The sequence below is a fragment of the Halichoerus grypus genome, chromosome 9, assembly GCF_964656455.1.
Source record: "Halichoerus grypus chromosome 9, mHalGry1.hap1.1, whole genome shotgun sequence".
In the NCBI taxonomy this organism is placed as follows: Eukaryota; Metazoa; Chordata; class Mammalia; order Carnivora; family Phocidae; genus Halichoerus; species Halichoerus grypus.
Window position 1 is genome coordinate 47,399,022 of NC_135720.1, and position 257,735 is coordinate 47,656,756.

At 39.0% G+C, this 257,735-nt stretch overlaps 1 protein-coding gene, 1 long non-coding RNA gene and 1 other non-coding gene across 7 annotated transcripts; 2 read left to right on the forward strand and 1 right to left on the reverse strand.

Annotated features, from left to right (window-relative positions):
* Positions 1-69,036: 69,036 nt before the first annotated feature.
* On the reverse strand, positions 69,037-111,205 carry LOC118524504 (uncharacterized). 2 transcript variants are annotated; one of them, XR_013441143.1, is made up of 6 exons: positions 110,831-111,205; positions 83,794-83,909; positions 81,812-81,986; positions 80,118-80,262; positions 71,995-72,097; positions 69,037-69,473 (listed from the first exon to the last, which is right to left on the reverse strand). It is a non-coding gene; the product is annotated as an uncharacterized LOC118524504 (long non-coding RNA). The 2 variants fall into 2 exon arrangements; XR_013441144.1 differs by lacking the exon at positions 83,794-83,909.
* On the forward strand, positions 82,598-82,699 carry LOC118524520 (U6 spliceosomal RNA). The gene has a single exon (XR_004911676.1). It is a non-coding gene; the product is annotated as a U6 spliceosomal RNA (small nuclear RNA).
* On the forward strand, positions 99,441-207,701 carry LOC118524501 (uncharacterized). 4 transcript variants are annotated; one of them, XM_078054845.1, is made up of 8 exons: positions 99,441-99,627; positions 107,547-107,698; positions 110,223-110,380; positions 116,568-116,759; positions 161,605-161,758; positions 170,643-170,812; positions 188,401-188,553; positions 206,861-207,701. In XM_078054845.1, exons 4-6 carry the CDS (start codon positions 116,660-116,662, stop codon positions 170,707-170,709), a joined length of 321 nt encoding a protein of 106 aa, XP_077910971.1. In that variant the 5' UTR covers positions 99,441-99,627; positions 107,547-107,698; positions 110,223-110,380; positions 116,568-116,659; the 3' UTR covers positions 170,710-170,812; positions 188,401-188,553; positions 206,861-207,701. The 4 variants fall into 4 exon arrangements, with proteins under 4 accessions (XP_077910971.1, XP_077910972.1, XP_077910973.1 ...); XM_078054846.1 differs by lacking the exon at positions 107,547-107,698; XM_078054847.1 differs by lacking the exons at positions 188,401-188,553; positions 206,861-207,701 and adding an exon at positions 176,966-178,003.
* The last annotated feature ends 50,034 nt before the right edge of the window (positions 207,702-257,735 follow it).

The window sequence follows — 257,735 nt, forward strand, 5'->3', positions numbered from 1 at the left end:
CAGTTAAGTATTTCATGTTATCAGTGTACTTAAGTTAAATAGAGGACTGCAGTAAGATAGTCCCTAAATATAAGAACCAGGTCAAGAGAAGTTTATATTCTCCATGGCTTAATATAGTAAAAATCAACACAGAATGACTGAGAATATTCACGTGAAGAGAAATCCACCTTGCTGATAGAGAGTTTTTCCCAAATCTTCATTTAGAGAGTGAGTGTGTTCTCTAAGAATTTATGACTGGAATGTGATGATGTAGTGAGACTGAAGTCAACTCAATGGTGTCATCTGAGATAGGGATGAATTAAGTGTAGGAGTTGTTTGGAGTCCAGACCTACCTCCCAGCTTCTCTTGCCAGTAACCAGGAGTAACTGCTCCTAAATGAAATGTTGATTCCCTTGGACTAAATTTATCCTGGAGATAATTGTATATTACCACCAGTTTAGAGGAAATTTCCTTGGGAAACTTTCCAACTCTATTTTCTCTAATTTGTTCCTCACCAGTATTTTATCTAAACCCCAAGCAGGAAGAAATCTCAGGATATATTACAAACTCTATTCCTTTGCAGTAGTTCTAGTCCTCTTAAATAAATTGATCATATAAATCATTGTATTAATTAATTTCTTAAGAGTTTGGTCAAGGTGAGTCCACAAAGGTAGAAATGAGAAATTTCAAACTATTGCCAATGTTTCAAAACAACTGATAGAAATCATACGCTTACCATCAATAGGGTTATACGAGCCAATTATTCTAGCTAAATCCTCTTTGCGAGAATTATGTCACATCATAGGGCAGCTACACTGGTTATTGTTCAGTGGTTCTAGCAATTATGTTTTTGATTAATAGATGATTAAATGCAGTTTGGTAGGGACAAAGTGTATGGCTGGGTGTAAAAAGAAAACAATGACAGGAATCCTTCTTGTAAACAGGATAGGAATCACTGCTGTCTGAACAGATAAACTGTGGTTGAATTAGTAAAGCCAAGTCCCTTGACCTATAAAGCTGAAGATTGCACTGTGTATTACTTTTTTTTTTTTTTTTTTGTGAAGGGCTTCCCATTTACTGTCCTGTCTCTTTAAACACAAGGAAGAGTAAATAATTTAGAATTTAGAATTTGGGGGGAGGTGGGGAAAAGTCTCGGTATCATAGAAAAATAAATCCCATTTTTGAGTTAAATAGGAAGTGAAGTTGAAAGATCAATCCATCACTGGGGATCTAAGAAGAAAGAGGGGGTGAAGAAAAAAAGCATTTAGAAGCTCCGGTATGAATCTAGAACAGTCTAAAAATTTACTCTGGACTCTTCTGTCAGAGAGTAATATGCACTCTAGGGCAGGATTTCTCAACCTTGGCACTGTTGATAGTTTGAGCTGGACAGTTTGTTGTGGGGGCTGTCCTGTGCTTTGCAGGGTGCGTGAGCAGCATTCCTGGATTCTATCTACTAGATGTCAGTAGCATTCCCCAAGAGGTGGCAAGCAAGTGTCTTTAACATTGCCAAATGTCGGGAAGGGACAACGTATGAAATTTCTCTGGTTGAAAACCAAGGATCTAAGGCTCTGGGAAGATTAGGGCACAATTCTCCAACAAAATAGTTTTTCTTGGTGTGTATCATTTTCTTTTGATGTATTATACCTGCAAGTGTTGGAGAAACCAATTAATTAAATACAAGATTCGCAGATGTTAAGAGTCTATTTACAGCTATCAGCTGGCTTTGACTGATGCAAATAACGCAGGTACTCATATCACAAAGGAGCCCAAGACATCAAATGATACACAATTGTGTTTCATTATCAGTCATTAATTCTACCCTCTTCCAGATTATCTGGCAAAATATGCCCTTTACAGGATTAGGGGCACATTTCTCTAGGGTGAGCTGCCTTTATATTTTGTTCTTATTAATCACCTAACAAAATGAAAGAGGAAAGGTATCTTACCCCACAACTTATTTTAAAACAATGTCTTATACAAATGGTTTTTAATTCAGCATATTATCTTGATTGGTATAATTTTTAGCATAATTCTTTCCTTAAATATCTGTTAGAAAAAAATCAGTATATAAAAGATAAAAACAGGATCTTATGGTTTATAAGATGAAATTTATAGTATTTGCTTATTATAAAGTCAGTCATGTTAACGGAGTGTTCCTATGAACACTGGTATTCAAAATCAAGAATTAGAAAAGATATTGTTGAATCACTACATTGTACACCTGAAACTAATACAACACTGTATGTTAACTACCCTGGAATTAAAATAAAAAACTTTGGAAAAAAAAAAGAAAAGAATTTAAAAAAAAGAGGAGTTAGGAAAGAGAGTTGCAGGATTATAACAGTTTTACATCCAATTAATTTCTGTATTTTTATTTTAAAAATAAAATTGATTAAAGAGAAGTTCTAATTCATACCGATAGGGATTAGTATCTGAATTTATAAATTTAGCTAGACCGATAGAAGCTGTTTTGAATACAAGGAAAAAAATATCAGAGCTCTACCTAATCAATAAATAATGTGTTTGCAGTAAATTCAAATGTCTATCTAGAGATGGTAAGCTAGCTATCAGTGGCTTCTCATTCAGTATAGAACATACTTCAGCATAGTGTAGATTTTCTTTTTCAATTATAATTTTTATATATTGTTGAATGTATTTTTATTGTTTTTATATATTTTTGTTTATTTGAAAGCATATTTTTATAATGAAATTTGAACTAAATATTTATGAACACTTGAGTCACCTCCTAGAAATTCTGGGAAAGGCAGTTTGAAAACCATGACCTCCTTTCCTTTTCCTTTGTTTTTTTTAAATATTTTGATTATTCTTTTTTTTTTTTTTTAAGATTTTTATTTGTCAGAGAGAGAGAGAGCACAAGCAGGGGGAGCGGCAGGCAGAGGGAGAAGCAGGCTCCCTGCTGAGTAAGGACCCCAATGTGGGGCTCCATCCCAGGACCCTGGGATCATGACCTGAGTCAAAGGCAGATGCTTAACCAACTGAGCCACTCAGGTGTCCCTTTTTTTTCACTTTTTCTTTTCCTTCCTTCCTTCCTCCCTCCTTCCCTCCTCTTTCTTTCTTTCTTTCTTTCTTTCTTTCTTTCTTTCTTTCTTTCTTTCTTCTTTCTTTCTTTCTTCTTTCTTCTTCATTTATTAGTTGGTTTTCTACAATTGGATAGATTTTCTTCCCCTCCTTAATTTATTTATTCATTCAATCATTTATATCCATATAGGTTGATGGGTTCCTATTTTATTCAATGGATTGTGATCTATTACTATCATTATTCATTCTGATTCTCAAAGTTTTCCAGATTTGGCCAATAGGAACCCTTGTAAGTTGACTCTCATGTCTCTTTGACATTGTTTACATCATTCTTTGAGCACTTCCTTACTTTCTGGTACAACAAGATAATCCAAATTCATTTTGTATCTTCCTTACCCAAGCACTGAAATCAATTGTTTATCTAAGGAGTTCCTCCTGGTAGAGAATATTATTTGGAAACCAAAATGTGTTCTCAAAGTGTTCATTGCTACTGGAATGTCACTGCTTCTAGACCTTCTTGGGAAACAGAGCTGAAATTCTATATGTATATGCATACAGATACATATATGTATGTATATATCTTTATACACATAAATCTATATCTATCTATCCATATGGCTATCTATTCACCTATTGTTTATCTCTCTAAAACTATGAGTTCACACCAATATTTCCACTTCCAGTTCATAATCTTAAGCTATTTCTAGCTTTCCTCTTTCTTTCACTTTCTTTAATAATGAGGAACCTGGCTCTCATGACTGACAATATAGTCCTATTTTCTCAAAATGATCGTCCATAACTAACCTTCCTATCATGCTTTGTTCTCTTTCACCATCTCAAAGGAAAGGGAAGAGAAGGAAAGAGATGGTAAGGGAAGGACAAGAGAAGAGGGAAAAGAAGAGGGTAGGGAAGAGAAAGGGAGGGAAGAGAAGGAAATGAAAGGTACAACTGTGCTTTTCAATTTACTGGGCAAATATGGCCCTGAGCATTCACTACAGCACATTCCCTAATCATTTCCCCTGTCTTCGAATTTCTCTCTGGCTCCAGGTTTGGTGGAATGGTCAGTAATGTAGATGCTGTTTCTAAATTTTAGCCCCCTTCCTCCTCTTCTGTTCTATCACTGCCATTGACTTATTTCTTGCTCGAATTGCTTTCATCGGCTCCTAAGTGTTCTCAGTCTTGTTTCCCTCAAGATCTTCTTCCACATAAATGCCAGAGTGATCCCTTTAAAACACAAAGCTGAGTACAACATTCTACTGCTTTCAAATGTTTCAATGGCTTCCTATTGCTTTGAACACCTTAATGTGATTTATGAGGACTTCTGTCACTTGATGGATTCTTGTTTTCTTTCCAGATCTATCTCTAATCACTTCACTGAACTTTCTGTGCAGTTACCAGAGGGGCTTGTATGTATACAAAAGAAGTCATGTTGCTTGGGAAGTGGCAATTAAAGAGAATTGTTGAATCGCCATGTTCTAAAAAAACAAAAACAAAAACAAAAACAAAAACAAAACATTGTGTGTGTGTTTTTTTTTTTTTTTTGATTCCAGACTTTCTGGATTTGAATTCCCTTTTATTGCCTGCTTAGGCATGTGTTCTTGTGAACCAGTTACTATTGCTGTACCAAAACTTAATGATACAAAATAATAACCATTTTAAGGCCACAAATTCTGTAGGTCTGGATTCAGAAAAGGGCCAGTATGGACAGTTCTTCCATGCTGGATATGGAAGAGCCAATTCTATTTTTTTTTTTTAAGATTTATTTATTTATTGGCAGGGGGTGGCAGAGGGAGAAGGAGAGAGAGAGTCTCAAGCAGACTCCGTGCTGAGCCCGACGCAGGGCTCAATCTCTGGACTCTGAGATCACGACCTGAGCTGATACCAAGAGTTGGACACTTAACTGACTGAGCCACCCAGGTGCCCCTGGAGAATCCACTTCCAAGATGACTTCTTACATTTATCTATCTGATATCTGGGCTGGGATGGCTGAAGGATACACTCAGCTGGTACTATCTGCCAGATGAATCCCGTGACCACTCCAGCCTGGCAATTACTCAGCCTGCGATATTTTATTAGCAGTTCAGGGATCCAACACATGTGTTTCCACAAACCAGGTGGCAGCTGCTTGGCTTCTTAGCACCTGGCCTCAGAAGTCACGTTTCACTGTGCTCTTTGGTCAAAACAAGATTCATGGGAAGCGGACGTAGGTTGTTTGCACTGGTTTAAAATGGTCACACCTTGAAGATTACTTACTATTTCTGTGTTCATTTCTCTTGTCTGTAAAATGGAAATACTCATACTAGAAGTATGAGTTAAATGAGGTATTATCTACAAAGTGGCCGATATCCAGTAAATGGTTGATAAATATAAAATACGTTTGGTTTGCAATGACATTTCAGCCTGGAATTTGGTTACTCATTGTCTGTTGAAGGTGTAGGCAGGTCAGCACCTCTTTCAGGAAGTCTTCTCTCACCCTTCAAGCTGACTTAGGTACTCCCCAGATTCCCTGACCTCTACAGAGCTTTATAAATGCCTATTTATGTGTTTGTCTCCCCTACTAGCCTGAGATCCCTAGGGCAAAGAGTTAATATATTATTTCTAGCATACATCATAGTGTCTGGTACATAGTATTTGCTTAATAAATGCTTGACAGATGAATACCTTTATTCTTAGAAGTCAGGGCCCCAAAACCTTGAGACAAGGTGACCATATATCCTGATTTGCCTGCAACATTCCTTGTTTATGTCTGCTTTTGTGGAACAATTATTAATATCACATATTCTCAAAATGTTTCCACTTTGGATAATAAATTATAAAGTACCTACTCAAAGAGCATTCTAGAGTCTCAATAATGTTGATAAAGAAAAGACTGCCCCAGACCTCTGATACTCTCTCCTATCACAGTAGGGGTGCTTATGGGTAACACTACAGCCTGGGAAACTCATCTCTTACCAAGGAGGTGGGGAAGCTGTTGAGGGAAATATCCTTTATGATGTCCTAGTGAGCCAGCCTGTAGTGCTGAATCACTGGCAACATTTCCCAAAAGTGAGTTAAGAAACTATTTCCCATTGACTCAAAGGGTGTGGGGCTGTCACTGGTCCATCCTGACTAGAAAGGAATCACCTGGTTAGCTTTGACTTAGGTTGAAAACGTAGCTTAGGTCCACTCTGAAACCCCATTCCCTGTTGTTCCCCAAGGGTCTTTGGGTTTTACCCCCTAGATATTTTCCAGGAAGTATTGGCTGGTGAGTGCTCTTGGGTTGTGCTATGGAAGAGTTTGAAATGGGACCAAATTGGATTAGGACTGGATTGTAAATGACCTAATGCTCTGATGTCTGATGTTCGCACTTACCTGGCAAAACAGGTTTAAAAGATATGGGAAATCAGGCCATGGGATCACTCAAAAAAGAATTTTGAAAGAATGTGTCATCAACTTGGATAGTCCTGCCAATTGCCATTTCGGGAAGTGAATAGGGACTTTTTTTTACTTTTTGGCTGATCTTCCTCATTTTTCAAAGCCCAGTGTAAATCCTGCTTTGTCCAAGAAACTTTCCTGGGTTGCCACAGACTGCCTCACCTTCCCTTGACCTCTGCTTCTCCCCAACTTCGAAACAAGTCTTTATTTTAAAAATTCACTTATCTGGCAATTTTTCTGTAAAGATAATAACCTTTGACAGAACACTTCTGTGTGTCAAGCACTGTGCCGAGTGCTTTGCAATAATCATTTTTCTATTTGTTACTACTAGGTAAGTATGATAACCTGTGTTTTATAGGTAAGGAGACACAGATAACATTGTATTGTTATTTATGTTATTAGCATTACATCACCCCTTCCCTCCTAACTTGTAAGTTTCTCAAGAAATACAAACAGGTTTTTTACTTCTTGGGATCTTAATTTCCCCCCATATAGTAGGAACTCAAAGGATCAAATTGTTGATGTCAAGGACTGATATTACTTTCTATCTACTCCATTAAGACAGGACATAAATGCACAGAAGTGCTCCACAGGCCATTTTTAAAGTCCTGGAAACCTCCTATAAAGCCAGGGAAATTAAGTGTGAAGAGAAGGGATAATAACTATGTGGGACCTGCCATTTTGAGCGTCCATTGATTTCGCTCTTGAAACACAGGAAGCTTTGCTCAGCATTTGTTTAAAAGAGGAAGAAAATGTTTAAAATGTTAAGCACATTGTGACTATTTGAATATTCTCTGGTTGATTTCCTGTATTACATCTTTGAAAGTGTTCTGATTTTCATATGTATTCCAGTGCGGAGCGGTATTTCCTGTCTTAGTTTAAAAAAAAAAATGGGATTCGACTCCTAACGGGAAGCATCAATATCAGGATCAGCTGCAGTGACAGAGATGTTGAAACAGTGATTAGAATGGGGAAACACATTTGAATTTGGATCTTAGAATAGGCCGCACACACTGAATAAGTATATAAATGTGTATAAAGAAGTATGAGTACCTTATCATAACTTGAAGTCTGATCTTTATTGTCAAGACTGTTTCCTTTTAAAGTTCTTTAACTCTTTCCTTGAAGAGTTGGCCAAAGATCATTTTTGTGTTTTTTAGTCTCCCATACCCAAATTGTCAGATATTATGTGTGAAGAGGTCATTCAAGGCGGAATCATGAAAATTACAGATGGAAAATTAGATCATTTTCTCTCTTCTTTTCCAATACAGGCTGTTTCCTTATGAAATACTCTCAAATATTTTTTCTGTGCTCATTTAGAATTACTCGAGTGATGGGGCCATTACCGATTCCCTTGGGAGATTATTCTGGAGAATAATGGGACTTGCTGCAGGTATATTTTTTCCCTGATTTTCAACCTAAAATTTCTTTCGCTCAATTTCATTCCTTACCCCTTGGACCACCTATACAGTTTCTCACAGAAGGTTGCAAGGTGCTCTGTTTGGGAGGAAATGGAACCCTCTGCCAAAGTCCATTAAGGAAAAAAGAAAAAAAAATATGGAGTCTCAAGTCAATCATAGCTACAGAAGAGCATTTTGAAGAGAAAATTCTTAGCCCTTAGTTGCTCAGCAGTAATCAGCTCTCTTGTATTTTAGATTCAGTTGAATGATTCTTTTTTTCCAAAGAATTGAGGGAATTCTGGTTTCTATAAGGAGTGAGGGATATATGGGTGTGTGTGTGTGTGTGTGTGTGTGTGTGAGTTGCATGGAAAAAATAAAAATATATTGAAAACTTCCTTTGGCCCTGTGTTCCCTTTAACTTTTTAATTTTATGCTTGTTCCCTCTCTCATCCTTTCTGATCACTGAGATAGCAAGAACAAGAGGAAGCTCTTCATCTATACCTTTCCATCTTTCAACACAGAATAGTGAAAATAATTATGGAGACCTGGCTCCATTCGCATTTGATTTGCATAAGCCTGTGTTATTTATTCCATGTTTATTGACATGGCATAAAGGGATATTATGATAGTGGGCATTTTTTTTTTTTTAAGATTTTATTTATTTGACAGAGAGAAAACACAAGCAGGGAGAAGGGCAGGCAGAGGGAGAAGCGGGCTCTCTGCTGAGCAAGGATCCTGATGCGGGACTCGATCCCAGGATGCTGGGATCATGACCTGAGCCGAAGGCAGACTTAACTGACAGAGCCACCCAGGCACCCTGATAGTGGGCATTTCTTAAACATAATCACAGAACTGGATTAGAAAAGGTTCAAAAGTAAGTATCTTTTTAAGTAGGTGTAAAAAATATCAGGCCCCTTCTTTTAAGTATATACCAGACCTCTCATTTATGGGTAAATGAATGAAATAAGGGACCTGATCAATTTGGTCTTGGGGTGTCTAGAATTTGTTCTCCATTGAGTTAGACTTGTATCATTATGTTCAGTTCGGCCTCATATTTTAGCTATAACCAGGGCCTTTCCAATTTGCTTTATCCCAGAGACACTGACCTCCAGGCTTGATCTGTGCTTTTTTGGTTCCTTTATGTCCATGGCTGAGCCTAGTGCCTGGCAGACATCAGATGCTTTGTTGGATAATTGAATAGTGAATCATGTACCAATTAGAAAAAAGTAGTAAGAGCAATCACGTATCTAGTATTTTTGACACCCAGCACTCATCACTTTTAGTTCCCCCAGGTAAAAAATGTGTTTCAGAACAATTGTGATACAAAATGACTAATAGCAGTCAGAAAAGAAACATAGATAACAAAATTTAATATATATAATCACGCAAACACATAAATAAAAATAAAAAAAATTACACGACAAAAATATTTTAGCTATATGTATGTAAGTTAGTATATAATACATTATTGATTTTTTGAGAAAAGGGAAAATATTTTATTTTTTTCCATTACTTCTAGAGGCAGAACTGAAGTGACTCAGGTTTTCCTTCTCTTCATATTCACTGTTTGTTTGTTTTTGGAAAAATCTATTGTTTTAAACATATGAAGCTAAAATACCCCAGGGGTTGGTGACACTGACCGCCCCTCAGGCAAGCTCAAAGGATTCCAAACCATTTTGAACTTACTCTAAAAACAAATGTGGGCAGCTGAATCCCTGGGTGTACAAATGGGAGTTCTTTGATTTAATTTCTGCATAGAATATAATGTTTATTAAAGGATAGTATATTCTTTATACATTTGAAGATTACGTATGTATCATTAAAACTCAACAGTAACCACAGCAATTGTTTAGAACTTGGACCCACACTATATTTTGGGTGGGAGGAGTATTTTACCCCTGACATTGTTTAGGGTTGACAGAGCATGGGGAAAATAAAAAGCCACATGCCTTTGAGGTCATTATTTATTTTAGTTTATTGTTTAAAATTCTTCTTCTTATTTTTAATTTTTAAAATTCTCTCCAGACAATGATGAATTGCTGCCACTGCCATTGCCCTTTGCTTGGAACACCACTGGGGAAGAGCTTAATTTTGCTCTGAACACAATTGTAGGGGAAAAAAAAAAACTGTTAAAAGTCTCAAGTTATCCACTATGGATTGATTTCGACCATTGGCAGGTACCCAGTAAATATTTTTTGGATGCCTAAGTAAAAGAGAGGGTGGAGGATGGGTGAAATCTCACAGAAGGGGTCTGCGGTCAGTCAGAGTGGAGCAGGCCAAGCATTCGGCCCCCAGGGACAGAAGAGCGAGGACATCAGCAATTTAGAAAGGGAAGTGAGCAGTAGAACAAAGAACTGATGGTACGTTCTGTTGGTGATCATCTTGGACTGGCGGTGGGAAGAGCAGAAGGAAGTCAGTTTTTCTAGGCTTAACTTCCCATCTTATTCTTTTAATTTCTACCTTTGACCAGGGTTAGCCATACATGTTTTCCCCTTTCTGTCGCCCAGTTCCTGAGAAGACCCCTCCCATTCTTCCTTCTGGGGCTTATCTGCTTCTGTCAGGCAATACCATAGTGAAAAGTGTGCAAAACAGTGAAGCACTGAAGTGCATCTCAGGGTCACCAGAAGATTTGTATGCCCTGTGCGCGGTGCAAGCAGGGAGGACTCTGCATTCAATTCTCTCTGACTTTCTTCTCTTCTCAGGTTCTGTTTGCTCTCGCTGACTTAAGAGTTGGCAGGGAAACCCCCGCCACCCTTTGTGGGCATTTGATGCAGTTCCCCTCCAGCTGGAGCGAGGGTAACCAACAAGTACAATTCTTTGAGATGGCCCTTAGCCATTCTGCTTTATTAAGAGAAGTCTTGTACAAATACATGAGAATTCCCTGTATCATGTTTGATCTTAGCCCCTCTATCCACTACGCTCTTATCAAAAATAGAATTTCAACATACCCATTAGGATGGCTACTATAAAAAACAAAACAAAAGCTAGACCAGAAAATAACAAGTGTTGGCAAGAATGTGGAGAAATTGGAATGCTTGGGCACTGTTGGTGAGAATGTAAAATGGTTCAGCCATTATGGAAAACAGTATGGTGGGTCCTCAAAGAAATTAAAAATAGAATTAATATATGATCCAGCAATCCCACTTCTGGGCATATACCCAAAAGAATTGAAAGCACGGTTGCGAGGAGATATGAACACCCATGTATGTAGCTGTTTTATTCTTAATAACCTAGAGGTGGAAGCTGCCAAGTATCCATTGATGGACAAATGGATAAACAGACTGTAATATAAATGTACAATGACATATTAGACAACCTTAAAAAGGAAGGACATTCTGACACATGCTACACCATGGATGAACCTTGAAGACACTATACTAAGTGAGATAAGACAGTTACAAAACAACAAATATTGTATAATTCCATTTATACAGGATACCTAAAGTAGCCAAATTCTTAGAGACAGAAAGTAGAATGGTGATTGCCAGGAGCTGGGGGGAGTGGGAAATGGAGAGATGTTATTTAATGGGTATAAAATTTCAGTTTGGGAAGATGAAGAAGTTTTAGAGTTGGATGGTGGTGATGACTGCATAACCATATGAATGTACTTAATGCCACTGAACTGTACACTTGAAAGTGTTTAACATACAATTTAGCTCTTGTACAACAATGTGATTATACTTAACACTACTGAACTATACCCTTAAAAATGGTTAAGATGATAAATCTAATGTTCAGTGTGTTTTACCACAATCAAAAAAAAAAAAAAGAGAGAGAGAGAGAGAAAATCTAATAAAAGTTATGTACCTTAATCCCAGAAAACCACATGGGAAAAATAATTATGTGTATTTTACCAAAAAAAGATAATTGTAAAAGTAGAATTCCAAGTTTGATTGCTATATGTCACTCCGAATATTAAATAAAAAAGAACTATTTTAGGGGAGTTTGAATCTGATGGTATGAATGGCAAGTTTGGATGCTTCATAGTGGGCGGGGTTCAAGTAGGATAAGGAGTTGAGCGGTGCCACCTTAGTCTTTTCAGGTCAAAGAGACCAACAGAAGATAAAATCAGAAAAGGCAATGGGCACCACTGTCTCATGGGATGGTTATGCTCTGAGATTGAGAGTTTCCATCTCAAACTCATCTTTGTCATATTTAATGATCAGAATGTTTACTTTAGCTCTGGTTGTATCTTAGTTGAGGTTGCTCATGCAAAATAATTTTTGGCAAAATGAAGTAAATGACTTTAAGCAAAATTAGATGTTATGTGAATTAAGAGCAAAGTTTTAAAGAACAGAGGCCTTCAAAAGCTGTAATGTGATGTCCATCTTTTGACATTTAGGTTACCGGGCCAGAGGTGGCATGGGTTCTTAGTAAAAGAAAGCTATGATTACCATGGTGACTATTTGCCAAGAAGAGAGAGCAATAATGGTCCTTTGGTTTAAGCCTTTCCTCCCCGGGGCTCACATATGCTATAATTTCTACTCACAATATACTAAGAAAATAGGGAGGAATGGGTATTGTTATCCCCACTTTATAGAAGTTGAAACTGAGGCACCGAGAAATAATGAGTTTGAGGCAGTGACTCATTGGCAGGCATAGAAGTAGAAAGCAGGGCTTCTTTTTCCTGACCTAGGGGCCTGCTGGATATAAATGGCTTGTCTTCTATTCTGTTGATCCTGCTCAACAAAGCTATACCCGAAAGTCCCCAAACAAACCGCAACAGTTGGCTCCCTTCATAAGCTCTCACAGGAGAGAAGCCACACCAAGAGATTTGGTCTTTGCAGGTCCTCTCATAGATTAGTGAATAGGTGGATGACAGTAACGTAACTTCAGTGTTGGTTGGAGAACCCCAATTTCTCTGTCGTATTTTACTGTTTCTAACTTAATTTGAGCAGGAAAAAGAGAAAATTGGAATTTCAGTGAACTCCATTTTCTTGGTTTGGAAGCCACAAGCTCTAGCTAAGTGCCACCCTGAATAAGTGGTTCCTCTGTGCTGGGGGTGGGGGGACCACCTCCTGACCCAGAGATGCGGTTTCCCCACATGCAGATGGAGGCTTTCAGAAGCCCTCAGCTGGAGCAGCTAAATATGACTGCGACAACACAATCCCATAGACAAAGGTCAGACCTATTTTAATTTTGGAGTGAGGCTGTGACTCTGGGACAAGGCCCTTCTTGTCTGATTTCCTGCTATTTTGAGTGATTCACAAGCCTAAATCTCTTTCATCTGGGAGTACACAGCCACATCCCCCTTTCAGATTTGTTTGCAAGTTAAAATAGTTCCCATCCTCAATCCTCTTGGAGCGTCTTCTTACAGCCATTGAATTCCTCAGGCTGTGAGCCTGGAGGAGTGCCTGGGAGGGAAAATCCGGCCAGACTTGGAATGCAAACCCCTGGGGAGGAATCCCAGTGCAGCCGGAAGTGGGGTGGCTGCTGGTCAGGGTGGTCCCACTGAGGCTCCCAGTCAATAGGTCAGCTGGGGGCTGACTTCTCCGAGACAGGAGAGCATCCGGGAAGGCGTCCACGCACGCCTGTGCGGGCTAGCCCTGTACTGCCGGCTGAGGTAAGACTCCGTGCCATCATTCCAGAATCCAGGAGGAGTCAGCACGAAAGATGCTCCCTCGGTCTCTTCTTAACACAAAGCCTCAAGTTCGGGAATTACTGATCCATTGGATTGCTTGCCCTCATATGTACGGGTCCTTTCTCCAAAGTGAGTGCCGCATTATAGAAGCCTGCTTAGGCAGTCCTCACATACCCTGTGGTTTTGGAGTTTGCTAGTTCTCTCCATGTTCTTATAACTTTATCTACTGTGGTAGGAGTTCCCATCACTTTCTCTTAATTGTTTAATACCCCAGGTTGGTGAGAAGAGTTAGAAGTGTAGCCAAGCTAGCCCTCAGGGAATCTGCCTAGAGTAATGATAAGGATGAGTTACCATTTATTGACTCTATACTCCTTGCCAGGCCCTGGGCAAAAGCTTTATATATATATGATCTAATTTAACCTACATAAGAATCCTGTGAGATCATTTTACAGAAGACAAAACAGAGTTTAGGGAAGTTAGGTAATTAGTTTGTGGATGGAACTAAGATTCCTTCTCAGATCTTTATGCCGCTATACACAATAGAGCAGTTCTGCTGGGACTTTGAAAATAAATGTTGGATCTTCCCAATGTCATGGTCTTTGTGGATATGATAGAATTAAATATTTTCTAGATTTTCTCATCTCTCTCTCTCATTCATTTTGAAGATAATGTCCCTGAAGTCAGCGAGGAACTCTGGTGAGTTGCCCTTTCCATTTGCTTCTAAGAGGAAATGTGAACTTTGTGATTGTTTCACACATTCTTGCTGCTTCCCTAAATTAAAGACAAAAACCCCCACAAAAGCATGGCTGTAATGCATGTTTTTATATCAAAAGGTCAGAAATCAAAGATCCTTTAGCTTGCCATGAGGTAGTGGGAAGAGCACGTCGTCACAAAATCACCAGGAGCTGAATAAACAAATAAATAAATAAATACATAAATAAATGGGAGAGTTTTGAGGGGGATGGAGGAAGGAATTAATATTTTGTTTCTGAAACCTGATGCAAATCTAATGTTTTCAGAAGTAACAATCCAGCCAAAGACTGAGGCATTTGGATTTGGTTGTATCAACACTCCACCCACAAAGTAAAATTAAGGACTGATTACCACCTCCCCCTCCTCCCCTTCTGAGGTCAAGCAAACAACAGAATGCACTATTTTCACTATGGGCTATGTCTACACCCAAGAGCAATGTGGAGAGTTAAGCCAATTATCCAAAATTTCAGGCCAAAGAAAAAGTAATTTGGCCTTAATTATCTGGTGAAAGTGTTTGGAAACCTGAATTATTTACACAAATTCTTATCTTGGCTGGGTATAAACAGAGTGACTGTGTTTAGGCCATTTCAGTTGATAATTATTCAAAGTTTTTTAGTTACTAGACCTAGCTATTCGAATGTCAGGAGAGGTAGCTTCAAGATCCACAGGGACAGAAGGGCTGAGGTCTGAAATTTGGTTTTTACATCACTGCCAATGCTGGGGAGGATGTAAGCAGGCTTCTCAGCCTCAACTGCTCATGAGAATCACCTGAGGGGCTTTTAAAAGCACACCAGTGGCCCTGGTCCCATCTAAGGCCAACCAACACAAGATCTCTTGGGGTGAAGCTTAGGTCAGGATATTTTCTAAAAGCTCCCCAGTGACTTGAAAGCATCCATGGTTAAGAATCATTTTACTCATCCTGGGTATCCTCATTCTGATGGTGGGAAGTATGAACAAGATGGAGAATACTTTAGCTCAGTTGCCCAAATGGTCCCTAGACATCTGACATTTTAAGAATACTGACAATAGATGAAGCAAAATGACAGTGTAGGCTTACTTTCTGGCCTTTTTCACTAGTGTTGTGGCCTCCTCTATGAGTCGAAAATAAAATATGCTTTACAGTTCTCAAAGCTAGTGATGGAAGCAAGTTCTAAAACATAGAAGTTGCTTCAGAAAAATGAAAAAAATCTCTATGTTCTGAAAAGAGAAGAACAACATTGATCAAGAAAGTGTACTTTAAAATTGTTCAGGAATCACTTTCACAAAGTCCTTTTGCTGTACACTTGACTCTGCACAAACTCAATTATTTGCCGTACCTACTTAATGTCTTCAAGCAGTGGTTCTCAAACTTTCACGTGCATCCAAATTACCTAGGGATCTTGGTAAAATCCAAATTGCTGGACCCCCTTCTGGGGATTTCTGGGGTGAGATCCAATAGTTGCATTTCTAGTGAGTTTCCAGGTGATGCTGGCCTGGTGTCTCCAGCTGGACTCCAAGATCTCCTTTACTGTTCACCTGTTTGTACTCACTGACCTTTGTCCTGCATTTTTCTTTAAGCTCTTCTTTCCAGTTTATCTCTTAACTCAGGCAAAAGACTCTCCAGCATAGCATCTGTGATGGAAACCGAAACTAGCCCTCAAGCAATGACGACTGCTTGGTTGAAGAGCGCTGGCAGCCCACACCGCCCAGACCAGATGGAGCTCAACCCCTAACTTATGCCTCCACAGATGGAATCACTGAGTGACCCATGGAATGACTGACAGTTACGTTTACCTTGTCATAATACTAAAATCTGTGCCCAAGGAGGAGCTCAAGCCTCATTTACGTAACAGACAGTGTATGTGTGGGCACGTTTCCTTAAGGAGCACGCGCCACCTCACGCCTGCCCCTACATGTGATCACAGGGCTCCCCATCGAAATATTCATCCCAACCCTAAATAAAAGGAACCCATTCACCCTTGCTTTGGGAGTCACAGCTTTGGAAGTTATTCCCCGTGATCTCCTTGTTTGCTGCCAATAAAGTTTCCTTTGGTGACAGCTCACCTGGTGTGGTTTCTATCTGTGACTCACCAAGCAGCGGACTCAGGTGAGGTCAGTTACACTGGAACCATAGCAAACTAATGTAGAACTTGAACTGCTCTCCCAAAAAAGCTCATTATAAGTGTGTGAGGACTAATATGAATATTTAATTTAGTATTATTTTGTTTCATTCCAAAATGGATTTGAACAATCTCTAAAAGTATACACAATAGGTCACATTTTTAAGTTAAATAAAGGTAAGAAAATTTGGGTGAGAAGTAAGATTTAAGCAGCAAAATTCAAACAGCACATACACATAGAAATGAATTATCTTAAAAAGATAAAGAAAATGTATTTTATTATTCATTAAAATTATTCATTTTAAATTCAAATATTATTCATTTCAAAATTATTATTTATCAAAATTTTGTTATTCATATATTTCTTAAATATAATTTTGATAAATAATATATTATCTGAGCTTCTTCTTATTTCTGAATTGCTTTGAATCTTAAGTATTACAATATGTAGCTATTCTAAAAGGAAGTAAAAATGCAAAATTGCTTGGCCAATCCTAGGGATACCAGTCAATGATGTGAGATTTTATTTTGTTCTTCCTTATGTGTATAGATTTCAAACAGAACACAGTGAAATGGAATGAGTGGTGACATGTCTGGTTTATTTAATAAAGCCATGTATAGTCGATAACTAAACTGAAAAAATTATTTGGAAGCTTGACATTTTTATTTTTTTATTTTATTTTTTTTAAAAGATTTTATTTACTTGACAGAGAGAGACACAGAGAGAGAGGGAACACAAGCAGGGGCAGTGGGAGAGGGAGAAGCAGGCTTCCCGCTGAGCAGAGAGCCCGATGTGGGGCTTGATCCCAGGACCCTGGGATCCTGACCTGAGCCGAAGGCAGACGCTTAACGACTGAGCCACCCAGGTGCCCCCGGAAGCTTGACATTTTTAGACTTATGATCTGCACGGGAACACAAAGTCAAGAGCAGTAGTCAGTGTAAGCAAATGAAGCAGGTCAGGTGAGGACTGAGATCTCCAGACATGGGACCCTGTCTAACAGGGGCATCGATGGCCCTGAGCTGGACAGTTGATTTATTGAGAGAAACGAGGACTTGGATTTTTATACAGGATATCATGAATTTTAAATGTGGACAACAAATTCAATAAAAAAAATAATACTATGTGAGTCAAACAAGACACCTGTGGGCCAGATTTGGCCTTGCTAATCTGTAAACTCCAGCCTTCGGGGATTAATTTTACCTGGATAATTCCCAACTCCTCATTGCACTCAGGGCAGATTTCTACCCAGGCAGCTAATCAAAGTGGAGACAAAACTTTGCTGACTCCTATTTGCGTGGTTTTTCTTTAATCTACTGTTTCTCAAAGTGTGATCCTAAATCACATCATCGTCATCAGGAAACTTGTTAGAAATGCACATTAGGTTTGCCCCCCGCAAATAGGCATATTTCAGATGACCCACCCCAGCTCTACTGAATCACAAACTCTGGGAATGGAGCCAGAAATCTGTTTTAACAAGCCCCTCCATGTGATTCTGATGCCCACTAAACCTTTGAGGGCCCCAATTTACTTGAAGAGGATTTAAGGCAGCCTCATTAAACCAAAACAGATCTACTGGGTTGGTAATAAGATGAATTCCTTACCAGCATCCAGAGCCAGGACTCACTGGTTATGTGACATTCCAAATGGTGCTGGGTATTATTACCCTGTTAATAGATACTTTGACATGTCTCTTTTAAAGCGATATAATTCCAAAGTAGCCCAGAGCGTCCCATTTAAGAAGTTAGCTAAAGAACAGCTGTCTGTGTAGGGACTGGTGTCACTGGTCATTTACGCATTCTTGCCACCTCCTGCAGTTGCTGTGGTTGGGATCCACTGAAGATATTCTCATCTCCTCTCCCAGCCACACTTACCGGTTTTGCAGAGCAGCCCTTGAGTATTTTTTGAGGATCAGTAGAACACGATATAGATACAGGTCTAGATCCTCTCAACTACTCTTAGCTTCAAATACACAAATAAAGAGCCAAAATATGCTTACAGGAGGACACTTACTCTGATGAAAAGGAATTCAATCTGAAATCAGTGTGTTTACCAATATCCAGATGTGTGGCAGCAAATATCAAAGTTTCAACATACTATTGAAATTTGGGTATTTGAACACGCTATTTTCTTCCGTATATATGACGTCTTGTAGGTAGCATGGAGTGGTATAAGAAGCATTGGTGGGCACTTAAAAAGACTTGTTTTCTTGTCCCATGCCTGTTAGGATCCATGCCTGTGCCTTGGACTGGTCATTTGTGACTTCCCCCTTTCTCCATCTGTAAAATAAAGGACTTGTACTAAAAGATCTCTGAGAGCTTTTCAGCTCTGAAAACATTCGATGATATTAAAGGCTTAGTGTCATGTGGGTTATGAGTCTTAGCTGAAGCTTCTTCAGTTGTTTGGTTATCTGGGGATTGTGTATTCACATGCATTCCATTTAAATCACATGCTATGAGCTCATTTACTTGAACTTTTATAGTAATACTTAAGCATTTATATATTGCTTTTCATCTTCAAAGCACTTAGCATACTTATGAATCCTTCCAGTAACACTTTGGGGTAACTAAGTATTATTAAATCAGAGAGAAAAGTTAAAGAGGAGGGGAGCAAGAGGGACACACACACACACACACACACACATACACCGCGGGGATTGGGAGAGCCAGTGGGAGGATAGAGAGTTTAAGTCACTTAGTGATTTGCCTCTGGCTAAAGGAAGCGACTATACCAGGGTGGCACAATTAAAAATTAAAAAGAAAAAATTATACTAGGGCCAGAATAAAAATGGATTCCCTGTTTCATATTAGACCTTGGTATTAAAACTTCCTTCCTCTAAACATTCTTAAGGGTTTAGAATCCTCCCAACTCCACTCTAGGATTTTCTCTAATCTTTTAGGATAAAGGCATTTTGATGTTGTCTGCCTCCTTGGAGGGCAGAGACCACGTCTTGTGTAAGTACAATGCTCAGTTTATAACTGAAATTTGCTTATGGTGATAGTGTCGTGGGTCCTTTCCTATTCTAAGCTGATCTAACCAAAATCAGGAGGAAATACACCTGCTGTAAGAAAGTGAAGATTTCTATTGCAAGAAAGCAGCAAATCCATGGAGTGTATGCTTTTGGTTGCCAGCTTCTAGGTTTGCAGTGTTACATTTTCTCTGTAGCTTTCCAGGGAGTAATGCCTTTTAAAATAATGCCAAACACATGTTGAACTTTGGTAACCTTTACTCTTTAATGAAAATGTAACTCTGAGCAGGGTGTATAATCAGAGACCAAATAATAAAACTATTGCTAAAAAAATTTTTAGGGTAGTTCGAGGATTCATAACTCGGCCACTGCAAGAGCAGTGTGAATGGAGTGAGAGCAGAGAGATGGCAGGGAGACAAGGGCACGGGGAGGAGAGGAGAATGAGCTCTCTGGAGAAGACTTGGGTCCCTGCAGAAGAATTTCGCTATCGCCCGGTGTCCTCCAGACATGTTCCAAGATAAGAAGGCTAGTACTGGGAGATAAATGTCAAAAGTACCCATATGAATGATGCTCTGGTTAGAAATGAGATTACGCTGGACACAACGCTATGCAGTCTACTTTAAAAATGAATTCAGACTTTTTTGGTTGCATTCTGCTTTAATCCAAGAATTAATTTCTTTACTAATTCCCAATTCACTATTACAGTTTTAGAAGTGTTTCGTGGTCATAGAAATTTGTGAAATTTCTGTTCAAGCTACACTTATATGTGCTGATGAAAACAAAACAAAACAAAACTCCCCCCAAACCCTCAAACAACCTGAAGCCAGTTATCCATATTTAATGATTGGCTATAAAAATGAAGCTTTGCCGAGTCGTGTTTTTAAGTTGGATAGTCTTCTGGCAAATATTTCAGTGTCTGCCCTGGGCCTTGTTATAACAGCCTTGCTCACATTGGTGTAAAAGCGTGCATTGGCTTCAGAAAATACTTTCCTTTTTTCATATTTGTTGGCTCACCAAGGTTTGGTTTCCAAAGTATTAAAATTTGCTATCGGATGAAGAGACGTTGTTGAGGAGGTGGCTGAGAGAGGCAGCCTGTGTGTTTCTCACTGAGCTGTTCCTGGTGCCCCCATTTCCCTGAGGTCCCGGTAGGCCTTGTGCCTGATGTGCATCTCAGCAGGCTCTGAAATGTGATGGTTTCTGTTCACACAGGGTTGATTGGGCTTGGAGGTGGCTCTTTTATGCTAATCTACCTATGAGAGACTTGTTCATAGAGAGTAATTTGTCGTGTGAAAAAGAGATAGACCGTTGTTGAAATTGGACTGCTACAAAGAAGTCTTGAGTCTCAAGACATCCTATGTCAGTAATCAAAAGGCTTCTCAAGGAGAAAAGAATCCCCACATACAATGGAAGCTGGCAGATCTTGGGGGCTATTTTGTCTGGGCGGTGGGAAACTGTCTTATCTTCCTTAGTCCTCAGAAGGTCTCTCTTCTTGGGGCGCCTGGGTGGCTCAGTCAGTTAAGCAGCTGCCTTCGGCTCAGGTCATGATCCCAGGGTCCTGGGATCGATCCCCATGTCGGGCTCCCTGCTCGGTGGAGAGTCTGCTTCTCCCTCTCTCTCTGCCTACTTGTGCTCTCTCTCTCTATCTCTCTGTCAAATAAATAAATAAATAAATCTTAAAAAATAGAAGAAGGTCTCTCTTCTTTACACAGTGGTGAAGTGCTCAAAAATTTTGTTTTCATTTCTTGTTTTTTTTTTTTTTTTGACACTGCAAGTATCCAGGTAGAGGTGATTTCTTTCTGCTCCATAAATCTGCTTTTTATTTATTTATTTAAAAGATTTTATTTATTTATTTGACAGAGAGAGACAAAGCAAGAGAAGGAACACAAGCAGGGGGAGTGGGAGAGGGAGAAGCAGGCTTCCCGCTGAGCAGGGAGCCTGATATGGGGCTCCATCCCAGGACCCTGGGATCATGACCTGAGCCAAAGGCAGACGCTTAACGACTGAGCCACCCAGGCAACCCTATAAATCTGCTTTTTAATGACTCACTACATTCCGATTGGTATTTTGATGAAGTGTATATAATATCTTACTTACTGTATTAAATTTAAGCTCTTTTAAGAAGGAAGCATTCTATTACCCTATTTCTCTTTGATCCTATAATTCTGCCCTGCACACTGTAGAGAATCAAGACATATAGCTTATCTATTTATTTTATGTATTCATTTATTCAATGAACATTTATTACCAGGCCCTCTTCCCCCCCACCCCCCTTCACTTAATAGTTCCTCCTAGAATGTGCCTGGGGAGTGACCTGATTAGAAAAAAAATATACTCCTAGTGTTTAAAATATTTTGTGTCATGGATCTGCAATAATTTTCAAAGAAACACAACACTACCTTCCTTCTATTTGGCCATCAAGTGTGAAACCATATGGTTGGAAATAGATTAACCAGTATGGCTTTTGCGAAAACAAAGGATGCCATTATTTCTTCAGACACCATAGGAAATGTATCAGAATACCAAAATATAAATTGCTATATCCCCAAATTCTTCTCACGTACTTACTCTTAAGAAGGTGCCAGGAAATAGTGCTCAGGGCCTATATATTTCAAATGTGTTAGAACACGCTTCATTGGGATTTTGCTTAGCAACACTGTGAGATACAATATCGATTTAGCCCACACCATTTCTCCAGAGTGAGTTTTAAAAAGGAAAAAGAGAGTAAAAATGTCTAACGTTCTACTTATACTAATCTCAAGTAGACTTTGAAAAGTAACTTAACTAACTTGATTTCCTACTCTGTTTAACCCCAGACCCTTTAAATGGTCTCTTCTTTTTGTACTAAAATTTTTTGACTAGGTAATATTATTTCATGGTTCTAAAACTGAAAGGTATAAAAACTTCTGAGATCAGATGAGATTGGACAGGTTCAGGGTGATATGGTAATAGACAGAAAGGTATAAAAACTATTCAGAGATAACTCTCCTATCCTTATTCCTTACCTACCTACACCCCCACTGCTATCTTTTTTTCACTAAACAACATTCCTTTATATTGTACATTAAGAGTTTTCTCATTCTCTTTTATAGCTACAGAGTATTTGGTTGTAAGGATATACCATAATTAATGTAACCAGTCTTATATTGGAATACATTTAGGTTGTTTCCAATAGTATTTTGCTATTGTAAATAATGATTCAATGAACATATTTGTAGAAATGTCATTTTGCAAATAAGCAAGTATATTGGTCAAATAAATCCTCAAAAGTAGAATTATTGGGACAATTTCTGTGTACACTTATTAATTTGTTAATATTGACAAATTGTTTTCAAAGGGACTGTCCGAATTTACATTCCTAACAGCAGAGATTGGCTGTTTCCCATAGGCATATTTTTAAACCTTGGAACTTTTGCCAGTCTTCTAGATGAAAAATAATATCCAAGTATAATTTTAATTTTTGTCACTCTTACCATGAGTGAGGTCAGTGTCTCTTTATATGTATGACTCATTTATTTTTCCATTTTTGAATACTCTCTTCATATAATTTTCCCACTTTTAGTGTCATTCTTTTTATTATTGATTTTTAGTAGCTCTTTATATATCAGGAAAATTAACATTTTGCAGTTTAAGTTGAAAAAATTATTTTTGCCAGTTTGTTATGTCCTGCTTGTGTGTGTGTGTGTGTGTGCATAAGTATATGTTTCAAAAGTTCTTTTAAATGCTTTTGGTCTTACCAACTTTTTCTTTCACGGCCTCTAAATTTTGACTCATCTTTAGAAAAGCCTTCAGTACTCCAAGGTTAAAAAGGATTCTCTCTCTTTTTTAAAAAAATATTTTATTTATTTATTTGACAGAGAGACAGCAAGAGAGGGAACACAAGCAGGCCGAGTGGGAGAGGGAGAAGCAGGCTTCCCGCGGAGCAGGGAGCCCGATGCGGGGCTCGATCCCAGGACCCTGAGATCATGACCCGAGCTGAAGGCAGACGCTTAACGACTGAGCCACCCAGGCACCCTGGATTCTCTTTTTCTTCTAAATATTCTATGTTTTAATTTTTTATATTTAAATCTCTGATCCCTTTGAAGTTTATCTTGGTGTACAGCATCAGATATAGATCAATGAATTATCTTTCAACATAATCAGGAAAACTAAAATAAAATCTTCTATAGTTTGAAATAAAAACTGAATCTATCTATGGAATGAATGGCTCAGATTCGTAGTCTACAATGATTACTCAACCAAAAATACCTTTCACTTTATATTATCTGTATATCTTCCAACTTCCCCAAACTCAAGATTCCAACCTTGAATTAACAAAGAGGAGTAACTGCTTGTGAGGCAAGCCCAATTAATCATCATTAGTATAATTCAGCATATACTGAATGCCTTTAAAGGTCCATAGCCCTAGATAATAAATTACTTGGCTTGAGTTCCACATTCAAATTTTAATAGTCTAATATGATGGCAAGACCAAGAATCACCTAAAAGTGAATACAGAACAGATATTGAGTTGGATATAGAAAATCTATGTCATGTAGTTTAAATGGGATATAAGGGTCCAAAGGATAGCATAATCCATAGATGGCAGGTTCTAGTTTTAACTTCAAATTTATTAGTTTAACTTCAAATTTATTATAGTTTAACTTCAAATTTATTGAAGACATAAATTTTGATGGTACTTCTGGCTGGAAGGACCTATAGGACTAAGTGAAACAGTGACATGAAGTAGCCCCATTGTAGAATGAGCTTCTTGAAACTCCTGGACAGAGGACACAAAACAGGTGTAAAGTGTTGACAGAATTCGCCATCACTTTTAAGGGCAAATAAAATCAAGTGTGGAAACCAAGTGTGAAAGAGCCCATATGTTCCTAAGATAAGACTATACAATGGAACTGTTGCTAGAATCCTCTATCTCAGCCCAGATAACACGCACTTGAAGATGACCAGGCCAACAAGAACAGATGAAAAAGGGCAAACCCTATTCAATCCCCAACTCCACGCCACCCAGTTCACATCAGGAGGGATGGCTCCTGGTCAGTACGGTCAGTAACGACCACAATGAGTGAAAGTTTCGTGGGCTATTAGTAGCCTGTCAGTTGCCCTCAGCATATAGGGAAAAATTAATTGGACAAAGCTGTAGCCATGCAGTGAATTGCTTTTGGGGATGTTCTAAATATCTCAATAAAATATGCTGTGTAGATATTTACATTTGTCATTTAAGAAATATTGAGAGACTACTGGACTGAGAGAATACTGCTGTGGTTTTGGACTGGAGGTCAAAGGAACTACCTCATTGTACAAACCTGAGCAAATCACTTATCCTTTTTGGTTTTGTGTTCTAAATTATCCAGCTTTGTTCTAGTAATGAATAACTATAAAATCTCTGTGGCTTACAACAACAAAGAATAAACAAAGTTTGATTTTTATGTTCTTAACATGTGAGAAGATGGATTAGATGCATGTTTACTTCAAGTGTTGTTTTTATTCCACGCAAAAGAGCTGTCCCCTCCAGGAGCTGTTCCCTCCAGGACCTTGTGGCAGAGGGAAAAGAAGAGGGAGTTGGCAAAACCCCATGATGACTGTTAAAGCTTCTGCTTGCCCGTGGTACGTGCAATGTCCCCTCACATACCAATGGCCAAACAAAGCACACGGCCAAGACCAATGTCAATAGGGTAGACATATGCACCTCTTTTGTACGAGGCATGTTAGATGGCAGTGGGTGGAATTCATTAATCCTTTCATAGGAAAAGGAAGTGAATATTGGGAACAGTGATATAATCTATCCTAAAATCATAACTTTATCACTGCTTCTTGAATGTGCAACACAATACACTATCTGATATTCAGCTACTAAATGGGGGACTTCAAGTCCCCTCCTTTAAGATCTCCATCATCCTTTCTGTTCTGGAGTTCTATGATTCTGGAAAACATTTGTTTCAGTTTGTTGTCAGAAGAAAGGAGTGCTGCCTCTGGACTGCAATTACCTAACAGCAGGGCTCTGCATTCTATCTCTGTTCCTGTGAGTGCTTAGGATATGATGAATGACAAGGATAGTTGGTTATAGTTAATTAGATTATCTCGTTTTACCAGGTGGTCAGTGATGGAGTTTGGCTTAGAACCCAAACTTGTTGGATTCTCTAAGCACCAATGTTCTTGCATGTTTGGGTCTAAATCTCCCAAATTCATTTGGCGATACAATACTTTTTTTTTTTTTTTAAAGATTTTATTTATTTATTTGACAGAGAGAGACACAGCGAGAGAGGGAACACAAGCAGGGGGAGAAGGAGGGGAGAAGCAGGCTTCCCCACAGAGCAGGGAGCCCGATGCGGGGCTCCATCCCAGGACCCTGGGATCATGACCTGAGCCGAAGGCAGATGCTTAACGACTGAGCCACGCAGGCGCCCCGGCAATACAATACTTTTAAACACAGACTATAGTGATAGGACAGCAACTGGCGCTCATGAGGAATAGAACTGGATTAACAGAAATCATAAAAGGGTCTGAAGAAGAAATTAATTGCAATTAGAAACTATCAACTTTTGATTTATATACAAATATCCAAATGATGTTGAAAAACATTACAAATACATGCTGAAATTATAAAATGAGATATGACCATAGACTAGTGATAGTAGTAAAAGGCAGAGTGTGGCACCAGCTGCTGTCGCCTGCGGAGCAGTGGTGGACCTTGCTTCACATGGTCTGTGTTCTATCATCCCACCAGCGACTACTTGACATTCTTGCCACACTGCTTTTAAAGGAAAATTAACACAAAAAAATAAAAATAGCTACACCTGTGTTTGAGATTCGTCTCCTACATGTTCTATAGTAATTTGAGAGGAAATATTGCTAATGTTGAGGTTTGTTTTGTTTTGTTCTGTAGAACACCCATTAGTATCTCACAGAACACTAGCAGGGTTTTACTTTGTTAAAAGATAAACTGAGGCATATTAAAAATTTTTAGAGTTTATTTGAGCATACATTGATTTAAATTGGGCAGCTTTAAACCAGAAGTGGTTAGGAGTCACTCTACTAATAGGAGTTAGGAATATGAGTTTTATAGAGAAGATAGGGAAGCAAAGCAAGGAAATTATTTGGCTAAGCTCTTGCCTTAGCTGGGAAAGCCTACTTTGCTGTTTGTGATTGGTTTTCCTTAGGTTTTGATTTCTTAACCCTGAAGTAGTTACAGGCTACAGTTCCGGTTTGCTTACCTAGGCTGCTAAGGCATAAGAACCACCTCAGCCTAAATGCCTCCTTGTTTGATTAATTTAACACTTTTAAGCTTTTGTTTGAGGAACAAACCAGCCAACCAACCCTGAAAATCCTTAAGTTTTAATCGATTGACAACTGATTGATTAAAACCTTTGACTAGTGATTTTTGAAACCTATGTGCCCAGTCCTGTGTGCAGGCTTAAAAGAATGACAAACACCACCTGGGTTCCAGTGCAGTTTTGCATTCTTGTACTTGGCACATTCTGCTGAATATTATTTACATCTGTATGACTCCCACTTTGGACTCTTGACTTGTTGAGAGGACTTTGATTCCTTGCATAGAGTTGGTGCATATAGTTGGTGCATAACAGAAGTTGATAAGAACTGAACTGAATTCTATCTACCTTGAAAAGAAAGGCAATCTGGTTGGTTAAAAAAGATTTGTACACCTAAGACATTCAGAGAGATGCTTTTTATAAAATACATGAGTAGGATAACAGGCATTTTTTGTTTTAGTTACTAAATGATCCTTCAGGGAGCTTCATCCTGAATGGGGCCTACAGGGACTGAGAGGCACAGAGAAGGAAAGTCAATTTCAGGTAAGCAGAACAGTAGTGCTAAAATTTTACAAAGTTTATTCTAGTTCACTTGATTCTATACCTTTAATTCTACAGAAAGATACTTTCATGCTCAGAAGAAAGACACTCATCCTTCACCAATTATTGGACTTTTTTGGCTGGTCTGGTTTTTCAAGTATACTAAGATAAGATGGCACCCTCATCTCCTGGTATTCTTACCCTTGTATTCCCTTCTCTTATGGAATAGAACTATATAAACAATAACATATAGTGTAAACAATAGAATATTGAAAAAATGATGGTTTCTGAGGCTAAGTCACAAAAGATATTATGGTTTCACCTTATTCCCTTGGATCACTCACTCTGGGGGAAGCCGGCTGCCATATTGTATGGACACTCAAGAAGTCTTATGGAGAGGTCTGCATGGTGAGTAAATGAGGCTACCTGCCAACAACCAGGCATGTGCATGGGCCATTTTGGAAGTGAACTTTGAGGCCACAAAGCCTTCAGATGACTGCAGGCTCATCAACATTTTAACTGCAACCTTTGAGAGATTCTGAGCCCAAATCAGCCAGATTTCTGACCCTCACAAACGGAATAAGATAACAAATATTTATTATAGCTTAAGCTTCTAAATTTGGGGTAATTTACTATTTAGCAACAGGTAATTAATATATGTACTGATATAGAATACCAAGATCCCCGAGGATCTGGTGTTAAAATACACATTCTATAAAAAAGGGCAAATCTTTCTTAGTCTTAATAAATCTCATGCCATTTCTTGCCAAGCAGGTGCTTTGCCCCTTTGGACCTTCTTCCTTGTTTCATTTATGACTATATATACCTATAATCCCTTGTCCACATTCTTTATCTGGCACACTCTTTATCAGACTTCAAGACCAAGTTTACAGAAGCCTATCACTGGAGGCTGAGTGTATGTGACTAAAGAACCCCAATTAGCAAAGACTGGAACAGAAGTCATTGTTGTAGTTGTTGTCCTTTGTGTAAAAGAATACTGGAGGTAGTCCATTCATTCTGTTACAATGAATATGTTACAAAAAATATTGTAGACACAGTTTCTTCTAGCTTACTGCTCTGACTGCGGGTCCCTTGCTCAAAGTCTAAGATGTCAGCCAGAGCACCAGCCTTCACAACTGATTCCAGGTAGCAAAATGGAAGTTGGAGAAAAGGAGGGGTGAAATATGTGCATTAGCTGTTTTAAAATAAATTTTGTTGAAGGTGTCTCTCAACATTTCTCTTATGTATCACTGGCCATGAAATAGTCACATGGTCACATCTCATCTACAGGGAAGTCTGGGAAATGACTGGTCTATTCTGACCGACCCTATGCCCAGCTAAAATTTGGGAATTCTGTTGTAATTGGAGAGGTGGGCAGGTTCAATCTGGTACGAATGTGACAGTGGAGTAGACAACAGCAGCCTCAGTCATATCTTCCCTGTGTCCCTTGTAGTTCTTTGCATCCTCCACTGGGTTCCCACCAGCTTTTAAATGCCTCACTGGGGGGACTTATTTGCTTTTAATAATCCAAGGAAATTGTAAGTTCTCACTAAATGTGCGTTGAATGATTGCATAACTAAATAAATGCTGTGTCGCCCAGGGTTCTGAGTCTTGCCTTCTCATTCCTTTGAACTCCTTAGCAGAAGTCTTTATTTCTTTTTTTTAAATTAATTAATTTATTTTTAAGTAATTTCTAACCCAATATGGGACTCAAACTCACAACCCTGAGATCAAGAATCGCATGTTCTTCTGACTGAGCCAGGCAGATGCCCCTCCTTTGATATTGTTTTGTTGTTTTGACATAAACATATGATAGAGAATTCTGTGGAAGTGATAGCTGAATCCTATAACAAGGTAGTGGGTGACATACTACCCACTAAAGGGTGGCATGACTAAAGGCCTGTAATGTGATTCTGGTGGCTGGAACAAGGTTACACTAAAGAAACCATTTGACCAGTTCCCTGGACATTATGCTTTTAAATTTTTCCTGCAATCCTGGCTCTGTCCTTCCATCTGATGAAGAATAGATGGGGGGTTACGAAATGAACCATTAGTTAATATTTGACCTCTCTTCTTTAGAGATAAATTGTTTAAGTCAACTTTAGAGCTCATAGCTTGTAGCCCTACATGGGGGGGCTATTACATATATATATATATGTGCTGTAAATCTAGAGAGAATTTTTTTAGGGGGTTAACTTGAGCAGAATTATTTTCTTCCTTTTATCCAAATTATGAGGTGACCATTTCACTTGTGACCATTTCACTGAAGAGTGACTAGGATAAAAGATATATCTTGTTTGACATTATTCTAAAAGTTGATAGGATTGTAGAATTCTGCCAGAAATTGAGCAGTTGATTGCCTGAAGGCAGGTAGATGACGTCTCAAGATGTTCTCCTTTCTCCAATATGACTTGCAATTCACAAGAGGTAGGGAATGTTGTTTATAAGACATATAGTTGCATAGTATGACTTTTTAAAATAATAATTTATTCAGATATAATTTATATACATGAAACTCACATCTTTTAAAGTATACGATTCAGTGGATTTTAGTCTATTTACAGAATTGCACAATCATTATCACTATTAATTTAAAACATTTTCGGGGCACCTGGGTGGCACAGTCGTTAAGCGTCTGCCTTCGGCTCAGGTCATGATCCCAGGGTCCTGGGATCAAGCCCTGCATAGGGCTCCCTGCTCAGTGGGAAGCCTGCTTCTCCCTCTCCCACTCCCCCTGCTTGTGTTCCCTCTCTCGCTGTGTCTCTCTCTGTCAAATAAATAAATAAATAAATAAAACATTTTCATCACCCACAAAGAAATCCCATACCTATGAGTAGTCACTCCTCATTCTTCCCCATCCTCATCCCTGGCAAACACTTATTAACTTTCTATCTCTCTGGGATGGTTATGGACTATGTGAACACTGGTATAGACACTGGATTGATCATATATGTATTTATATATCATCAATATATGCATATATACACATGCATATATACACATGCATACACATCCATTTATGTACATATATATGTATGTATACATATAAAGTCACTTCATTAACATAAACCCAGGTGTGGTTGAAAGGGGTTTGTTATGAATATCAAGGCACATTTACCACTCTTATCACTTAGGAAATTCCAAGGCTTTTCGGAGCCCTGTGCCAGAACCAGCATGAAGACCAAATGTATATTTCTTATACAAAAAAACAGTATCACAACCATGGAACCAGCCCACCTGGGTCTGAATCTTTGGCAAGTCACTTAACAACTTTGTTCCTCAGTTTTCCCATTTTTAAGATGGGGATGATAATAGAACCCACACCTTAGGGTTGATAAGGTTAGATGTAGAGAACAGAGAACAACCTGATGCATAGTAAGGTGATTTACATGTTAACTATTCTTACAGAGGATTTAACGTTTCTCTACTGACTCAATTATTTGATCATTTGCTGGAAGTAACTATTGGCTCTGACAATGGTTTCATGTTTGAGTAACTCAGCTCAATGTCAGTCAGTGAGCCACACTTTCTCTCTACTCTACTCTCTCATGATCTCGATTACCTCATGATTCCTGCTTTATTGCCTTTTCTGTGGTTTTCTCTGGGTTTCCTCATCACTTCATCAACCCCCAAATCTTACTCTCTGTAACCTGTGACAAAATCTGACAGATTCAACAAGTCCGAATAGAATGGAGTGTCTGCGTAGAGTACAATGTCAACCCTGGTCCTGAATCAGCCAAGGGTGGCAAGGCCACACATCACAGAGCCTGGTTACACACACACACACACACACACACACACACACGCACGCACCCCCCAGACGCCCCCCCACGCGTGCACGTGCACAAACATGCACACACCCTCCCACACACACACAAAGAGGTATGAGTTTGGTGAAAACTCTGTGGCTTCCAAAAAAGAGGTATAATTTTCAGGCATCTTGCATGGAATGTCCAATACAATGTCGTGGGGAGATATTTGCTCTCTTGAGAAAAGTAGAATAGAATTTTTTACAACACAATACAGCGGGAGAGAATCAGAAGAAAATATAAAACTTAAAAAAAACCCAATTTGATTTAGGCAGCGAATCAATGATAGTTTTCCTTTCTAACCTATAGTATAATCAAATTCTCTTTCATGTGCAGATACTACTTTATACAATGTACTTTACAGTTTATGAAGTCTAAATAAAAGTATTCTTTAAAATGTAGCCATTTCTGAGGCACCTGGGTGACTCAGTCCATTAAGCATCTGCCTTCAGCTCAGGTCATGATCCCGGGGTCCTGGGATGGAGTCCCCAATTGGGCTCCCAGCTCAGGAAGGAGTCGGCTTCTCCCTCTGCCCCCCCATCCCCGCTCATGCTCTCTCTCTCTCTCATGCTCTTATCTCTGTCTCTCAAAATAAATAAATAAAATCTTAAAAAAATAAAATAAAATGGAGCCATTTCTCTATCTATGGAGAGGCAAACTATGCACAAAGGAAGCAGAGTGGTAAGAATCATTTAGATAATTTAGGTTGGGGATTTTACAATTGAGAAAGAAAAAAATATTTTAGATCAGATTGTGTTGTCCAGTCCTCTCCTCTTTGCTTACTAACACAATTATAGAATCTTCACCATATTTATTTTTTATGAGCATGGAGACCATGTAAAGTCCTTGGTTCACCCTGTTTGTTCTGGACATGCTGACTTTTCAAAACAGAGTTAAAAAAAAAAACAACTATCTACTTAGAGCCATCTATGACATATGGCTCTCTGGTTTATTTTCCAGCTGTTTTCTATTAACCTTGACTCCGAGAATTTTTTTCCCCAAATAATTTATATATCAAGGCAGGATGCAGGTCAGTGGGGAGTTTTACTTGGGATGCGAAGATGCTGAGGCACAGAGCATGGAAAGAGAACAGGATTATTTCAGCACATTATAGATGGGTGACTGTTCACAATTTTCAGTTCTTTCTCACTCTCCCATACTTTTCCTTCTCTTTTTCCTCTTTTGCTTTTATCAAACTTTCACATAGTCTCTGGTCTGCCCCCATCCGAATGATTTGTGTTTCTGGAATAATTCTAAACCTCTATGAGTGGCACCCCTTTTAAAGTCCCGGGATCACGGAAGCAATTAATTAAAAACAGCAGGCTCTTACCTGATGTCTTCAGAATGACTTTTAATTATGCTAAATGCCCTACTTTTCCTAATGAGGATGTTCTGTAAACCTGAACATGGTTTTCCCACACTGCACTTGCAGACAAACCCTGTGTCCTGCAGGACTGCTGCTGCTTGCCAGACCAAATCCTTTCTCTGCGACAAAGCCTGCCATTGTGTCCCCACGCAGCCCCACTGATCTTTTCCAAAGGGCCTTTTGGAACATGTGCACATTTATTTCCATTCCCTGATGTGCTGGACGTAATAATAGCCAAAGAACCATGGTAACTTGCCTGGACTCAACGCTGTCTACTGTTCTCTGAAAGCCATATCTGGCAGCTGGACTTCCGTGTGTGTATGTGTGTGTGTGTGTGTGTGTGTGTGTGCGCGCGCGCACGCACGCGTGTGTGTATCTGTGTATGTGTGTCTAGTGAGGGGAGGGTAATCTCTGGTCCTTTTGTTGGAGGGTGAGGGAGGAATAAAGAGCTTGAAGAAGTGACAAGGTGTCAGTGTCCTACTGACTCAGCTGTTCAGGGGCTTAATCCCAGCCCACAACTGGATGTCCAAGGGATTGAAGGAGAACATTCCTCCTGGCTAATTTCCAACTGTTTCCAAATGCACTTGAGAAAGTTCCATGTGATTTTTTTTTTAATGTAACACCTGCTCTAACAATCCCAAAGCAACTTTTTTCTTCTCTATTATACTGTACATCTGTTATTTTGCTGACATGGAAGCCAGCATAACAATTAGATTCATTACTTGCCCCATAAATTGATTCCAGCTAAGCTGAAAGACCTCAGTGTACTCTTGCAGCATTTATCCAATGAGAGAACAAATTTTAAAATCCTGTCTATAAAGGTTTTTTTTCCTGTTAGGCCAGTGACATGTCATTCATATAAGCTTGTTTCATTTCAAGGTGGTGATGAGATGAAATTAGAAAGCCTGAATGATGGGTAAGACAATGAGAGGTGGCTGGGAATCATTTTTACTTTCTCTTAAGCAAAAGCAATTCTGGGAAGGTACTTTACAAAATCCTTAAATTTTCTATCTGCAGAACAATTTTAACAAATGAAGACCTTGATGGGATGACAGTTACTTTTTTCCCCCACTTCTTCCAAATAAAAATAAAGAAGTAGGTTCTTCTCTAGAGCTATTTTTTTTCCCCCTTAGAATTAAAAAATTCTACTTTATTGTACTGGGTAGGGTGGAGATGGGGAAGGAAAGAAGGCAATATGAAAACACTCTTCCATGTTGAAGCACACATCTTAGTTCAGCCCCAGACACTGTGTGAGGCTGTGTGGTGTACAGTGGAGTCTCACTAAACACATCTTCTGAGAGAAAGAAAACAAATAAACTGGTTAAAGGGGCTCTATGGCTGGAGGTGCTAAGCCCTCAAAAGAGATGCTGAGAGTAGAGATGAAGAAAGTACTTATCTCCAGTGGGAACTTTAAATTGACAGGATCAACTTATACACCAAACACAGCCAGCTTATATGGTGCAGATTCTAACTTAGAAATTATTTCTGCTTTAAACGTTTGCTTCCAAGGGGTTTAAAAAAACTGATGAAGCTTTTTTTTTTTTCTTGAGAAATATTGTTATACTTAAATGCTATACAACAAATATAACTGAGAGCCTATTATGTTCAAAGAATTATGCTAGTAAATGCAGGGAATAAAGATGTATAAGAGAGAACCTTCTTGAGATGTTTATAGACTAACTGCAAAAGATAGAGGTAGAAAAGAATAAGCCCATGCCCTATACCTCTATTGTAGGGCAAAATAAGGTTAAGTCCCACAGTCAACATGTATTTAAAAAAGTATCTCGGGCTTCACAACACAGAAAATGTACTGTTTGATGGAGGGTCAGAGAGGATTTCACAGAGAATGTGGTACTTTACATGTTTCCTTGAAGAATGGATAGGATTCCACCCCATGGAAGGGGTACTCCAGGTCCAGTTAACAAGATGAGTTCAGGCTGGAAAGTTCAAGCATGTTTATTTTCTAACTAACCCACAAAGATCCAACTTATAAATGCAACTTTAACAGTACAATTAACATTCATATATATATGCATTGTAACCTGAAACACCATCATAAATATTGTTTCTCTGTGAAATAATTTATCAGATCATCAATGGAGGGGAAGAACATTAAAAGGAATGAGCTGTTCTCTATACTTCTGGGGAAACTTCTGGTGTACTTAGCTAATGTAGGTATAAATGTTTGAAATTTGAAATTTGGGAGTTATTTACAAAGATTTGAAATATTTATTTTTCATGAGTCTTTCAACAAATATCTATTGAGCACCTAAGATATAAGGCACTGGAGATACAATAATGAACAAAGCAAAATCCTCACTGTCCTGGAGCTAAAGTTCTAACTGTAAGAGATAATAAACAAATGAATAGGTAGATATATGATATGTCAGATGCTGATAAGATCGATGGAGAAAAATTAATTAGATAAGAAGAAAAGAATAGTATTTTATATAGGTGATTAAAGAAGATAGGGCAAAAAGAAGAAGAAGGAGGAGGAGGGAGAATGAGAAGAAGGAGAAGGAGAAGGGAGAAGGACAAGAGGAGAAGGAGGGGGAGGAGGAGAAGGAGGAGAAGGAGGTGGAGGAAAAGAAGAAGAAGGAGAAGGAGAAGGAGAGGGAGAAGAAGAAGAAGAAGAAGAAGAAGAAGAAGAAGAAGAAGAAGAAGAAGAAAAAGAAAGAAGAAGAAGAAGAAGAAGAAGAAGAAGAAGAAGAAGAAGAAGAAGAAGAAGAAGAGGCATTCAAACAGACACTAGAAGGAAGTGAAGAAACAAACCATGCAAAGATTTGGAGGGAGAAAATACCAAGCAACAGGAAGAGGAAACACAAAGGCCCTGAGGCAAGAGTGTGCTGAGTGTGAGGAACAACTTGGAGACCTGTAAGGCTTGATTAGAGTGAGCCAGGGGGAGAGGATTGGGGATTGAGGTTTGACAATTTGGGGGATCGGAGTAGGATAAGCCTTTAAGTCACTGTAAGAACTTTGGCTTTTACTTTTACTGCAATGGAGACATTGGGTGGCTTAAAGAGAGGAGCACCATGATCTGATTTCTGTTTACGTAGATGCAGATGACTTGGGCCAAGGTGGCGGTGGCAGAGTGAGAAGAAGGGACAGAGTTTGGAATATTTTGAAGAAAGATTCAACAGCATTTAGCAATGAATTAGAAGTACATAGTGAGAGAAAAAGAGTCAAGAATAACTTGGTGGTTTTCAGTTTAAGCACCAGGAAGGAAGAAGGAAAAGAAGGGGACAGTAGGGAAGCCATAAATCAAAGCCACATCCCAACCTCCAAAGTAGGTTCCCAAATTTCCTAGACACTCTGTGAGAAGTGGTAGTTTTTCCAAAAATAACAGTAGTCAGACCCCCACACGGCACCCTTCATGCAGCTGCCTCAAGTCACACATCCACGTGCACAAAACCCACAGTCCTCAAGGAGCCAAAGCAGAAAAGGCCTTCCTACAAAGCTTAACTCATGATGGAGGAGGGCAGATGGATTCTGAACTTTCTGTTATTTCACACACTGTGGGTTTACAATCCATAAACTTTTATTTATATGAACTTTATTTTCTAGTGGCAGAAGGGAGAGAGATAATAAGTAAGTAAATATATGATATGTCAGGTGTTACATGGCTGCTGGAGATCTCTGCTCAGCTAGTCCCATATACTCTAGAATAAGAAAACATTCCTTTTTCACAACTGAATCAACATCTAGACTAGTGCTGTCCAATAGATATATAATGCGACTTACACGTATAAGCCACATATGCATTAAGAAGGAAAAAGAAACAGTTCAAAGTCAATTTAATAAGATAATTTTACCTGACATATCCTAAATATTATCATTTTGACATGTAATTAAAATTATGACTTTACATATTCTTTTTCATGCCATATCTTCAAAACGCACTGTGCATTTAATACTTAGTGTGTTTCATACTGCATTTTAACTCAGACAAGGGGTCAGTAGCAACATATGGCTAGAGGCTGCCATCTTGGATGGCATTTAGATTTAGACAGTCCACTGTTTTGGGGCCAATTCTTTCACATTTAGAAACTGCAAAGAGTGATTCAACCCTTCTTGGACCTGGATAGGTTCCAGATCTTGAACCTATCCAGGTCTTGTAGATAAAAAAAATTTACATCTATGAAGTTTTGATACCTTATTGTGAGTCAAAGGTATGGTCCAATTGACTAAAAAACAACCAAATGGAAGCAATACGTCCCCTTCTCCAACTTTTCTACTTTGGGGGTATATCTTTCAAACTAGAGAAAGGAAGAAGTCTTACTTTGGGGTTAATGGGTGTGTGTATACATTTGTATGCGTGTGTGTTTGTGTGTGCATGCTCACTTCTGTGTTTATGTATCTCTGTGTTCTGTGAAAGATGGGTGGCCTTGTCGTTTAATGGAAGTCAGAATGCCATGGAAGAATCAGTAAAATTCCTGGCCCTGGGACATAGCAGAGCATAGCTTCCTGATTGCCATCCCAGCAGGGAGAGACCAGGATAATTATCTCTGACAAATAAAAGCTATCTGTACGTTCCTGAAGTATATGGGGATGTATCCTTCTGAAGGAGAATGAGTCTTGAAGCTCTGTAACTATAATCATTAGCTATAAAAAAGTGTTTGTGGCCAACAATAATTTTTTTTTTTTGGCACAGGGGATATTCATTACAATGGAATTGTTAGCCTTAAAAACAAACAAGCTTGTAATCATGAGTTTGAGAGGGGAATGCTAAAATACAGCATCTAGAAGAGTGGTTGGAGGGAAGTGTGAGGAAAAACCCAAATGTGAGAAGGTATTCAGAGAGGGAAGTGAAAGGACAAGGCAAACATCCCCTCCTTGCTGTTTTGCCTGAGGTCAGCTCTACCCCAGTGCCTCACCACACGCAGGGGAGCCCGCAGTTCCCTCGACGCCTGCCCCTCACGCCAGAGAGGGCAGGATAGGAGGGAATGCCCGTGAGCTTATTTCTCACGCATTGCACCAACCAGAACATCACTAAGCTGTGGACGTCTTTTTACAACAAAAGTCGTGAAATGTATCCGTCTTGCTAATTAGGTAATCAAGCTGCTCAGGAAAGGGGAGCAAACATTAGGGGCCTATTCTCTACCACCTCCTTTATACATGTCATGTCACCGAACCATCCTTTACTTATGTTTGTTTCAAAAGTTTTTAATTGCACAGATGATAAAAGAATACATCTTCATTGTAGAGGGGAATTATGTATGAACCCAATTTACACACGAGACCACTGAGATTCAAGGAGGCTGAGCAATTTGGTCTGTGGGTAGAAACTGGATTGGAAGCTAAGCTTTACCTCCTTATCATAAAAGTGTCCTGAATGATTTAGGTAAGCTATGGGCATTTTGATGGAGAGCAAAAAAAAAGGGATGGAATGAGAGCTACTTTTGTAGAACAGGGGCAATGGGACAGTGTGAGGCAGGGCAAAGGGTCTTGGGGAAATGGGAATGCCACATAATACCTATGCGAATGGTCAGTTTTCTTACTCTTGCCTTCTTTGTGTGTATGTCTTGGTCACAATCTTTGTCTTGTGGATCCAAAAGGGTAACAAAGGACCTTTTAAAACCTGTGAAGTAGTATATGGTAATAATGCTAATAATAATGGTATAGTGGTTGACGTTTGTCAGAGTGAGAGCAAAAGTGGAGGCTTTGGACAGGTATGGGGCAGTGTGTAATTGATATCTCGGGGAGGGGGGGTGGGGAAAAAACACCCCAAAAAGATTGAGAAGGAAGGTGGGACTTGCTGAAGATACACATCCCATATTACCAGTGTCGCCGTGGTGCTGACCATTTACGTTTCCATTTGTTCGCCAGAGTTTCACTGAGGGCTCCTCCAGTCAGACACTGTGTTGGCACTGGCAATAACACGTTGGACACAGCGATCCCCATCCTGCAATTATGGAGCCAGCCACCAGGACAGGAAGGGCCCTAGTGCTGCTGAGAAGCTTCTCTGGGAAGCAGGGTCTGAGCCTGGTAAGGCGGGTACTGTAGAATCTAGATCACTGGCCGTACCACCAGAGTGAGTACGTGCAAATCGTTCACACCAGGAAAATCCAGGGCGCTTTTAAAAAGAAACAGGTGATCCCTTGTAAAACAAAACAATACAGTCCAAAATATGTAAACAGAGCAGCTAAAAGAGTACAATGAGAGGAGTAGTTATTTATCTTTGCTTTACTAAAAAACTTCAACAAAGAGCTTTCTTTGAATCTGGAACTGTCTCAGTGCTCTTAAGCATATGTTCAGAGATGATGAGCCACTTGATTGAGAGCCAGATGGAACCAGCCCACGATGCGGGTGTTGGGATTCACCGTGAAAAGATCACCCATTGGCCAAGAAGATAAAGGATTTCTGGAAAGACAATGAAGCTCGTGGGGGCAACAGCAATGCAACAGGCAAAAATAAAACTTCTATCAAGTTTCAGTCACTTGTTCTTTATTGAAAAGAAGTTATTTTCAAGTCAGTTACCTGTAGATATGAGGATATGCTTATGTCAAGCTGGAAGAATTTTTGAAAAAAAATTGTAATGCAGACAATTAAAGTTTCCTCTACTTTCAAATATACAACCCCTCAATAGAAATCTTCATGTATTTAATAACCTCTCACATATTGTAGCAGATATTTTTGACCATTGGAATCTGAATCATTTTCTCTGATTTTAAGCTACTCTCTCCTGTTTTCTGCCCCGTGTCACTCCCTCATTTTTGAAGAAATACAGTATATCAGATCTCAAAATGCTGCCACTGAATTGGGACAGTCCCTGTGGTCAAGTAGGAAAAGACTCAAAATGAAAGTAGGAAACACTCTGGTCTCGTCCCAACTTTACCACTATCCAGCTCTTTTGAAAAAAATAACTTATACTTCTTTTTAATTAAAATAGAGCATGGGATTTTATAATTTCTAATGATCTGAAACAGTTTCAAGATTCTGCTAGTTGACTGTTTCAGATGCTATTTTTAGGTGACTGAATTACTCAGTATTTACATCTGAGCATAGAGTTCTCTCCCTTCCCAAAAGGTTCCCGAGGAAATCCAGACTGTAATGGACAAATAGTTACAGAGGTGGAGTTTTAGTTTCCTTTTTTTTTTTGTCTTTCCTGGCGTTCTGCCTGATTTCTTAAATTCATTCTGGCTTCTTTGAAGCTATGTTTATTGTCCTTGCTACCACGGAACACTTATCATGAACCCTATCATTATTTCACTGGGAAAAAACAAGTTTATTGTACACCTGTACGCCTTCTACAGCTTCTCTGATGAGACTCTAGCAAACGTAACCACATTTTCCAAGGCTCTTCAAGGCTCTAAGCCTTGATCTGTGCGGTTCCCTTTCCTGGTTATTCTCTACAACCCTTTCCAGCCTTTCAAACCAGGCTCAAATAGCACTTCCCCTGCAAAACCTGCCAGAGAACTTCCATTTTTGCATTCATCACATTGCGCACTATAATTGTTTGTTTACACATCTGTTTCCTCAACTGGACTCAGAGCTCCCTGAGGTCGGAAATCTTCTCTTGTTCAACTTGGCAGCTTCCTGTCGGCGGCAGGGAAGTCCAGAGGCAGAAAGGTGGCCCACCCTAAGCAAGTATGTGACCCTTCAGCAAAGGAGTTTTCCTGCCTTCACAGTGGCCCCTCTTCTCCCTCCCTTGGTCTTATTTATCTTATCTACCTCTAATTCCTGTTATCTGACAGTGTTATTTACTTTGTAATACAGCTGAAAAAAAATTTTTTTAAACAAGGTAGAGGGTTTAATAAGAAAAGAATTTACGTATTCCTAGGGCTTAACGTAGCACTGTCCTTGGAAGATACTAAGATACTAAATAAATGTATATTTAAGAAGTGATATAACACTAGCAGTATTTGATTGTTGCTATGGACTAGGCACTGTCCTATGCAGTTTATATGTATTTACTCATTTAATTTTCCCAACCCGGGAGCAGAAACTGCTATTATTCCCAGTGTATATATAAGAAAACCGAGGCTCAGAAAGTTTAAGTAACTAGCATAGATTACACAATTTGCAAGTAGCAAAGTCCATATTCAAAGGTGATATGACAGGAGAATTTAGCTAATTTATTTCTCACTTGAACTATCCTCAGGATTTCATAAATAAAAGTTATGCATGCTAATTGAATACTGAAGGACCATGGATCAGGTACAGTTTTCATATACAGGTTGATGTGTGGTGTTTTTTTTTCTTTTACAAATCTACATTTTATGGAAGTTTGTTTGGGCAAACATCACACAAACAAACTGGGCTGCTATGCTCTTCGTATCTCTGGGAATATTGACAGCAGGAGGCAAAGAACTGAGCAGCATGCGGGTCTGTCTTCTATGACACATGGGCCCAAAGCAGCATCTCAAAGCCCTGAATGATGCAAAAATGTGTGGAATTAGCAAATTTCCTAATCCTCATTTTAACGTGGGTTGTGCAACATAAAAAATATTCTGTCCGTGATTTCTAAACTGACTGACTGAAGCTTTTCAAGGATCCTGAGTTCCAGATCCTTGGGCAGAGTGGGTCTTGTTGTGGAGAAAAGGCAAGAAGAAAGTTTCCTTCCTCTTTCTTGCAACCCTGCCTGGGTCAGCTTCCTTAAGGAGTTCTTGCTGTTCACAGTCTCATTAGTCTTGCTTCGACTTCTAAATCTCCACTCCTGGGGCGCCTGGGTGGCTCAGTTGGTTAAGCGTCTGCCTTCGGCTCAGGTCATGATCCCAGAGTCCTGGGATCGAGTCCCGAGTTGGGCTCCTTGCTCAGTGGGAAGCCTGCTTCTCCCTCTGCCTGCTGCCTCTCTCTCTCCTTCTCACCTTCTCTAACAAATAAATAAGTAAAATTAAAAAAAAAAAAAATCTCCACTCCTGTTTCAAGTCATTATCACCAAACTGGCTCTATGACCCCTTTTCCTCCTCCATAAAACGAGGGTAATAGTAGTAAGCTTCTGGCAAGGGAGAAACAGGGAGGCACAAGGTGCAGTGGGAACTGTGCAGGGGCTGGAGGGGAGCCTAAGGAAGACAGGATGAGTTGGAGACACCAGTGGGAAAGCTCAAAAGCTAAATATGAGTAAATGAGGTATGGGTGGGGGAAAGCTGGGCTATTTCAAGTAGGGTTCCTGACCTAAAAGACAAGGCTGGGCTGATTCCAAAGCTCTACACTTTCTCAAGCTGAAAACAGAGCATGCAGATCCTGTTCTGACACAAGTGGAGGACACCCAAGGGGCTGCTGGGGTAGGCTGGGGGAAAGAAGAGCCAGCCATAATCCCCATTCTCGGCTAACCACCAGATTGTCATGACTACCACACAGACACGCTGAATGTGCCCTAGTACAATGACATTACTGTACACATTTGAATCACTCGTTGGATATTTTTCTATGATGATCATAGATTCTAACCTGTGCATTTGTATATCTAATATTGTACTCAGGAGAGGGCTGGTGGGCCACACCAGCCCAGATAAAAAAGTAGAATGACCCTGAGTCATGCTTAGGAGGGGCAATGTTGGCTAATTTGTCACTATCCTGATGAGACTTTCCCTGCAGTAAAATTGCAACCTAGACCTAGGAGGGACCTTGAGAGAGTCATATAATCCTTTTCACGGCAGAGAAGGAGATTAAAGCCCAGGTAGTGACTTGAGGACTTGAGTGATGGAGATGTTTCCATGTGCAGCTTTGTTTGCCATTAGTCGACCAGATGACTGTAGACAAATCTCTTTTAAAACACTAGAATTTTTTTTTTCTGAGTGGAATGAATTTTAAAGACTTATAATCTCCTATCCCTGCTTTGTAAACAGTGAAGGACATGGACACATGCTTTGCAGATGGCTTTGCTGTTTCTTCAGTGAAAGGGATTTTCTAAATGACCATCTTCAGGCCAAGCAGACTGGGTTTGAAGACAAAACCGACGACACCATTCATCTCATTGGCATCCACTCAGAATGGAGGATCGTCACTGCATGTGAAAGATAGATGGGGACAGCCTCAGGCACAGACACAGTGTACTGCAGTTGCATTTGAGATGGATGGAAAAGCCCATTGGACCAACATAACCTTGGATATATACAGCCCCCAGAGATTCATCCTTCTTAATGGGCTAAACTTTTCAAATACAACCATCTCTTGGAACATTAATGCAATGTAGCTCTATCAATCCCTCACACCTTTAGTGTGACTTTGTTGAAAATAGACAATGAGAACCAACCCTACCGAGGAAAGGACAGCTGGAGTGGGGAGATGATGCAAATGCTCTGTCCCCCCTAAGGGCATCCTGAGGAAGAACCTTATTATTTTGGAAGAGAAAGCAAGATTGAGGGGGAAAGGATATTGGAAAACAGTAACGGCAAAATCAGGTAATTTCGCTATTTCCTAAAGATAAAAGTAGGATCACTGAGCTAGACAGCAAAGAAACACCTTATACATATATATTTATTTTTAGTTGCCCCTTTTCCTTTTTCTTATTATTCTTCTTGGGGGACCTAACTCCATATTTTCTAAGGAAAATCCCCGAATCCCAAATGACCAAAATCTCTGCTCTGGCTGAAAACATGCATAAAGAAAGTTACTTATGAGCTCTATCTAAAGAACAAAGACATTTGTTGGGGCTCCTTTCTATAGAAAAGATGGGAAAATTTCTCCTATTTTGAATAAAGATGCTTAAAAACAGCTTTATGGAGATATAATTCCATACAAGGTACCCATTTAAAGTATATTTGGGTTTTGGTATGCTCTATTATTCATTTTTAAAAATTGTAGTAAGTTATATATGACATAATATTTGCCCTTTTAACCATTTTTAAATATACACTGAGCAGAGAGTTTTAAAATTATTTTTTTACAGAAGAATTTTGTGACTTAACTCTTGCTCGTAATATGAATCTGAAAATAAAATAAATCTATGGAATATAAAAAAATCAGTTAAAAACACTCGCCGAAATGGATTCTTCTGTAAATGAGCAGCAAATCATTAACCGGTCTTAAGAGACTCCCATCAGCCCCCAGGTGCCTTGTGGTTCCCAGGAGCCTTCTAGATCCCAGACTCCCTCAGCACCATCTTCCCAGAAGCACTGCTCCAGGGTCATTACCACAAAGGTGTAAGTGTTCAAAAGGTGAGGGTTTCTCACAGCTTCATGAGAACTCTGGCTTATTAGAATGTCGAGGAAGCTCTCTGGATGATTCTGAGTGGCTCTGGCTAAGAGCCGCTCTATCAAGTGGTTCTATTACTCAAATTGTTGATTGCCATTGACAACCATTATCTGAGGCTTCCTTGTTTCAAGAATTCACAGCAGCATAATTTTTATGTTTTGTCCAAGTTTTTGGTTGAGAATAGTAATAGCTAACAATTCCGGAGCACTTCCCAGATGCTCTCCCAAGTGCTTAACATACATCATCACCTCGAAATCTTGCAACAAATCTGAGAGGAAGATGCCGTTACTATCTCCTTTATATAGCACAGGAAATTGAAGTAACTTGCCAGCCCAGTGTTATGTCACATAGTTGGTAAGTGGCAGAACCAGGACTTTAACCCGGGCCCCACTCTTCTTGGTAGGTAAAGACGCCGAGCCAGAAGGACGGAGCCCACGTGACATCTTCGGTCATTCCTCCCAAGTACCTGCTGTGGAAAAGTCTGTAACATCAAAAGGTGTATCAGGAAAGGTCTGAGCCCAGCTGGCCCTGAAATGTTGTTGTTCCTGCCCTTCAGTGGCTTTCAATCCAGGGAGAAAGCATAATATATAATAACTATAATATGAGGTAGGCTCCAAGGAGTTCTATAATACAACTACCAATAAAGTAAGTGGGGAGAAATTTTCACAATTTAAATTTCTTAAAAACAGTCTGAATTTTTATCCCAGGTATAATGATATACCATTAAAAACAGACCAAGGTAAAAGGATATACAATATGAAAATCTTTTTTTTAAAGCTTATTTTGTAACTGCTGAGACTTCCCACTGTAGTAGTGGCTGAGATAGGAGGCCTTCAGGGTTCTTTAGTAGGTTTGAGAAAACAATGCTTGCTCCACGCCCCATAGCAAACACGCTGGTCCTCCAGTCACCACTGTAATGAGTCTGTTTACTCGGAACTCTCGAAGCAGAGTTTACAGGGCTGCTAACTAAAGCCTGCTTCACTTAAGAGCTGTGCCCCTCCCTGAGAGAGATGTCAATTGTTGCTTTGCAGACTGTATCAACTTCTTGACAAAATGGCAGTCAGCTGTCAATGTGGACACAGGATGAATCATGTAACTCAAGAAAGGTAGAGGTATTTACAAAAGCAAACCTTCCCAGGAGCTGAACAAGCCTGCAAGTATAGCTTTTGTTTCCTTCATCCTTCACATCAGCAAAGTATATCATGCTCAAGGAACATACAAATCCTTTTTAGTTCCCCAAACCTGTATACAATTTTCTAAATTGCCCTTTTTTTTAGACATTGTTTGCCTCTACCTTTAAAACGTGCTGAAGCATAAATGCTATTCTAAACTGTGTTACTTGTAAAAATACTTTTAAAAGTATTTTTAAAAGTATTTTTGTTGCCAAAAGTAAAGTAAAAATGTGATGTGTGTGTGTGTGTGTGTGTGTGTGTGGGAGGAGAGTGGGGATAGGGAGGTGGGGGTTATGTTATTTTAATCATGGATTTAGAAGCCAGGGATGGAAAAGAAATAATCAATGCAGGATAGATATTAAGTGTTAACCTCAAATGGTTAGGCTAGCAGAACATAAACATCAGTATTTTTCAAAATGTGGGCTTCAGACCCCCTGCTTCAAAACCTCTTTAAAAAACAAACAAACTCCACCCCAAACCACCTGAAGTCAACTCTCTGGGAATAGACTGCAGTTATCTGCATTTTTAAACTCAGAGTTCTATCATTCAGTAGGGGATTGTAATCTTTCTGTTCTTTTATGATTGTAAATGTGCTGGAACAAACCGCAGTTCCCGGCAGCCAAGATTTTCCCCAGTGACTGTCCTGGCTGGCACAGTGGGGACTCCTAACCTTTTGTGTTCCATGCACCCCCTGGGAGTCTGGTAAGCCTATGGAGCCTTTTTTAGAATAACGCTTATAAATGAATAAATACCTACCATTTACATCGACATGGATGGAACTGGAGGGTATTATGCTAAGTGAAATAAGTCAGTCAGAGAAAGACAATTATCCTATGGTTTCACTCATATTCTTATATGGAATATAAGAAATAGCACAGAGGATCATGGGTGAAGGGAGGGAAAACTGAATGGGAAGAAATCAGAGAGGGAGACGATCCATGACAGACTCTTGATTCTGGGAAACAAACTGAGGGTTGCTGGAAGGGAGGTGGATGGGGGGATGGGGTAGCTGGGTGATGGGCATTAAGGAAGGCATGTGATGTGATGAGCACTGGGTGTTAACTCAACTAATGAATCATTGAACACTACATCAGAAACTAATGATGTACTATATGTTGGCTAATTGAATTTAAATTAAAAAAAAAACCCACATAGGATTACCAAGAAAATAAATCATATTGAAATGCAGTCATCAAAGAAAAAATGTCAAATCTGCCTTTTTAAATGAATACACAAAAGAATAATACTTAGTGGTAGCTGTAGTAATTATCAAACTTTCAAAGCAGTGATGAGCATAAATGAAATTTTGATGTCTTTAACAATTGATATATCTATGATTCTATTAATGATTTCTGTTTCTGTTATTGGTATTGCTAATATGACTGGTTTATTTCCATGCGAAATAGAAAGAAATGCTAAATGGTAGTTAGAAGTTAGGGAAAATAAAGATGTGACTTTTTTCCTTATCTTTCCTTATCTGATTTCATGAGCTCCCTGAATTCTAACCCTGAATTTGTGTACAGCCGGAATTCAAATCCCAGCTGAAGATTTCTTTTCTAGAAAGAGGTAGATGGTAGTCACATGAAAACTTCTCTTGCTTCCCAGTTAAAATATGTCATTCCTAAGAAATTTCTTCCTAATGAATTAGAGGAAAAAATCTACTACATACAGCACATGGCAAGGCAGCAGACACACAAAGGTGCTATTATTATTTGCCTTGGGATTGTGCTGGGTGCTTGACTTCTTATAGACCTCTTAGCTGCCCACCTTACAGACATGTGTTAGTTGGGAAATTTGGACACCCATTGGGCAGCTTTTCTTCTTGGACCACTCATTCTCAAGATCCCTGGAACAAGCTAATGCCTCTACAGCTTCCCACACTGAGTTGGGAAGGATGAAACAAGATTGCTTACATTTTGCTAATTGAAGCTTGGTCCTTGGCCCTAGAGTTGAGGCATCTGAAATAGGAGTGTGAAAATTAACCATACATGCATTGATTTTTAAAGCTTCTCCCATAGCTCCATCATACCAAGATTCACACCAAAGGGCCTCAACTATTGGTGCCTCACCACGTGATGGTGAATGTAGTGTTGAGAGACCAGAGGATCCATCTTGTAGGTGAGACCTGGGTCTGCCACACTGAACGGCCATCATGGTGCAGAGTTGCTGAGTGAATGCGGGTTCTTCAGTATGACCCCTGCTGTTTCATTAGAAGTGACTGTCAATGGTCAATGGCCTCCTGAGAGTGGAGTTGCTCACCTGGGCAGGTGAAGGCACACTGAATTAAGCATCTGGGACGCTGACAGACTGTGTGACAGCTCATTTTTCTATCCTACTGCCTCCAGTTCTTCAGCTAGAACCAAGAGAGTTCTATTAGGTGATGTTTTAGGTAGCAGTTGAATTAGTTTGCTAGGGCTGCTGTAACAATGTACCACAGACCGGGCCCCTTAAACAATGGGAATTTATTTCCTCACAGTTTTGGAAGCTGGAAGTCTGAAATCAAGGTGTCAGCAGGGCTGGTTCACTCTGAGGGCTGCAAGGGAAGGGTACGGTCCAGGCCTCTCTCTGTGGCTTGTAGATGGGTGTCTTCATGTCCTCTGCCCTCTATGCATGTCTCTGTGCTCCAACTTACCCTCTTTATAAGGACACCAGTCATACTGGGTGAGGGCTCACTCCAGTGACCTCCCTCTAACTCAGTTATCTCTGTAAAGACCTTATCTCCATATAAGGTCACATTCCAAGGTACTGGGGGTTAGGACTTCAACATATGAATATTGGGAGAGGGGTGAGCATACATTATTCAGCCCTGTCACAGCCATCTTTCAGATCTCCTTTATGTCTGACGGTCTAAGATATTAGGTAGGTGTTCAGCTCCCCTGTAGACACGTGTAACAATCGATTCTGAGCCTCTCTTACAGGGAAGAGCCTGGGCCCTGGTTACTGAGGCACCAAGAGGACAGCCACTCTCTCCGTCCTTGGCAGCTCTCTGCAGCGGCCAGAGGACACTCATTCCTCACTCCACAGAGAAGAGGATAGAAAAAGGCGACTTTCTCCTTTGGGAAATCGCCGACAGAACGGCAGGGAGTGCAGCCGCCATCATTGCCAAAGGCAAACTGAGAGAGAATCTTCCCTGTGACAAATCCAGTCACAGCTTGATTCACACTCTGCCTGGGGGGGGAGAGAGGCAGACGACTAACAAATAAATTTCCCAGCCCAGGGGAGGATCAGAATCCCACCTGGCCTACACCCCTTCAGCCCCACCTTGAACACCCAGAGCTAAGCCACTCTTCAGCAGAGTGTCCTCATGGAGCTGACACCAGCTTTCACAGGCTAACCCTGGGTTTTAGCATAAATTGCTGGGTGTTCTCATAGTGTGTTATTTACTCTATGGCACTATGTGTTTATAAGCCATGGACTTGGTTTTCCTGCCAACTTCAGTGTGGGATAATTGAAATTAAAAAGGAAGAAACCAAGTGCCAAAGCCTGCAAGTCTCATCTGTAAAACAAAAAGAGAAAAAAAAAAACAGCTGAATATCTGAAGTAAAATATGTTCTATCAAATGTAAAACAGTTCTAAAATAGTTTTTAAAAAGAATCTTAATGAGGAAATGTCTTTCAATTACCAAGGAATTCTGTACCATTGATAGGATATAATCATAAAATTTGATGGTGACTTTTATTTCATTAACGTTTCCTTGTTTATTTACCATGGTAGATACATGCCACAATCTATGAAATCTGGACAATTAAAAGTTATCTAAAATTATATTATGCTACGAGATAAAAGCAGTTTTAAATTGATTTGAGCTGTCACTTTTTAACTTCTAAACTTTTACATTGAAATCGATCTAAAACTCCATGTTAAGCACGCCATATTTTCCCCCACAAATAAAATCCTGTTACTGTTCTTCATGACATGCTTCTTTAACTCACTTTTTTTTCTAAACTGAGTTCAGTGATTTTGTTCACAGCCTCTGCGCAATCTGAAATTCAGCTTGATCTGTTTCATTTCTAAGCTTTTGCCCTTGTGTTGGCTTTGGGGAGTATTTTTCATATATCCTTCATGCTTTGTTTTTATATTACTCATAGAAAGGGTAGCAGTAAAATTTACATGTCCAGTTGTCTCTTTTTCACAGCATTCTAATATTAATCTGTTAAATCTTCTGCAACTCTGCTTTGCTTGTTAGCCACTCTAGTTCTTGTCTGACCTAGGGACCTAGATCTTAAGCTCCTCAGGAAAGGGATCTTGTCTCTTGGTGTTTTGTAATGTGTTCTAGACACTTCTTACCAGACTCTGAGTAATCATAATACGCAAACTAGCGTAATTAGATTATGAATCTGTGAATGACAGTATATCTTGCAGATAACATTCTACAACTAGGTTAGGGTGTGGTCTAGTAGCACAGATTGTCAGAGGTGGGTAAAATGATAAAGTAAAGGCGAAGTTGGAAATAAATTTATTAAAAGGGTAAGGGAAACCAAACCTCTAGCAATGTGGCTGTTAATGCCAAAGAGAAGTCAAAGGTAGACTGTCAGGCCTTGGAGAAGGCTTGTACTTTAAAAAGTTGCCAAATAGGCTAAATAGGAAAACACAAAAGCCCATGACTACTCATTATGGACTTGTTGGAAACTGGAAATGAAAAACTGTTCCTCAGGTACAGAAAACCAATGAATATTTGAAAAACATGGTGGTAACATACTGTCTCACTTGGAAACTGATCTGATTAGTCTGTGACCCAAATGAACTTCTTCCCTTTTTCTATATTGTTATGGCAATAACCGCCACATCTCCTAGACGCTTGGAAAGTGACAAGTTAGAAACAGAAATTTGGAGACACTCCTTCTCTAGAATCAGGTCACTTCCGGTCACTTCCTCATGGGCATCATTAAATCAACTAAACAGCTATCTTTAAAACCCCCTTAGGTTTCTGGGGACCAATATTTATAAATATTGAGAGCCACCTTTTCCATTCTTTTTCAAAAACAAAATAAGATAAATTAATAGAAAATTCTTAAAAATAGGGAAGAATACAGAGTTAAGTTTTTTAAAAATTGTGTTTATGAGACTACGAAAGCCCTCCCCATGGAACCCTGGTTACTGCCTTGGGGCTATTGCTGCTGTCACCCCCTGGGAATGTAGTGTGGAGTGGGGGGTCTCTGTCACATCCCCATTGCCCTGGGGGAGTAAGTATTAAGACGCGGGGTTGGGATGCTAGGGCAAAGAAAGCTAGGTGGCACGCCATTTAGCTTGTAAGTGTCCTGAGTTGCAGTCTCTCCTGGGGCTCTCATGCTCATGAAGAATTAAAGGGGTGTCAGCACAGGGTCCGATGAGGCTATCACCTGTGTTGACTCAGGCAACAGTAGAGTTAGTGACTCCTCACAGTACAGCATGACCTCTTGCAGAGGAATGCTTGCAGCCTCCGCCAAGGTCTCAGAATCATCTCTCCCTGGGAGAACCAACAGGCACAAGAGGACATAAAGGTGACAAAATGAAGAATGATAACTTTTCAGCTTTCCTGGAGAGCTGTCTGAGGTGACAGGGTGGATGAGATTCACTAAGTAGGTCTGGCAAATCTACATGATGCTGGGCCCTTAGGGGCTTTAGGCCACTTTTTAAAGTCATTTAAAATAAAGTAAAATTAATGTAGGGTGTTACTGAATGTTTGTATTCCCCTGAATTAATGTTGAAATCCTAATCTCCAATAGAACAGTGTTGGGGGTGGGGGGCGCCTTTGGGAGGTGATGAGGTCATGAGAGCGGAGCCCTCCTGAAGGGAATTAGTGCCCTGTGTAAGAAGAGAGCTTGCTTCCTCTCTCTGCTCTCTGTCACGGGACGATACATATGTGAAGACAGCCATCTACAAGTCTGAGCGGGCTCTCACCAGACATCAGATCTTCTGGTGCCTTGACCTTGGACGTCCCAGCCTGAAGAACTGTAAGAAATAAATGCTTGTTGTTTAAACCACCCAGTCTCTGGTATTTTTGTTATAGCAGCCCGAATGGACTAGGCCATAGGGTATGCCCAGAACCCTTTGGGAAAGTATTCAGTTATATTTTTGAGTTGTTCAAAGAAACTAGCTCAGGTTGAAGTCATAAATTACAGAAACAAAACAAAACAAAACAAAACAATAACCCCACAAAACAACTAGCTCAATATCTTTGAGGACAAAATGAACATGATTTAGTATTAAAATTGGAATAAAGACTAAAACTAGGAAAACCTTAATTTAATATCTTTCCTGTTTATTATCTTTGTATGAATCCTACCTATCATCTAAAAAGGTCCTTCATAAATTAATCAGAAAGTTTATATTCTGAAAACATTATATGGAATTGATTATTCTATCATTGTTGCTAACTCCGTGTGTATATGTGTGTGTGGTGTAATATATATATATACACACTAGACACACAGACACGCACACACATATATATAAACACACACTATATATATGGCAGAGTTCACAGTATGCATATATTTAAAAATTTAATATCGGGAATGTCACACAAATGGAATTGTTTTTCTTAACTATAATCAGGGTTTGTCCTCTTACATCAAATATTACCAACTTAAAATTTTTTCTTTATGGTTGATTGTTACACAATTCATTTCTTATAAAACAAGCCGTAGAACTTAGTGTTACTTTATGTTCTTAAAGTGAAATCTAAGCAAATATAGTTTAAAATTCTCAGTTATAATTGTTAAAATTGAGATTAAAGCCACTAATCTCAGGTGACCAAATAGAATGATTAAAATTAGAGATATTTCAAGATATATTACCTGCAACAGTTTTAAGACAAAGCTGCCACAATTTCTAGAGCTCAATTTCTCAACAAGATGTTTTGAAGTATTTGAATATTTTATATACTTCATAATTTAAGGAGGCCTTAGTAGATAAGATGGTTATCCTTATTTGTAAACCTATTTGAATATTTCATGGTTAAAAGGTAAGCCTTTAAGTGTTTGGTTATAAAGCCGTCCCTTCATAGATGTTTATAAAAGAACCAAAAGCAATACTATTTGTCACACAACTTTCTCATTTTCTTCGTGTATGCCCGGTGTTAGATTAGACAGAGTTTAGGAAACTCAAAGCTTTAGAGATCCAAACAGCACAGGAGGTTTGAAGTGTTAAAGTAATACTTCTTTGCAGGAGTGTCACCTGTGAACTAAGGGAGTAAGTAGGTGTGTATGTACATAAATGTAGATATACAGACACATGCAATTACATACATTTTCTTTTTTCTACAATCAGCATTTCTTTTTGATTCTCTACACACATGTGCACTTGATCACACATTTCTTCCCTGGGATTCCATTGAGTCATTGAGTGTAAAGCATGTAAGAGTTGAGGAGGAAGAATTTTGGGCTGATATTTGGTGATGGGTTCTTGGGATAAATTTATGATGTCTGACATACTTGCAGTTCCTTAGTTGTATAGAACCAGCAACCTTTCCACATTACCTTTAAGATTAATATCAACACCTTATTGAGGGGTCAAGATGCCATAAATCTTTGCTTCCCAGGATAGTCCAACAGGCAGCCTTCCCTGACAAGGCTCACCCCCTGGAAATAATTCATTCTTTTTCGCCCCCTCCGCACTTAAAGTTTCAAATTGGATTTAGTTTTTTCTACATAGCCATTCTCCAACTGTCACCTATGGTTTTGTCCCTGTTACTTCCCCCAAATTCTTATTTTCAAGGTTACAAGCCGCCAACATTCTTGTCACCACATCCAACAAACACTGTCAATCAGTATCTTGTCTGTCCACAAGTTGTCAACGCTGTTGATCACTCACTCAATCCCCGGGCTCCCGTGTTAACGTTCAGTGTTTGTTTACTTCTTCACCTCATGGATATTTGTCTTTCTTCAATCCTTCCATGTTGGTGGGTTGCCTCTCAAACCTGCTCTTCATTCAAAATTTGCTGTCTTAGCGTCAGGACCCATCCGCCCATGGTGGTATGGATGGTACAATATTGTCTGATGGGTAAGGCAACCGGACATAACCTGGCTCTAAAAGGTTTTTGCCACTTTGGGTGCTCTTGTGAAAATTAAATGTCTGACACTATTTTTCATCTGAAGTTGAGGTAATAATACCTATATCACAGTGTTATTATGAGGATTAAATAAGGTCATGGATACGTAAAACTAACACAATGCTTGGTATATAGAAAACATTTAATAAGTATAAGGCATTTCTAAATGTTTTCCTAATTGCCTTAGCCAGAAGCTTAGAGTTGTCTTAGACCCTCTTCTCTCTATAATTAAATTCTATGATACAACTATTCGCAAAGTGCTATTGATTCAACCTTTTAAAATTTTCTAAAAGGCATTACCTCCAGCTGTACTCATGGCTTCATCATATATTGACTGGATCACAATTTCCTTGATCCACTCACAGCTAAATAAAGTTCTCAAAATGCAAATCTAATCTTGACTGAGCCCAATTTAAATCCTTCAGTGGCTCCCTGCCAAGTTCAGTCAGGTCTGCCTCCATGGTGTGGTGGGTGGAGTGCTTCCTGGTCAGGCTCTCCATTATCTCTTCATAGTTAACTCCTACCACTCTCTGCTACAAATTACATTTGGATTTTCTTGAAAGTTTCTTACTTTCTGTACCTTCCCACATATGTCTCTCTCTTCTTAGCCTCTTCTCATTCTCCTTCCCTGATTCATCTGATTCACCCTTAGACTTCCTTCAAAGTCAGCTCTGGGGAAGCGTCCTGATGAGCCAGCCTGGGTTAAGTGCCCTTTTCCCTCTGTGCTCCCCATCACCATATGCTTGTCATGGCCATAGCTTGGATTACATCATTTTTTTCTCATTTATTTAGTTGCTCAGCTTCCCTACTAGCCTGGAAGCCCCTTGGGAACACGTTATATCTCCTGGATATCATATATGCCTTATACATACTATGTCTTAATATATATATGTTGAATAAATTGAATGTTGAGTAATTCCTTATCATGTAATGAATGTTGAGTTAATGAATAAATGGAAGGATGGATGCATGGATTAATGAATGACCTGAAGTTTTCAGAATTGGCCCGACTGGAAGGCATTCACTTCTTTTCACAGTTTGTTTCCATATCTATATCTACACTTCTCTATCTGTCTAACTTTTGCCTTTCCAAATGTCATGCTATTCTACACCTTGTCTGAGAGGCAAAAATAAGGTAGAAAAAGAATCACATTGTATTCATTTCAATTTTTATGCATGTAACTGCTGGATCTAAATTAATGATAGTCCAATTTTCTGGTACTTGACTGATATATGCAGTTCTCATTAGACATTTTAGGCTAATGTTATTATTTCCTTTAACAACGGCAAACCAATATGAACTGTTTCCTTCTTGTGTATGATCAGTGAGGAGAAAGAAAAGAAGTGGATTACAACGGTTTACTCATTTTGTTGGTTTGTAGCCTATTTCATATTATTATCCACAATAATAAATGAAGTACATATTATTATTTCTGAGACAGTTGTGTTTGAGAGTTGTGATCAGACAACAGAAGAAAGACCCAAATATATTGAGATAAAATTAATTGTTTCAATTAATTGGTGGTGGGTCTTTGCTGACAAATCATTTCTTTTTTTCTTTATTTTCCTTGTTTTCTTTCTTTCTTTTATTAAACCTTTGTTCCAAACCCCTTTTTCTACCATACTGAAGGGAGGCTTCTAGACAAAGGCCTTGTTTGGGTAGTTAATGGCCTCACCCGGACAAGTTCCCACCTTATCTTTCATGTCCTTTGTGTACTCTAGACAAATAAAACAGATGGGGACCGGTGTTTTGAGCCAAAGAACACAGTGCAGTTGGAAATACTTGCCTCATGTAGCCACAGCCATGTTTATTATTGCTCTTGATAATAGATGCTAAAACACTACAGAGTGGAAGATAGGGATCCCTAAAGAGACCATCTTCTTTCTCACATCCACACCTTTGGTCCTGCTGAGATCTCTACATGGTTACCCCTTTTTTTTCCCCCATGAACTCCTCTCCATCTTTAAAACTTTAGCTCCTCTAGGAAACACTTTCGGATCTACCTGTGCTCCTTTTTTGAGCAGCACACTTTGGGCATAGCTCAGGGGTACCCACCACCTTGAATCATAGCTGTGTCTTTGCACATCTGTCTTCTTCACTAGGTTATGAGCTCCTTGGGAGTGATAGACAGTGACTCACAACTGAAACCTCGGAGCCAAATTCAAGCCTGGCACATAGTAGTCACTTAAATACTTGTTGAGTAAATATTGAATAAATGTAAAGATCTGTCCTTAGTCTGAGGTGATGTAATATTTGTAACCATTGAATCAGATGATAATATCCTAAGCTGATCTGTTAGGTAATGTTAACAAAAATGATCAAGGTTCTTTGCATTTATTTAAAGTATATTGAATGAAATTATTTTAATGCCCAGATGAATATTTTGATTGAAATGTATTAGCTCTGCAGAGCAGGTTGGAAAGGTGGAGGTTATATAGAACGGCATAATGGCTAAGATGAGCAAACTTTTCATTTCCAGAGTCTCCAGGTACCTCTTCTGATCCAGGCTTGTTGTAAAGGTAGAGAATAGAAAATCAGATGAAGCCTCATTGATATTTAAGAGAAGTGTGACAGTGAGTTTATAATTTGTATTTGTTATGGACTGCTACCCAGAGGATTGGTTCTGATTGGGTGCTGCTGACGTCAGTCTCAGACTCAATTCTTGGCTCTAATTTGGGGTAGAAGAATGGCAAATACGAAGATCTAGGGAAAACATTATCCTAGTATATAGCTTCTCTCTCCTTAGAGAGCCAGTGCCCACTTTCCTGATGTGACGAGTGACCCTAGTTTGTCTAAACTATTTTAGAGAAAACAAGCAGTTTGGTATACTGAGTTCCTCTCTGTTCAGGAATGACCATGATATTTAAGTCATGAATATTTAATCAAAGAGTACTGAGCATATATTTTTTGAAAATATAGTTGAGCACTTTGGACAAATGAAAATAATTACACAGACTAGCATTATATAGATGATAATGTGAAATTCACGGCTACTGATTTTACTTAATAGTATTTAACTCCTTTCTTGGGAATAAATTTAGTTTGCTTCAATCTAATTGAGGGGCTTGTCTTAACTTACTTAGTGCTCAGCAGGGTGCATATTGAAAAAGGTAAAAGAAAACTGATAGTAAGCCATAAGTGTACTGGACATGTATGCGCTTAAAGCAGCATTAGAAAAATGTCTTACTGCTTTTTCATTAGTCATTCATTTTTTTAAAACTGTTATAAATATCAGTGGCTGAATATAGAAAGAGGAAACGGATATTGATAAGTAAGAAATGCTCTTGATTCTTGAGAAACAAATGTTTGCTTGTTTCTCCCTTGTATTTCTAGAGCCACCTGCCAGGCTACTTATTGAGGTCTTTATAGGAAGGGTCTCATGTGAGAGAAACATTAAAAGGAGAACATTTTATGATCAAAAGTCAGCCTGGTTCTTTTAATTTACTGTTTCCCATTGAGTCAGACAGAAGACATGATAGTGAATTAAGGGGAAAATATTTTAAAAATGTGTTCCCTCACCTTTTCTCTAAACAAACGGGTTTTGCTACCTTTGTGCTCTCACTCGCTTCCCATTCTCCCCCCATTTTACATACCTGAATACTGAATGTCTCTCTGCTTTTTCTTGTCTTTCCAGCATAAGATAACTCTTCTAAATAATCAACAATCTGTTTTCATCTCAAAGGATTTGCTTACATAAAATATCATGAAGGCATAATTATTAGAATAAACCTCCTTAACACAATTGTGGAGAGAATTATGGAGAGACTCTGGGTCTAAAGATGTGTGTTTGAGTTTTGACTCAGCCACTCTTTTGTGATCACTTTTGTGATCTCAGGAAAAGTGACTTATCTTATCTGAACCTCAGGTTTCTCATCCATGAAATGGGATGCTAATACCTCACAGTGATTATAAGGACTAAATGAGATAATGTCACAAAAGCAGAGATACTTGTAAATTCTAACTGTAAAGCTTTTAGATTTTTTTCTACTGGAGTGTAGGGACAGTGTCTCAATCATTTTTTTTTTTACCCTCAGCACTTAGGAATGAGCAAAGTATAGAGTAGGCCCACAGAAATGTATGTTGAAGGAGTTATCCATGTCACAGGTGCTTGGTTCACATCAAGGCTTCCTTACCCATCTGGGAACTCCTCTGGGACCAAAGCTGAGTTTATTTGGATGTTTCTCATAAGTCCTGACACTGTGTCTGGCATAGAGCAGTTATCTCCTCAGGAAGGAAGGAAGTTGTCTCCAGAAGGAAGCAAAATAATCTACTGTATCATATATATTTAGTTATTTTCTGTAAGTACATCAGTGAACAGAGAGGTTTTTAAACTTCTCTAGTGACACAGAAATCTATCTAGACAAGTGACTGTAGTGAAAGAATCATGCGTAAAGCTGGCAATAATAAGTAATCCCAGCAAGATCACAGATGTTCAGTCATAAGTACTTCAATAAAATGTATAAAATGGTTTCCAGAATAAAAACATATCCTCTAACGGCAGTAATTAGAATCTATAATAAAACCGGGCGCCTGGGTGGCTCAGTCGGTTAAGCGGCTGCCTTCGGCTCAGGTCATGATCCCAGGGTCCTGGGATCGAGTCCCGCATCGGGCTCCCTGCTCTGCGGGGAGCCTGCTTCTCCCTCTCCCTCTGCCTGCTTCTCTGCCTACTTGTGTTCTCTCTCTATCTCTCTGTCAAATAAATAAATAAAATCTTTAAAAAAAAAAAAAATAAATAGAATCTATAATAAAACCAAACAAAGAACTGGGAGCGATCACGTACTGTGGCCAAACAAACCAGGTATGTTTGCCCAGCTATGTTTTCTACAGCTTTGTAAAAGACATATGAGCCAGGGTCATGGCATCTGAGAACACTGTGCTGTCTGTGTTCTTAAACCAGACCCTGTGCAGCTCACCTAGTCACTTTTGTTGCTATATGGGCATAAAGTCCAGAGTAAGGGACTAGAGATGTGGATTCCAATTCTGATTCTGCCACTAATTTATAAAATGAAGGAAAGCATGTCAGTTGATTCCTGTGTGCCTTAATTTCCTAAACTCTACAAGGGTATTATGGGTATGTTTGCTCTAGCTGCCTCATGGTGGCTGTGAGGATTAAATGGGGGAATATAAAAAAAGTGCTGGGAAATAAACATTACAGTCTCTTTATCCAGACATTTTGCAATCACTCTGGATATAGCAATTGCCAATTACAAGCCTATGTGATTCCTTTCATCATCTTCAATGAAGACACTCCAACTGCTACGCCTTCAATTTCAGTTGTTATGTTTTCTCTCCTGATAACTATGTTGTTTCAGTGTTGTGATATTTATAAATCCATCCTGAAAATCACCTCCTCAGCGGATGGTTCACCCTTGTGAAAGTGGGAGCTCTGGCTGTTGAAAACCATGGTGATAATATTTGTTTAGTTTTTTTAGTAACCCTTATTTAAAGTTTTTATCTCCTGGCAAAAAGAGTGTCTGTCTTATTCATTACTCTATCTTTGTTTTCCAGCATAGGGCGGGGCATATGGTCTGCGTCTAGTCAATATTTATTAAATAAACGAAAGAAAAAACTCTCTATTTTTTGAGTGATTTCTCCAAAGAAAAATTTTAAGCACACTACCAGTTTCTTTGAAAAATTAATGATTAACTGAGGAAGAAGAAATGTTTGAATGCATGTGATCAGTCATCATATAAATATTCAAATAGTGGGGCTAAGAACCATATGCATGAGCTGCTAATTTGATGGATGCTGAGTTCAGGCTACACAGTGGACAAGCCAAGAAGATCCGAAACTGAAACCCAGGGAGGTCAAACGGTACAATGGTTCATAAGTGGAATTGTTTGGGGACATATGAGCTCAGAAAAGTTACTATTTCTCTCTCTCTCTCCCTTTCTTACTAGTGAATGACATTTTCACAAAGATTTAAGAAATGTAGCTGTACATTAAATGGAGATTTTTGATGTATGAGTCTTCATTTAGTGAACAAATATTCAAGGTCCTCTTATTTATCAGAAGTTGGACTATATATTCAAAATTAATGATGACGAAGAAAGACCTTGTGGGTCTTTTTGTAAACTGGTGATACAGAGAAATAAACAGGCAAGTGCAACCTTTGTGATAAAGACCATCGGAACAGGCGCCTGGGTGGCTCAGTTGGTTAAGCAACTGCCTTCGGCTCAGGTCATGATCCTGGAGTCCCGGGATCGAGTCCCGCATCGGGCTCCCTGCTTGGCAGGGAGTCTGCTTCTCCCTCCGACCCTCTTCCCTCTCATGCTCTCTGTCTCTCATTCTCTCTCTCTCTCTCAAATAAATAAATAAAATCTTTAAAAAAAAAAAAAAAGACCATCGGAACACATAATAGGGTTACCTGATAAAGATTAGGCTGGAAGAGAGAGTCAAAATAGGCTTTCAAAAAAAAAAAAAAAAAGCTTTCTAGAGGAAATACTGCCTAAACAGAAAATAGAGGAAAAAAATTGCCAGGTGGCATGAAAGGTGAATGAACAGTAGGGAAGATACACGGAGGAGGGAGAGGTGAGTGGGGCAAGAAATATTCCTGTAAGTCATCTGGGGTAGGTCACACAGGCCTTGAAAGCAATGTTAGAGTTTGGACTTCATCATAAGACTGATGGCGAGCTCTTGTAGGTGTTTAAACAGGGGAGTGATGAGATCAGATGAGCTCTTTAAAGATTCTTCTGGCCCACAGTAGAGATAATGGATCAGAGAGGGAGGCTAAAGAGAAGGCGTTGTAGTCATCCAGGAAGAGAGAGGATGGTGGTTGGCATTGGGTGGTGACAGTGTTGAGAGAGAGAAGCAGAGGAATCTGAGAAATTTCAGGGAGTAGAATCTAAGGGTTACCACAAATCCAGGCCAGGGATCATGGCTGTGGATCTGTGTATAGTGCATGGGAGACCCTGGGACTAGGGTTTATGAGACCATGCAAACTTGTGACCAGCAAGCTGTGTGATCTTTGAGGAGAAAACCTATGGAGGGCCTGCTTCATGGGCATATTCCCTGTGCAGTCACACAGAGCCTGGCACTTGGAAGGTCACTCTGCTTGGTTTAACGCTCTATTGCTGTCATTTTGAAATTCTTAATGATTATTGAACAAAAGGCCCTCCCTTCCCCTCTGCATTTTCCCTCTGCTTTGGGCCCCACAATTTTTATAGCAGGTCTGGATACTACCACTAGTTAAAACATAGTAGATGCTCATAAAAGTCAGCTGGATGAAGGAATTCTTCTACCTGCAGCAAACATCCTCAGTCAACTCTGGAGTCATGAAGCAAGCAGGAAGTAGCAGGCTCTGCAAGACAGGCAGCTCCAAGTAGCAGCGAGGTCTCCTGTGTTCTGCTGTGTGAGGGTCAAGAAGGACTGGAAAGTGTGTGCTTGCCCCTAAAGCTGAGCCAGCATGCCCCAGGGGTTTGTAGACGGGGTCTGCCTATCCAGCCAGTTGAGTCAGCTTTTTAGGTTGTCTTTTCAATTACTTCTAGACACTAGTCTTTATTTATTTATTTTTATTGTTTTTCTTCTTCTTCTTTTTTTTTTTTTAAGTAACCTCTACACCCAACATGGGGCTCAAACCCACAACCCTGAGATCAAGAGTCGCACGCTCCACTGACTGTGCCCGCCAGGTGCCCCTACACCAGTCTTTATTTAATACTTACATAGATTATCTAGCAGCGGTATTTTTTTTCCTAACATATTGACTTCTAGTTTCTCAGACTGTCTCTGAATCGTTGCTTTTCTTTTGTCTTCTTTTCCATGCCAAGTATTAGTTCGCTGCATTCAATTGTCATGCCGTATAATTATTTTTAGATCAAGTGTACTTACTGCTTCAGTTGCTGAGAGTAAATTATATACCGTACATCCTGTAAGTCTGTTGTTAGATTTAGGTATGGCAGAATTATTTTAAAGCAAACTTAATAGCTCTTTCTTCACGGTAACTCTTAAAGTTTTCTCTTCTATATGCCTTTTTGCAACCACCTCATAATCTTCACTGACATAAGTCCTTCGGAAAAATCTTACTTCTTCCAGGCACTTTCTACTTCAAGCTTTGCTGAAAGAGTAGTCATTGGTTAAACAGGGTGTCAGTCCGTTTGATGTGCTATAACAGAAATACCATAGACTGGATTGCTTATAAACCACAGAAATTTATTTCTCACAGTTCCGGAGGCTGGGAAATCCAAGATCAAGGCGCTGGCAGAGACCGTGTGTGCTGAAGACTCATTTCCCGGTTCCAATTCTCACTGTGTTCTCACATGATGGAAGGGAACAAGGAAGCTCTCTGAAGCCTCTTGTATAAGGGCAATCAAAGGGCGCCTGGGTGGCTCAGTCGGTTAAGTGTCAGACTCTTGATTTCAGCTCAGATCATGATCTCAGGGTCAAGATCTCAGGATCTTGAGTTCAAGCCCCACATAGGGATTGGAGCTCTGTGGGGCGTCTGCTTGAAATTCTCTCTCTCCCTCTCCCTCTTCCCCTCCCCCGCTTGTGCGCATGTGTGTGTGTGTGTGTGTGTGTGTGTGCGCGCGTGCACGCACGCACACACACACGCTCTCAAATAAATAAATAAATCTTAAAAAAAACCCAACACCTTTCTGTTAGGACAAATCTTCCATTATGTTTGCTCATTCCCATTCCTCCAGCAAAGGCAAGTCATAAGAATTTTTGTTGGTCCCTGGGTTAGTTTCAATTCAAAGACAGAGGTTTTCTGAGAGAGAGGGCAACTTGGTTGTTGGAAGTGTGACTTCATAGCCATTGTAACAGAATGAACCAGCAGAGGAGAAAGACAATTCTTAACATATTCAAGCTTACCTCTCTAGCTCTTCTACAAGAAGGCAGCAATTTACTCAGACTGATTTTCTCCTTCTTCAGCATCTCTTTACTTATCCAGCACACTCACTTGTACCTCCCTTTTCCCTTCCTGACTCTAAAGTCTTCCTTATTCCACCTGTGAGAATTCTGCCCCAGCCTCAGGTTTCACCTTGTTTGTGGACGTCCCTGAAGACGTCAGGTCACCGCTATTTCAACCTTCTCTGAATTGTTGCTGTACCCCTTGGATGCATCAATTTATTGAGCATTATCTTACACTGTTGTTCAAATTGTTTTAGGTGATTTGTATGAAACAAGACTTAGACTCCATATAGGCAAGGTCTTTGAGAGCTTAATAGATGCCTGACAGGTATTTATTAGTTGATGATTTTATTTATAGTTGTGTGTCTTTGAATAGCAATAACATTGTGCTGACTCAGTGCCTTTTACTCAATTGCATTCAGCATTTGTCAACAACAACAAAAAAAGTTTTTACAACTAACACACTTACTGTCAATTGTATTCATGTGCTTCGTATTATTGGCTTGTCTTTGTCAAAGTATCCAGATCCCGGGGCACCTGGGTGGCTCAGTTGGTTAAGCATCTGCCTTGGGCTCAGGTCATGATCTCAGGGTCCTGGGATCAAGCTCCGCGTTGGGCTCTCTGCTCAGTGGGGAGTCTGCTTCTCCCTCTCCCTCTGCCCCGGCTGGTCCTCACTCTCTCTCGAATAAATAAACAAAATCTTGTAAAAAAAAAAAAAGGGCGGTACAGATCCAACATTTGAGTCACTCAGTAGCGGCATCTTCATTTGGGCACAGGTTTCAAAGGCAGCTGGATGCCAGGTGCTATGACATCACCCAGACTGCTGTGTGGCCAGAATGATTCAGATGTTTAAGTAACTGAAATAACTGGATTGTCTCATGGTTTGCTTTGTTATTTCAACTGTATTATTGCTTGATTTGAGAAACAGTATGCTCCTCAACTGCTTTACTTCTGGAATCCATATTGTTTAAAATATGAATGGATATTTTAATTGGTTCAATTGGGCTCTACTGGGTCTGTTAACAGACCTGAAAAGTTTCCTAAAATTGTGACTCTTCCACTCAGAGATGGTTGTTTAACCACTGTGCATTTCTTAAAATTTTTAATAAGGCTTGTTTCCCTTTTTATGATCATTTTCAATGATTTGTATTTTTTCTAAAATGCCAAGTAAACTTTCAGTCTCCCCAAACAGCATGATTTGTTTAGTCATAAAGTAACTCCATTTTGGCACCATGATTTTCGTTAAAATTAAAGCAGGAAGGGGGGGGTCTCTTTAACTCATTTTCCAAGTGTGCGCTTGAAGGGACGTCGCTGTTATTCTCCAAGTTCGGATGCTCTTTTGAATTGTTGTATTTCCGGAATTCACAAATAAATTATGCCCTGGGGTTGAATGTGCTTTTCTTAGCAGTTTTCCAGGAATCCCGTCCTGCTCCATATCCCAGTGCTGTGACAGGTGGATGTCTGAGTCACCAGCTGACCACCTTGAGGCAAGCACCTCCTCGCTGTAGACCTTAGCCTGCTCTTGCTTTCTGTCTTGAGGAAGTCTTCTATGTTTTCAACACATGAACTTGATGTTTAAACATACAAATGACATTTCAGCTTCTTCCACACACTTACCTAAATTTACATCCCACTGAATTTAGTAGAAACGAAGCAAAACAAGTACAATGGCTTTAAAGCAGGCAGGTTGGTTAATTTGACCTATGTGACAGTCGCAGTAAGTCGTTTGACTGAAATTTTTCATGGTCCAACCGGTTTTGAGGACACCTTTCTATAGCACTTCATTATAAGTTCAGAAAGGTCAATGAATGTGAATCAATCTCTTCTAATGCAGTGCTCTCTCATCATTTGCCGTTGTTTACATTTATATATTTTAAACTTTGCTTAGATGCTATCTCCACAGTTTGCTTTAATATTTGATAATGTATAGAACAGTGTTTAAGAATTGACACAATTCTTAGATAAATGTCAAGCTTGTTTCTTCCTGAATCCCTGTCCCGAGCGACTTCAATTTTCACATTGATGTTGATGTCAGGGAGTGATAAGGCTCTACTTACAGAGCTCTTTGGGGACTTTAGCTTTCAGGAAACAGGAAAGCTGTTCCTGTAACACTTACCTTAAATACATAAATTGTGGTGAGCCGTTTAAATTATGTGAGTGGTTTAGCTTTTAAGAATTCCTTGAAATGCTTCGGTATTGAACTTAGATTCAAATAAGGCATATTGGGTGGAGAGGAAATGGGAGTAAAAGAGGTTGAAAATCATCAAGAGCTACTGAACTAATATACTTTCATACAAATTATAATAACAGAAGAAAAGTGATATTGTATATTCTTTGATGATTATTTGAAAATTATCCGTTTCTTCTTTCCCTGCCCTCCTTTACCTTTTCTGTTCTTTTCCAAGTCACTTTCATGAAAAGTCATGTATTTCTTAGAATAATCCAGTGCCTTAAGTTTTCTGCTGAGAATTGAAACATGGCATTTTTGTCATACCAAAATTATTTCTTTTCTTCTCTCTTTGCCTGCCTATGTCAAATGCCTGGGAAGATAGTCTCTTCCTTGACTAGATCCTGAAGAATGTTTGCTTGTTTGTTATTAAACCATAAACATTTCCCGTAGTATGATTTTTTGTATTTGTCTTAAATTTTTTTGCTGTAGTTTCAGAGAAAAAAAAATTCAAGGGAACTAAAATCTCTTATTGTCTCTTATCAAGGGAAAGCATCTTAAATTCTAATTTCAGTTTTCACAATACATTCCTGTTTTCTGAGTGGCCTGTGGATTGCTCTTCTTTCTATACATTTTCACTCCTGTGTCAATAATTTTAGGTTTTTCTTGCCCATTTGACAATAGTCTATGCTTGTTTTCTTATCTCCTTCTCCCTGTTATCTTAACCACTTCTTATCAAGACCTCATTCTGGACAGGGTTTTAGGCCCTATCTATATGGCTTGTACTAGATTTACAACAACCTACAAGTTTTACAGATAGGAAACTGAAGCTAAGATAGAGTGGTAGGCCAAATCACAGCCCCCAAAGACATCCACACTCATCTCCAGAACACGGAACATGTTTTACCTTATATGGCAAAAGGGACTTTGTGTCTGTAATTAAGGTTTGGACCTTGAGGGAGGGGATTTTTGGGGGGTTATCTGGGTGGGTCCAATCTAATCACACAAATCCTTAGATACAGAAAACCTTTCCTGGCTGGGTTAGAGAGAGATGTGATGAAGAGGAAAGTTGCTAGCTTTGGAATCAAGGAAGAGACTACAAAGAAAAAAAAAAAAAATGCACGCAACCCTAGAAGCTGGAAAAGAGAAGGAAACAAATTCTTCTCTAGACCTTCCAGAAGGAACACAGCCCTGTCAACAATTTAATTTTAGCCTGAGTCTCACCAGAAACCTGAGCTGTGAGATAATAGATTTGTATTGTTTAAGTTACAAAGTCTGTGGTAACTTGTTCCCGCAGCAACGGAAAACTAGTACAGAGAGGTTAAGTGACTTGTTTATGGTCACACAACTTTTTAAAAGTTGGAGCCAAGATGTCATTGCTGATCAATCTACCTTGCCTTCTTCCATGCCATGCTGCTTTCTTAGTAGCCAGAAGAGAGAACTGTATTTCTCTAAGCATGTGGAGCTAAGTACATTTTCTTCCTTTATTTTCCTTTCCAGCCTCTGGGCCGTTAATTCATCTTTGGACTTAAATATCTAGCACAGTGTACACCTCTTAATAGAACCCAGTTTATGAATGATAGTAGAAAAATACACATAACTGACGTGACTCTGCTATAGTACTCCATCAACAATGAGTTTGGAAAGCAAGAGATGAAAATTGAAAAAAAACGTAAGTAGAACCTCTGCCATGTGGTATTTGCTAACAGTAAAAAAGGCCTTCGGTTCAACATTGTTACAAGAAAAGGTACCTTGCATTCCAGAATGCGCTGGAGGTTAAATGGCAAGTTAACTTAGTATCTAGTTTGTGTGACAAAGTCTGTCGCTAAATCTCCGACCCACACACCCAGTTCACCACTCTCATTATTTCACTGTCTCTCTATTGTTCTATTCACGCAGGAAAAACAAAGGTGATTTGTAAATATTGACTAAACAAAGGACACTTTAGAAAGGATTCCAAGAACTCCCTGTACTTTCATTACCATGACACTGGAGTTACCTTCTAAAGAGTTGAATTATAGCTGACAGCGTTTCAGCGGCTTCCACACCTGAGCGACTGCCTTGCTGCAAGGGAACATTCAGGACAGAAAGCAGATTACGGCCCGGCAGGAGTAGAACGGAGAGAGTAGTTACAGAGTTGAAGTCACTGCAAAACTTCTTGTTTTGCACAAATATTTATGTAATAAAGTCTCTTCTTTTCTACAGTGGGAATTCCTGAACATTATGTCTGAAGTCTGAATAAGTAAAGGATTAATAAATATGTAAACATCAAACAATTTTCTTCTCTAAGAAAAAAGGTTGTTAAATACTACAACAGAGGGCGCCTGGGTGGCTCAGTTGGTTAAGCGACTGCCTTCGGCTCAGGTCATGATCCTGGAGTCACGGGATCGAGTCCCGCATCGGGCTCCCTGCTCAGCGGGGAGTCTGCTTCTCCCTCTGACCCTCCCCCCTCTCATGTGCTCTCTCTCTCTGTCAAATAAATAAATAAAATCTTTAAAAAAAAAATAAATAAATACTACAACAGAACACTAAAGGTAATCATGAATTACCTCTTCATTTAAAAGTTTTTTGTTTTTTGGTTTTTGGTTTTTTTTGTAAGCTCTACGCCCAGTGTGGGGCTCAAACTCACGACCCTGAGGTGAGATCAAGAGTCAGACACTCAACTGACTTGAGCCACCCAGGCGCCCCAAGAGTACTTTCAAAACAGTATCTGTTCTCTATCTATCTGTGATTCTTAAATGAAGGCCGATTCTGAATTTGGAGGAGTGGCCTATTGACTCCTCAAGATTCAGTTTCTGTGGAATTATTCCATGGTCACTTTTGATGGGTACTGCCATTTCCTCGGCCCTGACCATGAAAACCAGGTGGTTTCCTTCAGGTACACAAGCATCCTCCTATCAACATAAAGCTAAAAAATAGGAAAGCATTAGAAAAAGTGAACTATCTTATTTAAAAAAATTTCTAGTCCCAATATTCATTCTATAAGGCCTATCATCCAGGCCCTCTGTTGCTAGCTGCTCACTTTTCTAATTTACAGGACTGATGCATGAAAGGTGATTGCACCTAAAACATTTGCTATGGTGTCCTATGTGGTGTTCCAGGTGAGAATGGAGGTTATAGTCTTCTCTTGGTTTTGACAACCTCTGTAAACCTGTGGTAGAAGTTTCCATCTGAGACTGATCCAAGGGCTCTTTAAGAGGAGAAGTCTTGGGCCGTTTGGAATTTGACATTTTACAGCTGGAGTAAAGAGAAAATAAAGCAACATGGAAGTAAATATCTGGTCTTGTCCAAAGTCATCTTTACCAGATAGATCTGAATAAATTTATTTACCTTGAATAAAAACCTATTGCCCTTATGCATTTTAACTTGACAATATTTATTTATTTAAAAATCAATTTTAACATATCTTTTTTCTACGTAAGATTGACATTTGTGTGTCTTTGCTTTTCTCTTTCAGTCTATAATAAGCTTTAATAAATACAGTGCAGTGTATACCCAGAGATAGATGTGTTCTATTTCTGGGCATTTGAATGGCAGCAACTTCCTCTTTTAAAACAAAGAAGTCGACTTCTTTCCAAATACCCCATCATGCCAGTGCTACTGACCTCACATTTCACTGACTTTTTGCTCCCTAGGTTGGGTCAGCCTATCCAATGAAGCATCTATGCAAACTGGGGCTGATCCACGTGCCCTGCTACTGTTCCCTTTATACCTGTGTGGTCACAAGGATCCAGGGGTGTGTATCTATTGTTTTGCTGCCCAATACCCACTCTTCTTTCTTCTGTTAGCCACATCCAGATTGTTCTTTGGGGAGTCACCCTTGTCCTAGACCTTGTTGTTCAGAAAATGCAGATCTCACTTCCTGGTCAGGGCTGGGCCTATGTCTCACAGCTGGTCATCCTGTGTGGTTCATCTGTCTGGCACTAGTGATGCTCGAGAGATGGGTATGTGATCTAAGATATCCAATATGTCTGCTCTAAATCATTTACTGGCATAACTGGGGAAGAGATATCCTTTCTTCTGGTTATTAAGTTAGTAAGACATAAGCCTAAAACTGTTGAAGACAATCTTACCACCCCAGGGATGAACTCACTATGAAATAAAGTCCTGAGTTAATCAGAACTGAGGATGGAGACGTACTCCTAATGAAACTGTCTGAGAATGGAGATCCAGCCATGACTTTGCCCTGGACTTCTGAGATATTGGAACCAAAATTGTGTTTTTTCTCTTATGTCTCTTTGCAATGCATTTCTCTCACTTGCAACTGAGTCAAGTCTTATTTGATGAAGAGAAGGATAATAAATCACAGAGGTGTTCTAATTGTATCCCCAGGATCCTAGAGTGCATCAAATGACTTCATTATTCATTTCAGAAAATAGACTCTGGAGAGGTATCTGCAATATCATTTTTCTTGTGCCCACAACAGACATTACTAATCAATCGATATGGTGCGCTCGGAGTGTTGCAAGGGGCCGCATCGTGCACTCCAAGAAGGTGAGGTGGTATATAAAATGAACCTATCCTGGTTCTAGTACCTTTTCAGTCAGGAAAAAAAAAAAAGGAAGTATGCCTAAGGGATCAACCTGTCACTTGCTTGCACCGAGTAATCAACACTGTCTGATCTCAGGGGCCATGGAAGACCCTACAGTATTCTTCTCCCAAATCCTCAAATCCTCCTTTCCCAAATTCTACTCTGTGCTCTCTGACTCCTGAAATTTTCCATCAGAGCTTCAATCTTTGTTACATCTCAATGGTTGTTTACAATATATGCATAAAGCATTTACAAGAAACTTACTATCATAGTATCCTTTGGGACAAAGATCTGGAAAAAATGGAATGAATGGTTGGCTCTTATTTTTTATTATGTCAGTTCTGCAGGTTGGACTTACAAAATAAACTTAAAATTGAAGCATAATAGGTTGAACTTTCTAACCTTATGCATGAATTGTTTTTATTTTTAAAAAGGAGTAGATAATCTGTTTTCTTATTTGTATTTCTTTGTATTAATAAGCCTAATAAATGTCATAGTTTCTACAGGCCTAACCCTGTGCCCATTCATTCATTCAACAAGTGTTGGAGGCTCTACTTTATATTGGGCTTTGTACTAGGTCATAGGTGCAGCCATGACCCCAGCAGACATTCTCTGCCTTCATGAAGCTTCCATTCGAGTGTCCAGAGCTTCTCTAAGGAACTCACCCAGATTTTCTCTTATGTTTATCACAGTGCTGGGAGGATGGTTTTATTTTATAGATGAGGACGGTATAAAGGTAGAGGTGCTAATTCCTTTGCCTCAGGTCTCAAGAGTATTAAGTGGAAGAGGTGGAATTCGAGTGGAGGCAGTCTGACTCTCAAGGCTGCAGATAACATGAAGACACAAACATGGCACCTGATGTCTGGGAGAGACTATCCCTTTAATGCCCGTTACTGCATCAATGTCTTTGGGGAAAAACGTACTTAACATCGTCTTTCAATCACTTGAGTTTGGCCAAAGGACGTGAGAACACATTTTTCTGGAGCAAGAAGCTAGAACTCAGGTGGCAGCGAGCGGAGGAAGAAGAGGAGGAGGAGGGGGAGGAGAAAAGGAAGGAGAGAGGGAAAAAGGAAGAGGTGGGAGAAGAGGAGGAGGTAGGTCAACTCTCTGAAGGGAATGGTGACATCATCAACATCGGCTTAGCACGCTTCTGGTGTTTGGTCCTTGGTGGTTGGCACTTAATACATTATATCATTTAATTCTTGCCGCAGATCTGGGTGGATCCAGAGCTCGTGTTCTTGCAGCTCACCTCCAGCCCCGGCATGGTTTTGTCTGGATTCATTTCTGGGGTGGACCAACCTTGCAGGCCCCAAAGTGAGGATGTGAAGATTCAGAGGGATGGCATCTAGACAGTGGTGCAGAAGAACTGGCCCTCCCTGGGAAGAGCATCAATAACAAGAATATTTGCTTTTGAAATGTTAGTCTTATTTGGTAGTGACATTTCTGGGTGTAAAGTTGTGGTGAGCCCCAGGACTGGATTCAGTCATTTCTCAGTGATTATAACCAAGAATTTAGTCTCCTGCCAGGGAGAGTAGCTTCTAACCAGGAAAATTGATGGTGAATAGACAAGGACTCCCATGGATCGTGGCTTCCTGGACAGGCCCAGCCCCTGGAAGCTGAGAGCATAGCTTTTTTGTTTGTGGATTCCTGGTTTAATGGTGGGTGTGAGTGTATTTGTTTGGGCCTGAGATTATGTGAGACAGAATGTGTGTGTGTGTGTGTGAGACACCAGTGTAGAGTTTTAGAAAAATCATTCCCCAGGGACGTATTAGATCCCCCTCAGAGTTGAGGGCTCTGTTGCTAAGCTATCTTTTAGATGGCAGTGTAAGGAGCCGGACAACCTTTATTTAAACAGTTGTTGTTTCTCTTGACCCCAGGTTAGCCTTAGAAAAGTTCTTCTTCCACAATTATTTTAGAGTGACCAAGAGAAAATTCCAGGCATATTTAGGCCATCCTTAAAAAACCCAACCCTCATATGAGAGTAAATGTGACCTCATTTAAATATTCAGTCCATCAAAAAGGAGTCTAGTGCCCACCACTCTTATTTTAAATGGGTTCCTGCAAAAATTAGGCTTTTATGTGTAAGTTCCAGCAGGCAATATACAATCTTTACTCTGCAGCACAAATTATAGCCCCGTGTTAATTATCTAGTACTATATAACTAATTACTCTCAAAAACTTAAGAGGCTCAAAATAGTAAACATATATTATCTCAAAATTTCTGTCCAGAAGTGGCTTAGCTGGGGATCCTGGCTCAGCAGCTCTGAAAGGCTATAGTTAAAAGCTTAGCCAGGGCTTCAGTCCTCCCAAGGCTCAGCTGGGGGAGGATCTCCAACCAAGCTTACTTCTGTGACTATTGAGAGGCCTGAGAAGATCCGCTTCCCAGCTCACTTACATGGGCCTCTCAAGAGGGTGGCCTTACAAAGGCAGCTGGCTTCCCTGAGCAAGTGATCCAAGAGAGAAGGGAGAGCCTCCAACACAGAGGGCAAACATTTTATCACCCGATCTCAGGAATGACACCCATGCCTTCTGCTATATTCTGTTCATGAGAAGTGAGTTACTAGGTCCTGTTAAAATGGCTAAAATCAATGACACAAGAAACAACAAGTGTTGGCAAGGATGTGGAGAAATAGGAACCATTGTGCACTGTTGCTGGGAATGCAAACTGGTGCCGCCAGTGTGGAAAACAGTTCAGAGCTTCCTCAAAAAGTTAAAAACAGAACTACTCTACCATCCAGTAATCTCACTACTGGGTATTTACCCCAAAATTACAGAAACACTAATTCAAAGGGATCCATGCACCCCTATTTTTTGTAGCATTATTTACAATAGCCAAATTATTGAAGCAACCCAAGTGTCCACTGATTGACGAATGGCTAAAGAAGATGTGGTGTGTATATCTATCTATCTATCTATATATACATATGTCTATATATAGATATATATAGGAATATTATTCATCCATAAAAAAGAGTGAAATCTTGCCATTTGCAACAACACAGATGGAGCTAGAGAATATTATGCTAAGTGAAATAAGTCAGTCAGGGAGAGACAAATACCATATGATTTCACTCATGAAGCAAAACAAATGAGCAAAGGAAAAAGAAAGAGACAAACCAAGAAACAGATTCTTAGCTATAGAGAACAATACCAGAGGGGAGGTGGGTGAGGGGATGGGTTAAATAGGTGATGGGGATTAAGGAGTGCACTTGTGATGAACACTGGACAGTGTATGGAGGTGTTGATTCACTATATTGTACACCTGAAACTAATATAACACTGTATATTAACTATACTGGAATTAAAAAAAAAAAAAAGAAGGGTGTTACTAGTTTCAGTCTATATTCAAGGAGAGGGATTGCACAAGGGTTGACTATAGGAGGGATCCCTGGTGACTGTCTTAGAGACTACCTACCACCAGCTCAACACAGAAACCTTCCTGTCTGTGGGTATTCTTGATTACTAAATACAAATAGACATTTAGGTTCCCTCAATTAACTAGTTGGTGAGATCAAAAGAATGCTGTTGGTAATTTCTAAAGCAGAACTAATTTGTCTTTTCCTAGGCAGAAAGAGGTAAACAATGGGAGGTACATTTGAGAAGACCAATTTCTGAGAAATTTGCTTCTGAGAACACCAAAGACAACTGAACCAGTTCCATTAAATCAGAATTTACCAAGACCTATGTGTAGGATAGGCTCTGCTCTGTGTGAAGTTGTCTTCTGGTCTCCACTCACACAAAAAGGGCATTGTCTATTTAGGAAGGTAAGACAGATAGAAAATAGAATAATAGTATAAAAGTTCACATTAATATGAAGCACTTAAGTTGGTATAGAGAGACCGTGTGGGAACAGGGTCAGCAAACTTTCTGTAAAAGTAAAAGCAACATAGGATTTACTTTAGGCTTGTGGGTCACATATGGTCTCTGCTTCTCCTTCTCTTCCTCCTCCTCCTTCCCCTCCTCTTTCTTCTTCTTTCTCTTCCACTTCTTTTTGTATAACCTTTTAAAAATGTAAAAAGCATTCTTAGCTTGCTGGACAAACAAACGCAGGGCACAGCCCAGCTGTGGCTTATAGACTGTAGGGTACCAACACAGCTCTATACCTCTTCTTTAACCATTTGTGAATGGTGTTTACCTCCCAATCCATCTCCAACAGATATTTTTATAGAAACCAATAAAAATTAATTACTAGGAAAAAAAACCCCAAAGGCATTGTGATGCTTAATTTTACATAGTTAGAGGGTGTTTTTGTATAATATTAACATTCAATTTGGTGAACTTTCAGTAAAGCAGTTTACTCTCCATAATGTGGGTGGGCCTCATGCAATCAGTTGAAGGCCTGGCAGGAACAAAGATTGGCCTCTCCGAACAAGAGGGGATTCTCCAGCAGACTACTATGAACTAGAACTGCACCATTAGCTCTCCTGGGTCTGGAGCCTGCCAGCCTACACTACAGGTTTAGACTTGACAAACTCCATAATCACCTGAGCCGGTTCCTTATAATAAATTTCTTTCTATATGTGTGTACATGTCCTATTGGCTCTGTTTCTCTGGAGAGCCCTGACTCATACAGGCATATAAAATTCAAGTCCCCATTTTTTTATTATTAGATTCAAAGGCATGCATTTTCTTGGTCACATTGTGATAAGCGTTTCTAAAGGTTTCCTCTTAATTTCTATACTTAGCTCATTGCAGACCAGTTAGAGGTTATGACATGCTACTCCTCTGCAGACCACTCTCTAGGTGGAACTGCTGCAGGAGGTAGGAGCAGGAAAATCCCCACGTGTTGTTTGGCAGAGAAGCTCAGATTGAGCTATGCCCTGCAGGTCAGGCGCTCTTACGGGAGTACCCTGTCACTCTGTGTTCAGTCTAAGAAGAGCATACCTGCATCTGTGTGGGTGGGGTGGGGTGGGGTGGTAGGAGGTTAGGGAACAATTGAGGTAAGGTGAATCAGGTCAAACAGCAAGCTTTCTCTTCATTAGAAAGAGGAATTTGAGCTTAGCCTATGAGGCAATGAGGGGTCACTGTAGATTTTTCAGTAAAGTCATTTTTGACATGACAAAAAAAAAGCGTTGCTTTAGGAATATTAATCTGGGGCAATGGAAGGGAAGAGTTGCTGTGTTGTTGGAATAAGCATTCTTGGGCAATGGGTGGGTGGGTAGTGAGAGATGATGATGGAAATATACGGGGAGGCCATACTATGAAGTAAAGGAGTAATGGAAAGATTTTAAAATAGGAGCAATCTTGACCAATTAAGATCAATGAAGGGAATTTTGCATGAATCCAGGCATAATGAAATGATGAGGGCCTGGATTAAAATGGCTGCCAGGGCTCTATTCATGTTACTTAGCTCAAGATTGGCTTAACAAATGATTCGATGGCTCTGGATGGTGGCAGATGAATATGTCTTCAGACCTGGAAAGTAGTTGAGTATCTGGTATCAGACCAGATTGCATATGAATAATAAGGCACACTTATATACATGAACTATATGCATAATAGTGTTTGGGGCTGATGTTCTTTTCTTCTAGTATTGGAAAAGGCCCCTTGGATAATCTTCTTCTGGGGTTTAGATCTACTATGCAAATGCCATTTGATAGCTAGCCTTTGTCTCTTTGATTGGCAGACTATCTCTTAAATTAGTTAGAACTCATAGGCTTTATTTTTATTTATTTATTTTTTAAAGATTTCATCCATTTGACAGAGAGACACAGCAAGAGAGGGAACACAAGCAGGGGGAGTGGGAGAGGGAGAAGCAAGCTTCCCTCAGAGCGGGGAGCCCGATGCAGGGCTTGATCCCAGGACCCTGGGACCATGACCTGAGCTGAAGGCAGACACTTAATGACTGAGCCACCCAGGCGCCCCAGAACTCATAGGTTTTAAGATATAAGCAAGATGCTATAATTTAAAAATTTGAGTTTATGTGCAAATGTTTAAAATACAAGATTATGATTGACTTACAGTAATATAATCTAGAAAATTTGTCCTATTACTTGTGTTCGGGAAACCAGCCCCTTACTTTTCATAAAAGCCATTAAAAGGAGTTTTCTAGGGCTGTCTTTTCCAGAAGGCTGGGAGTAAATAACTAGACATATACTCCAGCCTGTGTGGCATATATCATTCTAGAGCAGAATTGCTCAGGCCAACCCAATTCCTCCATCTCACTTGGACTGGTGGGAGGTGTCATTCTCTACTCTCTCCCAGAAAGGGAATAGTCCATTTGTCCTCTTTCTCCTCCTCTGAATCTAAGGATGGTTGGACTGATGGAGGAAAGCCAGCTTTATCTGCGTACACTAGGTGAGTTTATATTCTCAGCAGAACAGCCAAACGCTGTCTCCAGATCAGCATCATCAGTATCACTTGGGAACTTGTTAGAAATGCAGATTCCTGGATTCTAACTCTGACCAACTGTATCAGAAACTCTGGGGGTGCAACCCAGCAATCTATGTTTTAACAAGCCTTCCTGGTGAATTTAATGCATGCTAAAGTTTATGAATCAGTGGGTTAGAAGAAAAACCTCATTCTGAGTTTAATTTTTTAACCCGGGGATTTTAGCCTTAAACCAGATCAATGGATCTCTGAATTTGTTTTGGCAAGAAATAGAATACAATCATCATCAAGGAGTTAATTATAATGTCAAAGAGAGACTCTGAATGGATAATTGGATACAATAATGAAGGAATCGGTTCCCCGGGAATTCCTGCTCAAAGCTGTTTGGGGATATTTCCAACACAGATTTTTGCAAGCCATACGGGAATATTCTGCACATTGAAAAAGGATGCAAGTTTGATAAGCAATAATGCATCTACTTATCAACAAACACAATCTGTGGCTCCCAAAGCTCCCAGCAGTCAGCTGGAGTGGGTCAGCTCTGCCGGGCTAAGGAAACCATGAAGAGTGTTGCCTAAAAGGGGAGGCACACAGGAGACCTCACGCACCTTGTTTGTTTCAGTTTGCTACGGACACTCCTCCTTTCTCCTTCCTGTGTCTTAGTTCCTTTGGGAACAAGCTATTAAAAATGAGAAATTAGCCAAATTCAAGGGCAGGGATAAAAAATATCTTTTTTCTCCAGAAAATGTTACTGAGACAGATTTTCCCAGGATCTACGCTATTCTTTGGCCGCAAACGTACCTTTGGAAGAGTTACCCCGCACAGGAAGTAAACCAGCTGGGTGCACTTCACACAACAGACAGATTTTGACCAAGTTTGAAAAATCATACTTTCGTAAATCAAATAACATTTTAAATTTAGCAGAGAAATTGCCATTTGAAAGGAATTTCCTGGCAGATCTTTTGCCAAGAATATAATTATCTCATTATTTATTTCTTAAGAAAAAAAATTTCCATATTGCAATAAAAGCTCAGAATTTTCAGGGAATTGGAAGATTCTTGTTATCAGTTCTTTCTTTCTTTCTTTTTTTTTTTGATCGACAGACTTAATTAAAAGAAAAACTCCTGTTTCCAATTTTTGTTGAAAATCTTTCTAAAATGCTTAACATTGACTTTTTAAAATCAGTGGGCAGTGGTTATAAATCAAAACTTTCTTGGTGATTAAAGATTTTGTAGCACATTTCTATCAGCAGGACAGTGACAGAAGTTGCTTTTGTGCTGTGCATGAAAGGAAACACTGAAAATTACTTATCTAATATTGGAATAAAACTTCTAGCTTTCTTTCTTTTCAGTTGGGGTTTTACTTAAATGTTCAGCAGAGAATGTTGATTTACTCAGAAACTTTTGCTGGTTGGGTCATGGTTGAAGTTTAACTCTACCAGGTATACCTAATGAGAGTGTGTCTATGTTTGGAAAAACTAATACTTAGGAAATGAACTGAGGTGAAATATCTTTGGGTTTGACAAGGAATCAAATTCTCACTGGAAAGAAAATCATTGTTTAAGCCGGTGGTCTTTGTTTTAACATTTGGTTGTTGTTTTTAAGATTAAATGAGAAATGGCTCACTAACAGGCCCTCTTCAAACCAGGGACTTGGGGCAGCCCTCTCTAAGTAAACGGGACAGGAGGGAAAGCCAAGATTAGAGCCTTGCTCATTCCCCTACGCTAGGATTAACTTAAATCCAGCAAAGTTTACACAGTTATTAGGGTTATTATTAATCCCTAATTCTTGGTGCCACTGAAGATATAACAATAAACAAGAGCTGGCCCCCAGCCCTCAGGGAGCTCACGGGTGGAAAAGCTGTTGTATTTGGGTGGGGTGTGGTTGGGGGGGTGGGTCCAATCAAGAGAAGAATAGTCTGGAATCTTTAACCGGCTAAGGTGGTGGAGGATGTGAATGCCAATGAGGAACACTAAGGAATGCCGATCCATTTTATTTTACCACAAAAACTAGAATCGATCTCACAAGTAGAAAGCATGACTACTTAAATCTATATATGAACTGTAAAATTACAACTGTGAACTCCCAAGCCCACAAAAACAACACCAAGTTGTTGAGCTAAGCAGGATGGACTGTTCCCCCATTTTTCTGTTAATATTAATATACTACTCGTTAATTAATTTTGTCATCTGCTAGCACTTGTCACCAGACAAACAGTAACAGGTGCCACAAGCTGAAGGAAAATGAAGACCTGAGAAAATTCTTTCCATGAGCTTAGCCTAAAACTGCTCTTTGGGAAATGATGATCTCTCCATTTCCGGAGCAGCTCAGAGAGCCCCAGGGTTCTGTTGAAAGGATGTAGGAGCATCTGAGGTAGAGAAGGAGTGGGCCTTATGTCCAGAAAGATTTATCATTATTCCAGTACCAGCCAGGAAGTCCTTCCAGAAAGTACCCTGCTGCTCCTTGGGGCGGGGTAAGGATAGAAGTTCCTAAATGCTGAGGATGTGCCTCGCTCAGCTTTGCACCTTCCCTTAGTACTAATACTGTTTCAGAAAGTCACTGCTTAATAAGTAAACTGTTGAATGGCACCACAAGCTGGAATTTGGAACGTATCTCCCTGTAAAAACAATGTTATAATGTTTATTAGGTTTAAAGGAAATAGTGTTAAATTAATAATAAAAAGATACAAATGGATTAAATAGATTTTATGGGCTGATCTTGGAGGTCATCCTCCTATTTAGTACATTATTTATACAGAGGGGTGCTTTCTTACATCTTCAGATTCAATTAGCAAATATTTATCTCAAGACGATCATGTACCAAGCACCTGCTGGACAGGCTGGGTCTCAGTTTCCTCTTGAGTTAAATGGAGATAAAAACAACTCTTGGGGCACCTGAGTGACTCAGTGGGTTAAGTGTTGGACTCTTGATCTCAGCTCAGGTCTTGATTTCAGGATCTTGATCTCAGGATTCTGAGTTTCAGCCCTGTGTTGGGCTCCATGCTGGGCGTAGAGCCTACTTAAAACAAACCAAAACAATTCTTAACCTCATAGGTTTGTTATGGAGATTAAATGAATTATAATTTGTGAAAGCGCTTTGAAGAGTGCCTGACTCACAGAAAGTGCTTAAGAAATATTAGCTAGCCATTCTTAGTAGTATCACCGGTTTCTCCCACTATCTGAAAGTAGAGTGCTCCTAAGAAATCTTCCGTAAGCTGAAATGTTGTAAAGCAAAGAAACAATTACTATGAATTTTTATGAAAAAATTTTGAGTGTTCCCAGACTCCAAAAATACCTTCTCCTAGACTTTCCTGATACCTTAGGACACATCTTGCTAATGGACGACAAAATTAATGGAGATAAAGCCCAGACGCTCACAGACACAGCTGGAAGCTCTGGCCGCTGAGGCAGAGACGCAGAGTGTGGTTTCCAGGGCAGGAGCTCGGTGGGGCCAGGCTCACTGCTCCAGCGGACCGCCTCCCTAACAGCCTGCTGCGAAACAAACAGTACATGCAGTTGCTGCTTTTCATCTTTTTTCTTAAAAGTCCTCCGTGGATTTCTTTTGGTTAGCGAAAACTAGTACACGTGTAGGGTTTTCGTAAAAGCAAAGTGGCCTAGCCACAAGCTTTTGAAAAGCAGAAGATTTCTGTATTTCACAGCAATAGGACACAGACAGGGTCCCTTCCCCATGTGGAAATTCAAAGAAATTTCTATAACAGAACATCTTGGTAGCTGAGGCCTGTATTACGAGAATTTCTTGGTGTTCTGGTCTTTCAGGGACCAGCTGTTCTCTGTGCAGTTGGGGCTGGGCTGCCCTGTGAGCAGTTGGTATTTGTCTGTGTGGTTTGACTGGTAAGCAGAACCCTTTATGTTTTCCCCTGGGGCTGAAGGATGGCAGCGCAGAGAAGTGGCAGAGGTCTGCTGGCTGTCTCTGGAAACTCTAACTAGTGGCCTTGCCTCCTGGGACTTTGCAACTCTACCCTCTGCATGTTTACTTGATGGCCAGGAAGGGCTGAGGCCCCCCAATGTGAAGGCTCAGGCCTGCGTGCCTATTGTCAGAAGCTCTTAGCTTTGGGAACACGTGGGTCTCACACTGCCTGCATAAATCGTGCAAAGGCAAAATTTGATAGTTTGATAGAAAGATTTTCTGCCCTGATCTGGACGGAGCAGGCAAGAGGAAAAGTTTGACTTCTTCACTTTTCAAAATATGTCAAAGTCTTGTAGTTAGCTTCTTCAATTATGAAGTTCCAGAATTGTTTTGGACATCCTAAAGCAAACACACCAGTTTCTGAAGCTGTCAGAGATCTGGGATGGAATTTTTACATGCTTCCGGCCACTACGCCTTGCATTGCTCAAATTAGTCCCAAGTGGATTGAAGGGTGAAAGAGCTACACTTTCATGCTGTTGGTGAAATGCAGCCTATTAATACCCGAGTAACACCAACGTGTACAGATCTGACAAGCTTAAGGCAAGCTCTGACCAAGGTAAATAGGAGCTGTCTGTGCAGAACAGAATGGAGGGCTGTTCTCCACAGCTGATGTTCATTTCACCATGGAGATTCAACGCCTGTCTTTTCTGACTTGTTCTTCATAATTAGCCCCTCCGGTCTCAGGGGACTTCTGTTCATTTTGGTTGGGGTCTCCCTAAGTGCATATTCTTTACCTTCACTCATGGTAAAATAATTTCCATCCATTCATCAACTTCTGCGTTTTCATTCTGAACTAATTTAACATGTTACCCATGAAGACTTGGCCTTTACAGGGGGAAATAAAACAGGTGTAAAACCATTTAACCGAGAGTATATAGATTCAGTTTTCAATCTTGGTAGGATTTGCAGGATTTCATTTTGTTAACTTTTCAGCTTAAAAGTTGAACAAAGATTTACTAAGAGGGAACATTTTTATTTTGTCCTCTGCTCTCAAAGTTTCTTAAAAAGAAACTGTCAAGGGGAAAGCCTATGAAAGTATCTCTATATCAGTATTCACTATGGGGAGCACTGGGCATCTTGAAGAACTTCTGTTTTGCTTTGTTACCATCTTTAGATACCAAGCTTTGGTTTAACTGGTACTGCAATTAGATTTGGGACATGAAACTGGTTTTCATCAGCACAGAGAAGCTGTAGTAGCAGAAACCCAAGAACTGGATACTGCCTGTATCTTTTGAGTGATGGGGGTGGGGGTGGGGGGGCACCACCCAGTGGATGGGGGCAGGTGGACTTCAGATAAGTCCTTTTTATTATTAGATCTCTACAAACTGACACCTGATACAGTGATCCTTCAGATTTAATATAAGACTGGTGTCTGGATTTGCAAACAGGATATATGAAAAAAGGAAGAGCATCTACTTGCTGAGATAATGTTGCCTATATTAGTTATGGTACCGTGTCAAACATCTCAAAAGCCTTTTGAGATTCTACAGTAGAACCTTGACACTGCTATGGCTGTGGGGTATTCTTAGGCTCCAGAGCAAGGGTCTCAGTAGAAAGAGAAGTAGAAGCATGGGGTACACACTAGTAGATTCTCCCTTCTGGTGCTAGACCCACGGTTGGACAGGGACAGAAGAGCTGTGATGGTAAAAGTGACTTTGGGGTCTATTTGAGAAGGGCTAGACCTCTGTGACCCACTCACCCAAGCTGTTGAAGGAAGAAGTACAACCACTTGTAATCAAGAATGATGAATAAAGAAAACTTTACCTGCCATGAGATGAAAAGATTGAGAAAGAGACTGAGGGGCTGCATCATGCCATGGGTTCACTGTACACTTGGAATCCGCACCCTTCTGGTTCTGGCTTTGTGACACTGGTCTAGTTGTTTAACCTCTCTGGCCTCATTTTTCTCACTGTACAGTAAGGATACATACATGAGGTTACTGTAAAATGAAATGTAAGAGGGCTCAGCCCAGTGCCTGGCACATGATAAACACTCAAGAACTGTTAATGGTATTCTTTATCATTTTATTGGTATTTCAAGAATAACTGAACAAACATGAAAAAGCAATTTTAAGAACAGAGAAGAAAAAATAGGTACATATACTCTATTAGGAGGTAAACCTGAGACGACTAATGTCATACATGGAATTCACTCATGATTTTCGATTAGCACCTTAAAGGAAATGCCTACTGTAGTTTCACTTTCTTAAAAGATAGTTTCATACACCAAAGTCATTTTATTTTCAAGATCCTAAGGAAATGTGGAAATTAGAAAAGAAATCGCATATGAGTGTGACTGTATTATAAAACAAGTAGCAATCATGAATATGGGAATGCATTTACCTTTTTAACTTCTCTGAGTAGATGAAGATTTTATGAGTACTAAGTGGAGAACTCAATATCCTTACTCTTTAATTCTTTGGGGTAGAGAAAGATATTGTTATAATTAAGCTACATTTTTTCACTGATACTACACTCATTTTTTTTTTAAATTTTAAAGCTAGATGGCTAATTACCTTATATTTTTATCTGAACTCTAGCACTTGCAAAATGCTTTAAAATTTTTTTGAAGAACTTTTACATTCTTTTAATAATTTGATCCTCAGGATGACATTGTAAGGTGATCAGAACAAGTGTGGAGCCATTTTTTACATTCTTCAAATAAGAAACAGGAGAAAAGGTTGAAGGACTCAGCTAGTGGGGGCTGAGGTTGGTGTTCAATAATCCTTACTTTCAGAATTTAAATTTGTTTAGGTATTTCTAGTTTGAGACAGTTTAAAGATTTTATTCATTTATTTATTTAAGAGAGAGAGAGGGAGAGCACATGCATGCTTGGGGAAGGAAGGGAGAGGGAGAGGAGAGAGAGAATCATAAGCAGTCTTCATGCCCAGAGCAGAGACCCATGTGGGGCTCGATCTCATGACCCAGAGATCATGACCTGAGCCAGAATCAAGAGTTGGATGTTCAACTGACTGAGCCACCCAGGTGTCCCTGAAACAAATAGTTTAAATTGATCTACCCAACAATCCCGGATGGAAGGCAGAGTATTTTTAAAATCCATTTTACTCCTTAATCTCAACTAATGCATCTTCCCACTTTATCATACAAACTCATTATTAGAGTTCTGTATAAATTATATATATATATATATTTTTTTTTTTTTTTGAAAAATGGTATCTTAATCTTCAATCTGATTATGTGGCAGCTGGATACTATTTCTAATGAATAGTTTTTACTATTAAATTGAAGACAGACCTCAAAAGTGTCAAATTTACGGACTAGTTGGGTAGAGAATTTAAACTCCAACCTCACATTTGGGTGAAAACTGAGAACTTTAGTCATCCAGAAATCTATAAACACAAAATGACTAAAATATGTATTTAAAAGTTTTTATATAAACAAATGGTTTCATATAGATAGGACTTGCAAGAGGAAAATTTGGGAAATGTTTCTGAGTACCACATCAAGGGCCTGTTGGTTTTGGATGTTTTCATATGCTTCTTTTTGAAGAAACTTTCACTCTTCAAAGTCTGGCCATGCTTGGAGACCTGTTGGGGAACGGATACTCATCTGCCAGCTCCTGGTGGGGTCCCAGTGTTGCAGGGTTCTTGTCTCATGGAATTGAAGAATGAATCTCAAAAACACAAAAGGGTGAAGTGAAATGAAAATTTATTAACTGAAGGTGAGAACAGAAAGGAAAGGAAAAAAAGCTCTCTAGAGTGAGAGGCAACTGGAATGGGTGGCCACTGAAAGCTTTTATGGTTGGTCTTTTATAGAAAACTGACCAGGGAACTTGGTAAATATCTTATCTATAACATTTACCACAAACAAGGTGGATTTGTAAATATCATGAAAATATCCTGTCTATATTTAAAGCTAACAAGGTAGATTTGTAACTATCAGGTGAGTATCACATCTATATTTAGAAAAAACAAGGGGGATTTGTTATGTTCCCTTCTCTTTGGTTAATATCTCATCTATAACATTTCTTCACATCTGAGATTTCTGTGAGCCTGGTTACATAGCCAGCCTCCTGTGTAGCCTAGTCACCTAGCCCCCTACCTGTCTCTTCCTACCTAGCTTTGCCTGTCCCTTACTCACCAGTTCATGTGACTTTTACTCATTCCTAGAGAGGACCCCCCTATAGGATCTGCTGAAAGCTACGGTGGCGGAAAAGAACCTCAAGGTGGCTGCCTTCCTACCCAAGGTAGACTGAAGAGAAACCCTTTAAAAAATAATCATGTAGTGCTCACTTCGGCAGCACATATACTAAAACTGGAACGATACAGAGAAGATTAGCATGGCCCCTGCGCAAGGATGACACGCAAAAAATAATCATGTAAGTTTGAGATGACATTCAGAAATCAAGGGTAATTTCTATCTTTATGCTACTTTGGAATGCACTCTCACCCCTGGACCCCTACCGGGCCTGGATCAGTTGAGTCACAAGGGATAGGAATTGAATGTTGTGGAAGCTGGAACAAATGTTTAAAAAAAATTTGGGAAACTTTGCTTAGGGCTTCCCTGATCAAGACAAAAAAAAAAAAAAAAAAAAGGAAAAAGAAAAAAAAAAAAGTCACCTCTTCAGCCCTTGGTAATTCTGATTTATTGCTTTGTGAACACCTGTAACTCTTACGGTCTGTAGCACTTTCTTTGAGGTTTGTTACCTTGCATTGTGTTATTACTGTTCTTATCTTTTTTTATGGACATGCCTTGTTTTCTCAATTAAATTGAGGGAGAGGACACATTTTATAGTGTATTTCTTTAGGTTGTGTATTTCTACACAGATAGTTGTGTATTTCTTTGGGTTCTTATATATTTACCCTGCTAATCTACACTGAGGAGATATTCAAGACAAGGGTGACTGCTAATAGTAAGTACAGATTCCCTATTGGAGATTCTGATACTTTCCATTCCCCATGAAGGGAATGGAGAGCACATCACTTTCCTAGAGAGGCGCTTATGACTTCACTAAGTTGACATGCTGATGTCTACAAATACAGCTGAGTTGGAAAAATCAGCTCAAATAATTTAGAGTTTAAATATCAAAGAGTTTATGCCATTCCCTTGCTTAACAGTTCAAGTTAGATTAATCAATAATGTAACAGCCCAAACTGAGTTCAAGCATGTGGGGATAGTTGAGTTTTTCCTTCCTTGTAGTTAGTTCACTGTATTTTAGGAAGATATAACAGGAATTAGATTCAGAAGCTTTGCTGGGAGACAAGATAAATTGTTTAGCTGCAATATAGCTTTATTTGGAAGAAAACACAGAGACATCTTTTTACTCAAAGGACCAAGAGAGACACACAAGCTTCACTTAGGAGCCTACGTAAATAGTATCTTAATTAATTCTCCAAACAAGCCACGTTGAGCTGAAAATCACACACAGGAAGCTGTTTCAGGTCACAGCACTAATTACAGTACCTTAGACAGTATCATACCTCCCCCTCTCCACCTCCCGTTCTTGTTCTCTCTCCGAACTTTGGATTTACTTTCATCTTAGTGGGAGGGGCAACTTGCCTTGTGTCAGCGACTGGTACACTGGAAGCCAGGCACTCTGGGAAAGAGCAAGCAAGAAGATCCTAATGGAAATGGAGACACTCCCTTCATAGGTTAACCACAGAATCAAGCATTTCTTCTGTTTTTCTTTGCTCAGGAGGAGAGAGAGATCTGGCGTCACGGCGTGCGTGCGTGTGTGTGCCCGCGCGTGTGAGTGCCCGTGCGTGTGATATCGGAATAGCAGCATAGACTGTTCCAGGAATTTCAAAAGAATATATGGCAATAAAGTGGAAAATAGAGGCAATTACTGTATTAGGATAGTTTGGGTCAACCTTTTTTTGACCTATACAGATAATTGCCTTATTTTTGCCAAGGCAGTCTGTCTGCTTAGCACAAATAACCTTAGCAAACCTAAGGAATGCCGTGAATGGGAACATTACCCCTCCCCATGTTATGTGCATGATAGCATTTAAGGTTGGCTTGAGAATTTTAAGATATATTTGCATACTGTGTGTATCTCTAAAAACAGCTACACTGGGGTGTGTATAAACACAGCTTGTTATGAAGAACATTGGAATTTCTGCCTGCCCAAAATACCTCTGCTAGACCTCACGTCACCTTCGTTGGAAATTCCTTTCATTTGTGACCAGTCTGATCCCAGATACTAATTTGTTTAAACTGTTTTAGACTCAATTTCCTCAATTCTAAGTTGAGGGGTTGGATAAACTCTACTTTCTGTGGTCTGTTTTCCCAGGTTCCTTCCCTTCTTTCTCCCAAGGACTTAGTTTTATGTTTAGTGTTTAGTATTTTCCTGTATTCAACTTGCAGGGTGTTATAGATAATTTTAATTATACTAGAACCAAAATGTCAAATTCTAATGTTAGAAAAACAGATTCTGATTGACTAAGATTGCCCTTAAGCACTTTCTTATTGTTCCCTATGCAAATCTTGATAACCTTTCTCTAAAAGGACTCAAAGAAGTTCTGAACCTCCACCTTGACCTCGCCTTTCTGTTTTTTTCAGACTTAACATCTTCATCAACCTCTCTGCTTCTACTAGTGGGTTAAAGGCTACCAATAGTTGAGACAGAGCTAACCTCAGTTTGATCAGGTCTTACTTTTTTTTTTTTAAAGCCAGGCAGTATGAGTACAGTAATTTTTCCTGCTTTTTCATAACATCTTGAACTCGAGAGCACCATCCCCACATTGTAAGGTAGAGATACTTAATTTTTAGGGGGAGCAAGGCCACGCCTGACTTCTGTGCCCACCACTATAGGCCTTTTGGTCTTAATCTCAGAAAATCTCAGCTGGCTCTCTCCCTCAGTTTGTGTCTAGCAACAGCAGTTGTGCAGTGAAGGAAACACATACCTAAATACACACATACACAGAGTTCATGAAGTTTCTCCTAGCAGAGCAAAATACCACCTAAGGGATGCATTTGGTTAAATTTTTTTAACTGCAGTGTAATTGACATATTATATATATACATATTATACTAGTTTCAGGTGTAAAACATAATGATTCAACATTTGTATGTATTATGAATGGTCATCACAATAAGTCTAGTTAACATCAATCACCATACGTAGTTACAACTTTTTTTTTCTTGTGGTGGGACCTTTTAAGACTTACTCTCTCAGCAACTTTCAAATATGCAATACAATATTATTAACAATAGTTGTCATGCTCTATACCCTCATAACTATTTTACTTTATTTCTTGTAGATGGGGTCTTTTTATTTTTTAATTTTTATTCAATTTATTTAAACTAGAAAGCCACAACAGTTTACCCATTTCTCCCACCCTCTATTCCTAGCTTCTTACAACCCTCATCTGTTCTCTGTATCTATGAGTTTGTGTTTTATTTTTATTTTTTGATTCTATATAAAAGAGAGATCATATGACACTTGTCTTTGTCTGACTTATTTCAGTTTTCTCGTAGCATAATGCCTTGAGGTCTATCCATGTTGCTGTAAATGGCAGGATTTTATTCTTTTTTATGGATGAGTAATATTCCCTTTTATTTTATTTATTTATTTTTTAAAGATTTTATTTATTTATTTGACAGAGAGAGAGAGAGAGACGAGAGAGAGGAAACACAGCAGAGGGAGTGGGAGAGGGAAAAGCAGGCTTCCTGCTGAGCAGGGAGCCTGATGCAGGGCCTGATCCTAGGACCCTGGGATCATAACCTGAGCCGAAGGCAGACGCTTAATGACTGAGCCACCTGGGCACCCCGAATAATGTTCCCTTTTAATGCATGAATAGTATTCACATCTTCTTTATTCATTCATCTATCAATGAACACTTAGGTTGTTTCCATATATTGCTATTGTAAATAATGCTTCAGCGAACATGGGGGTGCATCTATCTTTTCAAATTGTGTTTTCATTTTCTTAGGATAAATACCTAAAAGTGAAATTGCTGCATCCTTGCCAACACTTGCTATGTCTTGTCTTTTTGATAATAGATGTTCTAGTTAAGTGTGAGGTGACATCTCATTGTGGTTTTGATTTGCATTTGCCTGATGATTAATGATATTAAGCATCTTTTCGTGTGTTTGTTGGCCATCTGTTTGTCTTCTTATGTCTATTCAGATAGTTTGCCCATTTCTTAATTAGATTGTTTGTTTTTTTGTGATTGAGTTGTAAGTTCTTCATATATTTTGGATAGTAGCCCCTTATTGGATATTTGATTTGCAATCATTTTCTTCCTTTCAGTAGGTTGCCTTTGCTGTGCTGAAGCTTTTTAGTTCGATGTAGTCCTACTTGCTTGTTTTTGCTTTTGGTGTCAGATTTAAGAAGTCATTGCCAAGACCCATGTCAAGGAGGTTACCGCCTATGTTTTCTTCTAGAGTTTTATGACTTCAGGTCTTAACATTCAAGTCTTTAAATCCATTTTGAGTTAATTTTTGTGTATGGTGTAAGATAGGGGTCCAATTTTACTCTGTTGCATGTGGCTGTCCAGTTTTCCCAGTACCATATATTGAAGAGACTATCCTTTCCTCATTGTGTATTCTTGGCTCCTTTCTTATAAATTAATTGGCTATATGTGCCTGAGTTTCTTTCTGGGCTCTCTCTTCTCCTCCATTGATCTATGTGTCTGTTTTTATGCCAATACTGTACTGTTTTGATTGCTATATCTTTGTAATATAGTTAGAGATCAGGGACTGTGATGCCTCCAGCTTCATTCTTCTCTCTCAAGATTGCTCTGGCTCTTCAGGTGAGACTGTCAATTTTTAACTCTAGAAGCCTGAAAGTATGTCTCAAGTTATAGTCAGTAAAATTTCTACATGGCATACAGACATTTATTGAATATCCACTGTGTGTTAAGTCAGGGGGCTGGGTTCTCAGTGGGAGATGTACAAAGCTAAATGGGGTGCTTGTCAAATTCAGTTTCCAGCAGTGGGGCTCCCCCCACTCCTAAATGCCTCATAATTCAAGTACCATTAAATACATAATCCAGGCAAAACTTGCCAAGTTTAGTCTTGAATAGCACCTGATTCCTACCTGAAACTGTAAATAGTCTCAGGTTTACTCAGAACTTGGCTTTCATACAGATAACCTCAAGTTCCAGGCTCAATGAAAGATGAGTAAGCCTTGGGGATGCTTTCAGCATTTCAAGCCTGAGCTTAGAAAAGTAATGAAATGGACATCCAGACAAGGACTGTCAATTGAGAACACTTCATATCACGCTCCAAACTGAAAGTGATTGAAAGAAGACATTTCCTCCTTTCTTTCCTCCCCCTCTCCCTCCCTCCCTCCTTTCCTTTCTTATAAAGGCTATAAATATTAGTATAATCTGTTGGAGTTTCTAGAAGAATAATTCCCTGCCCCCGATATTGTGCACTTTATTAATCAGAGTGAGACTATGAAGTGTGAAGTACACCTTGTGTACTTGTGAGACAACCCAAGAAATCACTCAAAATGTCTCCACTTTGTGAATTACTTTTACAAGTGACAATTTAGAATCACACAATCCCAGGCTACGCTAAAGTAAGGTACTATCCCCAATTCAGCAGTTATTTTTAACAAGACCTCAATGCTCTCTTTACAGCTCTCAGTTGAGCACTCTTGCAAACTCATGCTGTCATTCCAAACTTTTCTACCAAGTTGCTGCTGCCAGGAGCTGTTGAAGACTTTGCTAAAACTTTAAGACATTATGTGTTTTCCCTCTGATGAGTGATTTAATCTGATTTATTAAAGGAAATCATTCTTTGAGAATGATTTAGTATCTTAACAGTAATCCTTTGTCATTTTAACTTGCTTTTTAAATGAAAGGATTTTACCTTATTGTAATCTCCCTTTTTTTAAAACTTAATATTTGTTCTAATCTTAACTTAGGGACAGAAGTTCAATCTCTTCCATTTATTTGAACATTTGGGGGTGGGTGGGCGGGTGGGTATAGTTAAAAGGAAAGAGTTTCATGAAACATCGTCATAGATGGGGAAGACAGTCTTAATGAGAGTAAATACGACTCGACCTATTTCAAAGTCCTTATTTAAAACTCTTCAAATTTTACTTTCTTTGGGAAACCTCCCCAATTATATGAAGTAAGGAGTTGGAGGAAAAGGTAAAAATAATCTTTCTAAAATTACCTTTAAGAGTCTTCCTATTTCACTCATGACTTATAGGTATATATTTTAAGAGCAATAAATTATTCATTTTTTTTAGCATAGTGTTTAAGCTTTTGAAAGTCAAATATGTAAGTTTTAATCTTGAATATAGAACCCAATGCAATTTAGTTGGCCTTTATACGTAAAGTACCCGATAAGGTCTTAACTGTTCTTCTTTTTACATTGTAAGAACTCCATGTCTTACATTGATCTTGGTGACTCAGGCTAACGATGAGGCATCCCCATAAACAAATAACAACCAAGCAGATAGAACAAATGCATCTTGAGGACTGAAGCAGTAGAATGGGTAATCATATTAACTCTTGGTCCATGGCAAGTCTATGCATGTTCACAAGGAAAATCCATTTCCTTGTTCATTCATTCATTCATTTAGAATTTTTTTGCAAGCTTTCTTTTGTATAGCAATAGTCATTCCAGATCAGGGGTGGTTAGACTATGACCTGCGGGCCAAATCTGGACAGCTGCCTGTTTTTGCATGGCTCATGAGCTAAGAATGGTTTTTACATTTTTAAATGGTTAAAAAAAAATAAGAAGAAAAATATTTTATGAAACATCAAAATTATATGAAATTCAAATTTTGGTGTTCAGAAATAAAATTTTAATGTAACACACACATTCATCAATTACCTGTTGTCTATGGCTGCCTTCATGCTTCTAAACTAGAGCTGAGTAGTTGCAACAAATACTATATGGCCTGTAAAGTCTGAAACATTTACTACCTAGCATTTTACAGAAAAAGTTTGCTGATCGCTGTTCTGGACACTGGGAATTCAACAATGAGCATAATAGGAAAAAAATTCTTTATTTATGAAATTACATTCTAATAGGAACATAAGAAAAATGAATGAACAAGATAATTTCAGGGCTTTGAATGTATTACAAAGAAAATGCAACCAAATGCAATGTGATTAGAGGGTGAAGATGGTTAATTTAGGAGGTCTTTGTGGCAGTGGAGCTGAGAGCTGAATGACAAGAAATCAGCCATGAAGAATCTGGAAACAGAAAGTTCCAGTCAGAGAGAACAGCAAGCAGAGGGTCTGAGCAACAAGGAAGCAGGGTTGTATCACAGAGGAATGGGGACAGTAGCAGGAGGGGGAGATCTGACAGGCAGCTAGAATTAGGCAGGGGCAGGGTCACAAAAGGCCGCTTAGGATGAGGCAAGTTTGTATTTTTCTCTATGGGCAAAGAGAATTACCTGAAAGTTTTTATGCCCAGGAATGATATGATCTGAATTAATTTTAGAAAGATCAATTTGACAATTGTATGGAAAAGAGATTCTTATGGAAGTCAAAATGGATGCCACGGTTAGAGGCTGTTGCAGTCAACCCAATGAGAGCTGATGGTGGCTTGCATTAGCGGGACAGCCAGAGAGATGGGAGAAATTGGAGAGATTTAGAATCTAGATTGGAGGTGAGCTGTCAAGGCTGCTGTGGGGGAAGATGAAGGAAAGAGAAAAATCGTTGTGGATTACACTTGGGTTTTTGGCTAAACTGGCCATTTCCTAATGATACTGTACTCAAAACTACTGAAATATATGAACTTATGTCTCAAATAGGACTTTCTATTCCATGAGTAAACACAATTATTTTCTACTAGAAGTGTAGTTACGCAAATACCTTAGTGTTTGTTTTACTAATTGTTTTCCTTTCCCGTCTTTCCTGAATGTAGAAAATGATTGACATCATCCACTAAAGTCATATTAACTAAAAGGACAGATGGAGAGCTTTAAACTGAAGTCCCTGTGTGGACATCTTTCTACAGAGACTGGGGAAGAGGTGCAATGGCCATGGACGACCAGCCTAACACCACCTGTGACCTTTGCCTTACATAGGTGATCTTTTGTTCATTTGTAGGTAATAGGGCAATGAACAATCAGATTTCCTTGTGACATTCTCACTATTGCTCTTAATTCCAACAGATACCTGTAACACTGATTCACTTATTTCAGTTCAGCCTGTTACACATAAATAGTTAATGCCTCCAGCCAAATACTAATAATCTGTATTTTCCCAGGCTGTAGAAATGTTATGTTTGCAGAAAGAAAACACATTCCTTCCAGTTTTGTCAGCATGACCAAACATTGATGATGTGTACCTGCAAAAAATTATTGTGCAAAAATTGGGGATGTGATCTTAACCAACATTATCATTAAAAAGATGAAATGAAGGAACAAAAAGACCTTTCCTAGATTTTTTTTCAATCTCTTATAAAAAGGAAACTTTAAACTTGTGCACAGATGATCCTTCTAGGTACACTAATGACTTAGGAAGATGACATGACTTTAAATAGTTTCAGTCACTGAGATGGTTGAAAAAATGAACTGGGTGATAGGAAGGTTGTAGTAATCAGCATGAGATTCAGTAGACTTGGTGGTGGACTGAGTGTGTGTGAGGAACACACACTCACACACACGCACACACAGGTGACTCTTGATTCCCTACTTGAGCAGCTGGCTGGGTTATGACAGCCTTCCCTGAGACAGGAAACCCCAAAGGGAAGCCACTTGGTTGATGAAGGGAATGAACTTAGTTTGGGACCTATGTTGAGTCTGGGTTGCTCATGTGTCTCCACTTACAGACACTCAAGATAGAATTGGAGTTATATGGACTGGGAGTCATAGAAGAGATGGAGATTAAAGATTTGGGATGATTTTGGAATCTTGGGAATAAATAAGATAGCCCAGAGAAAATGCAAAGAGTGAAAAAAACTAATATTTACTCTCTAAGGAGTAAGGATAAGAAGAGAAACTTGTAAAGAAGATTGAAAAGGAGGAAGCAGAAGGTAAGTAGTAAACCACTAGTGTGGGGAGCCATAAAGCCACGAAGAATATTTTCAAGAGTGATCAACAGTTTCAAAGGCTGAAGAAAAGGCAAGTGCTAAAATAACTGAAAATAATCACTGAATTTATTTATATATAGACTTTGGTGATCCTGATGAAAGCAATCCTGGTAGAATCATGGCAGAGAAAACTAGATTACAGTGGATTAGGGAGTATGAGTGGCAAGTGAGAGAGCAAAATGGGTATAGTCAAGTTTTTCAAGAAGGTTGACAAAAGTAGAAGAAGAAGATATTTGATTCAAAGGATGTTAGAAAGAGGAAGATCCTTCCTTCCCAGTCATAAGATTTGAGTTTGTTTAAATACTGATGAGAAGGAGTAAGAAAGAGAGAAGGTTGATATGTAAGAGAGAGAGGAATTAATTACAGATCAGTGTCCCAGACAACACTGGGAATGAAATTTACAGTACATGTTGAGGGATTGGCTTTATATAAAATGATAGATTATGCTATTTTTCCAGTATGAGAAAAGAAAAGGAGGTTTGAAAACAAAAGTAGATTTGATAGATTTGATAGAAGTTAAGAAGTTCTCTTATGATGACTTTTATTTTCTCAGTGGAGTAAGAGGAAAGGTTCTCAGATGGAAACGCAAGGTAAAGTGTAGCTGTCAGACTCGAGGCGGGTGGAGAGAGCTTGAAGCAGTGTGAAAAGTGGAAGCAACGCTAAGGAATTTTGGTCAACTCCTTGACAGCCAAGTTGGGGAGCCCAGCTGAGAGTGGTGATCACAGATTTATGATGGCAAAATGCCCAATTGTTACTTCTCACCAGCACCACGCAACACTGAACCAAACCCGCTAAGTTGCATGGAAAATGTAAACAGTTGAGTTCACCTAGTGTGGGGGTTTTGCCAAGCAGACGCTATGGAAAGACAGTGGGGCAGGGGAATCCAGAGCATTGGTAAGAGAGAAGTCAGAATTTCAACCACAAAATCTAAGCAGGGCAATTATGGGAGTAAAGATAGGAGAGGGCTGTTAGGCAAGGAAAGAGTACGAGGGGACTGGAGGTCCCGATGAGCTCCAAGCACTCATTTTAGATCCAGTATACATTTGATGAACACTCAGTTGATAGTATGGGTATATAGATGCCCATTTCTAAGTGCAAACACCAAAAATCACCGGACTCTCATCTGTACATCCATTTCTCCATTACCAACACCACTACTTGAACTGAGGGGGTCAGTTTATTGAATCAGAATATGTCATCCTACCTTTGAACCTTTTGTCATAATAATATCCTGTGTTAATGCCTATTCCATTCCCTTTTGTCTACTCAAATCTTCCCATCTTTCAATGTTTAGCTCTGACTTTCACAAAATGTCCTGCTGAAAAAAAGCATAAAGGAAAAACAAAATCCTCTGACATTTACTGAGCACCTATTATGTTCCAGGAAATGTACTGTTTTTTTTTTTTTTTAAAGATTTTATTTATTTATTTGACAGAGAGAGACACAGCGAGAGAGGGAACACAAGCAGGGGGAGAAGGAGGGGAGAAGCAGGCTTCCCCGCAGAGCAGGGAGCCCGATGTGGGGCTCGATCCCAGGACCCTGGGATCACGACCTGAGCCGAAGGCAGACGCTTAACGACTGAGCCACCCAGGCGCCCGGAAATGTACTGTTCTAATTCAGTTTGAGCATTGGAATACTCATCTTCTTTTTGAATGTGAATTGTCTTTATCGTCTTTAGCACTATGTGGCAGTCCTTTCAGTTTACTTGTATCAAGAGACTTTTTTTTGTCTTTGTCTTAATTTCATATTTTCTTGATGGCTTAATCATGTTGTATTTTCCATAGCACCTTTCGGAATGGATTGGACATAGAGACCTAAGCTCATAAATCAAGAATATGAAAATACAGATGACAGACTAAAGAGTATGGAAAAAGGAAAAGAAATACGAGTGCCAGTTGTCGTTCTTTGTATGAGCTAGGGATTGGAAAAAAATGGAGAAATATTGTCCTAGTGTCCCAAAATCATTAACCTACCTTCTAAAAGTGAGTAATTTACTGCTGTTTCAGTAGACTCAGACCTGATATATTTGTTACGGAATGTCTTACAGTCAATTCTACATGACTCTTTCACTTGAAAAACAGTCAATAATGGGTAGAGACACGGATTTCTCTTTATTAGTTGTGTTTCCATATATTTATGAGTTGACAATTCAATAAAATATAGTTCAGTATTTAATTTATTTTAAAAAATAAATACTGTATAATTCAGGAAGTTTTACATTAAAATTTTTGTACTGTTGAGTAAAAATAGTATTTAAATTAAAGTTAGCTAAAACTTTAAAAGACCTGACCCATGTAAAGTACACTGGTGTTTATAAGTCAGATATGAATGCCAATAGTTCAAATTTCAGCAGCAGTAGAGTAAGGTTTTGGAGTTAAATCACTGGAATTGGCTCATTAAAGATATTTTGTGGCATCTTGTTGAGAAATGGCTATGAATTTTTCTTTAATGAATCATCAGAACTTTCTTTTCCTCCTCTTCCAAATTCTCCTCCTACTTGATTTTAAGGAGGTTTATAATATTTTTACATTCAAAAGCTAAACTTCACTTAAAGGCTTTGCCAACATGATGTTCATTTCATAGACAAATTAATTCAAGCACAGACAAGTTATACTTGTCTGAGTTCCTGCAGAAAGTTTTTGCCGGAACCAGCAATAGAACTGGAGTTTCCTATTTGCAAATGAGGTAACTATTTTAGAACACTCTCTGCTGTATGTTTAGTGGGTAAAGACTGTCAAACTTGTTATACAAGACGAATGGATCAAGGCTTTTTTTTTCCTCCCCTTTTTACAACATCACCTTTTGTATGGAGGTCTTCAGTTTCTTCATTAACCTCAATTAAGTTTACTAAAGAAGCGTTGATTTTAGTGAAAATGTACAAAATATTTCAGTATTTTGAATGCTTAGCAAGCTCTTACCATGGAAAAGGGGGGCTTTTTCTATTATAAATTTACAGTGACAGATATATCATTAAGATGACAAAACCTAGGCCATTTTATAATTCATGTGTGTATATAGTACTCTGATCCCTGGATATACCATAGCAGTGGAGTCTAGGTTTTCATACCCTTTATTGTGCTTTCTAAAGGTAAGGTTATTTTCACTTGTTATAATAGAAATGTATGCATATTATAGAAAAATTAGAAAACACAGACATATAAATAGAAGAAAAATAAAATACATTACTCTGAGTTAAACTCTTTGGACACTTAGGTGAGTATAGTTCCATACCCACCCCACTTCTCTATGTAGATGTTTATGGATATATATATCTCCCTCACATCATATATACAAATTTTTTACTTGCTTGTATACTTAGTAATTACCTTTACATGCCATTATGTACCAATAGCTATATTTTATATTTTCACGTTATTTTTAGCAGCTGTGTAATATACTATTATGTAGGTACATTCCAGTTTATTTAACCAGTTTCTATTATTGGACATTTGATTGTTTCTAACATTTTGTTATTACAGTCAGCACAGTGGTATACATCCTTTTCCATATATCTTTCTGCACTTTCTTAATTATTTCCCGAGGCTAGATTTCCAGAGGAATAACTAGGCCAAAGTTTGGGGCATTTGTAAGTCTGATAATTACTAGCTAAATTGTTCTCCAGAAGGTCATGTAATTTACACTCTGACGAAATAAATATGTGAATGCCTTTTTTCTCTCACTAACAGAAATTAAACTATGAATTTTCATCGTCTCATTCTGATTAATACAGTAACTGTGAGATAGCAGAACAGATTGGAAAAATTGCTAATGGTCACACATCTAGAAAGTAACAAGAGTCAAGTTTTCTGAACAGCCATCCCACATATTTCTCCTATATTACACATTTCTTGCCATCTTGCTGTTGATGGTGGCAATTCCAAGAAAGCTGTCAGGAAAGAACCTGAATGGAATTCTAGCACGCCACATCCTGACTCCTGCCTGTGTGACTAGCAGTGCCCGGGCCTCCAGCCATTGGAATGTGGTGGCACAATTCTAGTGTTCTGAGAAAAGTCTATGTTGTCACACTGCTTGTCCAGCGGGCCCTGAAGCCAATAGAAAAGGGAGGAGGAACAAAACAGTTGAGGGTCACCAAATTATAGACTTTGTAACGTGGCCCTAAAACCTTTTGAGTCTTGCCCTATATTATGATTGAAATAATCCAGGCCTTCCATCTGATCTGAGGGTTTTTAATTGGTGGGTTTATTATTTTTTTAATTGTAAGATTCATACAAACAGAATCCTGTTTTTGTTTTCATGTGTAAAAACACTCAAGTATCCAAGTTCTCATAAGTGAAACAAAAGAAGAGGTGGTGAAGGAGAAATTTCCTTTTGGATAGAAAGATGTAAAAGTGGGATTTTTTTCTTGGTATTATATGGTTAGGTAAGTATTTAACTCAAGTTTAAAGAAAGAAAAAGAGCAATAATGAGTTCAATCATGTGTTTGCAAAGTAGTAAAAACTATTTGGCTATAGAATCACGTAGAAAACTGTTATTGCAAAGGGGCAAGTGATATTGATGAAAGATTAATAAGCCCGTGGGACTAGTAGGCACTGTGGAAGTAGTAAGATGACCAGTTACAAGCTCAGTCTTCAGGAATGTCTCATGGTGTAGTGACAAGAAGGAAGCTTTCCTGACCACGAGTTTTGGCTTGGTTCAATTGTTCTCTTCTGAGCTTCAGTCTTGCTCTGTTCTCCTGTCATCAAACCTACATCATAAATTGAAGTCATCTATTCACTTGTCTGTTGTGTCCGTTGGACAATGAGTTCCCTGAGGGCAGGAACTGTGCTCTGCTGTGTACCGTGCTCACCACGAGAGGCTGCATAGAAGAGAGACTGTGGGAACTTGATAGACAGAACCAAATTATAATATAGGAAACATTGCATCATATTTTATCATTTCAGGACAGTAATTATGTTTTGGTTATTATATTCTCTGCCTTTCAACAATATTGGGCTATCCTCTTCAAATTGATTAAATAGATTTATATTACTTTTATAGATTTCAGTTTTTATTAATTTTTCAAACTTGGGCAAATTATTTAATCTATGACCTCAATTTTTCTCATCTTCAAAGGAAGTGTGTTAGACTAGACCAATAATTCTCAACTGATGTTGGTGAGACCAATCCTGGTATTCAGGGATGGGGTAGGATATATTAGACTATTCATTAGGATATTTGTGGTTTGAAAAAACATTCTCAGTATCATTATATAATTTTATATTTGGAAAAGAAAATGAAAGGTACTTTATTTCTGTAATACTAACAGTAGAAAAAAAGTCCTGGAAAATGTTGACTCCCAGGTTTCACAGAGGTTGGGGGCCAACTATTTTTTGGGAGGTGTATTAGAATCTCTAGGGCAGGTGTGGGAGGGACCATAATTTACATTATTTGATGTTTTTCAATGAATTCAATAAAGGTGAGAGATACTGCATTAATCTGAAGAAACTCTAATCACCTAGAATTTCATCATGGCTGACATATACCTTGTTTTTCTTTGGATTTATTGAAAAGTTCAGTCTCCCCCCCCCCTTTTTTTTTTTTAACTTACTGTATTTTTTTTAAAAGCTTTTTTTTTTTTTTAAAGCTTTTATTTATTTATTTGACAGAGAGTGAGAGAGCACAAGCAGGGGGAACAGCAGAGGGAGAGGGAGAAGCAGGCTCCCCACCAAGCAGGGAGCCCGACGTGGGGCTCGATCCCAGGACCCTGGGATCATGACCTGAGCCGAAGGCAGACGCTCAACCATCTGAGCCACCCAGGTGCCCCAAACTTACCGTATTTTGAAGAAAGGCAAAACTATAGGTCACATTAAGACAAGGCTCAGAAAAATAAAGAAGATAAGAAAAAGAGCCAGACTGAGTTACTGAAGTATCAATGTGTAGAATTGTTGTTACTTGTTACTTCGTGGACTTGCCCACATGCTTAAGGGCCAGGCTGATAGTTTAGTTTAATTTAATTTAATTTAATTTAATAAGTTTAATTAATTTTTTGAGAGAGTTGAAATACAGCATAGCATGTTTGGGTGATTGGTTGCTGCCTTTTTGAGGGACTAGAGGCTGTGTTCTTATGGTGCTTGGGGTCTCTACTTGAAGGAGTTTTTTAAGGGTTAACTTTCTGCTGTTTGGTGCCTGAATGACTTCTCCATACAATAAAATGCTTCCAGGTTATACAACCCTCATGATTTCCATATACCTTTCCCGTCATGAGTAATCCATAACCACAACCAAAATATAAAATGATTTGAAATGCCCAATACAAATTTTTAAAAAATAGATTGAAATGTCACCCCATTATAGGATGATACACAATTCACTTCTTGCAATCTCCTCTTCTCTGGGGCTCTCCTCGCCTGGCTAGTGGTGGGGACAGCTGTGCTGTTTATACTCTGTAACTTTTGGACACCTGGTCCACGCTCTTCAATCCCTCTGGTACCTCGATGACGTGGCCACACTCCTGTTGTCCCACGAGTCAACTGAGCCATGACATTTTTCACATTAGTTAAAGGCCAACCTGGGCTACTTTTACCCTCTGTTTTGCCTGTGTGTATATCAGATATACAGAAGCAGAAACCATTTGTCCTGTTTCGTGGTATTTTTAGCTCTGATTCTAAACTACTACATAGCTTTAGACTAAGTTAGGGCGTTGTTAAATTTTAAGCATAGTTTACAGATTTAGAGTTAGCAAGTCTAAAGTTCGATTTTTAGACTTAATCTTAAGTACTTTAAGTACTAACTCTTAGTTCAGAAGCCCAGTTCTTCTGAAGAGTAGATGTCGAGGAGGGATTAGATGGGCAAGGGGGAAATACTTTTGAAGGAAAAAAGGGGCTGGGGTCATGAATAGGCAAGAAAAAGCTTCAGGAGAGAAGAGAGGATTGGGCTGGAAGCAGCCTCAGACCACAGTGCAGTTCTGAGAAAGTCTCAGCTATGTCAGTGGGGATCCCTGAGCTCCTCGAGCTCACTTCCCATCAGAGGAGTCCTCTGTCAGGCAGAAGTGGCCCAGACTTACTACTCCCACTGTGCTCTCATTGTCTGGAGCAGCCAATGGGAAGGAGACCTAACTTGAATGCTGCAGTGGGTCCAAAGTTATGGCAGTTTGTGGTTGTCAGACAGCTATGTTCCCTGCAGCAGGTACTCTGGAAGGGAGAATTGAAAGGGGTAACTCCATGGCCACCGAAGTGCCCAACCATGTGACCTTAAATCCTCAGGATTCTCAGCAGAACTTTCCAAAGGTTATGAGCATTTTTCCCTCTGTTCTCCACTCCCATCTCCAGCCCAACTCATGGTGATTCATTTCATTCTTAGACTCTCAGTCTCAGTCCCTTCAGAACCAGTTTAGATAAGGAAGCTACACCTCTGGCGGCTCACTGTTACTTGGTTTTTATTTCCTAGCCAATAAAACCACTCCTTTAAAAAAAAATCCTAGTTCTACATGCATTTCAGGGATGAAATTCCTAGCACTGTGTTAAATACAGAGGACACAAGATAAATAAGACATGGACCCATACCCTAGAGAGGTATGTATGTACATATTAGCAGAAATTTTAATAATGTGATAAACCAGAGGAACAGACTGGACACAGAAGGGGTCTATCTTGACCAGCCCGGGCAAAGTCCGAGCAGTCTTCAAGGACAAATACAACTTACTCAGACAAAAAAATGCAGTCAGAGGCAAGTCTAGGCAGAAGCAAGAAAGTACGTACTATAAAAAATGGAGTGTTCCTGGAGGGTAAAGGGTCAGACTTAGAGGTAGGCAGGATCCAGATTTATGCTTGGGAACTTGTACTTGATGGTGTTAGCCATGGTCACAGGTGCTTTTTACAAGTGTGGCAGAGGATTTGGGTGGGTAAGACTAGAGAACAGTAGGAAGCCAATGCCTATTGGATATTTATTTCCATCCATTCATTGATATTTTTTTGTAATAGGATAAGAATCCTGGGGAAACATAGATTTACACTCAAAAGACATGGGTTCCAATCTCAGTATCACGGCTCACCATAGTTTAGACCAGTCACCTAATTCCAGAAACAGAAGTTTCTGTTATTTATAAATGGGAAATAATGACACTTGGCCTGACCCCTATGGAAATATTGTGACGATCAAATGAGCTGAGACAAGACTTTCTGAACACACTTTGCAAAGTTTCAGCCTGTAAAAATTAAGGGACTATTACCATGTACTGCTCAGGAAATAACAGCACCTGGGAAAACCCACAGAGTGTGGTTTTGTAAGAAGTTGCTCAGCCTTCAAGGGAGAAAATGCCTGGCTCAACATTGGCCAAGAGGAACAGGTCTGGGAAATTACGACACGAGGTAAAGCAAATGGGGCTTCTGTTTTGTTTCTGGAGATCACGGGTTCTTAATTGTCATTCTCATTGTTTACCTTGCCTCACCACAAGTGGTTCTGAAATGAGAGGAAGTTCGGTCAGGGAGTACTAATAAGGCAGAGGAGATGGTTCAAACTTACTTGATGTAACAGATAGAAACTAAACCACTTTAATGTGGGGAAAGGTAGTAGGCTAGACATTGGGTATGTGAGTGGGCATTCGTATAAGGATGAGAAACAAGTTCAGCTTTACCAGAAAACTTTCCAACTTTCTAGGAGTACTGTGGGATCCCTGTCTTCTCATATTCCCAGGGAGAAATAGTGTATATTATCAGATAAATAATATTTGCCCTTTTACTTCTCTTCTGGAAAAATTAAAAAAAAAAATCCTTCCCTTACTAGCTTTGTTTTATTGATGATTTCTTTAATTCTCAGGGAAAAAACTACTAAAAATACAATCAATACATTCATTGTTGGTGAGACCCAGAGGTGAGGCCTTACACACAGATTATCAATACATGTATAAAGATATGGAAAATCTCCATGTAAAGAATCCCATTATAGAGTCTATTCCTAGAATAGCATCATTTTCCTAAAAAAGTTATCTATTCCATGAAGAAAAAAAAAATTTATAGAGGAATCAGCCTAGAAATACGGGTGTGTCAGTTTAGACAACTGGTTGATTCATAAAAGGGACTTGCTGGCAAAAAATGTTAATTGTTTTCTTTTGAGTCCTTGTATGTTAGGTTGATCTTTGCCATCTTAAAAAACCCAAACCAAAACAAAAAACTAAGGGACTTTTTAAAACTTATCATATGTCCTATGAGAGACATGGACTTTTGGAAAAGAATTCCCCGAAGAAGATGGTTGCTGATATTAGAGATTGATTCACTCAATACCAACACCAGTCACTTCTGGCTTTTTTAAATGAAGTTTTGGAAGGCAGAAATCGAAAAGCCATTGGAGTTTAATTTTGAGGACCGACCTGGCTCTGTCATGCAAACACAAGTATTCATTTTCTTTTCTTGTGTAACAAATTACACAGATTTGGTGGCTTAAAATAACATCATTTGTTGGCTCACAGTTTCTGCAGATCAGAAGTATGGGCAGGGGGTAGCTGGATCCTCTGCTCAGGGCTTCACAAGGCTGAAATGACGTCGGCCAGCGCTGCACTTTCATCAGGGTTCTCTTCCAAGCTCACACCCTGGTTGTTGGCAGAATTCAGTTGCCTGTAGTTGTAAGAGTGAGCTCCTTGTTCTCTTGCTGGGGTCATTCACTGGTGGTAGAGGCTCCTTGCCATTCTCTGCCCCAGGGCGCTGTCTACAACATGGTAGTTTGCTTCTTTAAGGCCGCCAACAGGAGAGGGTCTCTGGCTTCGAATTTCTGACTTCTTTGAAGGACTCATTTAATTAGGTCTGACCCACCCAAGATAACTCCCTCTGGATTAATTCCCAGTCAATTGACTGGAGATTCTAATTACATTTGCAAGATCCCTTTTTGTCCTATAATAATAGGTAACCATGGAAATGATAGCCCGTCATATTCACAAGTTCTGCTCACACTTAAGGAAAGGGTATTGTACTGAGCATTTACATCAGGGAGCAGGACTCTTGGGGGCCATCTCAGAATCCTGCCTATCCTTATGTTCCATTTAGAGGCAGAAGTAACCAAGGTGAGGGAGTGTTCACATGGCAGGGAGCCTGCACCTTTCAGCAAGCCCAGTGGCGAAGAATGGTGCTTCCAGGGTAGCATGAGTAGGGTTTTCTCCTGTTTCCTAGTGCCACATGTGCCAAGCCATGGGCAGCAATGGAGGTGTTTTTGCTAGAACAACTGATGTGGTTGAGCATTTTTTTCTGGCCCACTTTTTCCTGCATTTTCCTTGGTAGTATTCAAGACTGGTTCTTTGGTCCTCCTATAGATGGTATAAGCTAATGGTAATAATAAGTCCCTTTCTGCTTGAACTAGCTCTAGTGGGTACTTGTACTTGCAACATAAAGCCTTGATTGATACAACAGGCTCATAAACGATCTCTTTATATATCCATTAAATGTGTATAATTCTGCATTGCCTTTATAGATTCATAGTACTGAAAGCAGGAAGAACACTTCTAGTTCTTCAGCTTTTTTCAACTATATTCTACAGAACACTTGCAATAGAATCCAGGATATGAACACTTTTTTTGGGGGAAAAAGTGTTCAATAGTCCTGCCAGCTTGGGATTCACTAGATAACTTTTGGAGTTCATAATACTCATTAGTATAGCTAAGCCTCAGGGAGATCCTATAGGAAAAAACAAACACACCAAAACCAAAAAAATCAAAACCCCAAAACTTTTCTGAATCCAAACAGGGGTTCCCAAACCAAGGCCCAGAAAAATAAGTTACGAAAGTCTACCAGTGCGTTAGTGGTAGAGTGAAGGCTTAAAACTAAGCTCCCTAAGCTTTCTAAGTTCCAGAAACATTAAACTTATTCCTTACTCCCTACATCCCTGAGAGGTAAGCTTCAATGAATACAAATAACTGCATGAAAAAGGAAAAAATAATATGTAAGTAGTTCCGGCAAATATATTAATGATGTCTCCATGGGACCTGTGGTGTCTCTTTGAGAAGCTTGGAATCCCAGTCATGTTTATTTACACACCACTCAGCAGAGGAGACAGCCCAGAGAGTGGGCCCAGGATGGATGTATCCCTAACCTCGCTGTTATACACACCGTAACATTTCCTGGGTGTAAAGCCAAAGGCTCTTAGACCACAGGAAGAAGGAGCTTGTGAAATTAGTCTCCAGGACATTTTGAGAACTGTAGCACAGTTATCTTCCAGGCAGACATTTTTTTTAAAATTTTTTTTTTTTTAAGGTTTTATTTATTTGCGAGAGAGAGAATGAGAGACAGAGAGCATGAGAGGGAGGAGGGTCGGAGGGAGAAGCAGACTCCCTGCTGACCAGGGAGCCCGATGTGGGACTCGATCCCGGGACTCCAGGATCATGACCTGAGCTGAAGGCAGTCACTTAACCAACTGAGCCACCCAGGCGCCCTTCCAGGCAGACATTTTGGGCTTAGGGCTTGATAGAAAATGAATCATTAAAAATAAGTCCAAAAAAAAAAAAAAAAAAAAACCCACCACAAACTATTCAGGCCACTACAAAAGGCAATACTGATCATGTATATAATAGAAACCTGATTCTTGGATCAGAACACTTGCAAGCGCATGCCTGTCCTGCATTCCGTAATGTAAATCACATCCCGCACATCTGACCAAGACAGAAGAGGTTCCAAGAGGTGCATATTTTCAGCATGAAAACAAGGAGCCATTAGTGTTGCAAGCACGGCGCACGGTCAGCTGGCTGGCCTGACCCACCTCGGCACTTACTGCTCCCCAAGGCCACATGGGTACGCCTTGCAGAGGCTGGGGTGGGTGTGGGCATGCTGAAGTCGCTTCACACGCTGAATCCCCACTTCGCTGTTCTTGGAGGGACCTAAGACTAAATAAAGAATCTGGACCCCACCACCCTTTTATTATTGGGAAATAGTAACCCTCGCCCCCCCCAAGCCAGGGCAGAGGGGTGGAATCACAAGTGTTTAGACTTTGTGCATTCTCTCCCGGTGCTTCACCACCTGCCCTCTTCCCGGGCCCCAACCTCCCCCACCTCATAGTTTTTTCTTCCTTTTTGAGGCAGCTGCATTTCAAAAAGAACTGGTGCACTCCTTGAAAACACAAACCAAACCCAGAAAAATATCCTCACGGCAATGTTTCATAGCCACTCAGACCCTTAAAAAAAAAAAGAAATGTCATCTAGTCATAAAGGGACTCAAACCACAACATATACCCACCACAATCCTCTGGGAGCATTTCCACACTTGTGCATATTCTCTGGGGTTTAGGGTATCTCCCAGAGCTCCCACTAAGGCATGACTGGGGCAGCACCCTGTGGAAGGCTCCGGGCTTTGTGGGGTGGCATTTATTGTGCTGGAGGCATCAGGAAAACATAATTTAGGAATTTTTCTTTTAATAGTCTTAAGGCAATTTGATTCTTCGTACATGGCTGGTGTTCAGTAGCCATCCTCTGGCCTTTTTGGTTCCACAGTTGAGCCCCCACCCAAATGCTTTCACATCAAAACTGTTAGCTCAGTGGAAGTTGGCTGTGTGGATACTCTTGAGGACCACAAGAGGTCTTGTTTCTTTTAACAAACTATTGAAGTAAGCATCCAAGAAATGGGATATATTTCAGCTTTTTTTTTTTTTTTAAGATTTTTTTTTTTTCATTTATTTATTTGGGGGAGCAGGGAGAAAGCATGAGCAGGGGGAGGGGCAGAGGGAGAAGCAGGCTCCCTGCTGAACAAGGAGCCAAGGCAGGCTGGATTCCAGGACCCTGGGATCATGACTTGAGCTGAAGGCAGACGCTTAACTGCCTGAGCCACCCAGGTGCCCCTGTATTTCAGCTTCTATTATGTTAAAAAATGCTGTTTTGGGACAGTAAGGTTTCCAGGCTTGAGGTGGGGCAGGATGACCATATTTCCATTCCTCCTCTTTCTTTTATCGAACAGCCTGAATTTGTTTCAATCTACCAAACCAAAATAAAATTGCTTTCTTTAAAGTTCTTGATTTCCTATAATCTGAGGAACAAAAGGAAGATGTGTTAGGGGTTCCCAGTAGAATGAATAGGTATTTTCCCCATCACTACTGCACACCAGGGATTTCAGTTCAAACTCCAGGAAGGAGACAAGAGATGTTGAGAGTGTGGATAAATTTCCTGAATTATTTTTTCTTCTTTTATCCGGCTGTAACTTTAAATGACTGTCTTCCTGGTCCAAAGCAGGCATGAGGCCTAAGGATTTCAAATGAGTATACAAACAATTTTATCTGATCCAGTAATGGACATATTTTCGATAAGTGAATGGGGAGAGCTGATATCCCCATTTCAAAGGAGCCGGCAGTGGGCCGGAGAGAGTTGGCTAGCAGGAAGTTTCAGGAAAATACTCATAAAGTGCACTGTTAGGCCTCAGTGGGTGCCTTGGGGCTGTACTTTGGACTCTTCACTGCTGGTCTAACAGGTGAGGCCCCAGATGCAAATATTTGGTTTGACCCTTTCTTACTGTCAACACTACAGCCCTTAGCATGATGGAAAGTATAGAATTTATGGCTGTTTGCACAGACATTATCAAAATAATTGTAAATTCTTTTTTCTTGTTATTTCTGAAAGATTACTAGCCTCGCTGGTATTTTAGGGAAGGGGTTTGGTGAAGGTAGGTGATTAGAGGGTTAAAGAATGACAAATGTCAACAGTACAAATGGATTCCAGGGCTCGGCATTAAATTCAGACACAAAGTTAGAGCGTGGAACAGTGGCCCAATGAATCCAAAGTTCATATCAGCACAGGAAAGGCAACTCTCCGGAGAACACAGAAGAGTTGCCTTAGCTCCCCACTTTGCCTGTGTAGATGCAGCCTTCGTGTTCTATCCACATGAGTGTGTCTAAATCTGGAAGTCGGTTTGTTGAGAGGCAATAGCAAGGTAGGGAGTGAAGGAAGAAGACAAAGTAGGGAAAACTTGGCAAAATATCCATGTGAGGGAAAATAAAGAGCAAAGCCCTAAAACAAACTAATAAACCAAACAATATAAACACTGAATTAAATACATGTGAAACAACAAAATTCCATTTGAGCAGTGGGATTCTTGTAGCATAGAAACAGTGAGGCTGAAGACTTGGGTAGACACCCTCAAGTCTAGTTCATACTTAGGTGTTGAAGTATATCTGCAAATGTAGATTCCCCAGGGAATTAGAAAGCTGGAGGCTAGGACAGAAAGTTTAATACGTAAAATTAATCAATTCTGCAGTCTTCTTGGGAGCTAGCTTAGATTATGCTGTAGAAAAAAAAGAAAAACAGACAAATTATTTTGTATATCATTTGAATTTGGGGTGTGTAACATTTTGACCTGGCCTGTTCTGGAAATCATGGACTGAGGTGTGCCCCTTTAGAAGAGAGCATATCAGAATATTTGATTAATGGTTTGGGGAGGTGGGAGGGCTTATTGTACTCCCATCTCTATTCCTGTGCAGCTGAAATTGATTAAAAAAAAACTTATTCAAAATTTATAAGCTCAAAAACATTATTCAAACTGCAAGAAGGCAAGTGTTAAGAGGTAGATTTGGAGATCCATGTTGAAGGATAGCTATGGGCTTCACTCTTGCCCTTGCTCTCTATTCGGGAATTGGGATCGTTTAAAGGTAGCCCTTGTGCCTGGCTTGGCCTATAGTATACGCCTGCCTGGGTCTACAGAGAGGTGGGTCACTGTGCACGGAAGTGTCAAACCAGAAAAATATTTTTCCCCCTTGGGAAATGGATTCTAATTATGTTACGAAAATGAGCACCCACATTTGTCTTTCGTGTTTCTCAGTGGTTGGGCCTAGGCACAGACTTTGAATAACAAGTTAAAATTTAATTATGGACTTAACAAACTGTTTTGAATATTTAAAGGCCAGACATTAAAAATCATGTAGAATCATTAAGAAACCATAGCTGCCTGTCCAGGGTGTACAATGTGCTAAAAGGGAAAAGAAAAAAAACATAGCTCTAAGTTGTTTTTACAGTAATTTGGGAAATAAAATTAAAGTAAAAAGGCGATGCCCAAGGTTTCTGTTTGTTTTTTCTTCCTGTGTCTCTAACTTTTATCTTAAATCTAACAAATGACTGCATGGATTTGTCCAGAGGCAGCGACAAAGTGGGGAGTGAGAAGGAAGTGTAGAAAAGCTGGCAAGGAATCAGCAAAAGGAAAAACAAAAGGAAAGTCATAATGAACAAGCTGAACTACACACATTTAAAATAATAAAACTGCATCCAAGTTGATGTGAATACTGAAGAACCCGATGAAATCAAAGTTGCAGGCCTAACTTGTTTTGCTTAAGTATAGAAATTAGTTAAGGTGCAAATGATCTGACATGCTCTCTGAACTCTAGCCGAATTCTTAATTTTATGTCAGTTTTAGCTCTTGTTTAGTTTAATAAATATTAATTGAGCACCTGCTGTGCTCCAAACACAGCCAGAAACTGAGGACCGCATGTGAGCGCAGGTGGAATTACGGTGTAGTTGGGAAGATGGCAAGGAAGCAGACACTTTGGCTACAATAAAACAGGAGGCTATAAGATAAAAACATATAACAGAAATGGTTGCTAATTAAAAAAAAAATTCTTGTTTAAGTCCGATTTAAAAGATGTAAATGACCACATACAGGATGAACTAGGATTCTGGAAACAGCAAAAGATAGTCGTGAGTTCTGAAGGACTCTGCCCGTCTGCAACTGAGCAAATTATTTGAAAGAGATTCATTATATATAAAATACAGGCATTAAAAATACATACATCGTATAGTAATCTTGAAGCTCAACCACTGCTACGTATTAGTAAACATTATTATATTCAGTTATTAGTTATTGAACCAATACTATTTTGCCATATTTACGGAAAACCATGGAAAATAATTAGATCCAAGCAGATCATAGAATGTTTTAACTTTAAATGCCGTGGTTTTATGAAATATATGTTTAGTCTTCCAAAATATCCAGATGTTTGGCTTTTGCAGGAAAAATTATTGCCTGTGTTTTTCTCTTTTCATTCAGATGCTTTGACATTATATAGACTCTAATGTTTTTGTTGTCAAGATGTGATTAGAACCTTCTAAATTACCGTCTGTGGCGTCCAGTGTTATTTATGCCCACATTAGATCTGACATCACGCATTTAATAGTCACTTCAGAGTTTTTACAATTTTGGTATTGTATAAAATTTGATGCCAGAGCCTTTATCACAGATGTGTTCAATAAGAAAAAGCTTACGAGAAATTCTCATCTGTATATTAGTCATCTCCCATCAATGTGCTTCTTCCTGATACAGTTAATCTCTGTCTCCTTCAGGCCGTACGGTTAAAGCGCCTTTGGCAAGGTCATTGACATGCTGATTTCATTAAGAATTAAGATGTGACAAAGTCTGGCCCCGTACTCAGCCTCACTCATCAACTCCTCTCACAGACAATAGACTTGCTTTCGCCTCCCCGGAGCACCTCCAGGTATGGTTGGGTCTTTCCTCGTCCCAACCGACCACATCTCAAGGGCCTCCCCCAACACTGTCACCAGCCTCAGGGCCCAGCTCCTTTGCTTTCTGTTTTTCTCTCTTTAATCCGAGCATCCTTCTCACATCAGTCTTTATGTCCAAAGGTTTATCATGTAGTGTTCTTTTTCAGGTTCTGTAGAAAATGCACCCATATCTCCCAAATTTGTTAACTTGATTTCATTCTCCCAAACTCTTAAAGACTCATTTTGTCTGAGAAAAACTTCTGTAGTCTTCCTTGTCCCTTTGGTCTGACTCATTGGTGGAATCTCCCTGTCTTTCCTCGCCTTCTTGTTAGAGTCTGGTGGAAGCCCACCAGGAATTTTCATAACTTCTTGTGGACTCTGAGGCTTACAAAAGTGTTCGGCTTACTTCCTCATTTCAGTGATCACTGAACTAACCCAACAAAGAACCAAAATTTTGAGTGGCTGCCATTAGAATGGTTTCTAAACCAAAGTCTGAATGATGCTGTTTGCTCTTCAGAGATCTTATTCACCACTCTCCCCCAGCATCTCCCCCTTTCAGATCAATAGCCTTTCTAGTTTCCCTTTGCATCTTCCTTCTCTACCGTGTTACCAACACCAAATTTTCAATCCTCTTAGCACTTTCATTGGTCATGGGACCCTTCCCCAAGGCCACACTAAGAGGTTAATGGTAGTTTGGTGGGTTTCCCTGCCAAGGAGTCTTTTAAAAAACAAATACAGACTTTTTGTAGCTGGAAAGAGAAGTGAACACACCTTTAAAGGAAAAGTGAGGCGAACAACCAACACTCTCCTTCTGTGTAGGAGAATTTTGTGCATGGGAGCATCTAGATGGAGAGTGAATGTAAGGGCGTTAGTGGTTTCTTGTCCTCAGGTAATACCCCATACCCAGGCCTGTATTTTTTTTTTTTTAATTGGTTGTGCCAAATATTTCCTTGTGCTTCCGACAGCACTCTTTATCTGAAAACTCAAGCAATTGCCATGCCCAAGCATCTCTGCTCAGCCCCATCTCTTCTCCTAGCACTCCCTAAAGATCTGGTTTTGAGTTCTGTAGACAGAGCCCTTGACCCTGCATTGCATAAGTGCCCTGGAGGGAGAGATGTTCTCTCCCCTTCACATAACCTTGCTCTCTTCTAGAGAAACAGCTCTGCAAGATTACACACACTTGAGGGAGAACAACATTACTGAGGAGATGATATTTAGCTGTTCCCTAAAAATCCAAGGGGCCATGATCCAAAAACATTTGGAGAAATAGAAGTAACTTGGTATAAGCCAGCCAACCAGTGGCCTAAATTCTTTTGCTTGATGAAATCTTCTGAGTGCATAGTTCAGTTGCCTTAAGACCAATCATGTTATTAATGGGCTATTTAGGATTTTAACAAGATTATTTAGAGACTCAAAACCTTTCTGAGCTCTTTTATTTTATTTTTATTTTTTAAAGATTTTATTTATTTATTCATGAGAGACAGAGAGAGAGAGAGAGAGGCAGAGGGAGAAGCAGGCTCCCAAGGAGCAGGGAGCCCGATGCGGGACTCGATCCCAGGACCCTGAGATCATGACCTGAGCCGAAGGCAGACCCTTAACCATCTGAGCCACCCAGGTACCCTCTGAGCTCTTTTAATAGATGAGTTCTATTGTGACAGGCAAACTGTAAGGTCAGTGATCCCAAAGTGAGGTGCACATATCCCTTGATTTATTGAGGTATGGGGGAAATAATTAAAATAAATAAATGTATCTTTAAATATTTTAAAAATTCATTTTTTGTGAATGCTTTATATTATTCATAATATATTAGTTGGCAATACAGTTATGTAATTTGTAGGTAGAAACAGATATATTGGGGTCATATTTTTTTAATGATAAGCAGGGGAGATTAAATAAGGTGAAGCTTACTGATTAGGTAGCACCTTGCCTGTAATACCCAGTCCCTCCACTCCATGCATTGTGTGAAGATGGGCTCTATAAGACACTATCTCTCCTGTAAACAATATACCCAAGAAAATCTGAAGTTTTCCTCTGAACTCCATCCAACTTGAGAGTCTAGTATTAGTTTAGATAAAGTTGATGGCAGCCCTTGAAAGAGAACATTTATTTTTAGGACAGAGCACCTGCCTTTTTGCATAATCCTTCCCTGTCATGGTGGTCCAACATCATAGATACAGCCACAAATGCTCACAAAGTAAGGATTTGAGAAAGCCAGAGGAATGGAAATGAGAAGGACGAGTACAGGCGCTCATGTAGATTTCCTGTGGTCTGTCCCCTCTGGGGGAGAAAAACTGGGGTCTGTTTTCCTCTGGACATCAGAAGAGAGGACCCCCTGTGAGAGAAAAGTTTGCCTGCTTTGAATTGGCAAGAGAAGGTGTTAAAAGACACAATTCCTGTCTGTTTCTCTGGAAGTTTGATAACTAAAGGACTCAAGATGGAGGGGAGGAAAGAAATAGAAGGGTTTTTTTTTTGTTTTTGTTTTTTCCTCTTGCTTCATCAGCCTGCTTCTGCTTGCAGAGAGAGGAAAGCACACTCTGGCTTTGAAAACTTGCGTATCTGTTTTCAAGTCCCAGGAGGACCGTGTCACTGCTCTGTCACAAGTCTACATGCACCATTCCCATCCCAGGCTAGGTGGCCGGCGACCCCTGCATCTTGCTCTGCGTGGCTGTCTGGCTGTAAGTGCCTTTTGAACCTCAGTGCTTTAACTTACTTGGTATATGGTCTTGGATGAGTTGCTTATTCTTCCTAATGGTAAATGGAGTAATAATTCCTCCCCACAAAGCTGGGTACATTGTGTGCCATATAATTTAAGTATTATAAGTGCTAATTCTCTTTCCTCGTTTTTTTTTTTAAAGATTTTATTTATTTGACAGAGAGAGAGATAGCGAGAGCAGGAGCACAAGCGGGGGAGTGGGAGAGGGAGAAGCAGGCTTCCCGCCGAGCAGGGAGCCCGATGTGGGACTCGATCCCAGGACCCTGGGATCATGACCTGAGCCGAAGGCAGACGCTTAACGACTGAGCCACCCAGGCGCCCTCTTTTCTCGTTTTAATCCCCTCCCCTGGTCGGTTTAATCCATCACCTGCATGGTGTCTCTTGGCTACCTCTCTTCACATTAGGATCTTACCTTTTTGGGCATCACTGATCAGGAACCTTCTGTGGATCCCTTTCCATGTAAATTCTTCCCCTTATATTTTTCTTTCTCATCATGACACTAGTCATGAAGCACTAGTTGTAGTGGATTAATAGGTGTCACATGAAACCTAAGAAGGGGAGGGGCATGGTTCTGAGGTCTTCAGTAACTTCGGGAAATGCTAGGTCTGACAATGGTGCCAGGTTTCTCCAACAAGGTGGGTGTGGTGTGGAAGACATCACTCTGCAGAGTTCTCCAAACTGCTTACTTTGGAGTATAAAACCTTCCTTATGCAGAGTGGCTCAAGGGCCTGGAGTTCTGTGGAACATACTTGAAGAAATATTCATACTTATCCTACTAGCATGAGGAAGAGGCTTCCATTCTCTCAGTTTTTCACATCCAAAGACCTACTGTTTCCTAACATCAGTTAAAGACTAGGTAACACTGGTTTCATTTCATTATTCCAAGTATCTTCGCTCTAGCTCGTTAATCACAAACCACCACCCCTAGACCATATCTAACAGCCCCTCCTCAGACTAGGAGAATTTAAAAAATCTTCCCTTCTACATCATCGCCACAATGAACTACTTTCGCTACCTTTAAGACATTAAAGAAAGTAGAGAACAATACTCAGCATAGATAACAGATCAATTTTCCTATTGCTCTTCGTAAGTTCCTAGGATTTTATATATGCGGTATGTAATTTTAACTTTCTATGCTTTTGATCACAAAATAGCTCTTTGTTCAAAGGACATCATTTTTAAGGACATCAAAGACCATGTAGAAAAATATAATAGAAAGTGTATTTATAGTAGATATGCCATAGCTTATAGCAACAAAGGAGAAAGGATAGCACAATATTTGCTGAAACCACAAGGGAAGGTGTTTGCAGTGTCTATCTCTCGTGTATTTCTATTCTAGAATATGAATGCTGATGTTAAGCTATTTAACCCCTCTTTGTGAAGTTTGCTGGTGTTTCCCGACGAGGAGGATATCTCTTACACAAGCGTTAATTAGCCAGCTGGTTGCCTGTCAGGACAAGCCGAGGGGTGGCATTATTTGCATTTTGCTGATCATTGCCCCTTTGGGGCTGTAAAGACTCAGACCCAAAGAATGACTCAGAAAGTCAGGGGCCCATGTCGTTCTGCTCTGGACTCGGCCCCACAGCATAGCAGTGTGGTGACTCCACTTTGCCCTGCTGCTCACCTAGCTTTCAGTTTTCCTCTCCTACGGTGTCATAGGTGAAACTGTTGGCAATTCAGAGTCCTCACCCCGGCTTCTCAGTCTTCCCACCTTTAGTTCTTGCTTGATCAGGGGCCGAGGACAACTGTATAATGAGTCATAGGCCCTACCTCCTGGCAAGTAATCATTTTCCCACAGTAAGTGATGATTTATGCTGGGAAGGGGCAAAGAATGTGGAGTGATTTTTTTCCATCCAGCTTTTCTGCTACCAGAGGGTTGTCTGGGAATGCTCTGGCTCCATTCGCAAGGCCATCTAAAACACCATCTTAAGAGTAGTTTTAATTTCTAAGCATGGGATCCTTCCATGCATGGTATCCACAGAGAACTGGAATATGATAATCCTATCATATATTCTTGTTAAAAAAGAAACACAACTTTGAAATTTCCTTCCTTTGGCAGGGGAGGACTAGGAATGCCTCATAGAAGTTGAGAACTGAAGAGCCCCTAGCACAGACCCATTTTATAGATGAGAATGCTGGAGACTCAGAGAAGTCGCATGAGTTATCCATTTCCACAAAACTGGGTAGTGACTGACATCTCAGGGCTGAAATCGGCTAATTTTAAGCTGCTATCTTACCTCATATTAAGCATACTTGTACCATGTCACAAAGGAAAATCTGGGCATAAAGAAGATTGTGATTTGCGCAGTGGCAGAAGGGTCAAGGGGAGAAGCACGATCCCTGGTATCAGATGGGCCTCAGTTTGAATCTTGGCCCTGGAACTGGGTGATGTTGGCTGATTTCCTACTGCATTTCTCTGAGTGTGTTTCCTCCTCTGTGCAGGTGAGAATAGGGATAATAATGTCTCTTTCACATCATATGCTGGACGGAGAAGAGGTAAGGCATGCAGAGCTCAAGGCACGTAGTAGGCCGTCCAGAAATGGAGGCTCTGATGATGATTTACTCCTGAGTGACGTGTGCCCTTCCTCTCTGCTGTTCCCCTTTCAAAGCAGCACTTGCTATGGTTCACACTACCTGAGAGTTCTGCCTTGTCAGACTCAGTGTGGCTCAGTTTGTTGGCTCAAGCCACTGCTGAATTTCTTTTCCTTTGTGATTTGCATTTGGGTTGTCTCATTTCCCTGAAGCCCTGTCACAAGCCACGAGGTTGTTGCAGAACATGATCTGAAACCTCACTGGCAAGGGGAAGTCCCCTCCGAAAGAGGCATTTCCCCCACTTCTTGAGTTTTACACTTCTCTTTCCCACTGTGCAGGCAACCCCTCAGCCCAGTGTCTGCCCCAGTGTCCTGTGGGCTGTTTGAGCACAGTGGGGAAGTGAGGGTCGACCATCTTTGCTCCTGGTGTCTCCATTGCCCCGGATCCTGTCACTGTGCCTCCACATTCCTTAGGTGTCCCCCAAAAGGCCTTTGCTGCTGTTTCTCTTCTCTCTCTTCTCTCTGTGTCACCTTCCCCTCTCACCAGGGCCACCTCTCAAAACCTCCAATGGAAATTTAGAGGCTTCTGTGGCTCTTAGGGGGTTATTGGGTCTCTGAATTTTCTGTGTCCTCACTTCCTTTATAGCTCACAGGGATTTCCTAAGAAGCCTCTTCCTTCTCTTCTCCGCCCAGTAGTTTGGGCTGGCTCCCCACCCCCCACCCCGACAGGGGATTGCCACCTAGGGGCATAGGCCCTCTTCTTCTTCTTTAAACATAGCTTCAAAAATACACGTCTTATGTTCATTCAGGTCTGACAATGAAAAAAAAAAAACTCTCCAGTCATTCTTGTGACATTTTTCTCTATTTTGATATACATATACATCATATACATATGATGATAAAGTAGAGTCCATTTAATCAAATGAATTTGTCATTTTACCCCAAATGTATGTGTGTGTGGGTATTTGTCTCCTCAGTGGCCTACTTTCTAGATATTTTGTCATCAGGGAATTTTCCCACTTGAGGATATGTTGCAACACAAGTGAATTATCTGCAATAGTTTAAAAAAATACCAATTTATGCCAGTGTTTTGAAAATACTCTAAATAACATTAAACATTGTATAAGAATTTTTTGAAAAGAGAAAATATAGCTCCCATCCCACCCTTTTCATCTAATGACTGATTTCATTTTCAAATATTAACTTTCATTTTTTATTCACTTACTATTTATGTGTTATGATTGCTTAGGGTAGGCTTTAAAAATTTGTGCCATAAAAGTGAAACTAGATGTTGCCTCAAATTTATTGCAATGGGCCTGCCCACTTCTCTAACGTTTTTTTTTTTTTTAAAGATTTATTTATTTGACAGAGAGAGACACAGAGAGAGAGGGAACACAAGCAGGGGGAGTGGGAGAGGGAGAAGCAGGCTTCCTGCGGAGCAGGGAGCCCGATGCGGGGCTCAATCCTAGGACGCTGAGATCATGACCTGAGCTGAAGGCAGACGCTTAACGACTGAGCCACCCGGGCGCCCCCCCACTTCTCTAACTTTATGTGCACTCTCCTCTCAGACCTGTCATGCACCAAGTTAGGTTGAAGATAATATTCTTTTGTCCTGGGGATTGGTCCCCTGTGAGGCCCTGGGATCAAACTCCATTTCTGGTGCTTCTCTTCCTTTTAAGAATGAAAGAGAAAGATTCCAGAGAAAGAGGGAAATCTTTATTTCATTTATTTCACAAATATGTATTGAATGCCCAGTGAGTATTGAGTACAACTACGTTGATTGGGACAGAGTTTATACCATCATTCTGGCATGCTGAAGATGGGAGTGAAAACGATGAAGGAAACTTAAGTGTTGGTTTTGTGATTCTGCAAATGGCTCAGGGCCTATCAGAATGGAGAAATAATCTCTGCTGTCATGTTCTGGAACAAAGGAAGAAGTGAATGTGGAAGTGATAAAATAAAATGAGAAAGCATTGTAAGCCATGGGCTGATGGTGGGATTGAATTTGGACTTGGAGATGGGTAAAGTAATGGACCTCAAAAATAAGAAAGCCAGGTTGACTCAGTAATCATAGAATAGAGAGCTTAGTATCTGGGAGCAGTTAACTAGTGTCTTTGTTTGTAAGGAGAGTTTACACTGAATTAACCAGACTGACTCTCACTAAAAGGAGAGAAAGACAATTGTAACAGTTTTGCACAAAAACTAAAATTTATTCCTTATGTAACTAAAAAATCCGATGAAAGAATGTCTTCCAACAAAAGTTGTTGTAATTCTGTCTTTTTCCAGATTTTTATAGTTTTCTTCCTTGTTGGCTTTCATCTTAGGTAGGCTTCCCTACATGGTGGCAAAGATGACCACTACACAGATTCCTTCAAGTATTTGATGAAACCTATTTCTAGAAAAATTTTCATAAGCAATTATGAACACAATATAATTCTGCTTATAATTTCAGAAGATCACAGAACTTCTGAAGTTACATATCTTTACCTTAGAGTTCCATAGACCCCAGGTTAAAAAACTCTCCTTAAAAAACCATGACTTTTTGGACAGGATTATCTCCCATACCTAATAGAGAGACTTGTACAAATTGAATACATCGAATGAATGATTCAATCAATGAATCAACCAAGCAATCAGTCAAATAGTACTTTGGGGGGATCTGTTGTGCTGTGATATGTTAGGTGTTTTATATAAGTTACCCTCATTCATTCTAACATTATTTTATGGATGATGAAACTGAAACTAAGCTAGGAATAAAGTGAGCAGAACACCTAGCATGGAGAGGAGATCTGAAATTCAAGGGAAGAAAGCCTGCCTACATGAGCAGGGTATTGGTCTGGCATGTCAAGGAATGTTGTTGGATTTACTGTTGTGGCTCATCTGACCCTAGTTCCCAGCCACAGCCATGGGGGCCACCACCTCTGAGGCATTCTCAGGCCACTCTGTGCCTTCTGACGTTTGGGTACCACTTATCAGTGGCCAAAAAGTATTTACTATGTGTTCTCTCTAATAGCTTTTTAAAACAACACTTGGGTCTTTCACATTTTTAGCTTTCACTTCAGAACTTGCAGTAAAACGAAAGCTTTTTGTTGTTGTTGTTGTGGTTGAGATTTATTTGCAATCTAGGAAACCATTGATAATTGTTCCAATTAGATTATACTCACCAATGGGAGATCCCAGAATTGTCAATGTTGTTTTTCAGAAAGAATATTACGAACTGTAGGTCAGCTGTTAGAGTGCCAGCAAATTCGACAGCCCATGAAAGTGAATTTCCTCAACCTGTAAGCGCCGGGTCAACAGAGGAAAGTGCTGGAAAAAATTACCATGGAGTCATAGGGTTTGGTAGAGTTGGGAGATCACACTTTTTTTTTTTTTTTTGAGAGAGAGAGTGCACATTGTGGGGGCGGAGGGGAGCAGAAGGAGAGAGAGAATCCCAAGCAGGCTCCACTCCCAGCATGGAGCCCGATGCAGGGCTCCATCTCACAACCCTGAAACCATGACCAGAGCAGAAATCAAGAGTCCAACACTTAATTGGCTGAGCCACTCAGGCGCCCAAGGAGCTCACACATTTTAAGGGGAATCTTTACTGTTTTTTTTTTTTTTTTTTTTTAATCTCAGGGCCCATGTGAATTGGGGAATATGAAAGCATCAAGAGAATAGAAGTAGAGGGAGTTGTCCTGCGCAGACCCCAAACTGAGAAGAGTGAAATAATGGACTCTTCCTTTCAGCAAATTGTCTCATATGAGAAGAATGAAAAACAACTGATAAGCAACTTTCAGCAAGAAGACATAATAGCTCATATTCTGATTAGTAAGTAGTGATTTGAATCCATGCAGATGTATCAAATGCTGACATATGTATGTATAATATGTGTATTTATATGAATTGTCATAGACGATGCATTTTTTCATATTGCTAAAGACTTAGTACTAAGTGCCAGTGTGATAAAATATCTTACTTCCTTTCCCATTAATTTGGTCAGCCTGAATTGAGCTACTTTAAGTTCTCCTATTCTTGCTTTTGTGAGAGGCATTACTTTTCTCTCTCTGTGTGTGAATCTTTATTAACCATATTGTTTGGGCTCTTGATAAAGGAGATATGACACAGTGTACATTTGAGCTAAACATTCATTTCTTCAGCAAGGATTTCTATTTAAGACATTGTGCTAGGCAAGGGAGAGAAGGGGTGCAGAGTGGTGACAAAGCAAGATGGGCCAGATGATTTAAAAACACCCACTGTGAATGTTACCTGGTGTGGCAAAAGGGTCTTTGCAGATGTGTTTAAGTTAAGGATTTTGAGATGGGGGCGATTATTCTGGATTATCCTTGTAAACCCAGTGTAAATATGGGGTCCTTATCAGAGGGAGGCAAGAGATCAGAGTGAATGGGTAGGAAATGTGATGATGAAAATGAGGTTGAACTGATGCTTTTTGAAAATGGGATAACAAGCCAAGGAATACAGGCAGTAGAAGTGAAAAAAGCCAAGGAAATAGACCTCCCCCTGAAGCCCCCAGAAGGAACACAGCCCTGCTAACACTTTGATTTAGATTCATGCTCTCCAGGACTGTAAAAGAATACATTTGCATTATTTTCAGTCACTTCCTTTGTTATGGCAGCAATAGGAAACTAATACACCCTTTAGATTCAGTAAGAGAATATTTCAGAAGACATTTAATCCAGTATATGAATGTGTGAATTTTTCTGTCAAGGTTATATGTATATATAGTCAATCCAATCATTTGCTTTTCCAGGTGCTAGTACCCAATATATTCTTAATAGTTTTCCTAAAAAAAAAAAAAAAAAACAAAAGTATGATTCTAAGTTTAGTAGCAAATTAGAGGAGAGAATGGACAGTTTGTGAGGACATGCTTAGGGAACCCAGGGAGCTTGGTATGGTAAGTCTTGGTAGTCTCTGTGTTGGTTAGAAAGTCTAGGCCATGTTGTGGTAACAAATAGCCGTAAATCTTAAAGCAACAGAAGTTCCTTTCTTATTCATTTTAAGTCTCCTGCATGGCTGGGTGACGCCCTAGAGTAGCCTTTCACATGACGACTCAGTGTCATGTCTTCATATCTATATGTGCTTCTACAGTAACCAAGGCAGGGCTTGTAATGGTTACCAGCCATTACGTGCTTCTGCCTGGGAGTGACACTCTTTTCTCATTGGCCAAAGCAAGTCACGTGATGACGTCTAATCTCAAGGACACGAAAAGTATAATATTCCCCTGTCCGAAGAGAAGAAAGTTGGCAGTCCTGGTAAGCAGCGTTTACATCTATCCCATAACCCCAATTTTGTAAGGTAGAGAAGAATTTTAAATAATTTTTGAATTTACGTATATCCTTCCAATTACAATGATAACTCCATGCTCAAGTCCAAGGTTCCCATCTTCTTTCATAAAAATGTTTGTAAGTCTTGAATTGTCTCAGCATTATTCCAGACCCAGATTTCAGTTTAATAGTGAATGCTGAGAAAGCACTATGATTAACGAAGCAAATTGATTTTGAATATTATGTTCTTTTATTTTAAGGGGCTTAAAAAAAAACACCTACAGAGAACTAGACAAAATGAATACAAGTAAGCTAATAATAAAGACAGCGAGAACCCAAGTGCTACTGAATTAAATATTTAGCAACATTTGTAATGAAATGGAAAGTCATATCTAATTATTTCATTGTGCTTACCTTTCCTTTGTCAGAAAGTCTTTGGCATGCAGTGCATTTCTATAGGCATTCCATAGTGATTTAATATCAATTAATATCTACTTGCAGCAAAGTGTTGACAGTAAGTTTTTAAATTCACAAGCTTGACATTTTGCAGTGTAATTGGGCATAAGTGAAAGAGCTTTCCAGGTTGCTGCTAAAAGCAACGCAGAAAGATGTGAAGTGAATTTTAACCCTTTGCCAAGGAGGCCAGCTGAGACTTGCTACTTCCATAGCAGATTTTTTCTAGAAGAGAAGACAAGAGACCAACCAACCCGGTTTTTTAATCTACAAGTTGTACCTTGAGGTTTCCAAAGCTCTGGAAAGGCATTTACTTATCCGAGTTTACACTGCTGGTGTGTGTAAAAGTTTGGATTTAAAGTCAGGTCTCCTGACTTGAGTTCTGTGTTTGTTTGACTCTGCCACATGTGCATCTAAACGTTGGGGGAGCCAGAAGGCCCTAGAGAGCTCTAATGGGGCTCCCTCTGAGCTCAGAAGTCTACGTTTCAGGATTAGGTTTGTAAACTCAGTGCTTAAAAGGCTTACTTTCCCTGAGTTCTTCTAGGGCCCATTAGCTGTAATTTAAGATACGTTGGATCCAGGAATCCAACGTTGGATATGACAAAAGAATTATGTTTGTTTATTTCTTTTGTTTCTCCTTGTTACACGCTACCTAGTGTCCCCAGCACCCAGGAAGAAAATTAAGCCTCATGTTCTTGACAAGAGCATTCTGCTCTAAGTGGCTTTCAAATGCCTCTTGGTGGAGTTACTATTTAATTTAGGCAGTTTATTTTCTCAGAAAGAGTCAACAGATTCTATAGGCTTTGCCAGCTAAGACCTTTAGTTTTAATCACCTCCTTAAAAACATTCTCCTTAATCCACTCAGGGCAAGACAGTGGATTTCTATGCACCTTGGGCTTTAACTTTGACATGATTAATCACTGAATCATTGAATATACTACTACTTTTCTTGTCTTGCTTAGGGTCTCATTGGAAAGGAATCAAACCTGGAGTCCCTTTGAATTTACTGGGAGTGCCAGGTGGTCTGAGTAGTCAGATAAGAATTAGGCTCCTTTTAACGTAAATACTCTGCCAGGTATGAGGTCTGAATGACATTATTAGTATGTATTTAATGTGCATAGAAAAACTGATAGTGTGATCTTCAAGAATGCACCAGGAGTTTGAAATGTACTTATTATTGGTTCTATCTCAGATCAGTCAGTAAATCAAGAAGTTAAAAAACAAACCCCACAACAATCCCCGGGGGCATTACTTTAGCGGTTTCTAGACCCCCCCATTCTGTGTGGATCTCGTGATGACAGGGAATCTGCTCTCACTGGCCCCCGGCACCGTTCCTGTCAAACTTCTAGCTACAGTTTCTGCCTCACCCCACTTCATACGGAAGTTGCCTTTTCCTGATCATTAAAGCAGCCAGTAAGGTTAGGGAAGGGAAAACCCATTTCTAGCTTTAAATACAAGGTAAGAAGTATTTTTCTTTCCAGTATATCTCACTCACGTAGGAAAAGTGATTTCATGTAATTTATTTTTCAAGGCAGGCATTAGCAAATATTTTCTGAGGCTAACTATGTGCCAAGCATGGGGCCAGATGTCAGAGATTAAGCTTCAAACAAAATAGATAGAATCTTTGTTCTTAAGGGGAAGGCTAGTAAGAGATTCAGAAAAAAAGCCAAGGATAACACAGCATGATAAATGCAATCACAGAGAGAGTACATACGCTCTGGGAATGCCAAGGAGTGGACGTTCATCTGTACTTGAGGGTCTGGGAAAGGCTCCTTGGAAGAGGTAGAGCTAAAATGAAGGATAAGTAGGGGTTATGGCAAAACTGGGGACTGGGTTAGGGGAGCAGTGTGAGATGTTGAGGAAATACTCAAAAAATGAGAGACAGTACGGCACATTTGAGGTAGTAAAGACATTTAGGGGGGGCTAGAAAGAAGGTTAGCACTGGGGCTGGGGTGGCGGGACTGAGGTCATGCACGAGCTTGTAAGCCAAGTTAAGGAATTTTGCTTTATCATGAAGAACAATGGGATATATTGAAAGATTTTTAGGCACAGAGTGACATGATCAAATTTATACTTTAGAAGAGGGGCACCTGGGTGGTTCAGTGGGTTAAGGATCTGACTTTTGATCTCAGCTCAGGTCTTGATCTCAGGGTTGAGAGTTCAAACCCGCACTGGGCTCCATGCTGGGCATGAAGCCTACATAAAAAAGAAAAAAAAAAAAAAAGGAGAGAAAGAAAGATTCCTCTGGTTTCAGCATTAAATAGCCTGGAGGGCTTAAAACCATACTTAGTGAGACAGAACAGGACTTCTGTAATATTGTGAGGGATGCTGGCACCTGAACTAGCCTAGCGACCAGTGAGATAAAGAGGTATGTGATGGGGGCAGAGCTAACAGCCATTGATGATTGGTGGTTAGCCAGGCCAAGAGGAAAGAGTCTGGTTTAGGTAATTGGGTTGATTGTGGTGCCATTTTCAGAGATCAGAAACAGGAGTAAGATCAGGTTTGAAGAGGGAAGGTGGTAATTCTGGTTTGGGTCATTTAGGGGGACATCCACATGGAGATGTCCAGTAGGCTATTAGTTACATGGTTCTAACATTCAGAGGAGAGAGCTCGTCTGTGAATAGAAATTGGTAGTCACAGCGTATAGGTGATAATAAAAGATATTACCTGGAGTGATTGCTGAGAGAGAAGTGCGGGGTACACTGTTGAGGAACACCAATAACCAAGGGGTGGGCCATAGGCAGAAACCCACAAAGGAGACTCAGAATGAAGAGAAATAGGGAGAAAGCCAGGGAGTGCCCATTCTGCTGAATCACGGAATCCAAGAAAATCAAGATGAAACTAAGCACAGGCCCAATTATTAATATATTTTACCATAAGAAATCAAGACAGGCCAAGGGACGTTAGGGGTCGGAGTAATGGAAGTGAAGGATAGACTTTGCTTTTAGTGTCTCTAGGAGTGTTTGTATGTCTCTGTGTATATGTGTGTGTGTGTGTTTGGTATTTATGGAAGGAAACAGAATGTGGGAAATATTGTCAGCAGATATTATATTCCCTTAGTTCAGTCAGATATGAATGTTTAGTCATTTAGCATATACTTACTTAGAACTTAGATATAGAGCATTGTCCCTAGAGCAGTGGAATATATACAAGAAGTATAAGCTATAGTTGCTCCCTGGAAGCCTGTGATCTAGGGACGTATCACAGGCACAATAGAACCAATAACAGGGGCAACACATAGTGAATACTAAGAGCTTATGTAGAAAATAAGATCTACAAGCATTTAGAGGCAGGAGGTACTAATTTTCACCATCAATGTGGACTAGCAAGACACGAACCAGGGCTAGACATCTAGCTCTGTGTACTGATTAGAACTCTGCAGGTTTCAGATTGCTAGAAAACTATCTACAAGGAAGACAGAATCCTAGTCTTGATCACCAACAGGCCCTTTTCTGAACTCACCAGGGTTATTGCTCCATCTTTTCAGAAGTGCCTCTGGCTTTTCAAAGCAATATTCATCCTGAGGAGAACAGTTAGTCTTTGTCTCTTGGTAGTAATAGAACCAGCAGCTCAGAAAGGAAAAGCCAGCAGTGACTTTTCGATCACCCCTTCAACCCCCAAGGTTGTTCTGAGAAATCCCCAAATTTCTTGTAGGCAGAACATGCAATATATTTAACCCACAAGTTCCTCCTTGCCCTGGAGTACACCAAAAACATAAACTTTGAAAACTCATGGAAAATAGGAGAACTTGTGGTTTTGTTACTTGGCAACTGAGATCTGAAATGTTAAAATAGGAAATTTGCATTATTTTATAATTCTAAAAATGCAATACATGTTATTTTCTATTCTAGGAGGGGAAAACACTGTAGTTTTAGTATCCGATTGTTTCAAAAATCCACACTTGTTAAACTAGCTTTGCTGCTGTTATATTGTTGTCATTCCAAGTGGATACCGCGTGGGCTGGTAGTGTCCAGGTAAAGCAGGAAGTCTAGCTAGAATTCCCAGGAAAGCCAATATTCAGAGAATGAGAAGAATTTGCCAGGAAACTGGAAAAGCTCCCTTGCATGTGGTGGTGGTGGTGGAAGAAGAGAGCATTGGAGAGACAGAGACCAGAATAGTGACATCAGCCTGACTGAGATTATGCTGGGGTGGGGGGGGAGTGTTGCATCTGTTCTACTTGGGGGAAATGTGCAATCCCTCTTGCTGGCCAGCCCCACCTCCCTTGCTGTTGCCCCTCTACCTCTGATGTTGCCCCTGACTCCACGCCCAATGCAGAAGAAACTATCATTGTGGCAACCCATATTCCTTAAACCGTATCTTGGGATTAGTGCCCTGGCAAGAGTGAATGAATGATGATGGAAATGGACAGAATATTTGACATAATTTCTTGGAGAAAATGGGATGGAAGACACTCTTCTGTATGGATCAGACTTGGTTGAATGACTAACTTGAATGGTTACCTGAAACTCTAAACTATATTAAGTATGTTGGACACTTCTGGATTCAAGCGTGTCTCTTACCGTATCTCTGCTCCCATTCCAGTGTTATTATATCTTCCACTGATATATCCCCAACCACCTAGAGGAGTTTTTATTACATGATGGATGTAAAATAAATATTTATTGAATAAATAGCTTAACTGAGTATACTAAGTGTAGATAAAATAAAATTGAGTGATTTTTCTGATGTTTCATAAAATTAAATTCTCACTCAAGTTAGTGGATTATATTTCTAGACAAAGATCTCAGATTATTGGCCATTTGTAAATCACAAATTCTGCAACTTTAGGTGTAAGTTATGACATTTTGTTATCTGTTAACAGAAAAAGCTTGAACCATCTTCAACAAAATGTTATCTAAGGATTCGTTTCATTCTAAAAGCCAACAAATCCATGAATGTAGATTATTTCTCAAGCTGCTTCCATTTATAACATTCCATGGTTCTTATAAAAATATACAAAAGAAGAAACACACCCGTTGACTCTATTTGACACCTCCTTATATGTTAGGATTTGAAAATTATGAAAAAGCAATGCCAACTTACCTTTGGGGGTGATCCAGAGCATCACCACATATAGATGAAACATTAATTATTGACCTCTGAAAAGTTGTCCCAGATTATCTGGTCAGGACAATTCATTAACAATGATGACCTACCATTTATTAATCACCTTTCAGGCACTGTGCTAGTTCTGGTCCAGTGGCACTTTGACTATAGTTGAGAAGACAGACAAAAACCAGTAACTAATAGTTACAAATTGTAAAAAATTACTAGGACAAAAAATAGTGTGGCCAAGGTAGAGGTCGGTTATTTTGATAGGGAGATCAGGGAAGGTCTTTCTGAAAAGGTCTCATCTGACAGATGAGAAAGATTCAGCTATATTCAGGGCAAAGGGGTAAGCATTTCAGGCAGAGAATACAGCATAAGCAAACAAATCACAATTTTAGAGCTTGTATTTACAGATGAAATGATAAGACACCTAGGGATTTGCTTTAAAATATTCTTTGAGAAGCTGGGGAAGGGGAGCATTAGGGTTATAGACAAACAAGATTGGCCATATAATGATGATTTTTGAAGCTAGGTGATGGGCACACAAAGATTTCTTATGCTGTACTTTCTTTTATGTATGTTTATAATTTTCCATAATAAAATGTTTTTAAAAAGCTTGTGGAACTTGTCTAGTTTGTAGATCTAGTTATTGTCTAATTTTGTCGGTAGTTTTAGAATATGACGCTCTTTTACTACTCACCATTTAAAGAATATTGGAACTGTTAAGAGAATAGTATCTGGCATATCTGAGGCTCAGTAAAATCCCCTCAGAATAATCTCTAACTTCAGTATAGATTCAGTATAGAGTGGGTAGCCCTCAGTATAGACTAATGTCTAACCTAGAAGAGGAGTATCTTCACAAATTTTTATGAAGTGAGAGAAAAAGAATATTTAAAGAAATTTGACCAAGTTCATCTTTTAAAATATCAAATTTTTTGAAGTATAATTTACATGCAATGAAGTTCACACATTTCAAATATACAGGTTGATGACAGTGTGGAATGATACCCTGATCAAAATATATCAAGATACTTCCACCTCTCCAGAAAGTTCTTTTGTGCCACTTATGGTCAGTTCCTCCTCCTCCACTTTAGGAAACCACTAATCTGACTTCTATTATTATAGATTAATTTTGTCTGTTCTGAAATCTCATATAATGGAATCATACCAGTTCTTGGTATCATCTCCCTTCATTCAACATATCTGTGTGATTTATCCTTGCTGTGGTGTATATTAATAATTCATTCTTTTTTATTAGTGAGTAGGATATTCAGTTGTATGACTATACCACAATTTGTTTATCTATTCACTTGTTGATGGATACTGGGTTGATTCCAGGTTTGGACTATTATGAATAAAACTGCTTTGAACAGTGAACATTTGTGTATAAGTCTTTTGTGTGCCATACGTTTTCATTTCTCGTTAGTAAATACTTAAAATTGGAATTGCTGGGTCATATGGTAAGTACATTTTTAACTCTACAAGAAACTTCCAAACTGCTTTTCAAAGTACTTGTATCATTTTACACTCTCACCAGCAATGTATGAGCATTCCAGTTGCTCCCCATCTTTGACAATATTTGATATTGCCAGTCATTTTAATTTTAGCCATTCTAGTGGGCATAAAGTAATAATCACATTGTGGATTTAATTCAATTTACATTTCCTAAGTGACTAATGTTGAATATCTTTTCATATACTTATTGGATACTCATATATCTTTGTGAAGAGTCTACTGAAATCTTCTACCCTTTTAAATAAATTATATTATTTGTCTTCTTATTGGGTTGGAAAAGTGCTTTACATATACTGGATGTACTCCTTTATCAGTTATATGTGTTGCAAATATTTTCTCCCAGTCTCCCTTTTCGTTTCCTTGATTTTTCTCTTAAAGAAAATGAAGGATTTAATTTTGATAACGTCCAATGTAATAAATTTTATTTTATTTTTAGTGTTATTTCTGACTTAGTAAAGAAATCTTTGCCTGACACAAAATCATCATACATATTTGGGTCTATTTTTGATCTCTCTATTCTATTCCACCCCCTTGATTGCTTCACAGTAAGTCTTAAAATCAAATAGTGTAAGTTCTTCAGTTTTGTTTGTCTTTTTTAAAATTATTTTTTTCCCGTAGATCCTTTGCATTTTCATACACATTGTTGAAACAGTTTATCAATTTCTTTTAAAAAAAATAGATCTGCTGGGATTTTGATTGGGATTACATAAAATCTATAGATTACTTTGGTAAGAATAGAGAACAATACTGAGCATTCTAATTCATGAGCATAGTATATATTTCCATTATTCAAATCTTTAAACATCTCTCTAGCAATGTCTAATCTTTTTCTGTATGATGCTCTTGCACAGATTTTGTCAAATTTATCCCTAAGTATTTTATGTCTTTTGATCTCATTGTACATAGTATACTTTTGAATTTTAACTTTCTAGTTTTTTGGTTTGTCAATTTAATTTTTAGAAAGTCATTTCTAGCTTTATTATTTTGAGATTAATACATTTGCAAACTTAACAAATCATATCACTAACATTTACATGAATTATTTCTCATAAAACAACAATTAAATTGACTCTATTTTACCGCTAAAAACTGAGGCATCACATGAAAAATAATTTGAATCAAGATATGCAATGCACACAGTCCTTCCCAGCTTTTTCACTATGCCTCTCTTGGAAGAAAATTGGATAAATGTCACCATGTTCTCATAGTACTGGAACTGGGAAAAGGATAATTTTTTTTCCTTTATACTGAGAATACTCCTAGAAGGGAGTATAACCTAAGGAAGACTGGAGAAAAAAGCAGCAGAACTCTTTGTCATGATTGCTCACAGAATGTGTACTAAATGTTCGCATTGTGTTTTTCAGAACAGTCACCTTACCCAGAGCCCAGTTCAGGGAGTCATTGTACTTTCCCAGAAAGATCCCGATTCTCTGGGTTTACACCTGAGCTTTGTGCCTTTCCAGTTCAGTAAGTTTGATTGAGTAACTTGTTCTATAGAGGACTTACAGTAGTTTTTATTTTTTCCTCTAAAATTGAAATGGTAATAATTCTTGCTTTGATTCCTTCATGGAACTTTTTCTAAGGATCAAACATTAAAGCTCATAAAAGCCCTTTGTAAACAGAAAATCTTTAATCAAATGTTAAATATCAGAATGATTAGAACCCTTTTCCAATGGCTATGCAGAACAATTTAATTACTAGTGACAGTTTGTTGACTTTTTTTTTTTTTAACATTTGGCACAGAAAGAAGTGAGAAAAGGCAGCCTTAACATATACTGAATATCTGCTGTGTGTCAGGCATCTTACATAAATTGCTTCTTTTAAACTTTACTACAACCCCATGAGGCTATGGTGGGGACACTGAAGTAAGAATTGTTATTCTTTTGCAAATAAGAGACTGAAATTCAGAGACATTGACTTGCTCAAGGTTTCTCGGGTATTAAGTATCTGAGTTTAAAACTTTGCATCTCCTACAAAACAAACTGTCTAATTGAAAAACTGGTCAATGTTGGAAGTGAGCATGCAAGGGGAGTGTTGGGATGCTTGAGTAGCAAAACAACTCCGAACTCAGCTGAGGGCCACTGGATTTGCTCCCACTTGTCCTTGAATAACCACCCTTGGGCACCACATGCATGTAGAGTCTCAAAGGGGCAAGGCAGGCCAGACTCTTAATACAGCTGAAATCACACATCTCAGATTATTATTGAGGTGTTTTCATAGATTTTAAGTTTATTTAGTGTCTGTACCGAAGTTTATTTTTGGAAGCTTCAGTCAAATAGTGTTTCTTAAGTATCTTTGTATGCTAGTCTGGTAATAGATGTTGGGAGGAAGTCCCTGGTATAGCCCCTACCTTCAAGAAGCTTTTTCTCTAGACCTGGACACAGGACATACCCCAGGCAGATAATTCATTATAACTCTCAGCAATATGCAGGCCGTGCTAGAGGAATGCATAGAATGTTATGTTCCAGGATACAGAAGAAACTGAGAGCATAAGTGGGCTTCTATTGGTTGCTACAATTTCACCTGGGCTTTGAAAAGGCAGATAAGTTTCAAGGAGGAAGCAGGGAGGGTGTACCTCCGAACAGGGCATGATGGGAACGGGAAGACATGTTTTCTACTGGAGGGACCTCAGGGAGGCCATGTGGTTGGAAACGTGACTGTCGTGTGGTGGTCAAGCATTGGGTCTGGAGGGTGACTATCTACATCTGACAGCCCACCAACGCCATCTTTGAGGTTCTGGTCCACTGATTCACTCCCCGAGCTCGTGCATGCCTGTGTGCATGTATATGTACATGCACGCACGCACACACAATTCCCTATTGGGAGATAGTGCTCATTTCCTGGTGTTACAGTGAAGATTCAGTGAAATGGTGCATGGAGGATGCGGCAGGCTTCCTGATTAAAATGATAGCTGTCTTCATTACTAATGGTCTTAGATGCCTAGCAAAGGCAAAAATTTGCTCAAATTCCTGAACGTCACCTTCCAAATGTATTTGTGTTTGTAACTGTATTAGTTTACTAGGGCTGCCATAACCAAATACCATAGACTAAGTGGTGTAAACAACAGAAATTTATTTTCTCATAGTTCTAGAGGCTAGAAGCTCAAGATCCAGATGTCGGCCAGTTTAGTTTCTCCTGAGGCCTCTCTCCTTGGCTTGCAGATGGTGTCTTCTCCCTGTGTCCTCACATGGCCTTTCCTCTGGGCACCTGCTACTTCTCCCTCATCTCATAAGGACACCAGTCATGTTGGACCAGGGCCCCCCCCATAAGACCTCATTTAACCTTAATTGCCTCTTGAGAGGACCTGTTTCCAAATGCAGTCACATTCTGAGGTCCTGGGGTTTAGGGCTTCAACATTCGAATTTGGGGAGGGATACAATTCAGTGCATAATGGTAACCGTTCTTACTTTCTCCCCTCTGCTTTCAGAGTGCTATTTTTCCTTTTCAAGATTAATCCTTCCGCATGGCCCACATCCCATCAAGCATTGCCTTCCACCTCTTTTTTTCAGTGGCTTGATATCTGGGGCTCTATGTCATATAGCTTTCAGATATTTATTTATTTCAACATTTTTCTTTGAAGAAAGAGGTAGATAAATATGAATCTTCCTACCTCATACACCTATTAATGTAGAGATGGAAAGGCTTTTTATTTTTTTCTCTTTAGCTAAATTGAGAAAAGATACTTTAAGATTTTTATATAGTGCAGATCAGGGAGCAGCAAGTGACGTACTAGCAGTGTGTGTGTATGTGGAGGTGTGTGCATTTGGCATTTAGCCAGAAAACCGGGAAATCCTAACTGATATTTGGATGAACAATTTGAAAAAGCAGCTTGCTCTTCAGATGAAAAATGTGACTGCGGAAAACCAACTATAGAAAAAAGTAATCATAAAAATATAAATGCTAAAGAAGATTGTCTATATGAAAAATGCAGATCACTGCTTTTATTTTTATTTTTTTTTCACTGCTTTTAAATAGAATGGAAAATGTAATGTAAACTTTAAAAAATTAATATCAAATAAATGGGCACAAATGTATAGCATCCAGCTCCAACAAGGAAGGACAAAGGACAACGGAGAGTGTTCCAGTAACAGGAGCCCCGCCAAACTGTCAAGTGTGCCCACATGCTCAAGCCCTCTCTCTCATCCCCCTGCCAATCTCGCTGCATTCCTGCCATTTTAGACACACTGGAGATACGGTGTTAAACGGTTCTCATGCAAAAAAAAAAAAAAAAAAAAAGCACATGTTGCATATGGGGAAAAGCCTAAGTTCTTCCTTGTTTTATGAGCTGCCAAATCTTGCTGCTGGTGTTTACTTTAACAGAGGAATGTGATATTAATATTTAGCTCACTCTGTAGAAATATGCATTTAAATAGCAATTTCAGCATGCAGGCTCCAGAGCAAGATCTCTGTCTCTCAGTGTCTTTCTTATATACACACACACACACACACACACACACACAATGTTTTCCAGCTCACATGACTGGGAATCCTCAGTTAATCCAAAGAATCACACATGGCCAACAGAAGGAGGGGATGGAGTGAAATGGCAATGTTTACGGCTGCAGGGGATACCCAGCGTGCATGCGAGCTTTGTGAACCCTGCTGGAGATGGAAGTCCCACACGGACAGCTGCAGCATCAAAGAATCCCGGTGACCTAGATTCAGCTATAGATCGGGGACTGCTCTGGCCTGTTTTGCCACCACGACACCAGCAGCCTGCTCGCAGGTTCACGGACTGCCTGGCAAATGGCGCTGACCCATTTCACCATGACAACCGGGGCTGATCCACGACAGGCTGTGCACAAGGCACCCCTCACTGCTGGCATGTTAAAGATTTCAAAATTAAGTTTACTCAGAGGTTCTGAAAAACACATCTAGAAGTCTTGACTAAAGCTGACATTCTTTGACAGCAGTGGAAGAGTTGGGAAAGTAAAATGTGAAAAAAAAGTCGCCATTAGCTTTTTTCTACATTCTAAACTATCAGCAAAGCTATCCATTTTATGTTGTCCTCAGCCAATAGCTTTGTAATAAAGATGTTTCCCATCAAAGTGAAGTGATCAACAGAGAATAACTATGTGAAAAGGCTAATGGATTAAGTTCCCAGGCTGTATATATTTTGGTCTATTAAAATAGAATATATAGAATGAAATAATTTAAAGCCTCCTGATAAATAAGTGGAAGTATTTAAAGGTGGATTTATTACAGCTTTGGCTCAACCTTGAACTGTACAGAATCAAGTTTCATTGGAGAATTTAAATAGTATGCCCCTTGGGGGGGAAACGGAGCTGTGCTTTGGTAAAGGCATTCCATTTAGTAAGTGCAATTTTGGAAAATCAGGGCCTGGTATGTGCACGTGAGCACATTAAAATGCCCCGTGTGCTTTTTTGACAAAAAGCATAGCGTAGAATCGAAAGCGTTTGCAGGTCTTTTTATTAAAATCCATGCACTCTTCTCAGCACTGCTTTTGTTGTTGTTCTTAAATTAGCTCAGGAGGTTAAACTTTAGAACTTCCTGAGTGATACTCTCTATTTCCGACACGGAGAACACAAAATCAAAACAGGTCACACAACTCCATGTGCTTCAGAATCTCTTCCCGGCGACACATCCTCTCCTTAGGGATGATAAAAATCACACAGCCTTTACTTTTTTTTTTTTTTTAAAGATTTTATTTATTTATTTGACAGAGAGAGACATAGCGAGAGAGGGAACACAAGCTGGAGGAGTAGGAGAGGGAGAAGCAGGCTTCCCCGAGGAGCAGGGAGCCCGATGTGGGGCTCGATCCCAGGGTTCTGGGATCACGACCTGAGCCGAAGGCAGACGCCCAACGACTGAGCCACCCAGGCGCCCCACACAGCCTTTACTTTTTAAGTAGAGGAAGGAGAAGAGTAGCCAGAGTTTGGCATCATGGGAATCCGTCGATGCGGCTTCGGAAAACGTGGAAATAAAACTGTAGCACATCTTTGTAAAACAAATAAGCCAGTCACTCTTTTGTCACAGAGATTTTAGGAGCTCTCCTTTTCATTCTTTCTCACTCAGCATTTTCCTTCACTGCTTATAAAGGGTTTTTTTTGCCTTCTGCAAGGACTCAGCCTCCTTTCCAGATTCTTCTTGTCTCAAAGTCTTCCAGGAGCCATCTCTCTCCCGTGTGAGAACGGCCTTCCTGTTGGGGAAGCATCTGACTTTCGCAGCCCTCTGTGCCTGCCGCTCATCATCCCAAGCAAGGTCCGGGTCAGTGAAAAGTTTATTGAGTTAACTAAGCAGCTATACATTATGGCAAACTAGATCAGGAACTCGAAAAACGAATCGCATTTGTAAACAGTGGTAGTGATGGAATCAATCCTTCAACTCTGAAGGGCAATGAAAGATGAAAATTAATTATCCAATATACCAGAAAGATAGCAATCATTTTTCATGGCTAAAAATGGATGTTTAAGTAAGAGAACCATACATTCTAGTCTACCCGTCTGTCTGTCCTCTGATAAAAATGGTAGTCCTTTTTGGGTTCCCATTTGAATGATAAATTACATGGTCTTCCTAATGATAATATTTTCAGTGCTTAAAATGTCTTTCTTCAGTGTTTTTCTGTAATTTCATTTGTTGCATATGACTTTGTTTTCTTTCATATGACTATGGTTTTTATCTCAAGAGGGTTTTCTTTAAGAACTTGAGGTCACCACCTCTACAGAAGTTCCACCAATTTTGTCTTCTGGCTTTTGCTCTTGCCAGTCCCCTTCCAAGGCCTGGCGCTCCCAAATCTTCCACTATCACCAATATACAAATGACTGATATGTGCATTAAAAGTCTGTTTTTTAAAGGGTTGTTCGCAATTTTAAAAGGAGCAAAGACTTGAAAGACAAAGGAAAGCTTTCTTGGTTGAATTTCTGGCATCCACCCTTAAAACCACACCACTCAGCCTCTTCATTTACTCTTATACCTACGCCATCAAAGTCAGTGAAGCCAATGGACACCAGGTGATCAACGAGACTCCTCGGTGCAGATGATCTGAAATACAAGGTCAAAAACAGCCTTTTGGTTTCATATACTTTTCATTCCTTGATCTATGAAGCTATGTATAGATTTCTGAAAATGAAATTTATGGGAAAGCGCACACAGACAGCCAGAGTGTGTCTACCATGTCGTACTTGGAAGACAGGGAATATTTGAGATCAGGGCAATACCAGGACTTTTGATATAAAAGAATAATGTATGCATGGCATATTTAAGTTGATTTCTTAATTGAATTGGCATACAATTGGCAATCTAATTATATGGTAGTTGCTTTTTATTGTGTGAAAAATTAAGCCTTGTATCAATAAATTCTGGTGGATTGTTTCTCATGGAAAAATTTAAAAATATAGGGTAAGGTATTTCATTAGATCATTCAAAAGCCTTCTAATGGTTGTGATATTGTCTCTCTTCCACCCTTCAATCATTGATTTATTATCTTTTAGGGTTTGCCTTGCCAGAATATTTAGGGACTAATGTAAACATTGTCTTTGCAAATGCTTTCAGACTTTTAGCTCTGAATTTCTGCACAGCTTTAATGGAACTTATTATCCAGACACGCACTATCTCGTGAACTGAATCATCTTTTTGAATTGATCATGGGTTCACTGACGCTTTAACTACAAGACATTTTTGAGGAGGGGTATAGTTTTCATGTTTTATTGTACACATTTGAATTTCATTATGAAATACTGAGCCGAAGTGTATGCCTGCCTTGGCTTATGTCCAGATGTTTGAATTGTAAAGATAAAATAGATGGCTTTATATTAAATAATTAGAGGCTCTAGTGGGTGGTAAATTCTGTCTATACACTTACACGGTTAGTGGCCCAAATAAACTCTAAGGACCGTAAGATCTGTAAAACTGCGTTGCAATTGGAAAAACCCATTCAGGACTGAAGGGAGAGGTCCTTGGTTGCTGACAAGGATCTCCCCTTGACTTCAGACTTCAGACACACTGAAAGAGTCTGTCAGTATACAAAAGCCACTGAATTACATCAGATCTCCAGTCAGGAGAAACGGTAGCAACAGGAGAAGGAAAGGAACTGGTTCAGGCCTTTTTGGGTGGTGGGGGCTGGCCAGTCTGCAGCGAGCAGACCTGACTGGGCTGGAAGTGGGAAACCCAGCTGGAGGCTGCCGCTCACGTCCAGAGTCTGTAGATTAGAAGAGCAGGCTGGAAAGTCTAGGGACAGAGTGATTAATGCATTCCTCAAAAGTCTTTGCTTTCTAATCAAGTTCCTAGGATGCTTGCCTCAAACAGAGTTAACTACAAGATATTTAATGATGTAAATGAGCAGTCCATCTCTGGCATATCAGAGCATCCACCAGGGGTAAAGCTTTGTTTGCCTTGACCTGCAAAAACATGGTGTTAGATTGAAAGTATTTAGTTCTGATGCAGGCCAGACACATGTGCATTTAGCTCTGGTGCAAAGTTATCATCTTCCACTTGGAATTTTCAGAAGAAATGGCTTATAGCATGTTTGTTCACATTCTATGTGGTCATCTTACTGACAGATAAAATGATTTTCCATTCTTTTAAAGAATCGTGGTCCTTGCTTTGTTTCTTTCTTTTTTCCCTTAAAGCTCTGCTTTTATTTTTATTAATTTTGTTAATTCATTTACTAAGCGAACATGTAGGCAGCACCATCTTCCTTCTCCAACAAGGCATTGTGTGCCAAGTAATATGCCACGCAAGAGATTTGGATTGTATTCTGGTGGGAGGACTAGAACTTGTACCCATACGTATAATATTCCAAGCAGTGATGACATGCCATATCTGTGATGCAGACCATGAGCTCCAGAAATCTGAAATGGAAGGGATTCTGGCTGTAGTGGGAATAATATTTAGAGAGTTGAAGGGTAGACTTCCTCTTGATAAAGATTGGAGGGCAGCGCTGGGCAGAGAAGCTGCAGCTGAGCAACAACATGGAGGTGAGAAGAGCATTCAATGATCGGGAAATAATCCAAAATAAGTTGCATTTAGAGCTCAACCTTGAGAAGGAGCAGGGCTCGAGACTGGAAGAACAGTTGGCAGCCAGAATTTTAGGCTAAATGGTTTGGTCTTAATTTCATCAAATTTTAAGTAGGATCTTGGGGATCTTGTTGTGCTTTAAGAAAATGATTAAGTGCAATCTTCAGGATGAACCACAGGAGGGAGGAAGGCCGGTTGGGAAACTATGGCAACACTCAAGGTGTGGTGTGATAAGATTGGAATGGTGGTGGTAGCAGTATGAATAAAAGGAAAAGAGAAGATATGTAACATGGGAGTGTTATTTTATTTCTCCAGAGAACTGAGTTTGTGTTGATCAGTAAAGCAATAAAATCAGTTGTGCTGCTGGTAAACCTTCAATAAATGTAGCAAGTTATTTTGTAGAAATCATGCCCATGATATACTTATGAAATGGACTCAATCAGTGATTTAAAAGACATACATCAAATGATAGGGAATGATTATCATCATCTTCAGCCCAATAGACTTCTTTTTCCAACCCTCCACTCCCCCTATACTCTCTAAGTGCAAGGGACCATAGGGACATTACCTGTTCAACTCTCATCTGTCCCTCTGAGAAGGATGAAGCATTTCTGTTTTGAAGATGGGGAAACTGTAGCATAGAATGTTTAAGTATACAAGGTGACACAAAAGCAGTATTCTCATTACACCAATTTCCTTTAGCAGGAGACAGATCAGGATAGCTTTAGGTGGCAATTGCTTAATAGTCAAATAATTTGACCAGACCAAACTTTTGATGAAACAGCCTAATTGGGAATAATTAAGGTTGAGCATATGTGGAGGACTAGGGCTTCTCATCTAATAAGGAATTGTCCTTAATTGCTGAAACTGGAATGGATAATTTAGAAAATTTAGGACGATGACATTAAATTGTTGTCATGGATTATTTGCAGTAATTTTTGTCTCTTATTCAAATTAAAATAAGAAAAAGACATGCTAATGCTTCATTTTGTGTTGAGTATGTCCCAATCTACAGGCTGCCTGCATGAGACTGTCTATTTAAGGATCATCCCTGACTCATCAATGGGAAGAGAAAATCAAAATATCTGAAAGAACATATAGATCAGTTGAATACAAGTTTTGATGATATCACCGACTATACCTCCTGGCAGATGACACCATTGGTTTAATTGAAACAATTACTGTGAATATACATCAGTTGTGCATTTGTGTATCTACCTGAGAACACAGAACTTATGGTTTTGCACGTGTTATGATGAGGCAGGAACAGGGAGGGGAAAGAAAGATAAGAAATTTTACCTAAAAGCAGAAATCTCTGAGTATCCCTGTTTAAAGCATTTTTTCCTTAAATCACTTAAAGACTTACCTTTCAGGTGTTTGGCATGGAAATCATTCTTTCAGGATCCTATTTTATAACTCATTTTTGTTTGTACAGAGTTGCCCAAGAAAGCCTCACTCTAATTGGTTCCGACTTAGTCTTTCTCACAAACAACAGAATACTGGGCTTTGAAAGCTGACAGGGGGGAAGAAGGGGGGGAAAAAAAGGAAATGTTTATACCTCCTCATTTTGACATGGCTCCTTCAGAAATCTAATACTCAATATCTTCCTGCATCTGGAGGAGGGAAGAAAGAGACCATACAGGCATTCTGTACGTAATGTTGAAATAAAACCCTCTATTGTCCACCAAGACAATAGAACTAGTCTATAATAATGTAGTACAAGTAGAGCATAAACTACACAAGCTGGCAATGCAATCTTTGTTCCGGTGTAATCTTCCATATCAACCATCGACAATCCCCAGAGGTAAGAGAAAGGCCTTTCTCCTATTTCCCATAACCTGCCACCACTTCTCTCTCTCTCTCTCTCCTTGCTGTGTAGGAAGCAGTAGAATAAAGTTCCCCGTTGGGATGGCTACACATGTTTGACAACATAGAAACTGTCCTAAATCTTGGCCAAAGCCTCAAGCTAAACTTGAACTCTTTGTGTGGCTCATCAAAAGGAATTAGCTTCGTCATCTGTTTCAAAGTCTGTAGGATGTATTTATTTGGTGGGGAAGAGAAGTAGAAATACTGAGAAGTAAGGGGTGGGGTGCTCACAGTCAAAGCGCTGCTTGAGAAAATAGCATTTTCACTTCTATTTAGAGAGATAGCACCATAATTTTGGGGAGGAGGTGGTGAAGACACAATACATGACTATTACGAAGTAAAATATCCAAGAATGTCAGGGTGAAGGGGATGCGCTGAGCGAGCATGCTGAAGCCGTCACAGAACCAATTGCTCAATAACAGATTCACCAAGACCTGGTGCTCTGGGAGCTAGCAGGTGGCTGCCGCGCTGATGAGTAAGACCAGCATGCTGCCATCTGGGTGGGGCGGACAATCGTTGTGGGCATTCTCTTTAAATGCACAGATGAGCATCAGATAAATATCTTAACTCCTGGTATTTTTCCTGAGCCTAGACCAATTTGAACCTCTAAAATGGCTTGAGTTTGTCTATAATTAATCTTTGCTAGAAACTATGACTTTAGGTTATATGCAAGAGTCAAAAACAATGAATTAATTCACAAAACGTGTCATGTCCATTTTTAACCATAAAATTTCCCTTTTGTGTAAGAGAAAATTCAGCCTGTTAAAAATATTTTATGAAATGAGAGAAATTAGTCTGAAGATAAAGAGAAGACCACTAAGAATTGCAAGAGCAATCAAAATAGGACACTTACATTTTTAAAAAACTGAAAAGACTAAGGAAGAAAAAAGTTTATACTCTTTACCTTTGCTTGGCTGGAGAATAGAAAAGAGAGAAAGGCTCACAAAGTTGATGGCCCCTTGGCATCCTACCCTTCTCACTGGAAATGTTTGGTTCCACATCTTTCTGGTACACCTTTGATTTTGGTATGTCTCAGCGTCTGTCACATAGAGATGTTCAATAATACTTATAAAAGAGTTATAATTGGTGTAGAGGATATACCAGTAAACAAAAATAAAGTCCCTGACCTCGTAAACCTTATACTTGGAGACATACAATAGATACATAAATATTTGAAGAAAATAATGTTATGGGGTGCCTGGGTGGCTTAGTCGGTTAAGCATCTGACTCTTGATTTCAGCTCAGGTCATGATTTCGGGGTTGTGAGATTGAGCCCCACATCCATGCTGGGCGTGGAGCCTGCTTAAGATTCTCTCTCTCTCTCTCCTTCTCTCTCTGTCCTGCCCCAGGCTCTCTTGCACTCGCACCCATATTCTCTCACTCTCTCTCTGTCTCTCAAAAGAAAAAAAAAAATGTTTAGAATGGGAAAGAAAGGTAAATGGAGAAACTTACGGAATTGAACAATTGTAGAGTAGCTTTTTAAATATAGAGATATCAGGGAAGGACTCTTTGGTCAGGCACATTCAGCAGAATGATATGGGAAAACATGTTAGGTAGATACCTGTGAACAATGGCTCTAGGAGGAATAAACAGCAAATGCAAAGGCCCTGGGAAGGTACATGGTTAGTGTTTTTTATAGCTATCAGGTGTCATGTGCCTAAAACAGAGTAAGCAGGGGCAGAGTTGGAGGAGATGAGATCAGAGAGGTGAAGAGGTGAAGAGAGAGATTATGGATGGGTCTTTTAGAAACATTAAGGAGTTGGAATTTTATTCTGAATGAGATGGATACTTTTTCAGGGTGGTAAATGAAGATGTGAGGACACTTATGTTTTGAAAGTGATCTTGAGCAAAGAGAAAATAGGTTTACAGCAAGGAAGTTTAGATTAGATGTGCAAAATGATGTTTGAGTTTTAAAGCATTTAATCATTGGAAAAATTTGTCAAAGAACAATGAGAAATCTCATTCCTTAGAGATACTCTGGAAAGACCATGTTTATTTGACACAAACTACCACCCAGAAAAAAGGATCAATGTGCTTTTCTCCCCAGCCATTTAACCTAATCCAGTCAATTTGATTAACCATGTAATCAAACTAATTTAATAATTAAGACCACCAGGAAAACTGGAATATATTCAGCTTTTCAGTCTATTATTTTTTATCAGTAGGTACTTTCCAGGGGAAATATCTATTTTACTGTCTTTAGGACAGTGGTTCTGCTATATTTGGCCCATGAACAATTTCAGTAGATCTTCAGTTATTTATTCTAGAAAAAAATTTTTCGTTGTTTGGAAAGAACACCAGCAGGACTGAGTAGGACCTGAAGCAACTTGAGTCAGTGCCTGATTTAATATTCTTTCAAAATAATATTTTACAAAATAGCCCAATACTGATCTCATTGGGAATGCAGAAAAATGAATCTTTTATTAAATATTATATATAAACCAGGTTCTTACCAATTAGTTCCCTTTCAGTGTCCAATAAGAACATTTGCTAAAAAACATTGGCAACACTTTTCCCAATCTCCAGTGCTTTTTTTAACTCTTTTTTTTCTCTGCTTTTTCTAACCCTCAATTTGTTGATGACATAATAAAGTGTTTAAAATTTAGATGACAAAATAAAACATGCCTCTAAAGAGCACTGTGCTGAACACTTTCCATTGTCGGAACTCATCCATGATCGTGATTTTCAGTTGATGACCATCCTGCCGTTTCCCAAATGTTCTCAACTGTAATAGGTTTGTCCTAGTAGGGAATGTTTTCCTTCTTCCTCAAAGACACTGAAAATGGGATCAATGCACATTGATTCTTGTGACATTTTGGTGGCCTTTATAGATTAGTGATAATTAGTTTCCAAGCTGACTATCCCCATCTGAACATGTTGCGGATGATAATGCTACAAGAATTTGCCCAAGGGCATGGAACGACTTCTCAGGCCAACTGAGAGTGAGGGCAGGGTGAAGCCGTGGGAGAGCTCTGTCTCAGACTTCTACCTGGGCTTGTGTACCAGGCATCTCTGAGATGATGTATAGTTGTCTTCCTATTCCTGTGAATCGTTGCTCAAGAGGCTTATTTTATCCCTTGTGGAGCACAATGCCCACAAGAAGTAGAGGATTAATTCTTGTTTGTTGGTTTGGGTTTCTGTGTATTTTAAATGATGATGGATGCTCTAGTTGCTTCCAGAAACTGGATTCGGGGGTTAGATGGTATTTGTGCTTGTTAACCAAGGCTTTAGAAAAGCAACATGTCTCCAGTGTCCAGAATGCTCATCCTTTCCCTAGGTCCAGGCAGAAGAGCCACACAGTCCCTCTCACCCTGCTCTTCCTTTCCCATCCCAGGCTCATTGGACAGATGCTTTATCAACTTAATCTGTTGAGAGTTGGTCCATTTACATACATTTCCGCCAATAACAAATCCAAGTTCCATGTTAGTAAGTGATGAAGTCGGTTCTGGAAAGGGAAAGTGAAGATGCCTCTTGTCCACCTCCATGAATTTCTGGTAGATCCCTAAACTAGATGAGATAAAGACTGATAAAAATTCCCTATTGCCAATGAACGAGATCTGGGCTGATTGTGAAATTCTAACTATCCATTTCAAGCTCTAAGCAGTTTACTCTGTCTGAGCTGACAGTCCATCCCACCCCTGCTGCTGCAGTGGCCCTGGGAGGAAGCCAGTGTTGGTGACCTTTCTGTAGGGTTACATACATAGAGCCTGAGGTGAGACTAGCTGATTGGTAAGTCCTCTGCTACTCAGCCCTTTACTTATTTGCATCAATATCAATATAGAAATACAGACAGGACCTCAACCTCCACATATTATGGCACCGGGGGAGACGACCCAACCTCAATCTGGAATCCCACTTCCCTGAGAGAAGCATCTGGTCAGTGATGCACATTTTCAGTGCCACAGCACGGACTGCACAGTGGGGAAAACAACCATTCTTCCCTAAGCAGATGAAACCTTAGCCTTTTATTTCATAATACTCATCACCAAATAAACGGGCTTTTTAATCCTAACATCTGTGAGAGGGCTACTTCCCCTACCAGCCTCCTTCCGGCCTGCCTGTTCTCACCGAAATACCAGCAACCGCCACATTTCAGGGCCACTGTAGTCCTTTAGGGCACCCCCCTCCCCATCCCCTGGCTGTTCTAGGACCTAGGCCTTGCTCCCCAGAGGCTCAGGCTCAGGGACTTTCGTTTCCTCTCAGGGCCAAGCCACCCCTCCCCCTCCCCAGGCGTGCAGTATCCATGAGTATCCTACACTGCCCAACTCCCAACACTTCCCTATTGTAGCTTCTGTTAAGACATAGCCACGCTTCCCTTCTATAACCCTAGTAAATCCTGCCAGATTGACAAATGGGGGGAAGGGGATCATGATGAGTTCTTATACATTTTCATATGTAGGCTATAAACCAGTTCTTGTCCTCTGAGAGCCTCCTTACAGCGTTCCTCGGGGACCAGAGCAGTTATCCTGCTCCAGGTTTCATAAGAGGAAAACACCATTCTTTTTCTTTCCTGCTGCCAAAAAAGTAAACCAAAACAAAACAAAAAAACAAAACAAAACCCTAAATGAAGTGAATTGAAAATGAAGTCAAAGGAGCAGAAACTTTCTATCTTTCAGCTCAACACTTGGTGATCTGCTTGATTGCATTTTCACAGCCCCTCCCTCAAATCTCATAGGCACAGACTCATTCCCCCATTAGGATTTGGCTGGGGAGGCTGAAGAGACAATGAGAACATAGCCCAATCTGGTGAGATTGCCAGAGTTAACAACCTCTTGTGTGCAATAAAACCAGACAGCATTTTTGATGGACCACATTCTCATTGCATTTAAACAGCTTTGGAAAGCTTCCATGGCTGTTGATTTCAAATAAGAAAACGTCCTGGAGGGAAGCAGGGCAAAAGATGTGTCCTTTGGGTTTGCCTCTAACATTCGTGGGGCCCCGGGTAAGCATACAAATGGAGGCCCACATGCCACATGCTTAAATACTTAAAAGTTATGATTCAAGCTTGAAAACTCTTAAATAAAACATAAAATATGTTCTATCATTGCTCCACGATATTTTTATTGATAATTTAGATGTTGTGTTCAAATTTAGGGTTCTCTGACTCCTTGGAGTTCCATTCTGGAACACAATGGCCAGTGAGAACTGGCCTCTCACTGCTCAGCCCACTGTCCTCGGTCCCAAGTCCACCCTTCTCTCTTCATACTCTGGCTCAATCCTGCAGTGTGTGTGGCCTCTCAAACTCATGTAGGTCACTCTACCCCATGTGTCAAAGTTCCACTGACACTCCCACCAATTGCCCCACTGAGCCACTCCTTTGCCTAGAGGTGTGTCCAGTTTGTACTCAGGTGGACAGATCCAGGAAAGAAACCTTACACAGATCCTGGAAATGGACTCTGGCTGGTTGAAAAGGGAACTCCAGGATCCATAGTTGAGGGTGTATGTTGAGGGTATATGTGTGTGGGACTATCCCTTTGGCCTTGTAGACTCTTCTTCCCATGAACAGAAACACTGTTGAAACACCAGACTGAGCCTAAAAAACATAGGCCACAGAGCAGTCAGCCCTCCTGCTTGGATTTATGGATAGTATATATAAAGTAGGTCCTTTATAAGAGAATGTTTCACTTAGAAAGTAGACACTTGCTGCAGTGCCTGAAGATGGAAGAACAACAAACAGAGTAAGGCACTCTTTGCCTCATATGCTTCATGAGAATAGAAGTCTAATTACAATGGTTCTGAATTCTGAATGCAGAGTGACATCACTTGGGAAAGATTCACCATGACTCCACACATAGAAATTCTGATTTAATTCTTCTAGGGTGGGGTCCAGGCACAAATATTTTTTTAAAAGCTCCCCAGGTGATTCTATGTGCAGCCAAGATTAAGAGCCTTTGGGTCTAGCTTAACAACTTTGCTTCTCATCTCCATTGTGCTCCATGAAGGATGAAATTTAAAATATTTAACATTTAACAACCACTACAGCAATCAATCCCAGCAGACTCCAACCATAGAATACTGTTGGCCTTGAGTGTCTGACAGATTAATCTAGTTACTCCTCCCAGAAACCCTTAAGGATGGACATTACAGTGAACATTTATTTGTCAGGTGACTTTCAAGAAGGTGGTGGATCTGGGACTCACACTCAGGTCTTTCAACTCCAGCTTCTGAGAGCTGTCAGTTATACCAGGCAGCTTTCCATAGCACTTCTGGTTGGCAAAGCTGAGTTCTTTAGTTTATAATATAGGTCTAAGCCAGAACACTTGAAGGAAGATATATTACTGGCCTCATATAAAGCAGTATCTAAAAAATGGATCATCTAGCTTAAATCTGCACAAACACAAGGAAGGAAATGGCAGTTCAGAGCCTCTATTTGAATGACATTTATTTCTGAGACTAGAAATTGGCTTTTTAATGCTGAAGTTTATGTATGAATTCTGACATATGCTCAGGGCTGTGCTTAACAATTGGTCACACTCATGTCCTCCAAATGTAGGATCTGTGATTTTGAGATTGCAGCTACCATGTGATCTGGGTTAAGTGTATCAGACAGATACTTACACAGTATGAGTATCTGATACTTCAAAATTATGAAATCATAGGACAGAAAGGGATCTTTCATGGCTATCTAGTCTACCTCTGTTTCTGGGAAAGTCTGCATTTAAGTCATCCAGGAGACAAAACTTTCCCACTTGGAATACAATTTCTTTCTTTGCTCAGCAGGAGGGCCCTCTATTCAAAGGTCAGGTCAGGGCCTATCTCTGTGGCAAAATAATTCATTTCAAGTCTCTCCCCACAGCAGGGGAGAGTCAGGTTCTGGGAATTGGAATTTTCTTCAATTTAGGGGGGAATTTTTTATGATAAAGAACACAAAAGTAGGTAGAGTTTACTGGAGCTACTGGATCCTTAGAGATTCAGGCATCTTTCCTCTAAGATCCTGTTAGGCAGTTTTCCAGACCTACTTGCCTAGAATGCTTCCTGCTTGCAGCATGATGTTCCCACCTTACCTTGGAAACTCCACAAAGCCCAGTAGATTCCGGCACCCTCTGTGTCTGGTAAACCTCTGCAAATATGTATGGCTATTATTTATTTACACATTGTTCCTTTTCTTCACCTCCACTTTTTCTCATCTCCCCTGCCCCAATTGCAACCTGCCCCGATTGCAATCTGTCCCAATTGTGATTGGCAAAATCTTTTCCTTATACCTGAATCATACAGTTCATTAGGTTTACCATACATTATCTTGTTTTAAGATATTTCTTATGGGTAAATCTTATCTTTTAGCTAGACTGTAAGTTTCTTGGGGGAAGAGACCATGTTTTATACTTTTTCTCTATTTCCCCACATACTTTTGCAGTACTAAGCATCTAATAAATGCCCAATAATTATTTGTGGATTGATTGACTACCAATTCTTGTAGATTTTTATATGGTTTAAAGTAATATATTGATTAAGGTAGGGTGGGTTTAATAAGGGAAGTTTTCTTATGGAGGTGTGCTCAAAACTGATTTTTGAAGAAGAAAAGAAGGACTATTTGATTGGGAATGAGGGACTCCATATAGGGGATAAGAAATTAGAGATAGTTGTTTAATGATACTTTTTTAATTTATTAAGAGAAATATGAGTTTATAATGAATATCTTTAATGAAATATAACCCACTGAGTATAAGGACATCTTTAGATTGGTTGAATGAACTATTTTGGGTAAGACTTTTAAAACCATGGTTGTGATTTTAAAAGTAACTAGAGTATAGTGGTATCTGATGATCAGTGGGTAACTCTCCCAAATGGTTCAATAGAGAGAGTGAAACACACACACACACAAAACAAAAAACTGATGGATCAATGATTGCAGTGAATCAAAATTGCAGAAACTCCTTAAGGCCTCGACAAGGCTCCAAATAATGATGGCCCAAAGAATGGCGGCTCGTCTTGCCTACAGAGGCCTTTTTGTGTGTGACAGAATGGCTTAGGGGCTCACACAGGAGGAGATGTTTTAGATTTTCACATCTATAATTTGCATTCATTTCTGTTTGGGTGGTGACTGGGAAGGTGATGAGATGCCATAGAGTGGGCCTGGGCTCCCCTTGCACAGCATCTTTCTCCCAGATGTGTAATAGGAGAAAACCACAGTAACATGGAGGCTGCAAAGAAGTCCTGATAGCTTTAACAATCATATGAGCGTGTAAACATCTGTCTCAAGTCTGGTAGAAGGGCAACAAGCATACAGGAGACAAGCATGGCATTTTAGATTCCTTATGCCAATCCCAGTAAAGCCAAATCCTGCATCCTGCCTCTGCTACCATGGGGGGCTTGCTGGATATTACAGAATCCAAGAGTGTCAGAGGGCAATAAGGGAGCCTAAGCTCCAGGCTTCCTTTATTCGGACACAGGCTAACTCACTGCCTCATCACTTTCTTATAGACTGTTCTGGTAGACAAGAACCAATTTTATTTCTCATTTCCCCCCCAGCTGTATGTTGAGAACTTATTATATATTATTTCTATCATCTGATAGCCTGGATGTTTGTCATTTTTTCTCTTCCAATGCACAAAGCACAGTGTGGGCCACGTGGTAGGAACTAGGGGAAAACATCCTGATTGGTTGATTTTTATTTTTTAAAGTGCTTCTTCTCAATAAAACTGGGCCTCCCCTATGTCTCTCCATCACTGATCCATTCCAGCCTGTCTAAGACTTCACATTGCATGGGTACTAGATAAATTTTTACTGAAGCACATTTTAATATTATTCATTTTTATGGTAATAAACACACTGCTACTACCTTCATTAGTTTAGATAATTAAGGAAGCTGGTTATTAGAGAAAACCTGAATTAACTTGAGTTATATTTCATTTCAAACATGGAAGAGTAAAGGCCTGTATGGATTATAAAGTAGCTACAGATTTTATCCATTCTCAGGAAGCTTTCTCCTCTCTCCTACTGTATAACGGATATGTAGTCTCCAGCCACAAGAGTAGGCTGTAACAAGACAAGCTTTAAAGATACAGTTTAAAATTGGGCATATAAGCCAACCAGGACCATCAGAATCTTTCCCCAATTTTGTTACATGGGAACCAGGCGAAAGGAATGGATGTGCGTCTGGAACTTCCTTCAGCCATTTTCTTGGGTTACTCAAAAGAAGTCTTCATTGTGAGGGCTCCTAAGGCAGCTCTTTCAGAAACAAGTAGGGCCAAGAGATGAAGGCAGTGAAGGAGGGAGGGGGATAGGGTCAGACAAATACTGGATGTTTACTGACATCAGATTTAGTCATACTTAAAGTCAGTGCCTCTCTTGGATTTTTTACTTACAAAAGTTGATTACTATCTTCCCCTTTTGTTTTCTTACTTACTCATTTGAATTTGTTGTTTGCCACCGAGGACCAAAGGAATCCTATTTAACATTATCTGTGGAATACCCAGGTAGATTATCCAAATCAACTTGGTCAAATTTGGTATATTTTACCAGAATTTCTTTCCCTAAAAGAAGGTTCCCAATTGAGTGTACTAAGTCCCCGAATTGAAGAAGTGATCCATTTTTGTTCCTCTGATTGTTATGAGTATTAAGTCAATCATAAAAGCTCTTAGCACTTCATACGTGGCTCAAATCATTTGTTAACTATCATCATTATCTCTTCATCCTATCATCTGTGTTCAGCAGAAGTTGTTGCAATAGAGACTGTTGAGAAATTGCCTGGAAGTTGGAAAGTGGTAAGTCTATATGCTGGGCAAAAGTATTTAGCAGGTGGATTTGGGGTTTTATCTACATAACTATAGTATATGGAGTATAATGTGCTTCATGAGATTGTTGTTTTTTGTCCTAAGAAGTCTCCTCTCTCTCTGTTAGTGTTCTCAGAGTCTTTCCAAGTCAGTTACATAAATGTATTTGGGGGGAGTTGGCAAGTTTTATTTTTACATGGAAACACAATATATCATTTTGACTATATACACAAGGAGAGACAAGATGTGGCTTATTGATAGGGGCTAAGACAACTCCAAAAAGCAAACACAATCCTGGCCTTTTTCATGAGCTGCGGTCCAGATAACCAATAAGCTTACTTTAACAAAGTAAAATAAAAATTTCTGTCACTTCCAGAAAATTTTAAAGAAATTTAAAAATGATTCTAAAGAAAATTGTGAAGTGAGAATTTTAAGGAAATTTAAAAATTATTTTTAAGAAAACAGAAGAATTGGCCATGGAAATTAACCCTAAATTAAGCAAAAGCTGTTGACATAGTACACTGAGAAGCATGCAAGTCTTTCCTCTGACTCATGAAGCAATTAAAATCAATTCTGGTGAATAAATCGGTTGTAACAGGGTAGGTAACTACAGTTACCATAATCTAGGGAAGATTCAGTGAAAAGGTAGAAATTGAGAAAATTCCAACTAAAAAAATCAACCATTTTTGCCCCAGAGGATGCACGTTGAAAACGTCTTTGTGTTTTTCACCCACAATTTTATTTCTGTTCTCACACCCCACCCTCCTTTACATGAATATTAAGGACTAAGGCTTTAGCAACAGGCTTTGGTGGTGGGGGAGGTAGGGGTGAAGGGAAAAGTGTTGTGTATGGCTTTTCATATGTTAATAAGTTGATTCCATGACAACCATTGAAAAAGAAGGGCTGGAAACAAAAGCTACAGCCAGAGAGGATCAGTGCTCTTTCACGGGCCTGTGAGAATAACAGCCGAGACGCCCCCCTCTGAAAGGTATCTGATGGCCGCTTGTCAAAGGGCTTTGTTTTAATAGTGCAGAGTCAGTATATAATTAATGCAGAGTTTTATGAGTCCAAATTTCACCCTCAATGATCCTTCCCTCCTAAAAGTTCCTAAATAAGAATCTGAAACCAAGAGAATGTGTCACCAATTCCAGTAGGGACCTGGAATGTACATAGACTATCAGTTCCTATGATCTTGCACTTCAGTTTTAAGTAAAAAGGTCAAGGGCTTTTATCTTTGAGTATAAGAAGGCGTTCAGAGCTGGGCACTGGGGGAACAGCAAAGGGAAAGGCTTGCTCTCCTCTCCAGGAAGCCTTTGAACGTGGTTCAGCATGTTATCCCCAGCGACATGTTGAAACTGTACAGGGCGCACCCACCAGCCGACCCGAAGACACTATGGCATTCCTGGGCTCTCTTAACCAATGAAAAGCAATCCTGGCTGGCTGTTTATCCTTCCAGAAACATGAAGTGACATCCTTATGCCAGATTTCCTAATGTCTAGTACAGCTAAGTTTTTACTTTAACTTAAGTAGTTACACATATCAATTAGTTGTATCATGCTACACAGTGCATTCCTTCCAGGCAGTTCTAAAACATTGTAAAGTGTTGCATTCAGGAATAATGCTGACTTTACTAATTTTCTGTCCAGCCTTGTTTTTCTCTCATGTGTATTGCCGGCCTTTAATTGAATTCTATTAAATTCCTCTTATTTGTCCCCTGTAAGTGGTTGCCAAAAACTTGCCATGAGTAACTTGTGATACAGTGTTTTCTCTGTTTGGATGGACACAAGAGCTTTCATCACAATGGAATGCTTATGGAATTACATATTTCAAAGGACACTAACACGAAAATACAACTTCATTCAGAGTCAGGTCACAATGATGAATAGTAATGCCAAAATGATCCCTAAAAGAATTTTCAATTTGCTTTTAAAGTATTGGCTTTGGTCTTCACTGTAATTCATGTTTTTTTTCCTCATAAATTTCATGAACTTAAAGGAATCTCACTTTCATGCTCTTAGTGACTGTAGCTGTGTTGTTCGATGAAAATAAAAGAGATATTGTAGCTATGATAAATCAGAATTTGAGATCTGACAATATTGTTACCATGATTGTATCAAAATATGCCAGTTTCTATAAAAAGATCTCATTTCCAAATGCATATTTTACTTAATGTTTGCAGCATGAAATTTATCATTGTCCAATATTTTGGTAAAAATCATTGAACCATTCATTCATTCAACAAACTTTTAATAAATGTGTATTGTGGACCAGAACTGGGTGGAATTCTGTAGGTACAAAGATGACAACATGATTGCTTTTCTTGAAAAATTTATAGTTTAGTGAAATGGATAATTATATTAATAGATAATTATGTTTTTTGTCATTTTTTATATCTCATCTCTTCTGAAATTAAAATTTGATGTGGCTTAAATAGACATTCATGACAAAATATTTTTTCAAAATGAAGATAAATAGGTGAAGTAAAACCAAGACAGAAAATAAAATAAAATGAAAGTATGCATAGGGTGAGCTCTAGACACAGACCATAAAATCCTATATGTTTGCCAGAAGTGCAGATTTAACCTTGAATTTTTTAGTAGCCAGTCTAAAAAGTATTGTTTACAAAATTCATGGTGTACACAAGAACAGAGCCAACAGAAACTAAAGATAAGCCAAGCTTTTACTTGTATTGAGATATAAGAGAAATTTCCCTCATGGATCTGTATAAAGAGTACATAGCTTGACCACAAATAGCCGTGCTCTGCCCAGGGCAACCTTTTTTCCAACGCGCGCGGCGCACACACACACACACACACACACAGTAACCCAGCCTCCCAATTACAAACATTATGGCCACAGCTAATTGGCCTGCAGATGGGAGGGCACTTGACTCAAGAGTAACTGATGTTTACAGACTGGCTGGTGGCCTACAAGGACATCTAACAAAAAAGCTTTGCTCAAAAGGGATGATCGAAGTTGAGAGGAAACAATTGGATGTTTTCTTTTGGAGCATTTGAAGATAAGAGATACACAGAGGGAGGCAATTATTTGGAAGTGTGAGCAGGAACCAAAGGGCACAGAGAGAAAAGTTGGGTTGCAAAGGCCAAGAGGCAGCTGAAACAATAAATAGGCACAAAGTGAAAAGGACACGCAGAGAGAGGGATGAGGTGATGATTTCGTAAGGACAGAAATGGTGTAATCAATAAGCTCCTGCTGCTGATCTGGGGTCTGAGATGATCGCCGGAACCGTGGTGCTTTCTGGATGACAGGCAGGTTTCCCTGGGGCCTAATTCTATTGTGGTTCTGCTCTTCCTTCAAGATATGGGTTTGTACTTGTTACTGGAGCTAACCTGAAAGAATTGCTGATTTTTGTCCTTGTTAGAGAAGCCAAAGAAGTGTCTGGTGGCACAGTCTGAGGTACAAGCTGATTGAAGCCCAGTGTAAAAAATCCACAAGGTGGCAAACAGCATAGTCAGATAGGTAGCCTCTGAAGGTCTGGCTTGACCCAGGAAAAATTTGATTTTATTGATATATAATGATGGGATTACATGTCCTTCAGAAAATCTCCCATAAGTATTATTTCTGTGATTTGTAAAAAAGTTTCTTCAATAAGAATTAAATGGCAGAGGGGCGCCTGGGTGGCTTAGTTGATTAAGCGTCTGCCTTCAGCTCAGGTCATGATCCCAGGATCCTGGGATGGAACCCCGGATGGGGCTCCTTGCTCAGCAGGGAGCCTGCTTCTCCGTCTCCCGCTCCCCCTGCTTGTGCTCTCTCTCTCTCTCTGTCTTACAAATAAATAAATAAAATCTTAAAAAAAATAATTAAGTGGCAGAATGTCTGGGGTTGTGCTCTGGAGAGAATATTGAGCGCAGATATCTCCTATGTCGTTGAGTGAGGGTTAATCTGTATGTGTTGCCTGTCAACAAATTGGAGGATAGGCTGAGGTCCTTTTATAGAAATTTTAAAAATATGGGTGCTTTTTGTCTGTTCATAGGTGGGCTGATCCATTGTTGGTGGGCTAGGGCAGCATTTCCTAACAAAACAAAACAATCTCCCAATTCTAACCTTAAACACACAAATAAATACAAATTCAGAAACCCAAAGCTCGGTTCCATAAGACAGAGATACAATGATGTTTATCTATAAACATTTTAAAGTATGGTAGGCGATGATTGCCTCTCATGGCCATGCAACAAAATTTCATTATATCCTCATAGAAACTCTTGCCTGATATGGCATTAGTTAGAAAGAACCAATTGAATTTTAGAGTTCAGCTGCCTACAGTGATGGTTTTAGTTTTAGTAATAATATAAATATCAAAGTCTATTATGTCTATCCCTGCTGGTCATCACAATGAGAGATATGTGAGAGATATAAAGGGAGGACTGGGAAGACACGTGAAGGGAAACAGTAACTCATCAGAACTGCAAGGGATTGGGGCATAACTCTGGCACTGAGCCATGATAAATAAGGGCCACATAAACAACCTACAAAGCTCTGGACCCCTGACGGTGGAGTCTGTTCTCCAATTCCCATGTCCCAGCTTAATGTCTGGTCTACAGCAACCTTTCCATTCTTCCCTTCCACTATGCATGCGGGAATAATTGTAATGTGGATGTAATCACATGTAGAAGTAGGCAAGGCAGATGAGTGGCTGATGTAGAACCAGTGTAAAAAAAGGTAACACATGGGTGATGAAAATGGAGGAATATCTGGACTAGAATCACAGAAGACACTGACTGCTCTAGCAAATTCAGGCTGACACATCATCCAGTAGTTCTTAACCAAGATAGACATCAAATCACATATGGGAAATTTTTAAAATACATATGTCCAAGCCCTATCCTTTAGAAATTGGATCGTATAGGACTAGGATGAGGTCTGATCTGCGTAATGAGATAATGTTTTCCAAGTTTCTGATCTGCTTCTCTGATTAATAGTATCACATGACAAACTCCTGGTGAGAGACCAACCTAGATATAAATTTCAGAACCACTTTGGGATCATATCTCCATGTTACTTGGAATTTACTTGGTTTGTACTCATGCTTAACTGTTTAGACAGCTATACATAAGTAAAATTTAAGATAAAGATTAGACTTGCATTAAATTTCTAATTCAAAGAACCTATTCAAACACTAGGCTCATTCTATTACATGATGATGTTATTTATTTGTGCCTAGCACAACATGGGAACAATAAAAACAATCTATTGGATTTAATTGATTTTGTGAAGAATAAGGATTCTCAAATATGATTTTATTACCCTTTCTTATTTTCTCCTTAATTTCCCTTTGGCTGAGTCAAGCTACTTGATTTTTAAAATTAAGACTTCTAACTTACTAGCAAGATATTGAGGGGGTGGAAACTAAGAAAGTTTCCAAATGTTTTTGATACTACTAATTTAGGGAAGATTTCCTATATTTTAAAGGCTCTTATACTAAAAAGAGAAAACCACCAAAAGGTATGATTTTTCAATTTCCTGATTAGGAATTTTTGTCATCTATGTCTCTATAGTGGATAAACAATTGGGTTTGATATCAAGAGAATGAACTGGTTCTTCATGTATTAAAGTTTGCTGTTGGACAAATGTCTTAGTTTTGTTTTAATCTTTGCTGTACTTGTCTGCAAAATAGATGGAATGGTATCTCTGTATAAAGGATTTTTAAAAAAAGAATTAAATGAGGGGCGCCTGGGTGGCTCAGTTGGTTAAGCGACTGCCTTCGGCTCAGGTCATGATCCTGGAGTCCCGGGATCAAGTCCCGCATCGGGCTCCCTGCTCAGCGGGGAGCCTGCTTCTCCCTCTGACCCTCCCCCATCTCGTGTACTCTCTCTCTCTCTCATTCTCGCTCTCTCAAATAAATAAATAAATCTTTAAAAAAAAAAAAAGAATTAAATGAAATAAACTTTAATATCCTGCCCCTCATAGTCCTTGACCTAGTAGGTGTTCGATGATTATTTTTCTTTGCCTAACTTTGAAAAGTTGGATAAGAGAGAGAGCATTGTGAATGCCAACTAAGATTTGACTCAGTCATTCTTTTAGTATGGAACCGTGAATTGATGAAGTTTTGGTCACTGTAGGACCATCTCCTTTTTGAGATGACTTCTCTAGCCTAACAAGTTTCATGTTTTGAATGAAATGTGAAACTGTTTAAAATTCCTGTGATGGTTTTCCTTTTATTTTGTATGATCTCCACAGATGGAAAGTGAAGGGGAAAATTGAGGCAGCTGCCTGAATAATTCCAGCCAAACCAAAAAGAGACTGTAATTGTGTGAATTATTATCAGCAAAAGTGGTCCTTAGCCTAAATTATCCAAATAATTGCCACAATTCTTATTCTACTTTGTGTACAAATACATAACCTCAGTATTGGAGAAATGTGAGGGACAGTATTCTAGCCAAATTTTAATTTTCAAATTGTACTCTCATGAGCTTCCTTGCTCTGTTGGTTTAATAAGCTCATGGAGTTACCTTATTAGTGTTCTGCCAATTGTTGTACCCTACTGGAGAAGGAGGTGTTGTATACTGTTTTATGCCGAGTTTCAAAACAAAAAATGACTAGCACTTTAAAAATATTTCCTGAAGGACCAAGTTGTTTACATTTCCCTAGGGAGCTAAGAGTACTCTAGGCGATGGGAAGATTTTGAGATCTCTATATTTGTGTTTCATGTATCTCAACAGAGTACTCAAAATAAATAAAACAGTCAGCCATAATATATACATTAAACACTCAGACACATAGACGTTGATATAGTTTTTACCCCCAAAATGAAAACGTTTAAGAGTATGTACATAACAACTAAAACTTCTGGATAAAAATGAAAAAAATACTATCAAATGTTTAGATATTGTGTCTATAAAATATTAAACAAGAGGTATTTTTAATATTGAAGAATTTGAAACTATTACAGTTACAACACCCAAATGTTAGACTAGAACATCAGTGTATTTGTTTTGTAGATGTCTGCCCAAAATGAAGCTATTTTCAAGAGAGGAGGTTCTGTGGAAGATGCTCATTAGATACAGTATGTTGTCAAGTTTTGTAAGATGTGGGTACCTAATATAGAAAGGCAGTTGGAAATACAGAGAAATAAGTTTTGGTTGGAAAAAGTCTTAAACTATGACTTACAAAACCTGGGGTTCTCTCCTGGTTGGTGCTGGGACTTTGGAAAAGAGCCTTCTGTTGTGCCTCAGGATTGTCACTTGTGTTGTGGTTCTGAGAGGACTCTGGCATCAGAATGGAGCCCAAACGCCTGGGCTCCAATGCTAATTCTTCATCTTACTTGTCTGACTTTCAGAAACTTACCTGAAAACTTTGCAACTTAGTTTATTCATCTATAAAATGGGGCATTACTACTACTACTACTACTATGACGACGACGACGACTACGACTACTACTACTACTGATCTCATAGATTTATTGTGAGTCTTCTCGAATCATAGTAAGGCATTTAGAATGGTGCCTGATCTGTAGCAAGTGCTGCTGGTAGTTTTGTAACAACTGGGTCCCATTGTGGCAGACTAGTACCTTTTATAAAGAACCGCATTGAAAAATCTATTAAAAAAATTACCGTTTCATTTTAAACATTTGTAAGAAAAGAAGTTCCTAGCAAGAGAAATTAACATGTGAAGAAAGCCAGCAAAAGCGGAGTGAGGAAATAGGAAGAAAGGTAGGGTCTTGGGTAACTGTTGGCACACGAGTATTATTACTTGTATCCCTTCCAACATCTCTATGCTTCAATCCCCATCTTCCAGATCCATTTATTTAAAAATATTTATTAGTGCTGAGGATTGTGAGGCCAGGATGTGGGTATAAGTCATGAAGACCTCATGGAAAAAAAATGAAAATGGACAAGAAAATCAGAACTGTGGGAATGTGGGTGTCATGAGTTTGGACACACATACATTTTTACACTTGGATAAGAGAGCTTCAAAAGGAAGGGATCTAAAGGAAGAGCTAAAATGAAAAGCTAATGACAAAGGCAGAATAAAGAAAGAGAAAAGGGTAGAATGGAGAAGAATAAAATGAAAACAAGAGAAGAAAGAAGTAACTATCAGTTTATCATCTTCTTCTAAAAGGACTATGGAAGGAGAAAGACTCAGAAGGAAGAAAAATAATAAGATAACCCCTGCATTTTCTGGAAGGGGAGATGAAAGTAAGAAGATGCTTAAATGCAGGTTCTAAAATTGGGGGCTCAGAGGACTGAATCTTGCCCCACATAATATTTTACATTGAAGTTGGTAGCAGCTCTATGGGTTAGTGTTGATTAAATGGTCTGACCAATAAAGTCAAAATGTAATTGCTCTACTGCAATTGAAATTGATTTTCCACTCAGTCTAGACTGGATGTTCCTATGTTCCAGGTTAGGAAGTGGAGAAAGGACTCTATTCATGCAGTCTTTCAGGGATCTAGGATGAAAACAACTCCATCATCTTTAATACTGCCTTACATGGATGCTCTGGTTATCAGCATTGCAGGCAGTGGAAGGGGAAAGGATCTCATGATGTGTTATACACCAGACCTGGAAAGAAAACACATCAGTCATTTCTGCATACTTGCTATTGGCTGGAACCTGGTCATGTGGCTCCAGTTAAATGCAGAGAAGCTTGGGAAATGTGGTCTCGCTAAAGAGGAGAATGTACTTTGGTACATGGCTAGCAGTCTCTGCCACAGTTGCTGACACTTAAAACCCGCAGATCACACACACACATACACCTATTTCTAGCTTCTCCCAAATGGAAGTATCTGGACAATTTGGTTGAACGCCACATGTCAACAATTTGCCGGAGTCAATTAGTAGCTTCCCTTTGCAAAGCCCATGCTGTCTCTGGGTTACTAGAATCCTCACCACTTCTATTTTTGCCCCAACCCCAGTCCTACTTTACTTCACCCACACATGATCAACTCATGCTTGAAGGGATTATAGTTAGAAACCCTCTTAACCATGTAATTGAGACCAATATTTGTTTGGTTCATTAAAAAATAAAAATAGGCAAATCAGGGAATAATAATAATAAAAAAAAGGTCCTTTGGACATTCTATACTATCCTAAAGCATATTAATTTACTTTTATTTGCTATATTTATAATTTTGGGTCAAAGGCTTTTCTTTAAATATGTCTACCAGTTGGAGCTCAAAGTCGTCTATTTTTTCCTACAAATCTCACACATAATATCATCCTTACAATACATATATTTTTTTAAAGTAAAGGGAGAATTTAAAGACATTTGTGAAGCAGTCTGAGGGAAGAATCCTTCAGATTTTGATGATTTTCTCCCCATCATTTCCAATTGTCTCGTTCACACCTAATCTTTAGTGAATTGCTCTACTGAATTGTTCAAAGGTATTCAAGTTAGTTTCCATGGAAACAGTAACTTCTTTTTATTCTACACTCATATTTCATCAGGTAAAATAATATTTTTTTTTAAATCATGTAATTATAAAAACAAAAACATTTGTCATAAATAAGGTTGAAGACAAACACAACTGAGTCTTGGTGTGTATATTAGTTAAGATACAGGTTAAGTTGCTATAATAAAGAAGTTCAACAGAGTGGCTTTAATATGGTAGAAATATATTTTCAGAGGACAGTTCAAAATCAGGTGAGTGTAAACGATAACCCCTGAGCTGTTTTCTTTTCCTGCTTAGTTAAAGGTGAACTATGCTATGCCTATATTCCAGTCCAAAAAAAAAGAGTGGGGGGAGGGGAAACGAGAGAGTCCAACACAAGCATATCATATTTAAGAATACACACTGAAGTTGCACTTGCCATTACTATTCAGGTTCTATTGGCCCAAACCTAGTTACGTGGCCTTCAGAGCTGCCAGATGGCTGGAAAATGTAGTCCATAGCTGGCCATGTATCCAGATAAAGGGGGAGCATCTGCTACTTAAAGGAAAGGAGAAGATGAATTCTTGGCACCAGCAGTCTCTGGCCCCATAAACAAAGAAAGTACTTAGCAGAAATAGAAATCAGTCTTGTAGAATATTGTATTGATAAATTTTGTTGCATAACAGATCTTCCCAAACTTTTTTGCTTGCAACAACAAACATTTATTCTCCACATGATTCTGAATTAGTTGAGTACGTCCGGCCGGCTAGCTTACCTGGGCCTGCGTGAATTAGAATGGTCTCAGTAGGATAACCAGTTTCTGATTCACATGGCCTCTCTCCTTTAACAGACTAGCCCAGATATCTTCTCAGAGATATCTCAGAGTTCCATAAAAAGCAAGAGTGCAAGCTCTGAAGGCATAAGCAATTTCCAAGCCTCTGCCTGCATACACTTACTAAAGTCCCGTTGACCAAACAGTCACCCAGATATCCTCCAGATGTAAGGAGTGGAAAGATCAAGACCATCACACTGTGGTAGAGACAGCTATGTCACATTCCAAAGAAGAGTCCGTGTAGTGAAGGAAAGCGTTTGCCATTGTTTTTGCGAGATCTACCACAACTGAGAAGCAATCTATTAACTTTGAAAATTCAATTTATTTATTTTTTAGAGAGAGAGAGTGAGCGAGCAAGCATGAGCCCGAGGGTGGGGGCCAGGGAGGGGCAGAGGGAGAAGGAAAGAGAAAACCTTAAGCAGGCTCCACGCCCAGTGTGGAGCCCAGAACCCTATGGGGGCTCAGTCTCAGGACCCTGAAATCATGACCTGAGCTGAAATGAAGAGTCAGATGCTTAACTGTCTGACCCACCCAGGTGCCCCTGAAAATTTCAATTTTTTATAGAGAAAATAAGGAGTGTTGGTTATTCAGGCTAGGCTGTTAAATGAAAATCATACAATAGAGCTTCTATTTGCTATGATATTTGCTTGTCAGAGGAGAAATAATTTCTTACCTTTACTCCTACTTAGAAATAGGAAAAAGTTTTGTAGATAAGAACCCACAAGGGTAAGCCCCAATAAAAAGGTTGATTACCTAAATACATTGAAATTAAGAACTACTTTCACTAGAAGACATAAAAAACATGAAAGCTGAGCACAGACTGTCAGTCATGTTGAACTAAAGTGGATTATATAACCCCAAACTCCTAAAGATCAATAAAATAAAAGCAATAAGATAAACAACTCCATAGAAATATGGGGGCAGGAGGAGAGGAAGACTACCTGAATGTCATTTCACAGAAGAAGAAACTTAGAGGCCAATAGATAAATGATAAAAACTCAATCTTATAACACACTGGGGAAGGGTAAGTTGAACTCTCAGATACAATTTCAACTCTAAAGATTGGCAAATATCAAAAAGCCAGACAATGATGAATGTTGTAAAGGATATGAAGCAATAACAACTCATGTATTTTGGACAGGAAATAGTATAAATAGTTTGGAAAATGATTTGGCACTATTTTGTAGAGTTAAAAATGTGCATATCCTATGACCCAGAAAATCACTTGTAGATAAACAGAGTAATCTCTGCTAATGTGTACCAGGAAGCACGTACAATAATGTTCACAGCAGCAATATATATCTATATATATGTATCTATATATAGATATATATAGTCAATATAAAAGTGAATATCTGGAAACAACCTAAACGTTTATTGACATGAAAACATATATAACATTTTTTATCCTTTTTGCACCATGTCAATTACAGTGTGAAAAATCAATAAACAAGAGATACAAGTATCAATGTGAGTGAAAAAGTCTATCTTCATCAGGATAATACAGTGGGAGCACCTTCATAAAAACTTTTCAATATGCAATGGGCACCTGGGTGGCTCAGTCGTTAAGCATCTGCCTTCGGCTCAGGTCATGATCCCAGGGTCCTGGGATCGAGCCCCGCATCGGGCTTCCTGCTCCGCATGAAGCCTGCTTCTCCCTCTCCCACTCCCCCTGCTTGCGTTCCCTCTCTGGCTGTGTCTCTCTCTGTCAAATAAATAAAATCTTTAAAAAATAAAATAAAACAACAACAACAACAACAAAAAAACTTTTCAATATGCAACCCATGCAAAACCAATATATTGCTTAGGGTATGTGTGTATCATAAAAATATGTAAAAATTCCAGGATAGTGGTATGGCGGGCAGGATAAGATACATGAACATGTCAATAGTAATGCAGTATTTCATTGTATTATTCTTGATACCTTACATATACGTGATATGTATTCTTTGGTATATATGTATACTTTTTGTTTTATTTATTTATTTATTTTTTTAAAGATTTTATTTATTTATTTGACAGAGAGAGACATAGCAAGAGAGGGAACACAAGCAGGGGGAGTAGGAGAGGGAGAAGCAGGCTTCCCCGCGGAGCAGGGAGCCCGATGTGGGGCTCGATCCCAGGACCCTGGGATCACGACCTGAGCCGAAGGCAGACGCTTAACGACTGAGCCACCCAGGCACCCCTACTTTTTGTTTTAAGAAAGAGAACAGTGGCATGTGGGCTGTTATCACTTAGAGTTTTTAATTAGGACTTCTCCAAATATTTCACTAAGCATCCATTACTCCTGAGGTCTGGGGATAAAATCAAAGCCCTTGCATTAAGCACAGAATGTCTTTGAATTCTCTAGTGACATTAAAAAATTTGATCATTAATTTTGCATTCTACTCCATAACATTTTAGTGATTATTTTAATATTGGAATAAAGCTGTTACTCTAAAAATCTAGTAGAATTGAAGTTCTTAGAAAATGAATCATTTAATTCTATGGCTTTAAGGACTCCCAGAAAACTATAGAGTATTTTACATGGTAAACACAGGGTTTGTTATATTATCATAAGAGGAAGTGTTTCAAGTTTTAAAATTCTGTGGTTGTTATAACACAATAAAGAAAGCCTTACAAAGGAGAGACAAAAAAAATTGCCATAGTATTGAAAGTATCAAAGATAGACTCTCAAGTACATATTATTATCATGTCACATGCTACATATTATTGCTTGTTTCATTGGCTACTTGCTTTCCTAGAATGTAAGCTCCTTCTGGTCAGAGATGTTCATTTTTTTATCCTTCTATCCAAAGTAAGTAGCACAGAGAATGTTCTATAGGTACACTCTCCCACCTCCCACCCCCAGCTCTCTTAATAATAGCAAGTTATTTGATTACCAGTTTGGCAGTAGAGGACAAATCCCAGTGTAGGGAGGGTCGCTGGTATTCAGAACACCAACATATCCCAGGAGCTGGGCCTTTTCTTTGGAATCTCACTAACCACAACTGCCATTTCCTTCTTGGCCTCAGGAGCACTGTGCTCTCTCTCCTTAACTCTTTCTGAAATGAGTGGACATGGGGCTGTCTCTTAATACCACACAGCATGACTGGTAGCATTTAACAAAACTTTCTTAAATCTAGTGAAGTATAATTATTACTCAGAAAATAAGTTACTGACTGGTTATTGTTGCTCCTCAGTCACTAGTCCAAATTTTTGCTGACCACCTTGCCTAGATCTCATTTTGACTTCAATATGGCAGTAGCCATCTTCTACCACCCCATGGTATTCTCAACAATATCTAGATTCTAGGTTCAAGAGAATGTGGTTGCAGAAGAGAAAAGAATTCAGTTTATCTACTCTCTAAACTCTGCCTTTCAAGTCATAATTTTCAGTTTTATAATTTATATCATTTCAGTGTAATTACCAAAGAGACCACCTTCCACCTTCAGTGGATACCATTTCCCAAAGGATAATCACATAGCTTCAAAAATGTTTGGCATTAGTATAAGAGATAGACTAATTTCGGAGAGATTAGAGTCTGGGAAGGAGCATGGGGAGCAGGGTTGGTGGCAGGTACACTTTCCACAGAGGTGGTTTAATAAAAGTTTGTTGAGTACATGAATTAAAGGGCTAATGAACATTTTTGGGGTATACTGTGATGAGAAGAAGACGCAAAAGAAAACAGATGAAAACGTAGGCAGTAGAGAAGTCAGCAAACCAATATTTAAAAAACAGTAATATTGATCGAACTTTTTTTGTTGCCAAATTGTTTTTAAACCTTAGTTGAGTGTAATTCCACTAATGGGGTGTGCCAACCTTCTGATGGGGCCTTTTTCATGACCTAATGAAACAACACTGCAAACAGGAAAGCAGCTCACAATGTTTGCCAAAAGAGAATGAGATTCCAGGCACACCAATTTGGATGTTTTTCAAGTTTGATGTGTATATGTTTACTTTAGAAGGCTGAACACACGAGCAATTACGAAGGCACTCCTTGGATTCAGTCTGCTCATGTCAAATGACTGGTGAAATAGGCGCATCACTTAAAAAGATTTTTTTTTTTTATAGTAAGGGGGTATTATACAAAATCTGGTAGAAGAATCGTTCATTCATCCAACAATTTATTGTGCCTTTCTATACTCTGCTGGGTTTAAGAATATACACATAATTTAGACTTAATTCCTGTATTCCTAGTAACCTAGCATTTAATGCAGATAAAAAGTAATATAGATTATGTAAGCTTGTGTAAATATAAAGGACCTCAAAAGGGTTACAAAACAGCAAAAAAGAAAAAAAAAAAACCCAACAACCAAAAAACCACAGGAATGTGTTACAGTAAGAACACTCTAACAAATTTGTATAGTGATTGTGAAATCGAAGTCAATGAACTTGGAAGTTTCGAGTATTATGATTGGCAACTGTCTGTAAGAGATCTAAGAATTAGTACAAAGCAGGTATCAGTGGAATACCCTATGTAATGCCTCTGGATTAAAACCATGTAGAATTCTATGGTTGTAGAGACAGTATCTTCCTAGAGAAGGGTACAGGTGAGAAGGAACACAGCAAAGTCTATTTTCTGCATGTGTCTTATGGAAGCAGGATCCAGAAAACAGAGCCAATTGGAGATGGAGAGAGAATGAAGGGCAGCCTAGTTACAAAGGGAGAGTTTACAATATTTTATCCTTACTGGTATGAGGAATAAGAAGGAATCATGGTATTAGGGTAATGATTTCCTAGAAAAATAGGAAGTCCAAATATGTATATATAGGGGTGAAAGAGTTTTAAAATAACCGCTAAGAAGAGCAAAAGACAGAGAAAAGGTGAGGGTGAGACAGATGACAGGGAAGAACCAACAGTTAAACATTTCAGGACACACTGCTTGCTTTGGTAGTGGAATGATCATACTAATTTACGATTAATATGTAAATATATTTTATAATTTAACTTTTTGGAAGTTAAACTTTGAATATGGCAGAAAGTACTTAGAGTTAAATGTTATTCACATGTAAGGGATCATTATTATATCTCTTTCATAGGGATCTTCCCCCCCAATCTGATGTAGAAAAAAATAAACCAAAAATGAATCTTTTGAAAGTGATAAAAATACTTACTAATTCATACTATATACATTCATTAAATGCTTGTTATCTGTAAAGCAATGTTCTGGAATAGAAAACTCCTACAATATTATGTCACTTTAATTCTTTTTAAGCATTTTGATGTCTTTCATTTGCTTTTACTTTACAGCTAATGCTTTTTATAGAGATGACAATGTACAATATATTAGTCACATTATCAAAGAGATCTGTTTAATTCCCAGTGAAATCGTACCCAACTGCATTAGATAAAATAAAGCAAAAACCATAGCCTTCCATGTGCATGTGGCAAGCATACTACTTTGTACTTTGGAACTTTTAGGACTATAGAGTAGTAGTAGGTGGAGCTACTTTCCTACCAATAACCATCTTCCACTTCTTTCTTTATCAAGAGAACCCCAATTTATCAGAGAAGCAATATTCCCAGTGAAAAAATATTTCTTTCCTAAGACCCTTTCCTGAGACCACATTAGGTTCGTCGTATAACCCAGTGTTTCCCAGTGAAATGTAAGAAGAAATCTGATGAAGAAGGACTGGTGCTTCCACGATGACTTTCACCCTTTGTTCTTTCCCAGGTCCTCTTGGGAATGCAGCCAGGATGCAGCAGCCATCTTGCAACCATGAGCATGTGATAACATCTGAACCGCAGAGAAAGACAGCAGCATGGAATTTTGATGGCACTGTGGTGCCTCCCACTTGCCCTAGTGCTTCCACCTGCAGTCTCGTTATGTGAGAAACATAAATCCCTATTTGACTTGGTCACTGTGGTCAGTTTTCTGATTCGTGGAATTTAAGAGAGTCAGAGACAAGTAGTAATTCCAGAGGAAGAATGAAAAACAAAAACAAAAAAAGATGGGACAAAATACAAATCAACAGAAGGCTATCTTTTCATGTTTAAAACTGATATCAACTTATAGGAGCTAGTAAAATAGTTCCACCTAATGAGTTATAGCTCTTTCAATAAGCACTACATTTTACTGATTCTCAGGTGTACATTTTTTCGTATTTTTATCTCTGAAGTTAGGTGTTTTACAATTGCTGTTGGCTAGGTGGCACTCCTATTGTGGATGCTATTGTCTGCACATGTGCATAAGAACTGACAGAATTAGTGCCAGTGGCTTGGAAGAAAATCCTGGACACAACGATAGAGCTCTTTTGTAAGAAATGCTGTGTCCCCAATGCTCTTAATGGCACAGATGATGCTATTGTGTGGAAAATCATAGGCGTTAACAATTCTTGTACAAAACATGATTTTGTAGATCTGAACTTGAAATATGAAAAAGTGTTTCAGATGCCTTAACCTATCTATTTTGCTTATGTTTTCTTTTCTATATATGCATTAGAGTAATATGTAATCCTGAAGAAGTCTAACAGGGCTCTTTTCGTATGTATAAAATTAAAGTTCTAAGAGAAAATAAGTATGGGTTATAATTTAATTGTCAGCTTTTTAGTCTTTCTTAGTGATATGTAAAATAATGGTATATTATAAGATCTGATATCCTGGATGGGGTGAAATATCATAAAGCTCTGCTCTGCCAGGAGGAAATGTCAGCCGCCTTTTTCGCAGCACGATGTTGTAATAGAACATAGGGCTTGGGGAAAAAGAGGCCAAGGCCTGGTCCAAAGTAGTATTTTGTGGATTACATGCAAAGTGCCCAGTAGACTGCCTGGCAGTTACATTGCTTTAGGGACTCACCCTATAAGTTGCTCCCATGGGGAGCGCTAAACTCTGGTCTAAATCTCATAGGCAAGTCAGATCCCACACTTGACAGATACACAAGATATATATTTGTGGGATGGATTAATTTTTAAAAGTTCAAATCAGCTTCATATATCAGGCAGGTTAGTCATATATTTTTTAACTTTTCTTCAAGTATAATGTTTTCATGTAATATATTTATACTGTTGCCCTCTAAAACGTTTGTATTTCAACTAAATTTCAGGAACTTTGTTGATTTTTCTTGAATAGAGGCAAATTTTTATATGCTTATTTTAAAAGGGAAAACACTATACTTTCAAGAAAATAAATTATTTGCCTAGGGTCACAGAGATAATCAGTGGCATAATTAGGATTAAAATTCACATTTACCTGTTTTAAGAGTCCATGTTTCTTATACTACATGTAAGTTAAAACAAGCCTCCCACTTCCTAAATCATCCCAGTAAGATGTTGGAATCAGAGTAAGTTGCTGACAGAAGAAGCCAAAAATCACAACTAAATTATGCAAAGTTCAACTGCAAAAATTTAAACAAAAACTAACCAGTTTGACCAAGTTGGTGTTATTCAGGAAAAGAAAAAAAAGGAAAAATAAGATGGAATGGGATAAAATTTCCTACATAATGAAGAGAGAATAAAGAAGTTGTGGTTATGAATGACAAAATATCCTGTCATTTTTTTTTTAATGTTGTGACAAGGGTAAAATTGGGTCATTTGATTACCAAAATGCTTTTTATAAAAAATAACCTTTGTGAAGAAATTCAAAAGGGCAGAACCTATTTTGGACAATCATAAAATTTCTTCACTGAGAGTCCAATTTCCCAGCTACTATCAATTTAAATGTGAAGATGTAGAATCATTGGCTATACACTGGCAGCAGAATTGGGTATGACAAAGACTTGATTAATCTGATTAACTAGCAGTTATTAAGAAGATAGGTACAATTTATTATATATGATTGTCATAGATAAATGCTCAAGCCTGTCTTTAGATATTGGTTGCATTTGAGACTCACAAATTGATTTTCTACATATGAAACCAAACAAAACTCTCCTGTGAACAAGAACTTCATTCCCAAGGTCTTGAACATAAGAACTGTTCTCTTAATAGATCACAACATCAAATATCCTGTTGTGCACCTGAGCACAGTACAAAGCATATATTTGACTTAAAAAAGAATGTGAAAAAGGGAAAATTTCAGGAGAATATTCCAATTTATATAATTGTATTTTTTAAAAGATTTATTTATTTATTTGAGAGAGAGCATGGGAGGCAAGAGCAGAGGGAGAGGGAGAGAGAAACTCAAGCAGACTCTGCGCTGAGCGCAAGCCCGATGGAGGGCTTGATCTTACAATCCTGAGATCAGGACCTGAGCTGAAACCAAGAGCTGGAAGCTTAATGGACTATGCCGCTTAGGCACCCCTGCATAACTGTATTTTTTTTTAAAAAGATTTTATTTATTTATTTGTCAGAGAGAGAGAGAGAGCATAAGCAGGGGGACCAGCAAGCAGAGGAAGAAGCAGGCTCCCTGCTGAGCAAGGAGCCAAGGTAGGACTTGATCCCAGGACCCTGGGATCATGACCTGAGCTGAAGGCAGATGCTTAACTGACTGAGCCAGCCAGGCATCCCTATAATTGTATTTTTTAAATTAAATTTCTTTTTAGCATGTTGAGTTAAAGACAACAATGCTGGATACCTTGTTAGCTATGCTTTTTATTTATTTTTATTATTTTTTAAATATTTTATTTATTTATTTAGAAAGAGCACAAGAGAGCAAGGGGTGAGGGAAGGAGCAGAGGGAGAGGGAGAGAGAGAATCTCCAGCAGATTCTCCACTGAGTGCAGAGCCTGACTGGGCTCTATCTCACAACCCTGAGATCATGACTTGAGCTGAAATCAAGAGCTGGACGTTTAACCAACTGACCCACCCAGGCACCCCTGGATATGCCTTGTTAGCTATGATTTTTAAACCTCTAATATATCTTAAAGAAAAATTAGTCTATTTACTTACTTCTGTTTTCTTGATAATTAACCCATAAAACTATTGTTTGATGCGAATTGTCTGGCATATTAAAGGATACTTTTAGGGGAGGGGTAGGGGAATGGGTAACAGGGTGATGGATATTAAGGAGGGCATGTGCTGTGATGAGCACTGGGTGTTATACGTAACTAATGAGTCATTGAACACTACATCAAAAACTAATAATGTACAATACAGTGGCTAACTGAACATAATAATAAAAAAAAGAAGACAAAAATAAATAAATAAGGGATATTTATTTTTATTTTTTTGACTTGAAAAGCAACCTAACAAAGAAAGTTAACCCTAAAGGCTATGGTCTACTCCTATAAAGATACATTATTTGGTTTTTAAGAATTTTATAATTTTCTAAACTTTATCTTAAGCAAAGAACATTTTCACTCTATTAACCTTCTCTATGGAACTTAGGAAGAGCCTGGAGAAGCTAACTAGACTCTTCCACCTAAGAAATTGACTAGGGGTAATTATGTGAAAGTTATAATCAGGAGGCTTTTTTGTCTGTATAGAAATAAATGTTTTAAAAAGCTTCTCTTGGTAAAGTCTAATATTAGGTTAAATCATATGCAATTTCAATTTTGATGATTAAAAATGGATGAATAGCAATAATTTCATATACTTCAGCAAAATACATTGAGAAACTGAAATAAGTTTAAGATGTAATGGTTATTGGCTCAAGACACAAAATGCAACTTGTATCTGGAATAAAAAATTAACTTGTCTGTGGGAAGATCAATATTAAATGAAAGTAATTATGTCAAGGGATGCTAAAGTGGTTCTCAAGACCACCACCAGCTGCAGTACGTGGAAACTTATTAGAAAAGCATATGTAGCCCCACCCTAGATCTTCTGAATCTGACATTCTAGAGTGAAGCTTAGAAATCTATGCTTTAATAAGCCCTCAGATGATTTTGATATATGCTAATATTTAAGAACCACTAAACTATGTCTTTTCCAGCATATATGTCTTCACTATCACTGAGAATTGAATTGAACTGAATTGAACTTGTATTTATTAAATATCCATGCCAACTGATATAGAAAACAACAGCAACACAATCTTTCTACTCTATACATTTGAATGTAAGGGTTAGTATATACTTACAGCACTGTCTTTTATGCTATCCTTTCATTCTCCCATTTAGAAAGGATTTGATGGTAGTAAGAAATCATACTTCCTTATTATCAAGGAAGGGAGTGAGGTTTTGAAGAAAGGAATAAAACCACTTGACATATATATAATCCCAAATATAAGGAAACAAATGAAGACCTAAACTTATGAGATGTGTAGCTATGTGGAAAAATAGAAAAGTGACAAAGAGAAAGGAACCAAGGGACAGAGATTCGAATATAGTATAGTGTTTTGAGAATTTTCAGATAGTGGAACAAATGTGGGAACACTAGTCTTATAAGTAGTTCAAGGCTGGTGATCAAAGATGAAACTAGGATTAGAAGCTCCACTGTTAGAACATACCGAGGTTACGTATGTTACCCCGTTACTACTGGATTAGAGGAAAGCAAATGCTTTTTGTGTTTGAAACTTACGTTTTTCAAGTGAGAGACAAATAAAAGTAATGGATACAAAATACCATCAAAAAGATTTTGGATTCATATCTGATGAAGTGGATGTCAACAAGATGATGAAAACATTTTTGATTGCTAGTATTCTGAGATAAACTCACTCACTTTTTTGTAATGGTCTACTTGAAAGTGTAGGCTTTTATGGTTTTGAAGTGTCACCAAATGATTTGAACTATTTCAGTTCATAAGAAATACTAGGTATGACAAAGCTATGTGACAAAAACCTACGGCAAATATCAGCTCTAAAGGAGGAGTTCCAGGTCCAGCCCATTTATAGTTGGGGAGAAGACAGGCATGTCCACATTCAATTCCGATAAGAAAACATTCTGGGAGCTTCTAGCCAGTGAAATAAGATAAAAAAAGAAATAGCAAACAAGTACTAGAAGGGTGGAGACAAAAATGTCCTTAATTATATATAACCGAAAATTCAAAAGAATCAATATGCTATTTATTAACATAATAAATGGACAAAAAGACTTGAGTAAAATGAAAGATATATTTAATATTACATATGTATTTCAAATTTCCATAATTTAATCTATTCATTATATCTAATCCAGTCAAAATCTAAGGAGGATTTTTGAGTAAACTTTAAAAATTGATTCTAAAATAAATGAATGTAGAAAGATAAAGGTCCATGAATAGTTAAAGAAATTTTTACAAAGGAGCCAAGAAAGGACTTGTCCAAACAGAACTTAAGGCATATCACAAAACTATTGTTAAAAAAATGTGGTACTAGCGTAGGAACATGTAGGTAGATAATGGAATAGAATAGAGTCCAGGAAGAGGAGAAAGAATATGATCAAGGTGACATCATAAATTAGAAAAGATAGATTCTTTAATATAAGCAACAGAAGAATTAGGTCACCACATGAAGGAAAATGAATTTGAAATTCATACTTTATACCACATAAAAAGAAAAGAAGAAAAATTCTAAATTTGAAAGACAAAAATCTAAAGCATTTATGAAAAAAAACCCAAAAACTATAGAAGTTTAACTTTGTGATTTCATTTGGGGAATCCCCCAAAATGTCCAAAGCACAAATGAGAAGAGGAAAAGATACATTTAGCAAAATCCAAATATAAACATTCTGTTTAACAAAGGACTCCATAAGCAAAGTTAACAAGCAGGTATAGATTAAAAGAAGATATTTATAATGTGAAAACCAACAAGTGATAATTATATTACATAGACCCATACAGTGTGTAAGTTGGTTTTCTGCAAATAAGTAAAAAAGTCTGTAGATTCAGGAACAATTGATTAAAATAAATGGAATTCACAGAAGCATGGGGCTAGGGATCAAATTGTAAGTAGCAGATATTGACTAATTTAAACAATCATGAGCTATCATTATCAGACTGACAAAAATTTAAAAAGCTTCATAACATCAACTGCTGGTGGAGGGCAGATGATGTAGTCACTTTGGTCAATAATGGCCAGTATTTGGTGAAATTAACTATTCATGTAACTATGATCCAACAATCCCACTCTTGATGTACACACCAGAGGAACTCTCTCCACTTCAATAGAAAGATCTGTTCATTATAATGTTAGTTATGTTAGCAAAAGGGTAGGAGGCAACTACACATATTTATCACTAGAGGAATATCTAAGTATCATGTGTAAGATTTACCAAAGCTATTGGGGTCTCTCAGGAGGCCCCCCAGTAAAGAATGATCCCCTTTACTTCTGAACACACTGTGGAATAAAAGCAAGAATAGATGGAGATCTACATACTGCTTTTAGTACTGATAGCAGAGTACTGGAAGATATAGTTTAATGTGAGACAAAAGGGGTACAGTAATTGAAAACCAAAGTACGTAGACTCTTCAACTCTGAGCAGAAGATAAAGCGAACAACTCCCTGTAGGTAGCCTGGGCCGATGAGGAAGCAGGCAGAACAGAGCAGAGCATACCAACCATTCTCAAATTACAGATGAAGAAGTCACTCCACTTCCCAAAAGCAGAGTGAAAAGCAGGGTAGAATGAGGCTCTTTATGGGAAAGTGACATCCTGTGTGGGGAAGATAGCAACAGGGGTAGAACTAAAAGCATTATATTGGTTGAAAAAGTTGGGAATGATACAATGTATAGTTATATATAACTGTATATACATATACACGTATAACTTTAAAAAAAAAGAACACAAATAGAAAGTAAACATAGCACATTTTTCAGGGGTGTTTATCTAAGGAAATATATGGAAGGTCAATTAGAAAGGTAGAGATTACACATAACTTTGTGGATGTTGATGTCTATGTCTATGGGGGATTAATACTAAAAATTAAAAAAATAGTAATAAAAGAGGAGATTTGCACAAATAGAGGAAGGTCATGTGACTTGAATTTAAGCATATGAACAACTTACTCCCATACCTCTGGAGAAAACATTAGGGATGAGGAAATGATGTGGCATACTATGATTATGCTTTCACTTGCATTTGTATACAAAAAAATAAAACAACAAAAATAACAAATAACAGTTATGAAATGACCGCAATGGTCCCGGGACTCGGTGATGGACCAGGTATTGAGCCTTCCCTAGAGCCTGGAATCTTTGGAGTGACAGCTTTCCTGTGTACATAAAGACCTTTACATCTAAGGAGAGTTCATTGTTACTCAGGAGTTACGATGTTTGTGAGAGAGAAAGGAAAGCAAAAAGAAATCATCTCCACGATCCAGGCATCTTTTTCTCTTCACGGCTGTGCTTTTCACTTCCACACTGCGCTCTTGAACCAGTTCTCTTCTCTACTCCATCAGTCACTAGGGATGGAGACATGCTGCTAATTCAGTTCATCTTGTTCCTTTCTCAGAATCTGCAGGGATAAACAGAACCAGTTTTGCTATTTTTGTTACATAAATATCTTGTGAGAAATCTGCTAGCAAACTGCCCCTGCATGGAGCCAGGTGGGGGCCAGGCCAGGGAGGAGAGGGGCCTGCCAGCTGGGGTGGACCTCCCTGGCTCAGCGCTTCCCCAGACTGGATGCCATCTTGAGGCAACTCATGTTTGGGCTGCGGGTACAGCACAGGGCTGCTAAGCGGCACCGACTACAGGACTTGGAAAGTACCACTCAGCCCTACAGTAGACAGATGGTATTTCTTCTGCGTCTGTGTGGAGGGGGTGGGGGAGTGGTGGTAACAATAAGCAGCAATAGCCACTTGACAGGCTCCCTGCTGCCAAGAATTTGCATGACGAGCGCTTGCTGCCATCTGGAGAACTTGAGCTCATTAAGGAAGAATCAGCATCTCCGCTTCATTCTCTTTACCCCAGTCAGTGCGGAGGATCTCCCTTCCCAGGGGAAGAAGAGAGCAAAAGGCAAATCAATCAGATGAACCTGGCCTGGGGGGAGGCAGGCTGTGCCATCCCTTAGGGGAATTCAGGGTGAGCTGGGTGTGCTGGTCTAATCCAGAGGATGTGTGGACAGGTCTGGCACTTCGGGGCAGATTAGGTCAGTGGAGTCCGTCACCTTTGGAGCATGAGTTTGTTTGTACGCCAGTAGCTGGTGGAGGAAATGTGGAACTAGGAAGGAGAAAACTCAAATAAGCACCCCCTTTCCCATGACCTCCAGAGCGGAGTTCAATGAGGCAAAAGTCTGACCATCCACCCCAGGGAGCTGTTCACAGGCCACACAGTCCTGTGTACTATAAACACATGTGTGGGCCATTTAATTAAACATTTAACAGGTTTCCAGCTGCTGAGATTTTTGCCTGTTTAAAGCAAAATGTATTTTCAAAGTATGAAAAACATTCACTAAATATTAGTTTTGCATTTAAAATACTTTCCTTCCTTTCTTCCTTGTTAACTACCTGGGAACCTTATGGTTTTTTTTTTTTTTCTCTAAAATAAATTTTTCTCTAAAAAATATATGTATTTTTTTCTCCAAAATGCCTCCAATTGATATTTAAGTTTTACTAGGATCAAATGCTATCTTACATGAAACAACATTTTATTAAGAGATTATATCCTACAGCTAAACGAATGAAGTTATCAGCATTAGTTAAAACCTATATTTAATACACATAACGATACAGCTTTATATATGCCTATCTTCTCAGAATTTCCAGTATCAAACACCACCAAGGGGATTCTTCATAGGAAGATAAGATATGGGCCCATTTATATTAGTTATGGAATAATCAAAGAGGTTAGAGTAATACCACATTTAGCATTGATTGATGCTTTGTGAAATGTGCAAATGTGGAAACTGTATTATGTCTGTCCTCATTACCCTAGCTCCTAGCACAATTCTTGCCATGGAGGAGAATCTGTTTCTGTTTCAGCTTTGGGAGTTACAACGAAGAAGTTAATGGCAAACTTCAGCCCAAAGGGGGATTTATGAAAAGGTGATGAGCCATCATATGGACTCTAAGTGGTGAACAGCTAAGACTAGGAAGGAAGTGCCAGCACCTTGACTGCTGGAATGTGTCCACCCAGTCTCTACAAGCTGGCGGTAAGTATGCTCACGTTCTGGTGACCTCCAATCTCTGGATCTAAATTTCAAATTCTCTGAAGGTAGAATTTGATGGACCCAGCTTGGGTCAGGTGACTGCTCTGGATCAATCAGAAAAGGGGAAAGCTCGTCTACATATAATGTGTCAACAATAATGTACAATAATTGCCTGAGTCATGTAGTGGTATCAGGGATGAGGCATTCTGGTTGACTGCATATTTCAGAGAATTTGAGGTTAATGTTTGTTTGCCAAAACTTAAGACTTAAATTATTTAAAACTTTTAAGTGTGTTTCCCACTCTTACTAGAGAGTATTACTGTAGTAATTTAGTGTCTCAATGATTCAGAATAATCATTATGCACATTGATTAATATATAGTATTGTAACAATGCTTCTCTCAAGAACCACTGGGGGATGTATGAGAGCCAGTTGGGACCAGGGTGAGGTGAGAGGCACCCAGAACATAACATTTAAGGAGGTACTCCATCCATCATGAAGTGAGTTAAAAGTGACTATTTCCTTAAATGTTTCATCTTAGGTGCCTCATTTGCCCTACTCCCAGCCCTGATGAGTGATATATTTATCCCCATACAAAAATGACTCCATATTATTCACTTTGGTATTTTTGTCACCTGTCACTTATTGAAAAACAACAACATGTTTTTTTGTAGAGCCCTCATTATAATCATTCTCACTTCCCCACACATTCAAGCTTTTCTAATCTTTTGTTTGCCATAATCATAGTGTCGTGATAGCTCTTTAGCCCCACCCCACCGGCAATCTAGGGCAATCTTGGCTTTAAATATGCCTTCCAACTGTTCCATTGCCATATAACACCATGAATGTCAATGTAACACTCATATGTGCATAAGAATCCAAACCAATTTGAGACTTTCAGAAAAGGGTCATTTTGAAACAAACACTGAGTTATGTGACAACATATTGGGATAAACATATTTCCTATTAGAGCATGTATCCTGATTTTTAGATTTGAAAATATGGTGGTCATAGCCATAATCTAAGGAGAACTCAAGATTTAAAGGGGGAAGCAGACGACTACAATAATAAAAGTATATAGTATATTTTCAATAAAGCTGTAAGACAACACAGCTTTTGTGTGAATCCGTGAGGGTGATTGTAGTTCTAGCCTGTGCAAACATAGATCATGACCTTTGTGACAGATTCTAAACTTATTTCTAGGCTCCATGTAGCCATTGAGGGTCTAACTCTGAGTGTGAGAGGTGATTCCCAGACAAGGTGATGCGATGGTGATATAGCAGCAGAACATCATTAACCTGGAGGGAAAGCCAAATCTCAGGTCATTTTCCTGGCTCTTTTCCAATTTGCTAGAGTACCTTGAACAAATCACTTACTTGCTCAGACACATAGTTTTCAGATCTGTAATTGGACTAGCCAATTTTGAAATCCCCTTTCAGTTGTAATATTTTCTACTTTCTATTCTATTATGTCAAAATAAATTAACTACTGTAATATAAAACTTGGAAAAATTCTGTTTCAGGGAGTGCTTGAAGTAATCTGCATACATCAGACAGTGAAACCATTGATTTTAAGAGTTTTCTTTGTGAGGCCCACTTGATATTCATCACTAGAACAAAATGTTGTGCCTGTGTGACCTGTGATTATAGCTCTGAGTCATTCCAGTGGTCTGGCAGTTTTAGTTTTTGCTGTGTCTACACATCGTCTGTTCAATTTTATGAAAATTGAATTTTAAAAAGGTAACCAATGGGTTATTTATCTCTGAAACACTAATCAGTGAGCTAGCTCAATCTGAGGACAGAATTAAAATGCCCATGGGTTTTGGTATTATAGAGGACTAATCTTTGTATAATAAATAAATATAGAGATCTGGTTTGGTTAAATATGCTTGCTTGCTTTTCTATCTTCCAGTCTATCGAGGTAATCATTCTTTTAGGGCATATGTTATTGGTTCAATTCTATCCGCACCCCCGAACCTCCTGAAAAAGATAGGTTGGTATCCTAACTCCTAGTATCTCAGAACATGACATGATACGGCGATAGAGTCTTTACAAAGGTAATCAAATTGAAATGAAGTTTTTAGGGTGGCCCCTAATCCTATATGATTAATGTCCTTATAAAAAAAAAAGGACATTTGAACACAGATATGCACACAGGGAGCATACCATGTGAAGATGAAGGTAGAGATCTAGATTGGTTTAGATCTCGATCGAGATGCTTCTCTGAGCTGAGGAATGACAAAGATTGCCAGCAAACCACCAGAAGTTAGGTGAGAAGCATGGAACAGATTTTTTCTGCCAGCTCTCAGGAGGAAATGATACTGCTAACACCTTGATCTTGGACTTCCAGCCTCCAGAACTATGAGACAATAAATTTCAGTTGTTTAAGCCACCCAGTTTGTGGTATTTTATTACAGAAGCCCTAGGAAACTAATACAGGTATTGTGTTAGTATTGTGTATTAGAACAGTGTTTAGATAAAAATCCCTTATTAATTTCAATGCTAGTTTTGAACACACAATCACATTCACACACATTGAAAAATTATACATATTTTTTTAGCTATCATAGTGAAACAAAAAATGTGCCTTGAAGGGGGCTACATGGAATTTGTACTTTATACACACGCTTACCAGTGGCTTAGAAACCCAATTGCTTTCTGAACCTCATTTTATTAGCTGGATGGTTACTATTAGAATAATTTTCAGAATCCTCTGGCTACTCAAAAGAAGAAAGCAAATTCATAATTTAGTCTAGAGCATTTATGAACTATTCATAGGCAAATATTTTCTGTAATAAAGAATGTCCTCACCCTTCATTAAAAAAACAAACTATAGTGTCATGCCGTCAATGAGTTTATGGGATATGAGAGAATTCATATTTTTTATTTCTTTATGAAATATTGTTGATAAACTGTCCTTAAAAATTGTTACTTTCTTCTGTATAATCTCGTAAAAAAGAAAATTTCATAACCTTCCTTGTTTCCTCTTCCAGCATTTCAGAATCCCCTAAAGGAAGATAATTCTTCCTAATATCTAAGTAAAATCCCCTTTTTTTAGGATTTGTGCTTGAACTTTTTTACATTTAGTGTGAAACAAAGACCTGATTACTGCAACTATCACGTATTATATGCTTTCACATAGAGGTAATGAATGTAGAGATCAAAGATATAATATTTTTAGTCACTTCTATTTGCTTTGCCAGTTTTAAAGTAAGATTATATACTTACAGAAATGTTGTTTTCTTTTCTGGCTCACTAAGCTACATTTTTTTTTTTTCCTTTTTGATATAGAGGGAATAGAAGTAGGGCAATTTAAACATATCTTTTGAGCCAAGAAAGCTAGCAAGAAATAATCACAATTTCAAGGAAAAATAAGAAATGGTGACGGTGTTTAAGTAGATTACATTGTGTTTGGATTTTGTTAATTACTGCTACCAGTCCACAAGCTGTTGCAAAGGTCCCCTGGAGATTATTTCCAATCTATTTATGGAATCTTCAGAGAAGCTATGAGAATGTCTTTTTATGACATTCTCTTTAGATTTTCATTTTCAATAGCTCACAATTAGTTGTCTGGAATGAGGATGTAGATTAGGCTAAATATACAGAGGTCATAATTTTCTGACCCACTTCCTTCTTCATGTCCAAATACATTTGGAAAGAATTCTTTCCAGATTCTGTTTGTCTGTTGTATTAACTCACAATGACATCTTTTCAACTGCCTTGGCTTTAAGTGTCCTGTATCTTTAAACTAGCAATTTCCTATTTGAAGGGATCCATGACCATGCCTACAAGAATGTGGGTGGATTGGAAAAGCTACTCCACGATAGCAACTTGTGGGGAAAGCTTAGACCTGAAATGAGCAGCTAGAATAAAGATGGGAGAAAATGAATGCCGAGAAAGGAGGTGGATTGAACACAGAAGCTGGATGTAGCCATCTTGGAGAATGAACTCATTTAGGCAGATTTCTTTCTTCAAGTTCCAGTAGAAGTTTTTGTCTCCTTCATTAGAAAATCATACTTGATAATTCCATTTATTTATAGTTCTTCTGGAAGTAAAAAAGAAATATTTTGATTTTATTCATCAGCTTCCACAAAGTAAAATTTTATACCTTCCTCTTTGACACCATATGTTCATTTGAGAAGTACAGGGCTTCCTTAATTCTCTAAAATGGGCTTTGTGTATGCCAGAGGGCAGCATGTGACACTCTCCCATCTGGCATGCAAGTTGCCACTTGGCTGCCACCTGTGCTGCTACCCAGGACCCTTGTCACTCCTCCCCCATCCAGTGCTGTTGATTCTAAGTCTCCACAGCCCCTTACTGGCTACTGTCTCTTCTGCTGTGGCAGATGTTGGGGTGGGAAACATTTTGAAGGCCAAGCATTTGCTATCACTGGCCTGGCATAGACTCAAATCTTCCTCTACTGGAAAAATATAAGAACATGAACTATGTTTGCTTCTAAGTATATGATGACTCCTCTCTTTTCTCCCTAACCCAATGTGCTCCACACTAGTAAGCCGTACTTTAATTCGGCTCCTTGCTCTAACTTGGAGTGTATCTGATTGGATTTATATTCCACCCTGTGCTTGTCATCCCGAGACTTCACCAAAGAGATCTTTTGTGAGGCCTCCTTTGGGTGAGGAGGAGTATTGATTCATGCTATCTCTAATCAGTTGAGCTTAGGTCCCTTTTTGAAGTACTCCTGGTTTTTGGACATGCACATCCCAGATCATTCAGTTTCTGCAGTCTGAATTCGATCACCTAGCTGGTGAAAGTGCCACAGAAGCCATCAGAAGAACAGTTGGAGTTGTGAATGAATTTGATCACCTTGATGATAAAAGAACAACTTTAGGATCATAAACTCATTATTTTTGGAACTGGATGTAATCTTAGAAGCATTAATTTAACTTATTTTACAAATGACAGAACCAAACTCTCCTGTGGCTTGGTTAAACATTATTTACACATTGCTACTATTCTTACTGATGCTCTATAAAAATACATGTCATGAAATTTATTGTTATAAGTACCTGGGATTTATGCTCATTGTTTATGCACATACCCTTTAATTGAACCTGGAAAATCTTAGGAAAAAAGTATTTCATTGGAATGAAGCCATATGAGTGCTAAGATTCCCGCCTTGGCATGGGGTTGGGACATTTTACACACTGAGAAAATGTTATTCTTCCACTACTTGAAAGTCTATGGAAATATCTTTAGAAAAAAAAAAAAGCAGTATTCAAATCCATAACTATTCACTAATTCAACATGTATTTATTGACTATTTATTGGAAAATGTCAGGCACTAGACTAGGTCCTGCAGATACAAGGGGGAACAAAACAAATAAGATTCCAGATGCTAAAAATGAGTGGCTTCCATCTTTATTTAATAGGCCAGTGGATATGGTCTTATAACATAAGCTTAGTTTTTGTTTTTTGTTTCAATTTCTTTAATGTCACCATCATTATAAAGTGTTTGTTAGGTACTCAAGTGTATTAGAATGCATTTGGCTGTGAATGAAAGAAAAGTCAATTATATTCAAACTGACTTAAATAATAAAGGGACTTTATTGGCTCAGTAACTTAAAAGTCCAGCTGGAAGGTGGGCTTCCAGCATGGTTTAATCAGGGCTCTGGGTCAATTGCTCTGTGACTATTCCAGCTCTGTCCAATTCCATGCATGTATCGTGTTAGTCCCTGGCAGGCTTCTGTCATGGTTGCAAGATAAATACCAGAGAAAACAGTGTTTGATGTTCTCTTACTCATATATAGGGGAGAAAAAGTATTTTTATCTTAGGATTTCAAACAAGATCTTAAGATTACTCTTACTGAAATTGATGAGATCATATGTATATACCTGAACCAATTTTTGTGGCCTGAATAATGAAATGTGACATTTCATTTAAACTATTCCAGGGCCTAAGATTAGAATTGGAGGTGAAATCAGTTTACCTCAAAGTAATTTAGTTGGAGGGAGAATAGCAGATACGTGAACCAAATCTGAATGCTGTTAAAAAGTGGGAGGTAGATAATTGATACCAGGTAGAAAATCATCAAATATTTACTAGATTAATTTTGGGGCATCACATCAGTTTCTATGACCTTGCTGGTCAGTATTCATGGACACTTAATTAATAAGTTCAAATGAATTTACATTAAAGGCAATGATACCAGTGTTATGGAACTTGGACTGGATCGCCTGACAGAAGAACCAAGCAGCACTAGGAGATCTTGGAGGATGGGAAGTTTATTTAACTCCAGCAGGCTCAGAGGAGAGTGATCTCCAAAGGTCTGAACCCCAAGCACAAACAAAAGGGGGTAATTTATACACTTCTACTTCCACATACTGGGCACTCTTGGCACGTGTGAAGTGGGGCAGGGAGAGGAACCTGGATTGGTGCCCGCGGAAAACAGAGAGAAGAACCCAGAAGAGCCCCAGGGCAGGGGCTGGGACTCCCTTGCTGGCTCGGTCAGCCATCTTAGGACACAGATTTTTCCTTATCACAAGCACTAAAGAAAAGATAAACAGATTAAATATTCAACTTAATAAGAAAAACTACAATAAAACAAACCAAAGAAAATGTACTAAGGAAATGGATAAAGACAAAAGCAGAAATTAATTGGTGAGAAAACAGAATGAAAAATATACCTTTGTGGCCATGGCAGACTATTCACTTTTAAACCAATTCTACACACTGGAAAAACTTAAATAAGCTAAATATCAACAACAAAATCTTTTTGAAGACATTGAAAATCTACCAAAGTAGCAAGGACTTGAGGACCAGGATCCTGGAGAAAAGAAGAGCACAGAGAGATGAACCACATTTTTGGCACCACTTTTCATCTTAAGGCATTTGCTAATTAGAAGCATGGGTGAATTCTGAGAGGCTAGAAGTTTTGCAGGAAGTAGTATATGAGAGGCTGAGAAGCTGAGCAGAGTTTGGGGTGGTCTGATGAGGCTGGTGACCCCAGCTAGAGTTGAGAGCCCACTAAAGAAGAGTTGCCATGGGAAATACTTCAGACTTTCAAATGGAACTCCCAAAAGGTTACACCCTAGGAGTATGGGTTAACTGGTCAGCTGTCACAAGGAAAAAAGATCCCAGTTTTGAGTCAGTTCAATCAACTTTAATCAACTGGATTAAAGTGATATACCTTTGCCTTATTTCACTGCCAGAAGCAGAAATAAATCCTCTCTGGAAAAAGACAACATTGTCCAGAGCTTCAAATTATTTTTCATATACAATGTCCAGCATTACATTAAAAAAAAAAAAAAATAGTTGGTCATATTGGTCAAAACCCAAGAGAAAAAAATTAAACAGACAATAAAATCAGACCCACAGTTGATCCAGATTTTGAAATGATCAGGCATGGATATTAAAATATCTGTGATTCATTTATTAAGAGAAAAAATGGAGAATTTAAGCAGGAAACTGAAAAAATATAGCTAAATTAAAAAGAAATTTGAGAACTGAAAAAAATGTGGTAACTGCAAGTAAGAACAGAATAGATAGGTTTCATTAAAACAGAATTAGAGAACTGGAAAATAGGAAAGAAGTCATCCAAGTGTCTTGACCAAAGTATCAAGAGACAAAAAGATGGAAAATACATAAACGAAACAAATGGTAGTAGTAAAAAATCCAAAAGCAGTTTTTTTTTTAACCAAACAAAATAAACAACAACAAAGTGACAAAACTTTAGCTAATCTAATCAACGGGGGATCAAAGCTAAAATAAGAACCTGAAATTGAAATAACTATATATAAAGGAGATCAAAATTATAAAAATAAATCTATACTTGTAAACTCAATATTTGTTGAAATGGACAATTTCTAGAAAAATTTAAAATAATGACATTGACTTAAAATAGAAAACTAAAGAGTCCAATAATTATGAGGGAAAAAAAAGAACCCACCAGAAGTTGTTGATAAATTATCTCCAAAGAAGCATGGCTTAGATGCTTTCATGATGAAATTCTGTAAACTTTCAAGGAACAGAGTTTCACAATATATATAAAATTGTTTAAGATCAGAGGAAAAAAGATGTCTAATTAATTTTCCAACTTACTTTCACTATTTATGATGATACAGTGATATGAACATCTGTCCCCAGATGGCATAGAAATCTACAAAAGGATCTTATTTATAAATAGAGATACCAAAAGTTTTGTGACTCATATCTGGTGGTTTATTGAAACAAAAGGGAAGTGTATTTTAGCAATACAAGAATGGTTTAATATTAGGAATAGTATATTTTTATCACATCTTTGGATAAAAGAAGAAAAATTATAGTGTCTATTTGGCAGTTAGCAATTTTTTTTTTAATTGGCTCACACCATCATTGATTCTAAAATAGGAGTAATCCATACCACCCCTCTTACCTTAGGAAAGAAGAAAGTGATGGGATTGATCAGAATCTCACGTATGTGAGAGTATAGTCTAATTTGAAAAAAAACCCATGATTGATTCTTCTATGACCTCCCATAGAGTATTTTCCTTACTTCTCCCTAAGTTTTCCCTATTGAGATCACTGAAATAGAAAGTTCCAAATTTGTTTTCTAAAGTTAAACATTCATGTTTAATTTTAAAACAAAGAGAAACAGCAACCTACGCAAAGTCTTACAAAAACAGTAGAATAGTTCTATAACTTGGTAAATAATATCAATCAAGCTAATGGCCAAGAAATATACAATGTCACTATTATTATTTACTATTCAACATTATTCTGGACATACTGATCTGTACCATAAGGCAAGAAAAAAAGTTACTATAAGTATTGGAAATTATCACTATTTGTAGATAAAATAACAGTCTAATTAAAAATAACAATAAAATCAACTACCATTCTGTTGAAAATTAGGGTAGAGTTAAGTGGCTGGGAGCAAAATAAATATATTTTTAAATAAATTTTCTTATATACCGGTTATAACCAGTTGAAATATAAAATAGTGTGACAAACTGTCCCAGTTTGCCTACAATTTTCCCAAAGTTCTATGTCTTTCGAGACCTCGCAATCTAGGTAAAGTGGTCTCCATAAAAAGGGAAAAATTCACAATCATAACAAACGTAGCAAGAACATTGATTAAAGCTCTGCAGGAACCTTATGCGGAAAGCCAGGAGACTTAACCGAGCACTGTAAATAAAATTTTAAAGTAATGGAGTGTTCTATGAGTTCTATTAATAGCATGACATTGGATGGGAAAAATTCAGCATAGCAAATGTATAAATGTTCCTGTATTGATTCATAATTTGAATGTAATTCTAATAAAAACCCAAATGGATTTTTCTTTTAATTCAGCAAAATTATTCAAAAGTTTATACGAACGAAACAACTTATAGAACAGAACAATGAAAGGAAGAGGATTTGGGTTGTGAGATATGAAAATATATTAGAAAGTGAAAATAATTCTGATTGTGATAATATATGTTTAAAAAACTAGACAGGAAATTCTAAGGAACAGAAATTCTGCAGTGTAGGAAACTAAGAAACAGGCCCAGATATATGTGAATGCTTAGTATAAAAATAAGACAGCATTTCAATTCAGGAGGAAAATAGATTAGTCAAAAATGGTGCTGGACTAATTGGTTACAAATTGAAATATAATACAGTTAAATTCCTACCTTAAAAGAAGCTATAAAATCAATAGCAGTTAAATTAATTAAATGTAAACAAACAACCATCCCTCTTCCTCCCAAAAAGAGAACTTGAAGAAAGTAGATCTAAATAGAATAGAATCATCTTTCAAAGTGATGAAGCATAGAAAGATCTCAATGATAGCATTGAGATTATTTGCATACATAAAAATTAAGAATATCTGCAGATCCCTAATAAACACCATAAGCTAAATCTAAATGCATATGGCCAATTAGGTATCATTAGTCAAATTAACTATGACAGTTTTTATTTTCTGAATTTGTAAATAGCATTTATAATATTCTATAAGCCAACTAAATACATCCCAATAAAATAAAGACAAAGAACATAAACTGGAAATTCACAAAAGAACAACAAATGACCAATACACTTAGGGACACATGTTCAATGTCCTTAGCAATCAAGGGAGTGGGAAATAAAGCACTGATAAGATTATATAGGTTCCATGTCTTTGATTAGGTTTGACTGTTGTGCCTAATACAGTGACAGAACTAAACTGCTTTTATTGTATTTAATGTGAACGTTTAATTGATAAAAGAGTATTTTAAAATGTGGCAAGTTGGTGCTGTTTGCTATCATTTTGGTTTCAGCAGTGTATCTTGTATGCATATAATAGTTCATAAAATTATTTGAATATCTTATCATATTTTGCTTTATTTTACAAAAATGAGTGGAAATGGAAAAATAAGCATTATTTATGTTATTGATAAAAGATATATAGCTCATACTGAGGCCATAGAGACAAAGATGGAAATCATTTAGCACTTTGAAAGCATTCAGTATCTAGTCTTAATTAGTTGTTTGTTAGACTTAAGTCAGGCTGTTCAATTCAGTGTACCCCTGTGAAGGGCATTATAAAAAGAATATATACCATTGAGAGAAGTGTTGGAAAAAGCAAAGGACAATAAGGCATTTTATATTTTTTGTCTACTTTGCAACCTGTAATGATGTGTTGCTTAATTATTCAATTTTTGTACATTTGAATTTTGTATTGGTTGGCAGAAATGAATCATGTGGGAAAGTAATGCAGAGGATACATTTCAACTCATCACATGGGTAGATATGAAATAATTTATTTTAATGAAGTTTCAGGCAAAAAAGCCATTTAACAGATTGTTGGTGGCAGTATAAAATTGATAAAGTCTTCTTGGAGGGCAACATGGCTGGATGTATCAGTTTTAAAAAATATTAAGTCCCTATGCCTTACTAATTCCATTTCTAGGTATTAATGTCAAGGAAATAACTGTGGTGTATAAAATGTTTTATGTACCAGGATATCCTTTTCACTGAAGCACTATTATGATAGTAAAAAACTGGAAACCACCTAAATATCAACGACAGGAGATTGATTAAGTAGATTATGGTGTAGCCAAGATTGGATATTATGCCTTAAAATAATATTTTAATGGCATGAAAAATAATGGTTATGTACTGATTAATAGATCAAGTCATAATTTTGTAAACACATGCAAATTTAAATTATACATGACATAAAGACAGAAAAGATATAAAACAAAATCATAACAGGGATTATTTCTTTAAATAGTATAGTTGCAGGTGATTTTCATTTTTTCCTTTGGGTGTTTGTATAATTCCACACTTCCAAAATTTCCACAATAAACACGCCCTGTGTCTATCTTTGTCTTTTAACATCAAAATCTTTGTGGTTGCTACCTTGAACTTGGACCTTGGTCTTCAAATTCTGTAAACTTGTCACTCTACCATGTTACCTCAAAATCATTTGGTAGATTAGTTGATGTAAAAGCAACTTATTCCATTGAAACTATTTTTCTTTTCTGCAACTCTTGGCAATGAAGATTTAACTACCGGGCTCTCCCAGAACGGGTTTGGTGCTAAACAGTCCACCCAGTTAATAAAATTAAGAATTCAATGTCTTTCTGTCTCTCACGTTCCAAGGCCTAGTCTTTGCTCTGGCTGGTACTGCACCAGTGAGCTGTTAACCCTTAAGTGTATGGCTTTGATTCTGGCAAAATACTTACAGCTATGGGAAGAATGTTTCAACATGATTATTAGCCATCGACATACAAAATTTTCATAAAGATTCAAAGGACAGATCTGGAGTATGTTTATGTGTGGGTTGGTTTGGAGGATGGAGTAGGAGGGGAAGAATTTGAGGGGAGATACTGAAGAGAGAGTTTGGGGCACCAATAAAACTTTGCAGCCTCGTGTTTTGTCTGATAGCCCTAAATAGCAGAGCTCTTTGGAATTTCTTTATACCTGTGATAATAGGAAAGTAAAAAGAAAAGTATATCATTGTTTTCTGACTTAGATTCTTATCCACAATGGAGAACGTGATAGCTCGTTTGCAAATCATTTATTCTCAACTAAAGGAGCCCCCATTGTTAATGGCTTCCAGAGCTGCAACGGAATACTCTGGGATTTTACTCAAAGCCACTTGCCCTGCTGAGAGAGAAACATAAATTTAGCTTGTACCTCAAGGCACATGTTCTAAGAAATACTGCTTTGGTGAATTTTAAAAAGCTCTTACCACTTCTTTTTATCCTGGGTCCTTCATGGTGGAATTCAGAACAGGCTAGCGCTTCGCTCCATTTCATGCCAGATACATTACTGAAAGTTAAAATGCTCCTAAAGGCAAAATGACGAGGGTACTCACCACAGCCAAATTCTCCCAACTTGGTCAGCAAAGAAAAAAAAAATAGCAAGATATTTTTACAGCTGAATAGTCTAGATTTGCCCTGGTCAGCTTCAGGTGGGAGTGTGTGATCTCAGTTAGGACTTCTTATGACTATTAAGAACTAAGGAAACCAAGTAATCATGAGACATTATTTAATTCGTGACCATCTTGAATTTTTTCTTTGTAATCTGCACTGTGTCACGTGACAATTTAATTTTAAGGATTTAACATTCTACCAGACTCAATTTTCTTTAAACACTTATTTTTATACTCATGACAAGCAATGAAGTAGATCCAGTTAGTTGGGGAAAATTAAAATATTTGTGTGATTATGTGTTTTGTTTTTCTCTTGGGTTGGTGATATAACATTTCTAGAGTCCTTTAAGATTACATCACCTAAGAAGAAACAATAATATGTTCTAGTCTCCATTTTCTTACTACCTACAGGCTACTCTATCCACCAGTCGGACTTCTTCTCCTAATACTGTGGGCAATTGCTCCCTAGTCATCTGTGTCACTAGAGCTAAGCTAATAACTGCAAGGTGAAGAGCATTTGTCATATTTACTATAAAAGTATGTGTCCTTTGTTTCCAATTCATTTTTCCTTAACCATTAGAGGTTCCATGTCTGTTTCAAGTTCAAAATGACATTGTATATTCATATACCAGTATTTAAGCCTTAAGGTTACAAATAACTTTTTTCCCAGTCACTTCAAATATTTTATTAATAATACGGCCAAGCTTCGTAACACACTCCTATGCTTTCTATAACATAAATACATGTATATTTACATAAATGGTAGGGGTAGGAGATTGGGGACTGAGTGGATTTCAACCCTAAAAGAACTAGTAGGAGAGATTTTAAATTGGTGGTGTGCAAAAATTATTTCCCCCTCTTGTTCTCTCACTTTCTTCTACCTTCTATATATAATATACATACATGCACACACATATATGTACATGTCCATTCCCTCATTGTGCCTTACATTATGTATGTCTGATAAAATGCAAAAAAGAGAAATAATGCTGGGAAACTGCAGGGTCAAGGACTAGAACTGCAAACTATCCCTTTTTTTCTCATCAGAGATTGTCAACCTCTTTTCTTCTAAGGCAAATAAATACCATTTTGGTTTTCCTTAAACAAAGTAAAAATGAGTGGTTATCTATAATTCTTTTCATATTAGACTCATAGTTCTTCCCTCCTTGGCCTTATCTGGTTTTAACTGCTCTTTAGAATGAACATTGCATATTTTCTTAGTCCACAAATACAGACAAAGCTCCTACTCTTCTGACTTGCCCAAGAGCAATTCGGTCTGCATCTCAGAGCGGTGCTGTAATATATTTGTATGAATAAGAGCATCCTTGGGTGAGTCACTCCGCCTCCCACAGACCCCTGTGCAAACACATGTAGTTTCAGAGAACTGGTCAAAGAAGAGAGGCCAAATCTTGCCTTGTCTGAGCTCACTGTGAACCCTGCAAACAACATCAGTGCCTGGGGTTATTTTAAACTTCAGCATTTTAGCGTCTGACTATTCTTTTTCACTACTATGAGTAATTTAATGAGGGTCAGTTTTAACAGACTAGGATATTAAAGAGCCTTTTGTATTTATGAATGAATTATTTAGAATATACTCTATCTTTAAAGCAAGCAATTATCTTTTTTCTAATTTCCAAAGACAGAGATTTTAATGTACATTTTAAGTTTTTGTACTCTATAAAGTACCATTTTGGAAACACGTACTTATTTCCAAAAGGAAAAAAATAATAAGCAAAGCAAAAAGTGTTATTTCTAAACTTATTTTTTATTCACCTGTTTGTTAAGAATTCCTTCCGCAGAGTATTTGTACCCTCTATGAATACAGTATTAAACCCAACTTTAAGTTGTAGGGTGGCCCTAAAATATATATTTGGTTTAAGGGGCTATTAACACTTATTTCTACCAGTAACTAAATTTTTTCATTAAAAAATATATATCATTGTACTTTTTCATCACTACAAATTGGAACTGTAAGGTTTTCCTCTATTAACTTAAAGATAATCATTTTTGAGTTTCTGTTATATTCAAGACATTGCGTTATTCATTTAGGTTTCAAAACGCAAGTACAACTATCCATGTAGTGGCATTATTAAATAAATAAGGTTCTAGCTCTTAAAGAGCTGATGTTTTAGTTTGGTACCGTAAGAGTCCAGAAAAGTAAGAGCCAACTGTGTTTGGCTCTGAAAAATGGAAAGAATTGGAGTAAAAAGAGGAAAGGGATTTCAGGAAGGGGTAATAGAGTGAGCAAAAAGTATGGAGACAAGAAATAGGAAGAGAGGTGTTATGGTGTGAATGTTTATATTCCCCCCCAAATTCATATGTTGAAGCCCTAACTCCCAATGTGGTGGTGTTAGGAGGTGGGACTTTGGGAGGTAATTAGGTTTAGATTAGGTCATGAAAATGGAGCTTCATGATGGGATTAGTGCCCTTAGAAAAAGAGAAAGAGGCGCCAGAGCTTCCTCTCTCTGCCATGGAGGACACAACAAGAATGCAGCTGTCTGTAAGCCAGGAAGAGCGCCTTCACGAAAAATTAAATGTGTCTACACATTTTGGACTTCCCAGCCTCCAGAACTGTGAGAAATAAATATCCATTATTTAAGCCACCCAGTCTATGGTATTTTGTGATAGCAGTCCAAGATGACTAAAACAAGAAGGAAGAAATAAATTCGACTTAAGTGGATAGTTTAAGGATTGTATTACTTGTCTATTGCTGTATAACAATATTAGCACAAACATAGTAGGTTAAGAAAACACACATTTATTGTCTCACAGTTTCTGACATCCAAATTTGGGGCACAGTTTAGCTAATATCTCTTCTTGATTGTCTCACAAGGCTGCAATCACTGTTGGCTGAGTCTGGGAACTCACCGGATGTTTGACAGGGGGAAGATCCAATTCTAAGATCAAGTGATTATTGGCAGTGGTTATTTCATTCCTTGTGGGCTGTCAGATTCCATTTCTTTGTTGGATGTTGGTCATCCTTCAACTCCTTGCCATGTGGAGCTTCTAAACATGGCTGCCTGCTTCCTTAAACCAGACCTGAAGGGATAGTCTCCTAGTATGAAGGGCGTTACATTTTTATGGAACATAACCACAAACATGTAATCACAAGCATCCCATCACCTTTGTTGTATTCTATTGGTAAAACACAAGCCATAGAGTCCACCTACACTCAAGTGTAGGGCTGCTACACAAGAGGGGCACTCAAGGGCCTGTCCACCACAATGACCAAACAGAAAAATGCCAAGAAATAAATAAGGGCCATTTTTCAAAGGGGGAATGGGTAAATGTAAATGATAATCTTCATTTTGAGTGGAAAAGCATTTCTTATCTCTTAATGATTTCCAACTTGAACTGATCACTGAGATATACAGGTAAGTGACAGTACCCTGAATTTATGAACAGATACTGTCTAACTCTATGTAGGCAATTTGACAAGCAGTGCTTCAGTATTTCAGGCCCTCCCTGTTAGGTCGTGTGCCCTGCAGCCCTGGGATGTTGGGCTATATGGAGAGGAAATGTTGTGAAGTGTTCAGAGACAATCTGATGATGAGGGGAGAAAGACCATTTGGGAAAGGATTCACTACACATGCATCTGAGCAGAGTGCGATGGACATGAGGGCCATATCTGGGGAGAGAATAAAGAACATATTACAGAAATCAAAGCAGGAAAGTGGTGGAGCCAGCAGTTAAAACCAAGCAGTTTAACCCCAGAGCCTGCACTCTTAATCACGTAGGGCCTCCAAAGTACCCAGGTTCTCAGAGAGAGGGGGACCTTGGAGGTCATTCAGTCCCACCTCACTGACATTCAGATGAGAATGCTGAGGGGCCCACCTCACTGACATTCAGATGAGAATGCTGAGGGGTTAAGTGTCAGCCCCAAATCATGAAGAGGGAGTTGTCTGTCATAGCCAGTACCAAAAGTTAAAATAAAACAAAACCCAAAGCACTGCTTTAAAACTTCCTTGGATTCTTATTTTAGAGAAGGAGGGTCCTCAGAATAGCACTGATTATATCTTATGGTTTCTAAAGAAGAGGCATCCCACATAGTTGAAAGGAACTGGGTATCTGAAGAACGTCCTCAGACCTCTTCTGCTTGGGAGATTAGGATATAAAGTAATGTAAGATATGAAGTAATTAGGATATAAAGTAACTCTGTAAAAGCAATGTTTTAATAGTAACAGCACCATGTCTCCGGAAAGAAGGGAGATATATATATATAAAGCATATCATTTCTCAGCCTTTTTTCTTCTTCATCCTTCCACCTCTTCATTACAAATCCAATGTCAGGCTTTTGAAAGCGACATGGGATGAGGGTCAGGGGAGAAGCTTAAAAAATCTAATCAAGCATTCTTGTCCGCTAACTTCAAAGGGAAGCCAAGCATGAGGGACATTTGTGAAGATTCAGCAGGCAGGAGGCTTTGAGATATCTTATGACAGTTTGCTTGAGTAGGTAGCATTTTTAAGTGTTGGGAGCATCTAATGAAGCAAGAAGAAGCCTTGGGGAAAATAGGTCGTACCAGAATCTAATCACTAAAGAGGTTCAGGTATCTTAGTAATAATCAAATCAGGTTGATAGATTTTCTGAAAGCTCTGTGTGAAGTGCTTATTATTCAAAACAATGATCTGATTATATCTTCATTGGTTTGAACCAATTAACCACTGTCTCATTACTGTTCATTTTCACTAGATCAATAGGTTGAGAGGTTTGGTGGCAAAGACCAGATACAGAACAGGAGATGAAAGGCTTAGGGAGAACACGCATTTGAATGGCAGTGCAGGTGTTTGCTATTTAATCTTCCCATCAGTCTGAGTCAGTTCGTATTTATCCCCCTGTTGAGGCTCTAACCAATGACTCCAGCGGCCCCATGCCCTTCACATGTGCACAATCTGAGGCCCAGAAGGGTCAAGTGGCTTGGCCATAAGTCCAGATGGCTGCAAAGCCAGAACTGTGCCCAGGTCCTTAACAGTTTGTCAAGGCTCTTCATTCTCAATTCAGTTCATGCACATTGACTTTACAAATGAAGCAAAGAAGTAAAAATGAGGTGATGTCCTCTACTTGAGAAGAGGAATGAACTTCAGTGAACGATGTATGACTCCCATCCAGGCATTGATCTTTAGGCTTAACATTCTGCAACTCTTCTAAAATTAGGAGGCTGACTTGGTACTATAAGACTTAATTACTGACTACAATATATTTAGAAATCCTTAGATGAAAAGTACTGCATAACATTAAAGCATTCTTATTCCACAGTAGATGCATGGAGCCGGGTATGTTTGGATTGGATGTGCATCACCTGGTTAACTGGCAGCCAGGTTATTCTGGGAGATTGTGTCTACCTGTTGGAAAAACAAGAACAGAGAGAGGGCAGCACTGACACTCAGTCTTCTTAGACAAGCCCCCAGGGTAAGCCTGACCCAAACTTCTCCTCTCTCTAGTTATAAGTAAGCTCCTTCCTTCCTTCCTTCCTTCCTTCCTTCCTTCCTTCCTTCCTTCCTTCCTTCCTTCCTTCCCTCCTTCCTACCTTTTTTTCTTTTTTGCCTTGTATTAAATATCTTTATGTTTCAAGGTTATAATAGTGTATCTGGTCTCAATAACATGTTCATATAGATGATCTCTTTTGAGAATCTCAAAGTCTGTAAGGTGTGCAGGTGAGTATCACCATGCTCTCCGTGTGTATAAGTATAGACAATTATTAGAGATGCATGTCAGAAAATGAAATTCCTTTCCAGAACAAGGCTGCTTCCCTAACTAAGGTTCAGCCCTGAGCAGAAGTAACATTGATGTAATCCTTCCAGGGCATGCTAGGGCATCACCACCGAGTGGGAGGTTGGCAGCTCCAGGAGGATTACCGAGAATTCAGGTTATCCTGGTCATAAGTGCCAGGAAGTTATATTTCTCCCTTATTGTTTTATCACTGTGTGTTACGAGGTTTTATGGAAGAGTTGCCTCATTCCTCTGGGCCTCAGGTCCATGTCTTACCTCATCTAGGTGACTCTGTGCACTGGAGCAGAGAAAGGCACTAGGAACAACTTCCCAGGGCTGCTGTGTGTGGTTGTGCAGGCTGTATACTACACAACTCTAGGGGTACCATTCACATCAGAGATGTTATAGATGTTCACATTTATTATATTGTTCCAAAAGATTGAAGCAAAGTGTTGAAGAAGAGGTGCTTTTTCTAATATATATGAAAGCTCAAAGTAAGCAGGGCCTGAATCAGAACAAAGTTATGGAAAAAAGGTGAGAATTAAGCTAAAAAGAAGGGTTATTAGGATTCTTATTCATGGTCAATTCATTTAGAAGGCAATTAATAGGAATATAATCCAATTTATATTTGAGGACAAGAAGACAGTCAGTAAATTCTGCCATATTATATGTGTCTCATCAGCCAACACTGCGAATACCAAAATTTCAGGTGTCACACTTAGTTTTCAAAAAAAATTTAGAATTAATTAGAAAATAAGTCTACATAGCTTCAGGTATCAAGCAATTTAAGAAAAGAGGAATTCTTTCCCACTTAAATTTCACAGGTGACTGAGGGGCCTAGTTCTACATTTCCTAGGTCATTGGAGGAACTTGTCCGAAGGATATTTCCATTTTTTCCCCATTTCTGTAATCCCATTAAGAGCGACTTCTTTCATATCCAATATTTCCTCAAATTATATCATAGTGAAAAATGAATCTATTCATAAAGGTGTAATAGTTTAAAGTATTTAATTAGCTTGGATGGGATTTGATTGAACTGAACTTGACTAATAGGAGTTTGGAGTCAAAATTGAGTGTAAAATTATAAACAGTAAGCCAAGGAAAGCCCAGAGATACCAAGAATGAGAGTATCAAAGAGAGGTGAAATGATGAATTTTGCATGTTGACTTCAACAATAAGTAAATGCAGCAAAAAAGCAGCCACCAAGCATTTTTCTCCAAAATCCTATAAAATTCCTACTTTCTTTCTTTTTTTAGTTGATATATAGGTGGCATCCAATGTTACATTAGTTTCAGGTGTACAATGCAATATACAATTCTATATATTATGCTATGCTCACCACAATAAGTGTAGTTAACATCTGTCACCATAAACACTATTACAATGTTATTGACTATATTCCCTATGCTGTACTTCTCATCCCCATCACTTATTTATTTCATAACTGGAATTTTGTAACTCTCAAACCACTTCACCTATAAGTGGAAGTTTGTACCTCTTAAACCCTTTTACCTATTTTTCCCATCCTCACCAACCTCTACCCCTCTGGTAACTACCAGTTTGTTCTCTGTATGTTTCTGTTTGTTTGTTTTTTAGATTCCACATACAAGTGAAATCATATGGTATTTGTCTTTCTCTGATTTATTTTACTTAGCATAATACCTTCTAGTTCTATCCATGTTGTTCCATATGGCAAGATCTCATTATTTTTATGGTTAAGTAATATTCCATTGCATATACATACCACATCTTCTTTCTCCATTTATCTGTCAATGGACACTTGGGTTGCTTCCATATCTTGGCTACTGTAAATAATGTTGCAATAAACATAGGGGTGCATATATCTTTTTGAATTAGTGTTTTTGTTTTCTTTGGGTAAATACCCAGTAGTGGAATTACTGGATTATTACGGTATTTCTATTTTAAAATTTTTGAGGAATCTCCATACTGTTTTCCACAGTGGTTGCCCCGAATTACAGTCCCACAAACAGTGCACGAAGGCTCCTTTGTCTCCACATTCTCACTAACTTGTTATTTGTTGTCTTTTTGATACCAGCCACTCTGACAGGTGTGAGGTGATATCTCGTTGTGGTTTTGCATTGTTCCCCTGATGATTAGTGATGTTGAGCATCTTTTCCTGTGTCTGTTGGTCATCTGTATGTCTTCTTTGGAAAAATGTCTATTCAGGTCCTCTATCTGTTTTTAAAAGGGTTTTGTCAACGGGGTTGTATTTTGGGTGTTGAATTATAGAAGTTATTTATATATTTTGGATATTAACTCACTATCAAATATATCATTTGCAAATATATTCTCCAATTTGATGGGTTGCTTTTATGTTTTGTTGATGGTTTCTTTGCTGTGCAAATAAAATTCCCATTTTCTGATTATATTTCCAATTGATTCCTTACTTCATTTGCAAAGGATCACAGGTATTTCTCTAAAGACTGCAATAACTCTCATTTTTCATAACCATATTTACCAAAAAAAATGGCTTCAGTTGCTCAGTTACTCAAGATGAAACCTCTCTGTGATGTCCCTCAAGCCAAATGTACGCTTTTCCTTCTCAGGCTTGATGCTGTTCTAACACCACTGACCCTCTTCTCATCTTAGATGCTCCTCATTTCAAAGTTACTCTGCTCTTTCCATCATCTTCACACCTCTTATTTTTTGTTAATTTACATTTTCCTGGACTCTCCTAAAATCCCATCTTGTGTTCTATCTACAGGCCTGCATTTTTCACATGTCCTTCCTGAGCATCTTCATCTATGCTGACTTTTCTCCAGGTTACTTTTTGATCCCTTTCTCCATCCCTATGTTGTTGGACTCATCACTGTATTGTTTTGCTTGACTATCTAGCATTCAGTGTGCTGTCCATCCTGTATGTCTTCCCCTCAGCTGTTTCCTGAGTCCACTCTTGGCACATTTGCATCCTACAGCCACACAGCCTTGAGCTTGTTGCCTTCAGAATCCTCCTTGCCAATTTCCCTGCCTTTAGTCTCTCTTCATCTGATCAGCTGCATTCACACCAAAAATACCATTTTCTTTATTTTACATGACCTCTTTTGTAGTAGTTTCTAGTGACCTATCACATCAAATTTAAGCAGCTTGTCAAGAGATTCTGGTCCTCCTCTTGCCCTCTTCCTTCAAATCTCATTATCCTCTGCCTTGCCCAAGATAGTCCTGGTTTATGCCTGCTGCCCCCGAGCAATTGTTAATTGTGCTCTCTTACTCTCAGAAGTGTCCTGTTTGGATATTAAATTATAGTCTCAGTCTATCTATGTGGGACTTAGGTCATGACGATGCATGCCATACGAATTTACTTTGCAATCCTCTGTATTTGAGTTGCCCCTGTGCTTGTCAGTAATAATATATGCCATCTGTTCTGATTTTTTTTCTCATGCTCTCTTAATCATGACTCTCATGTCTATTAAACTGTGCTCAAGAGTGGTCATGTTGTCTTTCTCTCCTTTCGTCACCAGATTCTCTCCAGAAACCCTAGTGTACTTCATCTTCCATATAGCCCATTTCATTAAGGCTGCACCCCACACAACAATGAGGACCAGGAAGTCCTACTTTCTCTTCTTATTAATGGACCAGGGTCCATTTTTTTAACTGGGGCTATAATCACTTTCTGTGTATGACTCATTATTAAATCACTACTTGTAAGGTTCTTACAAAATTAAAAATTGTGAATAGAAATAAGTAGAAAACAAAGCAAAAAATAAGATTTTGATCTTAATCCACTTATGATTTAATGATACAAATATTCAGAAGGCATTTTTGACCCATGTCTTAATCAACTTGTAATGTTACCGGATATATTTCTGTGTGAAATGATGTGGATCTGAGCTCTTTTATTTCATATTTTCTGGAAAAGAGTCCTATACGTTTTCCGGTTAAATTGTATCCCAGCTATAAACAATTATAAAATAAAGCTGTATTTTTGCCATTTCTAATAAATACAGGAAATTGGACTTTTTTCTTTTACAAAACGTAGGATTTTAGCACCTTTAGTTTTGCACACTGGTTGAAGGTCACACATGATCTAGAAGTGCTCTCGCTTCCCTCTTGGGTTCTTGCCTTTATAAAATAGCGAGGTTGCCCAAGTATTCAGTTAGGATCATACAGATTTGTCATTAACTACAAAGTGTTTCAGCGGAATTCAGGACAAATGTTAGTCAGCATTAGGGAGGGACAGATGACTGAAATCTACAATTTCTGTCTCTTTTCTTGTTCCTAAGGGAATTCTGCTGGGCCTTATCAGTGTTGCAGGAAGAAAACAGCTGAGGATTGAGCACAAGGAACTCATTTCCTCACATCTTTAATATGCAGTAGTTGGTGAAAAGGAATGTAAACATTCTTATGGTAAAAGGAGTTCAAAAAGAAGCCCTAAATCCTTAAAATTAATAAACTAATAAACCAAAACATAAAACTGCCCAATTATTTGCATGGCTGATAAGAAGGAAAAGAATTTCAGATACTTTTTTTGAAGAAAGGAACAGTAAAACAAGTATATTAAAAGCAAAAACAACATTGAATGCTATACAATAAAAAAAAAAACAACATAGAAGGCACCAAATGAAAGTAAGCATAAGCTTCTATTGGCAGATAATGCCTTTAAGAGCGATGAGTCAAGTTGTTGACTTCCTTGACTTCCTGATCCATTGCCCAGAACTTCTGATTTTTTCCTTTTCTTTTTTTAACTTCTCTTGTACCTTTTATCTTTCCCTGTTCATCAGGGCGTTTCAGAAAGCTTTATTTTCTGACTGGTTACATGTTTTTCAGTTACTGCCACTCTTACCGAACCCTCAGTAGCTCACTTCTTCCTCTTCTTTTTAAAAATGTAATCCTTTATTTTACTAAGATGACACAACTGATGAACTGTCAATATTAAGTGCTTCAGGTTGATTTCTGGAAGTGCTGATGGGTCTACACGACCCACTCATATTTTCCCAACACTGTGCCCTGGCAACTAAGGGCTTAATTGAAGTGAGGTTTTTTTGGGGGTTAGAGGTGTAGTCTAAGGTCATGGAACAGAACAGTGGTTCTTAAATTTTGCTGCATACCTGAATCATGTAAAGAACCTTAATAAAAATCTTGATATCTAGGTCATACTACTTATCAATTAAATCCAAATTTCTGGGCAAGGGACCCAGAATCGGGTTTATTAATGTTGTTGTTTTAAACATCTGACAAACTGTTTTCCAAAGCGACTGTACCATTTCATATTTTTATCAAGAGTGTATTAGGGTTCTAGTTCCTTCACATTTTTGCCAACACTTAATATGACCACTTTTTAAATTTTTAGTCATTTCTAATAGATTCATAGTCATGTCTCATTGTGGCTTTAACTTGTACTTGCCTAATGACTAATGACGTTGAGCATATTTTCATCTGCTTATTTGCTAATCATATATATTCTTTTGTGGAGTGTCTGTTCAACTTTTTAAAACTGGGTTATTTGTCCTTTTATTATTCAGTAGTAAGGATTTTTAAGATATTATATATAAAAATCCACTCTTTGAACTAGCCTTTTCATTTTCTTAAGTGTCTTTTGAAGAGCAAAATTTGTAATTTTGATTAAGTCAATTTATTGACTTTTCCTTTTGTGGTTTTTGCTTTTGCCAAACTCAAGGTCACGAAGATTTTCCTTGAAATTTCTTCTAGACGTTGTATGGTTTTTACTCTTATATTTAGGTCTACGATCCTTTTGAATTAGTTATGAGGAAAGGGTCAAGATTTAAGTGTATTTTTCCATATGAATGTCTAATTGTTCCAGAACCCCTTGCCAAAAAGATTATCTCTTCCCCCATTGAATGATCTTGGCATCTTTGTTGAAAATAAATTGATTACAGCCATACTTTATTTTATTGCACTTTGCTTCATTGTGCTTTGCAGATATTGTGTTTTTTACAAATTGAAGTTCCATGGCATCCTGTGGCAAACAAGTCTATTTGCACCATTTTTCTAGCAACGTTTTTGCTCACTTCATGTCTCTGTCACATTTTGGTAATTCTCATAACATTTCAAATATTTTCATTACTAGTATATTTGTTATGGTGATCTGTGATCAGTGATTATGACTTGCTGAGAGTTCAGATGATGGTTAGCATCTTTTAGCAATAAAGTACTTTTAAATTATGGCATGTACATTTTTTTAGACGTAATGTTATTACACACTTAAAAAACTATAATATAGTGTAAACATAACTTTTATATGCATTGGGAAATGAAAAAAATCATTTAACGTCCTCTATTGTGATATTTGCTTTATTGTGGTGGTCTGGAACCAAACCTGCAATATCTCAGAGGTATGCCTATAGATATGTGTGGGTCTCTTTCTGGACTCTCTTCTGTTGCATTGATCTTTTGCCTCTTTTTTCTACCAGTGCCACGCTGTCTTGACTCTTGTAGCTTTACAAACTTTACAAGTCTTTAAAGATTTTATTTATTTATTTGAGAGAGAGAAAGAGAGAGTGCATGAGTGGGGTGGAGGGGCAGAGGGAGAAGGAGAAGCAAAGCAGGGAGCCCCATGCCCAGGACCCTGGGATCATGACCTGAGCCCGAAGGCAGACGCTTAACCGACTGAGCCACCAGGCGCCCCCAAGATTTACAAGTCTTAATCGGGTAGTGCTAGTTCTCTATCTTCTTTTTCAAAAAATTTTGGCTATTTTGGGTCCTTTGATTTCCATATAAATTTTAGAGAGTCAACAAGCTTGTTGAACAGATCATATCAACAACACATATATTGAAAAGACAAAGACCATTATATTAGCAGACAGACTAGGGGAAGCACATTATAAGCCAGGTTCAAAGATGACCTAGCCGTGGTTTTCAATCCTGAGTACAAATTAGAATCACCTGGGAGCTTACAAAAATTTGATCCATATGTTCATACTAACATAATTAAATAAATGAATAGTTAAACAAATGGGAGGAGTAGGGATAATGTTTCCCTCCAGATGAATTTAATAACTGTGGAAGAAACAAGGGAAATAGAAAATTGCCATTAGAACACCATAGTAAGAATTGTTGCAGGCAAGATCCATGGATATGTGCTAAAGTTAGTTTCAATGTTTGAGGGAAAAAATTGAGGAAACAGAGTGTATTTGCAGAGTCTTAAATTATTTTCCCCAGGAATTTCATTAATTAACATTGGTGAAATTAGTAACATTGCAGTGGAGAAAACCTGGCAGATACAACCTCAACCAAGTGATCAAGATTAATATCACCAGAAAAAAAGACATATTGACATGACGTACCAACTGACATTATGTTCTGAGAAGGGCACACCACTTCTGTGGTATTCTGGCAAAAATGAAAAGCTTCAATCTAATAATCAGAAAATGAAATGCTCCCAAATTGGGGAGCATTCTACAAATCAACGGGTCAATACTCTTCTAAAGTGGTAAGGTCGTGAAAGACCAGGAAAGAATGGGAAATGTCACAGATTGAAGGAGACTAAGGAGACATGACACCTAAATGCAACATAGGATCTTGGATTGGATGCTGGGACAGAAAAAGCACATTCCTGCAAAACTGGTAAAATCCAAATAACCTCTGTAGTTTAGTTAAGAGTTTTGTGCCAATGTTAATTTGCTAGTTTTGATAGTTGTAATATGGTTTTATGAGATGTTAATATTAAGGGAAGCTGGGTGAAAAGCATACAGAAGCTCTCTGTTCTATTTTTTTTTAAGATTATTTATTTGAGAGAAAGAGAATGAGAGATAGAGAGAGAGCACAAGAGGGGAGAAGGTCAGAGGGAGAATCAGGCTCCTCGCTGAACAGGGAGCCCGAAGCGGGACTCGATCCTGAGATTCCAGGATCATGACCTGGGCCAAAGGCAGACGCTTACCCAACTGAGCCACCCAGGTGCCCCTCTCTGTTCTATTTTTGAAACTTTTCTGTAAGTCTAAATATATTTCAAGATAAAAAATTAAAGAAATGTTTTTAAAAATATAGATGCCTGAGAATCATCACAGACCAATTAGATTAGGATTTCTGGGGTTGGGAGTTGGAAGTTTTTAAGATCTTCAGTGTGACACAGGATTGAGAACCACTGATTTAGGTTACCAAAACAGTAATTCTTGGAAGGTTTGACATTCTTTTACAGAAGCAATATGTACTTACACATTTTTTTTTTTTAAAGCTTCAGCAATAATGCCCTTATAAGAAAAAGAAAAAATAGAATAATTCAATGTTTGTTAAGCATCTTTTTTTTTTTAAGATTTTATTTATTTATTTATTTGACAGAGAGAGAGAGGGAGAGAGCACAAGCAGGGGGAGTGGCAGGCAGAGGGAGAGGGAGAAGCAGGCTCCCTGCTCAGTGAGGAGGGGTCGATCCCAGGACCCTTGGGATCCTGACCCGAGCTGAAGGCAGACACTTAACTGACTGAGCCACCCAGGTGCCCTTGTTAAGCATCTTCTATGTTGTAGCCACTGGGGATGAAAAGATGGCTGAAACCTCCACTCTTGCCATTGAGTATGTAGTTTAGCAGAAGAGATAGACAAGTAAACAATAAACTGTGCAACCTGTTTATTTGAACTTTGTATAGGAAAAGTGGGACAGGAAAGTTGGGGTAGGTGAGTCCTTCCAGAGTGTATTTGCAGAGTCTTAAAACTCACTTCTACCTGCTGCCAGGTAGAAGTGAGTTTTAGAAATGCCCCAGCTCTCAGAAGTTCCACTCAAAGATCATTCATCTTACTAAGAGTTACTCAAGTGCTTTTGGTCTGCCTGGGAAGAAGATAATGCAAAGCAAGATAACTCCAAAGCCATGAAAAAACAATAACATTTAAGGACCTTATGGATTGCAAAAGGAATAGAGATGCTTTGAAATGACCTTGGAATTGTCAGGGGCCTTGGGATTCATTATCTTGTGGGTTAAGAGAGTGGGGCACTTTTTGGAAAATGTGTTTAAATGTCTGGTGTCAAAGTGCTATCAAACCATGGCTTAGAACCAAATGCATTAGTTGAATTGTTCATAGAGACCTCTCAGTCTCAGTGAATCAATGTCAAACCCATTTAAAAATGTTCAAGTTCCATCCATACCATCCAGGTGAAAATAGACAAAATATCTTTCAACTTTTTTTGACCCTAATAACCAAAATAAGTTTGTTTTAAACTAAATAATTAAATCTTGTAATTTCAAATGCTTTACGTTTCATCCAGGATTTTTAAAGGGTAATGTAATTATAGAAGCTTTCTTTTGTGTGCGTGGGGGGTAGTTAGTGTACAAGGTGGGGGAAGGATTCTTGTTATACTAGATGAACTGAAATGTGGAGTTTTAAAACATGTCCTCAAATTCTATGACATTCCTCCCATGGAGGGGTGGGGTCTGTGTGCTTTCCTATGGAATCTGGGAGAAGCATAGGAACCAGTTTGTAAGCAACAGAATGCCATGGAAGGGACAGTGGGCAACCTCAGAAGCTTGATCCTAAAAAGCCACACATCTTTGTCTAGTTTTTCTTGGGACGCTCACTCTGGGGGAAATAGCTGCCATACAGTCTCAACCTGAGATTTGCCAGGCTGGAGACCTGAGCTGGCGCTTTGGTCAGCCCCAGCTGAATGCCCAGCAATAGCTTGAATCAACTGCCAGCCCTGTGGAGACAGACACATGGGATGACCCGCTGAGTAGATCCTTAAGTTGGCTCCAACTCCTAGCCCACATCTTGCTGTGACCTCCTGAGAGTTCCCAGTAGAGAACTACCCAGCCAAGCCTTTGCTGTGCTCCTGATCCACAGAATACTGCCCTAAATAAAGTAGTTGTTTTAAGGCCCCAAGTTTTGTGATGATTTGTGATGGAGCAAGTGTAACTAGGGACACATCAGAAAATTTATATGAGACTAAAAAAAAGAAAATTTGTATGAAACCATTCATTTATATATTTCTGGAACAATTTGTGGGTTTGGAGGATTACATACCCACAAAAATTGGTTTACTATATGGACCAATTTTTGTCTAATTTAATTGTATTCTAGATTTTACATGCATTTATCTAAAAGCAGTCACTGATTAATTGTATTGTTAGTGGGAGGATTCACAGTTTAAAACACGCTCAGAAGGGCAGCTGCTGCCAGGGAGGAAATGTATTTCAATGGGCTGGAGACTCAGGCCCCAGTTTTTCTGGCTCTGGCCACCTGTTTCAACTAAGCTAAAATTGCCTGTATGCAGAGATTTTGGACGTAGTCATCAGGAAAGAAGAGAAACCATACTCCTTTAGAAAACTCAATTTTATAGAAGGAAAAAATTTAAAGGCTCAATTTAGGGTATAGTTAGGAAAGCAGTTTGCAAATGATTTAGGATTTCTTAGTGGAGAATTTTATATCCAAATGGTAAAACATTTGGCACTGCTGACTGCAGTAAGAATGTGAGGTCGTGTTGAGAAAGATTCCTGGTGAGGTCCGATTTCGTGAAGCTGCATTGTTGAGAGTGATGTAGTCTGAAGTAAGTCACTATATGGCATATTAGGCTTCTGTTCTCAGGGAGTACGTCCTCCGAGCAAGGCACGGTATTCACACTTGAATGAATTCACTGTTGTATGAAAATGTCTCCATAACTACGTTATTATAACTTCTGTTCCCAATGAATTTGGAAGTTACACTGATTTCCTGAAACTTTCAAACTCTTGCTTTACTGCCTTTCCCCCCCGCCACTTTCACTCTGGTTAAACTAAATAGAAAAAAGTAAATTAAAGAAGGGGTAATCTGGGAAAGGAGAAGGAAGAGGGAAGGTCAATCATTTATCTGAGAAAGAGAAAAATTAAGGTGTGGGATAACATTATCAATATAATTTTTAAATAACACGTTGTGTAAGTGTTCTGAGGAGAATATAGGTAGTTTACATTATTAGATATCACAGTCTTTTTTTGGGGGGTGATAGTTCAATTGTTTTTTCTTTTATTTTGACTTGGAGTACTTAAAGTTTGGTGGTTATTTAAATGATTTATTGAATGGGCTAGATCTTAGAGCATATAATCATGAAAAACTTTTTCTCCCACCATCTTTTACATTTTCCACCCAGGACCATAGATCCCATTGCTTTTGAAGTTCCCTTTAGGTATTACAACAGGTTTTTTTTTTTTTTTCCTAGCTATAAAAATGTTTAATTAAAATTAAAATCACAATTACGTTGGCACTCAATTCAAAGGCGTACTCCTTCTCCCTAACTGCGGCCGAACCCGGGATGGCTTCTGCTTCCCCAGGCATCAGAAGCAAAGGTACAAAGGCACCCCTCCCTGACTGTTGTGCACACTCCAGGGGTCAGCCTTCTTTGGGGCAGATGCCCAATGCTTATTCCTTTGCCAGGTATGTTGGTGAGTTCTTTGGGAAGGCCCTTCTGGGGATGTCCACACTGTGATTTCCTGAAACGGAGGAGGATTCCGCTCGTTCACCTTTCAGAACCTTCCTCTCTTACAACAGATCCCACCCCTGGGGTTCCCTTCACCTGGCCGGTAATCCCTTCCACTGGGATCCTTTCGAGCTGCCTAGAGTCTTGGCTCCCTTCTGCAACTTCCGCTTGACCTGAAGGAAAACTCTGGAAGTTCAGGTCACCCCCACTGCTGTCCTGTCTCCTCACCCTTTCTTAGAGTTTCCTCTAGCCAGCCTCCCATCCTTAGACTTCTCTCTGGAGAGGCAGCCTCAGTGTCTATCTTCATGCATAGTGCCAAACTCCTGGAGACCCTAACATGTCGTTTCTCCCCAGTCTTCCCTAAAGGCGCAGGCCCCCGAGTCTGCAGCTCGGCAAGTATCCATCTGGAGGCTGAGGTGCCTGTTGCATCTTCGAGAAGATGATTCCAAACTCTATGAGAGCTTCCCCCAGGACCCTCTCTCTTAGTTTGAGGGGTGTGTGTGCGTGCGTGTGTGTGCGTGTGGTGTGTGTGTGTGTGTATGTAGGAGAGGAAGCATCCCAGGAGGAGGCAAGAGAAAACATCAATTGCTTTCCATTCCTACTAATGCTTTTCAAAAAAAAAAAAAAAAAAATCTCTTCTATTGCATCTTCAGCTCCTTCAGGCTGGTGTTGGCTGATAGACTTGGTAGTTGAAGAAATAAGTTTAGCTACTTCTTGGTAAGTTCTATGGGGATGTGTCTAGACCATCTTTTCAGAATGCAGAAGGGGATAATAGTGAACTTGGTTCTTAGATTTGAAGCTTTCAGATTTGAAGCCAAACTTCTGAGACAATAAGAAAAGCTTCATTCCATAACTTGTTGCACATTCCATGTCTTGGACATAATTAAATACCAACAGATAGTGAGCAATGTATTTAGAGAGTTCCCAATTTTTAGTTCTGAAATGGTTTTTATATAATTCATGCCTATAATAATCTATACTCTACTTCCTTTTCTACGTCCCTTTTACTGTTTGAATCCTGTGAGACTCTCATTTCAGTTTATTATCACAAAAATTTAGCTCCTTTCCTTCCTTGCCTTGTACTTTCTCTTTTTTTCCTTAATTTCCTTCCTCTCTTCCTCCTGCTTCTCCCCTGATCTGTTTCCCATCTCTTCTTTCTCCATTCTCTTTTTACCCGATATCTTCTTTCAGTAACAACTGAGATATTTTACAATGAGATATAAATTATAAGTAGTTGAGAAAAGAAAAAGCGAACTAGAGAGGGGGAATTGCATGGAGCTAAGAACAAACCAAGTACAAAAACACATCCCATAAAAGCCTACACAGTTGGTACAAAAGGACTATGAATCTGGTACTAATTGGCATCCTAGCAGCCAGGAAGAAAGAGAAAGCTGCTTGATCACTTATACAACTTACAGCATCCATGGCATAAAGAGAGACTAATTGGACAGGAAAAACTAAACTATTGCTTGTATTAAGGACAGGCAGGAATTTCTCCCCAGGGCATAATGTTATGAACAGCAAACCCAACAAACTACCTCCTCGTAGACATAAGAATGGGTTTTGTGGGGCTTTTTCATAGGGCAGGCCTCAGTGTGAGCAGATGGCGTCTGGCCAAAGCTGAATTTAGTCACGACAAGTTGGTGAGCCTGAGTCACTACTCCGCCTCTTCTTATCTGCTGGGTCGACGAGGGTGTGACTCAAAATGCTCAGGAGAGGAAATGAAAGCAGACCGTCTAGGTATCCTGGTTTGACCATAGGCAAACACTTAGCTCCTCACCTACATGAAATGTAAGCCGACTAACAGTCATAGTCTACCCAGAGAGGAAGAAAGTATGTCTATAAAATTAATTGAGTTCCAGAGAAGATAAATCGTGGCATTACGTTCTTCCGTGCAAGCTTTACTGACACCAGCACACCAGGAGATAAATAATGCCTGGAGTGAAGTTGGCCCCTCCTAAGACGTGGAAAGGCCACGTCCGGCCTGGAGCACACTGCTTGCTAACATTTAAATCTGAACCTGGAAACGGTAAGAGATATAAAACTACCGTTGCCCTACATTTGAGTTCAAAGAATACACTTTTAATTCAGTAACATCAAGAAGACTTTCCAAAAAATAAAGTTATATTTTCTATGATGACTGTTAGGCAGAAAGAGTTTTTAAAGTGTCTTAGGTGTTTTGTGTGTTTTTAAATTTCTTTAGGATGTCTCATTCCCAGAGCCTCAAATTCCAGAGGGCAGCATCTTAATCTAACATTTCACTTGTGGTTTCTGTTTCTTAGTCCTGATTGGAAAAGAGATTCTGACTTGGGCAGTGTGTTTCAAAACATCTGTGACAAGGACCAGAGTATTTCCCCCTTCCCCTTGTCTGTCAAGGTCTCATACTTCTATAAAATCTAATGAAAATGAATGACTAGAGAAATGATCATGTAGTTGGATATTGTGGTAATGTCAAATTGTTAGAAAAAAAATTCTGGGGCACCTGGGTGGCTCAGTTGGTTACGTGATCGATTCACGGTTTCGGCTCAGGTCATGATCTCAGTGTCATGGGATGGAGCCCTGCACTGGGCTCTGTGCTTGAGATGCCCTCTCCCTCTCTCTCTCTGCCTCTCCCCAGCTCACATAGGCGTACACGCACGTGTGCACGCTGTCTCTCTCTCTCTCTCAAAATAAATAAATAAAATCTTAAAAAAAAAATTCTAAATGCTTACTCTCAGTTTCTGTATTTGTCTCTCTGAGGACTCACAGTTTGCAGATGGGCTTGAAGTACCTGGGCTCTATACTGGAGGCGCATGGCTCCAAGGTACCTGATACTGTTCAAAGTCAAATTTTAGTTGGTGTGTGATCAAGCTGAGATGCTGTTTGGCTTAATATCTTCTGACAGTTTTAACTCACCTTCCTGCCCATTTAGAAGTTATTGTGCTGACTAGCACATGAGAAGCTGGAGGTAAGGCAACAACCAGGGCCAGCCCTGGCTACATGTGTGGGGCTCAGCGCAAAATGAAAATATGGGCTCCTTACTCAAAATCATTAAGAATTTCAAGACAGTGACAACAGAGCATTAAACCAAATGTGGAGCTCTTCTGAAGGCAGGGCCTGTGCAATTGCACAGGTCATATGCATATGATGCTGTCCCTGAATGCGGTCCTCGAATTGCTCTCACTGAACTTAGCACCTTAGCAAGACGCCAGGTGCCTGCACTGCAGATGCTCTCAGGGGCGTCCTAGTGCAATGGATCCCGGGGTCTCCCTGGGCCCATACGGTATCCAAATTCAAAGGAGCTGTTGTGGACAGAGTTGTCCCTTAACACGTATGCATGACCTAAAAAAACACAAAAACATGACCAACAGTCCTTTTCACATTGCATTCCAGGGAAACCAGGTCTGCATTAGAGACTATTATTTATATAATTCCACCTTCTTAGCCATTTTAGAGGGCACTTACTTAAAACTGGCTCTTGGCTTTCTCTGGTATCTGAATGCCAGGGCAACAAGGATAAATAAAAATTATCATCTTGGTGGCAAGTGGCAAAATTATTTTTAGGGACCAAACTGCTTTTTTTTTTTTCTTTCTTTATGAACAAAGTTAAACGGGCCATCAGGCTGTGAAAAAAGGGGCCCAGTTTCAGTTTGGAAGGTTAGGACAGAAAAAAAAAAAGAAGGCTTTTTACATACACTGGCATTTACAATTCGATTTTGAGTTGTTTTACTTGCTGTAAGGCAGACTTGCTCCATCCGTCTTTTCAGACCTTTAATAAAGTCAGCTACACACATACATGTCTTGTGTGGTAATCTTTTCTTTTTTCTTTCCCTTTTTTGATCAATCAAATAACGGGGCCGTCGTAGAGTCCATGAAGTACACAATAAAAACAGCACATGCAGGAGAGGACAACATTAAGTCAGCAAAACGCAGTGGACCAGAACTCGGGCTCTAGAGCCAAGATGCCTGGGCTTGAACCTCAAACCAACACTTCCCAGCACTGTTATCTTGGGAGCCTATTATCTTCTCTGTGCTTTCATTTCCTCTGATAATAGTAATAACCACTCCCTAAGGTTGTTGTCACTAGTTAATGAGTTATAGTTTGTAAAACTCAGAGAAAATGTGTTTGCTGTTATTATTAATCAATAAACTACCTTAATCTGATGAGGACCATAACAACATAAATCTACCGGAAAGACACAGAAATCTTGACAGGGTATTGAGCCATGAGAATTTATAACAATCTCATCTGCATCTTCAGAGACCAGGTGATAGCAGTGGCCATTGTCATTGTTCTAGTTCGGATTCTTCCTTACTCTATCCTTGTTGGGTCTAGAATGTCTTACAATGGCCATTTTTTTTTTAAAAAGATTTTAAAGATTTTATTTGTTTATTTGTCAGAGAGAGAGAGCACACAAGCAGGGGGAGAGGCAGACAGAGGGAAAAACAGGCTCCCTGCTGAGCAAGGAGCCCAATGCGGACTAGATCCCAGGACCCTGAGGTCATGACCTGAGCCGAAGGCAGACGCTTAACCTACTGAGCCACCCAGGTGTCCCGACGTTGGCCATTTTGATGAGGTCATTTTGATAAAGCAGTTTTGCCATAGACTAAAACAAATCATTGAACTTCACCACTTTTTAAATGTGCTGAAGTGATGGGGCCATCTTTGATTCCTGACATTCATCCTGTCCTCTCTGATGCTCCCTCCTTTGTTTCTTTATTAACTCCTTCTGTAGAAAATATTCTGTTTGGGTCTCCACAGCCAGGCTACATGGCTTACTTTTGTTTCCCTACAGCTTATTTCTTCAGTGTTTCTTTACAACTTTTCCCTTAGCTATTTGCCATCCATCTCCCACTTCCTCAGTAACTGAGTGCCTGTCTAAGAGCACTCTGTCCTTCTTCACCTGCTCTCATTATCTTGTCCCATGAGGCTGGCTCATAACATCCTTTTCAGACTGTGCACCTGTGAGGAGAGACTGTTACCAGTGGCCCTATTGGGCTAGACAATGAAGAACCTGTATGGAGAGCCTACCTCCAGGTTGAGAGTTTACTATCATTGCAACAAATACAAACACTTCCCCACAAACAGAATTTAAGAGCAGTTAACAGAGTCCAAGTTCAGTTGTCCCAACATAGTCTTTAAATTATGCTCATGAGCCATTTCAAAGAGCTGGATAACTATAATGGTAGCAATGCTAGTGACAATAGCTAATATTTAGTAGGCACATATATGCCAGGCTTTGTTTCAGTATTTTATATGTACTAAGTCATTAATTGTCATAGCACTCTTATAAAATAGGTATTGCTCTCCCATTTTTAGATGATTGAACTCTTTTTTTTTTTTTTTTTAAGATTTTATTTATTTATTTGACAGAGAGAGACACGGCGAGAGAGGGAACATAAGCAGGGGGAGTGGGAGAGGGAGAAGCAAGCTTCCCGCTGAGCAGAGAGCCCGATGTGGGGCTCGATCCCAGGACTCTGGGATCATGACCCGAGCCGAAGGCAGACACTTAACGACTGAGCCACCCAGGCGCCCCTAGATGATTGAACTCTTGATCCCTGCAGCTGGCCTCTGTGTTTGTGAGTGATCTGGCCAGAGAATGCAGTGGCACTATCCTCTAAACCAGTAGTCCTCAGACTTCGGTTTGCATCAGAATCATTTGGAGGGCTTATTATTAAAAGACAGATTTTCTGATTCAGTGGGTCTGGGTGGCGCCTAAGAATCTGCATTCCTTTTAAGTTCCTAGGAGATGCTTTTGCTGCATTGGGCTGAGCCCAGCAGTGGGAGGTTGTGATGCCATTCAAGACCAGGGAAAACTAAGGCAGAAATCCATGGCTATGGGATCATTTCTCACGTAAATGAGTTAAGTTGCAAGACCAGTGATGCATATATATAGTTCTGTTTATTCCGTTGGAATGAGAAAAACATTGTTTACTTCTTTGTAAAACCTAGAAATACATTTATTTGTGTCATGCCAGTCTGCTTTAAAAAAAAAAAAAGACTTTTTTAGAGCAATTTTAACTTCATAGCAAAATTGAGTAGAATGTACAGAGTTCCCATATACCTCTTGCCCCCAAACACATACAGTCTCCCCCACTATGCACATCCCCCATCAGAATAGTACATTTGTTACAACTGATGAACCTGACATATCATTGACGTATCATATTGACATATCATTATCACCCACAGTCCATAGTTTATATTAGGGTTGACTTTTGGTGTTGTGCATTCTGTAGGCTTTGACAAATGTATAACAACATGTATCCAAAATCCTGCTTTTTAAAAAAATAAATTATCTTTCGCTACAATTAAGTCATCGAATTTTCTTTGCCTTTGTGGGATATGCCGGAGTTCTTCTCAGAGGTAAAATAATATTCATTTTGCTGAAAGAATCCATCTGCTTCCCCCTTCCATCCTCACCCTCCCAAATACACACACAGACTCATACACACATGCTTTTTTTTTTTTTTTGAAAGTTAAGGAAGGAGCAAAAAAAAAATCCTATTGGCTAATTTAAATGTTTTTCAAAGTTAGGAAATTCCTGGTAAAGGACGCTGTGCCTCAGATTTCAATGGCAAATCAGCGATGGGATTAAGTGGATTATTGTAAAAAGCTTTCTCAAAAAGAAAAAGAAAATCCACTCATTTTCTTCTGAGTGAATGTGTCTGTGATTTCAGTGACCCCGACGGTACCAGTCTGAAACAGCCACCACACGGATGGATGATAACAGCTGTACTCTACTGCCAGGGACACGGTGATTGTCGGCACAGTGAGCAGCTCTGGAAGGCTTCTTGTCCTTATGTAATACCCTGTATTGTAGGTGGTGGGGATGTCCTTTCGACAAAGCTCCACTTCAGTATATGAGCCATATTTGAAAGGCCGTGTCTTATGGTGGAAAGAGCTACATGTTTTTCAATTCAGTCAGGTCTGGGTTTGAATCTTAACTTCAAGACTTGGGCAGGTTTTTTAGTGTCTCAGAGATCATTGAAATGGTGGAGATAAATGACAAAACCGATCTTCTCAGGTTACTGTGAAGCTTAGCAATGTGCTAAAAAAAATGCCAATAAGTGAATACTATTATCTATCATCATTTTTGCCAAAAGCACTTCATGAAAGCAATCATTCAGCTTTCCACAAAGATAATTATTTGTACGTTCATTTACAAATTCACTCGTTCGCTCCTTCATGCATTTATTCATTTTTAAGGAGCACTTGGGTGAGTGCTCTGCACGAGGCCTGGAGCACATCTACTGCTTCCTCCTTCATAATGATATGAAGATATTCTTGGACATATCAACATAAAATATTTTAGATGGTTATAAAAATATAGGTATAACATGATATTTTATTTTTAAGTTTTAAGAGTTAGAGAGAGAGAGAGATGAGGGCCATCTCTAAATGTTACATTGATTTTCTAGGGAAGCAAAATTATGCGTATTTTACATTTTCTTCTTTGTGTTTATTTACATTTTCTAACAGTTTTTACAATGAGTAGATGAATTGGGGATGAGGAAAAGGACATCAAAATTTTTTTAAAAAGATTTTATTTATTTATTTGACAGAGAGAGACACAGCGAGAGAAGGAACACAAGCAGGGGGAGTGGGAGAGGGAGAAGCAGGCCTCCCACTGAGCAGGGAGCCCGATGCGGGGCTCGATCCCAGGACCCCGGGATCATGACCTGAGCCGAAGGCAGACGCTTAACAACTGAGCCACCCAGGCGCCCCAAAGACATCAATTTTTATTAAAAAATTTGAAAAGTGGCTAATTCTGATCATCATCATTAACAATAATCATTATTGGTTCCCTCTGTGTATGGGACTTTGTTGGGGGGACAGAGGGAGAGATAAGAAAGTGTTTAAGAGTCTTTTTAAAAAGTTATAAAGGGAGATACTTCTTAAGAGGCTTTTAAAAAAGTTATAGGGGAGATGCTTCTCACATATTTGCAATATGGTTACAGAACCTGAATGTTATGTCATGAATCAGTTGTATCATTATTATTTTTGTTGCTTGCCACATCTAATTCGATCAATGATATCCCACTATCTTAATCAATTTTTAAAAAGACAACAGATTAAGTTTAAAATTTAGAAATAAAGGACAATCAAAATTACAAGAAATGATAATAAACATCTTGCTTAGAGAAAAAAATCCTCTTAAAAAAAAATCTTAGAAACCTTCCTGATGTTCCAAAGTTAAATATTACATATGTTTGCGCTCTTAGGATAAGGAGTTTTACAAATTTAGTTTCATTTTATCCAGGTTAATGTGAGCATCAATAGGCTTGTCCATTTTAAAAGTATTTACCCTGTTCCTGATGATGTCATTTGCCATGTCTGAGTGATTATGGGAAGAAAGCCAAACTAGATAGGAGATGAAATCACATTGGAGCTCTCCCCTATTACTAAACCTGTGACAAATGGTGGAGGGTTGTCTTTTGTATAAAATATCTTGCTGTTTCCCACCACATGTCAAATGTCAATTGCTCTGAGATCACAAATATAAAAACCACCTGACCTTAACAAGAACATTTTCTTAGGTATAAACCAATTCAGCAGCTGGAGTCCAAATATATGAGAATGTTGAGGTCTATCCGAGGACCGGGAAGCCTTGGCAGAATTGTAGATTCTGGAGACACAATATTATAGTTGTGGTATTTGCCGAGAGCTGCGATATTTCTACCTATTCCAGCTACTGGACACCTGGATCACTTGTTGGTGTTGCAAAGACCTCAGCATTTATATTTGTAGTTTGAGACCCCAGAAAGCCTCATAACAGCTGATACATTTTTTTCCAGCATGAAACCCAATTATACTTCAAGGGCTTATACCAGCAAAAATAATTATTTCTTTTTCAAACCTGACTCAAGTCATTATCACAACTGTCAGGCCTAAAGTGGAAAAAAGTTACATTAGGGATTATGATTATTTTTTAATGGAAAACAAAATGTGATGAATATTATTTACTCCCCAAATCCCTATCTTTGAAGAAAAATTGTGTATAAACAGTATGATTCTTACCAACTTAAAGTAGTTTTATTATGGATTTGATTAGTCAATAAAAAAAAAAAAAAGGAAGAGGAAAACTCCACTGAATGCAAATATGTTTGTGGTTGATAAGAAGCAGTTTCAGGTAAAATGGCCAGCAGGTTTTAGTTTAGTGGTTCATGGTGGTCAAAGGTGGGTGATGTGGTAGGCATTTGTGCACTTAGGCTCAGGGATGCAGTTGATAAGAGAGCAGTGATGGCTCTAACACTGGGTAATGTAAAAGCTCGAGGCCCATTGGCCACAGTGCAACTCATTCCACAAACATGTTTTGGGCTCTCTGAGCTAGGCACCATACTTTATTGGGTATACAAAACCATCGAGGCATATCTCTATTTTTGAGGAGCTGCCAGCACAGGGGGAGGTTAGATAGATATCAACACCCTGGTAGAGGGTACTGCCTTGAGTAAGGAGTGCTAAGATTCCTAGGGTGGTAGGGAGAGGGTTTTTGTTTTGTTTTGTTTCATTGTTGTTTTTTTCTTTTAGGAAGAAAGGATCCTGAGGCTTATGAAGGTCATATAACCAAAAAGTGACAGAGCTGGGATTTGAAGCCCATGGCCTTTCTGCATACTATACCCAACCTCTCTGAGGGTAGGAAGCTCTTGCTCGGGCATGAGATGGAAGCAGTGGGACAGAGATGAATTGAAAGATTTTAAGAGATAAGATGGGAGACTGAATGTTGAATGTGACTTAGAAGAACAAACCTGGATGACTCTTGGGTGGAACTCTGGCTTGGACAACTAGGAAGATAGTGACACAATAGTGACGCAAGGAAGGGAAACAGTGGGTAGGAAACAGAGCAGGCACGGTAGCGATCTTGTTTTTTTATCTCTGTGCTGCTACTGCTTGTGAGTCTGGCTGCTATTTGGAGCCCACAGGAGAGCAATGTGAATGGGCAAGTGTGTTTTGGAAGGCCTCGGCATACAGGTGGTGGTTGAAGTTGTGTGTGAGGATGGCATTTCCCAAGGAGAACATGTAGGGAAAAAAGTGGTTTGAAGCTAAGATCTTGAGAAACACTGGAGTGGGCAGAGGAAACTCAGCCAAAGATGAGTTAGTGAAGAGATGATCTGCAAAGGGGACAGGGAACTAGAAGTAAGAGACATTGGTTTCGAGAATGGTGATGGTCGGTAACAAAGGCTAATAGTTGCATATTGTATGCTAAGCACTGTTCTAGACACTATACAATTTTTCTTTGACTCTCACAACAACTCCATGAGGTAGGTGCCATTGTTATAGTCATTTTATAGCTGTAGCTTGACAAGAGCCACGCAGTTAGACGACAGCAAAACTGGGATTTGAACTCAGGCAGTCTGGCTCCAGAGCTCATGTATTACATTTCACTAAACCAAGAATTTGGCCTTTAGAGTATCCATAGAAGCTGCAAAATGGGATGGTTTCTTTCTTTTTTTTTTTTTTTTAAGATTTTATTTATTTGCTAGAGAGAAAGACAGCGAGAGAGGGAACACAAGCCGGGGGAGTGGGAGAGGGAGAAGCAGGCTTCCCACTGAGCGGGGAGCCCGATACGGGGCTCGATCCCAGGACCCTGGGACCATGACCTGAGCCGAAGGCAGACGCTTAACGACTGAGCCACCCAGGCGCCCCGGGATGGTTTCTTTATCCTACTTTTTGTTTTTTATACTTATTTTCCCTTTCAAGGTTAACCTTGAAATTCTTTTAAGCCCATTTTTTTTTCTATGAAAGCTCCCATAGGAGTGCCTTTTTAGAGTGTCCATTGCCTTGGGGACTGCTCTGCTTTCATCATTCTCCTGGTATAAGCTCAAACAGGAGTATTTAACATGGCATCTGGTCCATAACAAATGCCTGTTGAATGAAAAAAAAAATGAAGGTGCCTCATCTAGACAACTATCTGTGGTGTTTTCAACACGCTCCTTTAGTATCCACACCACACCATACCATAGCCAGTCTCCAAGATAGCTAAAATGATCCTTGTCTCCCGGTATGCATGCCCTTCTATAATCTCCTGCTCTCTAGTGGGGTCTGAGCTTAGTGTCTTGCTTCTAACGAGTAGACTAAAGCAGAAGTTAGGTTGTATGCCTTGGAGATTAGGCCATAAAATGCAGTGTGGCATCACTGTCTCTGAGGGAAGCCATGTTATAAGCTTGCTCGGGGAGAGGTTTATACAGCAAAGAACTGAAGCCTCCTGCCAACAGCCATGTGAGTAAACTTGGGAAGTGTGGATCCTCCAACCCCAGTCATCTTTAGAGATGACAGCCCCAAATGACACTCGATTTATGGAAACCAACTGTCTAGGTTTTCCAGGGACTATTGCAGTTTTAGCATTGACATTCTGTTTCCTGGGAAACTTCTCTGTCGCGGGCAAACTGGGAGTGTTGGTCACCCTAGCTTGGTTACAACCTCATGAGACCCCCTGAGCTAGAACCATTAACTAAACTGCTGTCAGGTCCCTGACTTTCCAGGAACTGTGTGAGATGTTGTTTATTTTTTATCGTAATTTAGGGGTAATTTGTAGCCAGCAATGGGGAAGTAGGATACATACCATATCATCCCGTACCAAGAAGCCAGATTCTGTCCCTGTCAAAAAGGATGTTGAACAAGCAAAATACAGGGGAATAGGCTGTATTTTTCTACACTTCTGCTTAGATTTTTCAGATCCTGCTTTCCTGTATGGCAGAGAATGTTTTGTTTTTTTCCTGGTACCTTTAATTTTTCTTTCAACTGCTATGGAGAAATGTTATTAGAAGAACTTCTTACTGGATTAGTAGGAATACCTGCCGGAGTCCAGCTCCAGCCGGGGTGGGTCTGTCGTAGGAAAGGACGGCGTCGGCGAATGAGGAGACACAGACACAGGGTCAGGTTGCAAGCGTCTCCTCCTGACAGCCTCGGAGGAACTTTATTTATATGTTAGAATTTTTTTGTTTTTCCATACTTTCGTAACATGTGATTATGTTTTTTCACAATTGATTGAGATAATCTTAGATCATTTTCTGGATTACAGCCATAGCCTTCTTTTATTTTTCCTTTGTAATGATTAACATGACCTTTATTGATTTCCGCTTATTGACTTTCGCTAAAACTAAAAAACAGTACGCAAAGAGAAAGGTGCTAGACAGAGCGTGACCGTCTTGCTATTTCGTTCTATAGTGCAGGAAATATAGTGAACTGTGGAACAGCCTGAGCTGTTCCTTTCTTAGAATCTTGCCGCTTTTGAGGCGCCTGGGGGGCCTCGTGGAATTAGTTTCATTATGATTGCTTAGATAGGCGTAACTAAGATGAGTAGTCACTTTATCATGAAACCCCAGAAATATTCCCACAATTATAAAGATTGCCATAAACAAAATGAAAGAGAATAGGAGGAGCCAGCTGTGGAGTCTCCTGTTTTCAGGATCGTCCCCCATACTTGGACCTTGTCAAACAGCATGAGTAGCTTGGCTCGCGCCAAATACCCTACACGAGAATTAATGAAATTACTGCCTGGGGACATCCTAAAACAAAAAGAAATGCTTAAGCCAAATAAAATATAGAGTACTGATGCTTTTTCTTCTATCTTTTGCTCTTTTTCTCCATAGCTCATGGAGAACAGCCTGGAGTAAGGGTTTCATGATAGAGTAAGCTGATTTAGTCATGAATAGGATGTTATATTTGTAACATTTACAAGTGTGTTTATAGTTTAGAAATGAAAAAGGTCGCTGTTTTGCATAATAAGCAGATGAATTTAGGATTCCACAATGTAGCAATAAATGTGACTTTTTCAATACCATGCTTTTTCTCCCCTCCACGCTAGGCCTAAAATATTTGTGGATTATAGATTGTTTTATGTAGGGCTTTGGCTTCCAGTATGAAATGACTTGGTGGTACTAAATTTTAAAGATATTGTCTAAATATCTAAAGATATAGCTTTTATTAATGGTACATATGTACCATGTTACTGCAAAGTATTAATCCAACTCCATGTAATGAACTTTTCAAGCTCAGACCAAACACATTTGCTTTTAATCTAAAATAATATATGAATTTATTTTTTCTATTTTTTCATTTAACAGAGGGACAAAACTAATCTCTCTACCTATAATTGTCTACCTATAATTGTCTACTTGTATAAGCTTTATTCTATTATGAAAACTTGAGTCTTTAGACTAAGTTAAGAACCTTATGACACTCTGAATGACTGAGCCAAATGCCTTTGGAGGAAGGGCATGGAAAATGAAGCGCATACTGAGTCCTTCTGGCAGCCAAAGGGATCCATGAGTCTGGAGAGTTTTGGGGTTGGGTTTCACAAGGGTGCTTTGATTGGAGGATACCCAATGGATGAAAGTGGAATGTAAATCTCCAAGTGCTAATATTGCAAAATTAGAAGATAAACCAGTATAGGTGGAAGAATCTAATGAGTTGTATCTTGTCTAGAATCCAATATTTAAGACAATTTTTAAATTGTTTATTTTTAAAGTTAAATGAATATTAGTGATATGTAACATAAGCTTTAACAAAGGAAGTATTATGCAGGTACAGAACTAAAGACTTTCTTGTCTATAAAACTGGAAAACTTTTTGACAAAAACAACCATTATTCTCCCTTCCAGTATTTCCTTGTTCCCCATCATCTACCGAAGGATGTTAGATACATCATCTGCGGTCACTGCTGCAGTCCTTCCGTCATTTTTTTTTTTTCCTTAAGTTAAAAACTCTGTCTCTTAATTTTTCTCTTTCTGTTGTTTTTAACACAGTAGATAGTAATTATATGACTTATCTTGTTTTTATTTCTTGAAGCCTCTTGGTTTCTTTTTCAGATACCTTCCGCTAGTTCTTCCGTTGTCTATGCTTCTCTGCCCTTAAAAAGTATTCACACATCCTAGTCCCTGAACCTTCCGGTTTCCACGTGCTTAATCAGTGCCTGTGCACCATGCCAGTTGTAACCTTCCTCGCCTCCGACCCACGGCGTCCAGATGCTTCCCGTGAGACAAAGCCCAGGCGCTGACTTGGGAGTCACAGGAAGCACTCTCCTTTTTTTCTGGAGTTGAAAATGCTAAAACAGTGTAAAAACACACCATGTTATCTCTTGATTATTGGAAAGGTGGCTCCCATGCGTTTAGATTTTCCTTCTCTCCTTTTTGGTGACCCACTTTAACCAAATTTCACATCAGTTACCAGCCCTGTCCCAGGCCAGAGAGAAAGCAGACACACAGGTGAAACTTGTCCTACTTGTTGGGGTCTCCTATGGAAAATGTGTAACAAAAGGACATGAAAGCTATAGGCAACCTCTGACCGTGTCCTTTCTCAGAGGAAACTTGTCACACAGTTTCCACAATGGGAGCTATTTTAAAATTATTACTTTTGAAATGTAATTTGATGGCCACATTTAGATCTGGATGCCTTTGGTATTCTGCAAGTCCATAACATTTCAAACAAAAATCATGAGGCTGAACTGTTCAAAGGAAATGAGATAAAATCATTTGTCATATTCCTCTCTGCCTCCTCTACAATGGAAAGAAATGACATCATATCTTAGACTGATACAATGCTAAAAGCCCAGTCAGCAGGAAGCCAACCTGTTATTCCACACTCATTCATTCAACAAATATCCGTGAGAGCCAGTTCTTCTCAGGTATTATGCTGAAGACTGAGGATGATTACGCAGAGGGAGATCTACAAGACACCTGAGGTCTTGGAGGAGAGACGTTCAACTACCCTCAGGTGGAAAGGAGGGTGTTGCTGTCAGAAAAGCTTTAGGAGATTACGATGAGCTCATTCTCAAAGGATGAGTAGAAGCTAGGTAGTGAGGGGTGTTAGCCCAAGTGAGGGGAAGATAAGAAGAGATAGGAATGGAGACAGCTTAAACAAAGATGAGGGCAAGAAATTGAATGCTGTGTGGGAAACTATAGGCATTTTGAATTTTCTGAAATATGAAGTGTGAGATGGAGTGGTAAAAAAATTAAAGGTATGAGATTGAGTGGCAAGAAATGAAGGCATAGAGGGGGGCAAGGGGCTCTATTCCATGTAAAGGAACTTGGTGTTCATTGTGAGGAGATAGGGAGCCGTTAAAGGGATAGATACTGTAGATCTAACTCTAGTGGCCAGTGGAAGGTGAGAAGAACATCAATGAGATGGTTGAGGAGGTTAGCACACTGTGTAGGAGGAGACAAGAGCCTTAGTATTAATCCTAGCAATTGGCGTAATAAAGGGTACATTTTAGAAGTAAAATCATCAAGATTTTGTGATTTCATTGATTACATGTGAGGGTTGAGGGAGGTGGCAGTCAAGAATGACACCCAGGTTTCTAGTCTAAACATTTGTTTGAATGGCAATCCCATAAAAACGAAATAGAAAATATAAGAATAGGAACAAATTTAAGGGAGAAATTGATAATTTCAGCTTTGAACATGTTAAATTTAAAGCTTTGTTGTATATTCTCATGGAGTTATCCAGCCTATATTTCAACATAAGAATCTCAGTCTTCGGGGCACCTGGGTGGCTCAGTCGTTAAGCGTCTGCCTTCGGCTCAGGTCATGATCCCAGGGTGCTGGGATCGAGCCCCGCATCGGGCTCCCTGCTCGGCGGGAAGCCTGCTTCTCCCTCTCCCACTCCCCCTGCTTGTGTTCCCTCTCTCGCTGTCTCTCTCTCTGTCAAATAAATAAATAAAATCTTTAAAAAAAAAAAAAAAAAAAAAAAAGAATCTCAGTCTTCAGTGCGAGATCCGGAAGCTATTAGCAAACATATAACCCTTGAACTATGGGTAGATAAAACCACAGAGGGACAGAACATGGATGGAACATGGTGAGATAAAGCTTTATATGCCTGGGCAATGTTGAATGGTTATGCAGAGAGAACAGGCAAAAGGAAGACTCACAGAAATATAAGGAAAACCAGGAAGATGTGGTAGCATGGAGGCCAAGGGAGTAGAGTTTTAAGAAGCAGGAGGTAAACAACAGTATTAAAACCAAGTTGCCTTCCACAGGTAAAGACTGAAAAATATCCTTTGGATTTGGTAACTTAGAAGTTGCTTGTGACCTTAGGAGAAACAATAGAGCAATTTCAATCAAGTAATGAAGCAGATGTCAGATTTCACTTGCATTCTCAAGCAAACGGGAGTGTGGGTTGCAATTCTGATAAATTTGGACAAAGGAATAAAAAATTTGAATGGTAGTCCAAGAGATACAATGGGGTCAAAGGAGAAGTTTTTTTTTTTTTTAATGATTATGGGAGAGTCTTTTTTTTTTTGTATTAAGATTTTATTTATTTATTTGACAGAGAGCGAGAGAGCACAAGCAGGGTGATTGGGAGAGGGAGAAGCAGGCTCCTCGCTGAGCAGGGAGCCCGAATCGGGGCTCAATCCCAGGACCCTGGGATCATGACCTGAGCCTAAAGGCTTAACCAACTGAGCCACACAGGTACCGCTATGGGAGAGTCTTATACATATTGAAAGACTACTGGAAGAGAGAAGGTACAGAGGAAGAAGCCAGAAGTTAACTTAAGCTTCCAGTATTTCTGATATACTGCCCTAACCTACAGAGCTGTGCTGAGGCCAGAAATTCAGAAACCTGGGCAGAGCAGAATCTGGTTGATCCAGTTCTGCAAATCACTGTTGCTCACTAATGAAATACGTTGTCTTTCTGGTTAGCAGGTTGCTTGGGGGTGAGTTGGGTAATTAGATGGATTAATGGAAGAGGAGTGATCTAACTCCTTCATGTCTACGGAATACTGTTGGGGTCTTAGGAAACAAAAGATTGAATGGAAATTTAAGCAAGAGAATTGGTGAAGGTATTAACAAGAAATGAAAAGCAATATTTATCATGAATGAATTAATTAAAAAGTTGAATGTGGTGTCTAAAATAAAAGTTTTTGGATTAAGTAAACTAATCTTGCCCCTTATTAACATGGATTATTGAGGGCTGCTTCTACTCTACTTTCATCCTATTTTCAAAATAAATGTTTAACCTTATGACTCCCTCTAGGCACTACTTTCTTACTTTTACCTATAAGAAAGACGGTTTGTCTTAAAAGCGAAAACAAAAACAAAAAATGATTCTGGATACATCAGTTGTCAAGTCCAAGCAACTAGAATGCAAAAGACAGTGGAATAGGTGTCCCATGTTTGGATAGAGTTTTAACAAGACTTGGGAGAAAACCAGGCCATTTTCTTTTTTATGAGCAAGACTAACATTTGGTATTTTTTCTTATGCTTTTCAAGCAGGCCTTTAAAATTTTTTTTTAAAATATTTATTTATTTACTTCAGAGAGAGAGAGAGTGCATGAGCAGGAGGGGCAGAGGGAGAGGGAGAGAGCATCTCAAGCAGACTCCCCACTGAGCATGAAGCCTGATAGAGGGTTTGATCTCATGACCCTGAGATCACAACCCTGAGATCATACCCCGAGAGGAAGCCGAGTTGGTCGCTTAACTGACTGTACCACCCAGGCACCCCAGCAGGCCTTTAAACTTTTAAAGATATTCTTCCTGCACTGTTCTTATGCAGGAATACCCCACTTTACCTGTGATAGATGTGTTCCTGAAAATTGGTAAGTAAAATCTTATTCAGATGCAGTAAAAGACCTATTTAAAGAAGTCGTACAGCAAATCTTTTCATAAACCCAAGGAGCATTTCTAAATGGATCTATTTAAAAGGTAGGCATTTTTGTGAATCAGGCTTTGTCAGGTGGGAGTGTAACAATGTCTATAGTAGACAAAATCCTACTGTAGACAAAGCCAGAGAACTTTAACCAGAGTCATCTCCAGATTCACTCCAATGACTGAAGTTCTAATCCTGAAGATTAGGACTCAGATCTTTTTCACCCAAGTATAATTCTACTGAGCTGTTGGAGGACAAAGAAAGCAAGATGCCCCTGGAATGTTAGTGAGGTGAACTGAACTAGGACAAATAGAGTCCAGAACACAGATGAGCCTTGCCTGGATGTGGATGATAAGTAACTGTAGCTCAGAGAGCATTCTAAAGCACAATCACTAGACTGGATCTTGGGCCAAAGGTTCAAAGTGATTTCACAAGGGCCTGAGTGGTAAGTAGGGACAGTTTCTGCAAACATCAGGTATACCTGAAAAGAGAATTGACATAGTTCTCTGATTTATGCAATTCCTAATGTCACTTCATATGTATCTTGGAGAAGTTAGATATCATATACTCATAATGGCTTTATTGTCACATTTGATGAGCACAATTATATTTCATTTGTTATCTCTACAGACTCCTTTGTTTTCCCAGTTTTTCTAGTTACGCTTTCTTTTCTCTACCTTTATCCTTAGCTTTAGTAGCATCTTCCATCAAATATCATCTTGACATACGTTTTGTCAACACACTCTTTTTTGGACATGGTTTATCTTATTTTTTCCCCCTTGACATGAAATATAGAGCACTTTGAGAGAAATACCACACATCTTATTCATATATTCAGATGCAGACATTTAGTGATACCCTGCTCTATGCGCTCATTTCGGCTTTTCTGTTTTTAAGGGTAACAAAAAGTGTTTTGCCATGCCTTAAAATTAATAAAGGACTTTCACATTCACTTGTCTATTCACTTTTCACAACTATCCCAAGAGGAAATATTAAGAATTTTATTTTTCAGAGAAAACAGATGCTCTCAAAGGTCAAGCAACTCTGAGTGGGTGGACTAAGAACCTGGATGTGTCCTGAATAGTCTCCTAGGGAATCACTTAGGCTATTCCCTCAAGTAGGTTTAAGAAATTCCCATTGTTACTTTGAAATAACTACAAGGAGGGTTGGAAAGCAAGTGACTTAAGGAAGACTCAGAATCATTGTCAGCAGCAGTCACAGCTGCATCTTGGGCCACCAACAAGCTCCCGAGACAAAGGCCTGTTGACTGCAAGGTATTTAGAACCCAGAGAAGATAAAAAATTAATCTGGGGACTATATTGGTCGAATCATGCCTTAATTAGCTTCGAATGCAACTAATATAAAAACGCAGAGTAAAAGGAAACCTAGGATGTGTTTCTCTGTATATGAAGATTTCCAATGGAGCGGTGGTGTCCATTTAATTAATTATGAAACAAATTCTCAAGAAATTATTCCCTCCTTAAGTGTTACCATCTTCCAACTGTGGATTTGGGCCTGGGTCCAGCTGGTTATGAAATTCCTAGCTGAGGTAAAGAGCACATGACAGCTGTGTCATCAACATTGTTGCACATTTGAGGTGTGTTGAGGGGCAGTGGGGGCTCAAGTGACTACATCTCTGGGTGTGGAATCTCTTTGGCTCTAATTCTGCTGCTGACCTGGAACATAGTTTCAGCTGTGGCCCAACAGTGAGCCTCATGTGCAGGTACCTCCTCTGGGAAACCTTATTATCGGGGCTGTTATTTTTGTTCAACACCCAGTGCCAACCCTGAAGTTCCAGACAGGATGATAACACTTTTATCTTCCTAACTTATACAGGCTGCAGTGAGAGAGCCAATGAATGTGTGAAATCACAAAATACCCTTCAAGCATGAGGGATTCTGAAAATGAGCAATCAAGTAATAAAAACATCAAGAAGAAATGAAAAACTTTTCCTTCAGGCATGCACAACAGTAACAGCCCACATATAAAAATTCCATTTGGATAAAGGATTCTAAGCTTTTATTGTAATTTCTTTTTCTGATATCTGAAAAGGAAAATCCATCTTGAGCTTCTAGTGTTTAGAAGCCTATAAGCATATAAAAATCATCATCGTAGAAATATAATGTTATCTGTCAATTATATCTCAATCAAAAATAATAATTGTTTAACCTGAACACAGGAACTATGTTATACTTGCCATAGGATTAGATTTGATTTGTTCATGGACTTTCAGGAATTCCCTGGAAGGACAATGAAATACCTCCACATACAGAAAAGTATGCAACACTTATCTACTGTTGGTGGGAATATAAAATGGCACCTCATTTTGTAAAACTGTTTGGCAAGTTCTAATAAAAAGACGTTTACCCTATGGCTTATCCATTTCGTTTTTAGATATACATCCATAAAAAGACTTTTAAAAAAATATTCATGGTGCCATTGTTTATAATAGGCCTCTAATGAAAACAACCCAAATGTCCATTGACAGAAGAATAGATAAACCAGGGAGGTGGGGGGATAGGGTAACTGGGTGATGGACATTGGGGAGGGTATTGTTGTAATGAGCACTGGGTATTATATAAGCCTGATGAATCACAGACATGTACCCCTGAAACAAATAATACATTATATGTTAATTAATTGAATTTAAATTTTAAAAAAATTTTAAAAAATTTAAAAAATGGATAAACCAACTGTAGCAGATATATATGATTATTATTCAGCTAATACATCCAAAAATTTTTTGAGCATCTTCCAACTGTGGATTTGGGCCTGGGTCCAGCTGGTTATGAAATTCCTAGCTGAGGTAAAGAGCACATGAGCAAAAGAATCTTGACACAAAAAGTAGATGTATGATTCTATTTACATAAAATTCAAGAATAGGTCAAACTCCTCTGTGGTTATAGAATTTCGAAGAGCGGTTACCTGTAGAGGTGAGAGGAATATGAGGATTATTGACTGTGAAAGGACCGAAGAAACTTTATGGAGTTGTGGAAATATTTTCTATCTTGACCAGGCTACACTGAAGTATACAAAATTTCATCAAGCTGTACACCTAAGGTTTTGATTATACTGCATGTAAATTATACTTCTATAGAGCACTATAAGCATAAATTAAAGAAAACTCATAAGATATTGTAAAGAAATGAGAGTTAGAAGGGATATTTGTGTTGGTCCTCAGTGAGGACAGCCTGAAGAAGTGGTTTAGGTAGTGATGAGACATTAGGTTAACCCATATTATGTTTTTTGTGGGGAGACAGCTTGTTCATCACTCCTAGGAGGGGTGGGAGGATAGAAATAAAGATAGTTGATGGTGGCATATTGATTCAGATCCCTAGCTTAGAGAGGGTAGGAACTCAGCCATATTTCAGTGTCTTGAGGGCCATATAATTTCAATTCATGAGGAGACAGCACCTTTATCAAGACAGTGTCATCTAGAAGTAGTGGAAATAATGGTAGAGACAGGGAACGATCCTGAGCATGCTGATTTTCCATTAGAAACCTGGGAAAGGTTATACTATGTCCAATGGATTAAACTTGTTGCAGAATGCACAGGAGACCCTTGCTGGGGATACTTCCCAAATACATCTTGGGGACAGGGATGTCACTTTAAAGAAGGCTGAAATTTTACATGAAAAAGTGAAAGATGAGTCACAGACACTGGGTATAAAAATTACTGTGACTTCAGCTATACTCAAGACCAGTGAGCAACCAAGGGCTAACTCCCGGGCTCTAGGCTGCCTTAAAAAGAGATAGTATATACTTGTATTTATATTTATGTGCATGCTCTTGGGACTCAAGGTAAAAACTTAATGAGTTTGACTAGGTTTGATCATCAATTTTATTTCTATAACTGTGGGCAGTTAGAAACTAACTTTTAGTTTCCAGACTTTCAAAATAGTAAAGGTGAGCTTGCTAAGAATTTTCCAAAATCCTATAGAAAGTCCAGGAGGAGCTGCCAAAGGTTTGAGTCTCCGTGGCAGCAAATAGCTATGGCCCGTAGGAGATCCCCATTTCTTTAGGAACGGCTTCCTGATAGGTCCGAGCTATCTCAAGTGGTAGGACTGAGAGGTTCCCACCCATGGTGTGCCAAGGCAAAAGCAGAAGCCTTAAAAAGGCCTATTTCCTCATCCACAGAAACGGTTCACAAATAGGACGTGGCACATACCCACGAGCTCAATTAATTTTCCCAAAGCAAAAAGGCAGGGGATTCACTTGAATATGGGTTTTCTACCTGAACACTCAGGTGATAAAGCTAACTAACACATGAAATCTTCGTGAGGTATCAGTCAAGAGGTATGAGCGACAATTTCCAAGGTATTAGATTAAATCTTTAAAATTACTTGTCGTATAATAGAAGAGACAGGGATCATGGGGAAACAAAATACTAGCCATTTCAGTTTTGCATTTAGAAAACATTCCTGATCCACAGAAGCTATTGTTTTATTACACATTCTTTCTCAGCATAAAAATAAATTTCATCAAAAAATTGAAAACATAGAGTGATGTAATGGAAAGAGCATGGACATTGGAGCCAACCAGACTTGGGTTTGCATTTTGTCCTCACCAGTTGCTAGTGAGTCTTCGTCAGCAGAGGTTAGGTTAGGATATACAGGTGCCCCATCTCTGTAGTTTACAACAAAGATTTATTGCTCACTCACGTCACGTTTTATTGGGTTGGCTATGTCTTTTCTCCATGGTTTTTTTATTCCAGAAACCAAAGTAAAGACACAGCCTGTATCTTGTTATTGAGGACATTGTTGGCCTCATGGGAGAGGGAGAAAAGAGGACTCATGGTGCACAATGTGATATTTCTGCTCATTGGCTTAAACAAGGCCCAAGGCCAAACCTGGGTCAATGATGGATTGTGGATCCTCATGTAGGGGAAGGTCCACTGGAAGTGGAGCATTTGGAGAGTACTTGGAATATAATTTACTTCAGTAATTTCAGTGAAGTTACTTTTCCAAATCTCAACACCCTAAACTGTAAAGCAAGGTTAATAATCTCTGCCTCATACAATAGTTCCTAGTAAACAAATGTAAATTATCTGACATTCAACACGCTCTGAACAAATGTAGCTCTATTCTTTCTTCTTTTGTAATGTCTATACATGAGCACTGATTTGCATTACTGTGAATCTCAGAGTTCAAAAATTAATCCTTGTAAATCATAATTTCTTAACAACTGTTTATTGGCCATGTGCACTGGAATTCACTTATCTGAAAGAAATAGAAGACTTTGTCATTTTTTTCCTTAAAATGTCACTAACCTATGGAGGAAACTAATACTAACAATTAGAGTGTGAAGTGTAATAGTGTTTCCGTTAAGCTTCACACAGGAGAACATGGGAAGGGAAATAGTATTAATAGTCCCATTTTATAGTTAAGCTAGTTCGATAACAATTTTCTTAATTCATCAGTTCACTAATTAGCAAAATTTTAAGACGTTTTTCTTTTGATTATTAAGCAGTAATGAACATACATTACGGAAACTGAAAATATAGAAAAAGATTTAAAGAAAAATAATCATGCATAATCTCACTCCAAGAATATTCATGGTTAACATTTCACTACATTTTCAGTCTTGTGTGTGTATGTGTGTTTATAATATTGTACAACTGGAATCATAATGCATATAGCTTTTTAAAACTTGATTTCTTCACTTAGTAGTATGTTTTACTTCCCTGTCCATAAAAACATCATTTCACAAGAATGCTTAATATCCTTCTATCATATATCATATCATATATTCATATATGTAAATCTTCTATCATTAGATAATTCATGAATTACTCAGCCCTCTGCTCTTGATGATTATTTATGTTGTTTCACTATTTTGTCTTTTGTTTGTTTTTTGGTTTTGCAGTTAATGACACACTGGATTGAACATCTTTGCACATATATTCTTGTTTGCATTTGGAATTACTTATTAAGATTAAGGTTCTAAAAGAATAATTAGGTCAAAGAACACATTTCTTTTTAAAACCCTTGATACATATTACTATTTGTTTTCCAGAAAGTTTTGGGGAACATTATAACAAACATTTTTTATTTTTTAACTACATGCATAATAGTGAAGGGGTGGGTTTGGGAGTAGGTAGGGATAAGTAGTTGGGGTGGAAGATGAGATGTAGACCTGAATAAGACCTTAAGGAAGATCTGGCCAAAGGTAAAAAAATAAATATCATAAACAAATAGTAAGGAGTATTGTGGAAAAAAAACTGAGTGTGGGCTAAATCTAAGAGCAGCCAATGTCAAGGTACTGAATGGAAAGAAGAGCAGCATTTTAAAATCCTACCCCAAAAGAAAGGTTTCATGTCCTACTGGGTTTCGGGGGCAGGAGACAGATGAGTCAGCAGAGTAGGATGTATAGTTCTTCCCCAAGGTCATAAAGCTAGTTAATGACCTAGGATCTGGGTCTTTGCACCATACCACACTGCCTCTCAAGAGGAAGCATACACATGCACGTTAAAAAGTCAAATTACTACACCAGGTGTGGTGCAATTAAATGACGAAAGGCACACCATAAACACGTGCTTCCTGACCCAGTGGTTCTCTATCCAGGGACTCAGAGTTGGGTCAGGTGGATTTCAAAACAATTGCTGAAAATTTGTTCTGTCTCAGTCCCCATGACTTCCTACAAATTGGCTGTTTTCTGCTAACCTTAACTCCGACCCAAATCATCCCTTTAGGGATTCTTACAGGCTGCTATATTCTCCAAATTGGTATTTCTCTTGATGTTCCCTTCCCCTTGTCCTCCAACAAATGTTTGGGTTGTAATTCCTCATGTTTAGTGGACAGCTTAGTATATATCATTATTGGTTAATATTTAAAAACGATTGAGCATTTCTCTGCACCAGCAATGTTCTAGCTCCTGGAGGTGGAGCTGTGAACAGGAAAGACATAGCTGTTCTTCAGAGGGTGTTTACATTTTCATGAGGGGAGACAGACAAAAACCAAGAAAGCTAACCAATGTAATAATTTCAGAGGGTAATATATGTTATAAAGAAAGCAAAATAGGATGTTGTGATAGTGATGGGGCATTGGCCTTATTTAGGTTTATGGACAGGGAGATACTCTTTGAGACAATGTCTTTGACTTAAGACCAGAAGGGCAAGAAGGCACCAACCTTATGAAGACTGAGGTAGAGTATTCTGTACAGAAGGAATATCAATGGCAAAGTCTCCCAAACCAGGAACAAGCTTGGAATGTTCAAGAAATGGTAAGAAGGCATGTGTAGCTATAAGTGAGTGAGGGTGAGAAAAGGAAAAGAGGATCTTAGAAACAGAAAAGGATCAGCTCCTGTGGGGTCAGATAAGCTATGGTAGGTTTTGATTTTGTATTAGTTTCAGTAGGAAGTTATTAGAATGCTTAAGAGACCACAATGAATGTGCCAGTTTAAAACAAATAGTAATTATAGTAACAACAGCAGCAGTGAAAAAATAATGAAAAATAATTTGTGTCTTCTCTCTGTATCCCTCACTCTCTTCCATATGAGATGAGGAGATGAGTAGAGTGCCAGGGAGGGAGGATACCAGCAAAGGAGCAGAGACTTATGTAGGGTCCTGAGCAAGGGCAGGGTCTGGCCAGGTGGCCAATAAGAGGCTAGTTGTGCCAATCACCGAAAGAGGGAGTCTGGAGAAGGGGCAGTCTCCGGAGAGAGGATGAAGGAGATTGATGGATTCATTTTGGACATTTTAGGTGTGACATGGCTATGGAGTGGGTACCCAGGTGGATTTTTCAGCAGATCTTTGGCAGGACGGTCTGAAACTATTATGAAGACTTTAAGACAGAGCTGTAGATTTGGGAGCCCTAAACATACGTAGTGATCAGCATATACTTTTTGTAGGTTGTGGATTAAATGTGGTTTTAAAAAATGCTAAACAGTATATTTATTGAAAAAAAACACAATTTCTGTGAAGCAATATTTTAGAAGATATTTATCATCTGGAGGTTACAACAGATTACATAGTGGTTACTACAGTTTGGGAGTCCTCTTTCTTACCAAACAGACATGAGGCTACAAGACTGGCATGGGAGAACTGTCATTTTGTGGGTGTGAACACAAATTACAAATCATGTTTTTTGAGGCCAGAAAGTTGCTTTTTGTTTTTTGTTTTGTTTTGTTTTCTTTTTTAATGAGTATTTTGACTCTACCATCTGTGAGTTGTGAGAGAAGAAAACATTACGATGTGGGAAGAAGGAAAATGGCAGTGTGGGAAAAGGCAATTGTAGCGAAGGGCAGGGGCCACCTAGCAAAAATGAGATGAGCCTTGGACACGAGCTTTGCAATGGCAGCAGTTGCTGGACCATTTAAAATGTGAAGAGAAGAATGTACTCAGAGTAAGAAGGATTGTAGTCTTTGTTTTCGTATCTGAACAAAGGAAGAGCTCAGCTCTGACAGACAGCAATACGAGGAAGACATCTTTGAGACATTTGACCATATTTCTTTAAAAAATGTAATTTTAAACCACTGCCCTTGTATTAACACTGCTGAATGATGTCTCTAGAATGATAAATGTGTCCCTGAATATTTAAAATGAGTCTTTCTAAATAAATGGGCTTTAAAACTATTTTGCAGTATAGTTTGTCTATTCATATTCTCTCTGTGACATGATTATCCAGGATTTTCTTTCCCACTTGTGCTGCTTAACCTAAAGTTGTTAATGGAAAGGAAGCAGTTATGGAAATGGATAGGATTACGCAAGACAACTCTGTAGGGCAGAGGTTCTTTGATATAGTTGTGCACCAGAATCACTGGTGAGATTTATTTTTATTTTACTTTACTTTATTTTATTTTTTAAGATTTATTTGCTTATTTATTTTGAGAGAGAAGGAGAGAGAGAGAGAGAGCACTAGTGGGATGGGCAGAGGGAGAGGGAGAGAGACCCCCAAGCAGACTCCCCACTGAACGCAGAGCCCACATGGGGCTCCCTCTCACAACCCTGAGATCATGATCTCAGCTCTGAAACCAAGAGTCAAATGCTTAACCAACTGCACCACCCAGGCGTCCCTATTTTATTTTAATATTGATGTATAAACCACTCCAAATCAAGTGAATAAAAATCTCTGGGAATGAGAACTAGACATTAATAATTACAAATAAGTCTCTGAGGTGATTCCAACATGCAATCAACATTGGAAAGTATATAATACAAAGGGAAGAGAATTGAGGACATTATCCTTAGAAATATCTAGGAAGAGGGAACCAGATGGGGCCTAAAATAGGATAGCCAGAGAGACAGACAAAAAACCAGAAGCGGTGGGTTTCTGGAAACCAGGAGAGAGATGGAGAATAGCCAACAGTGTCAGATACTGAAATCAGGAAAGGCAAGGACTAAATATTCCTCTGGATGTCATTGGTGCCATTTGCATGAACCACTCCAATGGAACACAGGATTCTGAAGTGGGTTTGCAGTGATACACAGTAAATATGAAAGTAAAGAAATTGGAGAAAGTGTGTATAAACCACTCTTTCATGTAGCATGGCCATAAATGTATACAAATATGAGGCCACAGATGAATGAGACATAGAATCAAGGGAGAGCTTCATTCTCTCTCTTTTTAAAAAAATATGGACACCTTAAATAATGTTCATAAGCTTAGGGAGAAGAGTGGTAGAGAGTAAGGGGTTGAAGATATAGGAAGGGGAGGGAAAAAGAACAAAGGTCTTGAGGAATCAGAGGACGATTAATATATAACATGATGTATATAACAAAATTAACTCTGGTTGAAAAGGATATCATTCATTGGGATTGAAGAAAAGCAGTAACATAGGAATAAATAGATTTATTCAGAGAAGGGAGTCCTGATGTTATGGGAGAATAGCTTCTATTTTCTCTGTGAATTAGAAGGTGAACCTCTCTTGTGAGTGAGAGGAGTATAGGTGGAGCTAGTGCCTAGAGGAGAGTGGAAAAGGAGTAGGAAAGGATTTTAGCAGCTCTGGCCCCACAAGGTTGTGCATTTTAATTATCAGCCTCTGGTCACAAGGTTGTCACATTCTTCTTGTCACCCAAGGAAGAGATTGCAACAGTGGGGCCTTCAAGATCCTCCCCTTCCTAAGATGACTCAGACCACATCACAGAGAAAATTGGTGATGCAGGAGAAAGCCCTCAACTTCCTGTCCCTTCACCTCCAATACATTAACATTTGCATCCACTCAAAGCTTTTCCTTCCCCTCTCAGGAGAAGCGGTGTCCTTCTCTCTGCTTAACTCCAAATCCATTTCCTACACCCTCTTCTCCCATTCTGTACAGCCTTCTCAGAAACCTCACCCATTTATTATTTCCTCTGGCTTATGCTTTCCAATCTTTATTTTAGTGCCTCTTTCCTCTAGGGAGATAAACATCTTCTATCACAAAACAGTAAAATAAAACCACCTTGGCGTAGCCTCAATTCTCTTCTGGTGGAATCCATTCTGTCTCCTCTCTCTCGTGGTCTAGGTTCATAGTCCACATTCTCTGCCTCTGCCCTTAATTCACTATTCTAGACTAATCTGGCTGCTGCCCATTTGTAGTGCTGGAATTCTCTTCTGAAGTCCCTAATGAACTCCTTGTTGCTATTTTTAAGGAACACTGTTCAGTCCTTGCTTCTCCCCCAAACTATTCCAATTTATTCTCCTCTGTGGGTGGTTTTCCTCTACTCCTCCCTTGAATATTGGCTTTCCTCAGAGTTCTGTTCTCAGGCTACCTCTGTGCTCACTGGGCAACTTTCCAGATTGATCTTATTCTCTCTCACATCTTCAATTGCCACCCGTATGCAGAAGTTTCCCGAAACCACATCTCCAGCCCTCAGCTGTCTTCTCAGTCCAGATTGACATGCCCCTACCTGATGGAAACCTTTACTGGAGGTTCCACAGGCACCTCAAATTTAACATGAAAAAAACTGAAGTCAGCATCTTTCCCTTTCCCAATTTCCTCCACGTCTTTACTTCTTCTTGTTATATTTAGCAGAGGTGCCACCGTCCATGTTGTTTCTCCAACTGGAAAATTGCCGGTCATCCCTGATTCCTCCCTCCTTTGTATCCTCCACCTAAAATTGGCCACTTCAAATCTCAAACTCATCCCTCCCTTATTCCTACTGGCACCCCCACCCACCCTTAGTGGACCCTTATCGTGGCTCTCTATGATACAGATAGTCTTCTAACCGTTTCTTTAACTTCAGATTTCCTCCCTTGAATTCATTCTCACATTAACACTGGAGGTGTTTTTTTTTTTTTTTTTTTTTTAGAGAGAGAGTGGGGAAGGGTAGAGGAAGAGAGAGAGGAAGAATCCTAAGCAGGCTCCACACTCAGCGAGGAGCCTGAGGCAGGGCTTGATCTCACAGCCCCAAGATCATGACCTGAGCCAAAATCAGGAGTTGGCTGCTCAACCAACTGAGCCACCCAGGTGTCCCTGGAGGGGTGGTCCTGAAATGCAGTTTGACTATGCCACTTTAGCGTTCAAGCAATATAAAGAAAAGTCTTTGCAAAGCAAGTAAATCCCTCCTTATTTCTTAGCACACTCTTCTCCTCTCTTCACATTCCTCTCTCTTTATCCCTCCTCATATTTGCTTTATCTGAAGGCATCCAGAGCTTCTCCCCCCAGATTTGCCATGCCTATTTTTGCACTTACACCAGCATTTCCCTCTGCCATGCACACCTGGTCTTTCTTTCCTACTCTTTCACTGCCCCTGCTGTCATGAAAGATGGAGCTGGCTGCCCTCCCTGTGCTCTAGCACTCTGCACCTGCAATGATTATAGCTTCTGGCACACACGTAGCATTTCTTACATGTCCAGCTCCCTCACTGGTATGGTAGTTCTAGGGGGTAGGATCTGAGTCTGATTTACCTCTCTATTCCCAGAATTAGGATGAGGGCAGTGCTAGGCACAGAGGATGTGCTCCATGAATATGGGAAAGAGGTACATTTCTATTGTGGGTCCTGATAGGTGATTCATTTGAGCCGGAGGGGCCCTGAGGTACTTCTGAGCCCTCCTCTGATTTAACTCTATGGTCTCAAGAAGTCTACTCAAAAAACTATTGTAGTATCAGTCATGGTTTACATGGGAAGATACTAAAAATCTCCCTAGTACCAAGTGTTCTGTCTAGGCAAAGAAGAGGTTAAATAAATATTTGGTAAATTAATGATTGAACAATTTAGTGACTCAAATATTAATTCTTTCTATTCCAAAACAGCCTTGGCAAGGAAAGTACCTTATTAAAGAATGAAACATCACCTTTATTCTCTAAGGCAAAGGCAGAGTCTATTTTCTTCAAGTTGTTTTTCTAATAGCTGTCAGAATGTATTTGATGTTTGGAGATTATTCCCATTGTACCTGAAATAATCATTCACTTAAACTCTTCTCAGGACACTTTACATACTGATCCTAAATGTATTGTGTGTGTGCGCGCGCGTGCTCATGCACGCACACACGCACACTTGATGCTTATTTATTTTCTTATGTCTGTGGAAAGGAAATGCTGTATTTACATCTCACTTCAGCTTTCTCAGCACTCCCTTCCTTTAGTCCCAGGAATATGCATCATGCTGAAGTTAACTCTTTCTTGACAAACCCAGAGCACATGTTCATAAAGGCAAAGAAGTCAGAATGACAACACTATCTAAGGTAAACATGTCTGCACTGAGATATTGTTTCCTCAGAATTCAAGGTTCTTTTGTGGCTAATTTTATCACATCTAAATGGATGGACTTTCAAAAATTAAAATATTGGCTAAAGGAATCTAAGAAAAATGCTCTGAGAAAAATTAAGACTAAAGCAGATTATTGATTCATAAAATTAAGAACTTGATCAAATATAACGTAGTGATCTATTAAAAAACTCATCACAAAAGGGAGCAGATGTGTTAGATATAATTGGTATTGACTTACTTACCATCACCACATTTAAAACAATTCTGGAGATTTATTGAAAAAAAATCAATGACTGAAGATATGTGAAGGATGCCTTCATTCTTATTGTGACTTGGATGTTATGTGAAAATTGAAAAGTTATGACTAGTTCTCTGAAACTGGCAGAATAAAGAGGGTGCATCTTGTATATATTAGGAAAACCATAATTCTTGTCAAATGAAATGTCTCTCTTCTGCATAAAACACTCAAGTATGTTAGTGAATGTGGTGTTTCTTTTTCCTCCCATATTTTAGTGTCAAGCAATATGGATGATATTTTGTGGATGGTATTCCCAAATCATGATCTCTCTTGACATGTAGATATGTAAGATTTTTGATTAGTATTTAAGAAAACTGCCATATCCAAGACTGAAGAGTAGGAGGAAACAAAAACAAGGGGAATTCTAAAAATACAAATTCATGAACCTAAGTCAAGACCATAGGAGTAGGCCCAGGTTTATATTTTTTTGAGTTCTCCAGGTAATGCTGAAGCATAGCCAGGTTTGGGAAGCACAAGCCAGAACCCAGTTCTCTCTGTCTGGAATTAATTTTCCCATCTGTCAGAATGCCCTACTACACTAGGTATAGGTGTGAAACAGTGTTCCTAACTGGTGGCAAGGGAGAGAGGGCAGGTGTTTCCCTCTTCTTACCCTTACGTGATAATAAGTATGTCTATGGTAGGTACATTAGCTGGATGCAACACCTACCTTGCCCCACTGGAATCGTTGGTTGATGGAGCTGGTGGGAAACATGGAGATTATTTTAGTATAATTTATCATTTTACAGTTGAGGACACATTTATATAGATATTAAGTTACTTGGCAAGATCCCATAGATAGTTTCAGAAAGATTTGGGAATAGAATTTGGGTTTCCTGTCCTGAGACCACATGTAGTGCTTTTCTCATTTAAAAAAAGAAAGAAGAAGAAGAAGAAGAAGAAGAAGAAGAAGAAGAAGGAGAAAAAACTCTTTACAATCAGACCCAATCTACTTTTCCATTCTCATTTTCTATCATTTTACTCTAGACACGCTGTTAACTTTTTCTCAGAACTCTGGGCATTTCATAATACAGTAGACATCAGTTGTAATGCCAGCCCAGTGCCCCTTCTTCCTTATTTTGGTAAAAGTTCTTAACTTGTCATTGTGAAACCACTTATCCGTCACTCTCATCTGGTTTGAGTGGGTTCACCCCAGCCCCTGGCCTGAGGAACAGGATATGACTTAAAACAGGGCAACTGAAGGCTGAGCGATTGGTTTGAGAACAGCAGCGCTTCATCCAGGCCAGTGAGAGTCAGTCAGGGAACTCTGTTGGAAACACTGGGAAAGAGCCGCTTTCTCTACTGTGGTCCTCATGAGCAGGAAGGAAACTATTGCTGCTGGCGGTCAGGTTTGGCAGCAGTTAGGGAGTCCTTGTCTGAGAATAAAGCCAACACAGAAGAAAAAGTCATGTGGTAGAGAGAGATACTGATTCTTGGGGTTACAACTAGAGTATCTGGATCCAGTTATGCCATTTCCAATTCCTGGATTTTTCACTTGTGCAGTCAACAAATCACCTTTTTTCAAAAATTTATTTATTTATTTGAGAGAGAGAGCATGTATGAGTGCGGAGGGGAGGGGGGTGCAGAGGGAGAGGGACAGAGAGAGAGAAGCAGACTCCCCACTGAGCGTGGAGCCAATGGTGGGGTTTGATCCCATAATCCTGAGATCATGACCTGAACTGAAATCAAGAGTCACATGCTTTAAGTGACTGAGGAACCCAGGCACCCCAATAAATCAACTTTTGACTTAAGCCGGTTTGACTGGGTTTTTGTTACTGTAGATGAGAGAGATCCTCCTGAGATACTCGATTCTGTCACTTGGCAGCCATCCTACCATTTCGTTGCAATACCCATTTTCTATTTTTCTTCCTATAAAGGTATTTATCAGAAAAGACATGAAAGTAAAGTTTAAGTGTTAAAAATATAAATAAGAAAAGGCATGAAAGAGTTAACCTGCAGCTGTTCTATCCTTCTCACAAACCAATTGCCTGGTCAATAGCCTTGACTTGATATGCATTAGGGTAAGCATGTGGGAAATTGTTTTCATTACTTTTAAAACACTGGCCTAGGCCTATGAAATGTCATTGAACAAAGATTCCTGCTTTTGTGGAGCTATCTTTTTTATGCAAGGAGAGATCATTTAAAAAAAAAAACACATGAAAAACTAAACATGTAAATTATTCTGTGGGTTAGTAGGGGATAAGTGCTAAGTTAAAAACGTTACCAACAACAAAGAAATCAGAGTAGGTTTTGTTTTGTTTTGTTTTGTTTTTTTGTTTGTTTGTTTTTTGTAGGGTTTCTGGACTTCATTGCAATGTGGGGGGCGGATTCCACCCAACAAAACACCAAACAATTCTTGGACACCCTGCTGGTGTCAACTCATTTCTGATACTATCTACCTGGAGATAGCATCCTTTCACAGGTTAAGGGTTCAGTCTTATAAAACTGCCCCCCCCCCATTTCAGAAGCCAATCACAAGCCCCAGGCTGTTACCTGCACTTCTAACCAACCAGCTATAGATTGAAGTTCCAATGACCTCCTCCTTAGGTTCCTTTAATTTGCTAAAGCAGCTCACAGAACTCAGGGAAACACCTATGTTTACCAGTTTATTAAAGGATATGATAAAGGATATGAATCAACAGCCAGATGAAGAGATACAGAGGGTAAGGTATGTGGAAAGGGCTCAGAGCTGTCATGACCTCTTCAGGCACACCACTCTCCCTGTATCTGCAAGTGTTCACCAAACCCGGAAGCTCTCCAAACCCTGTCCTTTTGGACCTTTATGGAAACTTCATTACATTGGCACGATTGATTAACTCATCGAACCATTGGCTAATTCAACATCCAGTCCCTCTCTGATCCTTGGAGATTGGGATGAGGGGAGCAGAACTGAAAATTCCAACCCTTTAATCACATTGTTCGTTCTGGTACCTAGCCCCTACCCTTGGGTGGGGTCCAAAAGTCACCTCATTAACATAACAAAAGACATCTTAATCACTCTTATCACAGGAAATTCCAAGGGTTTTAGGAGCTGTGAGTGAAGAACCCATGGACAAAGACCAATACATGTAAGATATATACATTTTGGTCATCTGAATGACCAAAATGTGTATTTCTTATGAATCACAATATGGCACAGGTACTAGAAATGCTAGGGGTGGGATTTAAAATTAAAATTAAAATTTAAAATAAAATTTCATTAGAAAAGTAACAACTAAGCAAAGACTTAGTGGTGAGTGAAGGTGATCCCCTGGGGAATGAGTGTTTGAGGCTGTCAGAACCACGAGTGCCAAGGGCAAAAGGGAGCTAGAGGTATTCCAAGAACAGGAGGCCAGGGTTGCTGCCACAGAGCTAAGTCAGAAAGACCACAGATGTTAGCTCACATTCCATTTGTAGCCATCTGTGAGCACTTTGTCTTTTACTCAGTGAAACAGAGAGCAAATAAAGTTTGTTTTATTTTATTCTATTCTAACAGAGGAGTGACATTATCTGATTTGCATTTTTTAAAGTGTGCCTCTGGGTGCAGTGTTGAAAATAATCGAGGGGATAAGGACGGAAGCAGGGAGATGAGCTAGTAGGCTGTGGCAGAGGGTGCCCACAGATGCCTCAGCTCTATGCTCAGGCTTCTAAACTCTCCTCTGTGTACCATGAGTCTGGAAGCTTCAAACCACTATCCCTAGACTCTCTTGCCAGCTGGTTTCCACATAGAATCTGCCAATGGAAAGGATGGTAGGAGGATGAATGTAGGAGGAAGAGAAAACTCATTTTTTTCTGCTTCTGATGGCACCTCCAGTCTCGTGGTGGTAGGAGCAGCGGGTGACTGGGCACCTAGAGGACAGAAAAGCCATGAACTGATACTAATAGGGAGATGAATGCAAATGGGGTATGTTTGGGATAGAAGTGGGTGGGTGAATAGGAAGGAGAGCAGGAGTTCAATTTTGGATATGGGAAGTCTGAGTTGCCTAGTAGTTGTGCGAATGGGGATATCAAGAAGAGACTGGATACTCTGGAATTGGCTGTAGATATAAATCTGGAAATTAGTGATGTCATTTAAAGCCATGAGATTCGGTGAGCTCGTTGAAGAATAAAGAAAAAAACACCACCTGTCGGATCCAGGCTCTCTGACATTAAAACTCAGCCAGGAGAAGAGAAACTAACAAAAAAAGATTGAAAAAGAGTGACCAGTGTTGTAGGATGAAGATCTCAGAGAAGATACAGTGACCAGCTCTGTCAAGTGGGCTGATGAGTCAAAACAATGAGGATACTGAAGGGACAGCCAGCTTCAGCAACATGGAGGTAACTGGGGACCCTGACCAAAGTAGTTTTTATAGGGTGTGGGAGTGAAAGTATTGGCACTAGTTTATTCATTCACAAATTCATTCAAAAGTATTTATTGAGTTCCTGCTTTGTGCCAGTCACTGGGGACTTGAGGTCAGTAAGAAAGACGCCGCCCTTGTCCTATTGAAGTTTAGAGTATTCTACTGTAATGACAGGCTATGATTGGATGCAGAGACAAACTTCAAAACAGATTCTTATTATATGTGTGTGTGTGTGTGCACCTACACATACACACACTTGAAGGACTGAAGAAAGCAAGATACAGGCTTAGGAAGTTTACTCTCAGGGCCAAAGGACCCACTGAACATGCACTGCCTCTGACCTGGGACTTGTTAAATGCTATTTATCTTGTGAGTTGAAGCATCTGGCATCTTTAAAAAGGAATTATTGACTCTTTCTATTTTTATTTGGGCAAGTATTTGACCAGGTGCCATAATTTGATTTTAATCTGATTTTATCTGTAGTTTAATTGCTGGTTTGATCCAGCGCCTAGAATATGAATTGGTGGAAAAATAACACGTTGCATTCTTATAGTCAGGATTCTCTCTCTTGAATACAAGCAGTTATTCATAACTCTTCAGGGACTGGGCCTTGGAAAACAGTATTTTGATCATCTAAATATTGTTTGATAGGACATATAAAGCAATATCTGAAACCCCAATATTTTCTTGAATAAGTTTTGGCATGAGGTCCTGTGCAAATTAAAATAATGGAAACTGAAACAAAATTTACATGCTAGATACTCTAATGTGTGTTTCAGTATGAATCCTAAATATTAGTCTCCTGTAATTCTCAATAGCAAAGTAATCACTAGTAAGACAATAAAATGTTGGTATAGCTTGGAAGTTATTTCTTTATAAACAAGAGACCTCTTGTAAACTACAGAGAAACTTCACTCATGCAAATATAAGGTGCATCAATATTTTGAGTTTTCTATTTGAATTCTATAAAGACACTGTTAAAAAAAACCCTATATACAAGTGCTTTGGGGCCATGACAAAGTCCCACTGTGATAAAGCCTGTGTATTTTGTTAATTCAGGCAATGAGATTGTCCTGCAAAGAATTTCCTCTCATAAGCATTGGTATGATCCATTTTGAACTAATCCTAGGATTATTGACAAACAGCTGGATAAAACTTACCCCCACATTCAGAAATCTGAAATGTAAATAAACAATTTGTACCCCAAACATGGGCATTTCAAGAACGAGATTCCGTCTTTGGGAACTTTTATCAGAAAATGGCTGAATAAATGATAGGATATAGTACTGTGCTAACAAAAAAAGAAAAACAGAAAAGAAAAAGCTGTTAAATATTTTGATTTTGACAGGAGGCCTGATGAACTTCATGGCCTGGTTTTGGCTCAGAGGATTTGAAATAATTAGCCATGGCCTCCCATGGTCAAGGTGTTTGCCCTGTTTTCTTAGATTTCAGTAATGAAGCCCATGGAATTAGTGGCTAGAATAAAAAATTCTTAGTGTTTTGTTTTTAGTTTTGCTGACTTTTCCTTAGGGATTTTTTTTTTTTTTAATGTCCTTTATGATGTGGGAAGCAAAGGCAAAAGAAAAATTAAATCTCCTTACTTCTTACAGCCCACTGGCAAGTCCTTGAGACAGGCAGAGGGACCTTCCTCTAGGAGCTCAGCTGCCTCGATGTTAATACTTGGCTAAGGGCAACAGGCCATCTTAGCCTGACCCCACAGGATCCTGTAAGCCTCCTTTAACATATAAAAATTCCTTTGGGAACTTCCTTTGTCTCTACCCCCCCAAGATACATGTTGGCAATCGTCCCCCAAGCCTATGGCCCACTGATATCCATCTGAAGGGTCTCATGACTAAGGTTTTATTAGACAATAATAAATGACCTTTTCCTAATAATACCTAGCCCCCTCGAGGTACTGGAAATCTTGCTTCCAAATTCCTTAGAGACTTGCACTATCCCTAACCCCCTCCCAACTTGAAAGTATATAATCAGCCACTCCTCACGACCCCAGTGCATCTCTTTCTGCCCATGGGTCCTGTCCTTGTGCTTTAATGAAACCACCTTTTTGTCCCGAAGATGTCTCAAGAATTCTTTCTTGGCGGTTGGCTCCAAACCCCACCACTTCAAACCACATCACTCTATTCTTGAAATGAAGATAGAAAGTTGTTTCCAGGAGTATTAGGCATAATTTGAGCTCATTTCTATCCCTAAATGCAACTTCAATCTAGATAGTTTATTAGCTAATGAGACATAATGTTATTCCATTTGTCAAGATTAGATTTGTAGGGAAGAATCACAGAAATATCCTCCCCTTTTACCCTTTGCATCAAAGTGATTATTAATTCACACTTGGCAGGGTGTTCTGCAAGGTCAGAAGCTCTCTGAGAACAGACTGGGAAATGGCTCTGTGCTCACTTGTTCACTTATCTGACAAGATGGATGTAAATCAGGATTTGAAGAAGACTTTTCATTATTTAAGTGGGAGAGAGTAATTTTCACTGGTTGTCTTTGACTGCTTAGGAAGCATAACATATTCTTTTTTTTTTTTAAAGATTTTATTTATTTATTTGAGATAGAGAGAGAGAGGGAGGGAGGACACACATGGTGGGGGAGTGGAGGAGCAGTGGGAAAAGCAGATTCCCCGCTGAGCAGGGAGTCCGACACGGGGCTCAATCCCAGGACCCTGAGATCATGACCTGAGCTGAAGGCAGATCTTAACCGACTGAGCCACCCAGGTGCCCCTAGCATCTTCTTTTTTGATAAGAAACACTGTGATAGCAGTTCCCAAATTTTATTTCTCAGAATTTTTTTTTTTTTAAGAATTTATTTATTTATTTGAGAGAGTCCATGAGCCAGGGGGAGAGGGAGAAGCAGGCTCTCCACCCAGCAGGGAGCCCGACGCTGGGCTCAATCTCAGGACCCTGGGATCATGACCTGAGCTGAAGGCTGACGCTTAATTGACTGAGCCACCCAGGTGCCCCTTATTTTTCAGAATTAAGGGACTCCCATGAAGTGAGGTATGGAGAGAAAAGAGGAGACTCAGATACTTATTCTGGCCTCTCACTTCCAACTTTAACCAAAGCAGCTCTCCCTTCAGCTCTTTTAAATAATATGTTCCATTTGAAAACAGTACTACAAAATGGATTAGTTGCTGTAAAAATTGGTTTGACACCTGGAGAGGGAGGTCTTGTTAAATGAAGAGAACAGCGTAATGAGGAGCGGGGATCTGAACCTAGATACAGTAGAGCTTGCTAATTGTTCCCACAAATTCATTCTCCCCTTTTTCTTTTTAACAAGAAAGCCCTGAACTCCCTGCTCTCCTCTTATTGTAGTTGGTACAAGGCCACCCAACTAGAAGCCATATTTCCCGGCTTTCCTCGGGCTTGCCCTGAGTCACATGACTAAGTGCAGAGCAATAAGGTATGAGTAGAAGTGATGTGTGTACAAACTGTGTCAAGTCTTTGGAAAAAAAAAGAAGCTGATTGCCCTCTGCTTTCTTTTTTCCCCTTTGCAATGACTGGGAATAGCCCCCTTAGTTTCTAAGACCGAAGCCAGGCCTGCTGATGATGTCAGAGCCACCCCACCAGACCTTGACTGCTATTTTTGAACTATGATATGGGTGAAAAATAAAATTCCATGTAGTTGAGTCCCTGCATTTTGAGGCATTTTTTTTTTGTTTTTGTTTGTTTGTTTTGTTTTGGTTTCTAATAGTAGCTCAGCCTTTACCCACAGTAATGCAACAAAGGTCGTACAGAGTTGTGAGGTCAGTCTCATTAGAATGGCTGACTTTAAAGAATTTAATCTTCAATGTAATTGAGTTTAATGTCACGTTTACTATGAAATAACATGGTATTGAAGTATATCACTCCAATCAGTGCTGTATAGGCCAAAATAGACAGATTCCAGTCATTATTGTCCTTATTATTTGAGACAGCACAAAAGAAAAGCAGGATTAAAGGCATAGGCACATCTGAACAAACATGGGCAGAAATTAAGAAGTGGAGGTAGTATGGAAGTGTGAAAAGCATGACATGAAGAGAAATGTGGGCAAGGTTGTAGCTGGGAGAAATGTTCTCATTATTTATCTTGTACTTATGTTCTATTTTTCCCTATAAGAAGCTTCTGAGACTTTACAAAATAGTAATAGTTATCTTACAGACAGCTTAGTGCTTCACAGTTTCCACAGCTTCGCTGGGATCTTGGTGTGGTCTCTTATCCAAGATAGCTCCATGCTTATGACATACCTGCCCTCGTACGTCCTGCCATTGCCCCCACATGGACACATTAAAACTTGAACTCCCTTTCTGCCCATAGAGATTGCTTCCCTGTCTGTTGTTTGCTTGTCTTTTTTTTTTTTTTTTGCCATTTCCAAGATTTTTTTTTTTTTACTTTTCTTCTCCCTTCGTTTGGTCAGCCAATGTCAACATGTACTCCTTTTCTTCTTTTAGGCTGGTTTTTAGACTCACCCATTGCCCTCTGTTCTCACACCCACCCCTTGGTCTTAGACCAAAACACATCAAACCCTGGATATGGCCCACAATCTTCTACTTGGTCCAACTGATTTGGTCATAACCAAATTCTGTTTCCCCAGGTCAGGATCTGAGAAATTGCTCTAAAAGCTGCTATTAGCATTTCACTTCCTTCCTTAAGAACCCATAGGGCTGGCTGCATTTGCCTATTGCTGATAACCCCTATTTACCTTCTTGCCAGGCCTTCTGTAAAATGACCCTATTGAAATCGTTCTGGGGTAGTAGCTAAGAGCACAGGTTTTTGAGTCTTCATGAACTGGCTTCAAATTTTAGCTTCACTACTTACAGGCTCTGTGGTATGGCCTCAACTGATGATCTGTAACTGATGGTAATGCCCCCTGGCAGGGCCTTTTGAGGTGTGTAAAATTGGGTAGCCTCTGTGCGATGTGTAGAATAGTGTACAACACACAGTGGGCATTCGATTCATTTACTTACTGCAATGGTGCAGTTCTGCTCCCTCTGCTGCTATCCTCTGGAACATTCCTCGCTTTCCTGCACAGCGTCTTCTCTCCTCTTTCCCTTGCATTTCAGTGTCCCTCACCTTCAGTTCCCGGTTAAAGTCCTACTTTCCTCATGCAGTCCTCTCTGAATTCCTATTGTTTCTTTAACTGACCAATACGTTTTCATTTATTTTCTTCAGCTACCGATGAAGTATACCTTGAGGGACGGGAATCATTATTGTTCTTCTTTTTTACTCTCTTCAGCATCTGGCTAAAACTGGTCACATATCATCCGCTCAACATCTAGTAATGAAGGTATTAAAATAGATGGATTCACAAATATTCTGAAATAACAAACTCTTCAAAATTACTATTCTAGGAAAAATTTTGGGACACATGTCCTCAAGTTGCCTTGATGTTGTTATGATCCCACTTTGCCCCTTCTTTATACAATTTCCCGTGTGACGTGACTAATCTTGAGAGTAATTCATAATATGGTGAAGCAGCTAGTGGGAAGGCTATTAGGTGAATGGGATTTAGAGAGGAGGTTGAACCTGAGGGTTGAAAGGAGAAGGGGGCAAAGGGAAGAAGAAAAGATACGCAACTGAGAGAAATAAAGGAAGGTAACATAAGTAAGGCTAACATGTAAGACTAATTCAGCATTATGCTGAAACCTTGGTACGGGTGGTCTCATCAAACTCCAATCAGAAGCTTGAAAGATAGATGTTAACAAACAGTGAGATATAAGACACTTATGAAAGGGTACATTAAATCTAAAACTTGCGTTATGAATGAACCTTTATTGAGCCATCATTTTCCCAGAGGCATAGCGCTCCCAGGAGCCTTAGAAAAGCTCTCCATCCAAGTCCAAGGTTGAGGTTCTCTGGAATACCCAAAGCACTGAGGTTTGTGGGAGGGCTGAGTGACTTTCAGTCCCCCTCATCCTGAGGGTAGAGGGTTCTAGGTGAGACTGGCAGTGGTTTATCAGAGTTCCCAGCTTTGGTAAACTCTGGGCTTTAACTTTTCCCTCTGAGTCTCTAAGACTGCCAAAAGCTCAGCTCAGTTTTGCTACTATTTTATTTTTTCTAAATCAGCAGATGACTTCAGAGCAAAAGTGGCTTTACTTCTCTGGAATCTTTTCTTTTAGACTTTGGTCCAGTAATTCCTCAGTATCTTCTTATCTCTTTGATGTTTTTAAGAAGCAATTACTATTATTGTTATCATAAATATTTTGTTCAGCAAATTTCACTTGTTCTCAATAAAAGCGTAGGTCTGAATTACTTCAACTGTAATTATTAGAAGGAAGCTTGTCATTGCATTTTATGGATGTAGAAATTGAAATTTAAAGAGAGTTATCCCTCCAGCAGAGCCAGAATTTGAATCCAATTTGTTCTTATCCTAAACCTGCTCATTTTGCTCTGTCATATAGACTGACAAGTGAATTTGGTAAAATTTGGCTATCAGGTTAATATATTGGATAAAAGTTATAGGAAGCAGCTCTCTGCCTTTATCTCTCTTTTAGCCTTGGTTCACAACACTCCCTCCTCCAATAACATTAGTTACTAAAGAGATAAAAGAAAGATTAATAAAGGCTGCTGGCTGTTGCCAACTCTATACCTTGTGCTTCAAAGAAAACTGTTTTTTTTTTCTTTTTTATCATGCACCCAGGTGGCGAAATGATGGAATCTATCTCCGAAGGGCTTAGAGCGCTTAACCAATGCGATCTCATTAATCCTCACAACACGATCGTAATGTCTCTGTTTTATAACGGGTGCAATTTACCAGTAGGAAGTAATTAACTCGACTCAAATCTTGATTTTAAAAACTCTTCTTTTTGGATCTCCTGATTGTTATGCACATGTCTTGGGCTGCCTCTCCATATTGAGTACTTTGCGATTTATCTAGTGTGACATTTAAAAGTAAGACTTTATGTGAACACTTCGTAAGACCCAAGGTAAATGATGTTAAAAGGGTGGAGTTCAAAAGATATGTAAGGGATGGTGTTACGGTGGTGGTTCTGGGGTTGGGATAGAAATTTCTCCTCGTCTGATACAAAATGAAAACATAGAATTGGAGGCAACTCAGCCATGAATCAGGCCAACAGCACAAGATTATCTTCGATAAATGTAGAAAATTGTGATTAAGGATCTTCTGCTTCGACTCTATGGACAATTATCCTAATTCTGTGCTATCACTTTTCAGCGTTTAGCAAATGGCACTATTATATACTTGTGTGCATTATGCTTTGAAGCCAAAGAATTTGACACTTTAATATTGTTTCTTAGAACCATACCGAGGAGACGAGATGCTAATCAAAGATTGACAGAGTGCACCTGAAGGCAGAGTTTTTCACACACCTTTAAAAACGGTCAATAAAAATATTTTTTTCAAAGTTTAAAAGTCACCCACCCTCTTGTTCAAAGCTTGCTTACGTGCCTGATATCTACACACCAGAAATGATACATACCGGAATCAGAGCTTTATCCCTGACCCCGCCTGAACTTTGGACGGGAAAGGTCACATATCCAAAGCATGAAGAAGCAGGAAGCTCAGATTGCCTTTTTGCCACATCCTGGTAGTTTGCAGAGTGAAGTTTTTGTTAGGAGAGCTGCAAGGTCACAACAGGGCAGCACATTAACTTGGTCATGCTTATGTAGCAAGAAAAAATGACCGCTGGTCTGGCTGAGGCACCTCTAACAAAGTCGGCCTGAGTTAAATATAAGGAAAACAATTAGGATAGCATAGACTAGATTAGCCAGACATTTTCTACGGCCAGAGTCCAGGAAAAATCACATGCTCTTATGACACACTATGTCAGAGCAAGGTGTCATGGTGAGCTGGGGGTTTAACTAGCCGATTGTGGGGATTCAAGGTCGCACTGCGTTGTATCAGGCAATTACTTCTTTTGTTTCTGTTGTCAGGGTTATGAGATATTTCTATTTCTCAGAAATATCTGTGTTGCTACAGGACATTTCAGAATTCAGATAATGGCCATTCAAAGCAGCACACAGACAGAAAAGATGACTTCATGTCAAGACAAGGCTTTGGGAATAAGCTGAAATCACTGGATGTTAGCATATTAATGAGGGGGAGCAGGTGAACATTACCAAATGGAACACAGAGGGTGGCTGGAGAAATCGCTAGGGGCTGTGCAGGCCCCGAATGACTTGCTATTAAGTACAAGCTAATGGAGTGATGCTTCAGATTCTACCAGGCACAAATGATCCATAGGAAGCTAAGAGCTGGGAGGACTCATTTCCTTTCCTCTTTATAGTGTAATATTTCAGCTGGTATTATAATAGTAATCAGAGATGGGATTATTACATAGAAGTAGTGTTAATTTCAGCATAGAGCAGAACAGTAAGAAGTTACTGAAATACTAAGAAGTATCTTGATTTTAATGTAGTTCTGTGTCAGAATGGCGTTATCAAGGGCACAGGGTTATAGCAGGGCTGTGGACTCAAAGGGCCTGGGTTCAAGTTGGTCTCTACTACTCCCTAGCCCTGGGATTTTGGGGAAGTTACTCACTTGCCTTTTCTGAGGCTGAGTTTTCTGTAAAAAGTGGGGGCAATACAGTATTCCCATCATTGTTATAGTATAATCTGACAGAGGTGATTTAATATTGTTAAGCAAAATGGATAGATAAAAATCTATGTTAAAAAAGTAATTTTTTACCAAAAGACGTTTAGTTTCTGTCTTTCAAGTAGCAGTGTTCTGGTACATTTAAAATATTCTCTGATTTATGCAAATCTTGACTTAGACACATTCCAGAAAACCTCCTGTAATCATATAAAGTATTTGCCCTGTCCCTATGGTCTGGATTTTGTCCTTTCCAGAAGGCTTAGCTCAGAACAGGGAGGCCCTAAAGGGAGACTCAGTCACTGTGGCAGAAAGGTGAATTTGGGCAGGGGAAATTCTTCAGTTCCTTTCTGTTGGCTCCCAGCAAGTCAACATGGGAATGGTGTTACTCTAAGGATGTGTGTCCAGAATGCAGATGAAACTAGAAGGTAGACATTGGGAACTTGCGTAGTGCCTGTAGAAATTTAACCAATCTCCTATTCTCTGATATAAAAATGGTGGCTCAGTCGGTTAAGCGTCTGCCTTAATGATCTCAGGGTCCTGGGATCAAGCCCCATGTCACGCTCCCTGCTCAGCGGGGAGTCTGCCTCTCCCTCTGCTCGTGTGCTCTCTCTCTCTCTCTCTCAAATGTACAAATAAAATCTTTTTTAAAAAAGGAATCTTTGGGCGCCTGGGTGGCTCAGTCGTTAAGCGTCTGCCTTCGGCTCAGGTCATGATCCCAGGGTCCTGGGATCGAGTCCCACATGGGCTCCCTGCTCGGCGGGAAGCCTGCTTCTCCCTCTCCTGCTCCCCCTGCTTGTGTTCCCTCTCTCGCTGTCTCTCTCTCTGTCAAATAAATAAATAAAATCTTTAAAAAAAAAAAATAAAAAAAAAAAAAATAAAAAATAAAAAAGGAATCTTTAAAAAAACGTTGTGCATGTATTATAAGGTAGAACTCAAAATTCACGTAAAGACTTTAAACTAACTTGACGTTGGAGGTGGGCATAATGTAAAATGTAAAATGTAGCAGTATTCCTCCCTGACATTAAGGTACTGTGAGGCAACTATAGAGAAAGACTGTTAGCTCTGTATTCCTAAGATCCGCTTCCACCCCAATCCACAATAGAGGACAACTCTTAGTTTCATTGGACTCTTATGAGACTCATCATAAGGAAGGAAACAGTTTTTGTTTGGTTACTTTTTCCAATGAGAAAGAGGTAAGTTTTTGCCTTCACTGGCAATACAGTGCTTTTTAAACTAACCCGGTCAGCTGAATTGTTATTAATTACTGGTGTTTATACTTGTTAATTTAGTGGTTACAAATATTAATTACACATTTTTCTCATTCTGTTCCTCCTCCTCCTTTTTCATAACCAAACCAAGAATTAACATTATTCTGGTGTTTATGGGAAATATATAACTAGCCATCTAAGGCTATCAGAGGCAACTACTGTCTTTCAATATGTATTTCCTGAATTTCTACAAATAAAGAACATTTTTCTATTTTCAAAGCTACATAATTTTAATTAGACACTACAATAATTTTCTTAAGTTTTCTTTCTTCTTTTTGAGATAGAAAAAGAAAAGAAAAACTGACAAGTCAGTCATCCCTTTGACTTGATACCTTGGATTATATTTTACAACATGAAATTTGTATCACATTTGACTATCACCTTATTGAGTTATTTTTAAACAAATAGGAGTCTTGATTTCTAAATCTATATTTAAAAAAAAGAATTGATTTTAATGGGTATAAATTGACTAAAGCAGGGATTGGCAAATTTACAGCCTTTGGGCCAAATCTGGTATATGGCAGGTTTGTGTATAGTCTAAGAGTTAAAAATGGCTTTTACATTTTAAACTGTTGTAAGAAAAACAAAGGACAGTACACTACAGAGACTGTATGTGGTCTACAAAGCCCAAAGTATTCATTATCAGGCTTTTTACGAAAGTTTGCTGACCCCAGGTCTAAAGGATTACATGATATATTGTCTTTTAATTCCTACTAATGCTGTCCTCGTCCTTTCCAGGACTCACTGCTGTTTGATGGTCCAACCTCTTCATGGAGGATGGCTTCAATTAACAAACATGATAGCTCAGTTCCCAGAGAAAAAGCTGTGGCTTTTCCTGATTGTTTCATGGCTTAATACAGTAACATCTTAAATTCATTCTCTGACCTTTATGCTATCTAGAATTACCCTTCCCTGATCTTGAGTAGGATCTTGTTTTCTGGCCATAATTATTCAAGAATAATTCTCATTAGTGGGTGGTAAAGGAAAGCAAGAAGACTGAAGTTTGGAATACTAACTAGTCTTCAAACTGTATAAATGCATGTTGAAAAGAAATCCTCTTTCATAGTGAGAAAGAAGGCAGAAGCTCAGGCGTTAACCAGTTAAAGTGCTTTTGTTTTTAAAATGGAGATGAAGGGACAATCCAGTGTTTTGGGAAATTGCAAACTGCTACTTGTATTGCTTTTTTCTTAAGTGGAAATGTACATGTGAAAAACACCATTCTTCTCCTGCAGGAAAACAGAAAACCAATTCTCAATTACTCTCTCTTTTTTGTGACCAGTGGTGATTTACCCCTCGCAGTCCAGAACATGGGCTCCTGCTGACATTCTGGCCCCAGATATCTGACCTTTGTTTGTACCATTTCATGCACAGAATTCCTTCCATTAACTAAAGAATGGCAAACAATCCAGCGCAGAGCAAAAGCAATAACTAAAGAAAATATGATCTAGGACAGGGAGATTTTGAAAACAAATAAAAACAATTAAAAAAAAAGATTAACATTGTAAACTGTTATCAGACACCCATCAGGTCTGTGAAAGATTATTTCTGGAAGTTTTCTGAGAATTTCCTTGTTTGTTTTCAAAAAACTAAAAATAATTTTCCGTATGTGTGGTATTAAATATTAAGTTTTATTCAATAATTGGTTAAATCTCAGTTTATTCCATTTGCAATTCTCCTAACTGCCCAATTCTGTTCTCATTTTGACATTGGTCTTAATGCAGAAATGAAAAAAAAAGGATTAGATGAACCATTTTTATGTAGACAGGCAGAATTTGGGCAGGTTCCTTAAAATTCCCTTCAGACCTTGTGGGAACGGTACAACCAACCACAGAGCCATTCCTGGAATATTTACTCTTGTTTGGCTCTGGAAGATTTTTGGTTGTCACATGGCCTTGGAGAAATGCACCGTGTTCTATGCTGACCTTTGATGGAGGTGACAGCCACTTCCTGGCTGCCAGTGAGCAACATCCTCGATCCTTCCTTCGAGAAAGCAAATCTCAAGGAATGGATAACCCGGCGAAGAAAGTCAGGAAGAAAGGCAGAGACTGTAACACAATGAAAAAAGAAAGTGGTTTTGGTCACTTTGGGAAGAATACCATCAAGCTGCAGGTTTTGATCTATCCCATTTAGTAGCAGATACATTTTCAGATACGAATATTGCTAGAGAATGTGTGATTAGCAAACCAGCCGTTTATTCTCTTTAGCGTATGATGCCACATCACAGCGGGCAAAGCACTGGACTTGGAATCAAGGGATTTGGATCTGAACCATTTAGTAGTTGTTTAAATGATAGAACATCTGTCGGAAGATGTGTGGGGTCATCTGTTCTCTCGACTTTAAGCTCACTCTTTTTATCTTCTTTTAAACTTGCACCGTATTTCTAGACTCTTTTGTTGCAGACATTGATGGGAAATGAGAAGTTTGGAAATGGGAGGAGAGATGGAGAAGCTGCATCACCCAAATATTGTCTCTGAACTACACACGTGAGCATGTGTGTGTGGCACACACAGACATGGACGGACAGACAGACACACACACACAGAGCTCTGGCAGCCCCTCCAGCATGACCTTCTCACTACTGTGTTTAGAGCACCTGCATCATGGCATGTGCTCAGTGCTGGTTAGCTATTATTATTGTTGTTGTTGTTTTATGCACAAAAATGTTCCAGCTCTATTTTGGGAAGGCTGCAATCTCCCTGTCTTTCCTGAGATTTACCATAAAAGTCCTAGAGTTCTTTATTTAAAAACCCTGCTTAACTTCAGTGATTCCAGCATTCTCTAAACCCATTTGAATACCAAACTCCCCATCTGCAAATACCTCAAATATCATCTTGTAGAATTGGGGTTCTACAGAAGATATTTTAGAAAATGCTAGCCTAGTGGGACATCTGTGGAACCTCGGGCAGAACAGACCTTAATCCTAGAACTGCCTCTTTACTTGTCGTATGCCCTAAGTGTGCTTTTAAGCTTCACTGAACCTCTTTTTGGTTTCTCTAGAACATGGTTGGTTACTATAACAGAGATGCCTTAGGGTGACCCTCAGTGATCCGTGCCCTTGTATGATCTCCTCCTCTTGAGTATGACTGGTGTCTAACCAATAGAATATGGCAAAGGTGAATACGGACTCGAAGGAGTCTGCCACTACCATGTGAAGAGTTTTGAGAGGACCACATGGCTGGGCACAGTGGGCAGCTTATAGGATCTGGGCCCTCCGTGGTACAGCAGCAAGGATGTGAATCTGGCCAATACTTCAGAGTCCCTGGCAGCTCTGGCCAGCTGCAGGCCCTCGCTGTGTTCTCTCGACTTTAAGCTCACTCTTTTTATCTTCTTTTAAACTTGCCCTGGTTAACACTGACATCATAGAGAAGCAAGGCAGCCTGGCTGCGTGATTTTGAAAGAAGAGCCTACTCAGTTCCTTCTCTCAAACTCGCAGACAGAGCACTCGCTCTTCCTCCCAAGCAGGGGACCGAACAGGGCTGGAACTGGGGTGAAGCAAGGGCGGGTCAGATTCTGTCTTGAAGGAAAATTTTGATATTTTGTTCATTACAGGTGCCTTTTTTTGGCATTCATTTTGATTTTTTTAAAAATTGCATTAAAAATATATTTTTTGATTATTGAGTTTTTTGGCACCTCCTGAGGTGAGTGACTCACTAGCCTTACCCCAGTCCCAGCCCTGCAAGTAACTCAAAGGTAACATGAATGAAGCCTTTTCCAGATAGAAATATCAGGAACAGGGCATATATTTCTACCTGGCTGGATATTTAGTAGCTTGATCAAATATACCCTCCTGTAATTGTGCTAAGTTACTCAAATAGTCTGGGAAACGTTTATTTCTTTAGTCAATGTGTTGGATTTCTGGCGTTGTAAAAGGAAAAACAAAACAGGTGGCAGGGATCCTAGAAGGTGATTGTAATATTCAGTGAAGCTACCAAAGAAGGTTGGTTCTAACGCTCTTCAGAACCGAGTTGTTCTTTGCAACAAATACTTGCTATGCCTCACTATTTTCCTTAATTAAAGTCCAGAAAATATCTGGATATATTAAAAAATATGAAAAATGTAAACACAGATTTGGATTTGTGGAGCTTAATGCATGAATGTATCCAACTAAGTCTTGAGGTTATTACGTCCATCAGAAGAATTGCCTGCTCTTTGACAAGTGTGAGCCTGCCTTTGGAATTCACAGCACATTCCAGGAAAATCATATTCTAACTGATTTGTTGTTTACCCCGAAGAGGATATTTTTGCACCTCATTTTTCAAATCTTTAGTTTGTTTACATTGAAGCAAAACATTCTCACACAGGAAGAGACTAGATACTCTTTCTCAATGGAGGGAGGCTTCTCTTTTCAGGGTCAGCAACTTCATGTCTTCAAATTTAATTATCATGAGATTGTAGACCAGTCCTTCAGGCTCCATGTCTGTGTCTCTGACCTTTCAAGGGCACGGTGCCACTAGACACACCACAAGATAGGCAAAGGATGGAGTCTAACTTGAATAGCCTTGTTAACTTGTTTTCTGATGTTGATATAGAGATTCTCATCATAACTCATTTTGGTGCATTTGAGAGAGCTCAGTTCAAAAGGCAGAATTGTCTAACATCAACATCCTTACCCAATTAACTGTGACACCTTAAATGCTCCCAGCCAGACCTGTAATGGAAAGCCTTTTACATTTAGGCAAGATCTAAGCAAGTCATTGGACCAAGTTTATCAATTTTGTAATTTTGTAAGCTTTGACAAATCAAAAGCATTATTTCTGATTTATAGCTTACCTTTAAGCAAAATCTAATATCATGGCCACTGGGCAAGTTTCAGTCAATTACAAAAGCTGAACAATTCAGAAGAATTTTCAAAGTTTGTAGTTCTGTTCTGGATGGCTTTCGCTAACTGACCATCTGGACCTCTGCTGTTTAATGTGGCAGCCATTAGCCACTGTGACTCCTGAGCACTTGCAGCGTGGCTCCTCTGAATGGACACGGGCTGTGAGTGCGAAAAGCACACGAGATTTTAAAGACAGTGGAAATAATATTTTGGATAAAAAGGACTAGATAAAAATATGTTATCAAAACTTACTTCACCCGTGTTTCTTTTTACTTTTTTGAATGGTGCCACTAGAAAATTAAAGATTACATATGTAGTTCACATTCTATTTCTATTAGATAGTGCCGTCTTGATGCCTTGGAAGTAAACATCATGGAGACAGACTCTGGTATACTTTGTGCATTTATACTTCCTTTGAAGTACTCCAGAGGCAGCATTAATTTACACAAAACCCCTGTGAGGAGGATAGAAAAATGCCTCTTACTAACATTTCAAGGAAAATAACTTCAAAGGATATTGTCATCATGACTATGATTCATAAGTCAGAGAAAAACTTTGGGTTCATGCTTCAGAGAATAAAGCACTCAGGGTCAGCTGTTTCCCTCACTGCTAACTCTTCCTCAGGTCCAGTTTGAAACCAGAAAAATCTTGGGGTGAGAGTAGGGAGTGGTGTGAATTTGGGGAATTACAAGTAGGTAGTAAGTTTCACAGAATACCTCGCAGAGAGTAGGTTTTTAAGAAATGTTTGTTACATTGAGAAAAGGGGACTTATGAATTTAGACGTAAAGCCTCATGTCACCAAATGACAACTGGCTGTACGGAAGGCCGTGGTGCAATATGACAATTCAATGCCTTGTCACAGTGCCAGTGGTTCCTGCTCCTCGGTGGCGTGGCTAGGATAGGTCTAGCGACAGCCACAGACTATGGGGTCACTGGGCAAATGCCAGGCATGAGGAAATAGTACAGAGATGTAGGGTTCTGAGGGACTAGAAAAGGTGAGAGGCCAGAGGTCCAAATTCATCAGGAAAGCATTAAAGACGCATGTTGTGACAAGAATTCAAAGTGTTTCAAGCCAATGAGCTTCAGATTATTGAAAGGACTCCACCCAGAGGTCCAGGCAGGTACAGTACTGAACCTGACAGAAGAGGAGGTAATGGCGCCATGGGTTAAGCCCTGCAAAGCAAAGCTTAATTCAGCCAAGTGCCTCTGATGTACTTCCTGCCCGAGCAGTGACTGGTTCTGGGTCATGTGTAGGTCTGAATGTTTCAGTGCCAATAGGAGTGATGTCACTTGATTGCAGATGGGATGAGATAGTAGCTGAACGTAGGTTCTGGTTCTGGCAAATTTTCTAAGAGTTCGGAGTCAAATTTTCTAAGAGTTGGGAGTTTTGCCATTTAAAATGTGAACAAAGCTCCTTTGGTTGCTTAGTGTGGTTCTGGAATGGAGGAAAAGGGACAGAAATGAGGGACTTTGATAACTCTCATGGCTCTTTTCATCATTGTTTAAGAAAACAAAATTCTCCTCTTCCAACATTACCACAGATACTAGGCACAACCTACTAGATGATCTAGACATATGGTTAAACACTTCTCTTTTCTTTATGTTCTTCACCTGCTTGGAGGAACAGAAATAAAATTAAATGGCATATAGGAAGTTATCATATGTAAGGACTATTTGCTTTCACTGTAATAATGAATCAAATAAGCTTAATTGAAATGATCTTGTCTCAAAATGATTGCAGGATATCAAACTTGAAAGCTGGTCTTTTTAACTTCGATATTATAATGTATAGATGATGCCCAGCAGAGTAAATGTCTTTATGATCCTGTGATCTTAATCTTGGTTGAAATAATGGCTTTGGTGCCTTATTGATTTTGACCAAATGGCAAAATTATCACTTTAAGTAGCAGTTGCTTAAGAGATGTGATCACTCTGTTGCTCTGGGGGAACTCATAAAGTCTTTGTGCTGTTATTATTGTTTAAAAGATGACCCATATGTAAGCTAACAGCTGCTCTGAGACCATCATTAATGATTTAGTGATGGAGTCCAAATTATAAGTGCAATGTTTTGTTTCCTCCAAGAATCCGAATCATACCTTTTTCTTAAGTAACTTCTGGACAGAATTGGTTTCTCTTAAAAGATGAGCTTGTCTTTACCCCATTAACCAGTGATGCGGTGAATTATAAAAATAGATGCAGCTCTCAGATCTGACAATTTAATACTTTTCCTCCTCAGTACTGGATTTACTTAGAAAATGGACATCTTCAAATTCTTGGTTATGGAACATCTGAACAAGCACAAATACTTCTACAACCCATAATTGCCAGTTTGGACCCAAAAAAAAAAGAAAAGAAAAGAAAAGAAAAGCATGGCTTTTTGTGGATTAAAGACTTAGATTTCAAGCACTGACTCCCCCCATCTCCCACTACCAAATCCAGCAGGCTTATAAATACAACATAAATTTGCATGCACTATAATTACTGTGGTCAATTATGCTACAGCAAGCACATAGTTTTCCTCAAACATTTTCATAAGCAAGGAAGAAATTGCCTTTGTGACTCATTTTTAGAGATGGGCCAACAAATTCGGGTCATGTGAGAGCTGACTCGCTTTTTTTTTTCTTGCCTCCACGTTTAAGATGTGTTCATGTTTAGGGGAATCTAACTAAATCAACTTTCTATTAGTTTGATTGGGTCCAGATGAAAAGTAACTAAAAAATAGGTCAGAGTCTTTAAATGCTGAGGATATCATTATAAGAAGCAGACCTCTTGCTTATGAAGTAGTTCATGACCATATACCTTCTAACGTAATGAATTGTTAAAAAAAAAAAAACAACAGCTTTGTGGGAGTATAGTTTACATACTGTAACATTCACCCATTGCAAGTACAGAATTCAAAGATTTTTATAAACTTGTATAGCAATGCAACTGTTACTATATTTCAGTTTTAAAACATTTCCATTACCCTTAAAATTTCCCTTGTGCACTTAAGTAGGTCATCCTGCTTCTACCTCTAACTCCAAGCAAACATTGATTTGCATTTTCTCTCTACAAATTTTCTTTTTCTGGACATTTCATATAAATGAGTTATAAGTAATTATGCCTCTTGTGTCTTACTTCTTTTTTGGGATTCATCTATGTTATAGCATGTATCAGTTGTACTAGCCTTTGTTTGCTGAATAATATTCTATTTTATGGATATGTCACATTTAAAAAATCCACTTACCAGTTGATGAACATTTATTTTTTTTTAAAGATTTTATTTATTTATTTGAGAGAGAGAGAGGACATGAGCATGGGGAAGGGCAGAGGGAGAAGCGGACTGCCCACTGAGGAGGGAGCCTGAGGCAGGGCTCGATCCCAGGACCCAGAGATCATGACCTGAGCTGAAGGCAGACGCTTAACTGACTGAGCCACCCACATGCCCCAAACATGTAAATTGTTTTCAGTTTCTGGCCATTATGAATAAGGCTGCTATGAACATTCATTTATTCATTTATTCATTTATTCATTTATACATCTTTGTGTGGACATATGCTTTCATTTGTCTTGAATAGGTTCCTGAGAACTGAATTGCTTTATTATATAGTAAGTTTATGTTTACATTTTTAAGAAACTTATCAAATGTTTTAGAAAGTATCTGTGCCATTTTACGTTCCCACCAACAATATATGAGGGTTCTCATTCCTTCGCATTATGGCCAGTATTTGGTATTGTTTGTCTTTTTGATTATAGTGATGCTAGTAGATGTAAAGTGGCATGTCACTATGGTTTTAATTTGCATTTTCATATTGGCAAATGATGTGTAACATTTTTTCATGTGCTTAATCAACTCTTTGCATATCCTCTTTGGTGACATGATTCAAAGTCTTTTGCCCATTTTTAAATTGGGATGTTTGTCTTCTTATTACTGAGTTGTAAGTGTTCTTTACATATTCCGGGTATAAGTCCTTAATCAAACACATAATTTGCAAATATTTTCTTTTGGTCTGTGGCTTGCTTTTTTATTTTCAAGAATGAAGTGCAAATGTTTGTAACTTTGATGAGGTGAAAATATTCTAAATTTTGGTGAAGTCCAATTTGTCAATTTATCAGCTTAAAATTATTCATGGACTCCCCATAAACTCTAAGAACATAGTCCAAAATCCATAGCATGACATAAAAAGTCATACAAAGACACACAAAGTCAAATCTGACTTCTGTGCATCACCGTGCAGCTTTAGGCCTTGACCTGATTTTGTCTCTTGTTCCATGTCCTAATCAAAACGTTATCTCCTGCACTCTCTTTTTTTAAAAAAAGATTTATTTATTTATTTTAGAGAGAGAGAAAGAGAGAGCACAAGTGAGGAGAAGGGCAGAGGGAGAGGGAGAGAGAGAATCTCCAGCAGATTCCCCACTGAGCGCAGAGCCCTAGGCAGACTCAGTCTCCTGACCCTGACATCGTGACCTGAGCAGAAATCAAGAGTTGGATGCTTAACCGACTGAGCCCCCCAGGCGCCTCTCTCCTGTACTCTCTTAACTGACCATGACATTTCTGGTCCCTGCGACTTTGTTCAGTTTGCTCCATCCATTCAGAACAACACCCTGCCTTCCTTTCCCTCTCTGGCTAAGTTCTCTCTCTGTCTTACTCCTTTGTAACTAAGATCCTCTGGAAAACCTTGCCTACCCTCCCTTTGGCCCAGGCTGAGTCAGATGCTCTTCCTAAATGCCTATTTAAGTCTTAGCACATCTTATATTATTCTGTAATTTTTTATTATATTGTCTATTCTCCTTATCCAAGAATAAAGTTCTTTAGGTAAAGGGCTGTATTTTAGTTTTTCTTTGTATTTCTAGTGGCTAGCATAACTACAGTTTTATTATAAGTACTTAATAAATATTGATTCAATATATGTTGTGTTTCAAAAGTAATCAAGAGCCTGACTTATAAGAAAACCAATCTACTTAGTGGATTAGAGATAATCAGAGATAGGCATTTCTCAAACCTACATGTTCAGAGGAATAAGAAGGATTCCAGATTCAGCATCAAACCATTCACTAAGTTTATATTCTGGAAAGACACTGAACTATGTGCTTTCTAAGCATTTTCTCTAATACTCAAAACATCCTCATATAAGAGAGGTAACTTGATGTCCCTGTTTTATAGGAAAGGTAACTCAGACTAAATGCTTTGACTGAGGTCACCTAGCCATTTGTAATGGGAAAGAGTACAGGTCATTTATAAACCTAGCATGATAAGAAATCACGGCTTCGAGGAACGCATTTAACAAATGTTCAATGAACACACTATGTGCCAGACAACATTCAAGGAGCTATGAATTTAGAAGGAAAAGAAGAGACAACTTTTTCTGCAGTCATGGAGTTTATATTCTAGGTGGTCATGGATACAATGGATGCTACTCTAACCAACATTTTAAAAGAGAACAATTTTGAGCATTCAACTCCCTTGAGATAGTAAAGATAGGAAAAGGTTAAAAAAAAAATTGAGCCTTACAGACATGAGAAAGCTTGTTTTATCCTTCATTTTTTTCCCCTAAGTGTTAGTTGAGAAACAGGAACAGATTCTCATATACACAGGGCTTTGCCAGCAATATAGACATCATAACCTGGCCCTGGCCCTGGGCCCTGGAGTAGCCAACTGTTTGGCCATGATATCTGTCAGAGAGAGCAAGCAATGCCCCTGTGTGCAGTGGCATGTTTAGGAAAGAGTCAGAAGGGAAGGAGAAATTGGAAAAGGCAGGATGAGGTAGGAAAATCAAAAAGGCAGTGGGGAAGAGAGGGGAACAAGGACACAATGGCTGCCAAGACTACTACTGGTAACTCCTCTCCCTGCATCCTAAGGGTGGGGCCTTGCCCATACTGATCATTATTGTAGGACTTAGAACCTAGCACAGTGCCTATCGCTTAGCTGGTGTTCACTAAGCGTATTAGAAAGATGATTTATTGAAATGAGTCTATTATTTAAATCAAAAAACATTTGTTAATTGCTCTGATATCCTAACCATAGTGTGAGGTCTCGCTCCCTACCCTCAAGGGATACACCCAGTATTTGGGGAGAGAAACATCAGATTATTGAAAGGAAAGTATGATAAATACTGTAACAGAGAGCTGAATAGAATGCTATGAAAATGCTAGAGATACTTGCTCAGGACGAGGGGAAGGCTTCATGGAGAGCATGGCATTTGAGCTAGGAAGGCTATTTAAGGCATGGTCTGGAGAGACTTTCCGGTTCAGGATGTGATGAGAATGTCACAGTGGCTAGAGACAAAACACATGGACAGAAGAGGCTGGGGACACGTGCAATTTGCAAGGCTTGGCTAAACATTTTTATTAGAGCCTGGAGTGTCTGGCAGGCAGCAGGGCCACACCCTCTGCTTTGCCATCAGAGCTATCTTCTTAAAAATATGTTTTATGATGTTAATACCCTTCTCAAAGCCACAAAGCCACTCAACCATCACAAAGTATTATGTAATATGGGTTTCCACATGCTGATGAGGTCTCTAGATAGGCATGAACATGAATGTCCCATTGTGGAAGCACACGTCCACATAGGTCATTGAACTTTCATGGCCTCCTGGTATCCCTGCCCTGGTAAAACCCTCACTTTCACTGAATTAGTGTACGTCTGTGTAACCAACGGAACACAGAGGGAACGATGGTATGCCACTTCTAAGGCGAGGTCATAAAATATATTGGGGCATCTGTCTTGTTCTCTCTTGGTTTATTTGCTCTGCGGAAAGCCAATTATTGTGTCTTAAGGACACTCAAGTAGCCTGTGGATTGCCCCATGTGGCAAGGAACTGAGGCCTCCTGGGAACAGCTATATGAGTGAACCATCTTGGAGGCAGACTCTCCAGCCCTGCGCAAGCCTTCTGACGACTGCAGCCCCAGCAGGAATCCTGACTCCAGCCTCCTGAGCCACCAGCTAAGCCACTCCCAAATACCAGACCTATCAAAATTTTTAGATAATAAATATTTGTTGTTTAAAGCCACTACATTTTAGGATAATTTGTTAGGCAGCAATTGATAATTCATACATCATTGATCATATAAAGTCAGGGTTAAAAGGAACTCCAGAGATTAAGTAGGGCAGGCATTGGTAACTGGGTTCAACATTTCTCATTGAAGCTTGAAGAGATTTGATCAGAGTTGGCACACACTGAGACCTCTTTATGGTCCCCGATTCCAAGAGCTGTAGGGCTTGGTCCAAGCTTTCATGACTAATTAAATGTTAAGAACTTCATTTCCTGATTGCAAGTCCAGGTCTCTTGCCACTATATTATGGTATAATTCATAAAAATGACTCAATTTAACCCTTTTTTGTTTATAGGAGATACCTACCCCCTTGCGGCAGATCAGTCACTCAGTTTGTTCAGCATTTCCTCATCTGGGAAGAAGATACTGTATAGTGTTTAAGAGAGTGGAAGATAGTTTGAATGTTCATTGTGGTGGGCTGGATAGCAGCCCCCAGAGATATCCAGGTCCTAATCCCTGGAATCTACGCATGCTACCCCTGTATGGTAAAAGTGATTTTGCAGATGTAATTAAATTGAGGGTCTTGAGATGGAGAGATTATCCTGGATTATCTGGGTAGAATAGACTCTAAATGTAATCACAAATGTTCTCGTAAGAGGGAAGCAGAAAGCAATTTGATAAAGAAAGGGAGACGGTAGTGTGATGCAGGGTGAGGAGAAAAAAGATGATGTGATGCAGGGCCATGAGCCAAGGAATGAGAACAGCATCCATCCTGGAAAACACAAAGAAACAGATTCTCCCCTAGAGCCTCCAGAAGGGGCCAGCCCGGCTGACCCTTTGCTTTTAGCCCACTGAGACTGATTTCAGATTTCTGACCTCCAGAACTGTAAAAGAATCAATTTGTGTACTAATACACAGAATATTTGTTCCAACATATTCTAGTCCTGTTAGTTTGTGTAAGACAACCTTTCCAAAACTCTCTTTTGTCCTCTGTAAAATGGGAACAATAAAATGTCTATCTCACAGAGTTGCTGTTAGGTTGAATAGGATCATTCATGTAAAATGCTCCGGATAGGACTTGGCACATGGAAAGTTCTTTATAAAGTTGGCTGCTGAGTTG

Bases quoted from the DNA above. Each gene is read 5' to 3' on its own strand.
- LOC118524501 (XM_078054845.1), top strand. From the start codon at position 116,660: ATGGACTCTTCCTTTCAGCAAATTGTCTCATATGAGAAGAATGAAAAA. The intron at 116,760-161,604 runs GTAAGTAGTGAT...GTTCTTTCCCAG, and splicing joins AATAGCTCATATTCTGATTA to GTCCTCTTGGGAATGCAGCC. The intron at 161,759-170,642 runs GTGAGAAACATA...TTTCTGTTTCAG, and splicing joins TCCACCTGCAGTCTCGTTAT to CTTTGGGAGTTACAACGAAG.